Genomic DNA, 247,999 nt, shown 5'->3' with positions numbered 1-247,999 from the left:
ACTTTTTTTTCCTGGATTAAGAAAGAAACGAGAAAATTTCAAATAAAAATTCCTTTGAAGTAAGAACAACCTACACATTACATTATTGTATTAGAGGATAAGAACTAATGGCAGATCCGAATCCTTTCCAAGTTGTGCAAAATGCCACAAAAGCAGCATAAGTTATGAGGAAAAGGACCTCAGATGTTAGTAATTAAGGAGGTTCTAAAATGCGTTGAACTTCTTCCTTTGCATTTTACATGCTTTGATATGGAAAAACTGCATTCTACTTATAAATTAATCAAGATAAAGCTAATAATAACATCACATACTGTTCCTAGCGCATGAGGAATTCAGTGAGACATTACAAAAACCTTCAGCATCAGTTTCTATCAGTAGCTGGTAGCAGAGAAAGAAATCTGAAACATTTTGTGGATTTAATGTATTCTTGAAAGAACTAATCGCACAAGTAAACGTAGCTGCTCAAATTGCTCTCTTGGACAAAGGCAAACATCTTCCATTTTCTTTCATGTGGGATTGCTACCTTCTTCAAAGGAGCAGCTTTTACCTCAAATTGAGTGGGGGCTGGGAGATTGTTATGCTCCAGTCTGTCTGATGTGTTCAGTTCTGATCTTGAAGCTCGTTCTTTGACTCCTAAAAACCTAACATAGGATTTTACCAAGGAAGCTATTCAGAATAGGTATCAGAACTTAATCATCACCAGCATCAAATTCTGTTTTACATATATTTTTTTTTAATAAAAATTGCTGTTTGGACCTCTCTCCCCTCCTTTCTGGAGTCTTTATTTTCCCCCCACTCCCTGGAGAAAGAAAAAAAAAATCAAACCAAACAAGTAACCAACACAAGCTCTGTTGCTTCCCCAATACAAGATACCCAATTTTGCTTTCAATATGATTTGATGTGTAAATTCCAACAGCCACATTCTCGGCTGCTCGAAGGGGCGTCTCACGGCTTACCAATGAACACTGCTGGCAAACAAAGGGGCTCAGTTGCATCTCCGTGCATTAATAACCGGTGTCCCACTGCATCAGACTATGCGGATTGTTGTGGGGATTTTTTTTTTTTTCCTCTGTGTGCGTGTGTCTGCAAAATGGAGATCTCACAACTGAAAGAAGATCAAGGGGAACGTGCCTACTGGAGCATCATCCACATAGTTTTGTTCTCGTGAACCAAAAATTCACTTCCCCTTAACAATGAGACACAGAACCAAAAATAAAAACAAGACCACGTTTATTCAATACAGACAGGTTAATTAAGACAGTAAGTCCTGTAAATCAGGAACACATTTCAAACACTCCGGTACGAAGTGCATATATTTAAAATCAACAGCTGCATCTCGTAGTCGAGCCATTGAGTTTGTCGGGGAAGGGTGGATTCAGGGTTTGCGTTTTGTTTTTTTCTTTTTGGTAGAAAAAACTTGTTTCGGCTACCTTATGCGAACAATGCGTCTCAGGCTCCATTCACTCATCAGGCTTTTACAATTATAAGACCAGCTGCCTTTCAGCTTTGATATTCACATTTTGTTGGTTTTTTGTTGCTGTTTTTTTTTTTTTTTAAACTGCTTCATACAGTCACAACGGGGAAAAAAAAACGTTAAAATAATAATAAAAAACAAACAAACAAAAAACCCCAAACAAACCCCAAACCAGCCCGGGAGGGTACGGGAAACACCTCCCGCCGGGGTCAGCGAGAATTATTGCAAATGGCTCCTGGGAGACAGAGCCCGGCGGCGGAGAGACCGGCGGCGGGGGGGGTCGGTGGCCCCGGCCGGGCTGCCCCGGGGCCCGCGGAGGAGGAGGAGCTCCCGGGGAAGGCAGAGGAGATGGGGGTGGGGGAAACAACGACGGCTCGGCGTGCGCGGTCCCCGCCGGTCTTCGGCGCCGCGCCGGGGGTGACCTTGGGCCGGCGGTGGGAGTGGGGGGGGGGACGGGACACGGCACCGACCCCGCCCGGCACCGGGAGGGGGGGGGGGACGGGGCGACACCCCGCCGCCGCCCCGCCGCGGGCGGGGGGTGGGGGGGAGACTTACATCGCGGCGGAGCCAGCACCGCGCTCCCGCAGTCCGCTCGGCGGGGGGCTCCGCGCCGCCGCCGCCGCCCCAGCCGCGCTCCAACGCCCCGGCCGCCGCTCGTCCCCGCCGGCTACTGCAGGGGCTGCACCGCCGCCGCCTCGCCGTCCGCGCCGCTGCTCCCCGCCGAGGCGCTGCCGCTGGAGGCCGTGGAGGCTGCCGCCGCCGCCGCTGCCGCCGCTAGCTGCAGCCGCCGGACGGCTTCTTTGATGAGGTTTCCGGAGAGGATGAGCTGCTGCAGAAGACGGTGGGGGTCCTCCTCCTCCGCCGGCCCGTCACCCGGACCCGGCGGCGGTTGCTTCCTCCGGCGGGCGGCGCTCCGCAGCCAGCCCCGGCCGCACAGCTGCTTGGTCACCCGCTGCTGTCCGCTCCTATCCGGCCTCGGCGGCTCGGCGTGCTGCGGGTGGGCTTGCGGCGGGGCCGGTCCCCGCGGCGCCAGGAGGCCCCCTCCGCTGCAGCGGGGCGAGTAGGGGGCGGCGCGGTCGCGGGCGCTGCCCGGCCCCAGGTGCTTGGGTCCGCGGGACGGCGGCGGCGCCCGCTGGGCGCTGAGCTGCAGCACCTCGCCCAGCTTGGCCACCAGCGCGTCCACCTCCTTGGAGCCCGCTTGCCCCACGGCGACCGAGCGCTCCAACAGCAGGAAACGCTCGCCCGGGCGGCACGGCATCTCGGCCGGCGCCCTGCCGTGCCGTGCCGCAGCGGGACCCGGGGCCGCCGCCCGCCGCCCCGAGCACACGCGGCTCCGGCGGCTGCGGTTGAAGCTGGAGCTCGGCCCGCTGGGGTTGGTTTGTAAACAATGGGTGACGCGGCAGACCGGGCGCCTCCCACTGCGCCGGGCGGGGGGGGAATGGGGGGGGGAAGCCCCCGTCACCGACCAGCCCGCGGCCGCTCCCGGCGCCGGCACCCCCCCGCAGCGGATGGGAGCGACCCTCTCGGTGGGGGCGAGGGCGGCTCCGGCGGCGGGAAACCGGCGAGCGGCCGAGGCCGCCCCGCAAGAGCCGGCCACGCCGCTCCCGCTCCCCCCCCCTCCGCCGGCGCGCCGCGTGGACCGGCCCGCTTTCAAACCCCGCACCTCGGGCCGGCGGGGCGGGGCCCGGGTGATTGGCAGGAGGGGCGTGAGGGGGCGGGGCGGGCGGCCCGGCCGTGAGGAAAGGGGGCGGTGGCGGGAAGGGGCTGCTGGCGGTGGGGAGGGCCGGTTGCCGTCGTGTCGCCTTAGGGCAAGTGGCCAGAGGAGAGACGAGGCGGGGGGCCCTGAGGAGGACGGCCGGGCGCAGAGGGAAGGGTGGCCGCCTGCCTGCCGCCCCCCAAGGGGCTTCCCCCAGGCGCCCGGCCGGCCTCCCCTCGGCCGGTAGCGTGTCTGTCCTGACGGATACTGCCCCGAGAAACCGTTAACAGTCCGAAGGGCTCCGTGTACCGGCCCGACGGCGCCTGTACGGGCTTCTGCTTTCCCAGTAACACCGTGGAAGCCGTGCTTGCGTTTTCCTCAGATAGCTCTCACGTTACGGACCAGTGCCTTCCAAGAGCGGACCACCACATTGCCATTCCCTTTGCAGCGGCCTCCCGCCGAGGTTGGGTTTTGGGATGGCAACAGGTTCCTACAGCAGCGCCCAGTCCCGGGATCCCATCCCATGGCTGTTCGCACCCACCAGCCGTGGTTCTTCTCGGTATGCTGGTGTCCTTGCACCCAGCAGTGTGCTGATTTTGGGATTTGATTCCCTGGCATAGAAATGCCTTTGGGGTCTTATTTTCCATCACTAGAATTAGCAGACATCAAGCGAGCCTGTGCGGGTGCTCTCTCGGGTTTTCTACCTGCCTGTGGTTTACTTCATCACCCAGACCAAGGCTCTGTCCTGCCTCCTTCTGTCCCAGTCCCATTCCTTCCCTTGAATCCACCACCACATCCTTTTAAGCGAGTGTTGAAGTTTCTACCATGAGCTGTAAATGGCATTTTCTGGATGTCAAAACACTGGGGGAATAGTCCAGAAGATGCTCATTTGCACAACTGGGCATGTGGTGGCCACTGCCGGGGAACTGCTCATGAAATGGAAGTTGCACGCATACGTAACTGCGATCAGTTCCGTGCCCTTGATTGATCAGTGAGTGGCTGGCAAAGGAGAGGGCATGTCCTTTGGTCGGTTTGTCCATGATTTACTTTCACTTGCTGTACAAAATCCTGTGCGTATGTGCACGTGTTTGTGAATGTGCCTGCCACCTGAACGTGTTAGGTGCTCGCTCCAGCCTAGGTATCCAAGTCCATCACTGAACATTTCCTGCCTTACTGCATATTATTTATTCATATATATATTTAACATACTGATACTTTCCTATTTGCAGCACCTTCTTGTTAACTGGCTATTAAAACTCGGATCAATTGTTCTACAGGTAATGAAAAAGTGAGTTCTTGTTTCCCCACGCCAAAATATTTTTAAGAAAACACTTCTACCCTCGTTGCCTAATTATGCAGTATCTTTTCAAATGGAATAAAGGCAGGCCTACATAGATGCAGTGGATGGATCTACTTCAACTCCAAGGGAGATCTATATTCAGAGCACTTCTGAGTAGGTAATCTGGTATTCTGTACAAGCAAAACTGCAATAAACCAGTACAGCTTATTCCAGCCTTTCCTTCTCCTCCCACAAAAGCAAAATAAGCTATACCAGCAAAAGTTCAGTGCTGCCTGTGATTACATCTACACCTGGGGCTTTCATGAGCCCAGCAATGATAATCACAACTCGTGCTTCGTTGCATCCCTAACCAGCAGCAGCGCTGGGAAAAGTTTGCAGGATAGAGCAGATCAGTGCCACAGATAGGGAGCTCAGAGCAAAGTCATTAGCAGAATCCTGATGTCCTCAGATCTTTTTTAATGCAAAACTTCAGTGATGACTGATTGACAATCAACTGAGTAAGTGTCTGCTGAAGATTTCAGGACTAAACCTACTGAAAATATTTACATTGAATGCTACTAATCAGGGTTAATAGTTTTTTACCACCTGAACAAAATGAATGTTGTAAATTTGCGCATCTTAAGGAGTTATCAGAAGAAGGGTGTTTCACATTATGTTCTCCTAGAGGAACTGGGAACCTCAGCCATTACTTTGGTATTCTGACTGCTTTCTTCACAGTACGAGTGAAAGACAAGGGAAAAGCTTACATGCTGGAGAAGACGGTATATCCTGTGTCAGATCTGAAGTTCTCCCTCAAAGGTTTGTTTATGTGGGAAAAACTACGCCAAAGCAGTGTTCTCAGTGTGAATTTACATTGTGCTCACATCCAAGGAGAGGATCTCAGCATGTCAGCACTCAGAGGCCTTTCTGGCCTTAAACCCCAATTGGTTGGTTCCCGTAAACTGTCCACAGCCACCACCAGATGTTCCCAGCAGAAATCGCTGCAGTGGTTTATGAACTGCCAGTTGTTTGCTAGTGCCTCTCTGGAGAAATAAGAACAACTTCAAGAGTGGCTTTAGCAGTAAAGTGGCTGTCGTACACGCGGAGTTTGTGAGTGTCAGCAGCCGGGTTGGCTGCCAGGAAGATTCTGGGGCTGCTACAGTTGTAGCCATCAGGTCATCTGGCTGAGTCCTGAGTTAGCTGGAGCAAGGTATTCCCACTTGGATTGGGAGAATCGCAGCCCAGTTGTCATACTTTGTCTTCTACTGTGGGTGATGAGTTCTGCAACACTGCGTTTACTTCAGCAGCTTACCACAATAATTTCCATTAAAAAAAAAACAACCCAAACCCAAACCATTAAGGATAGGGGCAGATTCTTTTAAAAATAAAAGGATGAAGAGAGTTGCAAAACCGTTGACAAGATTTTTCTGACCACCGACAACATTTTTCTGTGTAGTAGTTTGACAATGAGCGTTGCCGCGATTCTTTTTTTTTTGTTGTTCTGATACATTTCTCTGTGTTGTCTGCTTCTGTTCTGGGATTGTCAAAATTCCCACTGCAAATTGTGGGAACAGGGCTAATAGAATGACTTAGAACGAAGTCATTCTGTTAGCAAGATGTTACAGTTGCAAACAATAATTGGTTCCTTTATATTATCATTGTTCATCTGCACTCTCACTTTTATCTGTTCACATTTTTAGAAAACACTCTTTAAGGTATTTTTAGTAATACTTGACTTTCAGATATCCCTAGCAGAATACAAAGTCTGAGTTTCATAAACAAGTACTAATTGTATTAATTATGTGGCCATCCATAAAATTTTGACATAATTTTATAGCGAATATAAAGAATATAAAGGCCAATTTATATATCTTACTTTTTATATTGATCCTGACAAGGCAGACAACTGAATGTGACTTCCGAGCTTTAAACCTATTAAGGACAAAGAAAGAAAACCCTTAAATCCTTTGAAGTCCGCAATCCAGTGTAATCTCAGTCCTTCCACTACATGTATGTGTTCGGGATCGTGTACATGTTCCAACCTGCTACGGAAACCCAGTAACCCAATGGACCTGAAATGAGAAATAATATTTAATTTGCACAGGTGTTTACATTTCCTTATCCTGGAGCTGCATCATCTGTGATCTCAGACTTCAGCATTGCATATTGAAATAAATGGGCTTGATAAATTTGTGACAGGGACTAAGTAGTGTTGCATCACAATGGTAAAGTATTTATAGTGTTGTTTACAAAACAGCAAGAGGACTTTGAACTGGGTGAACCCAGTGACTAGGAAGTCCTTCCTAGTCCTTTCTTTTTCCAGGCATTTCTCACGTCTTTTATTTTCAACAGAAACTTCTGTCATGTCTATTAAATATGCAGAGCTTCTCTTTGTAACAATAGCGTGAATGAAGGATGCTTGTGCAAAGTAAATTAATTTCCTATGGACACTTTAAACGCAGAATGGGGAGAGGCCAGAACACCATCCAAATAAGACGAGTTTACATTCCCCAATAATCGTTTTGTAACCTGCATTTATAATAGATTTCCAAGAACAAAAGACATTCCTTTAGAAACAGCTGAGGTTGCTAAGTGACACAAATGTATTTACTGTGTCACAACTTGCAAAAGCCAAACACATTAAAACAGGGGAATTAATAAGCAGAAATGTCATGAGCTTTACCTTGACTCCCAGGGTAAATATGAACCTGTTGGCCAACAGTTTTACGTGGTTTTGGGTGCCCAGTCTGAGACTTTAATGGGGACGGGAAACATTAGTTGCTTTTGGAAATGTAGGCTTTCATCCTTAAGAAATTAAAATATGCATATTTTGCCCCCACACAAGAACCTGAATTCAGATGGATGGAATTTGTTCCTTTCAGGTATGGTTTCTGTTTATCCCCAGTCCATTACCTAGGAATTTGCAGGTAGGGATACTGCTTCCTGGCCAGGCTGGGAAGTACATCCTCAGTTGTGAGGCCGAGTTACTTATTTTTGCTGAAGTTATCACTGTTTCTTACATCTTTTAGACACAAAACATGGTCTTTAGGGGAAAAGCTAAAGCTGGCACCTGTTTATACCTCCTCACATTCTTGTAGTGCCTGACACACCAGACTGCTGCATCCCAGCTCACCCATGTGCTCAGGACACGTGTCCCCTTTGGAGGGACCACAGGAACCTTCCTGTGGTCTGATAAGCTGTTCCTTCCCTTTCCCTAAGCCGCGAAACCTCTTCTCCCTCCTCTGATACACACGAGATGCTGCAGATTCCCTGGGCGCCTGCCCCAAATGTGCAAAGGCCCCAGTGTGCAGGGATTGCCTCAGAAGGGTGCATTAAGCTACCTGTTTATTAGGGGTTGTCAGGGTGCCTTGCACAACAGCCTCTGCTAGTTTAGGGATGAGACAGCAGGCGTGGGAAAGGAGCCTGCAGACGTCTCGGGGATGCACTAAACTACGGGGCAACCAGGTCCTTGTTTATTCAAATAATTGACTCACTTCCAGCTTTCCTAATAACCGGAATACATTTTGATGTCAACATTGCATTATAAGCAATGGGGCGGTATAATCTGTCGCGTGGGCTCTTATAGATTTTCCATATATACAATTCCTGTGAATAATTTCCATGTGTCTGATCTTTTCAAATATTAAATTGTAGGAAGCAGAGATGAAAACAAAATATTGAACCGCCCTCAAAATCCCATGAAAACAGACTTCTGCAACATCTATTGAAAAATACCGGAGATGTGAAAGAAATACCCATTTATGTTTTGTCAAAATTCCTTGCACATTTATATACGTCCCGACAAAATCCCCGTGCTTGCTCTTATACCTTCAATCAGTAATTGTTTGTTAACCAGACACGTCTCTTGACAGTTCTGTTAAAACAAGCCTATCTACAGTGAATACTGAAAAGCCACAATCAATAAACTAGTATATAACGATTACGAGTAATGTGTCTCACTCAGCATGTAGGCCAAAAAAGAAGAAAAAAAAAGAAAAAAACCCTCTTGTCTAATTGTGTTTGAAGTAGACTTGTCTAAAATTAAGGGAGCACTTGTCCCACAAGGACCAGAGCCAATTCCACTGAATCAATGGAACCTGGGCATGACTGCCAGCTTTCTTCGTTGAAATCCCTCCTTCAAGCATACTTTTGACATTCAGCCCTTAGAAAAAGATGACTGTTACTGAAAAAGAAAAAAGAAAACCAGGCAGCAGCTGAGATCTGATAACCCGTCCTGTTTTGAATCGTAACTGCGGTGTTTGCGTAATTTAGGGCCTGGACTCGGCTCCTCACAGGAGCAAGCCTCAGATGAGAAACATCTTGGGGCATCTTCTACGGTTATAGATACAGTTACACTTCCTCCTGTCTGCTCCCTTTTTTATTTTCTTTGTGGTGTTGCTCATCATGAATGCTTCAGTTTTCCTGCATATTCCAGTCCTGCACAACACCATGGTGTCCATTAGTGGTACTTAGTTAAGTCTGAAGTTTGATCCCTGCCATTTTTCTCTGCAAGACTCTGTGATTAGCAAACAATTTTTAAATTAAGAAACTTCATATCCATTTTTCTAAAGTCTTATTAGTTCCTCAGAACAAGACAGGTAGGTCTAGCTTCTTTAGACACCTTCCCTTCTGCTCTCTAAAAAAGTTATGCATGTGACAGCCTGATTCCACTGTGACACCCCCCTTTTTACCTAATATAGTCCTTTTGATCTGCTTGCAATCCTCTTTTTTGTGTTTCTTTTCCCATTAACTTTTAAAAATCCACATGCGTTTGTGAAGAAGTGGCTTATTTCAAGCTTTTTTTTTTTTTTTTACCGTGTCGGCTTATTTTTTCTTCCAGCCACCTATTAGGTCAGCCTGATTTTCCCTTATTAAATCGAGCCGATATATTTAGACAATGATTTTCCCAATAGCAAAGTCAACAAACAAGATCCATAAATTATGACAGAGTAATAATTTCCATCACATTAGCAACCGTGTGTTCCTGTATATTCTGTTTAGAGCTAAATTCACCCTTAGTGGATAATGAAAACCAGCCCTTTAGGTTGCAAACCTCTCAGCGTACAATGTCCAATGTAATAGATTTCATGAGATCCTTGGGTGCTATTATACATGCATAATTTAGAGTAAGTATCGCAGGTCGTGTCACTTACGTCCTTCTGATGTGGGGCTCTCAAGACTTTTGGATAAAAAAAATAAAAATAAAGCTCTGGCTTACAGCAAGAGACATGGAGGGGTTCCTGACTCATTCACTTTTCCTCTCTTCAGGGTCCTGCTGAGCTGCCCTGGTTCACAGCTGAGGACACCCACATAAACCAGCCACGATTTTAATTTTCCTTTACAGCAAGGCTGGGCTTTGTGTCAGTCCTGTAGCTGCAGGGCTGAGCTGCCCCCGCAGCGGGAAGAGCAGGCAGTGGGGAAGTGGGTGGGAGAAGCTCTTGCAGCCGTCCCAGTGTGAGCATTTGCCTTCCCGGGGGGGTCAGAGCGTTGTGCTTGTGTTGAATGGAAAGCTGGAGAAGGAAGCTTCACAGGCGAAGTCCTACAGGAGCCACTGCTTTTCACATGGCCTGAATTGTTCTTATTGGACTCTCACTGTCGCTATCGATAAATGCGCTCTCCTCTCTTGCAAGACATTCAGCATTTTGGAATAATTCCCCCCTCTTCCCTCTCGATGGCATCATTTAAATTAAGAACAGCAAACTACAATTCCTGCCGATTATGAAAAAACTTTTCCAATACTTTAAAGGCAAATAGCAATAACTTTCCTGTGACTGTTACAACCAAACGATCGTTGCTACTGGACATTTTGATTCCTGCGTTACATCCTTTTTGCTGAAAGACATGACTGTGTTTCAGAGAGGCGAGTCATGGGGATTCAAGTGCTTTTTTGTCAAGAAAATTACAACTAGCCCTCCCCAATACTCCCTGAGCACTGACTGCATTTTGTTGGGATTTACCAGTGATCAATGTGCTCTTGCGGTAGCTGCTTGAGCCCCTTGCTAGTGTATGAAGGGACACTTGCAGCCTCGGCCCCCAGGAGCGTGTCTTTATACCTTCGCTCATGCCTGCTGCAGCAGCCACAGCTTCACAGCACAAAATGTTTAGCAACGATTGCTGTAAGGTTTTCTGCCTGCTGCCGTGCCTGTGTTGCAGCCCTCACCGCTGTGCTAGCAGGGCTGTGCGTGAAGCCACGCTGGGAGCTGGCGAGCTGTTCCTTAACGCTATCTCTTTTTCAGGGCTCTTTAAAAACGCTGGATCGGCAGAAATGGGCGATGCTTGTGGGGCAGAGGAGGGCAGGGCTGAGGAAGGATGGTGGGACAGGAGCACCAAAAGTCAGTTTTACCCATCAAAACTTCACACCATAAAACCAAGGACTGAGATTTCTGCCAACCTCGGTGGTTTCTGGCAGCACCGTGAGCTGGCCGTGCTATTAATTCTGGCCCAGCCGGGAGCAGGAGCCCTCGGGCAATAAGGCAGGAGGAATGGGAAAGCATTGGAAGACCAACAGCATGCAAGTGGTGCAAAAGTGTGCTCACAGTACCGAGAAGCTGACAAGACAGGCACTTTAATATCAGCCTATATCTTCCTGTTAAACTCACGGCCTCAAATGAAAAGCAACCGCAGGCCAAGACTTCGTATATTTTATGTAGAAAGGATCCCAGTTATAACTGGAATAAGTTATAACTTAGGTTAGCTTTGCAGTGAAATTAAGCCCAAAGAGCTTATAAACAGAAACCTTGATTGCAAAATTGATTTAAAACTGTATAAAGTAGATCTGCTGGCACAATTCTATTTTAGCAATGAAGACAGGACCCCGAAGGCCAACATTTCTGAGGCAATTTGTCCAAGGAAGAAACACCCCTTTTCAGTTAATGAACCATTTTATAAAGCACTTTAATAATATTAACTTTCATTATAACTTTCCTATAAAATACACATTAAGTCACCATCTTCAGCTAGGAAGTCATCACTCAAGTTATGTATCATTGGTATTATGAGTTCATATATTTCAAAAGTTCCCTCCTTTGCTCTTTTCACAAATTTAATTACACGATCCATTTTAAAGTGGGCCCTACTTTAAGTTTGTGTTTCTTACTGAATGTCAAGCTGCAAGAGGAAAATTCGCCACCGCGTTTACCCAGATTCGTTGTTGTTGCAGCCTGGTGGGTTTTACGACTTTCATTTTAATGTTCAACTGAATAAGATAGTAAATTGGGCAAAACAGTGCTAAACCCAGAAGTTGCTACATGTTTTGTGAGGAAGTAAACGTATAAATGAGCACCAAAGCTAGAAACCAGGGAAGCTACAAATGATCTGTCTGTATGCTTGAGACTACCTTCCTTCTACCTCCAAATCATACCTGACCTGAAACATTCCCACATAGCAGAACAAAAATAATTTCAAAATATCAAAATTAAAAACTCCTGTGGCAGATCCGGCTTTGCGATGACTTTCTTCCACCCGGCTTTCCTACTCTTCATGTTGATGCAGATTCTTATCAGCGCTGGGCATTGCATAGTCTGGTACAGCAAATCGTAGTACGTCGGAGCAGGGATTGCACTGCAGAAAATAAAATGTTAATGATGATGATTAAGGTTTTCCTGGGATCCCCACACGCACTCTTATTATCACTGCTGCCATCATTTAGCTGCTGAACTCTCCGTGCTGTGCTCATTGATGCCTCTGCAATTGAGGTAGGTAGGATATTAAACTGAAGAAATTTCTTGAAGAGAATGTGAATCTAAATTGTTCTTCCTTCATAAAATCATTCTGGAAGAACTGTGCAGTCCCAAAATCCCCAAAGAAAAGCTATTCTAAGATACCACAAAAGGAAGATGGTTGCATTGCTCAATAAGAAACCCCTTGACAATGACGAGCACAAGGGAGTGACCACATGGATATTTCCTGTGCTGAGGTACCCCAGCTTTCGCGGGGGTGTTATAAGGTGACTTGTGTAACTTGTGGGTAGTCTGGCCGGCACCTCCCCGTGGAGATGCCATTTGATAATGGCCCTAACCTGGCTAAGCCAACCTAATAGCCTTTGAAAGCCCTTCCCCACCTGCACCCCTCTCTGTGTTTCTAACACATCCCTTGTGTTGGCCCTGGTGCTCTTTGGAGCCACAGCCGGTCAGATCAGAGGGCTCAGCCAGCAGAAAACTAAGCCCGCAAAAAAGCAATGAGTTTTGTAGCCGTTTGGCTTCCTGCACTGGATTATTTACGGTTGAGCTGGCAGAAAGCATGGCTGGCAGGCAGGAGGGGGAGTGGGACTTCTTCTCCCAGCTGTAAGCTTGGCTTAACTGAAACATAAACCTGCAGGTGGAGCTTCCCCAAGACACTGACTTTGGCAGTGCAGCGCTTTTGAGAAGTGCCTGCCCTGCTCCATGCCCAGCCGATTGCTCCTGCCCTCGTGGTGAAGTTCACAGCCTCCACTGATGGGCCTGGGTGATCATCCTCCATAGGGTTGGACTAGAAATTGCGCTGTGGCTCAGGGTACAGAACTTCTCACACCACATCAGGGGTGATGAGCTGCGGCATAAGACCAGGAGTGAGCCGGAGGTCATAGGGCAGGAACTTCATTAACCAACGTGGTTGCTGGAGCCAGTCTCTCATGAAACTGCAGCTGGAGGGTTCTCAGTGGACCACGTTCCTTGAACTCATCAGCGCCTCCAATTCCTCTGTGCTTATTAATTAAAGAAAATGCTCTGTGTGGCAGATACAGTAGTGGATTCGGTTTTCTCCACAGAAAATATTCTGCTGGGGGAACAAATGAACACATAGCTATTGCGGCACAGTATTGTTATATCTATTTGGGGCTTGTATGTGGCACCTTGGTTGTACATCATTCAGTCTGGCAGCATAGAGAGGTGTTGCAGAGAGGCCCTTAATACAATTGCAGTAGAGTTCTTAGGGCTTGCTACTGCCACAGGTCTCCTTTGCAGAACGGAGCCATGCAGATCTGCTCAATATAGGCTCATTAGTTCATGTACAGTCCTTCAAAATCCATTGCTTTAATCATAATATAGGAATAAACAAAAAACCAATCTCTTCCATGATGACAAGAAACCGTAGTTTATGTAGAGGGAAAAAAAAACAACAACAAACCAACCTTAAGAGTGCCTATATTTAGACATCTGCCAAAGTGCCTGAAGGTGTGGTCTTCACAGGCAATCTCAGTGTTTCACTGGGAGTTTGTGTGCAGACAAGCCCTCAAAAGAGGTGTGATTCTGATGCAACACGACTTGTAGAACTGGTGTCTGAGGCAAGGGACAGGTCACCGCAAAGAGCTATCTCTGTTGAGGCTGGTGTAAGGGAAGAAAGAGCTTTTTCGACTTTTCCTGCTGAGACGACGTCATAAAATATTTTAATTATAAAACTGTTTCTTTTGGAGTGTGGCAAAGTTCAAACTAATATTCCACTATTTTGAACAAACTCTTTCTCTCATCCTTAGATGTTTGAACTGTCCAGCTCACAATGAACGCCTTCTCTTACTACAGTCAAGACAAAATGCGTAATAGATTTTGGCAGATCCCCTCCCATCCCTGCCAATATATAAAGGAGATGAATACTGCTGGTAAGAAAATTATAAAGAACTTCCCGCACATAGTTTCTCGTTATGATAATAAGGCAAACACAAGTGTGATGGAAAGCATTTTCTTTCCGAACGGATTTGTTGTATATATATTGCTGCTTGGAGCAACAAAGAAGCCATTGTAATGTAAAAATGTCAGTCCTCAAGCTGAATTTGCAGATGCAGTTATCTGATTATATAAAAAGAGATGCTGAAGAACTGTAAAACTCTCAAATATTTATTCAGCAAAAAGGCTGAATCCCGGATACACTTCCCTAGCCATGCACATGTGCATGTTTCTTGTATGTCCCTTAATGTATGCTGCATTTTATATCACGGTTTGTGTAATTCGTCACTTTGATGTACTGTATGATTGCCTGAGTATATAACAATCCCGAAATAAGTGCCATTTGGTGGGTAGCAAAGTATTTGAGTGCAGCTCACCACCTCCAACGTGTCAGCTAGATCTATTGCACCACTATTAATGCCATATTCAGAAGAACTTTTTTGCTCTAGTACTGAAATTCTTCTAAGACTGTATTTAGCTTTGGCAAATGTTTCCCACGTGTCTTTGAGTGGCAGTCCATCTTTTGATGTTTATATTTGCCATCTGGAGATGTCAGCTTTGTTCTACAGAAGAACTATGAAATGGTGTAAGTAAATCTCAAGAAGTGGAAAAGAACATTTTTAAAAGGTTTGCAAACAAATGTACCCATAAATAGTATAGAAAAATGACAGTTTTATTCATGTGTAACAGTATGGACATACTTTTTTGGCAAGTTACTCTACAATCTGAAATTTTTTTCAATACTACAGATAACCCAAAAGGAGTGGTAAGCAAGTTATATAAAAGAAAGAATATATACTGTAGTTTTTAGCTTGCTCATTTTATGCATGTGATCACATGTTCAGTATGATCAGGCTCACAGTTCTTCCAGTACTCCTTATAATGAGGCAGATTTCCTGATTTTTGTGGATTTCCCACACAGCAATGTTTGTGGAAAATATTTGAACAAAGGATGATCTCCATGTAAAATATAAAAATCCTCCTGGGTTCCTGGGACAGGCAGGTGCAAGAATTACGCATTGTTCTTATGGCTGTTGCCATTACTATTTGTACTTGCAAGGATTTGATTTCAGAATCTGTATTTCCTTGTACTCAGCTACAACTCAGATAAGCATCAGAAGAGATTGAATATAACCGTGTAAAGGATGTAACCTCCTGTTACGCTGCAGTAGGTTTGTTCTGCCACCAGCTACTGCAGGATAACCGCTAACATGAAATTCTGATCTTGGCAGGTAAATGGTTTCCAGTTGAACTTCATCATTTCCATAATGTGGAATATTTGAAGCTGTAGCCACATTAAATAGAATGAGGCACAACCTACGGTTGTAAACCACAGGACAATTAAAACTCGGTCCCTAGAAATGTGCTGATGTTCTTTCCAGTTATTTATGCTACTGAGATAGGCGGGGCCGTATACAGTACTCAGAAACGATCCGCACTCCTCTATGTTTATATCACCAGGAAAGGCACTGCCATCTGCCCTTAGCAATTCTCTCTCTCCTCTTCGCTCTTTGTAAGATGAGCCCAGCTTCAATGTCACGGTAAGATTTATCGCTAGCGATCTGCTTCGAGTTGTTTTCTGGTCACCAGCAGTTTGTTTGGATTCCCTTTTCTCTTTGCTGTTGGCTAGTGCCACCATGGGACTTGGGCTTGTTAGAGTTATTTTATACATCATTAGCTCAGCCATGCAGGGGACGATTACTTTCCCATAGAAAAGTAATTCTTTCTCGGAAGACGCATGTAAATCTTGGCTGTTGAGACAGTGGCTTTTGCAAATTTCCTTGAAAGCTGAATACTCAGGTTTTTTATTCCTTGCTGCCTCACACCTCTTGCCGTCGTTTATACTCCTGCCAAAGAACACTACTGAATCAGCGGCACTGCTCGCTGCCTCTCCCAACCTTTGAGACTGCCTGCTTTGTGATCTTAATGCCCTTGTACACGAGCCTTACTTACTTATTTTAACGCAATTTCAAGTTCGTTTCCTTTAATGATCAAAAGCCGGTGGCGTGGTTTATGCCTGAAAAGGAGCGATACCGCAGCCCTCGCTGCGTTGCAGAGAGTAAGGAGGGCAGAGGCCAGCTGGGCGGCAGCCAGCGCCTGGCTCCGGCATTCGTCGGCTGGGGAGCTCCAAGGTGAAACGTAATTGGACACACTCAAAAACCAGAGACCGTAAATAGAATAAAACAAATAAACGCATTCAAAAGAATGAGGGCTGCAAGAGCTGGGCTCTTTCCAAAAACTCTTCCTTTTTTTTTTTTTTTTTTTTTTAACAAAGTCATCATTTCATTTGTATGGTAATGCAAGTTCTAGCTCTTGGTGCTGCCCTTTCCACAGCCCCACACATGCTCGATTTTCTGTCCTATTCCTTCTTGTGATGTAGTTTGCTGAAAGACTCAGGTACAATCCTCTTAGAGTCCACGAGTTTGGCTGGTGAGGTCAGGACACAGCAATTCTCCGAGTGTATTCGGGGTGCCTCAGTGGCCAGCTGCTGCCATTCGTGAGCTGAGGGGCTCGTTTTCAGAGCCCGAGAGCTGCTCTGTCATTGAAACTTGTGAGAGCCCGGAGCATTCAGCACTGCCCCTATGTTTCTCCAACATTAGGGTTTGATTTGTAGAATAATTTCTCCAAAGTCCCGTTCTGTTCCTGCTTTGCAAGCAATCTGATACGACAGCAGTGCCTGCTGCTAATGGGGACCCCAGGCTTGCAGGGAGCCAGCACCATTGTCATAGCAGCGAAGTTGTCAACCATCCCTCCACAGCCCAAACACTTCAACGCCTAGGTGGGCCCACATGCGTGATAATATCCATTAGCACAGAACTCTATTAACCAAGCTGTCAGCCTGACTCAAAGCATTTTCCATTCAGTTTTTCACTTGATGTCCTCTGGCTCGTCCATCTTTCGTTTTTCCCCGATGAGCTCTGCCCATCGTTAGCAAGAGCAGCATTTTCTGGAGTAGTCTGGGAGAACCTTAGTGATTCCTTTGCCTTCCATTATTTACATTTTATTTTAATTAAAACACTATTTTTTTCAATCTCCCTGCACTGTATAGCAATATGAATGAAACAATGTGTGTCCCACCCAGATAATGGAGAATGGTTCCTCCTATTATTAATCCATGTTATTTGTCAAATTCCAAGAGTGTTTGCTTTATTTAACAGCTGCACAAATTACCTCCCAGGGAAGCCTGCAGACTTATTAAAGCTTAGCTCTCTTGGGCCTAATTGTCTTCTGTCTTGGTTTCTTGTTAGCTATTTATACTCACGCAAGGTGTACATCAAATATTAGGAGGAGTGTATATTTGCGATTCGGTAGCATTTTGCCTTAATCTGCAAAAACCTACAGTGACCCAAAAGTCATGTCAGCAATACCATATTTCTGGCCAAAGATGCCTTTTGGTGTGGTCCCACTTGCAGGGGTCACTGGGGTGCCTGTAGTGTACAACTATGCTGGAGACCCTTCCAAGCGTACACCAGCCCTGAAGGACTAGAGAAGTCACGAGGGAGAATCAAAGTTCTTACCAGTGGAGACCAAGGTGGCAAGACCTAGAGCAACACTTCCACAAGCACTTCAGAAAAGTTTACACATGTAAGTGTCCATAAAGGACTTCTTAGGTTGAGACTTCGAAGGGGACAGAGAGTCCCTTGGTGGAATTATCTAGGGAGTGGGTTCCTACTGTGATCTTTTTGTGATGGAAACAGGTCTCAGACCATGGCTCCACTAAGGGAAGCATTAAGGCACTACTAATTACAGGTATTCCTCTCTCTAACATTTGTCTCTGCCCCTGCCAGTGCTGCTGCAGGCTGCCCCTTTGGTATGTCAGCTTAAAAAAGTAACCCTGGGGGAAAAAATGTGCTGACTTTTCAACGCTGGACCAGTTTCTTAATCACTCCCACAAAGAGCTGGGTTGCCTTCACTGATGGGGCAGTGCATTGTGATTTTGGGACTGGGGACTTGTGGTCAGGGTGGATGGAGGCAGGCTCTGTGGTTTTGCTGCCCATTTTCTTGGTGGTTACATTCCAGATGTGGAAATATATTCTGACTGGAGCAGATTTATTGGGGCACTCAGGAGGGAAAGACTGATTTGCAGTCGATGTGTAAGGGTGAATTGCCATACAACACGTACAGAAACAATGGAATGGAATATCCAAACGTATGAGCACCTCTGTTTATCCTTACAAACACACTCTAAAATATTACTTCATGTGAGGCTGCAAGAAAGAAGCCAGAGCAAAAAGAAAAAACAGAATCCATTGCAAGCGTCAATTAGAAAGTGATGCAGGACATCAAAAAAGTCGAGACTTCATGAAAGCCAACTATGCGCTGCAGTCATTTATGCTTAGTACTGGCTTGTAACTATTGCTACGCGTAAAAGGATAGCAAATAATTAACATAAAACTGGTTAGTTATTACTTGGGCCTGGGGCCAAACCATGTTATAGCTGATTTACCGTAAAGGCTTATCTGCACTCGCAGTGTTCCCACCCTTGCTCCGGTACCCGGGCGGCTGCAGTTGCGGTAACAACTGCAGAAGCCCTTGTTCAACCAGGCAGGGGCATTTTTACTGCCGTGTGGCCTAATCTGGTTGTGCATTCATGTGTGCACAGCGCGGCGTACAGATCTGTGTTTTACAGCTTTTCCTTAGAAATGGCTTTAATATGCACACCAACAGCCGGCATATAAAAATCATTTCCATCGAGCGATTCTGGGATATAGGAAAGACTGATTTCGAGGTTTGTTATTATGCTACCGTGATGGGCTTTAAAAAGGAAACATTTTTCCTAGCATGTTATAAATATCGTGCCATTACAATCACAGGCTAGGAAACTATCACAGCTACGCATGAGAAAGGCCACACTGCAGTAATATAAAATCTCTCACTCTCTTTTATTTTCCTGATGGAGAGCTGCAAGAAGGAAAACCTGCTAATGTCCAGACATTTTCTTGCCCTTTTTTTAAAAGCAAAATCACTTGTTGTTTACCTTAGAAACTGAGGCTTTGTTTATGGTGTGTTCTGTGCTGTGAAGCGTATGGAAACGCAGGCAGTCCCTGCTCGAGAAGGCTCCTTTCTGGCTGAGCTGCTCCAAGGCTATATGTATTCCCAGGGGACCCAGATTCAGGTTTGTGTTACTAACCCAACACATGCACGTGTCTCAGAGGACTCAGGCATTTGAAAACATGAGCCTAAGTTTCTAAAAGCAAGCAAGGAGTTAAACAATAAACCATATCAGGTAGCCTGTTTATTACCATATGGCTATTTCCACTGCTGTTCTCCATAAAGTCGTGCCAGCACTTTCATTTTAAACACTGTTTTTCATATAGTTTATATAACACAGCTGTAAATATTTTTTCAGGCTGAAACTCGGCATTCAGAGTCACAAGGGAGAAAGTAGAAAAAAAAAGAAAACCACCCCTGGCTATGCTGCTTTTGAATGATATAAAAGTGAAACTGCTGGGAGTGTTGCATGGGACGGGTATGTTCAACCCAATAAAAGCTTTGGATTAACAAGTGGAGGACGTACAAAGCTGTCTCAGCAGAAGTCCTCCACAAGGCAGCAGTCCTGGAAAAGGCCAGGGAATGGGCCTGTGTGTTGAACTGGAATGGAAGAGCTCAATAAACAAAATACCAATATAGTAATGCTGAAGGAATATAATTAGTCACCACGCTCTTGACTTCTGCTCTCTGGTATTTCCATTGTAAACGTGGATTGCCTTCATCAAGCATGGGGGGAGCTGCGGATACGACTGTGTGTCCTTGTATAAGTAACACGGATCGAGGATCTGATGACTGTGGCTGAGATCATACAAGACAGCTAAGCCATCTAACAGCCTGGTAGAAAACTAGCCTCTTTTTTTTTTCAGCCAGCCTGGTTTTCTGCCAGGTTAGTGAGCTCAGTCACTCCAGTGAAGCCTCCAGGGCCTGTTGATGTAGCTCAGCCCCTTTGCGTGACCGGCCTGGGAGCATCTTCCAAGGAGGACATCTTCTTGGTAGCAGCGTTGAGCAGCTGCTTCTCCCTGCCCACCCTGGGGACGAGCCACCTCTCTGTTGGGCTGTCCCAGCTGTTTGTGCAGTCAGGTGCTGAACTGCGCCGGGCAACATCTACCGTCTCGCTGGGTTATTTCCTAGGGCGGTTTACTGCATGGTTACACAAACAGTCGGGCTGGTGCAGCTCAGGAGGCTGCAGGGAGGCACGAGTGATCAGCTGGCGGGGACAGAGGAAACAGCAACTGCTTTAGCCAGTCCAAAGCAGTACTGACACCAGAACCAGACCACGGGCTCAATTTATTACAGTTCTTTCCATTGGCTTCCGTGAAAATAATTAGTCCCCCTATTGCAACCCCAAATCTCAATGAGAGTGAAGTAAGTGAGCATTTTTTTCCCATGATTTCAATGGAATTGTGTTTAGAGTAAAAAACTCACCTGAGTTTTGATCTTATTTGTGAAGCTCCCATCTGAGGGCATTTGGAGCGGGTACTAAAAGGCCATTTGGGTAGCAATCCATAAACTTTTTCCCATTTCCTGGCTTATTCACCAGCTTTATGTGTTTATGGATATTCTACAAGAGCAGCTATTGGTCTCTGCTGTGACTAGCAACGATGTAAAATGATACGAAAGTACGTCCCTTCAATCTGAACCAAAGGGAAAAAAATATCTGTGTCTGATAGAGGCTCCTGTGCGTCCGGCTCAGCTGAGAACACAGGCTGGGAAAAAACCACTGGATGCCTGGGACATGTCCACTGAAAGCAAGCATCCAGCCCTCCTCTTCCCCGTGCTTGGTCACGTACCCTGTGCTTGTGTCCCTTCAGCAGCTGTGCAGAGAAAGTCCCACGCTGGCTCCCATCATGGACTTGCCCATCTGGGTAGGTCAGTACATCCATTAAAACCCCACTTGCATTAAACCAGAATGGAGAACAACAACTCTCCAAAACCATCGAAGGAGGTCTAACACCTGGGGATTAACACAACAGGCCCTTGAGGCGTGTAGCTCATGCTTACGGCAGGATTACTAAAACCTCACTTATTTTTGGCTTGGTTTGGATCTAGGTGCCCAATATCCAGTGTCAGTATCAAAGTTTTGGCCAGGAACTCCCTAGGTGTGCCAATACCAAATGATAATTCCTGCTCAAACCTGCGAGGATTTGGATCTTTGAAAGGAGCTTTGAGCAGTCCTATTAAAAATCACAGGAAACAACTTGATGTCTCTGTGAAGAAGATTTGTTTCTCAGTCCCTACATCTGAAAAATGCTTATAATTACATCTAACCTCACCGAAAAGCAGTGAATCCTAATTAGTGCATGCAAAGCCCATCAGAGTGTACACGGTGAAGACTGTTGCCCTGGCAAGGGAAGGGACGAGGTGGCCCAATAACTCTGCGGTGAGTCAGTGACGTTACCTAATCCATCGTACAGCTGTGCCGCACAGGCTACTCGCTATAATCACGCTGCCTTATCACCTATTTACCGGGGAGGGTGAACTGGTTCAGCTAAAATAAGAACAGGAATAAACCTGCATCCGACAGCACCTCGACCTTACCTCTGCTTATGCTCCGGCACTCCCCATCCTGGGTGAAATGAACTTCCAGAGGATTTTATTTTTTTTCTTGAAGTATTAATTACTTAGTTGAACAAAATGAGGGAGGATGAAAATAACCCAGAGAAACGTGGTTTTGTCCGGTGTTTCAACCAAAGTTTCCAAGCTGAAGTACAGTAATAAATGTCAGGGATCAGCTGCTTCCTTTCTTACATGAGTCCATGTGGAGATGGTGATTCCCTCCAGATCCCCTCTTGGGAAACACCGGCTGAAAGCATTATTTACAAAAGAAATAAAGGATGCCAGCAAACAGAGGCGGACTTTATGTTATTCCCTTCTCATTTTACCCTTTCCAATCCACCGAGTGCTGTGGCTGCATTCAGGGGACTCATAAAGTCATCTGGCCCATGGAGGGTCTGGTTCCACTCGTCTCTGAAGTCATGTCCTGCTTCCCACTGCTCTGTGGGAAGGAGAATTGAGGCCAAACGTTCAAAGCGTAGCACAGGGGTTGTTGGTTCTCCCCTCACCCTGTCTGTGGGAACATGTTACGTGTCCTTTGGCTGTCACCGTTGCTCATGTGTGGTATGAGGATATGAGCACCTTGTCACCTCTGGAGGATGCTCCATGTTCCTTAGTGCTAGGTAAGTGGGCGATCATTAGAAAGAGATGCTTATGAAGTGCACAACTCCAGACATCCTAAGATTGCAGGCAATGAGGGCTTTATGTATTATTTTGATGATTACGCGGAATTTATATTGCAGGAGCGATCAGACATGCTAGAAATTGTACATACTGATAGGGAAATATAGTCTCTGTCACTAGGGGACACTTTTAAAAGATAAAGGAGATGGAGCCTGGGGGAAAGTAATACTCTGTCTTACAAACGTGTACCAAGGTAATGATGAGAACTCTTGCAGATGCTTATAGATCACACCCAGGGAAATACACTTGTAGCAGAACTGTTAATCTTAGCTTTCCTGCTTGGTTGTGTTTTGTTTAGAAATCCAGTTTTTGAGTCAGGAAAGGTTCATCAGAGCAGAAATGATAGAGAGGGGGGAAAGGGCTAATCAGTAAGGGGATAAGAAAACTAAGGGAGATGGGGATAAAAAAGGAACAGAAAGAAAGAAGGTGAGTGCAATAGGAATGGAAAAACATATCAGTGGAGGTGACAGGATGCAGAGTTATGAGAAGAGCAGCATAAAGCAGGGACAACTGTCATTGGTAGTTTAGGAGAAGAGTGAAAAGTAGCATGTAAATGTTGGTCTCAGGAGCTGTAGAGGCATCAGAAAGGAATCGGCGGCCACTGGGACCGAGGCAGGGACACTATCAGAGCAAGGACAGAATAGGATGCTGCCGCCCCCTCCCACGCTGCTTCCCTGTCAGCACCCTTTTGTTAGGTCTGCTCTTACAGCGGTTGCTCCTAAGGCTTCCAGTCTTGGTCCGAGCAGTCCCACACACATTGTGCTCAGAAATGTGCAAAATACAGAGCCAAATCCATTTGCAGTTGTCCTTCATTTCAGTGAACTGAAAACTAAATTTGAGGCTATGTTTGGGTTTTAAGGGGAACTGATGCTAGGGCAGGCGTTTCTTAGGTGCAGTCTTCCTCGTTTACAAAAAAGCTCTTCAAAGTCATGTCCCCTTGAGCACTGCAAGAAAGCTAAGCCTGCCTTTCCAACAAATACCACTCCTGACTCTTAGCTTCTTCCTTACTTCTTACACTAGAGATGACACATCACCCCTTGTCTGATTTTTTCTCCCTTCTTTCCATTTCCCATGCACATAGAATCACAGAACCATCTAGGTTGGAAGGGACTTTTCAGATCATCGAGTCCAACCATCAACCTAACACTGACAAAACCACCACTAAACCATATCCCTCAGCACCACATCTACCCGTCTTTTAAATACCTCCAGGGATGGTGACTCCACCACTTCCCTGGGAAGCCTGTTCCAATGTTTGATAATCCTTCTGGTGAAGAAATTTTTCCTAATATCCAATCTAAACCTCCCCTGGCACAACTTGAGGCCGTTTCCTCTTGTCCTATCGCCTGTTACTTGTGAGAAGAGACCAACGCCCACCTCTCTACAATCTCCTTTGAGGTAGTTGTGGATAGCAATAAGGTCTCCCCTCAGCCTCCTTTTCTCCAGGCTGAACAACCCCAGCTCCCTCAGCCACTCCTCAGAAGACTTGTGCTCCAGACCCCTCACCAGCTTCGTCGCCCTTCTCTGGTCTTGCTCCTGAATCTCAATGTCTTTCCTTTAGTAAGTGGTCCTAAGAAAGCTCTTTAATACTCAGAGTGATGTCTCCCACTCACAATGCTCTGCAACCACTCTGCCTCTTCAGCCATGTCATCACTACTGCTGCAGTGCCGACCGCCGAGCAGGAGCAGGAAAACAACCCATGTTTAAAGTAATGCTTTAAAATTGGGAGGAGAAGGGGAGAGAGGGAGGGAGAAACATGGTTATTTTTAACCTGGATTGATTCCCTTACCCACTTCAATACGCAACCTCATAGACGCTTGCATCAGTGGAGCAGGCGATGACAATGAGCTGGTGGCTGGGGAGTGTGTGCTGCTGGCCCTGCCTTGCCAACAGGACAGGGGTGGCAAACGTACTCTGCCCTGCTCAGCCCCTGACACGCTGTCCAGTGGCTTCTGTTGCTAAAACCTCAGAAAGGTACCCTTTGTTCCTCCTTCCACATGAAGAGTTCAAGGCAGCAGGCAGCTGGACATGAAAGCTTTTATTCCCACAGAAAACCAGGGGTGTTTGAGCTCTGCGTGACATTGTTGGAACTGAGCTACGTTGGCCCATCACACAGATGAGGATCTGTTTGACTGTGCTGACTGCTCTTACAACATTATCTCCAGTTCCGTGATATCAGGTGATGGTGGTAGGGGCCAGCTGTTGGAATCAGATAATCATATGTGAATCCCAGCTTTCTTTTTCCTTTCTTAAAGTAAGCTCATGGCAGGAAAACGAGGGAAGCCTGACAGCGTGACACAAAGGCTGAAGCACTTGAAGGCCCATAAAACACGCTTCAAATGTACACATTTTGTAAAATCTCATTATTTTTTGAGGTTTGATTCATGATGGCTGAATCCTCGGGACTGGCAGTATTCATATAATGTAAAAGAGCTATAAACATTAAAGAAGTAAAAATGCACAAAGCTTCTGCATCACCCGCCAGCTGCAGCCAAGCTATGCCTCATCGGGATTTATTGCAGCATCCTCAAGCAGAGCAAGTGGTGAAGTGGTACTATTACTTCTGATTACGAATGGACTGGGTAAGAGCATCGGCGCTATAAACACCCCATTACAGAATGGGCTGCACAGTACAACACCTACTGTATTAATAACATTCAATTCTTTAGTTTTAAAAATAGGGCTCTCCGGAAGAAAAGCAATTGCATGCTAGTCTGGCACCTGAAAGGAAATGTGGTAAGGAAATAACTGTAACTGGCACAGCTAATAATGGGTTATGATGTTACCCTCCTGGGAGCCAGGGGGGAATTGTCCTGCAGTTTAGACTGGAATTAGCGTGATTTCTCAAATGTATATCTGTGTTAATCCTTCTAAAAGTTAAAAAACGCCCGGGTGAGCTTTTGGTCCCAATGGAGCTGCTCTGTGACACTTTGATGGAAGAAAAGGGTCAGAAAGCTGCCTCCACAATTCATCCGAAGGTGCTCCTCATACAAGGGAGCCAGAGACATCCCTGCCATCCCCACGCAGTCTCTCCCTGCCTACCAAGGGCAAGAAGAGGATTGAGCAACCTGCCCTTCGGTAACCTTTACCTAACATAATGGTCCCTCGAGGCCTTTGGCAGCTCAAGGATTAGAGGGCTCATCTGAACACAGAAGCTGCACCGATTTAGCTTATATCATGGCCTTGATTTGCGTTGCCAGAGCCAGTTCAAGGCATGGTTTCACAGGTTCCTAGCTCTCTCTGCCAGACGTCTGTCCCTCCCAGCGGAGCTGGTGGCCCTCGCCGTGGGTGCCCATCTCGGCTGCTTTTGTGCAAAAACTGGGCAGTTTCCCATGCACCTGCCTCCATCAGCCACTTGTGGGAGCACGCTGGACTTTTGCCCCAGAGGGGCTGGGGCATGGGGAGGTTCGGTTCTGCCAGCTCACTGCGGGATGATGAGCAGAACAAGTGCTGAGTAAACACCTGGGGTGGGGACTCCTCAAACGTAACAGCGAGGGTTGTCAGCCTTTGGCAGTCAGCACAGCTGCTTCCACAGCCCCAGGGATTTCAAACCCTCCTCTCCCACACCCCAGCAGCATGCCCGAGCCACACAGCTGTGGGATAGCTGGAGGAGAAGGGGACACTCTCTGTCTCATCCTGTGATTTATTATCTGCTGATAAGAAAGAAAACAAGATTCAGGCAGAAGGAGCAAAGAGAAGGCCTAGATATCATATCCTACTGGTGGATCTCAAAATGGTTTTGGAGGTAGATAGTTGCCCATTGCATAGATGCTGCACCAATAGCATTGCATAGGTGGTTGATTTGCTAAAGGTCACCTAGCAAGCAAATGACAGAACTGGGGAAAAATGTTACCTTAGACCCTTTCCAGTGACCCACTCACTTCACGAGAGTGCCTGCAACTAAGAACCTCTCTGGCAGAGACAGACCATAGTTAAATGCTTGCATCTTCCTCCCATCCCCTGGCCAGGCATCAGATTCAAACCGAACCTATCCTATCCCTGCCTAGGACCCCTTCCACCACCCGGATCATGCACAAGGAGCCTTCTATGACCCCGCTTACACACATACACCCACCCCGGAGAAGTGTGATGGGACATAGCCAAGCTTCAAGACACACCAGTTTATCCATCCCAGGCTAACGTGGCATCTTTTTTAAGCTGATGTAACATTACACATGGGCTACAACAGAAGCTCCCACAACCCCTGAGAAATAAGATAGCTGAAGGGGGGCCTAAAGGCTTGTTTAAACCTTTGTCCCCTTGCTTTTTCAGACTAAGTAGTGCATTAGCACAGCTGAAGATCCAACCTATTTTGTAGCAAGTGTAGATTGAATTAATCTGTCTCAACTCCCGTTGTACAATGAGAGGCATCTTTAATGGCAGGAAGTTGGCTGTCCCCGTGTTCTTCCCTGAGACAAAAGTTCTGGGCACTGCTAGATGAGAAAATAGCTATAGCTTTTTCTAAAGAGCTAGCGAAATAAAATCACCAGAGGAAGTATTCCAAAGCCCTTCAGTACAGCAAACTGTGTGGGCAAAGCAGTGCAAGCAAAGATTACATCATCCCCAGAAACAACCAAACAGCTCTGCGAAGGTAATTACCAAGTATGATGTAAACAACTGGAGAGGGGTATGTGTAAACACTGCTAAACCGGAATACTGAGTGCGTTATCCTGGAGAACAGAATGAGAGCATTTCAAGGCATATGTTAATTCATCAGCTCTCGCCATTATTCCTGATCACAAGTGCTTGCATTTCGGTACTGTCTTGGGAAGCTGTGAACATCAAAGCCCAGAGATGCATGCACACACATCCAGGTCCACCAGCTCTGCCAGAGAGGTATGAATCTCCAACAAGCAGATGATAACAAATAGCAGGAAGCCCATGAAACTACATCTTAAGCCAGCTCTGGGAACGTGAATCAAAGACACGATTTAAGTTACTTTGATTCAGCCCCTGTATAGAGACTAGAAACTGAAAATCAAAGTGGAGCTTGGTACCTTTTTCAAGGAGGCAGCTCCACGGCCTAAATGAAAAGAGTTGGTAGCTCCCTCAGAAGTGCGGGCCCAAATCTCAGCTGAGATATGGGGAGAAGCTCTTTTCTCTTTTCAGAGCTGGCTACACAAAGGAGTTTACTTTGAAGTGTGGTGTTGCAATGTAATTGCTTCATATAAACTGGTATGCAGGAGCAGTCTCCAAATGAAGACACAGCTTTTACTTCCCGAGTCACTGTTTCCCTTTGGAGAAAGGAAGGGAGGATATTTCAGCCTGGATGGTGAACCAGGCCCCCACAGTACCCGTTGGAGCTGCTGGGCTGCAGGATGGCTCCCGTGGCACCCGGCGGGGCAGGTGACAGACATAGCCAGAAGTCACTGATTTCCACCTAGATGTGCACACCGTGAAAACCCCTGTGAATCACCTTTTGGGTGGTATCATTGTTCAAGTTCACAACAAATCACTACAAACAAAGCAGCTCTCCCCGAGGTAACTGGGCTGGACACTGGGCAGAGGTGGCAATCGGTGTGGGGATATTTGGCATGTCAGTGCTGGTCAGATGCAAGTTTTCCAACCAGGAACAACTCTCCCACGCAATTTTGGCTGCCTTTTTTCCGGCTTCCTCTTCCTCGCTGTCAGCAGTGCCAGAAGAACAAGGATGCAGAGGAGGAGCAGAAGGAGCTCCATATGGCTGAGCAAGGTGCTCTCCTGGAAGAACTGCCTCTCAAATGTCTTCCCTCCTCATCACGCGCGTTCCATCCCCTGGGAGAGGAGTATGCTGAGGGCCACCACTGGCCCACGGGACCTGCTTCAAGGTAAGAAGAGGCATTTTTCCACATGTGGTTCACCTGAGAGCCACCGCCTCAGATTGCCCACTCAAAAGCAGGCAGCCATCACCATCCAGAAAGGTGTCATCAGGGAAGCATGTGAAAGTCCCCAGGTCCTAGGGTGTTGTTAGTGTCACCTGTGAGGGTTCCTAATTTTACTGGCTTGGCTGGCAGCACAGCCCTTGCTGTTGTTATCCCTGAGCCAAGGCTTGCAGTCAATGAACACAGCGAGGTACCCGTAACTGGAGGCAGCCCTGGCCTCAATGGGACAGACCACACAAGTGCAGGATCACTCTTGCACACCTGGACCAGTCCCATCTTGTGCTACGCCACCGGTGGTGCCTCAATCCCTGCGGCTTTCCAGTAAAATTTCTTCTAGGGGTTGTCTACTCTACTTCAGGCCTTGTGAAAAGCATACAGAGGTCTTGGTCTTTGCAGTGTATGCAATTCACCAGGTCGTTACCTGCCTCCACTGCTGAAAAAAAAGAGGACTGCCATCCCTCTTAAGAGTGTCATTAGCGGTGCCAGGGTTTCTCCTTTAGTTTCTCGAAGGTCCTGTCTGCACCCTCTCTGCATGGCTAAGATGTTTGTGGGACATCTGGATCACAGAAAAGTCCATTTAGCGACTGCAGGAGCAGCGACAGGACAGCAGTGCAGCGCAGCTCCCCATCATCACAAGCCGTACGGAGACATCAGTCGGGCTGCATGAGCTAAGTGCAATCAGTCCACAGCTACAGCTGCCCCCTCGCTGTACCAGAAAGAAAGAGGGACTCACCTTGGCTGGAGAGCAGAGGCTCAGACACTTCTAGGCTGTCGTAGCAGCCTGTGTCATGCACCCATTAGAGTGGCAATTTCCAGAGCACGCGTCAGGCAGCCCTCCTACACTGATGCTGAGAGCAACACCTTGGATACAGGCCTGACATAATACTAGGAATATTTGTCATGATTTGTGGTACATAGCATCACTGATACGGTGACATGACCTGCTGAGCTGTGTGGGACATTTCCTTTGCTATGAGGTGCGAGTTCTGCATGCTTGGCAAGCCTTTATTAATTTTAAATAGAATGGTGGATGTCAATTAACCATGGGAGATATGTTAGCGTTCGTTAATGCACTCTGTACTCCTCTATTAATTTTTCATACCCTCATGGATGTGAGTCTGCTCGGGGGGAACGTCAACAGTAGCACAGTGCATTTCCTTGCAGGGCCCCGTGCTGGGAGGCAGGGGGTGGAGAAGAGCAGGAGGCTCTGTATTATTGCTCGGCAAGAGTTTTTCTGAGTGCCTGAGTATGCTCAGGAATGTATAAAACTGTGGAACTTGTGCATAACCAGTTTGAGTACCGAAGTGCTGGCCTGTGGGGCTTCCCTCCCTGCCTGCAGCATCGTTCCACAAGCTTTGTAGGCCTTTTCTAGGTTGGAATCGATTTTATATATTGGACTACATGTTGGATGTTGCTGGTGCATTAAAAAAAAAAATCAGCTTTAAAATGAAGACAAATATGAGACAAAACTTTTTTTCCCACTGTAAAGTGCAATGCTTTAATGCTATGCAAACAGAGCAAAGGCAAGAGCACTAAATTAAAGGACAAGGGAGATTTCGGAATAGAGAGCTGGGAGCTCTTGGCACATTGTGGAGCGTCTTCCAGTGTGTGTGACCAGCTTTCCCTATCTAGGAATCTTGGGAACTGATGTGGCATGGCTTTGTAATCTGCTCACAACATCAAAGGTGGATCCACCTCCATGAACCATTTTTCCACCAGTTCTTTGATCAGGAAGAGAGCTGTCTTGCATTCCCCAACCTCTGCTCCTCCCAGAGCATCACGCTCCTGTCCTGCACGTTTCTGCATTTCTCAGAGCTCAAATGAGGTCACCAAACATTTCCTTCTTGGTTTTTCCCTTTCTTCCCGCTCAGGTCCTCTCAGGATGCTTTAGGCACAGATCTTGTAGAGTCAGAGAAGTCCTGAGCAGACTTTGTCCCTTCCCCACAGCAGCCAAGTTAAGGGAAAGGACTTGCTGCCCCACTCTCAGGTGCCACCCTTGGAGCCTTGCCCCACTTTTGGGAGGCTCATGAAATGGTGAACCCTTCCCACCTCTCCTCCCACATGATTTCGGACCTCAGAGCGGGATCCACCGCCGTCATGGGGAAGGGGCAGCCGCCTCTGCCGCAGGGGACACGCTGGCTGCGGTGCAGCTGCGCGGGGCTGCAGTACAGACTGCGCTGCGAGACAAACAAATCACGAGAGAACAAGGAAAGCGGGTTTCTACAAAGGCTGGGGGAAACCAACTGAGATCCGTATTTCTGTTAGATCATGAGAAAGGTTTGGCTGATGTTCTGCTGAGCTGGCAGGAGATAGCCATGAATTTGGGATCCCAGGGGAGGCAGCCAGGAGCTCCACACTTTGGGCATCTGAAATGCCATCTGCCTCCCCTTGCAGCCATGCTTTGAGCCTATGGGGCCTTTAGCGCTGCTTTGTGATGAATTTGAAGACTGGGGGAATTAACCATATCAAAGCCTTAATAATATCACTGCGCAGTGTATGACCTGCTCGGACTTCCACTTGTTCTGATAGAGAAATGCTGCTTCAAAACTGTCAGCAATAGGGAATGCTCGTCTGAGTTTTACATGGTTTTGCACTGGCAAAGGTGGGCTGGCCGACAGGCAAACGGGCTGTACGAGGATTGAGCACGGCGATGGGGTGGTGGGAGAGGGAGGCAGGGAAGAGGATGGGGAGCTGGCTCTGAGGCAGGCAGGCTTCCTCTTGCATCCCACATTTGCAGGGAGGGAGACAGTAATGTGGCGTTGTTCTACAGTGGCATAAACCAATCTAAATTGGGGCTGCCATGGGGTTCATCCTCCTCTCCAGCCATGGCTGTCGTGGCCTCGCACACATAGGGCTGGCAGGGAGCCAGCGCCAGGAGCTGAGCTGGCTGAAAGCTAACACCACGGGGAAAAAAATGATGAGTCTTCGGACAAACCAGCTCCCTTACCCAGTCACCGTGTGGTTGTACTGGTGCCAGTGCTGGTACCAGGGGCGGGACACAGAGGGGATGGCTGCAGCACCAGATTACGTCAAATTGACGTTCAGCAGAGTTGTGTCCCAGCTTGGAAGGCTCCTTGAAAGACATCTGTATCTTGGCCGGCTTCTTCCTTCTTTGTCCATCCAATGTGCAGTGTGCTGCCAAAGGGGTGCTCTGCTCTCAAAGGCCACAGGTATGTTAATAATCAAATGGCTGGGGGCTTCTTCCTTGGCCCCAAGGGGGCAAGTGGCATGGCTAAACTCTCCTCATCCATCCTGCCTCTTGGGGAATGGTCCCTGTATTGTTCATAGCCCCCAAACTGGGCTGGACTGTAGTCTGGAGACAAAATCATGCCAAGGAGTGCTCTAGTAGCACTTAAATGGCGTGACAGTGCAATGGGATGGCTTGGGAGTGTGGATGCCAGAGCAGGGAATGGTTCACATGCAAGCATCCAGCTGCCAAGGACAAGCTGCAACACAACATGGAGATATGGGAGGAGGCCCACATGGAGCCACCGGCTGCCACAGGGCCACTTATCCTGAAGGGTTATTCAGGGTCCTCTGAGATGTGATGCGCTCTGTAAGTATAGCTACCCACCTGGCCCCAAAGTAAATATGTATCTGTAAAAATATCGTGCATTTCATCAGTGATGTCACTGTAAGGAACCATGCCTTTCAGTGTTGTGAAGGGTTTGTGTAGCCCAACGAGACACAAGAGATGCTGCACAGCCTGTTCTGTGAGGAGCTTTTGGGCAAGACCTTCAAATGTCCTGGCCCACGCTGATATTTAAAGGCCAGATGTATTCCGAAAAGTTTCCTCAATGGGGGCCTGGTGGAAATTTGTCTTTCTAATCAACCCACAGATTCGCCCAGCAGACAATGGAAAATGTCCATTTCCAGACCTGCCAGTTCAAGGTAAGATCAGTTGCGAAAGCCAGAGCAGCTTTTTCTGGGTCTCCCACCCTCAGCAGTGAGAGCTGCGCAAGAAAGGCCTACAAGTCTGTGAACGGGGCTGGAGTTGGAGTAGAAATGTGCTATCTTGGGTGAGGAAGTTCTGCAGCCTTAGCAGCCACAGAATGTAGCAAAACCTTATTTTAGTGAGTGAATTCCCCAGATGTGCCTGGGAACGAATCGATTGACTACAAAAGATCTATTTATCCACAATCACTATTTAGAGTAAAACTGCACTTTGTAGTTTTGAAGGCACTTCTGCAATAGAGGGGTTTGCCCTGGTGTCCTTGGCCAAAAATAGTCACTTCTCTTATTTTTGTCCTGCTAACGTATGCCAGCTGGCTGCCACCCTCCATTCCTGACGCAGCTTCATTTCAGTTCTGTTGTTTATGTAAAGTTTGTGCAGCGTGATTTAAGGTCCTTTGGGATGAAATGTACTATGTAAATATAAACTTTTCTTTCCAAGGCCTTTCTGTAGCCATTAAGGGCCTAATTCATCCTGACAAGCAGGGGTTCACACCAAGAGTTGGGCAAACACATGTGGCTCCCAGCATCTTCTGGCACCTAATGGGTTCTTTCTCTGGAGGAAGCTTCCTTGAGTAGCTTCTGGAAATACCTAATGGGTTCACTCTCTGGAGGAAGCTTCCTTGAGCAACTTCTGGAAATACCGCAGTGCTGCTCAGTGCCCCAGCACTCAGCTTCGGTTTGGACCTGGAATTTGAATGTCCATGTGGAAGGGTTGTTTGAATACGAGGGTTTAGTTAGCCATTTTACTAAATAAACTTGTAATTTGCAAACAGATTGGAGTTTGGATTTGGAGTTTGGGTTTGGAGTTTTGCACATTCCTTCACATTAGGCTGTAGGATAGTTTGGATCCAGCTGGTTAACTTACCAACACAGCTGAGCAGGTGATGAGGAATAGGGTAGGCTACAGCTACTAAGTGCTTCTCTTTCAACCTCATTATCAATAAAGACTGAGTTTGAATTTTAGCAATTATCCTGACAACTCGCTCTTTTCTGTCTTTAGGTCAGATATCCCTGTAATTGGGAATAATGTGCAAATTTACTGCTTTCACTAACAAATCCAGCCCAGTTGAGAAATCGGGAGAAGTTAATCTGGTCCACTGCGATTATATCTTGCCATCTATGACAAGTAGAGGCCTATCCCAGACTCCATGCAACACATATCCACAACGCACACTACACAATACAAAATGCAACATTTGCAATATAGCAAAGCAAATGATCTCCAAGATATAGCTGCCTATTTAAATAATGTCCTGAATATTTATGCATAGGAATTCCTATGTCCCTTCAGCTGTAGAGGGAGTGGAAAAATGAGGGCTTTCTAATACGGCTGGAAAGATAAAGAAAGTGAAAAAAAAAAAAAGGTAAAGTCTGTAAATCCAGGGTGGTAAAGTCAAGGGTGCAGGATCACACACCTACAATAGCCTTCCAGCTTTTAATCAGGGGTCTTCAACTTCTGCTGACTGCACCAGGAATGACATTGAGAAACAAGAAATTTCCCTTCATCTTTTGAAGCCACAAAACATAAAGCAGAGCTCATGTGCCTTAACAGAAGGTGAAGTTGAAATTTCACCTGTGCCCAGCCAGCACCAGGTTCTGCCAGCCCAGGCAGAGCCTGTGACATGAAAGCCTGTCCCCGTGTTTGTGAATTGGTAAGCAGGAAAGTCCACAGCCTTCCAGCTACGCCTCCTGCAGCTGATTCATAGAATCATAGAATTGTTAGGGTTGGAAGGGACCTTAAAGATCACCTAGTTCCAACCCCCCTGCCATGGGCAGGGACACCTCCCACTAGATGAGGTTGCTCAGAGCCCCATCCAGCCTGGCCTTAAAAACTTCCAGGGATGAGGCTTCCAGCACCACTCAGATGAATGTTTCTCCAAGACATGTCACCTCTGAGAGCAGCAGTGGGAGGCAAAAATGAAAGTGGGTATCTTTCTACCTTCAACAGCAGCAGCACATACTCTCAGGCTGGGCTTTTCATGTGCACGTCGTACCTGTACCACCATTGCCAGAGCAGCAGGAAAGGAGAGCTGCCTTAAAGAGACGTTGCTGAGGATGTCCTTGTCAAAATTCAAACATGAAAGGAGAATCATGGGCATTTCTCCCCAGGCAAGAAAAAAGAAGACTGGAAGGAACAGACTGACATCCACGCTACACCTAGTGTAAAATGCTGGGGGTTGCGAATTAGAGGAGGGAGGTCTGGTCTAGCAGCCCTCCTTGCTTCTGAGAGCAAGTGCTGCTGAACGAACACCTCAGTCACCAGCAAAGCTCCTCGAAAGCACTGGGATGCCATTTTGGATATCACTGGATGCCTTTCTCAGGCAGGTTACTGGGCTTCACAAAGCAGGTGGGAGCACTGCACTGAGAATTAAAACCTGGAGCTGCTGAATTTACAACAAGCAGCAAGACTAACCTGGACATTGAACAGGCAGAGTGGATATAATCTACATCTCCAGGCCAGAGCTGTAATCCCTCTTCATTTAGGAGATGATGCACCTCTACAGCCCACTCCAGCAGAGCCTGTCACCCTCCTGGAGAAGAGACTCACCCCTCATACCTAACTGAAGGCCATGAGACGGAAGAAGTCTGGGTGGTTGTGCATGATGCTACCCCAAGTGAAGGCTGGAGGTAGCACAAGGCTGAGACACTGGATTTAGTTTAGAAAGTAGTGACTGCAAGGCATTATTTGGGATTAGGGTTATTTGGGATTAGGTGTTATTAGCAGCAGGCATTTTGCTGAGAATGTGTGTGTGACACCAGCAGGCGAGTGTGGGGCAGGGCAAGTGACCATGGTGCAGGTCCCACCTGGCGCCCCACTGCCTGCAAATGACCTGACTCTTCCCCTCAGAGACAATGTCCTGGAGCACATCAGTTCTCTCCTGTCTTCATTACAGCTAGGTCACCACAGCATAGACACACTTTCCAGGTGACCATGGTCCTGGGGTTCCAGGGTCCATGAAAGGTGCCACTGCACCTCAGGTGTCCTCGGGTCAAGGTAAGAAGGAAAGCTCGGAGTCCCTTGGAGCAAAAGCAGAGGTTCTGGCTATCTCTCTGCAAGTCAGTGTGTGTGCACATAGGAGAAGGTACACCCACACTGCCCACCTTACCCTCCTTTACTATGTTTTTGCCTTCCATCCCCTCACTAATATTTCAGTCCCCTACCCCCACCTTCCCACCACATCCTGATTCCCAGTGCAGGATCCCAGCTCCTCAACTCCTGTTCTACTATTCATCGGACCTTGGACACTTCTGTCCCAGGTCCAGCTCCCTCATGCCCATCAAACCCGGATCAACGCCATACCCACCTCCATCTGCTGTCAAGTCCCACCCAAGCCCATGCTGTCTCCTTTCATGGCCTCCCTGGATCTGATCAGGTTCCCACTGGGCTCCTGCAGCATGTGCTGGGAGGTGAGATCTGCTCCTGATGTTACTCTCGACTCTCACGTTTTCCTCTTGCAAATTCAAGGAAAGAGGGAAATTACTTGATTTTCCAAATGTGACTGTAGAGGCTACCTGATCCCAGGGAAGAAGAGGGAAGTGTTCTGCATCTTCCCCAAGTTCCTTTTTATCTCTGTGTCCACTACAGCCACACCAACCTCACAGCACATTAGTTAAAACGTAAGTGCTGCAGAGGAGCTTAGGAGTCTATTTTGGGTCCAAATGGCTGAGCTCAGAAGCAGTGAGGAGCAGGAACTGGCTGCAACGGTGATGCTCGTGGATCTCCAGGACCAGGGTGCCCATGGGCTCCATGCTGGTCCTTTTGCTCTAATCAGGCACTGTGAAATGTCAACCTGGCATTAAAACAAAACAAAACAAAAAAAACCCAAGCATTGACAGAACGCTGTCATATCCAGAAGGAGAGCTGAAAGACTGTAACACGTTATGCCCTCGCTGCTACAAAGGAAAGCACATCACCTTCACTGAAACATGGGACTGGTGCCAATGTTACACTTTTTTAGGAGAAGTGCAAGAAAGGGAAACGTCTCTCTTTTAAAAAGCTCCTCCTCTCCCAGGAGCTCTCATAATTCCCTTTTCCTTGCCCGGATCCCCTCTCCTTATCATACTCCCAATATTTTCAGCTCTTTTTTCTTCTGACTTAGCAAAGAAAAGTTCATTGCAGTGTTATTGTTCTCGATGTGAGAATTATGGCTACAGAAGGTGTGCCACAAGCTGGCGAAGGGGCTGTGGTGCGTAGTTTGCCTGTCTCTGGTATCAGCTGGGTTTGGGATGAGTCAAGGAGATAAGTTAGAGGACAAACAAGTGGGAGAGCGAATAGGCCGGTCGGTAGCGTGGTGAGGGTGCGTCTGCCGCTGACTCAGAGACCTAATCAATGTCTTATCATTTCTCACGCCTTGAGATCCAGCACAAAACCTCCAGGAGTTCTCATTGGGGGATGAAATCCTCCTCCTCCTCCTCCTCCTCCTCAGAAGCATGTACTTGAGCCCTCTGCATGGGAAACAGTTGTGTCTTCTCCATGTGGCAGAAACGCCGAGCCAATGATCACACACACCAGCTAATGGACGGACACGTGTATCCCAGCAGGTTATACCTAGATACATAATGCAGATACATTATCCCTGGCTGCAAGTGGTATCAGCAGCCTAAGGAATGATAAGATATATTTTATAATGGAATTAGGAGACTGTAAGGGAAATGGAGCCTCAAAGGAAGAAGTTCAGACATCCTGAAGAAAACAAGCAGAGGTACTTAGGAGGATGCATATTATGCTAAAACATGAGTCCATCAGAGGCAGCTGTGTTACAAAATGGAATGATCTCTTCATGTTGTTCTGCTAGAGCTGGGAAGCTTCATCTGAAGATCTCTTGTGAAGGCTGGAAGTCAGTTTGCCAAAGCAGTTCTCTTGTCCTGAGAAGAAAGAGACAGGATGAGTGCTACCCCAGTGCCTTGCATGTGAACCTTGCTGTCTAGAAGGGAGCCATCCTGCAAGACTCCCTAGCACCAATCTCAAGTAGGATTTTGGCTTCTTGTTGGACCACACAGGCATCTCTTAAGGCTCTCTGCCTTCTCCTGTTTTTCCTCACCTGTCCTCTGTAGCCCTTCATGCCGGACAGGGTTATGGTTGTTGTTAGTGGTTGCTGATCATTTCAGACGGCCTTTTTTCCTCCCTCGGGGCTCCCACCCCTCCCCATCCTGGTCCTGGTTATATGTGATGTTCCCTCTTCCTGCCTTGTCCCAACATTTGTTCTCTGTTCTCACTCCCTCATTCTCCAAAGGGCTTGGCATGTGTCTTTCATCTGCCTAGAGTGGGCTCCATGGGTATGCAATGAGCACAGAAGATAATTAGTGACTGATGCCTCAGGGTTTTAATTTGAACCTCGTGGTGCAGCCAGGCCTTGAATGTAAATAAGGCACATGCTTTTGTTTGTGTGAGCATGTGGGGTCCTTCGAGAGCTCTTCAGTGGAGACTAACCTGCTGCTCAGGCCCAGGTGTGACCTCTACAAACAGCCTCCAACATACTCAGAAGGCTTACGGTGTGCTACTCACCAACTCTTTTGAAAATTTCCCTCAGTGCTTGAACTTGCAACAAATTCCACTGGAAACACTGGTGAGCTACTTGCAACTGCACACGTGCGTGAAAACTGTGGAGTTCGCTATGAATCTTTAGAGAGGGAACTGTGGGCAAATTTGGAGGACGTGGTCAAGCTTTCAGATGGCCAACTGGCATCCATTTCTGACACACCCCCCCGGCCCCTATTTACTAAAAGAAACTAAGTCTAAACAAAGGGAGTAAAATCAAGGAAAAGATGCTCCTAAAGCTCAGTTATTAACATTACAAAGAAAATGAGGCAACAAATCAAAATCAAATAAACGCATCAAGATGATCTCAATAATCTCAACGCTAAAACAGTTAATCCTTATAAACACTAAGAAAGGCTCTTGGGAAAGCAGCTGTCCCTTTGGTTACAAACATGCTAAAGTCAATTTATCATAGAAACTGGAGCTGCTTAAATAGTTTAGTTTTGAGACATTACTATCTAATGTTCACATCACAGAGACAGTTATAAAGCTCCCGTCTTAGATTTCCGTTCCTGCAGAGTAGGTAACCCTTTCCTCCCCTCTGTTGGCAGATTTCAACAGAACAACAGAACAACTCTAATAAGCAGAATTTTGATGTGTCTTTTTAAGCAGAAACTATCTGGGGCAGTGTCAAGGTCTCTACTTTTTTTTTTAGCATAAAATACTTTATGAGCCCACATTTAATTCTAAAATATTTTCTTCCTAGTGCAGATTTTAGGGATGGACACATGCATGCATGCACACAGCAACACTTTCATGACATAGTGTGAAGTCTAAGAAAGTCCAGACATTTCCTAGACATTAAACACAAACAGCAAACACTGATAAAGAAGTCACTTCCCAGAGGACTGGGCCTGGAGCTGCAGTCACGGATGCAGCAGATGTCCTCTTGGCTCAATCCTTCTCATGAACAGACCTTGTTTGGGTGCTGTCAGGGAGGCAGGAGGCAGGGGACAACATGACTGAGCAGGGTTTTGACTTCTTCTCTTTCAAAGGACTGTGCTTGGAGAGACCGGAGGGCCAGGCTTCTTTCAACAGACTCATTGACCTTAAAGGTGAGATATCCCAGACTGGTCCTTAAGCTTCGTGAACTTTGCTTACTCTGCCTGGTGACACTTCCCTCCCCAGCCCACAAGCAAATCCGGTGCAAGGCCTGACTTGGAGCTACCTCAGATTTGAACTTAGCAAGTGGCAGGTTTGGAAAAAGTCCCATTTACATCCACAGAATAAAAAGGTATTTGGTGCCTTACAGAGCAGACACTGTACGTCTGCAAACATTCTCCCGAGCCTTCATTCCCCGCCCTCCCCCTGCTTTTGTAAATAAAAAATTAAACGCGCAAGATGTTTCCTGAAGATTTTGGCTTGGTCTTATCTGGATAAAAGGTCTCATGATGACTCTGTTGCCAACTTATAGAAATTTCAACACAAAACTATCCTATAAAAATAGCTGCTTGCCAGGGTTTTGTTTGTTTTCTTCCCAACCATCGCTTGACATTCACCCATCTGCAAACTCAAAAATAAATGTGTACAATTTATTACTACTGTCATCGTTCTTCTCCTAAAGAAGGCAACTTATAGTCAGCGTTCTATTTTGGAAATAAGCTAGAAGTCAAGCAGTTTGCCTCTTGCATTCCTTTAGTGTAGCAGAACTTGACAATTATTTCTTTGCTGACTTGGCCTCCAAACAATGCTGGGCAATGCTGCCCCATGCTTCCACAGCTGATACCAAAAACCTCCTGTACCCCACCAAGAACAGCATTTGTGGTATCCCTTTGGAGAAGGAGAGGCCGTGGTGTTTCCGAGGGGCTGGGATCTTATCATCAACCCCCGAGGAGACTGGCCTGGCTGCGGGGCAAGGGGACAGGGAGCAGGGGCTGAGCCCCGAGAGCTTTGCCCCAGGGCGATGCCACCACGGGCAGGGTGGCAGAGCCCTCGTCTCCTCTCCCTGTGCGCAGCCCTGCTGATGGGCCCCGAGCAGCAGTGGGGCAGCGTCACCCTGTTCCCCATCTTGGGGGAAAAGGAAAAGTGTCACAGTGGGGGAGAAAGAGAGAAGGGAGCCATCATGTTCCTCCCTCCCCAGCTGCCCTCCCTTCCCGCTTTTTGGAGGAACAGTGACGATAGCACTGCTCCGACGCCATCATTAGTTTATAGTAAATAGTAATAAAAATACGTATTCTGTGTCCTTGGCCTTGCCTGGCAGGGAGAAAGCCTTGTCCCTCATCCAGAAAGTTTGGAACCTGAAGATGAACAACTCGGTGGGACTGGGAAGACCAACTTTTCTCTCCTCCGTCGCAGACTCATTGTGCGACAAGGAAAAGATGTCCAGAGCTGCAGAGAAGCGCCCAGTTGGCTCATCCTTTGAAAACCAGACCCTAAACCTTCTGTGCCTCAGCTCTCCCTCTCTGGTTAATGACAAAAGCACTACCCCATGTCCTGCTGAAAAATGTATTCAAAACTGAGGAGTGCTCAGTGATGGGGCACCCAAGTCCTCATAATAATAACAGGGAGCAAGATACTGAGGGAGGTGTTGTCCTAGAATGTCCCATTGCTCTTGGTGGGACTGGACCACCATGTTGATGGAAACTGAGCCATGCCGCCACATTGGCTTTGCAGGGGCACAAGGAGCTGAGGGCTTTGGCCTGGCGAGGAGAATGGCTGGAGGTGAGGATCACCTGGGGCTCGCGGCACTGGCAGTCCCAGGGAAGAGAAGGCAGGCCCACCGCTTCCTTGCTCCGAAGAGGAGGGAAAAGAGGAGAGTTGGATCCAGTCACCTGGTATAAACATTAAAGGGATTTTGCATGCTTATATTTTTTTCCTCACAGACAAATTATGCGGCTTTGGGTTGCCATGGCTCCTGGTTTCCCTGGTTACCCCTCGGTATGGGGTGGGGGACAAGGGAAGATGAGGGGAGAGGAGGAGGAGCCCAAAAAAGACAGGAGCCAATTGCAAAGATCCTGAACAAGGCAGATGACGTCGGCAGGCTTTTTTTCCCCAGGAAAAAGAACAAAAAGGCAGAATGGGTGTCTGTTGGCAAAGGCGGTGGCTGTGTTTTGCACCCTTTGATGTTTTAGAATTCAAAAGGGGGAGAAGACTGTGCAACAAAATTAACTGTCGGTGAAAACCTACAGCCCAGTGTTTAATACTTCCTTAAACTCAGAAACAAGAGGATCAGTGGGGAGAGAACCATGATGTGAAAGAAGAAATCACAGTGATGGGAGTGCCTGGGGCCAAGTGTGGGCTGGCAGGCGAGGCCAGGCTGCCTCTACTGGCACCTACAGCAGGCCGGCACGGCCAGGCAGTAGAAGAGCGTTGATGGGACTGCAGCTCCAGAGCAAGCAGGTCAACACAGCTCTCCTCACCAGCCCCATCCCACAAAGCCTCACGCAGACCATCCCCTTCCAAAAATCAACAGGACAATGTACACAAGGAGGGCTTCTTTACTTGGCCAAGCCCTTAGTCCTTAGTGAAACACCCATGTTGTTTTCAAGCTTTGAGTGTGGACTAAACTAAGCCTGCGTGAACCCTCTTTCTACAACTGCATGTTTCAGTGGTTGGACAAGAAATCCAATCTGATCCCAGCGGCAGCTCGCCAATAATCCTCTCACCTTTCTCTTAATATCCTGTGACTCAGTGATATATGTCAGGCCATTTAAACCCCGGCAGTGGAGTTCAGGTGCTGTACCAATTATATTGAGTGGATGGGGAGACATGCTAGTTGAACGGGAAATAGGTCAGAGGAATGATTTAACTAATAAATTATATTAATGAAAAGTTCTTTAGGGAGCTGTTGGGTTTATAGTTCTGTGGAGGAGAAGGGGGTCAGCAGGAGCCAGGAGAAAAATGAGGGAGTGGGTAATGAGAGGACCTGGCAATAGACCTGGGTAAAGCAGGGAAGAGCAATGAATGGGCGGCCGAGGAGATGGGAAACAAGATGAGTTGAGCACGTCTGCTCTCTCCGGCACAGACCCAACTGCACTGGGCACTGCAGTCATCTTCGCATGGCACAGACATGCTTGGGCTATCTCACGTCAGGAGGAAAATCGCTGCCTTAACTGAGCTCTCTGCCCAGGTCAAAATAGGCAGTTTCTCATCAAGGCTAATTAGCTGGGATATGGTGTCTCACCAGCACAGCTATACCGACCTCCAGCCCAGGCAGTAGCTCATTTGGGCCTAGCCCGGGAGCCTTTACACAGCGTTGCATTTGCCACATAGAAATACCTACAGGCCTGTCCAAAATCTGCTGACATCGAGTCTTCCCAGCACTGGGCTTTGAATCAAGCCCAAGTCTGGCGTCTAGAAATAGAGTTAGCAAAACTGAAACCATTGCCAGGAACACATAGTATCCTTGGGTTACCTTCATTAACAGTTCAGTTTGAAACGATTCCTCAGAACTAATTTGCTGTGCTCTGATTGCTGGCGTTTGGAAGCGCAGGGAAGGGTTTCAGCAAGGGGGGAGCAGAGATCCTGCTCCTTTCTGCAGGGTCCCTTGTTGTACCTGAAGACAAATCAAGCCAAGGCACACTTTCAAATAGGACTAAAGGTAATTCATTCAGTGTCCTACAGGGAGTGTAGGGCATTACTAAATGTTGGGCGCAAATTACTACAATGAATTAACAAGGTACCTTTGGAGTCTGGTCCCTGCCTGTGATAACAGAGAGATAACTTCAAAGTTACGTTGTCATCACTGCAAATGAGGACCTAGAAGTTCATGACATCTAATTTTAGTTGTTTTGAAGTTAGATGACTGTCGGCAGCCAGGGCTGTAGCTCCACCTGTGTGGAAGGGAGGAGGCCAGCTGGGACCGTGTGCCTTGGAGGTGTCCCTCTTGGGTATCTTCTGTAGGGTGGGATGAAGCCTCTCCTGGTAGTGCCTGTTTCTCTCCACCACTTTCAGACAAAGCCCATCCAACTGATTTCAGTTACCTGACTTGTGAGTGGACCATGCCAGATGTGCAAGCCCCACCTGTTCGGTCTGTGATGGCTGTTGGCAATGAAAGCTGTGTCCCCTGTCCCCAGAGCTCCTGCTGCATGTGCCCAGGCCTGAAACCCCTCCTGGCAGCTAAGGACAAAACCGCTCCTGGAGGGAGATGGGATTTTGGCCTTCTGGTTTCTCTCTGCCATACAGCATCCAGTCCACACAGTTTATTGCAGGTTGTGGCTGAATTTCATTTAGGGCTGATGCTGAGTGAACCACAGAAACAGGGCCTTTATCAGAGCAAATTTATTTTTGTAGCAAGGTTTGAAGAAGTTTTACAGTACCAGCCGTTCAAAAAATAATCTTAAGCATTCATGAGACGTTATAAATAGGGGCTTTTATGTATTACAGACAGGGCAATAAATGCCAAAGGGGATTTATTGGTTATTGCTGCTCTGATAAAAGAGTCATTAAGAGTTGTAAAAGTCCAAACGATAATGGGGAGATGTTGTAAATGCTGTAAGTGAATAGAATGAAAGAACATGATATAGTCGTCAGCTGAGGTCACTTCCTAATAGCTTATAACCCTCTTCTAACCACTGAAGAGCAGCCAGGGTTTGCCCAGCCAGGCAACTGAAAATGCCCATCAGTCACTCCTGTTGGGGTACTGGGGCTTCCTAGCCAGCATCTTACTGATGAGCATCTTGAGAAAGCCCGAGCCTATAGACTAAGCCTATACCATGTGGGGACTGATCTCTGAAAGGGCAAGCGTGGACCGCGGGTGTGTGTCACACGTGGGACAGCACCGGGGGCCGTCCTGAGCGAGACACTAAAACGGTCAGACCTACGTGCCCTGAATCTGCAGCTGTGGTGGAGACAAGCCCCATCCTCCTCTGAAATGCAAAGGGAATTTTGTCTGAAACACTCCTGCAGGATTGCCAATGACTTAGCAACACTCTTTGCTTTATCTGCCCGGCACACGGTGTCTGACCAATGAGTACCATCAAAATTTAAATGCGAAAATGATTTTAAAATGAACACCATCAATTCCGACAGCTTATTATGAGCAGAGCTGCTGACAGCATCAGTTATTAAGGTCTCCAGCATGTCCCATTAGGAGCCTTGTTTTCTGTTGCTTGTGATTTTGTCAAACTTGAACCAAAATTTTTCATTCCAAATCTCTGTCTCCTGTTGAATTACTGTGGAAAATTTCAGGCAGATCAGTGCAGCTGTGTCCAGCTGTGAGGCTAGAGGAAAAGACATCATTCGGCCTGTGTTAAAATAAGACACTGGTGACTTTTTCTTTGAGGAAGTTTAATTTCTCTATACTCAGAAGTCTGTCATGGCAGCGTTATTTCTTTTCGGCAATCTACTTTTTCGCAATTTCATGGGAAAATCAGAGAAATCTGGTAAATTATGTTCTCTGAGAGAAAAGTAAATCAGCATGTACCCAGTCGAGATGCCAGTGCATCACACCTGACCCTCCCGGGATGCTCCAGCCCAAGGTGGCCGTGACTTTACCTGCAGTTACAAGTGGGAAGTGGTGTCGGTCCAACGAGGGCTGGATGCCACAACTAAGGGGAAATGGTGATTTTCGGTCCCTAACGCGACCTCTGAATGCAGCTGTGAAGAAGTTGTCGCCCCATACGAATGCAGAGCTGTGGGAAATAAAATGATTTATAGGATATAGGTGGGATAAAGTGTGGGAAGGAGGGAGAGGAGGTTTACAGCGGGGCAAGGAGTTGTGGATGGAGGTGGAGTGTCTGTACAGGAGACTTTGAATTTTGCTGGTGAGTCGAGTGGGCTTTGCTGCAATAGCGCCCGAGGGAATTGCCCTTGGTTTGTTTTCCCCGTTTCCCCACACAGGTGAAACCCCCACCTTCCGCCCCCTCGGCAGCGTTACTGCAATTGCCAGGTCAAACATCCACAGATGGGAAAAGCCTGGGACTCCCAGCACATCTTCTGTTTTTCTGAGGTACTCCAGCGATATGATCGTACGAAAAAAAACCACATAGGAATAAATAGCTCGGTTTTCAAAGCAAGAGAGCGTACAGTAAATATGGGCTGGGCACACTCAACACAGAGTAAACAAACTGCTCATCCTGGGCAGCGCAGGAGGGGAAGACACCAGTGGGTGATCATGTGGCTAGAGATTGTATCATTAATCATAAATCAACGAGGAGAGAGATGCCGGTTGAGTAAGCATCCTTAATTCGGGCATTTCTTAACTTTTGAGTGCTTGCCTGTGCAACCCAATCGTGTTTTCAGCTTCTGTGACACATATGATACCGTGGCATGCTGCGTATCAAGGCACGGCAGGCTCTCTCTGACCTAGTAAGAGAGGCACGTCACATTTATTCCCATAACAAGCCTTGAGCAGGCACACTGCAGACCTGTGCTCTGCAGCAGATGAGCTAAGGAGCTTGGCATTTCACCTGGCCTTAATTCCCCCAGTCAGCGCAGACCAGCCGAGGCTCCTTGTGGAACCTGACGGAATGCAGAAACCCTATAGAGCCCAGCCTTGGTTAGTAACTTATTTGCTCTGGCAGGTACCGCAGCACCTTGGAATATCGATTGCACATGAGTAAACTAATCTGAAGAGGATTACAAGATTGTCTGGCATGTGGGCAAACAAGATGGATAATTTTTCTTCTAGTGGGATCTATAAGTCATCTTTTATTTGACTAGCCAGATAACTTTCAGATATTAAAATACCTCTTAAAAATACTTCTTGAAAAGTCTTTTAAACCCTTTACTTATTTTAATCAAAAGAGCATTGTTGTTGGTTATACCTGGTTTTAAAAGCTTTTCATTTTCCAGCCAGGAGCAAGTACAATGATGCATTTTACAGCTAAACTATAAAACACAAGGAATAAAGAATTTCTGAACATCACATGAAACAAGAAGTTACTCTCTGAATTATTCGCAGAACACTCACAAATAAGGAATTTATGTAGAGAAAATGGGGACCACTATGACTACTCAAAAAGGAAGTTCATCAATGAAATAGTATGAGCAACTATAACTGTAAACAGCATTTTAAAAAACAGTATCAGAGAAGGCTTCTTAGGCAAATATTGTCAAAGAACTGACCGATTTGACATTACTAAGAAAAAATAAGGCAGGTCCCAGCCCTGCAAAGGCCTCAGCAAATTATCAGCATCCTCAGAGCGGATAACCTCATTTCCAGGGCACCGCTGAGAACAGCCAGACAAGTTGGTTTTGTTTTCCATTTCGTTTTTGTCTTCTTGTTATGGTAAATGGTATGCTGTTGTTTTGGTTTCCAGCACTTATGGTTAAGCTACTTACAAACAGCATGACTGTAACTTCACCCATGAAAATGACGGTGGATTTATTTACAAGATATTCATTTGCACTTGTGTAATTGAGTGGAGAATTCTCCTCCGACCTGCGTGTTCTCGCCTGGCATTCTTCCTGTTTGCTTCTTTTTAATTACTTCTAATATGCATACTAATGCTCTTAATAACTTCGCCCATGAAGTCTACATCTGCAGCGGGCTTTTAATTTACAGCTTGAATGTTATTGTTTTCGTTTTCTTCTGTCCAATAACAAAGCAGCTACTGATGCTTCCAATGTGATCAGAGGATTTAAACACCCCTTCGGTGTGCAATGGGATGCTCGCTGCTTTGCCAGTGCCTTTCCTGGAGCGAGACAGGAACACGCACGGGACAACCCCGCGTTTGTACCGGTCAGTACGTCACCTGCTTACAAGCCCTGAGCATCCTCCTCCACAAAGCCCAGGCGGGCCCCGCGTTAAGGTTCCTAACTGCTGAAGCACACTGCAAAAGGAAAATCAGCAGCCTTGTTCCAACCCGTGTTCTCCTCATCAGTTCTGTTTCTTGACTTCTGCATCCCTCTTTCCCTTGTCACCAGTTAAAACAACGTCACAGCCTTCATAGAAAGCAACCTGCCACTTCTACGTCAAATCCTGTCTGTGATTGTTGTTGCTTTGCTTACTCATGCGGCAGCATGGGTTTCATAAATTACAGCGTAGCACGGAGCCTCTCATGCACTAACAAACCTCACATCAGGGGATTAACTTAGAAGCCACGAGAGTAATATATTGGGGATGCACTTGCCTGCATGGTTTTGAGTCTTGGAAAGAGTCTTTCTTTCATCTAATTGCAAAAGTTGGGAATTTGCTTTTTTTTAAAAAAAAAAAAAAATCCAAACCAAAAAACAAACACAAAGAAAAACAGAAAGATAACTGAGATTCTTCCCCAGGCACGTGACTTCTGGAATGTGAGTTAAAAGCAAAACATAAAACAAATATAAAGCTTTAGAAGTCACGAAAAGCAGAACCACTGCAAAGACTAATTTGTGCGTCATATTTATTGTGCTACACAAGTAAATAAACTCTGAGGTCACATAGCAAATAATGATTGTGACAGATGATCTACACTGTAAAAAGTTCTAGGTTTGGTCCAGATTTTTAAACATAAACTAAATAATCTTCTGATAAACTATGTTTAATGTACATGCGCTTTAAAAGCCCTTTAGCTCTGCAGTACTATGTGGAGTAAACAAAAATCAAACTCTGTATTTACATACAGTAAATGTGCAGTGATGTGTTTTGAAAAGGAGGAGAATTAATGATGCATGAAGGGTGCTACAGGTGGAGGTGGAAGTATTGACCTCTGGTTGCTGAAAACTTCTGAGATGCAAAGGGAGTCACACAAAAATTTAACTGTTAGCTTTCCTGGGAGGTTTTTCTGGGGTTTGTTGGTAAAGTTGTGATTCACCTTATTTTCTGTTGAAAACAAACAAACAAAAAGTTTTCTGGGAAAAAAAAAAAATGAAAGAACAGTTTCAAATGAAACAAATATTAGCTTAAAGAAAATAAAAATTATATTAAAATTTTACAAATTTACATTTATTTACATTCTCCATTAAATGAAAAATATAATAAAATATAATTAATATCTTAAAAATAAACTACTGAGAAGATGTTAGTAGAAGTCTTGTGGACTTCTTTACTAATGACATACTAGATGACCCACACTCTAAAATCTCCTTCTTCTTCTCTACTTATCCTATATATTTGTTACCTTCAGTTTGTGCTTCTTAGTATTAAGCCTTTTTCTCTCTTTCTAACCCCCACAGTTGTGCTGCTCAGGCACCGCCAGCTCTCACTGTGGATACAGCTCCAGGTATGGCACTTGCCACCTCTCCTAGCCAGCTCTCTCAGGATGGGATGAGTGGCCCTCAGGAGATGTCTCTGTCTATCCCATTAGCTCAGCTGGAGCTGGGATGAGGAGCTGCATTGGCATGCCAGGCATTCAGATGGATCAAGATAGGGGAGAGGAATCTCACCCCTCATTTCCTGGTTTTCCCAGGATTACATGGCACTGAACTGTTCAGCCTGGGAGGAAAGAGAGGAACGAGAATAACCAAAGAAGAAATCTGATTCCACCAGGACCTGCCTAACCCGAGCTCTAAAAATGGGGTGGAAATATTCATTTGTGTTTCATTTTAAGTAACCCTCATTTATAAAGCAGTGTAAAAGGGAAGGGATCTTCTGCCTTTCAGAGAGCAGAGCTCCCACAGGAAATACATTTAGTGATCATGGCCACGGGGCATCAGATCGGGTATGACAAGAGCCATTAAGTTAATAAATCACTACGAAACCAACGGCCAGTGCTATTGGGAATCAAACAGAAAAGAGCACAAGACTGGCTGAATTCTGCACTGATCAACTTAAAACAAATTAAGTGGCAATTTGAGGGCTATCAAGGATTCAAAGAAGGTCAAAGCTCTCCCACAATGGTTGGCATCAGATGGGGCATGGCGTTTGCTAAGTGAGAGAGGCTGCCCTGCCCTTCTCCACCCTGAACCTGTTTGTGGGTAAATACAGTAATTCAACGTCCCAAATGACTTCAGAATTTCAGGCTACTACCCTGACCCTCACCTCCATCTTTCTTGAAGCCTTGTTTATCAGTGCTAACGACCTATTTCTAGGGGCAAGTCTTTATCTTGGCTGATATACTGTGTTCCCAAGGGCTGATGTAACAAGGGTCGCAAATGTCTTGTGACAAATCTCTTCCATCCTCTCTAATTCCCATGTGAAATCAACTCGCATGTCTCCTAGATTATACACTGTCGAGCAAGGAGACGGCGTCTTGGCACGAGCACATTTAAATCCCCCAGGTGCAGGGAAGGAGAAACAAAGATTCATTACAGTAATAAAGTTTCAGCCTTCTAGGGATGAGGTCAAATGAGAGCAGCAGAGCGCTGGCTAACAGGAGAGCAGCATCTTATGCACATGCGAGCTATAAATAAGCCTCCCAACGCATGTCTGTTCCACAGGGTCCACCGAGGGAAAATGTCCACCCCATCAACGAACATTTCACAGGGCAAGAAATGTTCATTGGGCAGTGTAGGATTATTTATTTTTTTTCTGTCTGAATTGGCTTTCTTGGCTTATTTACCTTTGAACCCGGCCAGCAAGTGATGAGTCCTGACAATTTCTGTATGTTGAATCCAGTGGAAAACTGCTATGTGTTACCGGTGCACTTCACAATTTTGTATTTACTGAGAATCCTTTTTTTGTAATGATGGAAATTTAGCGTTTAGGGTAGGAACCACTCATTGCAATCAAGTCTGGAAACGGCAAGGGTGCGCCCCAGAACGCTGCCCACTTCTTTTGAGTCATTAAAAACACACGTTTGTACTAATATGATTATATTACCACATATTAGTATGTTTTTGTTACAGAGTAAAAGCTACCAATCAAAATGACAAAGCAAACTGAAAAGTACAACTAATATCTAGGTTGCAACATGTTGCCATAACATTTCCAAGAAACAGGAGCCTCCTGGGAGTGGTGTAGGTGGCATTCGCTCACCTCGGAGCCCCAGCGTCTCTATCAAATTGCATTTCCCCGCCACCGCGCATGCCGGAGCCTGCCTTAATTTAGACTCTGCTCTCATAAGACCGTGAACTCCCTCCAATGCTCCCTATTGTGGGCACAAACGGCAGCCAGAATCTCCCAGGACTGGTCCCATCAGCCTCTTGCCCCTCCATTCAGTTCAGCAGAGTTACGTGACATACACGTTAGCTTGGATTTCGTTCGGTACTTCTCCAAATGCAGGAGGAGGAGGGAAGAAAACTCCGCAAGCACAAGTAATACCCGCAGGCTGATACTTCCATTAACCTTTCTAAGGAAAGACAGGCACGCTTGTTTTCTAGCAGTCTATCAGTTTTCTCCCCATTTATATACATAGTCTTTGCCCTGGCCATAAGGTGTCTAAAAGAAAATTTATTGCAGGGGACTGTCTATTGATTTGTAACCCGGCACATCTGGAAGACATGAACAAAAAAAAAAAAAAAGCCTATTCTTTGAACTAATGAAAATTTAAACTTTAGCAAATAAGAAATTGTTTCAGAGTAAAATTGACTGACATTTTGAATACTCACCATATATGCCTGGTTTTAATTTATAGTCAAATCTTGTTTACAAAACTCACTAGAGAAGTTTCAGTGATATTTGTGGGACTATTTGAATTCGGGGCCCTTACAGTGATTAATTATACCCTCCTGAGGTATATTCCAGAGAAGGGTTACGTGATTGCTGCTTCTCAGGGTCCATGATGTCAATGGGATGGATACCGTAGACTCTCTTGAGACTATCCGTAGTGTTTTCTGTGAATGAAACAAGCTAGTCCAAGACCAAACAATTCAAGTAAACTTTCTTTCTGGGAGGGAATCCAGGTTTCCCCCTCTGTCTCTTTGTGTTTCGTTCCTTCACATCTCTGCCAAAAATGATGAGTTCAAGGACTATGTCTAAATTTCCTGTCAATTCCTGTCCAAGTCATTGCTGTTGACATCCCGACTCACTGAAGAGGAAGGTATTATCTGCCTCTGTCAACAAACATCATTCTCTTTGCAGTTCCTAGGGCAGGACCAAACTCTTCACCTGTAAGGTCAGAGTTACATAAAGCTGGGAAGGGTATTTAACTAATGACTCTGACTTGATGCACACAGGAAAAAGTAGAACGGCCAGCTAAGCTCAACCACAAAACCTGGTTTCCTCAGATTCTCCCATCACAGGAACCATATAAGCATTTGGCACTTTCACTAGCAATACGTACCAACATGTTGAATGTTTGCTCATCTGAACTCTCCTCATAAATCTCTTCAAATTAATGTCTTCATAAATTGCTCATTAATGATAGATCTCTCATCCACCTCCCATCCAGGCTGTCTGTTGTACCTGTGCTGCAAACACTTGCATCATCCACTCAAAAACGCCCAGAAAGATTTACAAGTAAGCAAAGAATCTGCTTTTGTTTTGAGATGACTGTATTCACATCAAATGTCAAGTTTAGCCACGTCTTCCTTGAAGCAAACCCATAGCTTTCCTTCCCTCCCTCCACCTGCCAATGTATATCTGCTTCTTGTGCAATAAGGTATTACAGTAACAGCCATTATAACATCAGTAATAATACCACTGATAGTAAATATCCTGCACTAATATAGCACCTTTCCTCTAGGGATCACACTGTGCTTTAAAAAATCAGCGTGGGCGTCTTCTCCAGAGCTTCCATTTGAATGGAATAAGCAGAGATCCCTGCCTAGCCACCTCCTCCCTCATGACATTGCTCCCTTTTGCCCCCCTCTCCGTCCAAGTACATCCCTTCAACACAATAAGGTTTCATCCAGAGCTAGCTGAACAAGTTAAACAAGCTATCGGGGGGTACCACAGTGGTACGACCACTTTCGCTGGAAGCAGAGCACAAACTTGAGTGCGGCGAGCATTGCAGCAATGCAGCTGTGCTGCTTTCTGCGCCCCAGGTCTGACCAACTTGATGTGTCTTGGGTGGTGGAACTGTTTGAGAAGAAATATGCAAAAATGATTCCAAGGCGAGTGGCATAAGGATGGGGAGACTTCGGATGGAAGAGGAACAAAAGAGTCACATCATGGCTTGTATGCTTAGGTGTGTTGCCCCCGCTAATAGAAATGCATCTGTCAAGAAGGGGAAGAGTTGGTCTGCAAACAAGCTAGCGATATTCTAGTAACGATGTGAGCTTTAACATGTGGCGTAAATCATTCCTCTTCTTCAGACGACCCAGTTTTATCACTGGATCAATCTCTCATCTTCATTAATTACTATTGAAATGGCAGGCAGCAATCCATTTACTGTAGAACAAGCAGGAAACAAAGTATTCAAAGTATGATGATTCAGTGCTTTAACTAGCCCAAACATGATAGGCAAAGCTTGCTGCCGTCACTGGTGATTCCCCAAGAAAAGCATTTATGTAACTGTATAGTTACGCATAATTATACAGGGATGTGTGTCCTCCTTACGTGTTAGGTTGATTTGTTCCATGCATTTTTCATAATGCCCCGTGTCTCATAAAAGCAGTTATACGGACTGATGTAGGTGCCAGTAAAAGCAATAATTTTGAATGCTGCAGTTTAATTCAGACAACGCCAGGCTTGGGGACCATCAGTTCTGGGAATGAAGTCAAAGCCCAGCAATGCCGACTGGGAGTCAAGAAAAGCTCAGGGAGCAGAACTGCGCTCCCTAGAGGAATCATACTTCTCCTTAACAAACTGCCTGGCTTATGTTTTCTCCTCAGAAAATCGCAGCCGGCATTTCCAGATCTGTTTGGGAGTTGAGAACCCACATCCCAGGTGGAAGTTGCACCCTAGATTAAAAGTGACATATAGTCCCATCCACTTCTTTTCCTGCTGACTAGGAAATTCTAGCAGGCAGCAAACAGTTTGGTAGCTTGGTAATAGCTAATCTGCCTGGTTGGAGTGTGTTTTGCCCGTGTTGGAGTCTGTTTCTACTCACTCCACTGAAAAGCAGCACCAGCTGCAGAGGGCTGCTCCAGTCCAAGATGTTTTAATAACACTGGATGCAACTCTTGAGGAGGGATCTAGTGTCTGCTTAGTGTTAGGGCTATGAGTTGTATTCCTGATTTATAATCTACAAGCATCAGGCCAAACTCTTTCCCGCTTAAAGCTGGAAACCCATCAAAAGCAGTGATACTGCCCTTCCTTCTGCCAGCAGCAACACAGCCGGACAAGAATATGGGGCTAAGGGTGGGAGTGGCTGTGTTGGGATGGGGCAATGTGCCCAACCTGGACACTAAGGCATAAATACATTAACAATTGCCCTGCACCACTTTTCTGAAAAATACTTATGTGAAAAACCAAGCTTGATAATTCCAAGAGCAATTTCCTGGATGTGCTCAGTTATTCCTGCTGATGTCAGTGCCAGGGACGCGGCTCCAGTGACTTCCAGTCATGCTAGCCCTGCCCTGCAGGGATAACAAGGTGCCTGAGAAGTGACCTGGATTCTAGCGCTTGTTTTGCACCAGCTGAAGTGTTTGCTAAGCGCTCATCATCAGCACCTGTGTGATGCCACAAACTGCACTGTCATCACACAAATGTCACCAGGGACGTCACCGGGAGCTGGGGAGGCTGTGCTGCTCGTGGCCAAGCAGCTGATTAATGGTGAGGATGCTGCATGGGGAGGCAAGGGGCCAGGCTGCCTTTCCATGTTGGCAGGGCAGGCGGGAGCAGCACCTTTTTCCTCTAGTCATGCACCCCCGACAGCCAGGCTCCAGAGACAAGAGAGCCTCCAGCCGCCAAAATCTGCAGGGGATGGTTAAAAAACCAAAGGCTGTCAAACCCAAGGGAAGGGAGAAAGAGGGAAATACAGCTTTGACCAACCATAGTGAAACAAGCACAGCTCTGATCTAGCAGACGTGATAGTGAAATCAGGGATGTGAGCTGCAAGGGGTGTCATCATAAGCAATAAAAAAACAAATTGTGGTTTAGTAAGAGCTGACCGATGTCCTAGGTGGCAAAGCGTGAGTCAAAGGAAGTGCTGAGCTGTGAGTCATCCACCTCAAAAGGCTTTATCCTTGGATAAAAGTCAAAGAGACAGCTCAGGGAGAAAAAAGGAGTGCAGGAAAGAGCCCAGGCAGCGGCAGAGCACTGGGCCCCCTCGCAGAGCAGAGGCCACGTGGAGGGCAAGGCTGCTATCGGCCAGTTATGCTCCCTTGCAGCTATTTCTGGCCAGCCACACAATATGCTGCGTGTTTTACAAAGACAAGGGTCAGGCTCCTGCCCTGAGGAACTTTGTCTACAGGACAAACAAGAACTACAGCAAGAGTAGAAAGAGGGAAGTGGTGCAGAAAGCAAGTCACATCACTAAGGGTGTGTGTTTAAACAAATAAACAAACAAACAAATAAATAAATATCAAATGTTTTTTCTCCTGTAGTCCTTTTATCATGACTTTGTTACTGATACAGTGCTCCCCAGCACTTGTGCTGGAGGAGTAATACAGCAATTAGCCAGCTGACGTGGCCTGGTCTTACGAAGAAAGATGAAAAGCGAGAAACTAATACAGAAAATTACAGGTCACATAAAGGCAACTGTGATAAGGATCAGTGCATTTTTGGAGGGTGAAAACACAAAGAAGGGTGAGGAATTATTTAAAGTGGTACAAAAAAGGGATGGAGAAGATGATGGGGTTGTTAGAGGGAAGTAGAAGAGAAAGTGGACAGGATGAGAGGCTGTACAGCATAAGGCAAACCTAAACACAGGCTGATTTGTGAGTTAGTTCTAGATTACAGGGAAGCGTCTGGAGTGACGGGAAGAAGTAAAGAAAATGAACATGCAGGATCTCATGCTGCTTCAAGGGCAGTATTGGAAAACGCACCACTGAAGCCATGGTAAATACAAGAGGCGGGGTAGAAGACAAGAGAAGAGGAAGATGGTGGTGGTAATCACATCATTAGTGTCTTCCGTTTGGGGGGAGCATAAAAAAAAATTACAAAGGCCCCAGTAGAAATCAAAACATAGATTTACCACCAGCGGGTTGAAGCAAAGAGACAACAGAGCCAAAGCATGTCTCCGTGTCCCCAACTCGGTTTCAGTGCACAAATCTAACTCAGCTCCATTGATTTAATGGATATTGACCAAGTTTTACAATGAAGCAGATGACAATTGAACCTGACTCACTGATATCCTGGTCAAGGTAGGCAGGAGTCGAAGCGATCAAAAGCACTGGAAGCTGTGCTGAGATAAAGTAGGAAGAGAATTAAATAGGCGGAAAAATCCCAAAGGTTCTATATGGTTTGTGTAGTTTAATTTTCTGACTACTTAGGCCCAGTTTTAAGTAATGCTTCTATATTGTCATTATCCCCCAACATCCCCCACTTATTTCCTTGCATTCCCCTTATCAGGCGGGAGAGCACAGTGCAAAACTTTGGTCCCACGAACACTTATGTAGGCGGTATTTTTTACATCCTGGTAGAACACGCAGCTTTGAGGAGGGAAGGATCTGAAATAATTAAAATAAGCAAAACCTTGGGATACTGATCATCCAGAACCATAAGTTAGAAGCCAGAAAATTAACCCCACAAAAGGCTGAGATCAGGAGAACGAATGAAATATCTGCAGTCGTTACCTGATTATTGAAACTAAACTTTACAAAAAATTTTAGGCATGGCATCTTTAACGTATAAAAACATAAATTGGTTTGTTTACATCATAAACAAGTACAGATTTTTTACTTTTGAGTAATGACAAATATATCTAGTATTAATGCTTTATACTAAGGTACATCTGTGTTTGTTTGCCTCCTGACATCTCTCAAAGAGAGAAAGATTGTTAAACTAGAGAGCATCAATATCACGGACTTGTAAACAAAAGGGAAAGTTATGTCTGTAGGGCTTAGAAATAATATGTAAATAGAGAAGGAATGCCATCATGCAGATACGTGATGCATGTTTGTACAGAGAAAGCTTGGAAAAAGAACACAACATCCCTATATTTATTCATTGTAATGTATTACAGCACAATGTTTAGGGCACATAAATAAGCTGCCAAATTAAATAACTTCCATATAATATTAGTAACAGAAAGTATTTTAGAAGATTGAGGTGCAGCAGTAATAACATTTTCAACATTAGTCTAAAAAGTATTTCAGCGTATTCATTCTGGGAGAAAGAAACCTGCATGAAAGATGATTTTTGGTTCTCCCACCTTCAAATGTGCAGTTTTTCCATAGAAGACCTTGGAAAAAAAATGAAAATTAAGTGAGCAGGCTGGATTTTTCACTTTTCTACTATCTGTACAGTTGTGCTTGTAAATAACTCGATGCACATTTATATTTCTACTGAATTGAAGGTGTGGGATGATCCACATGCTGGAGCATCAGTAGAAAACCAGAGTTGCGCAAGAAATGTAGCAAGGTACCGTAGGAAAGAGCAGGTACAAAGAAGGCTTAATAAAAAACAAAATTTAGAGCACAATGGAGCAGTCATTTGTTTTATTCCTGTCCATGTATTGGTGGTCTAAGTAAAAATACTTAAAATCATTATCGTTGTTTTGATTGCAATGATTATTTGTGCACATTCTGGTAATGTACAACTGAACCAAGCTATGAAAAAATAAACCAGATCAAAACCAATTACATTAAAAAAGCAATGGATAATTTATGGATCATTAAAAACATAAGCAACTCTTTTAACTATCCAATAAATCAACATTTGCAGAAGTATTTTAGATTTTATTAAAAAATCCAGGAAACTTATAAATCTCATTTTACGCTCCAATAGGACAGACAAATTGGTTTAGTTTTTCCTTGCAGCTGCTAGACAAGTAACCAAATCAGTTTTCCAGCAGTTGATCAGCCATTGGCCTGACCGCGCGTCAGAAGGCATGTCAGAAGGCATGTGGTCCCCACGGGGCGATTGCCATAAACCTCTTCAGTAGCTCCTCCAATGTTTTGCTCCTGAGAGGATTAAATAAACCCAGTCGCTCTGCTCAGAGATGTAGTCCTGCAGTGGAGAGGGGCAGTTGCTGAGAGCTGCCGGGTTCACAGCCTTCCGACCCAAAATTGAGCCCAGACAGCACAGCCCTCGGCAGACCATGCCCGGGGAACTCCCTCCGCACACACACATGCAGACAGCACAGATCCTGGCCACCTCCCAGCTATTTTCACTCTGGATTTTTTCTAAACCATTAGTTAGCAAATGGCCAGGTGTCTTCAGCAATCTTTCAATATTCGGATGATGCCAACTCGCTCCCAGAGATGACAATCCTAATCTGACAGTTCATGTTCAGGGCAAGACTCCGCCAAAAGGTGGCAGACTTTAGCACAGAGCACTTACACAGGGAACGATGTCTGTGCCCTGATAGTGAACCTTGGTGCACCTACACACACGTGCCCTGGATCATTAGAGAGATTTCCAACCTTTGACACTACAGGTCTGACCTAAGACAGAGAACAATCTGAGCTGGTACAGCTAAGCATCAGGTCTTGCCCCAGCCCTCCCAGCTTTTGCTAGACTACCTCTGTCAAGACCACTGTCCTGTAGACTCTAGAGCTTCTCAGCACACTTTTAATGCGCTGGGCCCTATATACCACCTATTAAAGAACTCACCCTGACCATCTGACGATGAGTGGAGGTAAATCCCATGCTGAAAGCTACCAGTATTACATCTGTGGTCTGTTGAATGGTTGCCTGCCAACTCAAGCCCATGCCCATACTCAGTCCATCCCCTAGAGTGTCCCCAAGACACTGGGAAGGAGACAATATGGTGCTCCTTGGAAGACACGCTGCTTGGGAGCACCCTCCCCTGGGCTGGGTCCTGCACCAGCTGTCTCAGTCTCCTCTCTGCACAGCAGGTTTGGGCAAGCCTTGGAGGTCCTTCCCAGCCCTCCTCAGGGCTGCAGCCAACCACCAAAACACAAATTCCTGCCATGGCCCAAGCAGCCAACTCAGGCCTGAGCTGGTGCCCACCGCAGAGATCTGCAAGCAGATTCAGCGCATGGCAGGGTGAGAACTTCTGTCCTTGACAATCCTAACCCAAGAATCAAGCATTCAGGTGTCGTCTGCAGCAAGACTCCTTCTCAGCGAGACCTCCTGAGGTGTGTCCCCAAGCAGTGGTCAGGGAAAGCACCAGCCTTTGTCCTGGCCTGACATCCCACGTGCAGCACAGAAGTAGCTTATGTTGCCATAGCTGCAAAATCAGGGGATTGCCATATTGCAATGAACCTGGCTCCATGTATATAATCAGCTCAGCTTATTGTTATGGTCAGAACTCAGGACTTTCACCAGCAAAAATCCAAGCTGCTACTACTTTAGGGCGAAATATACTCTTTCTCACAGCATCACTACTTGTGGATTGGTGCAACTGAACACTGCGTTTTGCAGATTCCCCAAAATGACAAGGTCTTGACTGGGAAAGCCCATAAGGGCTCCTGCAATAAACGATGTAGGAGATTAGGGTCATCGTACCCACATCATCCTATTCTTTGCATCTCTTCCTTGGACCCCTATCTGTTGTCATTTCAAGAATAAAGTTCATAACTTCACTTTACAGATCCTTCATCACCAGTCCCACCCTTCTAACTCAGCTACTATCTCTAATCACATCCACCACTGAACATGCTGGCTTCCCCAGCTCTTTTGTTAAGTTACAGAAAACACTTTTCCATACTATCCTTTGCACTCTGAAGGCATACCCAGCTCACATTCACAAAATTACCCCATCCCTCCAAATCCTTCTTTTGCCAGGGTGCTGACAGTAACCATGATAATAATTAGGTGGCTGGTAGGCTGAAATGCCCACCTATTCCACTGCCTAAGGATGTTTCATCTCTTCCTTATGTTCTTCCACTGGCGTCCCTTTACCCAAACACCGCCCATTTTCACAAAAGCAGACTGTAACTTCATTGGGGATGGGGGCATCCTTTTGTCCTGCATTTGTACAGCCTCTGTGACAGTGGGGTGCAGGTACCATGCTCCAGTAGTTCACCATGATGCAAAAAGGAGCCCAAAGCAGGCACTCATCGAGGCTCAACCAACCACTTCTCTCACCAGGCCCTTGCAGCTGACCCAGAGTTTGGTGCATGACCAGCAAGCCTGGACTCTCCAGGTCATGCCGTGCAGGAGGGAGACCGCCACTCCCACGGAGGGAGGCTCTTCGCAGAGTGCAAGTGGGGCGCCGAGCGAGTGGCACCCACAGGAGATGCTCTGATTCAAGCTGTCCTTCTCAGTACAAGAACATGGACCTGTTGGAGCATGTCCAGAGGAGGACCACGAAGATGATCAGAGGGCTGGAGTACCTCTCCTATGAAGGCAGGCTGAGAGAGTTGTGGGCTGTTCAGCCTGGAGAAGGCTCTGGGGAGACCTTATAGGGGCCTTTTAGTACCTAAAGGGGGCCTACACGAAAGGTTGGGAGGGACTCCACCAGGGAGTGTAGTGACAGGATGAGGGGTACGGTTTTAAACTGAAGGAGGGGAGATTTAGATTAGATATTAGGAAGAAATGCTTTACCGTGAGGATGGTGAGATGCTGGAACAGGTTGCCCAGGGAGGTTGTGGATGCCCCATCCCTGGAAGTGTTCAAGGCCAGGCTGGATGGGGCTTTGAGCAACCTGGTCTAGTGGAAGGTGTCCCTGCCCATGGCAGGGGGAATGGAACTATATGGCCCTTCCAACCAAAACCATTCTATGATTAGGGCCCCGCAGCCTGTGTGGGCCCCTCTGAGGCTCACGGTCCCTCTGGAGCTGGGCTGGCAGTGGGGGCGGCAGGGAACGGCACCTCGCTGCCCGTGAGACGTTAATGTGGCGGCTGCGAGGTGGGGTGGGCTGACAGAAGGCCGGAGCTTCGCGCCTCCCGGTGCCAGCCGCAGGGGCAGGCCCTCTACCTTCTCTTCCCCCGCCAGCAGCGGGGCCCCGCGGCCGCCTGCGCCTCGGTACGCGGCCGCCGCGCTCCGGCCGCCCCCCCTCGCTCTGCCGCCACAGTTCCGCCGGAGAAGGCGCCCGACTGCGGGAGCAAGAGCGGAGCGGCAGGAAGCGAGGGGCCGCTACGCTCCGCTCGCCGTGTTATGCGAGAGCGCTCCCGCCCCCGGGGCCGACGAGAGGCGGGGGACGGCAGAAGCGCGGGTGGGGCGGCGTCCCCCCGGAGAGAGCGGAGAGGGGCCCCGGCGGCGGGCGACGGCCGCAGGCCGGCGATGGAGGAAGGTGAGGGGGGCCGGCGGAGCGTGTGTCACCCTTATCCCCCTCCGCCGTCGGTGGGGCGGGCGGGGCTGCGGGCGGCCCTGTGCCGCCGTACCGGGTGTGAGGGGGCGCGCGCCTAACGGCCGCCTCGGCGGGGCCGCCGCCTCCTGCAGGCCGCCGAGCAGAGGGGCGGGGAGGTCGGGAGGTCGGTGCGGCCCCGGGCCGGGGGCCGTGGCCGCTTCCCCGGGCGCAGGTCGGCGGTGGGGCTGCGGCCGGGGCTGGCGGTTTTGTGTCAGGGGCAGTAACGCGCGTACGAAGAAGGTGAAATGCCCGCCGGCGGGACTGGGGTCGGCCTCTCCCGGCAGGGCTGGTCCCACAGCGGCCGGTGGCCGTGCCGGGTCGGGCAGGACCGGACCGGACCGGACCGGACCCATCCCTCGGCGGTCCCCCAGGGCCCCACTGGCGAGGCCTCCTCTCCCCTGCCCACGGCAGCCCACCGTTTGCAGCACCAAGCGGGAGGAAGCTGGGTGGATGGGGACCCAGAAACGTGGGGTCTGTTCCTTTTCCCTTGCCCACCGTTGCACCCCGGGGCAGCGTCTCGGCTCCGTGGATGCCTCCGTGCATGTGATTTTTCTCTGGCATCCCTTCCGTTTCCCCGTTTCTATGTTTTAGTTTGTCTCCTCTCTCACGTTTAGCCGCACGCACAATCATTTTTTCTCCAGGTCTGTTTTGTGCTAACGGCCTTTGTGGGGACTGGGAGATGGCATTCAGTTTTTTTGGGGAAATCAGCAGAAACGTGACTGCAAGTAGGCACCCAGAGACATGCAAGAGGAAAACTTGCCTGTCCTTCAAGGACAGGGAACTACTAGAGGGAGTCCAGCGGAGGACTGCAAAGATGATCAAGGGAATGGAGCACCTCTCTTATGAGGACAGGCTGAAACCTGGGTCTCCTTAGCCTGGAGAAGACCAAGAGGGGACCTCATTAATGCTTGTAAATATCTGAAGGGCAGGTGTCAAGAGGGTGGGGCCAGACTCTTTTCAGTGGTGCCCAGAAACAGAACAAGGGCCAACGGGCGCAAACTGGAACACAGGAAATTCCATCTCAACATAAGGGAGAACTTTACTTTGAGGGTGACAGCACTGGAACAGGCTGCCCAGAGAGATTGTGGAGTCTCTGTCTCTGGAGAAACTCAAAACCCGCCTGTCCAGCCTGCTCTAGGTGACCCTGCTTTGGCAGGGGGGGTTGGACTAGATGATCTCCGAAGGTCCCTTCCTCCAGAATCCCTACAATTCTGCGATTCTGTGAAAACAAGCATATGTGGTACTGTCCCATGGCATATACCAGCCTCTCAGCTGTTCTCAGCTGGGGTACTTTGAGCTGGACATGATTTCTGTTTATTTAAGTAGTCTGGTTGTTTGTCTCCCACAAATGTGTCCATCTTCTCTTGAATCTGTATAAACTGTTCGTTTACAGGACATTCTTTGAGTAGGAGTGGTCTACATAAAGGTGATGTGCGATGAACTGGTTCCTTTTAGCCTGACTCATTGGGTTTGTTTGATAACTTCTTGTTCCGGTATTAGAAAAGGAGGTGAATCACTGCTCTCTATTCAGCCTGTCTGTGCGCTTCACTAGCTTGTAGGCCTCTGGCATGTTTCTTTTGGTCATCCTCTTTCCCAGACTGAGGCACCCTCAACTTGCATCCTTGTTCCTTGTATGGCAGCCATTGCACACCTTTGATCATCCTCGTGGCCCTTCTCTGAACGTTTCCCAGCTCTGTCTTATCCTTGTTTAGATGAGAGCACAAGAATTGCAGACAGTGCTCAATTTGCAGGCGAAAAGTGGATTAATATAGTGTCACACAGGAGCAATGAGTTATGCTTTTCTGCAATAGATACACAAAGATAAGTGGAATGCATGTTGTCTAAACAAGAGTTGAAAACAGTTGTACTGGGAACTTACAAGGAACTGGAAAGGAATCTTGGATGAAAAATTGTTTGCTGGATAGAGAGGTACTAGAGATTGTGTCATCAGTTCAAAATCCTACATTATTTTTAGTTGTCACCTTGTTTGACTCTCATTTCACCCCATTTAAAGGATTCATGGAAGTGGAAACACAATTTTTCTTGTTTGAGGCAGGTGCAAATGAAACAAGTAGCATACTTGGATCTTTCTTTGTTGCTTTGAGGGGGGAATCTGTTGAGCAGTCTTCAAAACTGAGGTGAAGATCATTTGCTGACTGAGATACAGTTGTTTCAGAATTAGAATTTTAAATTCTTCTTTCTTTGGGACTTTTCTATTACTGCTGCTAACTCTAGACTTTATAAGTGTGTTACACTTTTAATATGGCTCACTTATCTATCAGAAAAGCAAAATAAATGCCTCCAATGTTCTCACTGCTGTTGCTCTGGTCATAACTAGAATGACGAGGGCAGACGGTGTCTTTCCAAGCACATATCTGCCAATTCTGGTGATCTAGGGTTTTTTCCTCACATTTTATTTCATGTGGTACAAGTGATTTTTAATTGCGTGTTTGCCTTGCTGATTAACTTCATATGCATGACATGAAGAGATACTGGTGTATATTTCATTTCGGATTGACATAATGATAAATGTGATAGTGAACACCCTAAACCTTGTTTTGTTTAATATCTTTCCAGTTCTTCTCTTGTTTAGAAAGGTACACATTTTCTGTTTGTTCCGTGAAAAATGTTATCATTGAGATCTTGGTTTGCTCAGAATAATTTATAAAATGCTTTGAAAACCCTGTTAAAACACAGAAACAGGTGTCCTGATACAGGCAGACACCACTTTGACAGTTTATTTATGTTACTATCTCTAGTTTCGTTGGGCGTTAAAAGTAGACAGATTTAGACTAGAAGTAATATCCAACCGGAGTAATTAAAAGCTTTGTTGTGGGATGTGAAGATTGAGACTTCAAGTTTGAAGTTGAATGGCTTTGTGAAAGAGCTGGTTTAAGCCCAGAGGAAATCAGTGGCTACAAAATGTCAAGCAATGTTGACAGTAGGTCAAACTGGAGAGCTAAAAATTCTGGAGTGTGACTTCCACTTAAACCTTTTCATCACACTTCTAAAATTACATAAATGTTGTGGGGTGTCATCTTTAATATGGTAATTGTAACAGACTTTTTGCAATGAATCTTTCTGTATGGAGACTTTCACTCTGTGAAGCAGCTTTATTGCCTTTCAGACTGTAAAATAAATAGGCCAGGGCTTCTAACTGATGCTGTTTACAGAAAACTTAACAGAAGCCAAAGAAGCCGTCGGTCTTGTGATGTGATCTATATGGCCTAGCAGACTGGGCTTTTTAATTGCATGTTAGACCAAAAATTCATAGATCTGCTTAGTTCCAGTAGATCTGGAAACAGGGAAAAAAGTGGTATTTTAGTTGCTTTATAAAAGCTTTCACCATATGAATAACAGGCAGCTCTGTTTAAAAGCAATGGACTAGCCCAGTTTTTGTATTACAGTAATGTGCGTAGTACACTTCTGTACTATACATCATAAAACCAGGATGAGAGTAGAATGGAATTGGCACCAATTTCTCCCAGTGTCTGTATCAGCTTATCTAAACTACTGCCTTCCTTCAGTTGTGTAATGCGTTCATCATGGAATAAACCAGTCAGCTTCCGGTTTGGGTTCTGGGTAATCCCAGAGTATGGCCTCAAAAGAAAAACATTTGATTTTATAAGGAATAACATAGGAATTGATTTCTGTATTGTTACATTTTTATTTCAGTTAGGCATATGACGTATTTTAATTGAATCTTTTGTCAAATATATCTGCTGTGGTATTGAATCAGTAGCAATAACTGGCTGTTACCTGCTGCTGTGTGGATTTCTCAGAGTGCAATTTTACGTATTGTGTTGCAATAACTTAAAAAAATGTCTTCAGGGGCAGCAGACCTGCGACAGAGAAAGAAGCAAAACTGCACGGAATCTGACAAAATGGCTCCAGAGGAGAGAAACAAAGAAAACTCAAAGCTGGGAAGATCGCCAAAATGTAAGCTACAGAATTTTTAGCCAACTTCTGATTCTTTTTCATTATTATTTTACATTTTATGGGAAGATATTTGTAGCACAGTAATTTATAACAGGCTTATTTTGAATTAGATCTTTGAATGTTTAAGAAAAAACAGGCATGCACATTAGAATTCTTTAATAATGGCATTTTATGTATTGTAGAGTAAAATGGTTGTCCTGGATTGTTTCAGGTTGGGGGGTGGGGTGGGGGGGAAGAGAAAGGGGGAGAGGAAAGGGGTTAAGAATCTCACTGTTGTTTGAGTACAAACAAATATTTTAATTGCGCTTGGCATGATCTTTCGGTTGGGAAGCTGAAAGGCATGAAGTAATGGTACTGAAACACAAACAGACAGAAAGTCCTTACAGCTTTTCAAGAAACAGAACTAAAACCAGGTGTAGTGTTAGGTGAGTGCTCACCATGCTACCCAAAACTTTAATGTTAAGAGTGCATACTAACCTGAGGGAGCTGCAGGTGAAATAGACACCCATTGAAGGAGTTTGGTAAAGTTCACATTGGTTCCTCTTATATTTAAAAACCAAATGGAGAGTAGAATGTCTCAGTATTGATGTTAGATGTGGTATTGCCACCTCTTTCTGTTAATGTCTTTAAGAAGTTTGTGGTTTTTTGAGTAAAATCTAGAGTTCACTCTGTTTATTTGGAAGGCACTTTCCCTTCTTGGAATTCATTTGAAAATTAAGCTCATTAGAATGGAGAGAAATTTGAAGTGTAGTGTCAGTATTTTATCTGAGAATCCTATGAAGCAGTGGTAACAACTGGGAAAGAAAACTGCAGGACAGGAGTAACAAACCATTTCTTGATGTATCTGTGCTCTGCCGATGGTATGATAATTCTGATGCCACTAAGTTCACTTGCTGTTCAGAAATTAATCATATTTAGGGCATACTGTTTGTTTCTAAGTCGTCTGGACTATTTTACCTTTTTCACTGTCCCTTTTCAGATATGTTAATTCAGCGTTTTGCGAAACTTTTCTTTGGCTGTCTTGCGGCAGTCACTAGCGGAATGATGTATGCTGTGTACCTCTCAACATATCATGAACGGAAATTCTGGTTTTCCAGCAGGCAGGTAAAGAAAAAAGTTAAACTACTGAAACAAAAGCCAAATTGTGTCCTTGAAATAAAAGCTGATCCATGTCAGGTTGGAACTACTTGCTTGTAGAATCCCATGTCGTTCTAGTCAGGCCTGTCTTTGATATAGTATCTTTTTTTTCACTTCTTTTTTTTTTAAAAGTGTTTCTCCTACTAACAATAATCTTGTCTTGTTATGCTTTTATATGTTTTTCCATGCCATCCTTTATCATTGAAATAACTTTCTAAAATTTGGAGAAAAAAAAAAGAAGCATACTGGGATTGCATAAGCTAAAAAACAGGAACGCATGTTTGGGGTTTTTTTGTTGTTGTTGTTTTGTTTTTTCTTGAAGAACAGTGTTATGTAGAGTGGAGTATGGAAAGTTGAATGAAATTCAGGTTTGTGAACATGAAAGGATCCTGTGGATCTTGTGCAGATTTATGATGTGGTTTTGAGTTGCTCTGATTCTGAGCATGTTTGCTAAGTTATAGAGAGCATTATATACCTGACAGAGGTGCTGTGAAGATTAATGTTTTGAGGAATACTTCGAAGATGTACAGTGGAGTCATAACCATGTACTGTATTACAAAACCAGTCTATCTGAAAATATATAGTCTTTTATGGGAAGAGATTGCAGGAGGTGAATATATATTTTTTTTTCTAGGAACTTGAACGAGAAATTACATTTCAGGGTGACAGCGCCATTTATTACTCGTTCTATAAAGAACTGCTAAAGGCTCCTTCCTTTGAAAGAGGTACAAAACCCGTTTATTTTATTAACCTTGAAAAGTCCTGTTCCTTTTGGAGACAGTAAAAAAACTCATGCAGACTGGGGAGACTGATTTTATAATCATCTATAGGTATATCAGTCAGATTAGTTAAACAGTGCATGCTGACGTAACTTTTCAGTGCCTTCTAAAAAACAATATTCAACTATTTTGTGTTCCAGTGGATTGCCTTTAGTCAATACTCTGGAATAGGATTATTACTCTCATATTGCCCCATATGGAAGTTTTCTTTAGGTTTGCCTATGCTACATAGGGGATTTTTTGCCATGTAAGCATAATTGATCTTTAATTTGGGAACGGGGGATGGAAGTGACTGTTTTCCATACTTTGTCAGAAGATGGTACGGTTTCTGTCAAGAGTTGATCTGCTCAGTCCTGTCCCTGATGGAGGTTTCTACTCCTGTTAACTCTGACGAATAGATGTTGATGAGCGCTGAGTGATGGGGACAGAGAACAGGAGGGAGAATAAACTGGGTGGCAGTGGTCTCTTCTCCCTTTGCGCTCCTGCTCTTTATCCTACATTGGCTCAGGAGCTCACTGATCCCAAGTCCCTAAACCAGCATAAAACTAAAGCAATGAAAAGAAGATGGAACACTTTTGTGCTAGTTTAGTGAGTACAGGAGGCCACCTGGGCCTCACGTGGGGAAGAGGCAAGAACTCCAGGAGAGAAGGAGGAGTGAACAACCCTGTCTCACAGAGGTCAGCCATTGCATTAGTTCAGTCCCCTCGTGAAACCTCATCTGAAGCCAGTTAAACTTTGTAGGTATAGTTTTATTGGTTAACAGCCCAGCTGATGTGTAGCTCGTCAGCAATATATAGTAGGTCTTTGGTACAGTCAGTTCCTCATTATCTCTGTGGAGATTACCCATGTGAGTAGATGGACTGCCTCATTCAGGCGTGCTGCCTCTGCAAACAGACAGACTCGGGTGTCTACTAGGTATTATGGGGGCACCCAGTTTTCAAAGTTGTATCATTGCTGTGCTGAACCCCGTTATAAGTCCTGCAGGACCTGGTTCGGCCTGGAGAGAGCCCACTGCAGACCACACACCAAGATATGCTCAGAGCTGAAAAGAGTAATCTTGTTTGTCTGTTGGGTTTTTTGTCCTTTTTTTTTCCCCCATTCTCTAATTTGGTTTATTTTACCTCTTCCCTTTGTTGTCCTAAGCAATGATTTTTTTTAATTATAGTATCTCAGAATGATGTATCCTTCAAGTATGCCAGCTTCAATTTCATCTCAATCCCATACAAAGGCGTATTGTGTTAAGTGAGTGATTCTTAGAAGTCTCAAAAAGGCAGGGCTGAAAAAGGTGACGAGGCCATCGTATCTGACGTCTTTGTGGAGACAGGTTTAATACATTGTTCTCATCCCTGTTAGATCTTTGTCTCACTTTTTAAGAACTTCCTGTGAAGGTGATCTGTAGGTAGCTGGTTCCAGGGCTGCATCAGTGTGTTACTGAAAAGACTATGCTTCAGCTGGTTAGTTTTGGGCCTTCTATTTAAAGGGTAGATCAAAAAATGGTAATAACTTTGTTGCTAAATTGGTAGGGCAGAATGGCACCTGTCACAGAAATTTCTCCTTTCTTTAAAATTAGGAGTGGTGAATCAATTAGTAGCTTTAATGATCAAATCTGTTTCCCCCTACCTGTGAGTACACTTTCACCTCTTTTAAGAACAGCGGTATTAAGTGATTCCAAGAATAATGTATTTTTTTTGTCTATAGGTGTTTATGAGTTGACACACAACAATAAGACAGTATCACTGAAGACGATAAATGCCGTCCAGCAAATGACTTTGTACCCAGAGTTGATTGCTAGTGTTTTATATCAAGCATCTGGTAGCGAAGTATGTGCATTTCTCCTACTTTCTGTGCTTTCATTATGGTTGTGTATGGGTGCGTATGAGACTTTCTATGCTGTATACAATAAATACATGCAATTTTTGTTGAATGAATTGAGCTAAGCCTCTCACCAGGTTCAGGTTCTCCTCAATTCTGGTCAGTCTCTGGCATAAGATTTTGGGGATTTATATGCACTAAACTTTTCTGTCTGTAATTCTTTACATCTACAAACTGTGTAGAAATGTGAAGAGTATCTGTGCTATCCATTAAAAACAGGAAAGTTAGTTCCTTTGGAGTACAGAAGTCTATTATAGTGGTACCTGTCTCTACTCATTCCCATATAGGTAAAAGGGAAAAACACTTTTGTAGATAAAGCTTTTGTCTCTCTCTGCTCTACTTGGGCTTTGTTCTGCTTACACTGCATACTTGTGTCCTTTCTCATTTATCTTTTTTTAATTATTATTTATTTATTTTATATATGCTTCTCTGTGTTTGGAACCGTTTTGCCACATCTTTACTTCTCTAAGTTCCTCCCCAACATAATTTCTTCCAGTAGTCCTTTGAACTTTATATCTTACTGCAGTATAGATTTATTAGATCTGACACATACAATGTTCATGCTAAAGCCAATACAAAAATCATGGCACTAGCAAGCTGAGTCCTGAAATATGCTCTTAATTCACGCCGCTTTGTTTTCCCTGAGCCCAAAATAAAAGCATGCTCCATACTTTTCTAGAACAGGGGCCGTCACTTACCTGCTTGTAAAGCACCTAGCACACTGTTAGCAGTATGCAAATAGTAAATAGTAATCATTTCCAGCTTCAGCTCAGTTGCCGCTATGTCTCTTCGTTTTTATTTGTAATTTCAGGAAGTTATTGAACCAGTGTATTTCTACATTGGTATAGTTTTTGGACTGCAGGGAATTTATGTGACTGCATTGTTTGTAACCAGTTGGGTTATGAGTGGGACTTGGCTGGCAGGAATGCTGACTGTAGCATGGTTCATTATTAACAGGTAAGAAAAACATCTTTATACAATCTAGTTTGTCAATAAGACATTTTAAAGTATTAGAGCAGATTGGAATGCTTTCTATTAAACTTTGTGTTCTCATTGTGAGAGCAAACCCTTACACTGAATACAAAACATTTCCCAGAGATGCACTGATTCTCATGATTCTTTTACTAATGGAAAGGCCTCCTGTTGTCCAAACCATCCAGGCTGCCAGTTGAACTGACTTTATGTATTTGTGTGAATATGGGAGTATTCTCACACAATTCCATTTTGCAAAAAAATTTCCTCAGAAGGTTTTGGTTTTGTGCTGGTGAAGAATGGGAACAAATTTTCAAAGTTGCTGTAAAACAGAATTGCTTTCTGTGGCCAGTTCTAACTGTTGTGATGGTTGTTTTGTTGCTTAGAAGGAAATGACCGAGTGCATTTTACTTGTAAAGAGTCTTTGATTTTTTTTTTTTTTTAAATCTGCTTTTTATAGTGTTTTTTTCTTCAAAGTGGAATCTTTGTAGATGATTCTGATCTCAAGATTTTTTTTATTTTAAGATATTTCACAATTATAGGGAGCCTCATTTGGGCAATGAGAACTTGTGTTCAGTTCCTGATTTGTCACCAAGTAGCTCTGAGGCTTTCTATGAACTTGAGAGCACTTGAAAGAAAAGAGCTATGGAGGACTAAAATGTTAGAGATATACCTTTAAAGTTGAACTGTGGGGAAACATCTTTCAGGAGTGTGAAGTCGTCATGACCAATTCTGTGATTAGTAGCTAAAAATACTGTTCATCAAGCTGGTGTGAACAGTGGAAAGTAGGGAAAATGGTGAATAAATCTGTATTTTTTTCAACAGCAAAGAAGATTAAACACTGTTACCAAATTGAAAGGTCCAGTAGTTAAAAAAAGCTCCAAATATGCCTCTGTAAGAGGCTTCAGAGGTAAAAATGAAAGGTGACGCTTTCAAATATCTAAATGATAAAGGAGATAGAGGCTCCTTTTTAAAAGCATAGTAGACACAAAGACGACTATGTACCTCTGAAACTGATGCTTTTGATCACATTTGAAAGTGTGACTTGTGCTTCTAAGTCACTTTAGCGCTTTTTAAAACTTTCTCCTACAGCTCTAATTGTGCAGATACTGTCAAGTCATTCCATGAGAAGACCCTGCTGCTGTTCTGGCCCGTGCTCCCCATCCGTCTTTAATCTTTTGTTTTGCTGGGCAGAATTTTCCCTGTAGACAGAGTATCTGCTGGTGCTGCTGCTAAGAGGGAGCACTACTTTGGATTAAGTATGTTGTGCTCAACCGCATAAATCACTTATTTAAAACATATTGTATGAGAACTGAAAGGAGTCTTTTCTCTCAGCTATGAGCTGATTTTCATCGCAATGTGAAAAGCTGCTGTTACGGCGGTGGTCCCCTGCCTATGGACATAAGACCATTTAGCACTGCTCGTGGCCAAAGAAAGCACCGTTGTCACGGTGCAGGTTGGCAGAAGCAGTGTGTGATGCGTCCAGCTCGCACAGTGTTGTGGTGGGTCAGAAAAGGCTGGAGGCAGATGCTTTTTGGCCTCAGTCCTATAAATGCTACCTAGTAAGGAGACCTGCTGAGTAAAGTCAAGTAAGGATTGGACCTTCCATGCTGGTATTAAACTTGTGACCTGTATCAGCAGTGAAATTGTGTCAGTATTACTTTACACCTAATACGGGAATAGTTTGCTTGCAAGGCCACACTGATAACTAGAAGTGACATTTAGGCTTTCCTTGATATTTTTGTTCTGTAAATCTTTTAATAATTTTGTTTCTCTGTACTTTATTGTAGGACAGATACAACAAGAATTGATTACTCCATACCATCAAGGGAAAATTGGGCTTTGCCATATTTTGCATGTCAAGTAGCGGCTCTCACAGGCTATTTAAAAAAAAACCTAAATTGTTCTGCTGAGGTAAAGCAAAATTAATTTCTTAATAAAGAGTTGCTGGTAGAACTGTGCTCTAGAGTAGTTACCTCTGTCGCTATTGCCCCACAACACAGAAAACAGCAGATGTTTCGTTTGTTCTTTTCAAATCAGCCACTTGGATTTCACCTAGGCATGTGCAGTTTTTGCTAAGTGACTTGTGCCCTGCCCTGTTATGCCCCCATGAGGGTTCAGAAAGAACAGTGATAATGGTAAAGCTCAATGGTAATGAGCTGTGTGCTGTCTTTTTAAAATTAACTGATGCGGAATTTTTCTCACTGTGTAAACTATTTTGTTGCTCTTCCTGTTGCTCGGAGAAGATAGTAGTAACTTCCTTTCCCTGTCTCTCTGTCAAAGATGTTTATTCTGATTGGCTTTAAATGTTTTTGAATGTTTCAGTAATTACTTTCTTCCATCTGAGAACATTTTAAATATGTCTGAAGTCAATATTTTAATTATTTCCTAAAATAATAATTAATTTCCATAGTTTATGTTTTAATGACCTCTCAGTTACTTAGTGACAGAGATGCATAGGTATGAAATTAATGCTTTTTTTTGTTTTTCTTTTTACCTCTAGAAGTTTTGTTACCTTTTGGTGAGTGCTTCAACATATACCTTCATGATGATGTGGGAGTACAGTCATTATCTCCTGTTTGTCCAGGCTGTTTCTCTTTTTCTGCTAGACAGCTTTTCCCTGGCACAGACAGAGAAGGTATTAGAACTCTTCAACCTACTGATAGTTGGGATCTTAAAAATGTCTTAAATACAACCTCAGAGGTGCCCGCCATTACTGCTCAGGAGCTCCAAAGGGTGCAGACTGAGTGATGACTTGAGTGTCTTGCAGCCTGCGTCCAGATGAAGCACATGTCATGTCCATTGGAAAAATAAAATGGCTTTAAACTCACTCTCTTTTGGATTACTGTGTTTGGGACAGCTTTCCTAAGAAAAGGGTCAGAAACTAAACAAAGCTTCTGGGACCTGAAACATCCTTGGAGAGCTGAAAGAATGATGAATGATACTCAGTCATGCATCCTTTTTGGCCCGCTTACCTCTTCTTTTCCTTTCCCTATTCACAGTAGGATGGGGCTGACCAGAAAACTGCTCTGTTGGCTCTGTGCAGTTAAGGGGCTCATTTTCACCCTGAATGGCCTGCCCTGTACTGATTTAGCCAACAAATAGGCTAGACAGATGCTGAAGGCCAATTGATTTTTCAATTCAGTACAAGAAAGTATTTGAATTTATTCTGCAAAAATGGTTCTTAGAAATGTTGGAACAATAAGGCATTTTTGCTCTGTGTGTTGCAATGCTGTATCTGCTACTTTGTACATGTGTGCCTTCTAGTTTTGTTAGATGTAGCTTCCATTTCAAACTGCACGCAATTCTAGTTCATCACCTCTTCTTTCAATTGCTTTTTTTTCTGTTCCTCATCAGTGGGAAATGTTTGAGCTATTTAGTTCAAAGCAGGGTCCTTAAAATATAAGGGAGAAGACGGGTGTTTTGGTAAAAGTCTAAAAAATCAATTATCGGGGTTTATAAGATCTGCTTATCAATTAAGAAAATAACAAAGTATCAGTAACAGTCTGTGTATTCCTGAGATAGGTTAAATGAACAAATTATTGTGAGGGCAAGGAAAGTGCATGTTTCCAATAGCTTTTTCTCACAAATTCTGTGTTTTCATACTGTTCTGTTGTGGTTACTGCTTCATGCTGCATCACAGTGAGGTGTTGCACAACAGGGAGACCTTTTAAAATACTAGTACTTCTGGCATTTTTACAGAATTCTTGTGCAGGAATTGTGCTGTAGTTAGTCAGGCTGACCAGGATCATTTTGGTGTGAAATGCTTTGCAGAGCTAAACGGTATGCTGCTAGATTCATGAGTTGGAGGGTAGAGATCCATTAATCCCCTGATTAACAGAGGAATGGAGTGAGCCATCTACTGCTCTAAAAAGCAAGACGTATATCCACTGTAATTTCATTTTATTGTGTTTTATTTTGTTTCTTCGACAGGTGCATGAAGTATACAAAATCTACTTGTTTTCTCTCTTCTTGGGGTACCTTTTGCAGTTTGAAAATTCAGCCTTACTAGTGTCACCATTACTGAGTCTTGTAGCAGCTTTAATGTTCTCTAAATGCCTTCAGGTAATGAGATTCTCCTCTGACTCTGAGTGTAGTTTTTATTCTTTAAACTGAACTCCAAATGATATGGCATTCTTAAAATATTTTTGCAGATGAATATGAAAAAAGGTACATTTTTGTCAAGATTACTGAAAGTAATGTACATCTATTTGGTACTTACAATAACGGTGACAGTAAACTTCTTACTAAAGGTAAGATTCCTCTTTAAAAAGTGATTTTAATTGTCAAAATCTAAATGGAAAGTTGCAGATGTATCTTGGAAAAATCTTTTGAAGTGTTGCTTATCTTGCTGATCTGAGAGTTCATGGCAAATTGGAGTACTAAAAATTGAGTCATTCTGTGTCTATATAAAAAGTGTTTAACAAATGAAGCAGCTGGGTTTTGTTGGGGTTTCGGTCTTTTGGATGAGGTTAAAGCATAGTATAGAAATAGTCTTTAAATCACACTTTAGCTATTTCATAAATGTGGTTTTTGTTAGAACTTGGATGGCCTCTACAAACTGGTCTGAATGTTAAAACAATATTTGTGCACAGAGAAGACGTAGTAGCCAGATATGAATAGTCTCAGGGTAGATGTTAATTTTCAATTAAATTTCAGTGAGAACATGGGAACAGAGACCTTCACTTAGTGTAGGAGTCAGCTAGGAGTTGAGATTACACAATGGGATTTTAGCCTGACCTTGTATTTTGATTAGCTACTCCCTTTTGCTGGTTCTAGTCTTTTACATAATTTATTATGCTTTTCCTCTATGTCTCAAACTCACCCTGGTTCTGTTAATTAACGGTGTTGACTTAAAAATAAAGAAGCTAGTGAACCCTAAAAAGTTTGAGAGAATGCTCAGATCAGATTTTTTTCTTGTGCCATTCAGACTGGCTAGCCTTGCTGTATCTCCATGAAAGTAAAATCTAACTTTGAAAAATATGAGTTAGATTACGTAGACAGTACACAGAACTTTTGGCTGCTCAAACAATTTATGTGAAGATTACAAATACTCATAACTTTTGCTAGGCTGCAGTCCTATTGTTTAGTGGAGCCAAACGCAATGTTCTTTGGCTTGCTTGGGGGTAAGTTACGTCTGTTTTTCATGATCCTTTTTGCACTGCTTGGTAGTCTTTTGACAATTTATTGACAGCTTTTCACTTGTCCTCCTGTTGGGGTACCTGGAGGGAATGGTATTCTCAAGGCAACTCTAAAGATAGTTGGGTTTTTTTAAAGTGAAGATTTACAATACCACACCGGTACCATAATTGGCACACACTTAATCCAATTTGTTAGTTTTAACTAAATCCTGAATAGTTGATTGTTCCCTGCCATTTTGTAATCTGAATGAAGTGACTATGTGAAAGCTGCATCCAGCACTGGATAAGATTTTTCTCTGCTAAATTAATCTTTCAGATGTTTGTTCCTCATAAAGAAAATGAGCATTTGCTGAAGTTCATTGAAGTAAAACTTGGCTTAAACACAACTAAGTAAGTTTTTAAACTCTTTACACCTTCTAAGATATCCGAACTTCTGAAACTGCTCTGAGAAGTATAAAATTTCAGTGGCTTGTGAGAATTTTATAGAGGAGTTAGGGAAACGGTTTCTATTTGTCGCCTGGTTTTAAGATTGAATTTTAAAAAATATTCCTGTACAGAATTTACTTAGGATTTTGAGGTTTCTGAGGGACCTCGATATTTTTCATGCTGTGGGGTGAAAGCATTTCATAGATTTTTGTTTTTGTTTGATGTTGAAGATCAAAAACTTCCTGTACTCTGTCTACTGCTTCTAATAAGACTTGAAAGCAAAGATAATAGGGTAAAGGTGGTGGTAGTAACTATTTATAGCCTGGAAAAGAAAGGGCTCTGAAGAGAGTCATGAACTATCAATACTATCTCAAAACAGGGTTGGGTTGTGGGGTTTTATTTTTAGTTTTGTAAGAATAACGCCCCCAAAAAACCCTCTGTATGTTTCGGAAGAAACTAGGACGAGGGACAACTTAAAAGTCAGAGGGAATTGTTGGGACTGTAAGAAAAACGCTTGCATCTGTAAAAGAGATAAAGTTGGTCTACAAGAAGAAGACATCATGGCTACAGATTTTCTGGAAAACTTCAAATGGAGTATTGGTAACGACTGAGACACCTCCTGAACCCAAGCCAAGACTTGCAATTCTGTGCAGGAATTGAGACACTCTCCTGGGAACTGCATCTCTCTTACAAAGCTACTTCATGACCTTTCAGGGAAAGAAGTGGAAAATGACATCACACACATAACTGCAATTGTTGGGGAATTTTTGGAAGACAACGTGTAACGGCGTTGACTAAAATGCATTGCTTAACACACATATATGCATGTTCTTAAGTGTTTTGCAAGAAAAGAGAGGACTGCTTCTGGTCAGAATTTCAGTTTATTCAGCTATCAGGTGTTACAGATTTTATCCCCTCTCCTCCTGGGACTTGCTACATGTTACTTTCCAGGATGTCAGACTCTGCAATGAAGCCAGTGATTGAGACAAACTGAGTGGAACTATGCCTAGAAAATTGTGTAACTGTGGGTTGGAGTTATGGTTTGCAGCACAAGAGCTTCAAGATCTGTCTTTTAAGGCCAGTTTGGACATGCCCAGCTGTTAATCTTTAAACTGATTCTGTCTAATTGAAAGTGGTTCAGTTCTCTAGTCTTCCCTTGGGGAGAAAGATAAAGAAAAGAGGGAGGAAAGCAAAACAAAATAAGGCAAGAATGCATTCACGGCATCACGTGCTGCACCACTTCCAGTTGAGAATACACAATGATGGTGCTTCTTGGCAGAGTATATAATCTTTCTGCTCATTAATTGGGAACGAAGAATGATCGAGTGGGTTCGGCTACAGAACTAGAATTTCAGTATTAAGGATTCTATTCTTGGCAGTGCCTCGGGCTTGTTTGTGATCTCAGATGACCACTTTCCCTTCTTCATCTCCCCATTTGGAATGAGGACAAGCATACCTTCTTGCATCAATATCTCTAAAACCTTAATCCACTGTGACAAAGAAATGCTTTGTGGTCCCCATAATGGAGTTATATGGGAGGCTGGGGTTTTGTCATATAAAAGAGTTGTAGTCTGGTCTCACAGATTCTTTTTTGGAAGATAAGCTTTTATTCTAGTGTACTTGCAAAGCAATTTCAAATGATAAAAGCATAGCTTCTCAAAGATTAGTTTCAAATAGTTTCCTATTACATGAATAGGTTAAACTGCGATTGGTTGTGTGCTGTGTTGGGTTTTTTTTCTGATCTGTGGGGTATTGTTGTTGTTTTTAATGGGATGTTTTTTGCCTTACTAGGAATTTTACAATGAATTGGCTCCTTTGTCAAGAATCTCTTCAGGCACCCTCCCAAGACTTTTTTTTGCGACTAACACAGTCATCACTGTTGCCTTTCTATATTTTAGTATTAATTATCTGCCTTTTTTCTGTAACTCAGGTCATTTTTAGAAGAATATGGTAAGTGACTTATTTATACTGAAAAATAAGAAATTAAAAATAAGCGGTTCACAGATGTCTAAGTGAATGGTCGTGATGTTGCTTCAAAGTTTGTTGCACCATTGAGCTTGCAGGGTGTGAGCACCAGTGGAAAGGCCCACCAGAGGCTCCTAAAGAAAGTCCTTTAGTGACAAGCTTCTTGAGCATCCCTCCAGTCAGGACAGGGAGTTGTCATTGGTTTGTTTTCCAATAGGTGCAAGTCCTGCAGAGCTCTGGTTAATGTTTTGTGATATGTTTATGTCTCTTCCTATTGCCAAGGAGAAAGATATTTTGTCTGTTTTCCCCTTCCAACAGCAAAGTTATCTGACTGTTGATAGAGAATTTATTTCCCTGGTTTGGGTTTGGTGGTTTTTTTGGTTTTGGTTTTTTGGTTTTTTTTTTCCAAGTTTACGTACTGTGAAGGATGAGATGGGTGGATGGGTGGAGTCGAGAGGATTTCAGATTTCTAATGCTTCACTGTTTTTTGGGGTTTTTTAAAACTCTTGTTTACTGTGATAAGGTCCATCAGCCTTTGCTGCTCAGAACAGAGCTGAAGTAAAACTGACTCAATTATTTTTAGTTTCACAGTGATTCACAGTTCCCTTGAGAGAACAGCTAGTGGAGCTGTCTGTTTACAGACTAAGAATAGCAGCACTGTAGATCCTAGCGTAACTTGTCTTGGAAACTCAATGGCTAGGAAATTACCTCTTCCTGGTAGAAGATGAATGGTGTAACTTCTCTGGCATTAGGGCAAATTTCTTCTTTGTCTACAGCAAAAATCAATAGATTTTTTTTCAAGGAACAAGATTTCTAATAGATAAAGATTATACAGCTATAAATGAAAATGTTTGTCAGGTTGGGTGTGTGGCAGTGTATTCAAAACAGTGAAAACAACTTTGATTTTTTGCTGGTGATTGAAATAGCTATTTCAGTGACTCCATTATGTCCAACAGCTTTTTAAAGAAAAGCTTAAAATAAACCTTCTTCCCCTTCAGTTTTTTTTTTTTTAATTTTGAAGCAGTTAATAATCTCAAATATTTTTCAATTTGTTGTGAGAAAGCTTATTATAAAATTGTAACCTGAAATCACATCATGGTAGAATAAAATGTTGTCTATTGTGTGCCTTGCAATCTCATTTGTCGAAAGACATCTGTTGTAAGATTTTGGTTATGATTTTTATTTATAATGTATTACTAGAATTTTTAATAATAGGACTAAAAACTGGTTTTGTTATCTTTCTTTGTCATAAAAGGGTGTACACATTCCATACGCAATTATCATCCTGCAGATTCTGTAATTCTTTGCCAAGCTAATGATATGAAGAAACTTACTTAGAGTGCACGTACAGCATGCTTCATCTACATGTTTGCGGAGTGTGCATGCTCTTAAATTAGACTGTCTCTTGTTGCTGAATTACCTTAAAATAGGATTTATGGTCATAGGCAGTGATCCCATTGTATTAATTCACATCCATTGCTCCAGAGAGGTTACAGTCCAAAACAAGGGACAGCGGGTACTGATAGATCATTGATGAAGTACAAAAACCAAATAAGCAGTGCAACAATACTGTATGATATGACACAGAGTGATCTCAGTATACTGCTGACTTAATGGTCATAAAAGTATTCTTATTGGCACCTTTGCCTGAGATAATGTCTGAATTAAGTGATGTCTCGTTTTCTCCAACTGCAGTGGTGAACCACTGAAAGAGACAGTTAAACTTGAGGATGGTCGAATTGGAGAGAGGCCAGAAATAGTTTATCATGTAATTCACACAATTTTACTTGGTTGTCTAGCGATGTGTTTGGAAGGGTAAGTCTGATTTTGATGTATCTCTTTTGAAAGCAACAGAGAGTTCCTAACTGGACGTGATACACCATTCACCCCTCTGAAATTCACCCCTTTTCAGAAATGTATTTGGCATATAGTTGTACTTAGTAGGGGAGAGATTTGACTATAGAGTGGATACAGGTGTATGATAAATTGTGCTTGGTCTCTTTAATGTTTTTTCCAAGCTTTAATGCAGCCAAAATCTGAGACATTAATTGAAGCAAATTTGTATCACTTTCTTTATGATATTTAAGTGTAATTTAAGTGTGCTGTAATTCTTTTAATATTGTATTCTAGCAAGATCTTGTGTTCTAGCAAGATCTTGTGTTTTGATGAACAGTGTATGTTCTGGATTATTGGGACATGGAAGATTTCTTATCCATCTTCTCGTGTCTAGGCTAGCGTGAAGTATACCTTTTCTTGGCATGATAAAGCAGTAGTAAAACTATTTTCAAAGATATTGTGTTAGTCCTTAAAACTACAAAAGCTAATAATGTTTGGAAGACATTATTGTTCTAATCTTGGCTCTCAGCTAAATCAGCTTGAAGGTGGCAGACTTGTGTTTGTGTTATGCTCGTCATCCTAAAATCTGAATATTCACAAATTCTTAAAGTGAGCAGACTGTTGTGTTACCATGTAGTTGTCTTAACTTGATTAGTCTATCCTTAAGAGGCAGACAATACCAGCAAATCATAAATTGTTTTTTAAATATTTTCCTTTCCTTTCTTCAGGAACTCCCTTATAGTGCAGTGTCTGTACAGCTTTGCTGAATAGCTGCTTTTTATCCTTGCTTGGCTGGAAAACCGCAACAGCCAAGTGACTTTACTAGTCTCTTTGTTTTTCTTTCATCCTCCCCTGAACTCTGTGAAGGATTTTGTCATCTTTGACCTTGGATCTTGCTCCTACATCTTGCAGCAGATAATCAGGTGCCTGTTCTTCTGCTAGAGATTTCCTTGGTTTACCCTTCAGTGACATCAAATTTGATCTCGGGTTTCTTGAACATCCAAGACTGTGTTTGACACATGAAAAAAATCTGAATGTTTTTATAAATAGCTTGAATACAGAGGCATGTGCAGAGTCCCAACTAAGTTATTGCAATGTTTTTCAGAACAAAATATCTGTGGACCCCTTATGTTTGCATGCTTGCTGCATTTGGTGTGTGCTCTCCTGAACTTTGGATGACGCTTTTCAAGTGGCTTCGACTGAAAGCTGTGCACCCAATATTGCTGGTGAGTTGCTGTTACCAATGTCTTGGGAATTACAGCTAGCAAGGAAACTTTTCAAACAGCAATTACCTAAGAGCTATAGAAGAACCTGTTAAAGGAATGTGTAGTTCCGTGAGGTCACTGGATCTTGTATAGTCTGCTTTTTCTGTGTCTTTCATTCTTAATGTCACAATTTCACATGTTCTCTGGCACCTGGTGATAAAGTTGTGTTCACGCTACAGCCTTTCCTTATAAGAAGCAGGGCTGTCTTCATCTCTCTTTTACTCATCTGTTTAATTTCTTTTAACAAATCTTTGAGACCTCAAGCTCCCTGTCATTGTGCAGTTTTTAGCAACTTTGTGCATTTGTTTTACTAATAAAATAAGGATAGGATATTACTTACCTTGATTTCAAGAGGCTAGTAGGTATAAATATTTTATACTTACACAGAGATTCACTATGTCACTTGTGAAAATGCCATACACTGTTACATCAGAAACATTGACAGTGTTCTTCCAATCAAGGAGTGACAATATGTTCATGTACGTGGTAAATACATTCCTTTATATACCTCATGCTTTCTGCCATATAGACCTGGTTTTTTACTATTAACACAGTAGATGTGTTAATAGCTTATTACCAAGAGAATGCCTTGTGTGCATTCTTTACTAAATGTTTCCTGTACCACGCGAGCTATTTTCTCCTTTTTGCAAAGCAAAATTTATATCAGCTAGAATGATGGTGTGCTGAAAAATGAGTTTCTGCGTTTTGCACATCAATAGTGTTAATCTGACCAAAAGCATCAACAAGATCAGAGGTTTGAAATGCTTGTTTCATGCTTTTTTCCCTTTCTCAGACTATCTCATTGTGTTTGTATGTGAGGTGTTTACTTTTCTTCTGTTCTCTACATCGTGTGCACATTGCATCATTGTTATTTTTGAGTTGTAATTAACCATCCCTAATATTGATGGTAAAGTTATCATAGGTCAAATGAGTTCTTCCATGCTAAATGAGGCAAATTCTTGTTTGTGGAGAGTTTCTGCCTAGTAGAAAACCGCAAATTTTCACCTACTGTTACTCTAAGGTTTCAGGCATAAATGTAGCCTGCTATATGAACAGAATCAACAGGTAGTCCAAGGCTGGAGAACAGTCCATAATCCATTTCTTCTAACATGTATTTTCTAGGCACTTATTCTGAGTATGGCAGTTCCCACAATAATTGGATTCAGCTTGTGGAAAGAGGTAAGAAAAGTACCTTTTGTGAAAAATACCTTTTGGTTTTTGTTTTGTATGTAGGCACAATATGAGTCAACATGATGGGCAAATATAATGAAATAACCTGGTGAAATGAAATATATATGATGAAATAAAAGCTGTCATCCACTGAAAATATGTTTTGAGGTTTTTTTGAAAAACTTTACATTTTTCAAAGTGAGGTATTTGACAATTTAATTTGTTAATGATCTCTTGTTGTAATTAGGAAGTATTTAAATTTAAACAAAGACTTTATTATATTCAGCTATTATGCTTTGGATATATAAATGTGACTCAACAAAGAAAACACTGCCAAATAAAAACTCGGAATGTTGAAAACTGTGTTGCTTCAGTCTTGGTTTTAGTGAGAGGGAGTGGGGTTAGATGGAAGTAAAATTATGGGAGGCCTTACGCAAATAATCTGTTTGAAAAGCTCCCATCAAATTGTAATGGAGTTAAATCCTTTGTGCAGAGATGGTGTAGAGATATGTATATCCTACAGTACGGGGAAGAAAAGCTACAGATATTCCCACGTTTAAAATAAATACCTAGATGTTAATTGCAAGTCACAGGCAGACTGGGGGAAAGATTATTTGGAAATTAGTTTTTAAACTTCCGCAAGTGCAATATCCCATAAAGTATAAGTGTCTGCTATACTGACATAGCTTCAAAATAGGTAGTTTGAATAGTTTTATAAGAATTCAAGGAATTATTTTTTAAAAAAGCATTCAAATATAAGCCAGGCTTGACCAACAGTATTTTAACAGATTTTGTAACATCTATTTTATCACAGAAATTTTGGTTGCAATTTAACCTGACACTTTACACATTTCTGCCAGAACAATAGATATTGTCCTGAAAAAAACCTACAGTTGCTCAAAAGAGTTATGAAATGTATTACAATAGAGGAAACTAGGTTAGTTGACCAAAGAATTCTTTTTCGGGTTATGTTTTAATAAAAGCAGTGTCGGGGTTTGGACTCTAGAGGGCTTCATCTATTGCAGATCCAGCTTTTGCTTTTAAGCAGTGGTGAACAGTTTGCTCTCCAGGTCCATAACTCATCCCTGAGCTTGCAAACTTTGATTAATAGTAACGGGACAGTAAAATGCCTTGGGGCTCTGAATCTGTTACCGTGGCTATAAATGGCTGAGTGTACAGCTCAGCATCTTTCTGCTTGGCTGCGTTCTGACTCAGTCTGGCACAGTCCCTCACCTAACTAGATTTTTCTGAGGGCTCTGATTGATAAGTGAAGCTGGTTCTCCTTGGGGTGGCAGTAGCGGTTCCTTTTTCTGTCGTCTTCTGTTCCAGGGACAGTTTACGCATGTGTGTAATGACACTGCTACAGCTTTGAGCCCCGACGTGAACATATGGCAGCTGTTCTTGTGCTGCCCTAGCATGTCTGGTTGTAGACTGCTGTCACTTGACGGCTGAATTGTACAAGTAATGGGGGTGGAAACTCCTCAGTTAAAAGCGGGCTCCCGTTTCCAGCGGTCTCAAAGTTGTCCCTTTAGTCTGGCATAACCTGTAAACTTTATCCTTTTCAAAAAGAGCTGGCATCCAGTAGCTTTCACTTACCATTTATAAGAGCATGAACATGCTCCAGCCCTGCAAGGCTGAACAGCTTCTCATCATGCCTTCTTCAGATAACTACTCAAAATGGCTTTAGGACTTACAAAATGGCTGAATAGGAGCCAGCAGTGTGCCCAGGTGGCCAAGAAAGCCAACAGCATCCTGGCTTGTGTTAGAAATAGTGTGGCCAGCAGGACTAGGGAAGAGATCATTCCCCTGTACTCGGCACTGGTGAGGCTGCACCTCAAATGCCGTGTTCAGTTTTGTGCCTCTCACTACAAGGAAGACACTGAGGTGCTGGAGCGTGTCCAGAGAAGGGCAACGAAGCTGGTGAGGGGTCTGGAGCACAAGTCTTATGAGGAGTGGCTGAAGGAACTGGAGTTGTTTAGCCTGGAGAAAAGGAGGCTGAGGGGAGGCCTTATCGCTGTCTACAGCTACATGAAAGGAGGTTGTAGCGAGGTGAGTGTCGCGACAGGGGAGGTTTAGATTGTACTTTACGAAAAATTTCTTCATAGAAAGTGTTATCAAGCATTGGAACAGGCTGCCCAGGAAAGTGGTGGAGTCACCATCCCTGGATGTATTTCAAAGATGTGTAGATGTGGTGCTTAATGACATGGTTTATTAGTGGACTTGGCAGTGCTAGGTTAATGGTTGGAATCGATCTTGTGGGTCTTTTCCAACCTAAATGATTCTCTGATTCTAAAATTGCCCCCCATCTCAGTAAAGGACCTGTTGTTCCTTTACCCCCCAAACCTGTCAGGATAGGGAAGCTGTGGTGCAGGCTTGCAATCTGGGCTGGTCTCAAGGAATTTGCATTCTCTCTAACTTCACAGAATCCCTCCTTTTTCCAAAATGTTTTTCAAGAGCATAAACTGAGATATCCTACTTCATACAGTATAGTGTACTTTCCTTCACTGCAGTCATTGAAGTAAAAGTCTGAGGAAAGTCCAGAGCAGATTACCCACATAATGCTCCTCCAGGAAATTTCTTCTCTCCTTTCCTGCTTGCACAGCACTTTTCCATCAAATCACAACAGTCCAACCGCTCCTGCTCAAGCAGGTTTACCATGAGGGATTTGTCAGCTTCTTGGTTCAGTGTCCTTATTGATATGCATTTGCATATGAAAACCTGAAGTGTGGTTTTCTGCATTTAAGGCTAGTTAAAGTTGATGAATGTTGTTGCCACGTAATTTGGGGGGGGGGGGGTGTGTTCCATTTTTTTTAATTATAAGTATTATAATAAAATAGAGAGAGATGAGAACTTGTGTTTAATGTACTTATTTTGGAGAAGGTCTCCTGCTGTCAGGTAAGTATAAACAGCATGTTTTGCAAAATATTCAAACAAAAATACCAGTCAGGAGGGAAAACTCAAATGAAACCCATTTCTGTTATGTTATTTAAGGCCTTAATGTAATGAGGTGCTCTATAGATTATTTTTTTTAACTGTAAGTAACCAAAAATATGTTTCCATCAGTTTCTCCCTAGGATAATGACAGAGCTTTCAGAACTACAAGAATTCTATGATCCTGATACAGTAGAACTCATGACATGGATAAAGTAAGTATGAAGTCTTAAGTTTCTATTTTACTTCTTTATGTCAGGGTATTTTTATCTCAGTGTTTTGTGGAGCTACCTGTATGAATCTTGAGTTTTCCCTTGCTAAGTCATTACATGATGTAGGGGTAGATGGGAGGAGAAATGTGTATTTAAAGTTTGGTATTAGAACGAAGAATTTATCATTGATTACAAGAGGAAAAGATCATGAAACATGCAAGCAAATCACAGGTATTATCATTGCTAGACCCAATTCCCAAATAAAGGTGGACATCTTAGTGCTTGGTTCTTTGCACACTAACTTCTCAGTAGATTAGAGGATTCATGTTGATTGTAATTCCACGGGGGACAGAAACGCTGAAATTTTTGTGTGCACAAGCCAGTAAAATGAAATGCCTGAATGTGAGGATTTAGAGACTTCAGTCAAGAAACATTCAGTTTAACATGTATGATTCAAACCTCCCCTTTGACCAGAAGGCTGGAAAGGTTCTTATCTGGCTGGCTAGGCAGGGCATAGCAAATCCTGACCTATATTATATAGTTCATGCTGAGCCATATACATAGTTAATTCTGAGTCAAGTTATTTTCACAGATATATTTTTCTTCTCATCAAAAGTTTCAGAACTGGGTCCTGGCCTCATTCAGTCTAACTTTGAACTATGTCATTAGGAAGTATACTTCTCTGAAAGTTAGATCCCATGTGTTCAGATAACTAACTTACCTTCAACTGTATTTTTTTTCAGATTATTTTCTGTATTTATGTAGTCTTTAATGTCAACCTGTTCATCTTCAGAAAAGACAAGGCTGGTAATTATGGTGTTCCAGCCAATTTCTTCTTTCTGTTAATAGTAGTGTATGTTGTTTGTCACTCCTGTAGCTCTTCAAGGCAGCAAGTGGAATAATGCCAAGTACCTAATGGCTTTTGCATTAGTCTGCATATATTACACTTCAAGTACATAATTAATCATGGTGAATTGCACTGAGATTCACTCAGCTAAGAGCAATTTGACTGCCCTTATTTGTAGCAGCTGTTCATATTTTTAATGGAAATAAGGAATTTTTTTTTTAAGGATATACTTAGATGTCCATATTGGAATTTTAATTGAATGTCATTATTATAGTATATTTTCTTAAAAGTTTCTCTCTCATAAAATGAATTTATTTTGAATTTTCTCTGCAGGAAAAGTTGCCCAAAGTCTGTAATGAAGTGTGACAATGACTGTTTTCTTTCACTAATGCAGGAATACAAATAGTCAAAAAATGAAACCAAACCCAGAAACTTAATTACTGTAGGTGTTATTCTTTATCATGAGACTATTTACTTGTAGATGATTAAATACATATTCCTAGAGATCAAATGAAAATAATCACAAATCTTTCCCTTCCGAGATAACATCATGTGGTTTCTCCTTCTACCTACCCTCCCTCCCAAGCTTGTTTTGTCACAAGTCAGCAACCATTCAGAAAAGCAATAGTTTGATACGTTCCAGGACCTCTCTGAATGGTGCTCCATGGATTGCAAGGAGAGGAGGAGAATGGCCATCAGCCCTTGCCCCAGCAGCAGACCTTCCTTGCAAACTCCGTATTGCTGCAGGTCTGAGCTTTTCCTGGCAAGGAAACTACTGCCACTGCAGCATTAACACCAATTCTGATTAGACCCCCAATGATATCTTCATGCACTCCAATTCATACTGCAGCATTTTATGAGATTCACAGGGTTTAAAATTAAAAACATTGTTTTGAGAAATGCATCCTGTACTCAGATGTGTATGTTGATGTCGCTTTTGCAGACGACAGGCTCCTGTGGCTGCTGTGTTTGCAGGCAGCCCACAGTTAATGGGTGTGATTAAGCTTTGTACCGGATGGATGGTGTCGAGCTTGCCTTTATATAATGATGATGATCTTCTAAAAAGAAATGAAAATGTGAGTGTCCAGTTCCATAAATGTGTGTGTATTATCAGTGATTTATAGTCTGTTCCATCATGTAAGACTGATGTGCTTAAATGAGATGTGTGGGAGTACTGTAAATGTTAATGCTCCAAAGAAGATGACCTCGTAACATTCCTCATGACACACACATTTACATTGCTCTTCTGTGCCCCCAGGGCCACCTGGCAATGCAAATTATTTGTTTGGTCCCACTGCATGTGAGCAGCATTCCAAATACCATGACCCCCAAATATTTAATTTATCAATGATTTTTGCATTACATGAACATGTTTTCTTAATTTATAGATTTATCAGATCTATTCAAAGAGGTCAGCAGAGGATATTTATAAGATACTGACATCTTACAAAGCCAATTTTCTGATTATTGAAGATTCAATTTGCAATGAAGTGGGACCTGTAAGAGGATGTAGAGTTAAAGATCTATTGGATATTGCTAATGGTCATGTAAGTAACAGTAAGAAAAAACGAATGTTTGAATGCATAAATAATTCATTTTGAAAGAAATAATCTTATAATGCTGATCTTATTTTTCTGATTGTAATTGGCATGTAGGCAAAAACTAAAAAGTTTTAAAAGTGGTCAATTAAGTTTTGGTTTGTCTTTCTTACATGCCTGTAATCTTACCCCATACTATTTAACTGCCCTAATCCCTCCTGATACATCAGTATCTAGCTGTGCTGGTTTTGTGCCAATCATTAAATACCATTTAAATATATATAAATGTTTAAGACTGTAACAGCTGAAGAGGTTATTACAAAAGCAGTAAAGCCCTGCCTCAGAGGGTATTCTTTACTAACTTTAAAGATGAAATCTTGAAACGGATAAACTCAGTTCTTCTAAGACTCTGCCTGGGGTGAGGACCAGTCTGCCATTCAATTCAGTACAGCCTATTTGGTAATGATGAGGTTATGAGTTTGGTTCAGCCTTCCACTTAGGTTAGTACCCCAATAGATAGTTTAAGCCACAGCTGTTAGAAAGATTGGTTGAATAAACTGTAGAGTTATGAAGATACCCATGAATGCTGCTTCAGTCATTGCCATGCTGTGTCTGCTCTGCATGCTGATGGAGCTGCTCTTGCTGCTAAAGTAGGGAGTAGGATGAGGTTTATGAAGTGGTCTCATTACCACTTCTGCTTCCTGGGAATTCATCGAAAGTTTTTAATTTAGAGAGGCAGGAGTGGCTGTAAACTCACTTAGGGTTTGGTTGCTTATGCTCAGGTCACCAGGGGAGGAGGAGTCACCAGTTACTTCTAAGCCATCACAGGTTAGCTTCATTTACTTGGTTTCCTGACTAAGAAAAAGAACTCAAGCATCTGTTTGACGTTACAGCCTGTTGTATGTTAACTATACCAAGTTAATACTTGGTTTGAATGCTTTTTTTTTTTTTTCGAATGGGGAGGTACATATGTTTCTTGTATATAGTCTTACATTCCATTCTTGGAAAAATACAAGCTGTTCATCTGTGTTAGGTGTTTTATAAGTTCTACTTTGGATGATACACGTTTCAAAAGAACTTGTAATGCAAGCATTTGATTTCTGTACTTGCTTTCATTTGGGGGAGTAATTGTGGGGGTGATATGTTTTTAGGGAATTACTCTTTAATTTCCCCAGGAATCTACAAATGGTGTCAGTTTCACTTGTAGGTTTCCTGGACAATTTATCCATGGATGATAATGTCTCTGTTTTTCTATTAACTTCCTTACCATTGCTGAGATCTATGCTTTTTCTTTCTTTGATTTGCTGCTAAAATCTTGTATGCCGTGATTATTTCATGTTGTAACCAATACACTATACGATAACAGAGTGTGTGTGTGTGTATGAATAACCATCATCATTGATGATCAGCATATGTTATCTCTCAGTCTCTTCTCAGATCTGTTTTTGCATGAGTAAGTTCCCATTCCCTCTTCACACTTGGGATGTCAGCTGGAACAATTAACCACAATTTCAGGATTCCGTTCCCTCGTACTCCTGCATCTCTCATCTACACGCTTCTTGCATCCTTCTCTCTTGCATATCTCATCTCCATGCTTCTTGCATGCTTCTCTCTTGCACATAATCCTGATATCATCCTAACTTCAGCAGCACAGTTGCACTGTCGGGTTTTTAAGTTTTTGTTTGATTCATGTATCAGAATGGCTTTCTTCCTTTAGTTCGTAACACCCAGTTATTTAGCAGTTCATCCTAAGAAACACTTCCCAGTACTTTTCAGAGCAGCTGTTGCTTGTGATAATTTTAATCAAGAGGGGGGAAACATCAAAAGACAATATCCAGTGCAAGGAACCTGTCTTTGATAAATGCCACACACTCTGCACTGTCAGTACACAAAACTAGTCATTTAGTATTTTCGTGTAATTAGGATTGTCAAAGTGACAAGGGTTATCCTATTTATAGTGGAGAGATGAAGAAGGCGAAAAGAAGGTTCATGATGAGAGTTTCAGTTAAAATCTGTTCAGATGAATGTCTGTAATCTAAATCAAAATAACAAAAAAAATGGTATATACATTTGAAGGTAGACAACTGAGCATTCAATATTTTTAGAAGAGTGGTTGGCTAGTAATGAACATCACTTATGCTTGCTGTCTGTGGCCAAGTCCATACCGACTTGGATGCTAAAAATGCTAGTTGTAGAAAAAATATTGGAATGGCCAACAGGAATAAAGTATTTTTTTCAGAAAGTTGGCATAGTTTGTTCCTGAATGTTGGTGTGTTTTCTCAGGAAGCTTTGAAACAAAACTCTCAATTTGCTTGCTAACAAAAATTGTCTAGATCATATTGAAAAATTATCAAGACATTGCAAACTAATGGGAGGTAGGGCATATGTAGTTGGAGACTGCAGCATTTATTTATTCCCAAAGTAAGAGAGACAGTGGAGAGGCTGTTGACAGGTCTATGAATGTGTTTTCCAAATTGCTCTGTTGAAGAAAAGCGTTACTTTCTAGCTTGGACTGTGTCCTATAGTCCTAGTTTATCCTAGATACCTTGTTTCTGACACTGTCTGAGAGCATATAGCTATTGGTGGGGCAAGACAGATGTTTTCCAGCAGTCTGTTGCTGAAGGCCTGAAACTCAGGGGAAATATCTTTGCGTTTCGTAGCCACCAGTAGATTTTTCTCCGTTAATTTGTGGTACCACCTTTTTTTAAACCCATGTAAACTTATGCTATCAGAACGAGTAGCGAAGGGATTTCTTCAAGGCTATCAGCTAGTAGATGCTAAAGCGCACAATTTCCTTCCAAGTCAATTGGTTGGAATTTATAGGGTGATACATGTGTGTGTCTTCAGTCTTTATTAGGTATGTCAAACTTACTTGGCCTGGAAAAAGTAATTGAGAATTTCCTTCCCTACATAGGTAGTTTGCTATATGCAGATCAGGTTTGAAGTACTGGGTAAATGGGGCATGTGGATAATTTCCACTGCTGTTGTTCTTTATTGTATGAATAAAGTACACTGATTTTAATGTCTACTATCCTGACAAAGGTTTTAATTCACCAAGGCTGTTTTAGATGCTTAAACAAATTATAAGGGAATATATTTTCAGTTTATTGGAATCATACAGTGCGGAAATTAAATGTCTATTGTAAATGAAATTTTCAGAATACAGAAGTAAATTAAATGTACAGAATTATGTTCTGTAACCGCTTATCTTCAGTATTTTAATTAGATCTTCTTTTCTGACAGGTGGTTTGTGAGGAAGGCGACAGTTATGCCTACTCAAAATACGGACGATTTTGTCATGAAATCAAAATGAACTATTCTCCATATGTGAATTATTTCACTCGGGTATACTGGAATAGATCCTACTTTGTATATAAAATCAACACTGTGATATCCTTCCAGTCATGAAAAAGCATGCAAGCTTCTTTCTGAGGATTGACTGTGAATGAAATTCAGTTGGAAAAGTTCCTTTTGATCAAGGAAGTTATTTTTGCAGATACATGCGCGCACATGCAGTGTATTGACAACTTTATTTTACCAGACTGGAATTCTTTGAACTACGGATCAACAGACACATATACCATCCTTGAAGGAAATGGGAAAATATGTCAATTTTACAGTCTCTACAAAGCGTGAGAGTCTTCCACGTTTTTGCATTTTTCTTCCCATTACATATCATCTTAATCTTCATGTAAATGAGATTTCTAACTTTAGCGTTAGAGAGCTAATGTGGGTAGACTTCAGTAAATGCAGAAAAATTGTTTAAAGAGCTCATTTAAGTCATATAGCTTTTATTTTCTAGCAAGAAAGCAATCAGTATCCCGAGTCTTTTCAAGTAAGTGTTTGGGTTTTTTGGGGTTTTTTTGTTGTTTTAATTCTTCCTGTCTTCCACTATAAACATTTTTATGTTTATCAAACTCACATTCATGCATCTTATGTATAGTTATAGTGTTTGTATAAATCAAGTAAGGAAGATTTTATTTAAACAACACTTCCATAGATTAAGGCGCTGATCTCTACGTTGTTAGAGAGACATTGGTGGAAGTGCTTGAACTTAGACCTGGCAGTAGGAGTTGACGAGGTCAGATCTTCGGTTTGGAAAAAACTTGTCTTCAGGATTTTTCCATGCTTAAATGTGGATGTGTGTATGCCTAAGTGTGTCTTAGCAGCCATCAGAATGGGCCAGTATACACAAGTATGCCACGCTTGTTTAGACAAGTGTAGCAGGACAACTAGGTTTGCTACTGAGACTTCTGCACTTCTGTTTCACCCCCTCTGTGTGTGTGCTGGTGGGTGTGTGTGTGTGTGTGTGTATGGGGAGGGATGGGTGGTATTCATTTCATTCAACTTACTGTGTGATAGTTATATTAAGGTAGTGCCATAACTGTAATTTAAAACACTAAAATCACCACCATTAATAAATAATGGTACAGTTGTTCATAGCTATTTTTTACATCAATTATGCAATTACACTGAGATCTTTGAAAATTTGGGAAAGTACTCTGCAGTCTTGCTTCCCTCTAAAATTTGTCTTCCTTATGTGACCCCCTTTGCCTCTACAGCTATTTTTCTTAACAAATTATCTGTTCATCCTCTTTGTTGCTCGTTGATATACCTTCAAGATAATGCTTTATCTTGAAGAATGATGCTTTAATTCCAACTCTGGGCCTAACCCTGGTGTTGTGAATGGAAAATCCAATAAAAGGTAATGGTAACTTTGCTTACATAGGTGTAGCTGGACAAAAAAACAGGATGTAAGTTTTGGAAGAGGTTATTTCCTCTGTTAGGAGCTACCTATAGTTATGGATTCTTGCAACACCTGGCCCAGAGACCAGTCTACCAGCCATGTGGGAACGATTCTTTGGAGCCCAGATGTCTTTAATGAAGAATCTAGCGTAATAGGATGAACCTTCAACTGAAAAATCTGCAGACTGTTCTGCACATGAGAGCTGCGAAACAATCCTTACCGCGCTTGTTGGTAAAATGCAAACTCAGAGATTTTAACTCTGAAATTATTAGGAACTGCAGCACGTTGGTGTATATGTGTGATTCCGATCTGCTCTATGCAGATACATTTGCTTACTTGACACTAACAGGTAGTGCTGAGATTTTTTTAAAACCTATTATCGCTATCGGAGTGATTTAAAAGAAAAAAGCTTTATTTTAAAAGTCAACATGTCTGTAATCTGTTTTTTCCTTTCAGTTATATTTTTAGGCCTATGAGTCGTGACAAGTTGTTAAATTATGCATTTTATTTGAAACCAATGTTCAGATGAATCCATCAAATATACTGGATGTGATCATTGAGAGGAACATTTATCAGTATAACTTACAAGTTAAAAGTAAATATCCTTTCTGGGGATGCAGGCATTGTGTTGAGGGTAGCGTGTATACGTGTGTGTGTGTGTGTCTCTGGCAAATGCAGTCGGCATTTATTTGCTTATGCACAAGTGCATGTTTTACTGCACTGAACTGTTTCAGACTTTTCAATTACCACGTAACAAGAGAAGCTGGTGTATTAACTTGAGCTATGGCAAGCCTGCAGGAACCTTCTCTGTATGTGCTAGTGTGGATGTAGATGTAATATTTGGAAGTAAGTTTAGAGTTCCTTATACAGTTTAAGTTTGTTTGAATTACTGTCAAGGAATTACATGTCTGTGTGTCAGTCATTTACCCGCCTGAAGTTAATCATTCGTGAATACCATTTCATAACAGCAATAAGGCATTCCAGGTAGCGAACTTCAGGGTTACAACTGCACTTGGGTGGATGAAGTCGCATAGCTTACGGCTTCATGCCTTAGACTGCCATGCCAAGATGCAATATTTAACCATCCTTGACTGCCTGTTGTGTTTTACCCCAATGCTGTATGTATGCGTTACCACATAGAAAGTAGTTTGAATACTTACATGTAGAGCACACATGTTAAGAAAAACACAAACGAGGCCACCCGTACATCTAAAGAAAACTGTCTTGTAGCACATTGGCCTTTATACATGTTTAAACAAACATGTCGAACTTTATTTGAACTGTGACATAGTTGTTATTAGTTTTGTCATAGTTTTTAAGATGTATTCTTGATACTCCAATTGATTCTGCTTTAGGAGAATCATTTACAATTTTTACCTTGCTTTTTATATTAGAGAAAATTGTATTGCAGCACCATTGGCACAGCAGCCTTAAGTAACGGAAGGAGCCTTTTATGTGGGAGAAACGTTGCTGTTGTTCCAGGAAAAAGGCGTCATTTTTAAAACGAGTAACTGGAAGAGAATCATATCTTACAAAGAAAATTATAAGCTTGAATTTCTTATCCAGCTATGGATTAGCAAAAATATCATTGTCTGTTCTAACCTCCGCCTTCTGTGTAAAAGAAACAGGAAGTTTCATGATATCCCTCAGAAGGACAATAACAATAATGCATAATTACATCGGACTTGTACAGACAACCCTAGCTTGGTTTTCAACCAGGTCACAGGTTTAACTCCCTGAAAGGGCTGGGGGAACGTTTTGCAAATTTTGATCTGTTTTGCTGTAGATGTTGCAATTCAGTTGAAACATGTGCCTTGCAAGCTTTTATTAAACAAAGAAAAAACTCGGTTTGTGTTTCTTTTTGTGAAGATTTTTTTTTTTCTTTTAAATTTCTGTCCCTCTGATTTCTAGAGCTTCCACTGTGTCTTATTAGCCCAGCCCCCCGGGATGCCTGTGTAGTAAGTGGTGCAGGTGGGATGGGCGCCAGCCGGCTAACAGCTGTGTGCTGGGAAGAGTGAGAGTTAAAATAGCAATTGGTGTTGCTATTTCGCTGGCTTATTTCCTCCTTCACAGTTCCAATTTCTGATACGCTTGATCATAGTAAATGCAAAAAAATTACCTTGAAAGAATAAATTGAGAATTGTGTTCTCAGGCATTCAGCTGTTACCATTACAGTTGTGGATTAAAGTTTAATCAAGCCACAGCTAAACTGACGTGTGCAGTTTTGTCTTAGTCTTAAAAAAACACTCTTTCACTTCCTGAATTATCACATACTTGAACTCAGTTGATAGATTTTGCCAGGAGATATTTGAGACTAATTAAGTAAAGGCATTTCAGAACACAAGCTTCTATTCATGTTATTTAAAAAAAATACTGGTTTTATTTCTTCCAAAGTAAATGGAAATAGGGTTTAATACAATACAATCGTAAATACAGTATCCTTTGCAGGCGTAAGGAGGAGATACACAAATATTGAAGAGGGCCAAAATGTTTAACAGGCATTGAAAATTCTTCAAACTGTTTGCTCTGGTGGCACTACTGTGTACTGAAAGGTAGGAGTTTAGGGACCAAATCTTGTTCTTACCACCTTATTTTTACTAAGTCATCTGCAAATGTCCAAATCTTGTGACCTTCATCAGCTTTTCCATGCGATTCACATGAACAGGAGCCGCGAGATCAGGTCGTAGGGATTTGTAAGCTGTCATTGAAACGCTTCTTAATGACGGCTGTTAACTACATATAACCTGTCCTTTAACCAAACATCTAAGAGGAGAAAGCTAGGCTGTTTGCATGAATGCGTGGGCATGCATGTTGCATTTGCATTTCAAGACATCTGGTTTACTGCTGTGATTTGGAGATGTAATGAGTAGCTTCTATTATTGCTAGTGGTGGTTGAATCTGTAAATCCCCTGTATGTTGATGGGCAGATGGGTTCTAGAGTGCTGTGGTATGAGAGATGAGAGAAAAGCTGAGTTTATGCCAACACAAGCAATATTTAATGTGAAATAATACCTCAACATAAATCTGTATAGTCATGCCTTTAGTACTCTTTTTAACACTTCGATGGGGAAAAAAAAAGTGAAAATATTAAAATGCGTAGTGTGTGTTTATTTTAGTAATCATTTTTACTTCACCCATACAGCTAAAAGGAAATATCATCATTATGTTGCTGCACTCGTGCTATGCCGGGCTAGCGATGCCTAAAGGTCTTCTGAATTGTTTGGTACCTCAACTAGATGTTTAAATGTCTAATTGATCTGGCAACATTTTTTATTTCAGCTCAATTGAATCTATGTAATTCTGCCTTTCAAGTGGTGTTTAAGGTTACCTCTTTATTTGGTGGAAGAGAGGTGGGTGTTTAATGCCTTTCAAAGTTTCAAACTCTTACTTCAGTAATGCAGAAGAATTGTTGGTGGTGCTTTACTTGTTAACGGTGACGTTGAGCAGTAGCGTGTGTGGCACATGGACGTGTCTATGTGCAGGTATTTAATAACAAATCTAAGGAATCTGATTCCTCTTATCCTCTTTGTTGTCTTGGACAGTTTTTTATCAAAATTATGTATACATAGTAAATATTTTTTCTCTTGTGACAAACTTTTTTTGGGAAAAAAACAAAACTGTAATAAAAGCTAAGCCCAGAAAGTGTGGATTGTTTGGGACACAAACTGTTTATGTTTTCTTTTGAGAAGTCCGATACCCTTTCACAAAAACCACGTAGTTCATAATGAATTAACCGCCTTCCTCTGTTGCAGTAATAAAATGAATTTTGTATTTTGTTGTATTATTGGCATATGCAATTCTCAGTCAAGCGAAGGCTGTACAGCATAGTTCAAATGTCTGTCTGAACGGGGCAGCATAAATTCTCTGACAGCTCTCGAGGGTTAGCGGCCTGCTCAGGCTGGATCCATATGTCGTGTTGGGACGTACTGGTGTGAGGATGAGCAGCAAAATGTGAGGTGCTTCATATGGAAGTATTGAACTCGGACTTTCTCCCTAAAGATCCTCCTACAGCAATGTATTGGGTTTGCATGGCAAGGGTTTGGTAGAAGAGGGGAGCTACAGGGCTGGCTTCTGTGAGGAGCTGCCAGAAGCTTCCCCTGTGTCCGACAGAGCCAATGCCAGCCGGCTCCAAGACAGACCCGTGGCTGGCCAAGGCAGAGCCCATCAGCGACAGCGGGAACACCTCTGGGATAATGTATTTAAGAATGGGGAAAAAAAAACCCTACAGCGACTGTAGCTGGAGAGAGGACTGGGAATACGTGAGAGAAATAACTCCGCAGACACCAAGGTCAGGGAAGAAGGAGGGGGAGGAGGTGCTCCAGGCACTGGAGCAGGGATACCCCTGCAGCCCATGGTGAAGACCATGGAGAGACAGGCTGTCCCCTTGCAGCCTGTAGAGGTTAATGGTGGAGCAGATATCCCCCTGCAGCCCGTGGAGGACCCCAGGCTGGAGCAGGTGGATGCCTGAAGGAGGCTGTGACCCCATGGGAAGCCCATGCTGGAGCAGGCTCCTGGCAGGACCTGTGGATCTGTGGAAAGAGGAGACCACAAGAGGAACCCATGCTGGAGCAGGTTTTCTGGCAGGACTGTGATCCCATGGGGGACTCACGCTGGAGCAGTCCATTCCTGAAGGATGGCACCCCATTGAAAGAACCCACACTAGAGCAGTTTGTGAAGAACTGCAGCCCATGGGAAGGACTCGCGTTGGAGAAGTTCGTGGAGAACTATTTCCCATGGGAGAGACCCCATGCTGGAGCAAGGAAGCAGTGTGAGCAGGAGGGAGCGGCAGAGATGATGAATGGACCACAACCCGTGTTCCCCATCCCCTGCACCACTCGTGGCTAGGAAGTAGAGAAAATCAGGAGTGAAGTTGAGCCGAAGAATGGAGGGGTAGGGGGAAGAGTGATTTTAGATTTGTTTTTTTTTTCTCATTATCCTACTCTGATTTCATTTGTAATAAATTAAACTAATTTTCCTGAGTTGAATCTGTTTTACCTGTGACGGTAATTGCTGAGTGATCTCCCTGTGCTTGTCTCAACCCATGAGCCTTTTGTTGTATCTTCTCTCCCTTGTCCAGCTGAGGAGGGGAGTGACAGAGTGGCTTTGGTGAGCACCTGACATCCAGCCAAGGTCAAGCCCCCACAAGCAAGCACATCACCTTACTATGGTTTGAAGAACCCACAACAATTTACTGTCGTTTAGACAATTATTCTATCACCCGATGACGCCTCCCCAAATGGGAAGGGGAATCAGGGAAAAAACAAGGAGAGCTGAGCGTTGAAATATAAACAGATTTGATAGAATAAGACTAAATAATTAACATTAATAATACTGAAGAACCAATATTGATCCCAATACCAATATAAATATACGAGGATTATACTCAGGCCATGCTATCAGCAGGAAGCTGTGCGGTCCCAGCAGGGGACAGCAAATGTGGGACACTGCGAACGCTGCGGCTTTGGGAGGAAGGGAAGGGGCTCAGGGGTCTGGCTCTGGGGCAAGAATCAGGATCGCAGCCATCGTAGAATAGAAGAAACTCCTCAGCAAACTTTCTAATTTACATTGAATGTGATGTTCGTGGTACAAAATAATCCCGTTGGCACCAGCTTGGGTCAAGTGCCCGGGTCTCGCTCCTCCTCGTCCCTGCACCTGGCAAGGCTCAAAAACACCAAGACTTTGAAACCCGCATCCCATAGCTGGCTATAAAGGAAATATTTTGACAAATTCAGACACCAGAGTCTTCTAAAAACGCAGTTTTCCCAAGCATTAGAAGGGACCTTGCCAAAAAGTAAAATTACTGAAAGATAAATTAATCCCACGTCGCTCAAACCAGGACACGCCTGGAAATAAATTGCTGTGCAACATCAACTATTGTAACATCTGTGGTGAATTTTTACAGATCATGATTACATATATTGGAGCCTTCTATCATTTTATAAGATATTATTAGTAGGAGTGAAATCTTTGACTGCAGACCACTTTGTAATAACTTACTGTGTAATGACATGAAAACCTTGAGATTATTCTGGTTAAATTCTAAAGATGATAGAAATATCCAGTGAAATAGATCATACACTTTATATATTCTTCTTATAATCAGTGTTTGAGAGGTGTTAGGTAACATTACTGTTGGTTTGGTTTGGGGGCTTTTTGTCCCCCTAAATAATTTGTATTTTGTCTCTAGGGCTTAGTTTCCCAGATTTTCCAATATTTGCTGTGACCCAGACTAGCAATACTTCAATTCCTGTGTGCTTCCAGATTGCTCAGGTAACAACGGTGATTGATAGACATTTTTTTTAATAGTAACGAGATGAGATGCATCTCATTATGAATTAAATTGCATATACAGAATATACAAATGCAAAGCAATATGGAGCATTACAGAACTGTTCAGTAGGTTATAACACACCAGCAGTACATATGTTTACCTTCAGCATTTTGAGTAGCTTTACAATGCCTTGGAATTTCTTCTTGTTTCAAAGCTTTGACAGTAGTGTCTGCTGTCAGGCCTTGAGTCTTGATGGTGCTATACTGACTGCTTAGAGAAAGACCAAAACCATGTCAGGCTGACTGGCTTTTTACACTGTTGCTATAAATACCAGCAGATTCTGTAAGATGAGGGTGAATATAAAATGATGCCCTGAGCAGCTGTGGTCTCCCTGGAATAATCGCTGGGTGCTGGAAAGAGCCCGTGTGCTTTCTTTGGTTGACCTAACTCCAACTCTGGGCAATAACACAGAACCACTGCTGCAGGAGTGACTGACCTCGTTATGCACTTTGTAGAAAGGTATATTAAAATTAAGTCTTGTTTTCATTTCATCGTGAAAACTTATTTTGGAAACACACACTAGCGGTGTAATTTGTATCTGTTTCCACATTAGTAAAACCTAGATAAATGCTGCTGCTTTTTTATTATTTTTTTCTTTTTTTTTTTCCCTCCCAATTTGGCCCATTTTATGGTGATCTGAGCTGTACTCTGAACTGCTGGTTGCATTGCAGGGACTTGTCCCAGCTGTGAGAGAGGGCCAGAGGAAGGCTCTTAGGCTTGCTGATAGCGTGGCCTCTGAATAGCAACTCCTAGATTTAGTGGTTGCAATTCGTGGTCCTCAATTCACCAGGTAAGGTTTGCTACAGAAGACTCCTAAAAATAAATTTCACTATGACCCTTTGGCAATAGAAGCTGACAGTGTCCTGAAGAATGGAATGGAATGGAATGGAATGGAATGGAATGGAATGGAATGGAATGGAATGGAATGTGTTGGGTTGGAAGGGACCTTTAAAGGTCATCTAGTCCAACCCCCCTGCAGTAAGCAGGGACATCTTCAACTAGATCAGGTTGCTCAGAGCCTCATCAAGCCTGGCCTTGAATGTCTCCAGGGATGGGGCCCCCACCACCTCTCTGGGCAACCTGTTCCAGTGTCTCACCACCCTCATTGTAAAGAACTTCTTCCTAATGTCTAATCTAAACCCACCCTGCACTAGTTTAAAACCATTGCCCCTCGTCCTATCGCTATGTGCCCTTGCAAACAGCCCCTCCCCAGCTTTCCTGTAGGCCCCCTTCAGGTACTGGAAGGCCGCTATAAGGTCTCTCCAGAGCCTTCTCTTCTCCAGGCTGAACAACCCCAGCTCTCTCAGCCTGTCCTCATAGGAGAGGTGCTCCTATCTAAGGAGCTTATTTAACTCATTTCTATTTATTTCTTCTCCAAGAGCCATCTCCACTGTCCTTACTCAGGTTGCCTCTTGGATTAATGCTGTATCAGTCTCTGTGGCTTCCGCTCCAGTTTCACTGGAAGAGTCTAGTTCCTGTGGAAGAGGTGGCTACACTGAAAGAGCCATACTGTTTTCTTGGCAGTGTCCTGAGAAGGAAATGAGGTTACTCCGGAATGGTCACTCTTGCAGCATTTCAATATATCCTGTACGTAGATAGATAATTCATTTTTTGAGAATTGCTTACTGTTCCTCAAACTGCTCATCTGCCTGTTGATCCCTGATGAGCATGTAGAGTCAACGGTGAACAGTGGACAATTTTTTCCTGGTTTTCGATGTAGTTACTGGGGCAGAATATCACCCACTGACCCTAAAGAGACCCAGACGCAAGTCTGTGCTTTGACTTTCCCAGTCCCCATCATCTGAGCTGGACCTTCCTCCCCACCCCTCAGTTCCAGAAGAAAAATGATTTTCTTTGAAAAGACTGATGGAGATGGTTAGTCTTTTCATCAATACTTTCATATTTCCAAAAAAATAATGAAGATTGGTCCATTATAAATAACTTTTACCATTTCAAAGCGGGTATTTAATGCGTACACAGCTGCCTGCCACCAGTAAGAGAAGTGTTCCAGCCATGCCTGGCTGGGATGCAGTCACATCATTTTAAAGCCATTAATCACAGTCAACCGCACCTCAATGTGTTTGCATCTCTTTAAATTGTAGGGTAGGATGTATGTCCACAAAAATACATATGTATAGATTCATTTTGTCATTGCACAGGTTTTGAGCAACTGGATGCTGAAAATAACACAGTTGTGCTGGTGAGTGTCCACAGCAGCAAGGTTGCCGCTGGTTCTGCTCTGTGAGGTGCGCCCTAAATGCCATCAGTGGGAGTGATGGGCAGCAGAAGTCTAAATTTACATCACCAAAATGATGTGTCAACGAGGGCATTATCAATAGAGGGGTTCAAATGTATGAGGGAGCACTGGGAATAAAACCCAGCTCGTGTCTTGCCGGGCTGTAGACGAAACCGTACGTTTCTAACTGTGCATGTGTGAATGTAAGAGAATAAAAAGGGCAGCACCTCTTGCAATGTGGGGTACAACTGAGCCCTTGATTTTGAGAGGATTTAATTTGCTTGTTGGGTGTTGGTGTAAGGCCAGTAGGACGCATCGCATTTCAGAAGAGGGTATGTTGCACTCTAGCTCTCTCCCAATCTAAACATCCTAAACCAAACGCTCATTCGGGTGGTCTGGCTGGCTCATTAAGAGTCGTAAGTTAACGAGCTTTCTAGTGCCTTTGTGAGGCAGGGAATTATTCACATTTTATTTTTACGTAGGGCACAAAGAGTAAAGATAACACACTCAAAGCTTGCTACAGCACGTTAGCCACGGACGGATCTTTCCTCTTGTTACTGGTAAACCATTCCTTAAAAATATTTGGGTTTAGTTTTTGCCTTCCCAGTCTGAGATCTCACATCGTGCCCATTTTTAGAAATGATCATCCCTTCACTTTCCTAAGGTAAAAATAAAGGCTGGCGGCTTGTAGTAACGTGATGTGATCACCCAGTGATCAGCTCTCCTTAAACCCGGTAGTTCCCTGGGTGGCAGAGGTGCAGATCTAGCACTTGGTTGTCACCTTTGGCTGTTGCCCGTCATATTTGACTAAAGCTGATTGAAACGGTTTCTGGCTTCCTTGAGCAAAGCTTCACTTCCAGCCCAGATACGTTACCACTGAAGTTACAACCCCCCTGCCTTGCTAACAGCCTCCTACTAAAACTAGCAAACCCGTGTTCAAAACAGCAAGAGGGAGTATTCCTAATTGAAAAAAATGTTAGCACGGTTTGACCAGCTGGATCCGGAGTCTTGGCAAAAGGCCGTTCCTCGGCTGTTGTTAGCGTCACCATGTGAAGGGAGACATTGCTGCTCCTGTTTGTTAGCAGGGATGGAAGACGCTGCTGGGACTCACACTTGCTTTGACAAGTAGTGGGGAGTGACTGGCATTGGAGCTGCCTGGCTTGGATTTACGCTGCCGTTGATCATGTTATAATCGGTGCGATGATTCCCACTCCTGGACTGTTTTAGCAGCAATCTAAGGTGTGCTTACCTAGCTCAGAAGGACCATTTCGGTGCACACTGTTCTTTTCACAAATGTCTTTCACCCACAGACTGAAATTTTAAATGCAATAGTTGGTGCAATTCATGTATTATGCTGAGACATGTTTTGCTCTTCCCCCTTCTGCCAAAAAAGCACCTTCCCTGAAGGAGCAGCAACTTGTATATGTACTCCTGGGAGGCCACGCTTCCAAGACAAGCCCAGCTCACACCATAAAAAATATGTCTTCCTGGTCACAACTATTTGCTGACCGTGGAGGTTAGTAAAGGTGATGCCCATCCATAACAAGGGCTGGAAGGAGGATCCAGGAAACTACAGGCCTGTCGGTCTGACCTCAGTGACGGGGAAGGTTATGGAACAGACCATCTTGAGTGCCATCACACGGCATGCACAGGACAACCAGGCAATCAGGCCCAGTCAGCATGGGTTTATGAAAGGCAGGTCCTGCTTGACTGACTTTTTCTCCTGTGACAGGGTGACCCGCTTAGTGGATGAGGGAAAGGCTGTGGACGTTTACCTGGACTTTAGTAAAGCCTTTGACACCATTTCCCCCAGCATTCTCCTGGAGAAACTGGCTGCTCATGGCTTGGATGGGTGTACTCTTTGCTGGGTGAAAAACTGGCTGGATGGCTGGGCTCAGAGAGTTGTGGTGAATGGAGTTAAATCCAGTTCGCAGCCGGTCACAAGTGGTGTTCCCCAGGGCTCAGTATTGGGTGTAGTTCTGTTTAATATCCTTATCAACACCTTGGATGAGGGGAAGGAGTGTCCCCTCAGTAAGTTTGCAGACAACACCAAGTTGGGCAGGAGCATTGATCTGCTTGAGGGTAGGAAGGCTCTACAGAGGGATCTGGACAGGCTGGATCCATGGGCCAAGGCCAATGGTATGAGGTTCAACAAAGCCAAGTGCTGGGTCCAGCTCTTGGGTCACAACAACCCCATGCAGCGCTACAGGCCTGGGGAAGAGTGGCTGGAAAGCTGCCCAGCAGAAAAGGACCTGGGAGTGTTGGTCGACAGACAGCTGAGCATGAGCCAGCAGTGTGCCCAGGTGGCCAAGAAGGTCAATAGCAGCCTGGCTTGTATCAGAAATAGCGTGGCCAGCAGGACTAGGGAAGTGATCATCCCCCTGCACTCGGCACTGGTGAGGCCCCACCTCGAGTACTGTGTTCAGTTTTGGGCCCCTCACTACAAGAGAGACATTGAGGTGCTGGAGCAAGAAGGGTGGTGAGGGGTCACCGGACGAAGCTGGTGAGGGGTCTGGAGCACAAGTCTTCTGAGGAGTGGCTGAGGGAACTGGGATTGTTCAGCCTGGAGAAAAGGAGGCTGAGGGGAGACCTTATTGCTCTCTACAACTACCTGAAAGAAGGCCGAAGCCAGGTGGGGGTTGATCTCTTCTCCCAAGTAACAGGCAATAGGACAAGAGGAAATGGCCTTCAAGTTAAACATGGGGAGGTTTAGGATGGATATTGGGAAAAATTTCTTCACAGAAAGAATTGTCAAGCACTGGAACAGGCTGCCCAGGGAAGTGATGGAGTCACCATCTCTGGGGGTATTTAAAAGACGGGTAGACGTGGTGCTTCGGGACATGGTTTAGTGGTGGTTTTGGCAGTGTTGGGTTAATGTTTGGACTTGATAATCTTAAAGGTCCCTTCCAACCTAGACGATTCTGTAATTCTATGATTTTTCAACAATTAAACTACCCCAAGGCCCTCTCACCTTTATGCCATAGCTTTTTTCCCCGTTTCTTTCACCGGTTGCTCTTTTAGCTTTAGTTTTCCTGCCCCCGTCCCCGCCCCGGCCTCTGAGTGGCGGGGGCGGCGGGGGGCGGGCGGTCTCTCCACGTGCCGTGGGTGTGCGCGGCGGATCGCGGGGCGGTGCGGTTCCGTGGGGCGCTCCGCTCCGCGCCGATCAGCTCCACTCGGCGGGATGGGCCGGGGGCGGCGGGGCGGCGGCGGCGGGCGGCTCCCGGTCCTCCTCCTGCTGCTGCTCTGCGGGGCGGCGGGGCCGGGGCGCGGCGGCGCTCCCCGCCCGCTCCGCTTCTGCGGCCAGGTGCCGGAGAACAGCCCGGCGGGGACGCGGGTGCGGGGCTTGCGGGTGCCGCTGCGGCGGCTGCTGGGCCCCGGGGAGCCGCCGGGGGAGTGGGCGCTGGAGGGCGACGGCGCATCCCGCTTCTCCCTCCAGCGGCGGGCGGGCGGCGGGCGGGGGCTGCTGCTGCTCCGCACCGCCGAGCGCCTGGACCGGGAGGCGCAGCCCGAGTACGGGCTCCGGCTGCGGCGGCGGCGGCGGGGGCGGGCGGGACGGTCCCCCCGGGAAGCGCTGCTGCGGGTCCGCGTCCTGGACCGCAACGACCACCGGCCCCGCCTGCCGCCGGCGCGGCAGCTGGAGGTGGACGAGCTGGCCCCGCTAGGCACGGAGGTGGCCCGGCTCCGCGCCTCGGATGGCGACGAGGGTCCCAACGCGCGTCTCACCTACCGCCCCTGGCCGCCGGGCGCCGGCAGCCGCCTGCTGTTCGTGGTGCCCCGCAGCGGGCAGGTGCTGACCGTGGGCTCGCTGCTGGGGCTGCGCCGGCTCCGCCTCTGCGTGGCGGCTCACGACCACGGCCGCCCGCGGCCGCTGCGCAGCCCCCCGCGCTGCCTGCGCCTGGCCGTGCGCGGGGGGCGGCCGGCGGCCGGCGGCGGCGGCGGGAGGCGGCGGCGAGCGCGATCGCTGCTGCCGCCGCCGCCTCCCGAGCGGCCGCCGGCACCGGGGTCCCGGCGCTACACGGCCCGGCTGCCCCCCGGGGCGCGGGTGGGCGACACCGTCTTCACCGTCCCGCCGAGCCGGGACCGGGCGGCGGGCGGCTGGTTCGAGCTGGCCTCTCCCGGCGCCGCCCCCGTGGCCGTCGACAGGGCGTCGGGGCGGCTGTACCTCCGGCGGGAGCTGCGAGCCGGCGGCCGGGCCGAGGTGCTGGTCAAGGTGCACCGCGGCGGCGGACGAGGTAGGGGGTGGGGATGGGACGGGACGGGACGGGCGGAGGGGATGGATGGGGGAGCGTCCCCCCGCGGCGCTGCCCCGGGTGGGGCGGGACGGGACGGGACGGGACGGGAGGGCCGCGAAATGGCCGTGCGGGGATGGAGGGTCGCCCGAGGGAAGGGGGACGCCGAACCGGCACGGCCTCGCCGGGCGCTTGTCACTCGGGGAGACGCGGCCGCGGGGATGCCGCCCTCCGTGGGGTGTGGGGAGCCGCGGGCGGCTGGGGGAGCTGCCCCCCAGGCTGGGTTTGGTGGCGTGGGGATGTGCTGGCTCTTCTCCAGTACCGAGAGAAGCTTCCACCTCTGAAGGAACACATGAAACGTGGATAATGGTGTGGTTTTTGGTTGACGGTGTGTTGGAAGGAGTTCCTGTCTCAGCGATTCACTTCTGTAGAACCGGAGGGGTCTGCTCATGGGGTAACAAGCAGTTAGAGGGGGGAGCACATCACAACAGACAGCCTGGGGAGTTGCCAGAGAGCCTCTTCTGTTCGCTGTGGTCCTCCCTGACCTGGGACGGGAGAGGTGACGTTGCCCTGGCAGAGCGCGCTTACAGACCTGCTGCTGCAGCCCACTGCGCTTGGAGATCCTTCTGTGACTGCTCACTGAACCCCTCTGAAATGGCGCTGGAAATCAGGCACAGCAATGGCAGAGCAGCGTGCGAGAAGGGAGAGAAGCTGTTGCAAAATAGATGTCAATGAGTTTAGGACAAGCAAAAACCCCCAAATTATCTGAAACTGGCATCCTAGGAGTTGGTGTAGAGAACTAAATGGAGATATCATTATACCACTGTGTAAATCCTCTATACATCAACAACTTTTATACTGCATACGGTTCTCCTAATAACACACCAAAGAGAATGGCTAGACTTGTTGAACTTTTTAAACAATGTTAAGCTGGTTTGGATTTATGTTATGGTTGGACTCGATGATCTGAAAGGTCCCTTCCAACCTAGACAATTCCAAGCTTGAGGTGCATTATGGCTACAAGAGGTGTCGTTTCCATGTGTTACTTTCATCTTATTCAGAGTAAGTTTTGTACTGTGTTTGTAACTGTGGCTCAGGTCTCTGATAACGTTACTGGTTATCATTTCCTTGGGGAAGTGGATTTTGGGGGTTTGGGATTTGTTTGGGTTTTTTTCTTAGATGTTTACAGCTTCACTATAGAGGGAATATTTACAGTTTCCTGTAAATGGTTTTTACAGCCTAATGCTCAGGAATTGCGAAGCATAGAGCTGGGAGGAAAACAAGTGTGTTGAGGGATGCTGGGGGCTGTGACCTTTACCATTGTGCACGGCATGCAGTCGGAGAATCCCAGAGCCGCCTGCCTGAGAAATGTATTCTTGCAGGAATGGGCTGTGTTGTGCAAGTGAGGAACATTTATCATAATAAAGAAGCTGCACAGTATTTCTAGGTACTAACTTTAGGCAAATCACCCGACGTTGAAAGTAGAACTTCCCATTCAAGCTAAAGATAGAGTTGGAAAGGTGACGTGTCGCTTGACTGTCTTGCTTGTTTATAATGAAAGCAAATAACCTTGTGAGCAGTGTTGTACAGATGATTAGTTGTGTTGTCCTCTCCAGTCTGGTGCTGCACAGCGTGTTTTTACCACTGTCCATGCACTGATAATGTATCGACAAGAGATGAGCCTCAGGGAGAAAGGAATTCGATGATCAAGTGGGACAAGGTCATTTAGACACTCCTTTAAGCTGCTTTGAAAATCAAAACTGTTCATAACCTTGTACAGTAATGAACTTGGGATCTTTTTCTAGCTGCTTATTTCACAGGAAGATGATGAAACGGTGGGAGGCTTTAAGCATCCATTTTTTTTCTCTGAAGAAAAGTGGTGAACTGTCTAAAGCCAAACAGAATTGCCTTTGATCTCCTCATTTCTCCCCACGCCTCTTGCATTAACAGTGGGTCACATAGTAATCAATGTTATGGAACATGTGCCAAACTTTTAATTCTCTCATTAATTGAAAAACAAAACTATTGGACCCTTATTAATTGCTGTCTCCCATGTAAAAGTCATGAATGGAAGTAGGTGCTGCTTCTCCAGTGAAGCCTGTGTCTTGGGGTTTTGTTTTGTTTTGTTTTTTTGAAGAAAAGCAAAGCTTTTTGGGCACTTATAAAAAGAATAATAAAAAAGGAGGTCAGATAGTAACTTAGAGCACTGTTCGTTGCATGTGTAGTCCTAGGAAGACGAGGTATTCATGTGCACAGTTGAAATACTGAAATAAACTGAGCATAGAGTACAATAACCTTGTGAATCCTACCCATTGCGCAGTAGCAGTTAGCGGCTTCTTTAGGAATCTGGCAGGTTGCCTCCCTCTCTCAAAGCCTTGCTGTTCTGGGCTCTGCACAGGCATAGTTGTGGGATTGGGACCTGGAGTTCAGACAAGACTCTTATCCAAAGCTATGAGCTGCAAACCCACCATTTCCTCATCCAGATTTTATTCTGGGACTCTTAACACCCTGGAAATACCAGCACCATCAGAGCAGCGCTGAGCGTGGAAGGGCTGGGGGTGGTGGGGAAGGGTTGTAGCTCCCTTTCCCTTCCAAGGCTGCCTCTGTTCATGCACCCTGCGAGCACCTACATAGGTTCTCATCCTTGTTACCGACTTACGCAACTATTTCCTCTTCCTCCACCTGCAGCCGTCCTTTCTGATGCTGGCGATACGTACTGGTGCACGCTGTGTAGAAGCTTCACGTTTAGGACTTTGTCTATCCTGTCTCAAACAGTGAAGGAACACAATTTCTTACCCCTGTTCTTCGACCCTAGCAGACTTTCAGCTCTGTTTTGTTCTTTTTTAATCTCAAGAGCCTGCCTTGAAGGGCTTATAGAGTGCATGCTGCGTTGGCTTGGAATAGTGAGACCCACTGGGTGATTTCCACGCTCCTGCAGATACAGCCCACAATGCTATCAAACTGAAAACACCCGTGGTAAGCAGTCACTCCATAATCTACAAGGGTTCTTTTTCTTTAATGACAAGAGAGACTCAAAAGAAAAAAGCACAGCGAGACGAATCTCTCCCCCTCCCGTATGTCTGCAACGCTCGGAAGAGTAAGCTTGAGGCTAGCAACACTTTAAGTGTGGGATGCCTCAAGACATCAACGAGAGGGAAACACCAGCAGTTAGTTTACGACTGAAAGGAATAAAACAGTTGCAAGGCTGTTCGGTATTTTCATGTTTGGGGAGTGAGATGGATCGCTCGTCCCCTGTTCTCTTTAAGGTGGGATAACAACTATTTACTGCTGTCACTGAATTCCAAGGAGATAGATAGATCTTAAATCTGGCCACGGAGGCTGCAGCATAGTGCTGTTCCTTGGGTGTAGTGTCTTGTGGCAGAATATGATCAGTATCAAACCCTTATGACTCAACTGGAAGCAAAGCACATTTTAAAAAGGCATCTGTCAAATCTTGAAATTCCTGAAAATACAGCCTAGACCGCACAAGGAGAGATTACGTCGTTTGAGTCCCTTGCACTTTCTTAAGAAACTTCTACCAGGATGCCTACTGGGAAGGGAAAACCTTTCAATCCACATAATACAGCTTCTGTAAAAACTAGCAAGTAATCCATATACATTGCTGGCTATCATTTCAAATCAAGATATACCTTAGGGTTTGGGGTTTGTTTTTGTTTTTGTTTTTTTTTATGGAGCCAGAAATGGCCCATTGCTTCCTGGCACCCCCTGGCATTTTTAGAACAAAATAAATCTGACTCCAGAAACAGAAATCTGACCTGGCAATCAGGTCTGGAGATCATACTATATGCTACGGGGATTTTTTTGTTGTTTTTTTTCCCCCTCCTGGTATCGGACTGATTAAAACCATCTGTGGATACCATTGCTATGCCTTCAAATTCAGGTGCCGACAGAGAAAAAGGTTGCTTCACTTAAACCGTGAAACCATGTTAATGGCCAGGGATCATTAGACAAAACAGCAAGCTCCAGGATGAAGGTTATTGTGTTACCCTGTCTGTATGTATCTTTGGAAGAATCTTACTTTAAAAAAAAATTGATGTAAAAATATATTATGACCTGGAGGCAATAAATAAGTGGTAAGAATGTCTGATAAATCTGTAGCTGAGAAACCAACAAAAAGCTTAAAAACTGAAGAGTTTATGTTACAAGTATTCTTAGTAAGGTAGATAAGAAGCTATTTCAATGATGAGAAAGCCTTTATCATAACAAGTTAAAGAGAAAAGCACTAGGAGACCTTAAAATAGAATATTCTGCCCTTTCTTCTTATTGTTAACAGCTTAAATCCTTTTATACAGCCTTTGATTTAATATTTCTGAGTTTTCATTGCATTACAACAGCAGGAAGGCATTTAAAAATCTGTTTTAGACCCAGATCAAAGCTGCACCGTTCCAGAAATATCCCTGCGTGCTCTCGGCGTTGTCTCACGCTCCAAGAGCCCCGTGGGCTGCGCGGCAGGGTTTAATTGTCGTGTACCAGCAGGAGCGGGCTGGTCTGCGGCTGCCTTTTCACACCGGCGTTACACACGGGAAGCGCAAAATTCCCGCACACCACATTTGCACAGGCAGTTTGTTCACATAAGCAGACGTGCATGTGGCACTCTCGCTTGGGTATGCGACTCTGAAGTCGAATTGAACTTGCTGCCGTTCGCACGTCTCCGCTGGGCTTTGAAAGCTGTCCTGGCTGGAGAGCGGTGCCGGCTCCTCAGCGAGCATCGGTGTTTCCTTGCTAGAGCAACCAGAGCCCGGCTAGGGCGAAACTCATCAGTACTGGAGTTTCAGCCTGAGCGGTGAGGTTGGCATGCTGGTGGAAACTGTCCAGAATTTAAGAGAAAATTAAGCAGAAAGTTTAAGAAAAGCCTTCAAAAGTTTGAACTTAGGAAACAGGCTGATGGAAAGGACTTGGGGTTTGGAAAGAAGTTTGTGTGCTCAAAGCATGTTCACAGGAACAGCTCTTGTTATGTAAACCCTCAGCAAGCAACTTTTTATTTTAAAACCATTTGAACAAGCCTCAAGAGAAGACTTACTTATGTTAAAGGGCAATGCTGACACAAGAACCTGTAGCATTTCTGCAGAAGGACTGGGGCTGGAAGCGAGGTGATTCCTAACCACTGGAGCAACCAGATTCTGCCTCTCAGGAAGAGGGTCTTTTATGCCCCGCACAAACTACTTTAAACTTAATGAGTGCCACTTTAATGAGGCAGATTAGGTGCTGTGTTGTGTTGGACATCAGGAAGGCGGAGACAGCGATTGGGAGCTTCTCCAGTCGTAGGTGCCTTGAAGGATGTTGGGTTTCTTTAATGGTGACGACATGCAGTGCTTAGTTTTTCCAACATGCAGGTTGATCAGTAGGCATGTCATGATGAAGTTCAATGCTCTTTACATTCGTGCTGCCCTTGCAAAAATGTTCATGAACCCTCCTAGAATTTGTGACTATACATTTTGAGCCTCATTTTTGTTGGCAGATAAGAGACTTTGCAGGTCATTTCACTTCAGTGGTGTAAGTAGAGCCTTGTTTCTCTTACTGAGGTGTGCTGTACCGCACAAATGTCTGTTTTGTCTGTATCGCTTCACCTGCCTTGTGACATACTGATGGGAGCGTGGAAGATGGAAGTTGTGAGAGATGGAAACAAAACCAAAGAACACGCCTCTCCATCCTATTAACAGTAAAAGCTGAATGATCTGCAAATAGAAGCAACTTTTTCATGCCAAGATAGCAGCTGTGACTTACAGCACTTTCCTTCTTTAAAAAAAGAAGAAATAAAATCCCCCAAATGTCCGCTGTGGTGCTGACTCCTCAGCTATTCTTACTATGTTGGCATGGTCTGGCTGCTGAACAGACTTCTTCACCAACTGACATGCCTGCAAATAATTATGGGTTGTGTGGCATTTAATAGCTCCTTTTAATGGTGTTAGTAGGCTGTTAACATGGCAAGCTGTAGTAAAAAACTTGTTTTATGAAGAATCCTATCATCTGGAAGCTTTTGAGATCCTGTAATTAATTGTACTTCACGCCTTCTCTGCGGTCCTGTGAAGGGTTTCTAATCCTTGTGGTTGTGTGGTAATGGGCAACTGTTGGCAGATAGTGTAGATTTAAGGCTTGAGGCAAAGATGCTACTTCTGTAATCACGGGTCTGACAGTGCTTCAGAGCCTTCCTCTTGAGACAAAAAAACCCACTGAAACATTTTAGAAACTAGAGGATGACACCACAGTCAGGCTTTAAAGAGTAGGGCAGGATGATGTGGTAGCAGAAAAGATATGACGGATTTTGCAGTCCTGTTCCTGTATCTGCCTGAAGCTTTTCCTGTGGTGTACGGGCATCTGCCTGTGGAGATGTCCTTGCTGACCAACAAATGCCGTGGGTGTCTCAGATATTCCGTGTAGCTTGGAGATGGAGATACTCACCGTAGCTTTGCATTCACGCAGAAAGTGAATTATCTGAAGACTCGTCTTTGCTGCCCGTGTGTGCAGTAGCATCTGCAATTGCCTTTTAGCTCTGATGGTCTCACTGGCTAAGCCTACAGGTAGTACTGAGGTAAGTGAGACCTTGCCTCCTAAAATTGGAGGAGTGGTGCATGAATAGAAAATGTGTCCAAGTCCTTGTATATACTGAGAAATATGTAATGAAAATAATGCAAAGCAATCTCTGCAGGCTGGTCTGACGAGCTTGCTGGCTGTAATTAACCAAGAAGGGAAAACCGAAACCCACTGACGTAGCTTTAGATGAGGTGGTCAGGACAGTCACGTTGCCCAGCTGTTCTGTGGCTGTGGGCTGCTCCTCCACAAGCTAATGTCATGGTTTGTGGGCTTCCAAGGGAGTAGAGAGACCTATTTCTGTAACTGGGATAGTGAGGATATTACCCTGCCTTCAAGACATGGCCCTCACTACTTAGTCCGACAGAGTCTGGTTGGTGCGCTAGTGTGTTACAAGGGGATATCATACCCCCAAGCATGGGATCCAAACCTTAGGAGTATTTGTGGGAAATCAAATCTGTTAATTAACAGAAATTTCACCCTCAGGCATCTCTCATTAGTGTTTGTGGTGGAGCTGACCCATCATTTTCATGACAGCATTTGGGATGCCCATCTTCTGGCCAGTTGCTCACTTTCATAGAGCTTGTAGGAACAAATTTTCCACCAGATTCAAAAGTCACTTGGGCAAGTGAGAGGGGGCGCAGTGGACAAATTGGGTAAATATCACTTCTTTACACTAAAAGCATTTCTAAAAGTCATAATGATCTCTGGTTAAAGATTACTTACTACTATAAGACATTTTGTTGGAAGTTTAAATGCCCTTAAATAGATTATTCCTATGTGTACTTTAGTTTTGGGGAAATTTCTGAAAGGCACAAAAGTACACATGGAAGAGTTTTCATGAGGCATGTCCATATGTATTTTAATTTTATTTCAAATTCCATATTTTTCTGCAGTGTTTGTAGGATACTGCGTAGTGCATGAGGACTGGATTGCAGGTGCTTTGAGGACAGGGATGTGTAAGAGTTTGTTTATGAGATACTTAACAGAGTGACCCAATCTTGCCTGATCCTCCGGTAGTACTGGAGTACATGTGACTGACCATAACTACAAAACAAAGACTGTAATATTCAAAATCAGCTTGAATTTTAAAATTCTTTGTCATTAGTCAAGGGTAGTGATTGGAAACTGAGGCACCAGTGTGTCTTGCAACCATAGGGCATCTGCTTATGAAAAGGACTGATGAACTGGCATTTGTGGTTTGTGAGGTGGTTTATGTGAAGCCGTCTTAAAAATCTGAGTGAGAAAAGTGAAAAGTGCTTGAAAACAAAAAAAGGAAAAACCCCCCAAACCCCCAAGAAAAATACCAATCAAAACCAAAGAGACATTTCATCTAATATCATGCCAGTATGAGATGACAGTAAGGAAAATTGGTTGTCTATGGCTTTTGAGGGGCATAAAAGTTGCTTTTCAGTGCTTCAGCCATCACACCTGTGGTTTAAATAACCGAGCTGGATAGTTTCACCCCATTTCTATCCCTGTTGGCTTGCACAGGTGTCAGTGATGACTGGCATCCCACCTCGATGTCCTATTTCAGGCTGGGTACTTAGGAAACGTCTTTGCATACCATGCTGTCTCTTACATTCAAATGATTGCCAGAGGGGATATAAGTAAAACATAAACTACCATTTTTTATGCACATTTTTCACTTCTCAGCTTCCCAACATTAGTCCCGTCAAACCCACATCAGTCAGTGCAGCTCTGATCCTCATCTCGGCAAAAGAAAATGACTTCTATCATTTTCCTCCTTCCGTTAAGGAGGAAAATAAATGATTAAAGGAACACGTAATTGGTAAAAGCTTGCAAGAATAGCCACTTCCAGTTTAAAATGCCTTTCCAGTTCCTTCTTTGCTTTCGTGCTCTTGTCCAAGGATGGTGCAGGTGAATCTGCTCTGATCTGCTGAAGTGTGTTTAACCCTCAAAGACAGAAAGTTATCAGCTCTTCATTGCCTGGGTGGCCATGTGGTGAGTTCCTCCATCCTTGCACTTGCTATGTCCTAACCCTTTTACTTAGGTTCCTCTTGGCTGGTTGACATTCCTTTCATGCCATCCCTGACATCCCTTTCTTATGTGTAAACAAGGGGTAGAGCTGAAGCCTTGGGGATATACTGGTATTTCAAGCAAAACCAGCCTCTTAATATTCTCTCCTAGATTGATCATACCAAGACTCTCTTCCAAATGCGTGGTGCAGAGGCCAGGTGGTTTATCCTCTTGATAGTCTTGTTTCACAGGCTGTAGAGCCTGGTTTACTGATTATTTCCTTCCTTTCAGTGGATGATTCATATTGACAAAATGGGTGAGCTCTAACATCAGTGGGTGATGTTGCGTCTTGATTTAATAGGATGCTGCGGTTTTGTCAGTGGAACAAAATAAAGCACTATTGATTTCAGAGGCTTGATCTTTTAATGCCTTTGCAGTTATGACAGTTGAAAAACCAATGCATTGCTGGGAAAAAAACCCTACTTTATCAGGACTGTCTTTGTTTCACCGACTCGCTTCAAGTCAATGCAATAATTTTCCATAGTATTTGATTGTCATGTGTCTGTAGCACCTTAAAATTCTTGAGTTTCTCTCACCTGGTGTCAGCGTTTAAAGAGGAGACAGCTACCAGAACAGAAATGTTTGTACTCCTGAGTAGCGAAGGCCCAAAGTGTTGCTTCTCAACAGCTTTTTCTGAATGATGGTGCAGAACAGTGCTGTTTGACTGGCCTCTGGTTAGTCTCTAGTGCCTGTTCAACACTGCTTTTTTTATAGGGTTTGGGACTTGCTGCAACTTAGACCTGACCTATATAACAATCTTTTTTTCATAGAATCATTTAGGTTGGAAAAGACCCTTAATATCATCAAGTCCAACTGTTAACCTAACACCGCCAAGTCCACCATGAAACCATGTCCCTCAGCACCACACCTGCATGGCTTTTATATACCTCCAGGGATGGTGACTCCAACCACTTCCCTGGGCAGCCTGTTCCAATGCTTGACAACCCTTTCAGTGAAGAAATTTTTCCTAATACCCAATCCAAACCTCCTCTGGCACAACTTTAGGCCGTTCCCTCTTGTCCTGTCACTTGTTGCTTGGGAGAGGAGACAGACCCTAACCTCATGACTTCCATTCACTCCCTGCCAGAATTAGAGCTCTGATGTCTGTATGCAGATAACCCGGGCTGCTTTGTGAGTACACTTTCAGGTTACTTCAGTTTAAGTTTTGTTTACTTGCACAGAGAGAACAGCTCTGGTGCTTCAAGCCTTAAAAGCAGAAATAAATGCTGAGGGGCTGAAGGGGTGAGCCAGGTCTCAGCTGCAGAAAGATGTTCCACCTGATATCTGAAGTTTATTACCCCCTGCTGCTGCACTACAGCCCTCCAGGTTTGGCCTCATCCTGTGCTTTTCCTTTCATGTACTGTCTGTTTCTGGAGTGGCATTAGCTCCTTCCCTCACTCCTTACCTTTAAGCGAACAGCAAGGGAAAACACAAGGTCCAAAGAATGTTTATGCTAGAAATTCCCTCAGGCTGCCGGGGAACGAGTGGCATGTGAACATGTAAGCTTCAGAAATCAATGAGATGCAAAAGCTGAAGGGCAGGGGGATTAAAGTGTGATGGAAAGGATTTAACAGTCTTGCTGGTACCATGCCCCTGCCTAGAGGCAGGCTTTGCTATAACAAAGTGATTGCTGGCAGATATTTGTCTAGTCAGGTCTTAAAGATCTCATTGATGGATGATATTGTACCTCTCCAGCAGCTATCAAGTGCTCCATTATCCTTATGATTCAAAAATTGCTGGGGGATTCCCCTCCCTCCTGCCCCACTCCTGTCCCGCACCCTCCTTCTCCAAGACCTAACGTATTTATTTTGGGAAGTTTTTTACTTTTTGTTTTGTGGGGCAGGGAACAGCTGACTGACTTCATACACCGATCCTTCGGCATCTTATAGCACTGTTAGCATGTCCCTTGCAGTCTCCTGAAAATCCTTTCATGACAAGCCATGTTTTCTGGTGGTGTTCTTTGCTCTTCTCTGGACACTTTCCAGCTGGTCCACATCTTTCTTGAAATCCAGTCCCCAGAACTTTAGTTCACTGGAACAGATTACCCAGGGAGATTGTGGAGTTTCCCTCCTTGGAGATATTCAAAAGCCATCTGGACACGGTCCTGAGCAACCGGCTGTAGGTGGCCCTGCTTGAGCAGGGCAGTTGGACCAGATGACCTCCAGGGATCCCTGCCAACCTTAGCCATCCCGTGAGTCTGTGATCTGAGGCTTTGCTAGTGTCAGAATTTTACCAAGGTTCAGTGAGGGTTGAACATGAGCCAGCAGAGTGCCCAGGTGGCCAAGAAGGCCAACAGCTGCCTGGCTTGTATCAGAAATAGTGTGGCCAGGAGGACTAGGGAAGTGATCACCCCCCTCTACCCAGCACTGGTGTGAGGCCTCACCTCAAATACCGTGTTCGGTTTTGGGCCTCTCTCAACAAGAAAGACATTGAAGTGCTGGAGCGTGTCCAGAGAAGAGCAACAGAGATGGTGAGGGGTCTGGAGCACAAGTCTTCTGAGGAGCGGCTGAGGGAGCTGGGGTTGTTCAGCCTGGAGAAAAGGAGGCTGAGGGGAGACCTTGTCGCTCTCTACAACTACCTGAAAGGAGCCTGTAGCGAGGTGGGGATTGGTCTCTTCCCCCAAGTAGCAAGTGACAGGACAAGAGGAAACGGCCTCAAGGTTTATACTCTATATTAGGAAAAATTTCTTCATGGAAAGTGTTATTGAGCACTGGAACAGGCTTCCCCTGGAAGTGGCTGAGTCACCGTCCCTGGAGGTATTTAAAAGACGGGGAGACGTGGTGCTTAGGGACATGGTTTAGTGGTGGACTTGGCAGTGTTAGTTAATGTTTGGGCTTGATGATCCTAAGGGTCTTTTCCAACCTAAATGATTCTCTGATTCTATGAATCTATTTAAATACACATTTCAGAGAGGAGGGAGGTGAAGTTTTTGTAAAAGTCCAGGAAATGGTTGTTAACTTGAACAAGACGAATATTTTCCCTGACATGGTGCCCTGAACTCAGTGAAATTTATTCCCTTCTCTGCCTTTTTTAAAGCATAAAGCTCTGGTTTAGGGCTGACATTTTGGCATGGTGGTGGTTTTAACGATTTGTACAGCAGGATGAGTACTTCGTTGTTGGGTGGATCACCCACATGGGACAATATTAAGGAATAAGCCGTATAATTTTACTTTTTTGAAATCATTCTCTGGGTTTCACTAAATGGGAAAAACGCCCGATTAGATATTCATCTCCACAGAAATTAGAAGTGCCTGAATTAGACCAGTGAATGAACAAAAATATTTTTTAATGCCATGTGCTTACAAGTTTTCATTCCGTTACTTGGCCATAGCAAAATGACACTGTCTGTAGCTGGGTTAATTAAGGCATGCATTTCTCAGCCCTCCCTCTCGGGTATGGATAAAATACTGACTGGCAGAGCTGCTTTGTGAGCCACTGGCTCGTGCTGAGCGTTGTGCCTCATGTTACACTGATCAATACAGAGGAAAAATTCCTAGAGGAGCATGTTTAACAAATGTTCCTATGTATGCAATGTTGGTACATTAGAAAACCAGAAACCATACAATCTAAGAATTTCCTCTAGCTGAAGAAAACATGTCTTAAATTATTTTAAATACTTTAAAAAACCCACAAAACTTCAATGAAGTCCTTTCCCTCCTGGGAATGATTACCTCTGGTAAATTTGTCCAGCACATATTTTTACTGCAGGGTAAGGCTGCTTGTAAATAGAGGTCTTGCATGTCAGCAGATGTCTCTATCTGTGGGTAGTCTTTTATTTAGTATCAGATCCCCGAGGTCTACAGTTAAAATTTGTTTGGAATTTCTAGCTTACTTCTTGCCTTTGGTGCTGGTTTTGTCCACATGCTGCTGTTCTCTTCCACCCTCTGTGAAATGTGACCCTCCTGGAGGCAGAAATCAAGGGTTTCCTGTATAAGCCATAAGTACGCCTGGCTGGGTGTTTCTTTTGGTGGTGGTATAGCCCTTAACAGACCTCAGTGCAGTTCGTTCAAATGTGTAATCATATTTTATAAGGCGGACAATGTGCATTTCTCGTATGTACTGTTCTACTTCCCCCCCTTTCTACATTTAGTTTCATTTTTTTTATTATTTGAACTTATTGTATATATTCAATAACATATTCATTCTGATTTGAAGTCAAATCTCAAGGCCACCTCTGGAACACAGATGCACTTAGGAAAATTTCTTCAAGAAGCTCATATGTATCTTTAGCATCTGTTATCAAGTTGCTGTGAGTTCAAAAGGTTTGAATTTAGGTCTCCCAAGAGGTAAAAATACTATGATTAAATCTCTACAGGTTCTTTGCAGTAGGAGGTTCCTTCTCTTTCTTCTCTGTGGTTTCTTCTGCATGTCGGGGGTTCACCCCTTTTCTTGGGCTGGCAGTAGCGGTGGCCTAGCCACCCTGGGAGCAGATCTGGGGTGATCCCAGGAGCTGTCCCATTGATGGTCAACCCTGCTACTTGAACGCCCTTGGACCGTGCTACGGGTCAGAGACCAGAGGGGATCTAGGTCGGATACTCAGTGGTGTGGGTCCTTCCAGGCTGCTCCCAAGTCTGACAGTCCAAGGTTAGACATCTGCCATCATCTGCACCCATTGGTTTAGGTATCGGAGTTCGCTTCTTAGCCACAAAATTACACAGGCGCAGTCAATGTTTTCTCCCGGTTTTCTCCAGGGATTCAGGTAGAGGTGCTTGCTGCCAATGCCAGATCCTCCATGCCCAGTAGGGAGCAGTTTGTGCTGAGCTTCCCCTCCCGGGAGACAGGGCTGGCTCTCTCCCTGCAGCTGCTGCCTGACCTGCCCCTTCCCTTGCCTCTCCCTGCAAAAGCAAAGCCCAGGGCTTTGTCCTGGGGCAGTTCCGTGTCAAAGCTGGTGTTTCACTCACCTAAGATGCAACCAGACAGGATGCTGGGGGCAGAAGGGGAATGCACCTCTGCCTTTCCTTGAATATCCAGTGGTTTGAGAAAATGACACAAGTTAGTCCTAAAGCAGGGAGAATTTTAGGGAGTTTTGGTTGCTTACCACTTCCACTGATTTTTAAGAGAAGTATTTTAATAAGCCCTAAACCTGATCTGGTAAAACTGGCAGCATTTTTGCTGAATTTGTTGAAAATAAAAAGGCCAAATTTCACCTGAGTCTGGATAAGTGCGCACTTAAAACTGTGTTATGGCAAGTGGTGTAACTGACACAGTATTTAATGTGCATATCTAACTAATTAAAAGCTATTATTGAAAGTATTTTTCATTAGTTGTTAACTGCACTTAATGCACGTCCAGCTGCCAAAGTCAGGATCTGTACTGAATGTTTTGTGCACGCGATAGGATGGATGTGATGGGCAATTTGGTTTGTTTACAGATACCAATGGATAAGGTCTTAAACATTCCCGACAACAGTTTGTGAAAAAGCTGTCTATAAATCTGTGCATCTTTTGCAGATAATGACTGGTACCTCTGCCACGTGACACTCCTTGCCCCAGAAGAGGAACTTCTGTGTTGGGGCATGTACCCATACCCCTACCTGGCACGTGTCGATCCCGAGGCCCGAAAAGGCACTCTCATCTACCAGCTGGTCGCATATTACAGCAACAATGAAAACACCAGTGCTGGCATAACTTACACACTCGTTGCAGGTAGGTCTATTCTGAAAAAAATGGTAAAATTCTGTTAAGTTGCAGATTTTTCTTAACAATTTCCCATTTTATCATTTCACTGGTAGATTTCTTTTTTCCCTTGGGGAATCCTTAATGATATAGCACGTACAGCAAATAGAAACTAGAGGTGCTTTAAGTAAAAGAGTTATGTAGATTGTAATCTTTCTTGCTGCCACTTTCTTTGCTTTACTTCTATTTTGAAATCGATTGCAGCCTTACCGTTAGCTTAAGGCTCCATTTCTCACCCTTTCTCATCTCTTTCGCACTGCACCAGTCAACAGGACACGGTGTGAGTGCACAACTGGAGAGGAACAAAGAAGTGCGTGCAAGGACATAGGCAGATGATTTGAGGATACCTTACCTTAAAATAGTGAAGATGCAAAGAAGAAATTCTTTCCTGTGAGGGTGGTGAGGCACTGGAACAGGTTGCCCAGAGAAGCTGTGGATGCCCCATCCCTGGAAGTGTTCAAGGCCAGGCTGGATGGGGCTTTGAGCAACCTGGTCTAGTGGGAGGTGTCCCTGCCCATGGCAGGGGGGTTGGAACTAGGTGATCTTTAAGGTCCCTTCCAACCCGAACCATTCTATGATTCTATGATTCTTGCAGTGGGGCATTTTTCAGACCAGCTTTGTGCATACACTTATAGGTGGTGAAGAGCGATTCCAAGTAGATAAGGATACTGGCATTATCATGACGACTGGCTTGCCTTTGACGTGGAACAAGGAGTATGTGGTTACTGTGGAAGCCACCGATGAGTATGGCAACAAAAGCCCCTACGCCTCTGTTTCCATCCTGGCGGGCTCCCGGCCTCCGCAGTTCACTAACATGTCCTACAGTGTGTTTGTCCCTGAAAATACTCCGGCAGGAGAAAAGTAAGTAGAACTTTGTTAGGTGAGCTCCCTCCCTGCAGTCTAAGAGGAACTTCACAGAACACAATAAAGTGAAAATTTTGTGTTGTTGCTTCTCAGGGTTATGTGTATGTGTTAGCCTATTACACTTTAAAAATAGTGTTCTGTTTTCTAAAAGAAATGATGGCTTTTCTGGTGTTTGAGAGTCTCCAGTGTGGCACATGGTGCAGTCTGGGCTACCAGACTTCTGCTGAAATTATTATTTTATTGCTCTTGTGGTCTTATTGCATTGCATTGTGTATTAAAGCAGCCAAACTCCTGGCTACGCATCTCCTGGAGCACTTCAGATATAACTGAAATCTTGAAAAATGCTGTCTTTTAATTAACCAGATTTGGAGTTGTTTGTATCCAGCTTGACTTGTATTTAATTTTTTAGAAAGGCAAGTCGTTGCCAGACTCTTGTGATAACAACACCCGCGTGAAGTGCAAATAGATCCAGCTAAGTCTCCAAGGGGCTCTGCCGTTGCGTGAAGAGTAGCTAAGCCACGGTGGGGAGATGCTGCCGAGCTGGCTCTGGTTTTATTGTCACTCTTCAGCTGCTTGAGAGCAGTGTGGGCTTTTCAGGCTCCAAGTAGCAGGTGGAGCAGTGCCACAGGGCCTTGAAGGAGTAGGAAACCTCAAGATTAGCTGATGAAGTAGGAAAAATTGCTGGAGATGTGCCACTTGCTCCTTAAAAGAGCCTGAATGGGAGGAGGAGGGAAATTTGTCTCCTTCCCTGGAGCTTTCGCTGAGATGTGCTTAAAGTATATTGTCACGCTGGCCAGAGACTGCTGTGAGAGGTGGAGCTTTAAAGCGTAAGTCACAGTAGGGAGGCAAACATTTATTTTACGTCCTGACAAGGGGGGCAGCAGGGTCTGGAAAGGCCCTGTGCTTCACGGGTTTCCCATCCATCTCTGAACCAGTTCCTTTTCTGAACATACAGCTTCAAAGAAAGTCAAAAATATAGTAGCTCAGTTATCACTGTAACTGAAGCTAAACCAGTTACTGCTGTCAAGTATTTAGAAGGGTACAAAAAGGAAGAAAAAGATGTTTTCACGTTAGTAGGAGGTTGAAATGGATTGTTATTCCAACCTTGCTATGTCAGGGGATCGGTTTGGTGAGAGAAGAGAGAGCAGGAGGGCTCCCTGTAGCACGGGGATTTCCAGTCTGAATACAAAGCTGAGCCAGCATTGACAGGGAGAGAGCAATTCACCTTTTGTCATCCCCATCTTCCTCTTCTAGGTGCTCAGGAGACAGCTTTTCTTGTTGTTGTTTTGAAGCAAAGGGTTATTCTCTCATTCTTTACAGAGTCGCAGTTGTCGAGGCTGTTTCTTTCCAGAGCCAACCTCTTTCCTACACCCTGCTGACGAACCCCAGCGGGCTCTTCAGGGTGAGGCAGGAGAGCGGAGAGCTCAGCCTCACCCACCCCGTGGACTACGAGAGTGAGCACCACCTCTACCACCTCCTCCTGAAAGCCGTGGAAGTTGAGAGCACTCTTAGCAGTGTGACTGAGGTACGTGGGTCGCTTGACTTCCTACCCACTCCCTCTGCAATCTTCGTTACCTCGTTAGTGGGACCAGTTACACACAGGGGTAGCCTAGAAAACTCATGAAGGTGCTCTTGAGGGAGGAGGCCTTAAGGTGCAGGCAGAGGGCTGGTCTCTGTGCTGCGTTCAGATCTAGGCTCTGTGAAATGTCCCCTCGTGGCCAAGAAGGCCAATGGCATCCTGGGGTGCATCAAGAAGAGTGTGGCCAGCAGGTCGAGGGAGGTCATCCTCCCCCTCTACTCTGCCCTGGTGAGGCCGCACCTGGAGTACTGTGTCCAGTTCTGGGCTCCCCAGTTCAAGAGGGACAGGGAACTGCTGGAGAGGGTGCAGCAAAGGGCTACCAAGACGATTAGGGGACTGGAACACCCCTCTCATGAAGAAAGGCTGAGGGATTTGGGTCTCTTCAGTCTGGAAAAAAGACGGCTGAGGGGGGATCTTATCAACACTTATAAATACTTAAAGGGTGGGTGTCAGGAGGATGGGGCCAGGCTCTTTTCAGTGGTGCCCGGGGACAGGACAAGAGGTAATGGGCACAAACTTGAGCATAGGAAGTTCCACCTAAACATGAGGAGGAACTTCTTTACTTTGAGGGTGGCAGAGCCCTGGCACAGGCTGCCCAGAGAGGTGGTGGAGTCTCCGTCTCTGGAGACATTCAAAACCCGCCTGGACGCGTTCCTGTGCCACCTGCTGTAGGTGACCCTGCTCTGGTAGGGGGGTTGGACTAGATGATCTCCAGAGGTCCCTTCCAACCCCTATCATTCTGTGATTCTGTGAAATGCCTCTTGTTATTTCTCTTTGGCTTTGCCTCCTGTCTGCTTGGAACTGAAGGAGATAATACTTCTCTGTGTTACAGTAGTGTGAGGAAAAGTTTAACATCGGAGATGCAAGAATGGGACAGCAGCAAAAGCAATGACTGCCCAGGCAGTGTCCAGAATGAGGTGCCAGTTCCCCTAAGTGTAGAAACTAAAATTCCCTCTTGACATGTCCTTTTGTTTCAGGTCATGGTCCATATCACTGACGAAAATGACTGTTCTCCCGAATTCCAGCACTCCATTTACAGCAGGGAGAACATTCCCGAAACCATTCCTGTTGGCACATCTCTACTGCAAGGTGAGGACCATCCTGGTGCCTTTTGTTTCAGTCTTGCCATGGACCTGCCAATTTGTGTTACACGTTCATGTTCTTACTGTGAGGAAGTGCCAGCTCTTCCACAGTGGACACTGGCTTTGTAAGGTGCGGATGGTAGCTTTCCTGGAGGTCTGTAGGTGGCTTTTAGGTATCCTGGAAGTAGACTTGGGAGTGTCTTCCGGTGAGGACCACCATGCTGGGTCACATAGCTGTGCCCAAGGAGGGACCTCGGGGTATCCCAAGAGCAGTTAAGGCAGCTGACAGGCAGTGACTTTACTGGATTGTTGTAACTTGTTTCCTTTAAATCTTGTGGCTGTCTTTTAACTCAGCTTGGTCATCTTTTTGTGTCCTGGAAGCAACTGCAACTAGGTTTTTTTTTCTTAATGTGTTAAGAAAAAAACCAGTTTTTTAAATGGGCAGCTAATTTTATCAAATAGGTATTAACACTGTATAATTGACGTACAAAGTGTTAAAGGAGAAACCTTTGGAAAACCTGTGAACTTTCATATTTGTGGTTGTAGCTTACCAGTCATTGTTCCAAGTTTGTTGTGTTTAAAATGGCCACATACCACTTGCACGTAAACCCCGAGTGCACAGATGACATTTTTAGAGGCTAGGATAGTATCCTGATGAAAGATTAAAGCTGTTGGAAATAATTTGAAGCCTCGAATTCCAATCAAAACTTCAAGGTCACTCTCAAAATACTGTGGTTGCATAAATAAGGATTGAACTTGAATGATGCTGCGTCTTGTGTCTCAGTCTAGGGAGTCCAACAGACAAGGAATTAAAGTCCATTCTCCAACCTGTTTTACTGGTGTCGGTTAAATGCCTTCAAAGATGTTTTGAGATCTGACATAGTCTGTCACGATATGAGATATGCCACAGATGTGTTCTGCCTGAAACTGGGAGAACGCTTACAGGCTCACTGTCTGTATTCAAACTGGAAGTAGAGGCAGGTACTGGGATAATAACGGGAACATGGGCTGAGACCTCAAGGGGTTGTGAAGCATGTGAGAAATGGGTGAGTGCCAAGGCAAGACTTAGCAAAAATTAATATGTCTAAGATGTGTCTTTTGAAGACAACGATGTAAATTTCGGGTATTCGAAGTTGAACGCATGCAGGATGGAGTGGTGATAAGAAGCTTAGCTTCCCTTGTGTAGCCACATGCTGATAACAGGGCTGCAGGGTCTGCTTTCTCTAAACACTTATCGAGGGAGTTCAGAGCTTCCTGTGGCTCGTTTTTTGGTTTAATTGCTCTTGGGAAGAAATAAGTTGATTGGAACAATCAGCTCCTAAAAATTCCTAAGCGTGTGGCTTTCGTTAAAAAGATGAATGTTCTTCTCCCCAGGAGACTTGTAAAGTTGATCAAAATTCACTCAGTTGAGGGGGAGAAAAGTATGCCCCATGTCCAAAGCAAGCAGAACAGCAAAGCTGTACAGGAAGGTTCGCAATTGCATCCTGTTTGGTTGTCTTGCCATATGGGGTACATTTCAAGAGAAAGAGCGTTCTTAAAAAAGAAAATGCGAGGTGGGAGAATGGCAACAGTCAGTGAGAATGGGCAGGTGAACGCTCATGGGGTGTTGAAGGGCTGAGCAGCGTTGGTAGTGGCTGCAACGAAGCGGTATGTGCAGTCACCTGTACCCTGTGCCGGGTTGAGTGTTGTGCCACTAACGCCGACTGACAAAGCAAGTATCATCTCAGGGGGGAAAAAAAAAAGCAAAAAAAAAAGCAGCTCTTGCCCTGGCTATAGCTCCATCCCTGGGTGGGATGTTTGCAACCTCTGGATGTCCCACAAACAAAAAGAAATGCAAATTCAAGACGACCTTTGCCATTCTGTGACTGACTGGGTTGCTATCGACGGTACTGAAAAAGACACCATGATATATGCCGTTTGTTAAAACTGTGGGTGACGTAAATGTAGGATTCAGTCGCCAACCATTTTTATTTTAACACACTCGAAGTCTAGCTGGTATCGTGTTTGTAGTGCTGATGCTACACTAGCTGAGTCAGTCTGTCTACTTAGTCATTATGGGCAGATTTATGCTCTCTGCATGTGCCTTAGGATGCCTGGATGCAAGCAAGCTGTGATCTGAAAAGCATGGAGGGATGCTCTCGGCAGAGGTTAGCATGCTCCAGCTGCACCACTGCGCCAGCAGAGCTAGGCTTGGCGTTGTGGTTGGCAACTTTGTGCTATCGTACGAGGCTTTGAGCCAGAGTTAGCTTGCACTAAGCTAGCTTAGAGCATGGGTAGAGCTAGTACAGACCTGTTTGTGGTTGCTGCATGATCCTCAAAATACGTTTGCAATGCTGATGAGTTTGCAGGATGGAACGAAATGGAAGGGGAATGGAATTCCCTGTTGCCATTGGGAAGTAAGGCATGTTTTTGTCACGTACAAGTAAGCATCACGTTCCCTATTTGCCAGAAAACATCTGGGGAAAAAGAAGTGTGATCGTTAAGGACATAAAATGCATTTTTGTGAATGATTATAATGTCTCCATAATGGCGCTGTAGATTAAATTATAACTTTTCAAATCAAGTATGTTTTTAACTTTCTGCACGCCTTCATAGAAACAATACTTTAAACCACTACATTTAACTGGTTTAAGTCGCTTTCATTTCAATCTTTTTTGAGTTTTTAATATATTTTGTCTTTCAGTGCGGCAAGAGAGGGATTAACTCTAAAGCCCTTGCTTTAGTAGTCTGTAACACACCCAAACATTTATTCACAGCAGGATTTTGAGAGATATTAAACAAAGTATTACAACCACCCTAAATGTCCTTTCAAACCCCCCTGTGTAACTTTCCACAGGCAGAGGTAGTTGAGTTTTTTGCAACTAAGTAGCACATCATTTCACTGCACCTTTTGAAATCTTTCTCTTCGCCTTTGAGGAAAATTAACCCCTTTGAGCCAATATTAGGTAGTGTTTCTCTTCATCTCATTTTTGGATGATGTGATAGCTGTCTGCCAGGGTGTCCATGCCCTGCAGTCACTGTTCCGCTTCCAAAAAGCTGTGTGATACCACGATGGCTGCGACTGTATCCTGGTGGAATAAGGGGTTTGTTTAATACCAGCATGGGTGTGAGTAGAAACCTCATTGTTTGGTGAGAAAAATGGCAGGGTAATTAAAGAGGTGAGCTCCTGTTCTTAAAAATCACTTTGGATACTACGTTTTGAGCTCTAGCTCTTTGTTCTGCTGATTTGCTGCTTCTGAGCAGATGGGACACACAACATACTGAATAAACACTTGCTGGGGAGGAATGCTTAATCACTCTTTGTACCTTGAAGCACCAGGTAATTAAAAAGTACTTTAGCTATAACATAGCTGGGAGCTAATTAAATTTGAACGGCATCCCTGGAGAGAGCGAGGACACAGTTTATGACTGATAATGTTCTACCAACATGCATATTGATTGTGCAGTAATTACCAGTGTTGACTGCTATTTGTACAAAGCGTGTTGTGTAGCATTGGGATCACGGCTCTCTTGCAAACCCGCCTTCCTGCCGTCCCTCAGGCTGGGTCGGAGCCGGGGGAAGAGATGTTTTGCTTTTTTACTCCCAGCCTCCTGCTGAGTTCCCAGACTCTTACCACAAAAACAAGGCTTTTATGGATAAAACAGAGTTGGATGACGTGTGTTCTCAAAAAAAAAAGAAAAAAAAGAGTATCTGAAGTTTACTTGGTAAGAAATAGCATAACCAAACTTCTTCTGCAGCATGACCGTTCTATTAAATGTGTTCTCTAACAGTGCTTGCAACAGACTGTGACTCTGGCTCCAACTCTGAGATCACTTACTTCATCCAGAGCACTGATTTTTCCATCACGCGTCATGGGGTCATCAATTCTAACCAGAGGCTGAACTTTGAGCGAGCAAACCATATGTATGAGTTTGTGGTGATAGCTGTCGATAAAGGACATCCCCCTCGGACAGGGACGGCGTCTGTGCGGATTCGAATGGCTAACGTGAATGATGAGGCTCCTGTCTTCTCCCAGTCCGTGTAAGCCAGCTTGAACGCCTGCTTTGGTTTCTACTGGTGCTGCTCGTACCTGTAACCTCAATAACACTTGGCTAAACAGTCGCTTCTTGTTCTGTGCAACTATAAGTACCGGTGAAATTGAGGGGTAATTTGTATGAATTTTGTAGAAGTCAGCCCTCTAGGTTGTATCCAAAAAATACACCAGTTGTGATACCAGTGTATTGACTTTATGGAGCAACTGTTTTATATAGAGAGAAGGGAATGAGTAAAAAAGACCTACCTCGATAGGGAATGATTTTGACTGTGTTGAATTCTAGTTCTCAAAGTGATTGTCCATGTATAAATGTACGGCATATTAAGATGGTAGTTAGCAAACATTAAAACTTAATTTTACCATCAGCAGATTCTATTATAAGCTAACTTTACAAGACCCTGTTTTCTGAATGCATTTTCCTGAACTAATAGAATTTATATTTTTTTGCACAAGTTTAAAGTATGGACATGTCTTAAATATAAAACATAAATACATTTATTTACAAAATGAAATACTGTTTTACAGTCATCTCTGTAGTATCTGATGCTTTCCATTAGTAGATAGGGACATAACAAACACTGCATGACAGATACTAGTCCTTTTTCTCATCTTTAGGAGATGAGAAAAGTGATCCTGTTTTGCAGTGCAAAGTACTATGTAAATATTGATATCTTCCAAAAGATCCTTGGAAATTACGTAAGGCAAAAACGCAGGATTACAATCTTAAAATACATACCCTATACTGAACAAAGATTTTGGAAGTCTGGCCTTAAACTGATTAAAGATTGCATGATTGCATGCCTGAAGCTTAAGGAAAATTACATTCATAATGACTTTATAATCCTTGGCTGATGGTTAACATGGTGATGGCTATTCCGGTACTGAATGTGCTGCCGTTGCTCCCTCATGTCCATCAGTTATAGAACATTCCTTTCGGAAGATGCTGGTCCCAGCACCTTAGTGGCTACTGTTCAGGCAAAGGACCCCGATGGAGATGGGCTGCAGTATCTGATTACAGGTGGCAACGAGGAGGGCAACTTTGAACTGGATAGTCAGAAAGGTAAGGAAAGAGGTTTTAGAACAGTTATTTACTGTCTAATCTGTATTGACTCTGCTTCACCTCTGTGTCAAAAGCCATAAGAAAGCACCATATTTATCTAATCTTCAAATGGGGATGCTTTGTATCAGTGACAATTAGCTCTTTGATACGATGCTCGTATCAATCACCCAAAAGTTGGGATCCTGGGTCCAAGGTCTTTGCGGTCTAAGATGAGTGATTCCTGTGCTTTGCAACCAAAATACAAACAGAACCAACAATACAGCGGCAGAGAAATGTGATGCTCTCTTGATTTTGTTTGTTTGTTTATGTGGTAAAATAAAGTGACACTTTATGCTTCCAACTGTAGGTATCATTAAACTCCGCAGAAACCCACCCCCCAGCCTGAAAGGGCCACAATACACACTGAACATCACTGCGATAGATGACAACGCCTCGGGGGGACCCACCCCTCTCAGCAGTTTTGCTGAGGTTATTGTAGGAGTTAACGACATTAATAACAACAAGCCTGTCTTCAGAGAGGTAAGGTGTCTTTCTGCAGATATTCTTTTCCCATCCGTGATTGGGGTTATAGACTCCTCTTGGCTACTGGTGATTGCCGGTGGGCTGAAGGGACTGTGTTTGCAGAGCAGAATGAATCTGTGAGAGAACATGCAGCCAGCTTTCTTCGTGCCTAAAGAGCAAAGTCTTCATTCCCTTTTTTTTTTTTCTTTCCTCTCCCTTAGAGCTTGATTTCTTTGTGAGTATAAGTAATAGAAGTGATTTTCTTCTGAGTTCTGGGAAGAACTGGCTGGAAAAAATATTGACGCTGTGCAGTAAATTCATGTGGCTCTGTGTAATAAATAGGGTTGGATGTTTGGGTGTATTTTTAGTGCGCTTACTACAGCGACAGCACCTGGGTTCTGGAGAATCAGCCTCCAGGCACGTACGTGCTACAGGTAGAGGCCTACGATGCAGACCTCGGCGTTAACGGAGAGGTGAAGTATGGGCTCATGCACCGAGACGGAGCTTCCCTAGGCTTCAGCATTGACCCAGACACAGGTCAGTAGCTCGCAGGTTATGGGGAGAAAATGAAAATGGCGTTGTATTGTAATGAGAATGCCACAGTGAGCGTGTCCAAGTGGGCTCAGGCTTTAACAGTCTAACTGCTGTGTTAGCAGTAGCAGCTTGAAGAATAAACACTGAAAAAAGTTCGGGGTATATGGATAGCCACGGACATAGATTAAGATAAGAAGATAGTGATTTGAATGACAAATTAAGTAGGGAAACAAACCGCAGTTCAATGAGAAGATAAAAAGCTATTCTGCATCAATTATCTTCCTACTGGATCAAGTGTAGCTATAAAAATGCAGAGCAGAAAGGGTGACTCTAACAGCTTGAGTGTGTTCTTCCCTTCAGTGTGGCCTGACAGTTCTTTAAAAGGGTTTATTTCTCATCTCATGCACAAATAGGAGGCCTAGTGCAGTACGTATAGAGAACCAGAACAGGGCAGTGACAGACAGTCTTGATGCATTTCAGATGAAGTAGTTATAAATGTCGTTGATGTTTCTATAGTCAAAACAGTAAGATGTGATATGTGCGTGTCCAGGACTGCACAGGAGTCTGGAAGGGCTGACAACAGAGCAGCAGAATCCTGGATCCTCGTCCTAGCATATCTATCTACTATCCTAGCATAGTAGAGACATAGGTCTGGAAATGGCCTCCAGAAGGCCAGTTTAAAGCCTCCCAACCAGAAAAAAAGATCTGAGACAGGGAGGGACTTGGTCAGTAAAGAGGAAAAGCTGAATACTGGGAGAAAATTGTTCAATTTATTAACTGAGCTTTGTGATTCTACCCTATTTTAATCTGTTCAACAAAGCAGCCTCCAGCTCCTGTAGTAGAGATGACTTTGATCACATCATTTGTGCCTTCTGTGGTGTGACTCTTCCCCAGAGTGATAATGAGCTGTCTTTGAGATATTCAGTTACTTGGACTATCACTGGAGTAAACCTAAAAGAGGCCTCTTGATGAGGAGGAGAAAGTCCTCTGCTCCATGAGGAGTGAGATAACCAGGTACTCAGACTGAAGCTCCTTATCAGGGCAGCAGGAGAGAAAGCTGTTGACCCCTGGCAGTATGTGGCATGTGAGAAGAGGAGAGACAGGGGAATTGGAGTTGGTCTTGTCCAAGACACACGTGGAAAGGTTGGTGTGGATTAGGCTTGATAGTTGTGCTGTGTGTGGTCAGAGCTTGCTCTTGTGTAGGAGACATGCTGCTCCCTTTCTGCAAATTCAGTCCCAAGGCTGTGACATGCAGAACAGGAGGTGTCTGCCTCCCCAGGAGTCATCACAACCACGCAGAGTTTTGACCGGGAGAAGCAGAGGGAGTATACGCTGTCTGTTACGGCGACCGACCAGGCACAGGAACCACTGATCGGCGTGTGTCAGGTCACCATTCTCATCGCTGACGTCAATGACAACGACCCCAAGTTCGAGAACAGTCGCTATCAGTGTGAGTGTTTCTTAACTACCTGTCCCAGTACCGCAACATGAACCTGTTTAGTAGTTCCTTATCACAGTGGTCAGTATTTTAGGTGGCCAGTCTTCCTTTGCTGCCAACTAAGCCAGTTACTGCTTAAACCAGTCAGTGGAAATATGCAAATTGATCACTGCCCTCTTTATTCATTGTAATACTCTTAAAAACATTGACTGTCTTCACTCCTATAGATCAGGCAGATCTGATCCCTTCCCTTCGCAGCTTTTCCATGCCCAGTTTTTCTGCAGACTGCATTTTTCTTCAATGTCCCAAAACATGACGTGACATCCTAGCTGAGAAGTCATCAGCCCCCAACTAGAAGAGCAATTGGCATCTGTGTCCCTTTGCCACAGCAACCCTGTTCGAATAGACTGGAGCGGTATTTATCTCTTGTCAAATAGCCCGAAATCCTTGGCTTCCAGCCTGTGATTGGCTGGGAGCCCCGATGCCTCCTGTGACTGTGCCGCTGAGCTAGCTTTTCCCACTTGCTCTGGTGCCTTTCCCTTTTTCACCCCCACACAACGTGCTTTTCATCAGTCTTTCATTTAATTTTACTTGATGCTTCTCCAGTAGTATCCTGCACTTAAGTACACTCGGACCCTCTACACTTGATGCCACCCACAAGTGATGAGCGTACTCCCTAGTTGCTGGACTAGGGCAGGCCCTTGCATAATTGCCTCGGGAAGAATGGCAAAAAATGGTTGATGACTCACGTGACAACAACTCCATTTTGGAGATGTTCTGCTAGTTCTGTGGAAATGTCAAGCAGTGACCAATGACTTATTAAAATGAAGACAGCTCACAAATAAGTCATCTTTAGCATCACGGAGGCCAGCATTTTAAAGGTTGGATGCTTATATGGCAGGATTTTAACAAGGAGAAATGACCTGTTAGAAAACAGTCTAAATAGACATCCACACTTCAGAGTTATGCACAAGGATAGAAAGAAAACCGTGTTGCACCTTTTAGAGTATCTTATAGCCACTAACTTCAAGTGCCAAAGTGGTTAAAGTGTGCAGATTGGGAATAGCCATTTCTGCGTTCCTACCGATGGTTTCTGCAAGCCTGGCCAAAGCAGTGCTGGGAAGTCAGGTGGGAGTGATCTCACTGGAGAGAAATATTTTTGGATGGGGCAGAGAAGTCCTTGAGGTAAAGGTAATGTTTGTGCAAAGATGAACCTTTCTTCTGTACCTTCAAACATGTCCTTCAGGTGAGACTGCCTGGGATTATTTTTTTCAAAAGTAGTGAAGCTGAGAGGTCGCATTTGATAATTATGGTGACCTCAGCACTTCTCAGGAATTGGCAGATTTTCTTCTTTTTTCATGAACACAGAGAACCAGCAAAGGCCCTGTAGCAAAAGCACTCCTTTGGGATGGGGAAATGGCAGATAATGAGGTCACTTTATGCATAGCGCTTTTCCAGCATCTATACATAAGTAATCGATGTTTGCACGTCACAGAATTAAAAATAGCTGCTTCTCTAACAAGATCAAATGCCATTAGTCATAGGTTTCTAATCTTCCTGGAAACTGCTGGTTCTTTATTGCGCTGCACTAGAATGTTGGTCAAATCCCCGATTTAAACCTTGCATCTTATCATCTCTCTGCAAAACAGACATTAAAGAAGTGCTTAACTCTGTGCAGTAGGGATGGTGTAGTGAGTGTTAGAGTTATGCCAGCGGCAAGCAGAAGTACGTGAAATGAGAGAGCATGGCCCTTCCAAGTAATTTTGTATTTTTTCTTACAATACGATTTAACAGGATTCAACTATAAAGGCATAAATTTAAACAGAAAAAAGGATTCCATTTTCATTAATCTATTTTAGTGCCAGTTAAGTCTCTTCTGAAAGCAGCTTTGGCTGTTACTGACGTACCGGGGACATGAATCCTAGGCCAATTAAATGTCCTGGGGGACAAGAGAAGCTAATTAAAGCTCAAACTTGCGTGCATGGAGTAAGCAGTGGTGGTGGTTTAAGGTTTTAGTGCCTCGCTGCCACAGATTGCAGATATTAAGGAAGAAAAACCAAAACACAAAACATGGCCACTCCACTTCATAAATAATGTGCAAATCTGATTGTCCCACCTCAAAAATGCTAAAGGAGACACATACAAAGGAGACCAAAGATAGGAAACAGTTTCTGAAGAAGAAGTGATGAACTCGAGTGACTGGGTTGTCTAAACCTAACTGCGACAGCCTTCCCGCTGCCAGTTTCAATACGCTGAGCTGATGGAGCCTGAGTGCATGGAAACGGCTCAAGAACATGGTCGGGCAAGCACCCGTGGCTACTTGGAGGAGGAATTGGGGCTGGATGGCTGAGGATGAAGGGAAAAGCAGGACGAAAGTCAGATCAGAGCAGTCTAAAGACTGGTGCATGGAAGAGAGGCAGCCGGCAGGGATGTGATGGCTTTTTATAAAATTGTGCCTCATAGAGAAGAGTGAAGTAGGAAATGACTGCTCACGATTTCCCATCATTTTTTTGGTGTCCCTGCCAGGAATCAGGCTTTAGGAAGACAAAATGAGTAACTTTTCTGTGCCATGGGTACTTCAGCTGTGCAACTCTTTGCCACTGGATTTTTAGATGATGTTTACAGAAGCGGGTTCAAAGAAGGACTAGTCTGTCTGGGACTGCGGACACAAAGGCACGGCCTGTGTCTCAGGTGGATTGCAGGGAACAGGGAGCGAGACCTGAAGAAAGGGGATATATAAAATGCCCCCTGCATCCTTGCCCTGGGCAGCTTCTCCAAAACACTGGGCTTTTGGGGGGGATCTTCGCTATCACCCGCATCTTCCTGCTTTGCGATTACCTGCTGCCTCCCGCTGGCGATGCTGCCGCCGCCACTCGCGTGCAGGATTAATCCGATTCAGACGAAATTGCTTTTGATGCCAACCTGCTTTTATCAGCAGCTGCGCCCGGCAGCCTGGACTGTGATCTGAAGCGGCGGGCGGGCGGCTGTGGGGTTTGCCAGGCACGAGTGCCAGCAGTGGCGCAGTCAGTAAACCTGCTTCACTTCACAGCTCGCTTAAAAACCCAGCCTGTCAGGTGAAAGGGAAGGGGAAGCTGAAAGAGGACTGTAGGCCCTCCATTAGTGATGATACTTTACAGCCTGCCTCACTACAGAAACATTTAATCCCCCATGAAGGGGACTATGAGGTTTTGCAGGAATATTTCTATTACACACAGCCTGGTGAATCAGAGCCAGACCTGCTGACAGTAACAGGCGATAGGATGAGAGCAAATGGCCTCAAGTAGCACCAGGGGAGGTTTAGATTAGATAGTAGGAAAATTTTTTACACTGAAAATATTATCAAACATTGGAACAGGCTGCCCAGGGAAGTGGTGGAGTCACCATCCCTGGAGGTATTTAAAAGATGGGTAGGTGTAGTACTTAGAGATATGGTTTAGTGATGGGTTTTGTTAGTGTTAGGTTGATGATTGGACTCACTGATCTGAAAGGTGTCTTCCAAGCTAGACAATTCTGTGATTCTGTGACAGTACCTTTGTATTTTAAAGATTTCCTCAGTGAAGACACTCCAGTGGGGACCAGTTTCCTCCGTGTTGCAGCTCATGACAGTGACCAAGGTGTGAATGCTGCCATCACATACTCAATGTTGGAGCACCAACTGGAGTACTTCCAGATCAACCCCAGCACGGGCTGGGTCTACGTGAACCACCTGCTATCCCAGGTAAAGCAGCTCTGCCTGGAACAGCGCAACCTCCGACCCCTCAAATCCATTGCAAAGGGTTAACTGCAATCTCTTGATTTGTACGAAATGGTTTGCAAATATCCTCAGTCTTCTTTGTTCCACAGACAACGCGCATTAGTCGCTATATCGTAGCAACAGACGGAGGGAACAGAAGCAGCACTGTGGAGCTGACGGTAACTGTCACCAACGCGCTCAGCCAGCCGCCCCGGTGGGAGCAGAGCATGTACTGGGTAACCATCCCCGAAAACACCATTCGTGACACCAAGATAGTGGTATGTTAAAAGTGCAATTATTTCCCTCCCTCTGCTTTCCATTCCAGCTTCTTCCTCTGTTGTGCACTGTCTCCGCGTTAAGAGTGCATGGATGCTCACTCTCCAACCTTACTGCGTTGTGCTCTTTCCTTCCCAACCCTCCCAGCCGCGTACCCCGTTAGTGTGTGTCAGGAGTACCGGCTGCAGAATAGGCCAGCGTTTCAGCTGGCAGCAGTTTTCCCAGTGACTTCTTACACCAACGGCCCTCAGGGTGAGCTCCTGCAGGCAGCGGCTTCGAATGAGAAGCAAGGTCCATGCCCTGCTGGTGAGGGAAGTCCTTGAGTGTTCCCACCAAGGGCCAGCTCCTCACTCCTCCGTCCTCAGCAGACCGTGCTGCCTGCCTACGTCTTTCCTACAGCTTTTCTCAGTTTAGCACTACAGCATGGAACGGCTGTAGTTTGCTTTGGGCTCTTCTAACCCAAACCAATTCCTTTTTAACCTGTACACACATATTCTTTAAGGATAGTCTCTTCCATAAATTGCCTGATAATTTCTGCCTTGCTCCTCCTGCATGTAATATCCAAGCACTTGCAAAGACCTGCATCAAACCTAAATGTTGTAAAATGAAATTCAGCTCTGTAAAAGGTTTCTTTTTTGTCTGTTATCCAAGTCATACAGGCATGTATGTTCTTGGAGAACATACATGCGTGTATGTTCTTGCCATCAAACTGAACATTTAACGCTTGCAACCCCGTGCTTCATGAACATATGTGGTGGCTCTTTTCTTCTTCAGACCATCAAAGCCACATCCCCTCTTGGTGATCCCAGGGTTACATATAATCTGGAGGAGGGTCAAGTTCCAGAGACTAACATGCCAGTTCGTTTCTATCTGAAGCCAAACAGAGCTGATGGATCTGCTTCTCTTCTAGTCGCTGAACCACTTGACTTTGAGACAACTAAGTTTTTCACCCTGACAGTCCGGGCACAAAACGTAGCAATGACTCCTTTAGCTTCCTTTACCACTGTGTGTGTGAACGTAACAGGTAAGCTTCGCTGCTGTTAGAACAGCTCTTTCAGAACAATATTCTTGTTATTTTTAGTATTACACCATGAATTAAGGTAACATCCATGAAATGCCAAGCCACCTAAGAATGCTTTGTACATTTCTATACTGTAAAAGGAAGTCATGCAGTTGTTCAAAAGGCCTATTTGAGACAATTTCTAAGTACGATTACCAAATGTGGAAATGTGGTAGCGCAAAAATGGGCTGTCTGAATGTTTATGCAACACTGGTGCTTGCTTTTATAAATGTAATTGGAAAGATTTTCTTTTGATAGGAGGAGAAGTCTAGTAAATGTCCTCAAGCTGCTTCAACACAGGACACGAGTGTTCCTGGAAATATTCTGTGCTATAAAAAGAGAAACATCCCAGACAGATTGGGTTTGTGTTTGATATCTCTTTAGGGTTTTTTGTTATATTCAGAATTTTCTATTGAACACCGAGATTAAAACTCTAGAAATGAAAATGCAAAGGTCCTTACAATAGGTGCAATTTTCAAAAATTTGATCTAACCCTCCTTATAGTAGGATCTTTTTGTAAGGCTCTACTCCTGAAGATCCACATAAAACCAGAAATCTGATTTTAATCCCTGCTTTTTGAGGCACTAGTGGAGTTACTTTTGATACATAGACATTTAGACGAAAATATGAATAAGTGAAGTCTCCAGCAAACCCATTTTTCTCGCTCACCACCACGGAAATGAGAGACCGAAGTGGTAATTTGAATGGAATTCTATCTTCCCTGCTTCACTTCAGCACAGTATTGCCCAGTCTTCCACAGTCCACCAATGCAAAAACCCTTCAGGTTTGTAGAGCAAGAGTGCTTCAGGTCAGGGTCTGAACCTCATTGTAGATTATGGACCCTGTCCCAAAAGATTTTTCCTATAGTGCAGTTATTGGTATCAGAATTTGGCAGAAACTTCATTTTGCTCACAAGCAAAAATCCTTTTTCAGTAACTTAGTATTTCATGCAAAAAAAGGTTTACACACGCGTGAATGTATTAGTGGGAGAAAAAAGCAAGTTGAACACCTTTAACAGAGAAATAACCACCAGGAAGTTTCATACGCGGAATCATCCTTTATTTATGCACAAGCACACAGAAAAGGAAATCTTTTATAGCTTCTCATTTTCCTGACCTTGCTCAGTGAATTTGCTAAAACTTATTTCTAACAAGACATATTCTCTTCTATAAAATAGGGAGGAAAAGCCTGTTAGAAAAGACGTTTTCACAGACAATTATGCATATAAGAAAGAAAGAATATTGGGATTTACGGGAGCCCACACAGACAACTTAAAAAAAAAAAAAAGTAATTTAAGACATTGGTTCTGCAAATAATTGTGTGTCAGAATGAATGGAGTCACGTGGCAGTAGTAAAACTAAATTTGTGCTTAAGGGTTTGCAGAATGAGATATTAAGAATTTTTCTGCTCTTCATAAAGACAGATGGATCTGAGGAACTGTCATTACAGCTCCTCTGTTTTGGCACCGTGCCACAACACAGGAAAATGGCTTTCTTAAAATGTGGCTGTTAAACTGTGAAAAGTGCGAAAACATGTAGGGGACTACACAGCATTTCTGAGTTTAGCCGCCTCACAGATGAAGAGGAGCACCAGACTGATTTGTCGTGGTTGAGCAGGAGGACGTGACTCCAGAGCAGTTTAAACAGATCTGAGTCAGGGCTGGCATAGCTCTCCTGCCTGTCCCTTGTGCTCACCCGGTCCTACAGCAGTTTTAGGGAGAAAACAGTCAGAAACTGGCCCTTCAAAGCACTCAACATATTTTTTCCAGTTTAGGTCTCTACAGGAGTCAGGCAAGGAAAACCAGCAAGACCAGCACTGATATAAGCTTAATGTGGCTTTGCCTTGTGCCTAATCTGACCTGGCTGCAGATGGCTGTGACCAGGGCAGCCCTTCCTTTCCTTCACCTGGATGATCCCACCATGTCCCTTGCGTTGGATCTGGTGATTCCACAGCTGCAGAGCGTGGAATCTCAGATCTCAGCTAGCCTTTTTCTCTCCAGAAAGTCGTCTCTCTCAGAGCAACGCAATGAGCGCTGTCGACATGGGGCCACCTAATCCAGCTCATGGGAAGGGGGATCCCATGGCTTAGAGCAGGATGACAAGGATGGGAAGATCAGCATGCTTCCTTTGGACATGGGCCAGTAGTTAGATGAGGGGAGGCTAATGTGCAACTGCATCCTAAATAATCGTTAGGTCCTACAGCTTAACATAACTCTGGCTATACTGCCATGCAAAGGCCAGGAAAGACTGTTTTACACATGTTCTTGTCAACTCTATAGACTCTGCAGTTTTAATTTCCATTGCATGTTAATCAGCCCTTAATAAAATGCTGAAATTAACTACTACTGTAGATAACCAGCTCTTGGCAGGCTGTGGATGAAAGGCCTCCTGGTGCTGGTATTCATGGACTTACTATGAGAAGATCGCTGGTCAAATCATTAGCTACTATCTTACCTGAGATTAGGCCACCATGTCCCAGAAACTGCTCAATGTCTAGAAAATGCCTCCTGACAGTTGCCATGAAAATGGGAAGACCCAAAGCAGGATTACTTCTTACTATGAACAATGTGAGTTCTTTCTCCAAGCAAAATTAAGACTGTGGAAAAAAATACAGTAAAAAAAAAAATATTTCTTCAAACATTTTCTTACTGTGGTCCCCATCACCTCCTTTTGCAGATGTCAATGACAATGTTCCGTTCTTCGTGTCTTCTAACTACGAGGTGTCTGTGCCAGAAGGAGCTGATGTTGGCACATCTGTGGTTCGGGTGTTAGCTACGGACTTGGATTCTGGCTTACATGGAGAGGTTTGACCTTACATCCAATTCTTTTCCTCCCAATAGGCAAGTTTTAGTATTGTAATTAGTGAGAGTGCGCAGACAGCAGATGACAGGGTAATGAGCCACAAACACTTCTTACAGCACTTGTCAAGCATTTGTCTAGCATATGCCTGATGTGCACAATATGGGATGTAGGCACACAACATGCTGTTCACGATCGTTGGGATCCTGCATCATAGCAGCTCATCCTGATCCAGCAACCGTGACAAAGAACTGCTGCGTAATTCTCAGGGTTGCTCCCAGGACGAGACAAGTGGAGGTGGCTGCAGAACATGTTTCCAAACTCTTTCCTCCTCAGTTCATTATTTAATTGACCATCAGTCATTATGGTCAGTTAAACACAGCCGTTTAAATATGGTCAATTAAAAAAAGTTTCATTCCACCATCATTGGTCAAATGGTTGGTCAAACCAATATTTAACCATCATTGTCATAATGACCCAACCCTAGGAAAAAGCAGTGTTATGAAGGAAACTGCTTATTTTCTGTGCATTTTCCTGAGCCTTTCCCGAAAATCCTACTAGCTCTTCTGGGAGGGAACTCTGGCCAGTAGAGATCTGCTGTTCTGTAATTGTCATTTTGCAACTGCTGAAGAGCAACCTGTGTGATAGAACCGCCTGGTGGTGCTCTGGGCATGACTTGGGGGTAAGGGTGGAAATGTTTTTTTCAGAACAGGAAGCCAAACCTTTGTTAAAGTGAAAAATGTGGATAGCTTTCATCAGTGGAGGTTTTAATTCGCTCAGTCCTGTTGAACGAGACCCAAACTCTCAGTTAGCCCCATTTTTTTTTGAGATCAGAAGCACAGTGGGTTGCTAGAAGCTGGGCAGACACCAGGGAAGATTTCATTCCATACGATCTCTGTCCTTCTGTTATTCATTATCTTTCTTAACTGCTCCTACTGGACACTGTTGGAGATTAGATACTGGGCTTGATGGGCCTCGATACCGCTGGTACAGATGTTCTTCTGTTTGAGAATTCTGGTTTTTTTATATCAAAGTGGGCAAAAGACTTAGAAAAATTATGAGCAGATGAACTGTCTTTTCTCAGAGTGTTGTTACTTTGCAGACAGAGTCAGGAGGCTACTGGGGAAGGGGGAGGTCACAGCACTTGGTCATAAAAGTGAAAGTGGAAAAGTGGAAACTCTCTTAACTATTTCCTTTTTAGGTTCACTACTTAATATTGAAAGATGCTAGTGAGGATTACCAGTTCTTCACCATTGAGCCTGAGACAGGAATTATTTCCACCCATGCATCTTTTGACAGAGAGAAAAGAGCCTCTTACTTGATTGAAGTTCAGTCTCAGGACTCTTCAGAATCTGCTAGGCCTGGTGTTCGTGGGCAGCCCAACACAGGTAAAACTAGTAAGGAATTATATATTGGGTAAAAGATATCAGAGATTGGGTTCCTTAACTTTTTCTAGCCTTGGGGGATATGTGAGCTGTCTGGAATATGACAAGGTATTCCACCTCTGCCATTTCTAGTCTGCATGTTCCTCTTGCATCTCCTTCTTAGACACAGCCTATGTAAGGATTTTTGTCAGTGATGTGAATGACAACGCTCCGGCATTTCCTCGGTCAGTGTACGAGGTCAGCATAGATGAGGACAGGGATGTTGGAAGTCCTGTTGTGACAGCAACAGCAGATGATGAAGATGAGGGTGAGTGGACCCTGCATGTCTTTCTAAGTCCTCTTAGTATTACTGCGTGTTGTGTGTAGGGCTACTTCCTTCACGGGCAAACAAATCTCTGCATTCAGGAGATGATTAAGCCTTTCAAGCATTTGTAAAAGTGAGGAGAGAAGTTCTGGGAACATGGGAGCATTTTCTTTTATTAAGTGCAAACGTTTACAGTGCAAAGTTAGAGCTAGCTGGCAATCTCTTTGGGGCAGAATGAAATCACCTGGAGTCACAACCCTGCTGTAACTTCACAAGAGGTAACATAAAAACTCACTCAGTCTTGAGCATGTGCGTGCTTTTTGCTGGCTCCTGTGCTTTCCAGATCTCCCTGGGAGTCAGTTTTACGTATGACTATTGCAAGAAAACCAAACCTGTGTGCTTTTTGGTGAGTTAATGGGTTGAATATGCTTGTGGAAGAATCTGATAAACAGTGGAAAAAGTGGGATGACATGGCCAGAAATGGAGGCAGGGAGAAGGCAGGGAGAAGGCAGGAAACAAGGGAAAATCAGACCTTCTTTTTGGGCTCACACTTATATCAGCTCTGATGGTGTCAAACTTCTACAGTGTGGTGAGACCAGATGGGCTGAGCCAGTCCAACAGCATGCACCACCAGTCAGTTCCTGGTCTTGCTTCTGCTGCAGCTTTTTGGCTCCTTTCAAGAGTTGGTCCAGCTCGACTTGCTGGAGAAAAACAAACCCATTGAAAAAAAGGCGGCAAGCTGGTGCATTGGCGACAGAGCCCAAATGAGCACCAGAGGAGTGTGTTTCTGGGACCAGGTGAGAGTTGACCATTCCTTTCAGTGGCAGTTGTGTAATGCCTGTGCCTCTTGGTGCCCAAGATGAAGAAGTAAAGAGGCCGTTTAAAACCGGCTGCTGGCACTTGAGAGAGTTTGGCAAAAGTGACTAGCAAGTGATGCTCAAGCTCATGCTGTAAAGGCAGTCAAGTTCTTCCAAGCAGTAATGTTGAGCACAGCCTTTTCACTTTCTTGCCATCCATGTTGCTCTAGCTTTCTCATCCACAGTTGACTCACAACTTAAAATGCTGAAAGTTCTTTCTACTCCTAACCGTTCACCTATTTAACTTGGGAAATGACTTTCTGTTATGAGGTGCACTGTCAAGTATTTTTTTTTTCCTTTTCAAGTAAGTAAACATGAAGCACAAAACGAATTGTTGATATTTTTTTTTTGTTCCTAAACGTTTTTCAGCAATCAAACAACTGCTATTGTACAGGTGGAATGTTATTGAGATGAATTCTTGCTCAAAATAGAGGATGACTGATATTTTAGCACCACCCAGTGGTTAAAAAAAAGTTCAGGAGTATTGGCATTTGAAACGGGAGGCTTAGGAAACATTGAGCAAAAATAGCTTCTAGTATTTTAATAGTATGTTACTTTTTATGATTGGCAAATAAATGCACAATAAATTAGAGGCACACCATTCTTTCATTATAAATAAACAGATGCTTGTCTGTGACTTGTCAATATAAATTCAGACTTAACCCCCAATCTACCATAGACAAACCCGTCAAATTACATACACGGATCATTCTGTTTGTGGCTGGGGCTGTGTTTTGTCTCCCACACACAGTGTAAAAGTCTGGGCAAATAAGGTTTCTCTTGGATACATGTCCACTGTGTGTATCTGGACCGAGCACTCAGAGAGTGGACAGGCAGCGGTTGTTTGCTTTCTCTTGTAGGTGCAAATGCCAAACTCAGGTATCAGATCACATCAGGAAATGCAAAAGGAGTTTTTGATGTGGAACCTGAGGTTGGAACTGTCTTCATTGCTCAGCCTCTGGATTATGAACAAGAACATCATTACGAGCTCCGGCTTGTAGCTTCTGATGGAAAATGGGAAAATCACACGCTTATCATCATCAATGTTGTCAATAAAAATGACGAAGCACCAGTCTTTACTCAGAACGAATACCAGGGCAGTGTCTTGGAGGAGCTCACAGATCTGCCTGTTCTTGTCCTAAAGGTAAAGCAGTTTGCACAAAGCAGGGCTGACTTTTTGTTCAGCTCAATCCCATCCGTCTACACAAATCCAAAAAGATTTTGATTTCTTTAGGGTGGGTGAGCCCTGATATTAGGATTTATCTATCAACATTCTGTAAAGAAGAGAATAAAGAAAGCCTGGTTGAATTTTCATGATGGACTTACTCCCTTGACCAGCATAAATGACTTGATGATCTTAAGGGTCTTTTCCAACCTAAATAATTTTATGATTCTATGATTCTAAATGTTAAAAAATTTGATGTCTTTCCTTTACAAAGCAGAGATAGATAGCATATTTTGAGTAACTGTATAAGCATAGCGGGGCTGGCACATGTACCTCACGCATTTAAGTCACAAACTCTTTGGCTACATTTATACAACCAAATAAACATTACTAGGGATGGTTCTTTTACTCTGGAACTCAATCATAGAACAGCTTGGATTGGAAGGAACATTTAAAGGTCACCTAGTCCAACTCCCTGCAGTAAGCAGAGACATCTTCAACTAGATCAGGTTGCTCAGAGCCCCGTCCAACCTGACCTTGAATGTTTCCAGGGATGGGGCATCTACCACCTCTCTGGGCAACCTGTTCCAGTTTTTCACCACCCTCATTATAAAACGTTTCTTCCTTATATCTAGTCTAAATCTACTGTCTTTTAGTTTAAAACCATTACCCCTTGTCCTGTTGCAACAGGCCCTGCTAAAAGTCTGTCCTCATCTTTATTATAAGCTCCCTATAGGTACTGAAAGGCCACAATAAGGTCTCCCTGGAGCCTTCTCTTCTCCAGGCTGAACAACCCCAACTCTCTCAGCCTGTCCTCATTGCAGAGGTGCTCCATCCTTCTGATCATTTTTGTGGCCCTCCTCTGGATGTGCTCCAACAGGTCCATGTCTTTCCTGTGCTGAGGGCTCCAGTGCTGGACACAGTACTCCAGGTGGGGTCTCATGAGAGTGGAGTAGAGGGGCAGAGTCACCTCCCTTGACCTGCTGGGCATGCTTCTTTTGATGCAGGCCAAGTTGCATCAAAATACAGTTGGCTTTCTGGCCTGTGAGTGCGCATTGCTGGCTCATGTCCAGCTTTTTATCTCCCCCAAGTCCTTCTCAGCAGGGCTGCTCTCAATCCCTTCATCCCCCAGCCTGTATTGGTATCAAGAGTTGCCCCAACCCAGGTGTGGGACCCTGCACTTGGCCTTGTTGAACCTCATGAGGTTCACATGGGCCCACTTCTCAAGCTTGTCCAGGTCCCTCTGAAAGGCATCTCATCCCTCCGGCATGTCAACTGCACCACTCAGCTTGGTGTCATCTGCAAATGTGCCAAGGGTGTACTTGATCCCACTGTCTATGTCATTGATAAAGATACTAAACAGTACTGGTCCCAGTACAAACCCCTGAGGGACAGCACTTGACATCGATCTCCATCTAGACATTGAGCTATTGAGCACTACCCTCTGGATGTGACCTTCCAACCAATTCCTTAGCCACCGAACAGTCCACCCATCAAATCCATATCTCTCCAATTTAGTGAGAAGGATGTTGTGGGGGACTGTGTCAAAGGCCTTGCAGAAGTCCAGACAGAAGATATCTCTAGCTCTTCCCTTGTCCACTGATTTAGTCACTCCATCATAGAAAGCCACTAGGTTGGTCAAGCAGGACTTCCCCTTGGTGAAGCCATGCTGGCTGTCTCGAATCACCTCCCTGCCCTTCATGTGCCTTAGCATAGCTTCTGGGAGGATCTGTTCCATGATCTTCCCAGGCACAGTGAGGCTGACAGGTCGGTAGTTCCCAGGGTCCTCCTTTCTACCCTTTTCAAAAATGTGTGCAATGTTTCCCTTTTTCCAGTCATCAGGGATTTCACCTGACTGCCATGACTTTCCAAATATCATGGAAAGTGGCTTGGCAACTACATCAGCCAGTTCCCTCAGGACTCTGGGATGCATCTTATCAGGTCCCATAGACTTGTATACATTCAGGTTCCTCAGGTGGTCACGAACCTGATCTTCTCTTACAGTGGGAGGGACTTTTCTCCCCCAGTCCCCGCCTTGTGGTGCATCCACTCGAGAGGTGTGGGGAGAGAAGCTGCCAATGAAGACTGAGGCAAAAAAGTTCTTGAGTACATCAGCCTTTTCCTCGTCCATTGTTACCAGTTTGACAATCTTGCTTATTGGGGACTGCATGCTTTCTTTAACCTTACTTTTCTGGCTGACATACCTTGTAGAAGCCCCTCTTACTATTCTTTGCATCCCTTCCCAAGTTCAGCTCCAGCTGCGCTTTGGTCTTCCTGACCCCATCCCTACACAACCAGGCAGCGTCCCTGTAGTCTTCCCAGGATACCTGTCCCTGCTTCCCCTGCCTGTGCATTTTCTTCTTGCCCTTTAGTTTGACCAGCGGGTCTCAAATCAGCCATGCCGGTCTCTTGCCCCCCTTTTCTGATTTGTTGCACCTGGGGGTCGAGAACTCTTGTGCTCTGTGGAAAGCATCCTTAAAGATCTGCCAGCTCTGTTCTGCCCCCTTGTCCCTGAGGGCAGTTTCCCAGGGGATCCTATTGACTACCTTCTTGAAAGTTGGAATTTTGCTTTCCTAAAATTTAGGGTTCTGACTTTACTCTTTGCCTGACCCACGTTCCTCAGGACTGCGAATGCCACCAGTGTGTGATCATTGCAGCCCAGGCTGCCTCCGATCTCGACATCACTGATGAGCTCATGTGCGTTGGTGACAATCAGGTCCTGTATCGCATCGCCTTGGTAAGGCTGTCTATTAGCTGTCTATTAGCTGTCTTAAGAAGTTATCCTTAATGCTTTCCATGAGTCTTCTGGATTGCCTGCAGCATTCCATGCTACTTTTCCAGCAGATGTCAGGGTGGTTGAAGTCCCCCAGCAGGACAAGAGCGTGCAAGCACAATGCCTCCTGTAGCTGGAGCAAGAAGCCTTCATCAATAGGCTCCCCTTGATCAGGCAACCTGTAATAGACACCAACCACAAGGTTCCCTTTGTTGCCTCGGTCTCCAATTCTCGCCCATAAGCTTTCAGCTTGCTCGTGGCTATTCTTCAGAGACGGCTCTTCACACTCTATCCATTTCCTGATGTAGAGAGCAATGCCTCCACCCCTCCTTCCGTGTCTGTCCCTTCTTAACAGCCTGTAGCCGTCGATAGCCTTGCTCCAGTGAAGGGATTCGTCCCACCAAGTTTCAGTAATCACAACTAGGTTGTAGCTTTCTATCAGCACGGTGGTTTCCATCTTCTCCTGTTTGTTGCCCACACCGCATGCAGTGGTGTAGAGGCACTTCAGCTGGGCTGTTGGCTGTGTCATCTTCTTAAGAGGAACACCCCTTAATTCCTTTGGGGTATTTCAGTGGTGTATCCCTCTTGGCTCCTGTTACCTCAGAATTCCCTGGCTCATCTCTGTAAGACTTCAGGTGTGCTGCAGTTTAGCCAGCATGTTTCAGAGCAACAGGCTGAGGGCCCTCAGTAGCACCCCGTCCCTCTAACCCTGGCATGTCAAATCATCTTCATTGTTTTGTTGTTAGAGCAGTCCCTGGCATGAGGACTGCTTGGTTGGCCCAACTAGCAGTCTCCCAAACAATCCCTGGATGCAAATCAGGCACTGTGAGTTCTCTCCGGCCTGTGCAGATAATCAGCTTGGATATATGGCCACCCTGTTTTCTCAGCCTTCTGTTCACTTAGAGAGAAAGAGCCCCTGTTTGCCTTTGTATTCCAGCTCCAAAGAGTTTCTCACAAGAAACATTTGCTCAGTAGATCTGTTATTACTTCCCCTTGGTTCTTCCTGCTGTTATTTCCTCTTTCCAAAATATACTGGGAAGTAAAATATATTAGTCTGTCTAAATGTGTTCTTTTTATTTCTCTAGGCTGTGCATGTTGTTTATTGAAAGGGTATTTGACCTGAATGACTCAAACCAATAGATGTTTGCTGGTAAAATGCATGCTATTTATTTAGTCTGTACAATACCAACTGCCATCAGTAAAAGAATAGTGATTTACCCTTTTCTTTTACATAAACACGTACCTGCTGTGGCTTGTTCCAGGTTTCTGCAACAGACCCCGACCAAGCGGCTGACCAAAATGCCATTAACTATTCCCTGCACGGACAGGGAGCCAGCAGTGAATTCAGCATCAATGAGAACACAGGCGAGATCAGTGCAAATAGAAGGTTAGACCGTGAGAAGCGATCAGCGTGGCGCTTTCTTGTTCTTGCAACGGATGAGAGCGGAGAGGGACTGACTGGCTTTGCAGATGTGATCATAGAGGTGAGGGACGTGAATGACAACGCACCCCTTTTCCTCTGTGTGCTGGATGGCTGTTTCATGGGCCACGTCCCTGAGGATTCTCCGGCAGACACTCCTGTCATGGAAATGAGCGCAGTGGACCTCGATGACCCAAAGGCTGGTACGAATGCTGTACTAACATACAGCATCATTCGGAATGTCCAAAATGAAATTAATCTGAACTTGTTCTCAATTGACTCAGTTAGCGGCACCATCTCTACAGTGCTCGGGTCCCTGGATCGGGAGAAGGAAGACAGGTACCTAGTAGTGGTTGAGGCCAGAGATGGAGGAGGGCTTACTGGTACAGGCACTGCCACTATTTTGGTGACTGATGTAAATGATCATGCTCCAGTCTTCCTACAAAGGATCTACACTGCATTTGTCTCTGAGGATGCAAGTATTAACACTGAGGTTGCAGTGGTGTCCGCTGTGGACAGAGATGAGGGAGAAAATGCCATGGTGTCATTCAGCATCCTTGATGGGGACAACGACCGCAAGTTCTCGATAGAGACAGACGAAGTCAACAACTGTGGGTTTATCAAGCTACGGAAGCGGATTGACTTTGAGAAACCTCATGAGAGAGTGTTCAATTTGACCCTGAAAGCAGAGGACATGGATTTTTTCAGCATCGCTCACTGCGTGATCTATGTGGAGGACTCCAATGACCATGCTCCTGTCTTCTACCCCCAGTTCTATGAAGTGGCTGCATTGGAGGAAGATGTGCCTGTTGGCACCAAAGTTGTTCAGGTTTCCGCTGTTGACTTGGATTCTGGCCTGAATGGAAGGTTTTCTTTCCAGCTGCTAAACAAGTCAGACCCAGGTGGCCAGTTCTCTGTGGCTAGTGATGGGTGGGTGATGGTTGCAGGACCGCTGGATCATGAGACAGTGACACAGTACCAGCTTATTGTCATTGCCACTGATATGGGGCAGCCCCCACTGGCTGGCAGTGCCACTGTTTTAGTGACGCTGCAGGACGTAAATGACAACGGGCCAGAGTTTGAGGCTCATTATAACCCAGTGGTCTGGGAAAACACAGCTTCTCCACAGGTTGTCCAAATGAACGAGACCTCTACTTTGCTGTATGCTAAGGACCGAGACACTGCTGCTAACGGAGCACCTTTCTCCTTTCACCTTCTCAGTGATTTCGATAGTCTGACTAACTTCAACTTGCAGGACTTCCACAATGGAAGTGCCTTGCTCACCGCGCTGCGTACCTTTGACAGGGAAGTGCACAAGGTGTTCTACCTGCCCATCCTGATCACAGACAGCGGGATCCCACCGATGAGCTCCACCAACACACTCACTGTAAATATCGGGGACCAAAATGACCATCCGCATTCTGCTGGCTACACGGAATGTCTCATTTACAGCTATGATGGTAAATCGCTCCCTGATGCTTGCTTCCAAGCCTGACAATAAGGCCAAAGGAGCAGCTGTGAGATTCACAAGAGGACTCTGTCCTGTTCCACATAAGCTAAGATCTTAGTAGAGGTGCTACTGAAGTTTGCTTAAGCCCCACCAGAGAGCAGTAGGTGTGTGGAGCACAGGACGCTGGGCCACTTGGTTTGTGGAAGAAACTGAGCCAGCCTTGAAGGACGAGCATAGCTGCTATTCTATGCACGTTTCTATCAAACTTGAGTAATGGTCTTATTTTCAGATGCAGTTTTCCAGCAGCATTAACATTTCAGGGGGAAGAAAAATACCAAAATTCATAACATTGCTGAGAAGTGATGAGTTTGAATGCTGTGAGCCTTCTGTCTCCTCTTTAAACCTTTTTACTCCTCCAGACTACATTAAGTTTCAGTGAATACTCTTAGGTTGAACTCATGTTCATGCCTGAGACATTCACATAAGCCTTCAGCTGACAGCTCCTGTTATGGGGGAATTTTCTGTGAATGGTGGCTGCGGGCAGTGTGAGAGAGGCCACTTTTCCCTTCTTCCTTTGGCGATTAGCTAGCTGCTACCTCGTGATCCAGTGTCCCCACATACTAAGCCCAACAGCGAAATAAACCACATGGGTAAAAAGATTTTGGGATGCTTGCATCCACGTAAGCTCAGGTCGTTCCTTCCTCTTCTACTCTGCAGTGTATCCTGTGGTTTGATAGCACATTGCCTGTGGGCACACTAGAAGCTACTTCTGTATAGATGCTGTTGACCATTTGTTTGTACTGAAGCGTTGTTCTGCCTGTGTGTGCTCACTTTCAAGATCAACTTATTGTAAAGTTGAAACCAAGTCTTTTTGCTATTTGCTGAGAAACTCTGCTTGTAGCCTAAGTACCAGATCTTTTCATTAAACCTGAATTCCCTTTTAGTTTCCTCTTTAAAGGCTAAACTCATCTGTGCTATTTAATTTCTGGGAAAGACTATTCAAGTCTTAGACCTTTGGTCATTTAAAATATAAAGAGACAGAATCAGAAGGCTACTATCATGTTGTATGTTACATTCACATAATGTGGGAGTCAAACACCAGGGCATCCTGTATACTGTCTCCTGCAAAATACCCAATGAATGTAGCCACGGTTGCAGGAGAGGTACAGTTTTCTCTGCTTTTTGCATGCAGTCCCTCAGATGTCAGGGTTTGTGCTGTTCCCTTTCACAAGGCTAAGTCCCACATTTTTTCCTCTTCTTTCTGTATCCTTGATTCTTTACCCCGTAGATATATGAATCCGGATACCTGTGGATCTTTCCTCCAGAAATAGCTTTTGTAAAACAAAAAAATGCTAATTTGTGAGCTTTGCTGAGAGGATGCAGACCCAGCTGCTTTCTATCTCACCCCAAAGTCTCACCATCTACTCAAAATAAGCATGGTTACTGTGTTTTGGACATTCTCTCTATGTTGCTGTCATTTTCTCCAAATTGCTCTTGTTTTTTGCCTTTATAACCCAGTCAGCATTTTGGTTGTTTATCCTGCCCAAACCCCAATCCCTGTCTAAACCACTCTGTAAGTTGGTTGGATACTGCAGCCAAAATAGTGAAAATGAGGGATTCTGATGTTTCTAAATACCTTGTACATCTTTCCTCAGAGGTGCTCGTCTTTTTTTCCTTCTCATCTGCTTTTCATTGCAGCCACCTGTTGAATTAAATATATGTAGCCATACAGCAAACACACAATAAGCAGGACACCACGTGGTATTTGCAAACTGGTGCACATCTCTCGGGAACCATCATGGCTATTTTTGTAGAGGTTTTAGACTTAAACTAGTAAAACTTGAATGGCCAACCTGTTTGTGTATGTGTGAGAGGTCTGACCGTGCCACTTACATGCTATGTTGTTTTAGGTATCCTCCCCACGACTGTACTGGGACAGGTCCCTGCTCCTGATGACGATGACTGGGATCACAAAATCTATCAATTTGAAGGAAAAACATCAAGGTATTTGGAGAGAAAAATGGAAGTTGGGTGAAATGTAGGGAAATCTCGCCCACACATAAAAGCATAAAAAGTATTTAAACTGCCTTTTTCTGAAAACAAGTGTGCAAAAGCATTTTGTTGGTTAGATGCTTGTCTGTAACTCTCCAAAAGCCCTTCTCAGTGTGAGGCTGCAGTAAATAATGCTGCATGCCAAACCACTCCACTTGCCATTGCCTGATCGGCTAGAACACTATTCTAAATTCCTGTTCACAGTCATACCCATAATCAGTATCAGTGAGCCACTACAGAAGAAGTACCTGCTAATTTCCATCCTCCTTCATCCAAGCTCCTGGAGAGTTGGTGTTTCTGTGTCACCATTAGTTTTAAGACCTTATTTGTACTGGATGTATTTACACCAAAGTGTCTGGCTTGTGACCAGAGTTGAGATGTACATGTGCCATTTGGAGGCTTTGACAGAGGTGTAACTCCCTATTAATGTATCTAAACTAGGAGTTTGAACTATTTCCAAAGTTACGGCTACAGTAGCCTGAGTCTTTCTACACAGTTAATATGGCATAGAAGCAGGAAGAAAACTTCTTGATATAGTGGTGAAGAGTGATTAGGAGCCAACAGAGTAAAAAGTTCTGCTCTGCCCTGTCCCTTCATGAGGGGATAGCTTTCCCAAAATAAAGTGGATCAGGAAAACCATCAGTGATGATAATTACTATTTAGCTTTTGAACTTCTCATAGCTTGTTCCTTGGCTTAACTCTTATTACAGGTACTTTATCCTTAATGATAACTCAGGTTTGCTGACTATTAAAGAAGGAACCCCACCAGGAACATACAACATAAGAGTTAGAGTCATTGACGGAGTCTGGCCAGATGTTGTCTCAACCGTAAAGGTTATAGTGAAGGAAATCAAAGATGATGCCCTCCATAATGCTGGTTCTATACGAATAAAAGGTAAGCAATGTGATGGAATATGTTAGGATCATAATACTGAAATCTACCTCTTTGATGTTGCTGCTGTGTTACTTAGAATTCTAAAGCTCTTAGACATGGAATGAGAGTTAATAGTTTTCTAGGTAAGGTTTTGAAAATGGGTCTTTTCATGGTCCTCTGACACTGCACATGAAATAGCATCTATGGAGAAAAAAGGCAGCTTGTCTGATGCAGAAGACAAAGATGAAAGATTTCTACAGCAACTTTTTAAGAAAACAGCAATTTATGTTTCTGAAAAAAACTTTATTTGAGCAAGTGTCTGCCTGAAATTCACCAAATTGTTTCAATCTTTGTAGAAAAGTAAAATCTTCTTAAACATGTTTCTGATTTAAAAGAATTAAAAAAAAAAAAAAAGAAATTACTGAAAGTCAAAAAAGCTTCAGAACACAAACCCTGAGCAGAAGCCAGCATGGAAAATTTCGGAGCCAAAAAGTGAAAATACTCTTGAATTTGCAGTTGAGTCCATTTTCTGCAACCTTAATATTTATTCTGTGGTGCTCCTCTCTTTCATTGCTACAACAGTTGCAAGATATGTGTTTGTCAGGTTTTTAACTTCTCTTACAGATATCACACCAGAGGAGTTCATATCCCAATCCCCTGAAAAACAGAGTAAATACTACCAGATGAAGAAGCTGCTTTCAGAAATTATATCAGTCCAACTGGAAAACGTTCACATTTTCAGTGTATTAAATAGCCCAGGTCAAACCCGAGGGGCTGATGTTTGGTTTGCAGTTTATGGTCCACCTTATTATAAAGCAGAAAAACTGAATGGCAACGTAGCAGCCTCCAGATTGTGGGTAAGTATCCATACTACATATGAAACCACAGCATCTTCTCATTGTGTCTGTTCAGATAAGGTCCATTGCCTAGTGAATGCACATACTTAGAATGACCGAGGGAGTAATGTGTGAGAAAAATGGATAGTTTTAATCAGTGAAGTCAAACAGTCCTTTAGCACTTACATTAAAAGTTTCAAATATGTTTTAAAAGCTGGCCTATAAATACATATTAAGCCACCCGAACACAATGAGCTTTTAGGAGTGTGAACATGTTTTCCTGTTGAGAAGACTGTAAAACTCGGTATAAAGGATGTATTTGGCTGTTGTCTTTCTACACGTTTCAATTTTCAGTCCTCTACATGGAAATGTTCTGTAGCTGAAACTCACAAACCAGTCAAAAGTTCCAACGTTCTGAGTTAAGAGGGCAAAGCAGTGAAATAATCACTCACCAGTGGAAAAACAGGTTGGAAAGGTGCATTGACAATTTAGTAAAGTTCCTGCCCCTCTTATAAAAAAAGTATCAGCAAGAGTTAAATGACTCGCTGTGTTGGAAATGTGTCTGTTGGTACACAGAGGCTGAAATAACAGTTCTGTTTAGAATCAGTGCTGCAGTACTAACTCGCTCTTGCCAGAAAAGGTATTTCTTCATTGCCCAATGCCTGTCCACCCTTCCTGGTATTTTTAAGACGTAAGTCCAAATCAAATATACAGCTCAGATGCTATGTAAACAATCCATCAGGACCATCAGCGCTAAAAATTTATCCATGCAGCTTAAGATGAATATGACAATATTTTTGTCCTCTGTGTGCTTACTTATGCTATAGTTGACTTATATCAAGGCTTTTGCCTTAACAGATGCCAGGCTGAACTGCCTTTGGCTGGATAGGGTGAGGCAGATATTGGAAGGAAGTGGCACAGCAACCAGTTTTGAAAATAAATAAAACTTGGTCTTTTCATTGCTGTCATTTGTGAGTTTTCTTTCTGTGGAAAAGTCAGATGAATGCAACTAATTGTTCTCCGCAGCTGGAAAACATCTTGGATATAAATATCACCCAGATTGGCATTGATGAATGTGTGACTGCAAACTGCACTTACAGCAGCGGATGCCTCAGCAAGCATGAAGAGACTCATGTGCCAACAATAACCACAGCTGGAAGCGTTTCACTGGTGTCTGTGACAGTCCTGAGTCGTGCCCTGTGTGGCTGTGCAGCTCGGGAGAGTCCTCATCTCTCCTGCTCCTCATACCAGACAAACCCTTGTCTCAATGGTGGCACATGCGTGGATACCGATTTGGGCTACAGGTTGGTAAAGTTTTGTCTGGTGTGCAAACAAAATGCTTCTAGATTGGTCCTTCAGGAGGATGACTGGAAGCTTGAGGAGGCGTTGTTGTGTGTCTTCTCACTGTGGCAGATCTGGTCGCACATGTCTTGCAAACAAACCTCTATTTTCAGGTAGGTACTTAGGTTTGTCATAGTCTCCAGGAAATCCTTGGGAAGTTTGCAGGCCGCACCGCTTCCATTAATGCCACTCTGCAAAATGCTCTTATTTTGTGCAGCCTACCTTACTGCTGTTAAACATTTTAATCGCATCACTTACGTCACTTAATAACCTCTTCCCCACATTTCTTACCTCATTTTCTCCAAAAATGACATCTTATAGATAAAATAGTATAAAGATGAAAAAAATGATGGAACTATACTAGCTCAGAATGAGCCTGGTCCCCTTCCAGAAGGCAAGCCTTAAGCTTGTTTGCTTAAAAATGGTCATCCCAACATAGGAAAGAATAAACAACTGGCCAGCCTCAGAATTCTGAGGACCCTTGATAGGTGTGACAGGACTCAGACTGAAGCCACAGAAGCCCTGGTCATGGTAAAGATCTGAGTCTGACATTGCTGCTCAGATGTAATCAACAAGGGAAATTTTGCTGCCCAGAAACCCTTGGTAGACTCTGCCACCTATCATTTGCTCAGCTCTGAGGTTTCTTTGCTTCTGCTCCATTTTCAGTAGTTTTGTCCCCTTTTCAGTAATTTTGTGAGTGATCTTTTTCTGCATCCTACCCCTGTCGTTCTGCTCTCAGTAGGTACTAGCAATCTATGGGAAGCAGAAACTAAGAAATAGGGGCCCAGCTGGTCTCCCTTCCCATACTCCTGCCCATTTCTGTTGCTCCTTTGGTTTCCCCCTTGCAGGTTTTGTTATTGTCGCGCTGTGATTATTCTTCTCTACAGAATCCCCAGAGTATTAAGGAAAGAACCCCAAGAACCTATTTTTGATAGTGTAAATGAAATAAACCAGCAAATAGCTTGCAATAAGAATGAAGATGTCAAGATCTAGGACTGTCATACCTGTTCTCACTTTCCCTCGGTGATGCTACGTTCCCACACCTCTCCTGGGGAGATTCCGATTGGACAGAAGAGAAAAACTTCACAATGAGAACGATCAGGCATTGGAATAGTCTTCCCAGGGCAATGGTGGATTCCCCAACATTGGACACTTTTTAGATTCAGCTGGACAAGGTGCTGGGCCATCTTGTCTAGATGATGCTTTTGCCAAGAAAGGTTGGACCAGATGATTCATGAGGTCCCTTCCAACCCGGTATTCTATGAGTCTGTGATTCCTCTGCTTTCCCTGCCAACATTATAAAGTCTTTAAACAAGCTGATAACTAAGCCTAGTGAAAAGCAGGTTTCTTTTTTTTTTTTGCTGAAGATATTAGAGGTTTTCATGTGCTTTGTATATTACAACGGCTTCATCGTTTATTCACAGAATATTCTTGCAAAGACATATTATCATTTAGAACTAAAGCTAAATTGTGTTTGTGCAAACAAGTCAACAGGGAATGTTTTTATGACAGGAGTTAACAAGCGCTTAACCAGTGCTACGGCCTAGGCAACATGGGCTCCTGTGTTTAAAGTGGAGAGTCAAGCTGTGGGAAGAGCCCTTTGCGACTTCTGCTTGGATGGTGGATTTTCGCTTTTATTTATTTTTTAATAGATGCAAATGTCCTGCAAATTTCCATGGACCAGACTGCCAGCAGACAAAACACAGCTTCAGAGGCCATGGTTATGCCTGGTTCCCTCCTCTTAAGCCTTGCTTTGAGAGCCGCATCTCCTTAGAGTTTATCACTGAAGTTGCTGATGGACTTCTGTTGTACCACGGACCAGTGGCGCGAGGGCAGCCTGGAGAACAGGAAGATTTCATTGCATTAGGTTAGCAACTTAGAGTATTTGTTCTTTTGTGTTTGTGTGAAGGTGGGATTCTACTTCGTGAAAGTACTAGTTGATAGGATTTCTTTACAAAAGGTTCAGAAAGTTAGTTTTGGAGAAAAAGGAAAATGGAGAACAATTTACCAGCACAGCCTGGTACACATGTATCCTGTGTTAGAAGTTGGATTTTTTTGAACTGGTTAAAGAACTCCTCCAACTAAAATCTAACTGTAACAGTCGGTTCAACTGGGTTTGAGTGGGGACTCGGTTCGTGCGTATCCAATAAGTCTTTTCTTTGCAGAGCTCTCCAGTGGTGTCCCGTCACTGACCGTGAAACACAGCTCTGGTGAGCTTTTCCTGCAGCTGTCACGAAAAGTTAATGTTGCAGATCGTCGCTGGCACAATATAAAAATTATAAATGATGGAAAGGCAAGTGTAAATGTGGACAATTCTGTGGAAGCTCTAATTCATGTACCTAGTTATCCTTCTCAAATCCTTCCTCTTTTCTGTAGAGCTCTTTCATCAATCAGTCTTTCATCACCTCTGCAACAGCGGGGATTGGAGTTTGTCAGCTCAAACACCCACTTAGTCTTGAGCCAGTGAAGCCGAGCAAGGCCTGGAGCAGTCCGATCCAGTTTTGAAATGGGCCCTGCAAATTTTTTTGTTTAATAATCCTATCTATCACTTTGACCATGGAGTTGTGATAATCCAGCCAGGGGCTAAATGCTTCCTGGACTGATGGAGTGAAATATCCTTAATTTCTCTGAGTGGGAAACTCTGCCCCACCAAGTGACTTTAGACATGCAGCACAAAGGAGATAGATATGCTTTTGTGTAAGGGAACATCTTGCTTTTGTGAACATCTTGCTGATATTAACACTGGTGAAGGCATCTGCTAGTCTCCCCCTTCCTCTCCTCCATAAGACAAGCTGGGGGCATGTCAGGATGCGGGATGGGGAGCCTGGCAGACCGTCTGCTCTGCTAGGTTGTCTCTCTGGGTTCTGATTTGGCAGAAAACTCCGAGAAAATCCCATTGTCCCTCTACCATGTCAGTGACTTGGCATGGTCAAGGTAAAGTCAGATCTTTATTTTGTGTGGCTTCTTAGTTATACGCCGTGTGCAATAACCTTCCAGATTAATATGTGGGAGTGTTTTATTATTTTAATAAAGTTTTTCTGCACTGTAATTGCTACTTACTATTCCCCCTTCTGCTAAGTGAAAGAAAATGTGTAATTAAAATGTATGCATGTCTCCATGAACGATTGTTTTAAATAATGTCTTTCTCTAGAAAGTGAAGTTGATTCTTGACCACTGCGTAAATGTCTTGGCTAGAGACAATGACAGTGTTATTAAGAAGGTTTCCCAAATGGATCTGTCTGCCTGTGAAGCCTCTGAAGAGATTGTGGGATCTCAAAGGTAAAAAAACCCCAAACAAAACAATAAGAACTGGAAACATAATTACTCGTAAGACCTAAGGAAAAAGATGGGGGGACAAATCTGCCAAGTTGCTGTATTTTGCATGCCACTAATTTTTTCTTTCCCTCGCTTCCCTTCATCAGGGGGAGGCTCTTCAGCGGCCATCAGCCCCTGCAGCTGGGTGGTGTTAAGAAGACTTTGCCGTACCACGATTCACAAAGGCGCTTCAGAGGGTTTGTTGGCTGCATCCGCAATGTCATTGTGGATAGTAAGGTAGGGCTGCTAAGACCAGTCTTGGGTTTACTGCTGTTAACTGTAGACACCTGATGTGACGCTTCTCTTTGTCCTTTTCGAGGTCTATGATTTAGAGCACCCTGCAGAGTCCTTGAACAGCGCTCCCGGCTGTGTCCTTACGGATGAAATGTGTCAGAGCGGAGGGATGGCCTCCTGTGGGGTCCACGGAAAGTGTGTTGGTGGTTGGGATTTCTTTCGCTGCGACTGTTCCCCAGGATATGCTGGACCAGCCTGTGAAAAAGGTACTGCGAGTTCTAGGGAGAAATCAATGGTGAGGATCAGCATCAAACATCCTGCTTTAAATTTGCCACAACTTTGATCTGAGTGGCCTAATTAGACCCTGCTGTACTGTGGGAGTGATTTAGATCTGCAGCAATGTAAAGATCTTTCTAAATCTTGTTAAGTAAAGATTATGTCATAGATGAGGGTCTTGTCGAGACCTGCTCTACTTTGTGGGGGAGGCAAGTGGTCAGTAGGGTTGTTTTCTCCTTTTCATCATAGTATCTTATTTCTCAATGGTGAAAGATTTTGCATTGTGCCTTCTCACCGTACTGATGACAAAATGTAGTTTAATGAACATGGTACTATCTGTCACCTTGCAGCCGTTATAAGAGTGATGATGTTGCTGGCTTGGTATGTTCTCTCTGTGAAACCTGGGGGCACAACCCTCCAGTCCTCAGGCCCAATTTTCCATCTATAAAATTGGGATAATTGCCTCTGTGCCTCTGTCACTGGAATGAATTGAAGGTTGTGCAATGCCCCTAGTCCACAGCGGTGGGTGCATATGGGGACATAATATTAGTCTGGCTCCAGCAAATATGTTATCCTGCACAAAATCAGGATGAAATATGTACCAGAAAACAAAAGCACACAAGGGTGGATAACGAAAACCTCAGAGACATTGTAAGAAAGTGCAAAATTTTAGCACAATTCAAAAATTTAGGAAATAAATTGTTTAACTCCTAGTAGCCCACAGCCATGTTCAGGGTACAGGGGTCATACACTGGAAGCTGGCTCTCTCCTCCCTATCTTAACACCTTCAGGAGCCATTGCTCTGAAGCAGAAATCAGAAGTGAGTTACAGGTGTTTACTGGGATTTTACCTGCCCTGTAACTGGCTTCTCCATCTAAGTACAAGGTAAACGGTGGGGTTGATCATAACAGTCTACAATGAGCACCAGTGCCCCATAACTCTGGGGGCTTTGAGTAGTGTTGGAAGAGAATTAACCCACTCAGTCCTGTAATTTGAATGAGGTACAGGTGAGGATGAGCAGCAGTGAGCAGTTGGGAAGGAGCACAAGCAAGCCAGCATTGACTCAATGTGCTGTGACTCATAGACGGGACTGGTGGTGTATTACATATATCCTTTCAGCTCTGTGCGCTTACTTTTCCTTCTTGTATACAGAACAAGAATAGTCTATGCAGGCAGCCAGGGTTCAGTTATTGGTATGAATGTTTTGCAGACAGATGATACTGGTTTATAAACATCTGCGCAGATGTAAGTCTTATTCTGTTTTGGATTATCTTGGGATGCTGGTTCACAAGCCCAACTGCTGTATTGGCTCCTACCCTTCACCACTGTGGGACAAACCAAGTGCTCAGAAAGTAATTACTCAAAATCTGTAAGTCATATCCTGATGTAATAGGAAAATTTCAATTGTTTCCAGCTTTTTCTAATATACTGGGCTGCAAAATGCTGGTGTTCAGCTGATGCTTTAAGAATGGTTGAGCTGTGCTTGCAGCAAGGAGCAGATATCTGGGGACAGAAGTCACTGTAGTGTCCCAAAAAATTCCATCCCTGCTCATCAGCTAGAGCCTGTAGCTGCAGAGATAGTGAACAAGAGAGAACAGTGCATTAAGAAGAATAATAGAGGGGGGAATAAGCTAAAGGGGAAAAGAAAATATGCTTTAAGAAAGAAAAGACAGAGGAGAAACAGTGAGAGCAAAAGAGAGTGTGAAAATTAAGTCTCTTAATCATTTGATATGTCATTAGATATATCAAGCTGAATGGTGTGGTTGACACGTCTGAGGGACAGGATGCCATCCAGAGGGACCAGGACAAGCTCGAGAAGTGGGCCCATGTGAACCGCATGAGGTTCAACAAGGCCAAGTGCAGGGTCCCGCACCTGGGTTGAGGCAACCCCTGGTACCAATACCGGCTGGGGGATGAAGGGATTGAGAGCAGCCCTGCCAATAAGGACTTGGAGGTACTGGGCGGGGAAAAGCTGGACATGAGCCGGCAATGTGCGTTCATAGCCCAGAAGGCCAACTGTATCCTGGGCAGCATCAAAAGAAGTATGGCCAGCAGCTCAACGGAGGGGATTCTGCCCCTCTACTCTGCTCTGGTGAGACCCAACCTGGAGTACTGCGTCCAGCTCTGGAGCCCTCAACATAAAAAGGACACAGATCTGTTGGAGTGAGTCCAGAGGAGGGCCACAAAATGTTCAGGGGGATGGAGCACCTCTCCTATGAGGACACACTGAGAGAGTTGGGGTTGTTCAGCCTGGAGAAGAGAAGGCTTTGGGGAGACCTTATTGCAACATTTTGGTACTTAAAGGTGGCTTACAGAAAAGACGGGGACAGACTTTTTAGCAGGGCCTGTAGCAACAGGACAAGGGGTAATGGTTTTAACCTAGAGGAGGAGGGTAGATTCAGACTAGATATGCAGAAGACATTCTTTACAATGAGGGTGGTGAAACACTGGAACACGTTGCCCAGAGAGGTGGTAGATGCCCCATCCGTGGAAACATTCAAGGTCAGGTTGGACGGGGCTCTGAGCAACCTGATGTAGTTGAAGATGTGCCTGCTCATTGCAGGGGGTTGAACTAGATGACATTTGAAGGTCCCTTCCAATCCAAACCATACTATGGTTTTATGTCCTGGGAACCAGACTTTCTGAATTTTTATTTGCATGAAACTGACCTCAGATTAGCTGTTGGTGACGCAGCGTTCTTCCTGTCCAGTCACTAATTTGGACTATGTCTTTATTTGGTAGGAAGAAACTTCTTTTTTTTCAACTAAGTTGTGCCCAGAACAAGCAGTTCTAGGACTGCCGTCAGGCAGTGAGACTGAAATGGGTGCATAAGAGCACCGGGGTCTGGGTGGTTTAGTGTCTTTTTATTCCCACAAAAGTGCAGTGCAACTGTCTGCTGGATTACCCTCAGAGTGATTCCCCAGGATGATGGGCAGAGAATTAATTTCAGTGCATTTTCCCTAGTTAAGTTAATAAACACTGACTTAATATCTCTTTGTAATTAAAAAAGTTCTCAAGCAGTGGAGATCTGAGTGAGCAGTAATTTCTGAGATTTTCACTTTGATTTTGTGTGCGTTGTGCTTAGTTCTTCCAGAATGGGCTTTTGGAAGGGACAGTTCGATCCATTATGAACCGAGAAGCATCCTCAGCACTCAGAGCACTCAGATCCAGCTGATGGTGCGCACCCGTATCTCCCACAGCACCCTTCTCAGCTTGGCCTCTGCAGATGGGAATGGATACATCCAACTGGAGGTGAGCAGTCCAAAAGCCATTCTGTTTCAGTACTCTTAATTTCATTGAATCTTAGAATTGTCTAGGTTGGAAGAGACCTTTCAGATCATCGAGTCCAACCATCAATCTAACACCGACAAAAACCATCACTAAACCATATCTCTAAGCACTGTGTCTACCTGTCTTTTAAACACCTCCAGGGATGGTGACTTAAACACTTCCCTGGGCAGCCTGTTCCAATGCTTGATTACCCTTTTGGTGTAGAAATTTTTCCTAATATCCAATCTAAACTTCCCCTGGCACAATTTGTCATGGAGTACCCCAGTAAGAGAAAAAGATGCAGTTTCCAATTAAGGACAGCTATTCTTTAATGTAATAAAGAGCAAGAATTTTCCACATGAGAGTAGCTGCTCTCATTTGTGTTGTCCTTCTCAATATTACCCTTTCATAACATATATTCTAGTTGTTTCACTGCAAAAAATACAGATCAGTGCATGTGATACACATGAATGGGGAAGATTATTTTGTCTTGTTTGCCTTTTCCATTTGCTTCTTTCTGTCTCTAGCTATAAAACTTGTCTCTACATTTTTGTTGCTGTTGAAAAAAGCTGTCTGGATTCTATTAGCTAGGCAGAGGCTAATTATTCCAATTGTAACAGGAGGGTCAGCTGGGAAGACTTAGAGGTAGACATCAATAGGGAGAAGACTGATAAAAAGGTTCATCCGAATTAGAAAAGTGGCCTGTAAAGAAGAGAGAGCTGATAATTCCTGGACCTGCGGTTTTCTTGTGATATTTTTTTATCTGGGAATAAAGCACTTAAAAAACAAGAGTGCCGTTTTCATTTTAAAAACTCAGGTCCATTCTTGAAGCAGGACCGTGTAAAAATATTTAGAAGTGTATTTCTATTATTAAAGGTATTTGTCATCTTCCTCTAGGTGGTTGAGGGTTTCTTTAGTGTTAACTTCAGCTTGGGGGACAAAAATCACTCTCTGAGAATGAAGACATTACGTATAAACAATGGCCAGTGGGTTCTTCTGACCATGGAGCGCTACAACAATGAATTTACCCTGCGCGTTAACAGCGGTGGAGGTGACCAAGAAGTGACCTCTGTCTTGGGTACAAATAGATGGTTTGAAATGGATTGGGCAAGCATTGTGCTAGGAAACCGCCTTCCCAATCATTCAGAGAGCGATTTCCAAGGTAAGTGACATGATGGATTCCCAAAAGGAGGGAATTAAAGCCTAGAAGTGGTATCTTAGTGTGTTGGAGAGTCTAAAACCCAGATAAGAATTCCCATGGGGACTACTATGCCCATGAAATCCCACCTCCTCTACTAGAGGATTCAGAGCTAATGCTCAACTCTTTATTTGCCATTGTATCTGGTTCTAGTGAAGATGTGAGATTTTTATTTCTCAGGCCAGAGGCCCCAAATAGGGAACTCACGCTGCAATCTTCACTCACTTTTTGCCTCAAAAGGGTCCAAGGAACAGACACAACTCCTGCTGGGACGAGAAGGATTTGCACGGCAATTCACAGCAAGCTCTCCATTTGCTGGAGCGGGGTGCTGGGACTGGGGATTGTAGCTCAACGGAAGACTGTTTTTTCCATTCTGCTGCTTCTTATTCAGCCCCACTCTTAAGATTATATTTTAGATCTAGATTAATTTAGTGGAGCTGTTCTGGTTCATAGCACAGTTCTGATAAGTCATTGCATTGTTACAAACAAGCTGTCCTGGAGAAGTATTGTTGATCTGTATATTGGCCAGGGCACACAGGCACATGTCCTGTAGCTCTTCTAAAAGAAAACTGATAAGCAATATAAGTATCTTTTTAAAAGATGTTTTAAGTTTTCTACAGTGCTCTAAGATCTCCTGTACATGTGTTGGGGGCAAGGCTCGAGGTGGGAAAGTTGCTAACTCAATGTATTTCTCTGTATACTCCCCTGCTTCGATGCAGGTTGTATGCGTGACGTCCAGCTGAATGGTCAGCCGCTTCTCGTGGAAGGCAAAAGCACAGAGTTTGGCTTAATTCTGAGGCGGCAAGGTGTCACCATGGGATGCCATTCCAGTGCCTGCAGCAGCCAGCCCTGTTACAGCCCTTTTCTTTGTGTAGACCTGTGGAGAAAATATGAATGCCGGTACATTAAGCTTTTGTTTTCACCCAGGGGTGGTTGGGAAGCTCACTCTTTACACCTTTTGTCAGGCAATGTGGTTTTAACACTGAAAATCCTTGCTGCTGCTGGCCAGAGAGAGGCATCCCAATGACAAATCCTGCTCTCCATCTCACCTTCCAGCATGGGCCAAACTTGCCTTTTCCTGCAAGTCCGATATGGAACCTATTTACTCCACTATTTTTTTCACATGGTGAGAAGATCACAGGCCAGTGAGGAAATTAAATTCCCTTTCATAAAAAGTGGATTGCAAAAGCCTTAGTCTCTGCTCCTCTGTGTGAAAATTCTATATATTTTGATATAGTCTATATATATTGTGTGTATATATATCTATATAAAGTATATATTGCATATATACTATGTATATACTCATATATTTTCTGTAAATAAGTTGAAACGAGTCCTACTTTGTATGAAACAGTGAGACTTTCATAATCAGACTGTCACAAAACTGGTTTCTAAAATGGGCTGCCCAGGGCCAGAACCAAAGCCCACCAGCAGTGGGTATCCTATGCAGTTAGCTCCTTTGAGAAGATCCACTCCTTAATGAAATTTTTCAAAACAATGTATTAAAATATGCAAATCAAAATACAGGCATGTCTGCTCAAAAAACCAAACATACTTACATGCAAGACTGGGAGAAGGTGCCACTTGAATTCTTTCAAAACAGCCAAAATTTGCATTTCTGAGGCCTCATGATTCACTGCTGAAAAGGCTATGAGATAGTCTCAAGTGTGCCTTGAAACACTCCCTCCTTCAGACCACTTGTGAGAGAACAATATGAAGGCTCTTCCATTTATTCACTAGTATTTCTTCTTTGGATTGCAGAAAGCAGGTCCGTGCTCCTCACAGTATTCCTGCATGGCCTCTCCAATTGCATATATGAGAAGTCACTTTCTCTGCAGATTAAAGTCCTAGAAGACAAGATGGGTCATTCTGAGGAGGTCAATGACATCTCTTTCCCAAAGGCCCAAATAAGCGTTACAAAGCTTATACTAAGTGTTTGCTCTCCACATCAATCTCAGCTATCCATTTCCTTCTAGGGGTTTTTGACACGTCTTTAGAAAAAGGGTTAATCTGTTCAGAAGCTGAGCTGACAGATCCCTTTTTTAAGGAAGGAGTGAAGCTTTTCTGTATATCTTTTGGATAGGGAGGGCAGAACCTATGTTGATGTTTTCATAAGCCTACTAGCTCACTATGTTAGAGCGTACATCTACTTCATACTCTCAACATGGTTTGGGGGTTTGCTTGAAAAGACTAATTACTGGCTTTAAAGAAATAGTAGCAGACCTTGCACAAAACAACATGCAACTCCAGGTGCTTTGCCTGCCTAAAAGATATCTTCTGCTTTTGTTATTCAGGTGTCCAGCTGGGAAAGCAGAAGTGACTGACAACCTTACAGGGCTCAGACACTGTACCTCATCTCCTTGTGGACACTGGACCTGTAGGAATGGGGGTACCTGTGTGGCTCAATCCCAAGAGAAGACTATCTGCCAGTGCCCCGAAGGTTACAGGGGAAGATGGTGTGAAATTAGCCAGGTGAAGGCTGGAAGACCCGTTGGACTCAGCTCTGGCTCTATTCTGGCAATCAGCATGTGCCTCCTTGTCTTCCTAGGTAGGAAAGCAAGTACTTTTTGTCTTTCTTAAAAAGAGATTAAAAATCTTGTACCTTGCTCCATTGAATTAAGTCTGCTTTACCCCTGGATGTTGTGATCAGTGTTTCACTTTTTCTGGAGGCCCCCAGTTCGGAGTTCATTTGAGGATGCTAAAAGGCAGGCATCAGCACACAGTTACAGTTTACTTGCTTTGAAGCCAGTTCAAGCAAATTTAGGACTTATATATTTCAGCATCACTTATTTTCAATCCTTCTTAAATAAGAGGTTTCCACCTATGAGTGCAAATCTGTGTGCATCCACATCCATCTGAAACTCCCACTTGCCCTGAGGCCGTACATTTGTAATAGGTAGGACCTACAGCTCGTATGTGCTATTCACATACTGGGGAGATAGAACATTTATGGTCTTAACAGCCAAGCCTCATTAAGAGTGTCAGGCAGAAAGAGATGTTCACAGTGTGTCCAGTTTCAGGTGCACTTTGGCTGAAAAGTTAGTAACGCCATAAAACTGTTTCTCATATTGGTAAAGAAAAACTGCATACACGTCTCAGAATAGTAAAGACTCCATGATTATATTACACTTGTAACCTTCATTAAAACAGTGTTTTACTTACTTTGGGTATCTTATTTACTCAGGATTGGTGAAAGGCCAGAGATTGGCCAAAATGCCTTCTATTTAAATGGATTCCTTTAGGTAAGTAAAATACCCTTTTAATGAAGTTTATGATGTAATATACATAGATGATTCTTTACATTCCTGAATATAAGTTGTTTATATATTAACAGTTATGCATTTCTTACCTGGGAATTTCATTAAGAGTTGACTTAATATCTCAGGAGTCATATGTCTATCATGCATCATACTTTGTCATATGTCATATAACAAATACGTATCTTTATTTCTCCCAGCACTCTTGGTCTCCTACACAGTGTGGAGTCAGTGGGGAAGTTCAGGGTTTCGGAAAGGAGGAATTTACCACATTCCTGAAGAGCGTGAAAGCTGGGAGGATGTTAGAGAAAATGTCTTTAACTATAATGAAGAAGGAGGTGGAGAACATGACCAGGTATGATGCAGCTTCAATCCAGTCTTTGCAAATCCAGACTCTCCTTGCCTTCCTTTCCCAGACCTTTTATTTATATTATTGTCCTTATCCAGTTGGCTTTTTTTTTTTAAACCTGAAGTACTCTTGAGTGGGAGGCTTTTATTTCAACCCAATTTGTAGCTTTCACAATGCTGATCATCTGTGGCCACCTTTGAGGGGCCTGCTCTGGACAGAACATTCTTGCTTTAGCTGAAGACTATCATTAGGCAAAGGGATTTGGTATGATCTGAATTCGGCCCTCTGAACTAGGCCCTCTCTTTTCTTCAGCTTGTAGAAAACTCACAGAATCCATTTTTGTGTTGTACTGAGTTTTAAAACATTTTTTGGAACCTGTTTCCTTTTGTGTTGTTTCTCTCTGATATTTGCATTCTTTTTTTTCCAGAATGCTTATGATATAGATGAACTGAAGAAACCTCTCCATACCATTCCCCACTTCTCCTTGAGGGAAGCTGCTCCACGCTCCAAGATACCCACTGGCCCCAAGAGAGACTCACTCCCAAAATGTGCACAACAAAAACAATCAACATCAGCTGTTACCAGTGTTCCAGACTTCAAGGAATATGTTTCTCAACTCATCTGGGATGCAGACAATGACCTACAGAGTCTTCCAGCTGACACTCTTCATTTTTACTGCTTAGAAGGGCAGTGCTCTCTAGCAGGGAGCCTTAGCTCCTTAGACTCCATTAGTGGTGATGAAGATCTAAATTATGATTGCCTCCAAGAGTGGGGTCCAAAGTTTGACAAGCTTAAAGAACTCTATAAGATCTCAAAAGAACATTTGTAACCAGAGTTAAAAATCTTGACACATTGCCATGACATACAGACACTACTTTTAAAAATGCCTTTTTTTATATATAAGGTACATCAAGTAACTTACTTGGTGCAAGTTTTTAGTTACAGTAGTATGATATACTCACTTTTCCCAGGAGTGATAATCTGAACTGTCTTTTTATATGCACTGTACAAACAGTTATTTAATGGTAGAAGTGCAGACTTTTAAAGCATGAATTTTCGTGAAAACTTTGGAATGTAGGATTTGTATAGAATAGCATTACAATATCCCTTTTTATTTGTGTAGACCACAGTAACTTACTAGAATTATCCTGGATGCAAGAACTTGAATTATTTTCTCCCTAGTATTAACGTGAATCCTATCAGGTGGGTAGCAATGGGTAGGGTGTTTTTTTAAAAATCGTATTCATTTTAGACTGTGAAATAATTATTACAAATGTTAAATATAAAACATTTTAAATTTCTGGTTTTCTTGTCAGTTTTTGTCTTATCCTCCTAAACTGTAGTCTCCCTTGACATCACACACACCACCTCACTTGCTATTACAGGCTGCCCAAACACATGAAACTTTCTTCTGTCTGACCCTTTTTCTAATTATTTGTAAAGAGGGGAAAAGAGTGGAAAGATCCCAGGTGTGGATAGCACTTTGCTGACATGACAAATTTATACTCTTAAAGGCAGTTATCAGACGTGGGAAAAATTTATATTCAGTAAACTTTTATTTCCAACTTTGCCTTCTGCATGGAACCCTTCTTCAAAGTCTGCAGCTGGAAAACAGAAGAGCTGAGCACAGGTGTGAAGAGAAGCTAGAAGGGAATCCAGGCAAAAGTTGAAACTGAATTCTTTTAATCAGGACAGTCATTGTAAAAATTGGAATCCTCAAAAGAAAAAGCATGGGAAACCTATCCTGTTCCCCTTTGCCTCCTCCTCCTCCCACCCCCCAAAAAAAAGGACTGTGGTTTGAGCATGGAACGGAAGTCAGGAGCTTCTGAAATCTAATGCTGACTTGAACACTCACCCCCACGACCGTGGGTAAATCACCTTAACTTGTTCTTTCCCTTTCTCTCTTTCTTACCTCCCTGAAACGGGGGCAGCTCCCAACGCCTGGTGTGATGTGTGAATGTCAATGGGTGCTTACAGCGAGCTTGAAAGCTCTGAAGTCCTACGGGTTTTTTGAAATTGTTTTCTACTCAGTGTTTTTTAGTTATCAGTACAACATGATACTCAATGTTTGCTTTTTATTGAAGTCTTGACACTTCCTTTGATGCCTAAACATTGTTTTAAAATTAAGTCTTTCATCACTGTTGATCATTTTACTTGGCATAAAAAGTGCAAATGTAAATTAGTTTTGTACCTAGAAGGATGATTTTGATACTATTAGAACAAGTATAATTTACATTGAAAACTGATTGAACAAAAACACCATGTGAACTGAATAAAACGATCTGCATTCATTCCATAAAATTATTTATATAAATGATACTAAAGTAGCAATATTAATATTAGAGAGATTTGGAGCAAAGAGTCAGTATGAGCCACAACTTCATACCAAAGCCTCACATGGTTAGGCATTGATTATTCTTACAAAGTCATAAAAAAGAAATATTACAGCTGTATTAACATATAGCCTCTTCTTGCTTAACGTAAATTTCCCCTCCTTTCTAAAGATGTATGGTGTGGTAAGAAACTACAAAATCTCTTACATCTGGGGATGTTACATATGTTGTGCTGCAAACAAAAACTGCTGAGCCCCAAAGCTTCAGTGAGGCAACTATTCTGAGTCTTGAACTCTTAGAACATTTTTATGAAGTGCATATACATTTTTATTGCTCTTTATTAAGTTGCCTCTTCTGAACTTGGCACCAAGTAAAGCCTAGCATAATTATTGGTAAACTGTCTCTTCCAAAGGACAGTAATTTGAACAATGTGCTACAGATAACGCTGACAGGCTGTCACCTCCCAGAGGATTATTTTGTAATTCATGTCCTGCAACTGAACATTTTTCATATGGATGCATTAAACAATAACTCAGGAAAGTTGAGGCAGTAGTTAATTTTTTTTCCCCTCAAATAACTGAGGATACAGAGTGACAGGCATGACAGAAGGTAACAAATTGCATTGTAGTCAAGACATTTAATGGACATCTATCCTTGTGGAAGATGAGGAAAGTTTTTCTGCCTCCTTGTGTCACTTATAGCAAAATGCAGAATGTTGATGGCTGGCAGGTCACTGTCTAGCTACATAGTTCGATGGACCGAGACTGAGAAAGGGCCACACCAGGCACTCATTTGATGGAGCGTCCCCTGTTCCTTTTGCTGCAGAAGCTGTGGCTGTTGACTAGGTAAGTAGCAGTGCTGTAGGAATGGAAAAAGAGCCTAGTCGCGTGCAGCAATGACAGGGGCAAAAGAGATTTGCATTGTATAACTACATTGAAAATTTGCTGTTCAGCCTTTGTGATCTCTCTTCTTGATAAAATATTTGAGAAATTCAGCCAAATGATATAGCTAAAAGCTTCTACTAGTCATCCTTCTTCTCCCCTAGATATTGACATCCTAGGAAGAGGGATATCTGAAAAGCTTGAGAACCAACACCTGGCTAGTTGCAGGTTAGAGTCTTGCGTAGATAGATATGGACTATGTAATTGTGGACATCTTAGTAACGGTGGAAGTTGCTGCTGAAAGGAAGTAGCTGCTTCTGCCCCTTGACTTGACTTAGAATCATAGAATCACCTAGGTTGCAAGGGACCTTTCAGATCATCGAGTCCAACCATCAACCTAACTCTGATAAAAACCATCACTAAACCATATCTCTAAGCACTATGTCTACCTGTCTTTTAAATACCTGCAGGCATGGTGACTCAAACCACTTCCCTGAGCAGCCTTTTCCAATCCTTAATAACCCTTTCAGTGTAAAAAATTCTCCTCATATCCAATCTAAAGCTCTCCTGGTGCAACTTGAGGCCGTTTCCTCTCGTCCTATCGCCTGTCACTTGGGAGAAGAGACCGACCCCCACCTCTCTACAGCCTGCTTTCAGGTAGTTGTAGAGAGCGATAAGGTCTCCCCTCAGTCTCCTCTTCTCCAGGCTGAACAACCCCAGTTCCTTCAGCCGCTCCTCATAAGACTTATTCTCCAGACCCCTCACCATCTCTGTTGCACTTCTCTGGACATGGTTGAGCACCTCAATGTCTTTTTTCTGGCGAGAAGCCAAGAACTGGACATAGCACTTGAGGTGGGGCCTCACCAGTGCTGAGTATGGGGGGACAATCAATTCCCTAGTCCTGCTGGCCACACTATTTGTGATACAGATCAGGATGCTATTGGCCTTCTTGGCCACCTGGGCACACTGCTGGCTCATATTCAGCCAGCAGTCAACCAACAGCTCCAGGACCCTTTCTGCCAGGCAGCTCTCCAGCCACTCTTCCCCAGGCTTGTAACACTGCATGGGGTTGCTGTGGCCCAAGTGCGGGACCCAGCACTTCGGTCACTTGCCCTTGTTCATGGATCAATGTCTCGATTTCTTTGCCTTTTCATAAGGCATTAAGGTGTGCATCGGGTGGCGGGGGATCAGCCGCGTAACCCTAGGCTGAGCTGCAGGAGCCACTGGAGGGGCCCGGCTCTTCTTGCCCACCTCTCTAGATAACTGCTAGTCAACACTAATTAAATAAATGTATTTACCGCTACTTAATTAAGCAGTGGCAGGGGAAGGGAAGCAGGGAGATGCAAAGCAATGGGTTACACATCAGCTCGCGGCCTCTGGGCCGCTGCCGTGAGGGCGGGGGGTGGGCGGTGCTATCTTCCCTCCCCTCTGTGGTGGGCGGTGCCGCGCGCCGAGGGGCGGAGCCTCTCGGAGCCCCGCCCCTGCCTGCGCGAGGGGGCGGTGGCCGGCCGCCATCTTGCTGCCTCCTGCGGGGGCGGGCGCGACTTGTGCGGCTGGTTTGTGGGGCCGCCGTCGGGCTCAGGCGGCGGCGATGAGCGCGGAAGCGGCGGACCGGGAAGCCGCTACCTCCAGCCGGCCCTGCACGCCGCCGCAGACCTCCTGGTTCGAGTTCCTGCTGGAGGAGGCGCTGCTGGAGCAGCACCTGCAGAAGCCCTCTCCCGGTGCGTGCGGCGCGGCCCTGCCGGCCGCCGCCTCCACCCCTCGGCCGCGGTCCGGCATCGCTCCCCGCCTCCTCACGGGGGAGAAGCGCTCGCTCGTCTCCCTGCGGGCCTCTTCCCTCGCCGCTGCGGCCTGCAGCTCGCCCGCTGCCGCCGCCTTCCCGCGGCCTGCTGCCGGCCGCGCACCGGCGCCGCCTCCCGCCCGCCCTCTCCCTCCTTCCCTCTCCTCCCGCAGGTTTGGGCACGGAGAGGCTGTGAGGCGGCGGGGGGGGATCTGCTGCCGGGGCTGGTAGGCCCCGGTGCTGGGGAAGTCGGGGTGAGAGCGGTGAGACGGGGACCTCGGGACCAGGGGATGTGAGGCCACGGCCGCGCAGCATTAGTTAGTGCAAACAAGAATGTATCTTTCTCGTTTTACATTGAATTTCCTATTTAATGACTTAATTTCCCTATCTTTCTTGTGCTTTTGCTTTAGCAATGTGAGTTTTGTTTGTGGAAATGTTTCAAGTTGTTTATTTTTACATTGTGAGGTGCTGTTTGTAAAAATCATTACAATTTGCAGCTGTTTTTCTCTCATTCAAGTCTTGCTAGCGCCAGGAAGTAGAGTCCTCCTAAAGGTTCAGTGCTGAAATTACTTTGTCATCTTAGACCCGCAGTGAACAGAAACCTAATCTGATGTATAGTAAGAAAGTGACCATATTTAAAAGTATCTGATCTTTTGATGATCGTAAGTGGGACTTGTCTTTTTCAGTACCTGAATTCTATGAGCAGGTGGAGGAAATGGGAAAACCTGGGACAGTATTGCCTCTACAAAAAGTAAATTTAAGCATAGTCAGGCTTTATCTCTGTGCTTAGATCTTATACTGCTATTTTGCAATTAAAAATAATGATTAATACTAGTGTCATGTTTCACAAAGTTCAGTGAGAGTGTAGTAGTTATGATTTGGCTTCAGATTTTCAGAACAGCTCAAAGGTGCTGGAGGGACTGTCTTATTGTAAGGGAGAGAGTTGGAGCTTTTTTTTTTTCTTCTGAAAAAAAAATATTCACAGTCTAAAAGTGTCTTCTAAATGTATTCAGAAGTACCAGCATTTGCTTGAAAGTATGTTATAAAATACGGAAGAGAATTACAAGAAGGTGTATACTTTCACAACAGTTAACTTGTGATTTCAATAGGTAGCATTTATTTTCTGTAGATGCAGGTACTTAAACGTAATTAATACAAAATAGTGAAAATAAATAAAAGTATGAGAGTGTGGTTACTGTAGTCAAGTAAAGTCGAAGGTTAAACAAAAATATGTCAATAGTCTGATTTGAGTCAGCATAAGGAAGATACCCTTTGGGATTAGAATCTGCCAGGTGACAATGTCAGCTGTATAAATGGCAATGAGATAAAATCCCTGTTCATAGCTGCAACAAGAAACTGATGTCTGGGCTTACAAAGAATTTGAAGACCGGCTGTGTCTTTTTTGCAGATCCACCACCTGTACAGCTGATTGTTCAATTCTTGGAACAAGCCTCGAAACCATCAGTGAATGAACAGAACCAAGTCCAGCCACCACCTGATAACAAAAGAAATCGCATTTTAAAACTTCTTGCCCTTAAAGTTGCTGCTCATCTGAAGTGGGATTTGGATGTATTGGAGAAAAGGTATAGTCTATACATCTTCATGCTGAAATTACTAAACTGAAGTGGCTTGAGATCTTTATTTTAACAAATGGAAATCTGTCTTGCTCCCTTTTCTGAGCGCGTATTTCTTACATTAAGAAGAGTCTTGGGTGTGACAACTGAAATCAAGTTCAGTTTTTATCTGTGAGTTAGAAAAGTGTTTTGATAAAGGCAATGTCTGTGAGCAAATCAATACAGTTTATAATTTAGAGAGGAAGAATAGTGGGTATTAGGCATTAAGATGTGCATGTCTAAACTGTATAAAGATGAATTTTAGGTTACGTTTTCTTCAGTGACAAAACTAGCATAAGTTTACCCATTCTGATATGCTTAAAGTTGGAGGTCTTGCTCCAGTTTTGTTGATGTAAGGCACTCCATATATCTGTGAACTAGATCACTGAACTGACTGGTTGAAACAAACAAACTCCACCTTTCCATTTTTCCTTTGAGTTTTTTAACCCAAATAATTTCAGCTGCTGAATGGTCCAATAGGGTAGAACAGTTGTCAGTGCTAAGCAAATGAGGGAACTGCACTTTAGCAGTGTAATATCTTAGTGGGGCAATATTTGCCTCGGTTGTACTTTGCATAGAATCATTTAGGTTGGAAAAGACCCTTAAGACCATCAAGTCCAACCATTAACCTAAGACTGCCAAGTCCACCACTAAACTATCTCCCTAAGCACCTAGTGTACATGTCTTTTAAATACCTCCAGGGAGGGTGACTCCACAAGTTCCCTGGGCAGCCTTTTCCAATGCTTGACAACCCTTTCCATGAAGAAATTTTTCCTAATATCCAGTCTAAACCTTGAGGCTATTTCCTTTTATCCTGTCACTTGCTACTTGGGGGAAGATATGAAGCCCCACCTGGCTACAACCTCCTTCCAGGTAGTTGTAGAGAGCGATAAGGTCTCCCCTCAGCCTCCTTTTCTTCAGGCTATAGAACCTCAGCTCCCTCAGCCGCTCATAAATAAGGCTTGTGCTCCAGACCCCTCACCAGCTTTGTTGCCCTTCTCTGGACTTAACTTCAGCACCTCAATGTCTTCTTTGTAGTGAGGGGCCCAAAACTGAACACAGTACTTGAGGTGCGGCCTCACCAGTGCTGAGTATGGGGGGACAATCACTTCTCTAGTCCTGCTGGCCACACTATTTCTTATACAGATCAGGATGCTCTTGGCCACCTGGGCATGCTGCTGGCCTATATTCAGCTGGCTGTTGACAAACGCTCCCTGGTCCTTTTCCACCAGGCAGCTTTCCAGCCACTCTTCCCCAAGCCTGTAGCGCTGCATAGGGTTGTTGTGACCCAAGAGCAGGACCTGGCACTTGGCCTTGTACCTCATACTATTGGGCTCAGCCCATGGATCCAGCCTGTCCATATCCCTCTACAGAGCCTTCCTGCCCTCAAGCAGGTTGACGCTCCCTCCCACCTTGGTGTCATATGAAAACTTACTGAGGGTGCACTTGATCCCCTTGTCCAGATAATTGATAAACGTATTTAAAACATTTGGCTTGCAGACACCTTGGAAGAAGAAAGTTCTTCATTAGGTAAAAGTTACATTAACTCTTGTGTGTGTTAAAGTTTCTTTAAAAAAAAATAATCATGCTATATTGTCTTATTTGTTATGAGTTGGTCTGGAAGTCATATGTTCCTTATATTATACAGAAATACTTTCATTTCAGACCTATTTTAAATAAAACTATATTCCTTCAAATTACTGGTATGGCTTGTTTCTTCTTATATACTTTTATTTGTATTTCTCAAAATGTGCTATAGTGAGTAGTAAAAGAGCTTGGAATGAGGAGTCCTTCATTTTTACCTATGAAGTTCTCTTACTTAATACAGCTTACAGTGCTCTATTCCAGTTCCTAGTCTTCCCTGTTTGCTAGTGAATGCTGCAGAAAGGGAAATAAGCCGTAATAGCACAAGAGAAGTGTTCCCTTTACACGTGAGTGAAATTCCATTTGCAATGGAAATGTCATTACTTACCTTCTAGAAGTATGTTCCGGGAATACTTTGAAAATAATTTCTTATTAGTTGGGACCTGCTATTATAGGTGTCTGGATTGTTCTAGGGATGTGTGTGGACTAATGCAGTGGTGCATAGTAGTAGTTCGGGTATCAGGGCAACCTTCCATTCGGGCTTATGCTGCTAGTACTGGCAACTGCTTTACATATCTGATCTAGAATGCCATCTGATAATAGAGCATTTCATTATGCTAAATTTTTTGTTTATGTTTATACTACCCTTACTTCCATGGGATGTTAAGTAATAATATAGTACTGAATAGTACTGTATATTACTTAAACATTCCAGAGTAGGATTACTATATGAAGTATCTGATTCTCTCTTTTTTCTTTTTTTTTTTTTTAATAGTTTGTCTGTTCCTGTATTGAACATGCTACTCAATGAACTTCTGTGTATCAGCAAGGTTCCCCCAGGAACTAAACATGTGGATGTAGATCTATCCAGCTTACCCCCAACCACTGCAATGGCAATACTACTCTACAATAGATGGTAAACTACTTTAAGGCAATAATCTTAAAAACATGGTAGAACAAAACAGTGTTTTCTTCTATCTATATACTTGTACATAGAAGGAGAAAGAATCTCAAACTAATAATAATTTTGTGATCTGTAGGTAGGTTGTAGTGAGGAGCTGAGTCTGAAAAGCTATTCTACAGCTGGTTTTGTCCCCTGAAAAAATAGTCAAGATAGTGGTTTGAAGTGTCACCTTATAAAGATAAAAATCTTGTTGTCTTTTAGCTTTTTATGGACATAAGAGCACATCTAGTATTTAAGAAATGCTCTTGAGTAGAACGTGTATTCTAATGGTATAATGCATCTGAAATTATAAAGTGATGTTTGTAAGAGGTGTATAATCGCTTATTACACTTCTGAGGCTAATACCATTCTTTGCTTAATTTTCTCTCCTATGTAGGGCCATAAGGACCATTGTTCAAAGTAGTTTTCCTGTAAAGCAAGTGAAACCAGGTCCACCTCAGTTAAATGTGTAAGTCACAGGTATAATTCATTTGGACTTCATGTGTATTTTGTAATCAGAAATTTAATTTCTAATGGGATTAAATCATGTTAGTAACATACAGTTGCTTAAAATGGCTAGTTGTAACATGGAAAACTTGTATTTATTTCAAATATATTCTTATTTTCCTGTCAGACATGCTTGATACATATATGTGCTTGTCTGTTGTTCCACTCTAAATGTCACTGTGACTTCACAGAGGCATGAAAAATCATGGGAGAAAGGGAGATGGCAGTTTGCGTAGGCAGAATGTTTATTCTCTAGTTTAAACAGGGTGCATTTCTTGCATCCTGCTTTAACTTACAGTAGCTTGCTTAATGCAGTTGTTTTATAGTAATCTGCTGCATTATGTAGGATAACCTGAGAAATAATGAAGAATTTTCACTTGCTTTGTTAGGCAATAAATTGTAATTTAAAGACAGTATTCATTTTGCGTGTTTGAAGTTGTGTGACGTTAGTTACAACCTGTCCTTCGAATCGACTTTTATGTTACAAATTTCTCCGATAAATTTGGGAGTATCTCAGTGGTATTTTTCATGTGTTTTGTGTTAATTTTATACTCTAGCATTAGTCCATACTTGTTTGAGAGAATCTGCTAAGTATGTTGATTAAAAATACTGCTACTACTCATTTTACTATCAGTCTTGTATTGTCCTATATGTATCAGAGTCTGATCCTAAATCAAAAAATTCTGTATGGGGAAATAATTTGAAAATACTTCTATTTTTCACATGAACACACTTCTGCCCCTGACAGATGCTTGAAAAGATTTAGTGAAGCTTCAAGAGACTTGAGTCTGTGAAAGCATATTTCTTCATGATAGTTTTGCTGATATTAACAATGTGATTTTTTTTAAAGAAAAAAGCAATGAAAACTTTGTGACTTCCATTGTATTGAATTGTATTGTCTTTTTGTTATAAAATTCTGTATTTCAGATATAGATAGGTAAGAACAGTCAGTGGTCCTGCATAATCATGTTTAAAATGTAATTAAGCAAAACTTACTATGAATGAATTGTTGTGGGCTAGAGCATGAAGTAAAATAACATGCAGGTTTGCTTTATAAATGAGATTTTGACCTCTTCTCTGTATTTTCCAGGATGAACCAGATGCAGCAAGAAAAGGAACTAACTGAAAATATTTTGAAAGTGGTGAGACTTTTTTACCCCTCTTATTTTTGCCCTAATTTACATGTAAATCTGAATGGACAGGAAATAAACAATTGCATTACAGTTTTGTTGGAGTCAGTACATTTACATTATATTTGCCAATTTTAATATTTGCTACAGTTTCACTGTGTGCATTTTGGACAGTGTTGTGTCTGCATTGCATGTAGTATGGAATTTGTTTCGTGGGATTGAAGTATTCTTTCATCAGCCCATCCTTGGAGCCATGTGAATTGAGCAAGCCTCTACAAAATCAGTTTGTGATTAGTAATTAAGACCATGCTTGAGCTGCAAAATCATATGGCAGCAAAATTCAACACTTAAAACTTTTTTTTTTAAAAGGACTTAATACCTAAGTGTTTTCTGTATGTGGCTTTCAACAGAATGCTCATTGTGCCTAAAGCGTTTCCCTTTGGGAGAAAGAAGAAAAAGGAAGAACAAACCCTCTACTTCCATAAGTAGCCTAGGTCATTTTCCTGCTCTTGTACTACTTGGAATCTGTTAGAGAATTTATATTATACATTTGAAACATTTTCTTACTTTTTCATATTTTTTCAAATAGATGAGCGTGAATAATTTTTTTACTCTTTTACCAGTTCATCAAGATTTTTGAAAAAATCTTGCCGTTCACATAGAAGCTGGTTTTGTTTTAGCTGTGAAATAATAACTTAAATTTTACAATCTGACTATTGCATAACTTAATGCTCCAAAAATGGATAAAAAGGTGTAGGTGAAACAGAAAACGTGTTTTGCTTCAATTGGAAGTAAGGGTTTGATCCTGTTTCTCTGAGTACCTGAAACTGAAGTAGAACAAAACAAATTTGTTTATTGTACAAGAAATACAGGAGCAGATTCTACATAGCAGTAAGACAGGTGTATAAGGACAATTTTTTTTTTTACTAACCTTTTACTGTACTGTTACATATCTGGTGTTAATTTAAACCCAGAGCTAAACCCAAAACCAACAGGTTAATTTTTTCAATGCATTTGAACTATTACAGTTGAAAGAGCAGGCTGCTGATTCCATCCTGGTCCTAGAAGGAGCACTTAAATTAAACAAAGACCTTTATGTCCACACTATAAGAACTCTGGATTTATTAGCCATGGAGCCTGGTATGGTGAATGGAGAAACAGAGAGTTCCACTGCTGGACTGAAAATCAGCGCAGAGGAGATACAGTGCCAGGTACCTTACATTCTATACTAAAACTTTCAATTTATATATATTTCTTTAGACAAAGTGTTAAGTAATATTTTTGAGATAAATTGCAGTATTTTTCTATTAATATTTCCTGTGTTCTTTTTTTAATGCAATGAGATATTGACTTCATTTTTACATTATTAGAACTTTTTTTAACACTAAAAATTGTTGCTTCCCCCCACTTCTACTTTCCCGCCACCTCTGGAGCAGACCATTGTATGGCAGGGAGAGTTTGTTGCATTGTTCTTAACGATTATTTGGAAATCATTCTGTAATTTTGTAATGACTGTGCAGAATTGCTCATACTGAGATCGCAGTTAAAGAAGAATCAATTGAAGTACATGAGGAAAGGTATGCTGTGTATGTTGGTACGTTAGAAAGAAACTAGGAATAGTTTAAAGTATGTGTAAGGTTTGATCTGAAATACTGAATCTTGACTGTAAATGTTATGTAAATATCCAAGATAATATGTTTTATATCAATGCTATTTGCAGGTTTGCTATGATTTGGGTGCAATTTATTTTCAACAAGGATCTACAAATGCAGCTGTTCATGAAAATGCGAAAGAAAAGTTTTTCAAAACAAAGGAATTGATTGCAAAGGTAATGAGTGTTTTATTAGCGTGTATGTTAACTCTTCTAAAAAAACCACTTTTCTAAATTATTGCTTCCTTCTGTAGCAGTTTAATAACTGTTAAATTGGTACACATGGTCTTTAAAGAAACTTCATGGGATTTTGGCAGCAAATTATTTTCTCACATTTTGCCTTGTTAAATTATATTAATCAGCTGTGATGTATTGCTGCTTTGGTCTACATTTTGTAATGAATATTCTCTTACTCGTATTGATGAGTGGAATTAAAGAATAACATCTCCGGTGCTAATATTAACTTGACTGATCAGTACATTCTGTGTCCCTTGTGTTATTTTGAACGTGGTGGTGTGTTTCTGAGGAATGTAACCATACAGCACTTCCTATTCTTTTTTTTATTTAACTTTCTGTGGGAAATTAGATTGTCTTTGTTCTGACCTTTTGAAAAATAAAACATTTTAACTTACAACTAAGGTATGCTTCCTTTTTTATTTTACTTCATATTTGTATTCCCAAACCCACAAAACTTAGATTTTTATTTAAATAGACAAAACATGGTCTAAGCTGTAAAGAGCGTGTAAAAAAGTATGCTATTGTAGAAGAAGTGTGTACATGCACATTCTTTTGTTGTTCCACTGTTACATCGGGAAATTGTGAGTGTCTGTTTGTGTTTCTGAATTACGCTTATGTTTCATAATATTTTTGCCACTAAGATTTGATTAACTCTTATTTCTCAGAATGGTTCATCGTCACTTCATTTTACCATCGATGAAGAACGGTTAGCTGGGTACTGTCAAGCTTGTGGAGTTCTTACCTCATCTTCTGATGATGCATCTCAACAGGCAACTCCTTATAGTCAAATCCATAGCTGTATGAAATCTGGCAACTATCAGGTAGAGTGCTTAAATAAACCCACACATATTTGAGGTTTTTTTATCGTGCCTTGTGGCTGATAGGGATTTGCATAAATTTAAGTGTTCCAGTTAACCATTAACATACTGGTTTAGAACTTATATAGGAATATATAACACTTATATAGGAATGTAACATAATCTGATACATATTAGATTAAAATATCTTGGATTCCATACAATGTAAATAATTCCTACTAGCTGATGTATGGAATTTTCAGGTAGAAACTAATTCTTTGGGTTTCAGGAAGAGTTGCTGCTGAGATGTGCAAATTCGGGTTTGGTTTGGTTTTTTTTTTTTTTTCTTTGATTCTCTGATGCTAGAGAACTTTTTTTTTCTTTGGTCCCTTTCTGGTTGTTTAATGAATTTTAATACTACATATGGGTGCAAGCAACTCTGTTATTTTGATCATTTTTTACCAGACAGAAAATTACTTTATCTGTATCTTTTGCATTATCTATTGACTGTTCCAACTGTGTTTGTGTTATAGGACTTAGTGAAGATATTCCTTGAAGATAATCTAACCCTCAGTTTACCTGTTCAGTTCAGGCAATCGGTGCTGAGAGAACTCTTCCAAAAAGCTCAACAAGGGTGAGACATCAAAAAATTATCTGCTTAATCATATTGAAAAACAATTTTCATGAGTTTTATGTTTTTCATGGAAAGTATACAAAATCTTCTAACAACAACTTACATCCAAGAAACTTCAGCCTTTATTTCTATTAGCAATAGTCTAAACTACGTCTTCCAACTGAGGAGCTGTGTTGTGATGTATCTCACTGTGGCCATGCATGGCAAAACTTTATGAGCGTTAACGCTTGCATAAATAAAAATATCAGTGAAGTGGTAGAAGTCATAATTTATCATACGTGTGTGTGAATATATATACAGATATATATAAAATTTATAACTAAGTTAGTGCCTCTTTAGAGGTTTTCTAAAACTTGAAGTCAAAGCTGGTTAACCACACTGAACAGTAATATTGTAGGAGACATGTACTTCATTGGGAACACTGGCGGTGTAGTTATCTGTGATTAGGAGTCTTGTGCCCTGGTGAACTAGCCCAGTGCTGAAGGATTAGTATGGTACACTTACTATAAGAAAAAAACCATATGCAGTAAGCAGAGAGAATTAGGCACGTTACAAGGGCAACTTGTGGATTGCTCCCAACTGAGAAATGCCGAGCACATGGCTGAGTCCAAAATTCAACATTCTGTGGGGCTTAGGCACTTGAATGAGGATTATATGTAAAGGCTCTTCATATAATTATGATGACAATTTTTCTCTGAAGGGAGAGTGCCTACAAGTATTTCAGTTGAAGAATTGAGAGAGGCTCACTTTTACAAATGTGTTTGAGGAAGAAGCATCGATGGTGACAGCCTGTTTTGTAAGAGCTTGTTACTTCCTGCATTCAGCTTCAGCCAGAGAGGAGTCAAATAAACATCTCTTGGAAGAGCATCTTAGAGGCTGTAACTTAGCAATATATATAGGGTTGTTTTCGTCTCTGATATGGCTGATAGGGAGTGCCATCAAGTGATGAGTACTAGGCAGACAAGGATGGAGGAGTATGACTTTGCAATCAAGGGAAGGGTTGAGAGAAGGAAGGTATAGGTTCTGGTTATTTGTTTTGATTTTTGTCCAATGATTGTGTATTGTGAGTTGCATAAATATTCATGAAGTCTTTTGGGCTGTCAGCCATGCATCTTTGCTGTCAGTTGCACTGCTCTAGTTGGAGTTCCAGTGGTGCTCAGGCTGAAGCAATAATGAAGCCTGCACGTGAAAGAGAGCTGTGGGCAAGGAGGGAATTGGACAGAGGCATGTGCTCCAAGCTTACCTTGAGATCTGGCAGCTGGAGCTTTGCTCTGATACCAACTCTTGTGTTTGTCAGAGAAGTTCTGTGATCTTCAGTTTTGTGTTCACGCAGGAATGATGCTCTGGATGAAGTTTGTTTCAAAGTCTGCGTGTGCAACACAGTCTGCGATGTATTGCAGGGTCGAACAATTGATATTCAGTTTTGTCAGCTGTTCCTGAAACCCAGCAAAGAGAAAATAGACTTCCTCCTTGAGGTAAGAAATTATCTGAAATTAGAAGGGGAAACTGTAGTGAGCTATCTCTTTCCCCATATAACCGTATTGTTGCAAATAGTGCTCAAACTTGTGAAGCAGAGAAAAATACTTTGTAAGGTAACTTCTCAAACTTTATTCAACTTTTTTGCAGTTAGTACAATTACACTGTACATGATCAATTTTGCATCTGTGTTCATGGCTCCATTTCTATCTGTTGGGGAGGAACCAATGTTGACCTGTTACTTCAGCTTGGATTTGAAATTGCTGTTATTCCTGATATTAAATTACATAGAGCTGTTGATGAACATTTATTTTCAAGGAGCAAAGAAATAAATTCTCCAAGACAGAGAGAGAGAGATACTAGAAAAACAAGAATCTATTGAAGATGACCACTTTCCCTTTGTTGTTGAAGTTAGCATGTCTTTAAATGATCCTTAGTTACTGTATATGTGAGACTTAAACTATTGCCCTCAGTGAAGTTTTTAGGAAACTATTATTTCTCAAACTTGACTTACTCCTTTTGTTGGTTTGCTGTCCTTCTTATATCTTTTTTTCTTAATTTGAGCCTTGTCTTTTGCTTGTCTCTTCAAGCATGTGGCAAAAATTGACTGACAGTACTTTGTTCTTCAGAGCAAGTAAAAGCTGTTCCATCAACTGCTCGTATTAGGACTTAAACATATTTCTCAAAACAAAAAAAGTTATTTCTTGTAAGCTGGCAATTAAATTCAACTATCTAGTTATCTTTCAACTACTGCTTTTTTTAAAAAAAACAACCCACCCTGTTAGTCCTGGTGAATCTTACGGTTTTGCACTTAAAAATGTTTGTTCGTTTTTAAACTCGTGTAGCAGGGCTTATGATCTTAGTGATCTTGTGAGGCTGGCTGATACTGTGGTACTCAGCATGAGCACAGCTAAATATCAGAGGAATAGGAAAAAGGAATGTGAATTGTGTCTGAGGGAAGATCACAGTTGTCTGAAACAGCTTGTCTTGTGTACAGGTTGAAAGAAGTCTGATCTATCTGTGATGGCTACAGTGTTTATCAGATAACTTTGCTGCCTCCCTTGAGAGAGAGGTTTACTGCCTGATACTAATTGTGAGTCAGAAAACTGGGCAGTAACACTGTCTATAACTAAATATTTTTAGAGTTCTAAGGGGCTGCTTAATTATTTACTGCTTTCCTTCCCAGGTTTGTTCAAGATCAATAAACTTGGAAAATGCTTCTGAAGCACTGAAGAGAAAAATGGCAGCATTTCTCAAGTATGTGCTGGTATTAAGATACCATGAATTGACACTTTTATTGCGCTGTATTATGTTGCTTTTGGTGTTTTGAGCACTTACGACTGGAAAAATAAGCAGCTTCTTCCTGCTCATGTGTTAACTTTTTTATTTGTTTAGAAACTTGTGTTTGGGTTTGGAAGATCTTCAGCTTGTCTTCATGATTTCCTCTCATGAGCTGTTCATAAAACTGCTGAAAGATGATGAACGGAAGCTGCTCATTGATCAAATGCGGAAGAGATCTCCTCGAATCAACCTGTGCACAAAACCTGTGACTTCTTTTTATGATATCCCAGGTAATATTCACAGTACTTCCATCAACTTATTATATGCAGGCAGTTAACCTGTTCCCAAGCTTGAGGTTACTGTGTTCAGGTCTGCTCTCAAAAAAAAGTTGAGAGAATACTTCCCATTTTTAGTCGGTGAATGTCCTACTCCTTCAAGAAGGTGGCTGTTGTTTGCTTGTATTTTGCTTGTATCTCAACTGAGTATAATAGGTATGCTTAAATGAATGTGTCCTAGCTGACCAAGTGAGAGAGAGAGGTGTGGCGGTTGGTTTGAACTGAATCTGGCAGTGGTAGCTGTTCCCAGAAAAGGCACCCTGCCTCTGGACTCACACCAGCACCAATGCTCATGTGATTGTGTGGTGAGCTGAACCAGGAGTACCATCTGCATGAAGTTTTAAATCTACTAAAGTGAAACCCAAATCTTTTTGGCCATTTCATTTCCCAGATATAATTGTCTCTCTGTGCAGTTGCACAAGTCAAAGCTAACATAAGACGTGCCAGATGGTGACTGGAGCTGGAGAGAACTTACTTTTCTGCTCTAATACAGCCTTGCATTGACTTAAGCCAGTTGTGAAAATGCATATTGTCGCTAAGGCAGTATAGGAACGCTTTTTTTTGTGCGGATCTTGAACCTATTGCTTCAGCGTAGCAAGTATAAGGAAATACTCAGAGCTAGAAATACTCAGTAAGAAAAGGGGGCATTGCAAGCAGCCCTTTAGGTCAGGGGAGCTGGGAAGCTAGCACAAGGTGTTTGTGGAAGGGCATGAAAGGATGTGCGTGGCCTACAAAAGCGTTGATCTATCTGCGGTTCTTGCTGTGTTATGTTTAAAATGTTATATACTAATGAAATGGAAGCATCTACATTAAGAAGGAATGTGCTGGAGACCTGATTGCTTTTCTTCTAGCTTCAGCAAGTGTCAATATTGGACAACTTGAACATCAGCTCATATTGTCAGTAGATCCTTGGAGGATTCGCCAGATCTTAATTGAGTTGCATGGTATGACTTCAGAACGCCAGTTCTGGACAATTTCAAATAAGGTAACTTATTTCACGTGGTCCTGAGAGAGTGTAATTCAAGGACTGGTTAGTTACCATACTGCATTGAACAGCAAACATCTTGTCACAGATCCACAGTGTGATTTCCGCACCCCCCCGCTTCCCCCCCGCATAGTGGTGGTTTAATAAGAATGATGATACATGTCTAAACTAACTTTCTCTATGAAAAGTATTACAACAAAACTTATAACCTTTGTGTTAAGGCATTACTGTCTGTATCACAAGCTTTCCCTGTGGAAAAAAAAAATGTAACTTTTGCTTTCAGTGTTCTGACTAGTTAGCAATATTATTTTAAATTTCTGTTATTAAAAGCTGGGACCAGGAGAGAGGAAGAGGTTGGGTTTGTTTGGTTTGGTTTTTTTTAGAGTAAGGATTTCTTGTCATCTTTGTTGTTTTTTTTTTTCCCTTTCCCAATTATTGCATATTCAGAACTAAGTAGGGTAGCTAGCCATTTTTATTGTACTTCTATATGAACAGTACATTACTTCTGATTAGATGTAAAAATGAAAGAGTTGGCACCTAAATGTCAATAATTTTCAATATCTGAGTTTTGGTTTTAATGTTTTAAACAGTGATGTGAATTCTAAAACCTGTTTCTGTGCAAATATCTTATGTATTTCTCTCCCAGTGGGAAGTACCAAATGTTTACGGCAATGTTATTTTAGGCATCAAAGACAATCTGACTAGGGATTTGGTCTACATCCTTATGGCGAAGGGATTACACTGCTGCGCAATTAAGGTGAGCAAGCCAGCTGAAGTTACTGGTGAGTTAGGTTGAGCAATTGAATTTTAACAACACTGAAAATATGGAAAACCTTTTTTTTTTTTTTTTTGGGGGGGTAGGGGCTGGGGGAAGAAAAATTGGGAGGTGAGAGATATGTAGTAACGAGCTCCGTGTGTTGTATAATGCTTAAATATTTCTGTCTTGCAAAGTTCCATCAGTAGAGCAAGGATAATGACTTTCCATTACTTGGGCCTGGAGACAATTTCATTCGTACAAAGTTTTGGTTATGATGTACTAAATCACACTGTATCTAAACCCAGTGGTGATTTGACTACTTATATGAAGTGCTGTTCTTCTGGCTAACTGTTTTACATAAGGAATTTATTGGAGTGCTGTTTTATTTGCCGTATAATTGACAATACTGTACTCTGCAAAACGACAAGGTAAAACTGAAGTGTACCTAATATGCCAGTAGTTACATCTGGTATTTTGCTTAAACTTCTTGTTTTGTTTGAAAAATCTGGAACTGTTGGAACTGTTAACTTAATAGCAAGTCCAAAGGACTCAAAAATGTAAATGGTAATTGTGAGATGCTTGAGTAATGCTAATGATAAAGGGTGCCGAGTGAAGAGCATTTTAACTCTTAGTCTTTTCCCTTATGAATCCGTTAGGAATCATTAACGCATATCCTCTTTATTGCAGGATTTTGTCCATGCAAAACAGCTTTTTGCTGCTTGCTTGGAGCTTGTGACAGAGTTTTCTCCAAAACTCCGTCAAGTCATGCTGAATGAAATGCTACTTTTGGACATCTACACTCATGAAGCTGGAGCTGGTGTTTCTGGAGAACGTCCTCCTTCTGATCTTATAAGCAGAGTCCGAGGATATTTGGAAATGAGAGTACCTGGTAAATACATTTCTGGCTTTCCTGTGATGCAGTAAAGCACAAAGCTTGAGAGAAAGGAAAAAAACAAACCCAACTTTTAATTGTAGATTTACCATTTAGGTGCATAATTGGAAAAACAGTAAAGTTTGACACTGGTTTTAGTGAGTCTTTAGAAGTTTGGTTAGTTTTTAGGAGCTGGAATCAAGAACAGCAACATTGTCATGCCTACATATTGCTAGACACCAGTTTCTGTTTAGTGCCACGTAAAAGGCTTGAACAGGATAAACATGTCTGCATTTTAGCCTGAGAAGTTGTGCTAGTTGTTAAAACAGTTTGCATGGTTTCACACTGAGAGCGTAATGTAGTGCTGTTGTGGTTGGAGGAAGCTGTTGTTGCTCCTAATTTTCAGATGTGGGGTTTCCTGTAGGGCTAAGCATCATGTGTTTCTGTGATAGATATGGAACAGAAATGGCTAATCAGAGGGGAGTGGGTTTTACTTATTTTCGTATAACACTGTGTTTTCTTAAAAAAAAAAAAAAAAGTTAAGCGAAGAACCCCTTTTCTTCCAGATATTCCTCTTCGACAAGTTATAGCTGAAGAATGTGTTGCCTTCCTGTTAAATTGGCGTGAGAATGAGTATTTGACCATGCAAGTTCCATTACCTCTGGTTCAAACTAATCCTTATGTGAAGGTAATGAATGCTCTGTCTTGAGGCCTTGTCAGGCTGTAATTGACTTTTTCCTGTTGAAATCTTTTGTACTCTAAAAAGGATGTACCCTTCTGTCTCAAGAGTGTTGGGTTTTGTGGCTATAAAGAATTAACGTCTGGTGTAGAAGGCAGCAGGGCTAAGCAGCAAGGGTGTTCAATGGTTGACGAAAGACATGGAGGCTGTGCTGCAAGAACAGATGAAACAAACTGCGTCTTAGCCCTCGTTGGCTGTCAACTGAGGTTGGTTCCATAAGCATCAGGCATGTGTGGTTCTGATCCATAAGCTGATTGAGACCCTGTAGGACTTCCGTAAAGGACTCTCCTCTCAGCTAGAACTCAGCCTAGATTCATGGAGGAGGTGTGAGAAGTGTACAGATCTCAGGTTTCGTGTCTGGTGGTTTTTCTGTTCTTAAGACACTTGTTTTCCAAATGCGCTGTAATGGTTCCATTTTTGAACCCAACACCAGCGTTGAATTTCTGGAGACATTCGAGCACTGCCTTTTTTTGAAACTTTGCTTTCAAAATGGTTTTACAGCAATGTTGCTACTTGAAAGTCAGGCAATGAAGCTGAATGCAGATCATATTACAGGACAGATTCATTTTTGGCCTGCTCTGCTTACCTGTGGTATTTCCTAATTTCCATTTTGAGGTTCATCTTTTTCTGTATAATAGAGGGTGCCAGTTTCAGTTCAGATTAATTATTATATGAAAGGGAGTTCTAGGGAGACAGTATTTGTAAAAGTATCTTTTATGGTTTTTAGGTTTTATGCAGCATATTTAAGTAGAGTGTAAAGCTTGTTTTCTGGAGCCTGTAGTAATGAAATGTACCCTGAGGAAACTAATAAAAGAAAAAAATCATCTGTTGTTTAATTCCTTTCTTCCAGGTTCCTCACCAGTGTCCTGTGCTGCAAAGTTTAGTCGTATTGCTTTGTAGTTTGTAACTTAAAATCCCTTGCTTGGCCATTTTAAATGCTAGTAATTCCTTTGCTGCAGTCAATATTCAGGGAAGCTGTAGTCACTGTATTTTTTCTCTTGCATTGCATAGCTGGGACAGTTGCTGGCTGCTACATGCAAAGAACTTCCAGGTCCCAAAGAAAGTAGACGGACAGCTAAAGACCTTTGGGAAGTTGTCGTACAAATCTGCAGTGTATCTAACCAGCACAAACGAGGGAATGATGGCAGAGTGAGTTTGATAAAACACAGGGAGTCTACACTGGGCATTATGTACAGGTGTGTTTTCTTAAGTTATTTTTAAAGATTGCTTGAATTGTGTATTTGACCCTTCAAGAATTGTCTGGATTCCACTATCAGAGTGTGATAGAGTGGCAGCAGCAAAGATCTCTGCTGAGTGAAAAATGTGCCTGCTGGTGGCATTACATATTAGTGGTGATGTGTTGACTTTCCTTTTTCGAGAGAGAAAAGGAGTGTGGGGGGTTCAGGTTAACATACAGACACCAAAGCCTATACTCCTGTTCTCCCATTATAATCAGTGTATGTCTTCCAGTAAAGTCAGTGGCATCTAGACGGCAGTTTAGCTGACCGACTGGAGGTGTCTCCTTTACGTCAAACAGAATTGCTCTGCAGACTTCACTGACTGTATCATTAACTGCTTTTATAACTGTATTAAAAACCTAGCTTGCAGCATAGATGTCTACACTGAGCTTTACATTTCTGAATCTAAAGCTAAATGTTATTCAGCCTGGAAATGAAATTCTGGTTCAGCTGAGCCCCTGGGGAGAAGGAAAGGAAGACAATATTGTTGACTGGAGTAATTTCACTGTCAGTTACCTAATCTCTTCCAGCTTTGGCCTTAACTAATTGATTCATTCAGGATTTTCTGACTTGTCCACTCAGTTAAGTGTTTTCAGCCTGTTCTGAAGTCCAGGCCTGATTATAAGTTGCCTGTCACAGTAAATTCTGGAATGTATGATTATGTTGAACAACTTTCCAAGTTAAAAACTTGGGAAAAGTGCCCCTGTCAAACTACTGACTGTTTCTTTGCCTTTCTTGACATCATCGGGTTAATGTATATCTAAAGGCCAGCTGCTTTGGCTTATGTGGCTGTGGGTTGGGTGGAAGAAGGTGTGTGCTTGGTGTAGGTTTCGGTTGTATACTCTGGCAAGGAAAAGGAAGCAGTACAGGTGTACTCCAAGATACTGAACCTTTTCTGACCTCTCCTGATTCAAACAGTAAAGAGCAGTGACCTTGTTGTCGTTACGGAAAAGAAGCAGTGAAACCTTTTCCAAACAGTCTGTGCTTGTCTGGATTGTCTTATGGTGGCAATATCTGATGTGAGGTGACAAGGAAATCAATGTACATTGTAAATGATCACTGTGTACCCTCTTCTGTAAGCACGTAGATCATTGTTGCAATTCGAGCTTGGAGAATTACAGTACAGTTCAATTGCTTTCCCTTTTATGTTCAATGGTTGACTTACTACAAAGTCATTTTCGTCCCTTTTATAGCTTGATGGAATAACAGATACCTCTTATTTAACCTTTTTTAAATGTAAAAGTAAAACTTCCCAGTGATTGTATTAAAAGTGAATGACCTGCTTGAGCATTTTCGTGTATATACCCTGCGTTTGTAAACGTAGAGGTGAAGGAGTATTTTGGTGAATGAAGAGTTTGCTTTACCAACCCTCACTTCCAGTGTATTAAGCTTGCATATGTTCTTTGCTGTGGGTAATTACTTAACACGGGTATTTGTGTCCCTAATTTAGGAGTGAACTGCTGTCTTTTATCAAAAAGCTTCGGGTAAGTTACAGTGAGAATGTGTTTGCAACCAGAACTTTCTTTTGATATAATATTCTTCTGCACTTCTCCTGTTAAATTCAGAAAATCTGATATCTATACAGGTGTTTTTATATGGCTGCAGAACTTCTGAATTTGCTATATCTGCCACACAGCAGTGTGGAATAGCTTGTAAAAAAAAAAAAAAAAAAAATTCTCACAGTGGAGATCTGTTAACATCAGGAGTGTGTTTTATTCCAGTTATCATGAAGTTAAGTTTATTCCAGCTTTCATGAAGCAAAGCATTCCCTTTGGAGAGAGAAGGAAGCTGCTACTTGCATTGTAACTAAGCAGCAGAAGTAAGAGGAAGGGAAGCTCTTTTATGCCTTGTGGGTTTGTAAATGCATAGAAAGTTGTAGTATGCCTAGCTTAACTTTAAGGATAACAAAGTTTATATCCAAGCAGTTATTTAGGAAAATCTGAAGTAATTAAAGACTTCCTACAGAAACATTCTCGCAGTATACCTGTGTTGCAAGATTCTTAACAAAATATTGCTCTATTTCAAAAGTAAATTGTAGCGATGTCAGAACTACTTACATAGCTTTAAAACTCTTAGGGAAGAAAGTGGAGTTTGTTAGTTCATGGGAATACTATTTTATTTTTTTTTTCCCTTCTAGGAACCATTAGTTTTAACCACAATATTGTCCCTGTTTGTCAAGCTTCATAACGTTCGGGTTAGTATATATCATAAACATCTTACTTGGTTTTCTTGAAATGTTTCTCTGTGTGATGTCTCTTACCATCTTTCTTCTCTTAGGAAGATATTGTGAATGATATTGCAGCAGAGCACATTTCCATCTGGCCCTCATCCATCCCCAAGTAAGATGATAATTAAAAATTAAATTTTCAAAATACGTGTTTACGTAGTTGGTTTGTTTCAAGTTACTGTGTACTAGTTATTGTGTGTTAGTGTGATTTCTGCTGTGTAAGGGCATCACTGATCCCCCCATTCTGTTTGCGGGCAGATTGGTCTGATTGTGTGGAGGTTTTTGCTCCTGATCTGATGGTCCTGATGGAGATACGGGTAAAAGAAACTGAGGGGATTTTTAGCTGTGTGCTTTACTGAGCTATATGTAACTGTGTGAACTATATAATATTTTAATACAAAATAAGTGATATTTTTGAGGTGTGTTTGAGTAATTGCCAAGATACTAAGTGGCATATGGTACGTATTGATTTGTTGTGGCTGGATTGAACTGTATTTCTCCAATGAAGTTTAGAGGCTCTGTGGGGCTAGAACCTCACTTTTTTAGATTCCCTGTATGCATTGGGAGAGATCTCTTTTGTGAGAGACAGTGTGTAATGCTTAGTGTGGTTAATCTGTCTTTAACTGATCTGATTGAATCATCTCATTGTTACTGATATATGCTTCAGAATATATTGTAAGGTCAAGCAGCAGAAAGTTTTCAGTGTTACCAGAATTCAGCAGTAGGGTGAGGGGAAAAAAAACACGTTTTCAAAAATGGAGATGCCACATGAGGTTTGGGAAAGGCTTCCCAAGCAATGTGCCAAACCATTCCCAGCCTTCCTTTCCAAGCTAGTTTCACAAGGTTCCAGAGATTGCTGTCTGTGGCCGGTTATGCAGATGCTGTGATAGATCTGTAGTGGTTTCAGGTATTGTCTTCAAACTTCTTGAAACCGAGAACGTATGTTCTGCATGAACACTTTTATGGTGTCAGACACAGATAAAGTTCTGACTTTTTGTCCAAATCTGTGAAGGTGTATTTGTTCTGTCAGATTTACTGTATTGAAACAATTCAACAGTAGCCTTAGTCAACACTAAATCTTTCCTGGAGTTATTTTTGCTCGACACTTAAGGTGCTTTGGAGTTAAACTAGATGTGAAATCAGATTAGAGTTCAAAAAGAACAATCATTTAGGAATTATTTTTCTTCCTTTTTTCCTTTAGTCTTCAATCAGTGGACTTTGAAGCTGTGGCTGTTACAGTAAAAGAGCTAGTCAGCTATGCATTGACTATCAACGCAAACAACCACTTCTGGTTAATTATTCAGGCAGATATTTATTTTGGTAAGTGAAACCAATGTCTGTTTTTTGCCTGTGTGTAGGGGTACCTTGCTTCTCTGAGACTTGCCTGACATAACCCTCCTTGTATTTCCTGTTATGAAAAGAAACTGAAGTGATACATGAGTTAAAAACCTTTAGTTGCAGTAGTGTAGGTGAATTTGTCTGGGAGGCTGTCTGAGCCCACGGAGAGACTGGGCTTTCAATGGGTCACGAGGACTTGCTTTTAGAGTAAGGGAAACTTTACTGTAAGAGTCATTGTTAACTTCACTTTTGAAGTGGGTGCAGTTGGCCCTTGAGGGGTATAATTATGCAACCCCCTAACATTTCAGTCTTTTATTAAGTGAATGGAAAGTTGTGTGAACGGTGGTTGCTTTTCAATGTGGAGATCAGCTTTACTGGAGCAGAAGACAGTAAGAGTAGAGAGGATCTGTATTTTATATAAGGAAATATCTAGGATTTGTAAATAAGGAAGTGTGAACTCTTGATTTGGTATTGGTTGCGATGAGAAGCTCTTCCCAGTCATTCTGTCCTCACCTGCCACTTCCCAAATACGCATCCTTGCTCCTCAGCTGAGAGCAGCCAGGAGAATTGGGACATAAAGTGTTTCAAATTCTGGGCTCCGTGCCACGCACCCAGCCTGTACCAGGGCAGCGGTTGCCTGGGGAAATCTTGCCCGACCTATGTGATGCTGTGCCATGTTAAATTATTGCCCAATCTAGAGTCGGTTCCTGGGGCTTACTTTATAGTGTGAGTAGAGTGGAGAATGAACTTTCAGAAGATAGCCAGACAAGTATGGTACTACCTGGTGTATGTGCTAGGGAAGAACACGGCCGTATCTGTCCTCAAAGGTAGTCGGGCATTTCTTCCACTTAAATTATCTGTCGAGACCACTCTAGTGAAAGTTAGCATTTAAGCCAAATTGTTCTTTTCTGGCAATAAAACAGGTTGCATGCTGTGCCTCTGCCATCTACTTGCTGGTACTTTGGGCTATTGCAGGAGGCAAGGTGCATGTTTCCAAATCTCTTTTTATTTTTTTTCTTTTTTTTTGGACTGTGGTGCTCAGTAAGATGTAGTGCAGGAATCCTAGCCTCTTGCTTCCAAAGGAGACAGATTTGTCTAGAAGATGCTTCATAATCCTTGGGGTGCGGGAAGGGGTCTTAATTCAGTGTTTAGGGCTGTCACCTTGTATATGGGAGAGTGACTCAAGGTGTCAGACCTCAAAACTGGCAGTATTTACTGCTCGTACAAAGAGGAACAGCATCCCAGAATGAGGAAGTGTATGCAGGGAGCCTCAGAAGTTGGTACCTGAAAGAGTGATGGCTGGAGCACTCCTGGCATGTGTCAGGTCTGTATTTCAGGAGCTATGTGGACAAGCAGACTGCTCTCACCACAGAGCCCCTGAAGGCTGTCTTCACGTCGGTCCAGTAAGAACTTACTGGGAGTAAAACTAGCGCTGAACCATGAGAGGTGTGTAGTGGCATCAGCCGTCCCTCTCTAACTCACACCAACTAAACTCCTTCACCACATCCACACGCAGTGAATTCAAACTTCTTTTCCACTAAAGTGGAAAAGATAAGAAAAAAGATTTAAGATCAAATACTTGAAAAGTCAAAAGTATTTCTCAAAAGGCAGAACTTTTCCTATGTTGTTAATTTTCCTGATTGTGTAGTTTTCTGCCTGTTGCTGTTCTACCACCTCCTGTGTGTCTGTGATCTTTAAACAATGACATGCAAGTCACTTTCCCAGTACAATTCATCTGTGAGATATGTATCTGAGTAATTCTATAAACAATTGATCTGAGTCTTAGAAATAACTGTTGTGTTTACTTTTTAAGACCTTATTTTGCTCTTTTCCACTGCAGCAACGAATCAGTATTCAGCAGCGCTTCACTATTATCTACAGGCAGGAGCTGTATGCTCAGACTTCTTTAATAAGATGGTACCACCAGATGTGTACACCGACCAGGTGAGTTAAAATGGGATTTAGATGTACAAAAATATTTCTTTGGATTCAGTCAGTATCCTAATTCTCTGTAGAGACAAAACTGCTCAACATGCACACGTTCCTGTAGCCTGTAAGGTTTTTATATCTTGATGCATTTAGGGGTGTGAATCCTCACAGATTGTTTTTTCTTTGCTTGTTGCCTGAAGGCCATAGAAAATCCGAAGCTTCTCCTTTGATGAAGCACAGGAGGCTTTTCTGTTAGTTTGTAGAGACTAAGTGTGCAGAGCAGCCATCTGGGAAAGCACCGGTGCTGGGCTCTGGTGCGGTAGTGAGCAAATGAAACAGCCAGGAGCATACCAAGTGACGTGGTGATTCCCCCAGCTCGTCCCTGCGAGGCTGCGCTGTGTGCTGCGGTGCCAGGCGGGCGGAACAGCTCAGGGCAGCGCAGCAGCGCTCGCTCTGCCTTGCCGGCTCCGCTGCAGCGCTGCCCAGAGCCTCCAGCCACTGGATGTACCCAGCTCCCACTGTGCTTCTGGTGCTGGCATCACATGGACGGAGCCTGCTTGCTTCCACGCGTGGTGCAGATGAGCTCAAACGTGTTATCTAAGTGCTTCTGAAATACTGTCTGCTGTAGCTAACACAGCTGAGGGGTAGGAGTGGCATCACATTAGCAGTGAGATGCAGGCAAGGTTGGCTCCTTTTCACACACATGCTTGTATTTTTCTCCGGACTGTGACAGTGAGCAGAGCAGTGTCACAGGGCTGGGCAAGGTTGTCCAGAGATAGGTAGGATTGTAACTTACCTCTGCCAGAGCGTGCCAGAGGTACGGCACTGTGCATGGCAGGTACCTGCCTACTTTGCAAGATGGTGTAACAAGCAGCTTGCCACTTGCAAGTGGGTCATGAGTGAGAACCCCTTAATAACTGTGTGTGTGTTGGGAGCAATCTTCAGTCCCAGCCACAGCGTGTTCTGGTGACGTCTTGTAGTTGCTTTAACCTTTATCCAGGCACTTGTCATGTTCAGTAGGAAACCACTGCGTTACTTGTAGGCTGCGTTTTGGTAGGCAATAGGAAGGAACTGTCTAGACCCAGGGAAGTTATTTATGTAGCCTGTCCAATTGCTACTCCTTTCCTGCTCACTGGGATCCTGGGATCACAGCCCAGTCTAAGCTATGCCTCGTGCCAGGCTGCCCTGGTGCAGGAGTGCCGGTGGGACCACCATGCTGTCACACAGCACCACTGCTGCTCGCTGACACGTGTCTGCCTTGGTGTGAGAGCTTTTGCCGGGGAGCCTGTTCCCAGCCAGGCCAGGCCTTGTCTGTGGGCAGCAGGAGATAAAGGTGAAGCTCTTGAACAGAGCATGGCCCGGCTCTTACCAGCAACACGGGGCTGTTCTGCAGCACACATCCTGCTCTTGTGAAGTCTTGGAAGTGATGAAAGTTGATCAGTGGATGTGCTAAAACGCAGGAGTTGTTGGAGGGGGGGTTAGAAGAGCACAGATAGTTATTTAGCTGGTCCCTCGCTTTAAAAAAAAAAAAAAATGCTGCTTGTATTCCAATACTAGTATTTCAAAACCTGTGTTTTGTTTTTTAACCCTTCTGTAGGTGATAAAAAGAATGATCAAGTGTTGTTCCTTACTCAACTGTCACACCCAGGTAACAGGTGAAACGTGGCATTAAGTAAAACATGTTTATGGATATTTTGATGTTAAAAGGGGGGGAGAACTTTCTGAAATGTAAAACTGAATCCAACTTTCCTTGTAAATGCAATCTACAATGAAATATTTTCTTGTTACTGTTGCTTTTAGGACACTAAAATGACCCAAATTAAGGAGTAAATAAACATATACTTGGAAATGTAAAAACTAGACATAGTCGGGGAGGGGGGGGTTGTGTCCTGTTTTTATCTTAGGATATAGATGATATTTTTTTTTTTCTGTAGAGTTGAGAGAGAGTAGGGTGTCTGTGGGGTGGTGTTGGGAGCCTGGCCTTGTTCTTCATGATAGCTGCATGTGGCCATTGCTGTTCGCTGGGATTGGTCATTCTCCAAGAAGTAACAAGGCTTCTATTAGGCTCTGATTTTAAGAGTTGTTAAATGCATTTAGAAACCTGGAAGCCAGGTCAGTCCCTTTTTTTTTTTTTTTTTTCTTCTTCCTTTTAGCTACTACTGTTGTTGGTATTTCAGAATGCGTTGTGGATGCTGTCTAAGTGCAGGTGCTCAAACTTGCTGTGGAAACCAGCCCTTGGTTAGGTGTAGAAAGGGGGTGGGATTACTGAGGTGTTCTGTGGAAGATTTTGGTTTGTGGGGGATTAAGGCTGTGAAAATCACCTGTCCATCCTTACAGGTAGCTATTTTATGCCAGTTCCTTCGAGAAGTGGACTATAAAACTGCATTTAAGGCGCTGCAGGAGCAAAACAGGTAAATGTTACAATGAAGCTTACAAAGCTGTATACACAATATGTGAATGTGTTAGCTGATGTAACCTGTATTCTCTTTCAGTCATGATGCCATGGATTCTTACTACGAGTACATCTGGGATGTCACCATCTTGGAGTACTTGACATGTATCCTTTTACTACACTACCACTACAGCAAGCTCACAGGGGATGTTCGTGTCTGGAAAAAGTCTGTTTCCTACCCAGGTGTCTTTTCTTGACTCACCCTCAGATCTCCACCACAAAAGAGGCGAGACAGACAAGCGGCAGATAGCAGTAAGTGAACACAGGCTGCTTTGGGGTATGGGATTCCCTTAGTGTGTCTTCCCCTTCCTGAAACTCTTCGAAAAGAATCACCACTTCCAGTTTGAATTTTGTTGCGTAATTCTCAGCAGAGGCTGGGTGCTGCTGTAAAGCTGTACTGGGATGGGGGTGGGGTGGGGTGTCGTGGTACAGAAAAAAACCCAGCCCTTGAACTGGAGCTGAAAATGCCTTGTAATAAAACATCTGTACTAGAGTGAGTGTCACTACAGCGATGGCTCCTCTTTTGTTCTCAGATAAAAGCCATTGGCCAGACAGAGCTGAATGCCAGTAACCCTGAGGAAGTCCTACAGCTGGCTGCACAGAGAAGGAAAAAGAAGTTTCTTCAAGCAATGGCAAAACTTTACTTCTAGGCTAATGCTGGAAGACTATTATAAAATGTGTAGAAGTAGAAAAAAAAAAATCTGTGAAGACTTTATTTTTTAAATTCATTTAAATTTTTATACAACATTTACAGTCTAGTATCTTTCTTTTTAGAAATAGAGGAAATCTTATAATAAACCCCTTATTTTTACAAACTGTACAGAAGGCTGGAAGCAACTTCAGCTAGTTCCACAATGGCTTGTTTGAAGAAGACATGAATTCAAGTTTGCCAAGAGCATGAGTTTAATGTGGTTGGGGGTGGCACCTGATGCTCTAGTGCAGCATGAGCACCTTGTCCCTGGATGTAGGGCACAGGCACGAGCACCTTGAAAGAGGGAGGAGGAGGATGGATACCCCTCCTCCCCAGTACTGTCCCTTCATCACAGGAGAGAAGCACCTCCTAGGCAGAGGTAGTGAATATTGCAAGGAATACACAGTAGTTAATGCTGTTTATAAACACTGATAAAACACAGCTCCACAGTTAAGTTTAAAATACTGTTCCTACACCATCAGTGGTTGTAGAGTACCAGCGGCTCATTTTTTGCCATACCCTCTCCAGTTCTGTTTACAGTTGCTCTCATTGACAGTTCGTGGCTGGATCTTATAAAATAGAACTCCTTCCTTCAAGGCCTGTACTACTTCCAGTTAAGGTTAGTTGAGCAGCACATTCTTTGCGTGTACTCTTACCTGAGGTCAGTGCTATACTAGAACTGAAGTTTATGGTAGCCCCAAAGGGCCACCTTAAATTCATCAGCCTCATGTGGAGCTAGAATTTGATCCAGGGCTGGCTACACTGTAATGTAAGGGCAGAGTGGTTTCAGAAAAGTAAACTGCTTTCCCACTGACCTCTGTAATACTGCACCTGAGCTCACAGGTCACTAAGGGACAGGCATTAAGCTCTGACCTTACCAAGAAAAGAAAAACAAACACAAGTCAAGAAGAGGTAATATGTACAAGCTGTGGTTAAGTTCTCCTGTATGGCTAGCCCAAGTTAAAGCACATTTGACATGTAAAGTTGAGTGGACAAACTTGGCCACTCATCCACATTTAAAGAGTTCTTGAAATTCATAAGTTAGGAATGGTCAGAGTTGAACTAAGTCTTGTCTGAGAATGGACCTAAGTGGTCCAGGCTCCTGTGACAGCACAGAGGGATGCTTGGTCTAAGTCTCATATCAAGTCTGTAGGAGGGCACTGCTCTCAGCTTCCATCTGCTGCTCTGTTTGATGCATCTTTTACTGCCTGAGTCTTGAAGAGCAGTAAAGAGCATGAGTCACCTTTAGTGTGGTCTTATTCTGAAGCACCAAGTCCTGTTTCTGAAACTGTTGTCCATATTTCATTTCTTCTCTGTGCTTTTGGGAGGGGTTATTATTCCTCCTGTTGACACAGGTGATAACTGACCAGGGGCAGTAGATGCTACTCCACTGTTAACTTCTTCCTGTGAATGGGGGGAGGGAGAGGACAGTTAATATCTGTGAGAAATTCTACTTTTTTGTTTCGCTCATACTATTCAGCAGCACTCCTCCCACCGCTAGTACAACTCAAGTACTTCAGAGTGAATATATTGAATAAAAAACCAAGGCAGTATTACACAGATAATTATCTTTTAAATGCTTCACCAGTACTTCTGTTCCGAGTCTTTGCTTACAGTCTGCAAGTGTTATGATAAAACACCATTAGTTTATGGCATCATCAAGCAGGAGCCAGAAACAGAAGGTTAGGCACCGCTGACCATGCTGGCTGAGGTGAGCCAGGCCAGGTGTGAGCAGGAAGGTGTTTGGCCACCCTTCCCTGCCTCAGGAGGAGGAGGGGGGTGTGATGGACTCCCAGCTGCCACAAACCACCTACCAGCATGTCCAAGTAATTGGTGTGTGTTTGGATATTATGTCGATCTTCTGCTGCAACCTTCTTGAAGTTCTTCAGCTTCGCAGGGACTTTTTTTGCCACGCTCACAAAGGGAACCATCCATTCCGCACACTCTGAAATGCTGTCCCAGTCTAAGCCTAGAGGGTAGAACACAGCGAGATATTTAGAAATCATGGAGGAGTCGCACAGCATTCCAGGATGGTCATAAATTTAAAAATAACAGTGCAGATAAAGATTCAGAAACATCCTCACAGAAACTCCCAGCATTTCCTTGTGCTTGCTACTTAAAAGTGGTGTGGTGGGAAGATGGTGAGCACTGGCCTCCCGAGCAAAGCACCTCTGGGACCAGGAGGGTTCCTGGTGCTTACCAGGGAAGGCTGAAGCCACTTCTGCGGCGTGAGTGCAAGATTTTGGTTCACATTATAAAAACATCCACTATTGTCACAGTCCTGTATGGTACCTCAGGCAACACACAAGTGCTGAGCTTAGTTAAGCAGTTTATTCCCCCCCTCCACTTATTAAGTGATTGGCTTGTAGGAGTTAGCACAAAGGTGAATAGAATGCTGCTGACAGCTGAGGATGACCACATTTTAGGAGAAAAAGTAGCCAAATACTGGGTATCTAACAATCCCCAAAGCAACTGGAAGTCAGAGAGCAGCAGTATTAGCCCAAAAGCAAGGAGGGTAAGTCTGCTTCATTTCCTTAGCTAAGACTCTGTTTTTGAAAGCATTTCCTTCTCTTTCGAGAACAGAAGTATTAGTGTCCGTGTAGTTTTGCTCTTTGGCAGCCTGATAAACCAATTTGCTCTGAGCAGCCTCAGGCACGTAACAGCTTTCAGAATCCCCTGCCTAAGGAGGCCAAGCTTTACAAAGGCTCCTTACCTGAAGCTTTCTTAACGACTTCAATTGAGGTATAGTGGCAGAGCGCTGCAGCAGCTAGTGTTCTGTACTGGAAGTCCAAAGAATTCACATCCAGAATACACAGGTCTAAGAGCTGAGGAAGTAAGGTACAAAATTTAACAAGGTGATACTTTAGTATAATTCTGTCTCAGAAACTGCTATGCATATACCAGTCCTCTTATAGTCCATGCTAACACATCTCTGCTTTTCAGCACCAATTGCACACAGCTTTTTTTTATCTTTGGCACCCACTGCAGTTAAATCGGGTCTCACAGAGTGATGATACCAACCAACATGCGCTTTTACCAGTAACATGCAAGACACTTCACTTGCACAAAATTTAAGTACACCTTTAAACTCTTAGCAGAGCTCCAGGAAGGGATTTTCTTAGCTTAAAATATATTACCTAGCAGCTCAGTGACTTCAACGTGTCTACTCTTCAGTAAGCCTCTCTGAGACTGGACACAACACATGCCCATAAAAAAGCTGAACCACAGTAGTTTCGAGGTAGTCAAAACACTTGTCAGACTGCCTTCTAGGCAAATGTACAGAAGCACTGTTACCAATAACACAGGTAAAAACAGTCAACAGTCTTAAATTATCTCCCCTCCTCTCAGAGCTGTTGCTGCTGCCTGCTATTTGCAGAACATTGCAGTGATTAAAAAAAAAGAAAGATGGATTTGTATTGTTCCAGTGTACAGAAAAAGTCTTAAAATAGGTGAGAGCAGGGAGACAAGCCGCACACGAGCACTTCTCCAAACTGGGTATGAACGTCTCCAGCAGTGAAACTTGCACATTCCTTAACAAAGTAACAGGTGAGAGGAAACAAGGAAAAGCGTTTTTTAATGGCTTTTGGGGGTGTAACGTTCAGTTGTGCTTGAATCACTCCAAGAAGCATTTTCGGATACAGCTTACTACCTACCTGTGCTATCTGAATGAATTTTTCCTGAGAATACTGAGGTAGCAGCACTTTCGGAACATCCTTCAGAGCATCCACCTGAAGATAGAGGTTCAGCCAAGAGACGATTGTCACCGGACAGAGTTCCCATTTTAAAGCCTGCGAACATTAAACAAACAGTGAAGCACCTTAAACCACGCAAGGACAGTTTTGTGCTCTGACTTCTTTTCCCACACCTCCCCTTTGCTCAACTTATTGTGCAGATCCTCAAAAGACACGGAAGCTTTCCTTGTTTTTTCAGAAAGATGGACATACTAAACATGTTCCTTTTCTAAAGCAGATAAATTATATTAAAATACAAGGCTCAGCTGGACGGTCTTTCAACCGGCACTTACAAACACAGCAAAATAATTACCTTTAACATAATAAGTTCCATTCTTACAATATCATCTTCACTGCAAGCACCATCAGTGACATAAGCAAATTCCTGTATTTTAGGAGCGTAGATTTCCTTTAAAGGGAGGGGAAAAAGTGAAGATTAGAGTGCCTTACAATTCTAAGAAAGCTTAAGAAGATACTGGCAAATACTTTTCAATCCATATTGGAATATTAACATCTTTTTATGCTAGAAAAGTGTTTTTCTCATTATACGAAGTAACTTGAACCTTACTGGAGGATGAGGAGATACTAAAAACAAGTAGGTTATATGTTATCTGTTGTAAAACACAATAGATTTAGTGCAACTTCTTTAGTTTCTGGGCAAATAAATGCTGACCAAGCAACCAGAACAGCCTTTCGTTTATACTGCTTTCTACTCAGCCACCGCCTTTGATGTAAAAACACCTTAATTCTTGCACAGCACACCATGGTATTAGAAAAGTCTTGCTCATTCAGGTTGTGCACGGTGCCAGTTAGTGCTCATGTAGTCTCATTGATTAAAAAAAAAAAAAAAGTCAGAGGAGACAAAATCCCCCAGCCGCGGTAGCTGGCAAAATTCATGGTGCAGAGATGGTTAACAAAGAAATTCTCCAACCCAGTTATGCCAGTTGGGGCCACCTATAGCTAGGTGCGTTAGCAAAAGAGAATCACCAGCAGAACCACTTCCCTACTGGCTGATGCCCCACGCACTTCTCTAGGACAGAAAACTGCTTGTAGCGCACTACCTCAGCCTTAGGAACAACAGCTAAACCAGGGGGTTTCCGATATAAAAACTTAATATCCCAAATTTTCCTCCCAGCCTAGCCTACCACGGCTATACAAAAATATGCCGTTAGCTCACAGATGTTGTGCACAATGTAATGCATCACCATTGTTGCACTTAAAAAAAAAAAAAAACAACTCCGCTAAATGGGTTTACGGGGATATCAGCCTGATGCACAGGCAGTTTGAGACTTAGGCTTGGTTTTGTTCAAGCCCCACGCCTGTTCCTGAGATTGTTTGCCGACTGCTGTATATTTGGAAAAAGACAAAACAAAACAGAACTACTCCTATGCACATTTGCATACCTTTTAAGTTTATGTGGTCTCCTTTCCCTGCTGCTGAGGAAAGGGCGGACAAAGACTACACTCCACGAGATTGACACATGCACAACTGAAGGAAGAGAAAAAGTTTTCCCCTTCTGACCTTCAGCGTTGTACGTACACCACCAAGTTCAAGAGACTCAGACAGAAGAAATAAATACATTATCACTGTCTCTTTAGTTATTCCAAACTTAATATCCTCCTCCCTGTAGCAGAGCTTCTTACCTCAAGTTTGGAGGCAATGAATAATGAGGTAATTCCTATGAGCTGGAGCATGCTCTTGTTAATGTTCTTTTGTGTCAACATGAATCTATCAAAAAAGTCTTGAGCTAGGTAGAAGGTTTCCCTGTGGAGTGCATACACCTCACATACCTACAACAGGGAAAGAAAAACAATTCAGTTTTATGTTAAAAAACTCTATGTAAATGCATTAAAGTATTCAAGCTTTAATAGTAAAACACCATATGCACAATTTTATCTTTCGCACACACGAACTATCACATACCTATCTGTGGTTAGTGTGGGACTGGGGAAAAAAAAGCATTTCCCATGCTCCCACCTAAACAGAGATTGTCTATGATGCACTAACATACATCCAAAGTATACCTTTTCCAATCTAAATTCCATCCAGTTTTCCTGCACAACCAATTTCCCACTGAAAGAAGAAAGCCTTGTTGAGGGGGGGGAAAAAAACCACCAAAGAACAACAAGCAAAACAGCAAACCCCCCCCCCAACTAATTTCCTTGATTAAGAATACCCTGGGCTCAGACCTCAAGTTGATGTTGCAGAGCAGATCCTCCCTGTATTCCTGATAGGCCTGTCCCAGGGCAGAACCACTAATAAAAACCTTGAAGTCTTTGACTCTACAGCAAAGGACCCTGGAAGGTGCTGCCCGAGGGGGCTCTGACGAGGCATGAGCGGTGCCTGCAGCCCGTCAGGTACGCCGACCGCCTCGCTAAGCAGAAACAAAACTGCAAGAACGGCCATCTGCTCCATACGGTTGCGGGTCTCCCTGGTAAGGAAAACTTTTAATACTTGCATTGTATCAAAGTGGTTCAAATGCCAGTTCAACAAAAAAAAAAACAAACAAAAAAAACCCACAAAACACCACACACAAAAAAAAGGAAAGGAGACTGCCCAGAGAACAGAGACTGCAACTCTGTATATCCCTTCCACAACTAGACACTAGTTTGATATTTATAAATTACTTATCATCTAGGTGCAGTCAACAGGAAAGAATATCCAATAAATAGATCCCAAGTCCAGGCTTCCTGCCCTGCTTCATTATTTCACTTAGATACAGCCAGAATGAAATCTCCCTACTACTATTTCCTAAGATAAGGTTGAAAACCCATTTGTGAATTAAAACTCTTCCTCACCATCAAAAAATGCAACCGGTTGGCAGTAACATCCCAGCTCATTCTTTTAGACCTGATCTAATATTTGCCACTTGACATACTACTCCGATATTAACAACACTGCTCCAAACAAGATTCAGAACTAAAAACATACAGACCAGGCCCACCCATGAATAAACGGCACAATTTCTGTAAAAGAGTATTGCTCAGACATAAGCAATAATGCTTGCTCATGTTAAATAGTATCTCGGTTATGATATTATAGAAGATAATGTTAGGAGCTACTTGAGGGCTATCAAAGTTTCTGTGATTTTAACCCACTGTGGGGTTTAGAACCACTGAGCTGGACAATAACAACAAGGCCCTTGCTGAGATTTTTGTTTGGAAATTAGATGATTTCCTAAGATTTTTCAAAAGAAAGTAACAAAACATAATTTAATGGTGGTATGTAAGTTACACATTAAAGTATAGAAGTGCACAATTGGAATAATTTTTATATTCAGACTGTAGGTTTAGGTTTGGTTTTTTGGTTTTGGGGGGTTTTTTTGGGTTTTTGTTTGTTTTGGGGGGGTTTTGGGGGTTTTTTTTGTGGTTTTTTTTGTTGGTTTTTTTTTTTTTTTTTTAAGAAAACAACCCTCATTCTCCTTTCCCTTGAAATTCCCTGCTATTAGCACTGTTCCACCAAGAGTGCCGCGGTAACCTCTGCTTCCTTGGAGTACTCGATATGGAACTGGTAAACCTGCAAGATCCCTTCTGCTGATGGGACAGGATTACATGCGTCAAGCATTGCTTTTGGCAGTGGCGACTGAATACGCTTAATATAGAGTTCTTGGAAACACCCCCAGAACATAACTCTCTATTTACAACACTAAGGCTCCTTCCCGCCGGCTGCCAAGATTGAGAGCATCCATTTTGTTTGACAACTGGAATACCCTGAATTACAGCAATTAGACTGGAATATGAATGATTTGTTTGCAATCGCTTTCCAACAAGAACCTGTCTATATCAAGAGCCTTTAGACATCAGCTACCAATGCACTACTTTCTTCCGCTCACTTCATAGGACAGAATTAAAAATGCACTAGTAAGTCAGAAATTCGTGGCAGGGGCTGCCACCTAAGAGCTCTTGATGTAGACAGGGCCAGGGTGGTACCTAATTCCTCAATACAGATGCAGTTGTTTCATGGCTTAGATACAGTTTAAGATGTAAAGTTTGAGCTTCATAACTAATCTGTCTATAGCAATTTCAGTATAAGCGCCTCAAAACCAGACTTTTCCCCTTCCCAGGAAATACACATGGTAAGAGCAAAAGTTCAGTACCGTTGCTTTCTGCCCTGCGTGGAAGATTCAGCATCTCCTGCCAGGGAAGGCTGAACGTAGCTCACCAAAAGGATCAAAAGCAGTAACTTGTAACCCTTTTGTTGCAAACTAGTTTAAGCATTTACCATACAGTACATTTTGCTATTAGGTCTTTTATGTAAAAGCTGTGCTTTTATCTGCCTACTTCACAGGCATAACACATGGCAAAGTAACTAAAAGAACAAACCTCTAAGAGCCAGTCTAACAGTATTGATCTCATGTGAGGTTGCAAACTAGAATGTAGCGACGTGAAATGCTTGCAATGAGCGTATCTGTTCTCCTTCTTCAGGATGTTGAGCCAGACATCTTTGGAATTTCCCCAGCTGCGGAATAAAGTTACACAAAGCATTGTTAAGTATATATACACCTTCACAAAAGGAGTATAAAAACATTATTTATTGTTTACAGACATTCAGGAACAACAAGAAAAGTGCTGCATAGTAAAAGCTCCCTATGGTAATTAGAAAACTGCACTTTGAACATCTCGCGTCACCCTAACAGCAGCTTGCCAAGATCATCAGCAAGTCCAGCTTCATCGAACAGACAATAAAACTGAATGTGTGCGTCCCAGAGTCACACATACAAAGTTTCCTATTTTGCCTAGTTAGGTGGCTGTCCAGAAAGCAAGACAAAAAACAAACCCTCCCCATAAAAAAGAAAAACACACCCCTCTCCCCAAGAAACACAAAACATACACAAAGCTGTCCAGTTTAGTTCAAGAAAAAACATTTACAGATGGTGTTTAAGAGTCACTCATCCATCCCTTCCTTTTCTAGCCTACCTTAAGGCTCAGAAACAGGCTATTGTGAGAAAAACTGAGTTCTTGTTTATTGCTAACTTATAATTCATTAGCATTCAAGTCTACTTGGGAAGAAGAAGATACCTATATCATTAATACGGCTTGTTTTCAATTCGTATTTATTGCTATTATGAATTGATATGGTTTTCTTTCTTGGATGTACTTCTCATCCTAAGGGTGACAGCACATTAGTCAATGCAGTGCTGAGATTTCGTACTGAAGTTTTTGGAGTCCATATTTACCTTTCTCAGAGCAGAAGCAGAGAGAGATTAAGCAGACCTGATCACTGGTATCGCCTACAAATTCTAACCCAGATCAATTCCATTCTGCTGCCATCATAAGTTAAAAGTCAGAGAGATACTTGCTTGTTTAATGCACAAGTCTCCCCGTTTAAGTGGGCAGGCATTGAAAAAATCTCCTATTATAATCTTCCTGCAGCAGTTAGAAAAGCATGAAAAATGCAGGAGAGAGCGAACGATCCTCTTATTCAGCTAATTGGAAAGGATGGAGCTTAGCTTTACCAGATGCCTATTGACAAGAGGTGAAGATCAAAGACTAAACTTCTTGCATGGAATTCTGTATCTGAACATATCTTTGGGATCCATCATTTTCCAACAACTTGCTGAAGGAGTACATGAGATTCCCTCATTCACCATCCCTTTGTAATTAGTTTTTTTTAAAAAAAACTACACTACGAAAGCATGATTTGCTAGGTATAGAGAACGGCATACTCTCCTTTAAAGCGCAGCTTATCAGACTTGGGAGTAATACTGAGAGGGAGGAGCAGCTGCGTTTGAAACTCAGTAAAAGAGACTGCAAGAGACCTACTGCTTTGCTCTGAGGCAAAACATCACCATGCAGCATCTCCCAGTTCTGACCAAGTTTTGGCCAGAACAAATAAAAACATGGTATATCTACAAAGGTTCTCTTAAAGTAATGCTTCGTGTTCTGCTTCTCCTCTCATTCACCTCAGCAGAATTTTTTCCCCTAATGCACTGCAGTAAATTTAATAACTCTTTCATTAAACACCAGGCTGATACAAACAGCAACCAAGATACTTAACCGACACACCTGAATGGCTAAGAAATTCAGAAATTGAAAAATCCAATTTAGTCAGCTAGTCTATCCCTTCACAGAAGTGAAAACTTTCTAGTACTGTGACTGCACCAAGCATACTGCATTGCATGAACAAGCTACCTGCACAGCAATATTGCCACAAATTTATTTGCATATTTGTACATTTTTTAAATTCTTGAAGAAAACTTTGCATAGTATTTTTTGGTCACTCAGTTCCAATAGCACTGAAAGAAGTTTAGTTTTACCATTATGTGCCTCTTAACCACTTAGAGTTTCTCCAGTGTTAAGTTATAAAAGGACAGCTCTGAAGGGCGAAAGTTATCTGTCTGGTGCATTTATAAGATGGGGGTAAAAAAACAAACAGAATTTGTCTTTTTTTGGGCCAGGACGTTGAAACTGTTTGTGGGATGAGGAGACAAGTAGAGGTAGGGGTTGAGTACTGCCCACAATTATACAAACACAATACAACAACAGATTTTACTACAGTAGTTCAGCATATTTGATAAAACATTGACAACTGCTGCATCTGGTAAACTTACTTGAGTTCTGGCAAGGGCGATGGATTTATGAAGAGGTTTCTGAACCTGTATTTTTTGAATCTTGAGAAGTCAGTCGTTACTGATTCTTTGTGAGGCGTTTCAATAATTAGGCAAGGCGAGATGCCTCCTGTTATCGTGGGCGGCCAACAACTCTGCAACATACACAAGGGATCTTTTAAATGCTGATTTTACTGTGAAAGCAACAAAAGCAAGAAGTAGATTACAGTAACAACAACAATATATGTAATTTATGTTAGTCTTTTCGGACATCAGCATCAATTCAAGTACTGAAACCAAGAAAGACAGGGAGATTAAATGACAACAAAGCCTTACACAGTCAAGACAGAACATGTATAAACAAATTTGATAAATTTGGGAAACTCAGTTTTGAGGAAGACAACTATCTTTAGTTTATAAACCCACGAGTAACCTATCCATTGATTAAGCTGCTCAGTTACACTACATAAGGCAAAGGTACTCATTGCTACTAAAACACAGGACATTAGGTTGCTGGTCCTATCTACTTATGTGCTCAGAAGGAAAAGAAAGGAGAGGGTGGAGGTTCTACTGTCTCAGTGGAAACTCAGCAACTTGTTATCTTCCAATTAAGCGCTCCAGAGAGGAGCCACCCATCTCAGCTCCAGAGCTAGATACCCACTGAGGGAGCAGCAGCTGTGAACTATCTCTCAGTCTGCCAATGCCAAATAAGGGATGCAATGACTCAAAAGGAGAGGAGCCCAAAGTTATTTGGACAGAAAGCTTTAAAGAAGGAATTCTAGATTACTTCAGTTAACTCTGTAACTTGTTTCACTAATAATTACTTGGTCATACATAGCCAATACAAGTAAGCAGGTAACAAATGCATGGAGTATATGCAACGCTGTAATGGCTGACAGCCTTCAAAACAGTGATGCAGAACTTTAATCATGCTCTGTGGAGTTAGGGGGGATCCCATTCCCAAAGAATGGCAACAGCTACCCCTGAATACAGAAACTTTTCCTATATAGCTGTTTTGCAAGCTAAACTACATATGACTTCCTTAGTATATCTAAACCTATGCATAGCCAGACTGAGTACTAAGAGTGAAGTTACGTATTCCAGCAGAATTGATCTTAACAGTAGAGAGTTATGAGAAAAGGGAGATCCTGCTCCTTCTTCTCTCCTGTGATCCTCACTGCTCCAGTCCCACCCCTTCCTTCTTTTGCCAGCTTTGATGCTTGTTAGACTCTCTGCTGGGTTGATTCAACTCACTAACCTGGCAGAACATCAACTCATTTTGTAGTGCCAAATTAGCAAGCTGAACCTGCACACTGCTTCATTTAAAGAGAACCAAAAATGGAGCAAGGCAGGGGATGGAGTATGCAGCCAGCTATCGAGGAAGGAAAGAAAGGGGAGCAGGATTTCCCCCTTTTGGCAGAGGTAAGTTTCACCCCAAGTACAGCTGATGTACTTACACCGCATTTTTCCCTACACAAAGTTTGCAAAGACTACTTCACCACCAGAAGCGTTTTGCTTCACCATAGCTGTTTGTCTTGTCCGCTTTACAAACAAGCAAGAGAAAGTTACATTATTTTATTAACCCACTTTAAAATAAACAACTGTAAAGCCCCTCACTTGGTTAGGAGTAGCCTACGTTAGCTAAGACAGATTCCTAAATTGATTTAAATAATCAAAAGAACTGTTAAATTAGAGAGGGCCTGCATAGTTACGAGTCTTCTTCGCTAAATGGCTGTGAAACCACACCTTAAGTTAAAACAAGTGCAACGATCTTGTTTAGACTTGCCTCTAGGCCTTACCTGGTCTGCATGTGGAATTGTTCTGAAATATCTGGATTTATTCTCATTTTTACACCTACCCTTACTCTGCAGTTATTTGCACATTGAAGGACCCTTTATCTGCACCAAAGTCATGCATAAAAAAGCAAAAACGTATGAAGAGATGCTAAAGTTCAGAGCTCCCTTAGTTTTTAATATCTGAAGGTAGAAACTTCCCCTATTCAATACTTTGTAGTGTGGAATGCATGACTTCACACCCACCAACACAAACCAGATGGACTCCCCCACCTAGTTTGAGCCGGTAATCAGGATTGAATTACCTTAATCTCATATTGATGCTTTTTAGCAATTTTCCCATCTTCTCTTTTCTTAATCTCCTGCTGAGAAGAGAGATACACATCAGTACACTGACAATGACCAGCACACCCACCTCTAAAGCTAAAGCAAACTGTCGCTACTCCTGCCCAAGTTTCTAAATCAGCAGTGTAAAGATTCTCCCATCCAAACGCATGGGAGAACTTCCAATATTATTAAATTTTTCAAGCTGCCCAAACTGGTCACCTCTGCAGTTCTCCTTTTTCGGGTCTGGAGATGTTCTGGTCCCTGCAGTTCTTGTGGAGACTCTTCTTGACATGAGAGTGGCTGTTGCTGCTTGGCTTGCAACCGGCTACTGCAAAGAGCAGAAAAACATCAGATATTAGGACAGCAGTTGGCAGATGAGTACAGATCAGCTTGGTGTATTACAACGCTAATGGCTTACCTGCGTCTTGACATCTTCTTTGGGTTGTAAGATCTCTACCTGGACCAAAGGAATAACATAAACTCAGTTAATGTATCCTCAATAAGTTAGGACTGAGTTCCGTGCTTTGGAGACACATCATAAAGAGCAGCATGGTGTACCCAACTGAAATAGAAGGGCACAAGCATTTTACTGGTGCGAGGAATGCCTGAGGTATATAACCACAGGCAGCTCCACGTCCTGATGGGAGACACACTGCTGAAGGGGGTTACCCAGGGATGCCCACATATGCCCCCAGCTGGTTTGGCTCAGGCTAGCTGCGTTCGGCTAGCCCCGGGCGGGAGGGAGCCTGTAAAGGGCCATTTCCCACGCGACAGGATGTTGGGGGGGGGGGGGTGTCCCGGGAGCTGTGACCCCCGCCACGCTCCCTCTACAGCCTTCATACTGCACCCCCGCAGGCACAGCGGCTCCCCCCGGGGGGATTTGGCCCCCCACACCTGCCGGGATGGGCCGTGCCGAGCCGGGCCGTGCCCGCCCGCCGCCGCCCGCGCTCCCGCCGCGCCGGTTCCGCGCCAATTTGCAGCGAGCGGGGAGGCGGCAGCGGCCTGCGCCGCACCGCGCCGTGCCGAGCCGTGCCGTGCCTGGGGGGGCGCCGGGGCCAGCCCCGGGGGTCAGGCGGGGAGAGGGGAAAAGGGGGCACTGCCGCTGCCCGCGCCCAGTCTCCCTCCAAAAGGGCCCGAGCCGCCCCCTGCCCCTTCCCCCCCCCTCCCCGCCCCGGCCGGGGGTGCTGAGGGGACGCGTGAGGGGCCGGGGAGCAGGGCAGGACGGCGGCCCCCCTCCCCCGCGCTCCCGCCTTGCTGCCAGCGAGGCTCCCTCCAAAACCTGAGGGGGAAGGAGGAGGGGACGTGGGGGCAGCCCCACACACGGGGACACCCCCCAGTCGGGACACTGTCCCTCGGGGGAGGCGGGGGGGGGCCGGGGACCCCACACAAGGGGGACACCAACCCTCAAGGATGGAGGGTCGCCCCAAGGCGGGCTAGGGTCGGGGTACCGCAGGGACCGGGGCGTTCGAAAGGAGGTGTGTGTGGGGGGGGGGGAAGTCCCCACCAGGTGCCGAGCCCCTGCCCTGATGTCTGGGGTCGGGGGGAGTCGGGGCCCAGGCCGGGGTGAGGGCGGGCGGGCGCGGGCCGGCAATCGGGGTCAGCCCGCCAAGCGGCTCGGCCGGCTTCCCCACCCCCACCGCGCCCGGTCTCCCTCCAAAACCCGGCAGCCCGCCCCCCGCCGCCCCCGCGGAGCTCTCCGCCGCCGAGCGGACCCGGGATAGGGTGGATGGGGCAGGGGGGAAAAGCGATGGCGGGCTCCCGCCCAACATCCCCGCTCGGGCCATCACCCCCCGCAGCGCTCCCTGCCCCGGGCGGGAGGGCACCGGCGGGGCGGATGGGGCCGCCCGCGGACACCCACCAACCCCCTCCCGGCTCTCCTCTGCCGCTCTCCCTCCAAAACCGTGCTGGGCGGGCGGGCAGCCCGCCTCACCGCTCCCGCCCGCGCCCCTCGCACCCCCTCACACAGGCACCCGGTCTGCCGGTACCGCTGCCACCATAACCACCGCCACCAGCACAACCACCGCCACAACCACCATCACAACCGCTGCCACCACTACCGTCATCACCATCACCGCTGCCCCCCATCCCCACCAGCTGGACCGCCACCCTCCGCTCACCTCTGCTGCCGCCGCCGCCCGGGCCGCGCTGCTCAGCTGGCGCCGGCGCCAAGCCGCTATATAGCGCGGCTCGGGCCCGCCCTGCGCATGTGCGAGGGCGGCAGACAGCTACCCCGCCCGCCCGCCCTCCGCCACCGCCACCGCCCGCGCCCCACTCGCACCAGCGCCGCCCCTTCGCCGTCGGGCCGCCCCGGGCCCCGCGACTCCCCCGCCCGCCGCCGGGACACCCCCGCATCCCTCCCGCCCGCCTCTGGGCCGCAGGCAGCCCGGGAGAGCGGCGGGCAGTACCGGGAGGAGGGCTGTCACCCCGCGGGGAGACCCGCCCCGCTGCCCCAGTCCCTCTCCCCCGCCCGGGCCCCGCTGCCGCGGCACCCCCGGCACCATCACCGCGATCAGCCGAGGCTGGCTCCAGCTCCGGGCCCGGTCGCCGCCGGGGCAGCTCCACCGGCGGCCCCGCACGCCGCGCGCCCGGCGGGGAGCCGCTCGCCACGCCCCCCCCGGGGCGGGGCCGCCTCCCGCCCTGTCCAATGGGAGCGCGCCGTTCCGCGGCAACGTGCAGCGGGCAGCGGAATGTAAACACGGCTCCGCCGCGCGCGCCCCGCCTGGCCCCGCCCCGCCCCGCTCCCGCCGCGGCCTGAGGGCGGGCCGGCTCCTCCCGCCCGCCGCAGGGCACCCGCCCGGCTGGGCCGGCAGCCCTGGACAGTGGGGACGCCTCACCCCGGCACCCCCTGCGGCTGGGCAGCAGCCCGCTGCCCCTCAGCAGCACCCCTGCCCCCGCCGGGAGTGTCTGCTCGGCGACACCACTCTTATCCCTGTGCCACCAGCTTCCTGTGGGAGCAGCCCCCCGGACACCCCACCGACACCCCGCTCCCGTGGGAGCAGCCCCCGTTCACCCCACGTTCACGGGTGGGGGGGTGTCAGCCCAATGGCTGTCAGACATCTCACCACGAAGGGATGGCCTTCACCCAGCTGTGCCTCATGAAGGCCGGGAGGGGCCTGGGCCTTTGCGTTCGAGACCTTCCCTGAGGTCCCTTCTCTCCCCCTCCATTTTTGTGGTGTGTTTAAGCACAGAGAAATTCGTCCCAGCAGGAAACCAGCCTTCCCCAAGCACAGCCTTCCATGGTCTCCCATGGACAGCCTCATCCCCTGTGTGCGTGGAAGCAGGCCCTCACCTGAGCGCAGGGCACCCGTGGCCATTTTGGTGGTGGGGAGCAACGGGTACTTTCCCTCTCCTCTCTCACAGCGCAGAGCACACCTGCTGCAAAACAACACAAAAAGAAGCCACAGCTGCCTTCAAGTAAATCCACCTCGTCATCATTTTTATCACTTCTGCTTTCTCTTCTCCAAAGTGTAATGCTATTGAAGAGTAAACATAGTTTTTGCCTCTAAATACCTATTATAGTAATTAAGCACAATAAACAGGTTTTGGTGCTTACCTTCTCATAGCTTTGCCATTTTGAAGGGCAAGAGAAATGGCAGCACAGCCCACCAAAGGCAGAGGTGTTACAGTAGGATTGCTGACAACATTTTAACAGGTCACAAGTTTAGGGCCGTCTCTCAACTGCGGGTGCTTACAGCAACAGATGGAGTGGGGACAACGATTCCTGCAAACTTCAAGTAAAGCAGCGTGCATGACAGACGCGCGAGATAGATGTTGCAGCCACCCAGCCTCCTCAGCTCTGCAAAATACCCATTCCAGTCCTCATCATAAAGAAAATCTGCTAGTTGTGGCTCAAAAGGGACGTAAAAAACCCCACAAACCACTGTCATCTGTTCAAGCCCATTGGCACTTAGAAACAACCTTTTCAACTGTCTATATTGCACCAGCTCGTCTCAAGGAATCTAACTCATGTCATAGTTTGGGGTGCCTGAAGTAGACGTAGCCTTCAGCAGGTGGCTCTGTTAGTTGGTTTCCACTGAAGTTCACCAGCAAGATGAAGACACCATCCTGCTGTCTAGAAATGCATCTCCTGCTCCACTGACTACAGAGAGAAGGTGGTCTCCTGAATTTGGGCAAACTTTTGACCTAACACTGACCTCAGGCCTTTAACTCACTTGCTGAAGTTGAAACCCCACCATAGTCAACTTGTTAAAAAGAACTGGAACTGCATGAAGGGGCTAGCATGAGAGGAGAGACAAAGTATCTTTTTTTTTTCTAAAAAACCTCCACCCCTCACAGATGTCAAGTTAGGGCTTGGTGGCAGCCAGCCTCCAAGCAGCAAAGCGGTTTTGGGGCATCAGGAATAAATTCCATGGCACACTGTGAAAGGAGAATACTGCAAAATGAAAAACAGCTGAAAATTTAATGGATCAGGTCTGCCATGAATAGGTCTCAGCACAAAGACTGTAATGACTATGCTGCTCGTTTTTCCACACCTTTTGATGTGAGCTGCTGCAGGTAACATGCCACCATATTTGTCATTTTACCTCAGTAGTAGAAAATGCACCAGGTCCCATAAGTATTTTCCACTCTGCCAGCAACTTCTCCCATGAATTTTTAGCAGCACAGAAAAAAAAAACCAAACACACAACAACCCATAAGCTAGTGTGTAATAAAATTCTGCTGCAGACAATTAAATTATGTTTTTAATGCAAGTTAATGCACTGACCTTTTGATGTGGCAATAAATCTAAAGTGACTTCGTTCACACTGGGACACTTCCAAGTGAGTTAACACACTGTACCTCCTTCTTCTTTCATTATGTGGATGCTTCCTTAGGAGGGATGAGTGTAAAAGTGGGAAGAATTTTTAAGCTTCTGGGAATACACTACAACTGCTAAGCAGTATTTGTGCTGGGAACTGGTAAGTCCTTTTTGACTAGTCTAGTGGTTTTCAATTTTTTTTTCTCATTACCACTTCTCGGTGTGTCCCAGAGAAGGTGTGAACCCCATTGGAAAGGTAGGAATTACAGGGCCTTCCTTACAAGTTTCAACAGCTGGGGTTGCTTTTCTTGATTATCCTTTTATGGGTCTCTTTGAAGCACCCCAGAGTCTGCTAGGGACCTATAAAGCAGAGATTGAAAGCCATGAGGATCGATCCATTTACTGAGTGTGCTCCCAGAGCTTCTGAATCCTTCCGATTGTTCCCAAAGAAGGGAGCGGTATTTCATTACAAACACTTGCACACATCTCCACTGTGATCCAGGCACAAAATAGCAGGGAATATCACCCCCCATATTCCTATCTTGTTGCAGTAAATATTTCGCTATGGTCATTCATTTGTACTGCTAGGTTTTGTCCTTTGGAGTCACAGCCGTGTTGTCAAAGCTATTCTATAACTTAGTTAAGGGAAAGGCCTGCTCCAGGACACTTGTGTGGATGAACTTCATTGTCTTTAAGAGGAGGTTTAAGCTTATTTATTACAGTAGGGCTCCAGCTACATAGCCTAAGCAAAGCACCGTTAAAGCTTTACACCCCTCCTAAAGACGAATCCTTTAGTAGGAAGTTGCACCCTTCCCAAACCGAAACATTTTCGCTCTTCTAAAAGGTATGGAGGCATCCATTTGCTGACCTGATGCACTCTCTAGAGAGGCATGCTGCTCACCAGGGGCTTGTATCATAAGACATCACTGAGAGACTACTAAGCCTCATACAGTCTGCTGACTATTATCCACTGCTGTTTTTTCATGTGGGCACCAGTGATACCACCAGAAGCAATCTGAGGAGTATCAAGAAGGATTACAGAGCCCTGGGAGCAGTGGTAAAGGACTCTGAAACACAGATAGTTTTTTTCACCAGTCCTCCTGGTCAAAGGAAAGGGATTTCAAAGGCCCAGTTGAATCTGGCAAGTCAACAAGTGATTACAGGACTGGTGCCACAGCCAGGGGTTTGGCTACTTAGACAACGGGACTCGCTTTGAGAAACCAGTTCTGCTGGGGGCTGATGGGGCTCATCTGTCAGAGAAGGGGAAGAGCATCTTTGGTCATAGGCTTGCCAAACTCATGAAGAGGGCTTTAAACTAAAGTTGCCGGGGCAGAGGAACCTCAATCCATCCATCTCCTACCAGTTTGATGCCAGTGCCAGCAATAGATGCCCAGAGCCTGGAGAAAGACCACAGGTCAGCAGGAGAGCACCTGGAGTGCAGCACAAAGGAATTGCAGCCACTTCAGCCAGTGAGTCATCTTCATTGAGAGCCCAACCAATGTATTAAGCCCAATTTAAATGCCTCTATGCAAATGCGTGTAGTAGGGGGAATAAACAAGAGGAGTTAGAGATGCGCACACTCCTGCAGGACTATGATCTTATTGGCATCACAGAGATGTGGTGGGATGGCTCCTATGACTGGAGTGTTGGAATGGAAGGATACAGGCTCTTTAGGAAGGATAGGGAGGGGAGACAAGGAGGAGGTGTTGTCCTCTGTGTCAATGACCGATGGAGTGCATGGAGTTCCACCTGGGGATGGATGAGGAGCTGACTGAGAGCTTATGGGTCAGGATTAAAGGGAGTACAGGGACAGGTGTCATTACAGTGGGAGACTGCTACAGGCCATCTGACCAGGAAGACCGAGCAGGCAGATAGGAGCAGCCTTATGTTTACAAGCCCTGGTCCTCACGGGGAACTTAACCACCCCGGTATCTGTTGGAGGGACAACACGGCAGGGCATAAGCAATCCATGAAGTTCCTGGAATACATCAATGATAATTTCTTTCTCCAAGCGATTGAGGAGCCAATGAGGAAAGGCACTATGCTGGACCTTGTTCTCACCAATAAGTAAGAGCTGGTAGGGAACATGAAGCCCAAGGGCAGCCTTGGCTGCAGGGACCATGAAATGGTGGAGTTCAGGGTCCTTAGGGCAGCGATGAGGGAGCACAGCAAGATCACTAGCCTGGACTTCAGGAGAGCAGACTTTGGCCTCTTCAGGGATCTGCTTGGTAGAGTACCATGGGATAAAGCCCTGGAGGGAAGAGGGGCCCAAGAAAGCTGGTTAATATTCAAGGATCACCTCTTCCAAGCTCAGGAGTGACGCATCCCAACAAAGAGGAAGTCAGGTGAAAACACCAGGAAGCCTGCATGGATGAACAAGGAGCTCTTGGACAAACTCAGACATGAAAAGGAAGCCTACAGAAGGTGGAAGCAAGGACAGGTAGACTGGGAGGAATACAGAGAAATTCTCCGAGCAGCCAGAGATCAGGTTAGGAAAGCTAAAGCCCAGATAGAGTTAAATTTGGTCAGGGATGTCAAGGGCAACAAGAAAAGCTTCTCCAGCTATGTCAGTGATAAAAGGAAGACTAGGAAAATGTGGGTCTCCTCCATAAGGAAACGGGAGACCTGATCCTCAAACCAGGACACCAGGGTATGGAGAAGGCTGAGGTACTCAACGACTTTTATGCCTCAGTCTTCACCAGAAAGTGCTCTAGTCACACGACCCTAGTCACAGGGTGTAAAGGCTGGGAGAATGAAGAACCACACACTGTAGAAGACCAGGTTTGAGACCATCTAAGGAACCTGAAGGTGCACAAGTCCATGGGACCTGATGAGATACATCTGCGGGTCCCAAGGGAACTGGCAGATGAAGCTGTTAAGCCATTATACATCATATTTGAGAAGTTGTGGCGGTCTGGTGAAGTTCCTGCTGACTGAAAAAGGGGAAAAGTAACCCCCATTTTAAAAAGGGAAAAAGACACGGGGAACTACAGGCCAGTCAGTCTCACCTCTGTGCCCAGCAAGATCATGGAGCAGATCTTCCTGGAAACTATGCTAAGGCACATGGAAAATAACAAGGTGATCAGTGACAGCCAACATGGCTTCATTAAAGGCAAATCATGTCTGACAAATTTGGTGGCCTTTTACATTGGTGTTACAGCATTGGTGGATAAGAAAAAGGGAACTGACATCATCTACCTGGACTTGTGCAAAGCATTTGACACTGTCCCCATGACATCATTGTGTCTAAATTGGAGAGATGTGAATTTGATGGATGGACCACTCAGATAAGGAATTGGCTGGATGATCGCACTCAGAGTGGCAGTCAACGGCTTGATGTCCAAGTGCAGACCAGTGATGAGTGGCGCTCCTCAGGGGTCAGTACTGGGACGGGTGCTGCTTAACATCTTTGTTGGTGACATGGATGTTGGGATTGAATGCACCCTGAGCAAGTTTGCTGATGACACTAAGCTGCGTGGTGTGGTAGACACGCTAGAGGAAAAGGATGCCATCCAGAGGGACCTGGACAGGCTTGAGAGGTGAGCTTGTGCAAACCTCATGAAGTTCAACAAGGACGAGTGCAAGGTCCTGCACGTGGGTCAGGGCAATCCCAAGCACAAATACAGGCTGGGTGGAGAATGGATTGGTAGCAGCCATGAGGAGAAGGACTTGGGGGTGTTGGTTGATGAAAAGCTCAACATGAACGCTCACAGCCCAGAAAGCCAACCACATACTGGGCTGAATCAAAAGTAGCACGGCCAGCAGGTCAAGGGAGGTGATTCTGCCCCCTACTCTGCTCTAGTGAGACCCCACCTGGCATACTGTGTCCAGCTTTGGATCCCTCAGCACAGGAAAGACATGGACCTGTTGGAGCGGGTCCAGAGGAGAGAGACAAAAATGATCAGAAGGATGGAGCACCTCTGCTATGAGGACAGGCTGAGAGAGTTGGGATTGTTCAGCCTGGAGAAGAGAAGGCTAAGGAGACCTTATTGGGACCTTACAGTACTTAATGGGGGACTACAGGAAAGGTGGGAAGGGATTCTTTATCAGGGACTGTAGTGATAACACGAGGGGTAATGGTTTTAAACTGAAAGAGGGAGATTTAGATTAGATATTAGGAAGAAATTCTTTACTGTGAGGGTGGTGAGACGCTGGCACAGGTTGCCCAGGGAACCTGTGGATGCCCTTTCCCTGGAAGTGTTCAAGGCCAGGCTGGATGGGGCTTTGAGCAGCCTGGTCTAGTGGGAGGTGTCCCTGCCCATGGCAGGGGGGTTGGAACAGATGGACTTTAATGTCGCTTCCAACTCTAACCATTCTATGAGTCTATGATTCTTCTGCTGAGCAGCATGGGATAACTTGAAGCCCTGAGGTTTAAACCCCCTTGTTTTCTACTAGAACCTATAATATTCTACTGCTTTCCCCTTGTTTCATTTCAGAGTCTTTCTCAAATTAGGCATGATCTAGTTTAATATGCATTAAGGAATTTTTTTAAGACCTTACAAGATTAACTTATTTTATGTTTGTTTTTTTTTTTTTTTCTCATTTGGTGGGGAGAGAGCCCCTGTTACACAGGAGGTGCTTTACCCATGTCCTGTCAAAGACCCCTATCCTTTCTTGTATGCAAACTTTTAATCTCCCACTTTCAATACACCAAGGGCGAAACACCTTTAAAGTACAATCCTTACCATTGATATCCTGAATAAATCCCACAGTCAAACCTCAGTAAGCACAGCATTTCTGCAGTGAGAAGCAGCACCTGTAACTAATAGCCAAACATTGAGCCTATCTTCACCTACCCCTATGTCAGATCTCCCGTCTGCGGCTCAAGGAAATAACAAGACTCACCTTCCTTGTGTTTTCCAGCATTGTTTCACGACTGGGCTGTAAATGTGATACCTTTTGGACTAAGAGATAAGTGTAGGTAATGGAAAAGAAGGAATCTCAGGTCACAGAAAAGAGCTGTGTAGAACACAAGCAGGACAATAACACAGTACTCTTTAAAAACAAAATAGATTAACTTATTCTCACCATGACCTCCTAAGGTGGGCAGCATGTTAGGAGACACCACTTCCCCCTGCTGCCACGAGAAGCAGGCAGCTGGCTGCAGGGGAAGGCCACCTTCTCCCTGCCTCAGCCTCTGACCTAGGGGTGTATGTGGTTCCTCATTCAGATGACTCACATTACCTCGTCAAACCTGCAACTGATGGGCCCTGGGCTCAGGACTTTCCTTCCCAAGCATGCAAGGTGAAGAGCTTTTACTGCTGATGCTCAAGCTTCCAAGCACTGTAGCAAACACCTTTTCAACACCTGGGGACTAAGACTTACGATTCTCCATGGCACCAGTCGTGGCTGTGTTTAGGGCACATCATGGATCTCTTCAGAGGCAAAGGAGATGTGGAGGAGATAATACCCCATCCCAAACTGCCCTCTATTAGTAGATATTTGGTAAAGATATATCTAGTAATTCAGCTGTTAGGTGGCTTGTCACAAGCCACAGAAGCCAAATTCCTCTCTTTCCTCCCCATTTAATACGAGACACAACCATTTCCTATTCCTTGGTCTTACACCACAAACAGAAAAGCTGGAGCTGGAATTCACTTCCTCTGCCCCATGTCAGTCCCCCCCTTTCTTAATTGTGATCGCATCTTCTTTATTCACATTGCAAAAATTGAGAGCTGTTCACCATTACCCACATACCTCAAAAGCCTGAGGCCTCCTTCCTCTTTCCCACCTCTCTCCTGCCTCTACTAATTCTCTGCAGAGCCCCATTTCAGGGAATCTGGGATTCTTTTAATACTCTGATAGGCTGATTTTTGGTCATAGTTGTATTTCTTATTATATTGCCTGACTAGGTCATCTTGCTTGGACACAATAATGGGAAGACTGCACTTCAGGAGAAAGAATAGACGTATGGCACAGCCCATATCTGCAAGCGGAGATGTGCCCCTGGCCACTAGCCTAGCTTTGTTACTCTTATCAGGGTTTTCTTTTTTGGTTATTATTACTTTTCCTTAGCTTACCCATGAAAATACACTATAGTTATCTGCCTCATTAAGGTATTTGAGTGTTCAACTATCAATCTACCCACAAAACTTTGGAACAAGTCAAGAGATTTTAACTTCTGAAGTATTAGTTATACAGCAGTAGCTCCAGGACAGTATTTTCATGAAGAAAAAGGCTGGTTGATACACAAAACTTTATATGCATCCTGTTAAGTCTCAGTTCAGTCCTACTTATTCTCTGACTGGCGTATCGTGACCACATCACGGGAACAACAGTGCTGCAGCAGCACCAGCCTGTTCTTTTGATGAGTCATTTCTACGTGTGTCAAAAACCCTGAACCCTACTTGCAAGTACCACTGAATAACAAAGGTAACACCATTTTGTGGTTATAAACAGGCACCAAAAGAAGTCAATGCGGCAAAGAAAGCAGATACTGAACGACTCAATAAGGAAACAGATTGCCTCCATCAGCATTAAGTGCCAGAGAACACTAATTACTATGCTAGCTTCATCACAGACATACGAGGATTTATATAAACAGAAAAAACAGAATGTAAAGTGAGAACTTAAGCCAATATGGTTACATTGATATGACCCTTTATAAGAACATCTTTGCTTCAGCACAGAAAAGTTTTAAAAAACACTAGTTCATAATGTTTTGGGAAGTATCCAACCTAAATTTAAAAAAGGTTGCATTAAGTCTGAACTAAGCACCCCTAAGAGGAACACTATCAGTATAGCTATATTACATTATCTGTATGGATAAGATTATACAGGCATAATTGGTGAAACTTTCTCCTGCAGAATACTGTACAGCTCTCAACATAGGCTTGCTGCTTTGATAAATGTGTAAGTCACAAAATCTGCATTTGAAAAGGAGAGGTTTTACTCAGTATTTCCTCTGGGAAGATGGATGCTTTGCTGCACAAATTCTGTTTCATCGCTGTCAGTTAAACAGATTATTTTGCCACCCAGTTTGTTCAGTGGTTGAAAATCAGGTCAGGGACTACTTGCAACAACTCAACCCATAGAAGTCCACGGAGCCCAGCAGCCCACAGCCAACGTGCCGAGAAAGCTGGCTGGTGTCCTTGCGAGGCCACTCTCCATGATCTTTGAAAAGCCATGGAGACCAGGGATCCCTCATGATTGGAGGGAAATAAAAATATTCACACACATTTTCATGAAAAGCCAAAAGAACAACCTGGAGAAGACCAGTAAGCTTATTCCTTACATTTAGATGGAATTCCCCTTGCCTTTTGTCCTTTCACTGGGTACCACTAGAGGATTCTGGCTCTATCTTCTTTACTGCCCCATCAGGTGTTCAATCCTGTCAGTCTTCAATCCTATTACCATCTCCCTGGACTCTTGCTGGATACACTCCACTATGTCCACATCTCTCTCGTGCTGGGCAGCTCAGCACTGGACACAGCACCCAGATGTGTCTCACCAGCAGAGTGGAGGGGAAGGATCGCCTCCCTCCACCTGCTGGCAACACTCTTCCTAATGCAGCCCAGGAAGCTTTTAGTTTTTTGAGGCCACAAGGGTGCACTGCTGACTCATGGTCAACTTGGTGTCCACCAGGACCCTCTGGGCTTTTTCCAGGCAGTTCGCCTCCAGCCTGTACTGGGGCCCAAGGTTACTTCTCCCTTAGGTGCAAGACTCCAGATTTCTCCTTGTTGAATTCCATGAGGTTCCTGTGTGCCCATTTCTCCAGTCTGTCAAGGTCCTTCTGATGTATAAACAACTCCTCCTATCTTCTGCAAGCTTGCTGATTATGCACTCTGCCCCGTGACCCAAGTCATTAATGAAGGCTTTTAACAGTGCAAGATCCAATATTGGTAGCGTACAGCAGTAGCAACTAGCCTTCAGCTCGGCTTCATGCCACTGATCACAGCCCTTTGAGCACAGTAGTTCAGCCAGTTCTTAATGCAGCTGCTCACCACCTACTTACGTGGTGCATAATTCATCAGTTTGTGACGATGTTATGGGGGACAGCGTTAAAAGCCTTGCTAAAGTCAAGATAAACAACATTTACTGCTCTCCCCTCATCCACTGAGCCAGCCTTCTACCATTGTGTATCAGGCTGTCAGGCATCTTTCCCCTGCCTAAGTCTATTCTGGCTCCTCTTAATCACCTTCTTGTTCATGTTCAGAAATGCTTTCCAGGATCATTTGCTCCATCACCTTCCCAGAGATCAAGGTGAGACTGATTGTCTCTATTATTCTTGTCCTTCTTGAAGATAGAAAGGACATTTGCTTTCTTCTAGCCTTCAGGAAGCCCGTCCATTGCTATAACCTTTAAGATAATTGAGAACAGTTTCACAGCGACATCAGTCAGCTCCTTCACCGGTCACGGACACGTCCCATAAGTCTGTGTACGTCCCATCTCTTTAGGCATTTCTTAGCTCGATCCTTCTCAACCAAGGGCTGATCTTCCTTGCTCTAGCGTTTCCCACTGGCTTCAGAGGCCTGCAATTCCCAAAGGCTGGTCTTACTAGTAGAGACCAAGACAAAGAAGACATGGACTGCCTCAACCTTCTCCATGTCCTTTGTCATGAGGACTTCTGTCCAGTTTATCAGCAGCCCCACATTTTCTCTTATCTTCCTTTTGCAGCTGATATACCCATGGAAAGCCTATTGTCCTTGACATCCCTTGCCAGGTTCAGCTACAGATGGGCTTGACTTTCCTAACTCCATGCCTGGACATTTGCACAGATGGGCTTGGCTTTGGGTTGCCTAACTCCACCCCTGGGCATTCACAGAGGGTCTCTATGTCCCTCACAGGTTATCTGTCCCTGCTTCCACCTCTTCAATGCTAACAGCAGCCTTCCAGATTCTTCATGGTGGTGCACGGCAGGAGGACGAAAGGCAATGGATATGAGTTGAAACAGGAGAAGTTCAGCCTAGGTAAGGAAAAACCTTCTCCCCGCCCTGGGGGGAGACACACACTTTTAGTGGTAATGTGTTTTTATCACTGTCCTGTTCACCTACAGCACTTCTGCACGCTGATCAGGACAAGGGGCAACAGACACAAGCGGGGACACAGGAAGTTCCATCTCAACATGAGGAAAAACTTCTTTGAGGGTGACAGAGCACTGGAACAGGCTGCCCAGAGAGGTGGTGAAGTCTCCTTCTCTGGAGATACTCAAAACCAGCCTGGATGCATTTCTGTCCAACCTACTCTAGGTAAACCTGCTTCGGCAGGGGGGTTTGGACTAGATGACCTCTGAAGGCCCCTTGCAACCCCTACAATTCCATGATCAGGAAACGCAGCAGTTGGCAGGGATGTATAGCACTCCTTAGACTGCGCGCTGTCACTTCATCAGTAATGCTAATGGTTCCCAGAAGAACTTCCATACTAGTGCAAGCATTCTGAGATACTCTGTACTTGTACCTACCACACCTGAATGGGGTGCTCAGGCATTTGGACTTTGACTGACCTGTAACATAAAAGAACAGACTGACAGTTTTTGATAGGCCATTTTTTATTGAGAGTTAAGATCATGTCTCCCCATGGTGCACAGAATGCACTATGAAAACAAAATACAGAAGATCGCTTTAGTAAATGCACACTGGTTAAGCAATGCTACTTTTTGGCAAAGTGCTGTATTTTGTCGGTTTTCAGCTTGTGTTAAACTATTAAAAAATAAGAGCCAGACATTCTTCCATATCAAAAGGACTGCTACAAATAGAGAGGTGGCTCTGGAGAGAAGCTGCCATATATGCATAGACTGATGTACAGTATTAATCCTAACTGAAATGTCCCTTTTGAATCTTCAAGTTTGCTGTGTAGAAGGCACAGTTTAAAATGCAAATCTGTCTATTGACCAATACATATGAAAATACAGTTTCAGCAAGATGCATGAATATCAATCTGTATGAGACAGTGCAAGGCCTCCACTTTTACAAGAAAAAACACACACTTTAATACAATTCAAAAACCATATAAAAAGCCACACAGCTCACTATTAAAACCGAAAACCAAAACAAATCTAATTGCCCAATAGCTCCAGGCAAAAAACAGGGCTAGACCAACATAAATACGTAAAACAAATCAACAAAAAGCCATTGATGCAGTACTATCTCACACAATAATACGGTTTCCAATATTACAAATTGAGAAGCACAGCTTTGTGCAACAAAACAGTTTATATCCTGAAAGATATAGGTTTTCATCACCAGAAAGTCATCTAGTAATGTAGTATAAAAAGATCAGTATCTCCCAATTCTAGGAGCAGTCTAAAGTTGCATTTACTTGCCTACTGAGAAGAACGGACCAAGGCTCTCACTGTAATGCCTGGGAGCCTTATACTCTCAACTCCATCTCCCCATTAAGAGTTAAAGGATCACTTACTCCTTCCAACATGGGGAGGTGGAGACTCCATCTTCCTTCATTTCACTTTAAGAAAATTAAAGCTGAAGGAAAGTAGTTACTTTTATATAAAAGAAAAATAAAGGAAAGCAAAGAGTTTTCCTGAGCTAGAAAGTTGGCAGTGAGGAGAAGGTAGTTCAAGCCAGGCAAAGAATTGGAGTGATAAAGGCAGATAATCTGAGGCAAGTAAGAGTACTCATGAACAGATGAAAGACTAGTGAAACTACACTTATTTGCAGCTAAACCAGAGTACTTGGACCACAAAAGAATTGTTGTATGGACATGGGCACATACTGCTGAGAAGAGTAGTAACAAAATCTCTGCTTTGGAAACTGATGATGTGACCAATTCTGTTTTCTTTCACTGTCTATGTGAATTCAACATGTCTTTAGAGTTAAAAAAAAAAAAGCTAGTCTATCCAGGAAAGCACCTCTTTCTTTTATATATTTAACTATTTGTCAACATCCCTTTGCAACAATCCTAACTAATCCCAGTGAAGCAGCACATCTGCACTGAAACGGACGTTATAAATATCATTTCTTGTACACTAAGTATGTGCCACAACAGTTCCACCTGCAGAACGTGCAACAGTACCACTACATCAAGGTTAATCCAAATTGCTGGGTTTTTGCTTCAGTGAAATTGAAGCATTTAGCGAATTTAAAATGCTTCATAGGTCTAGAATAACTCACATTATCGATCCTGCCTAATTTCAAAGACTCCTCGTGTGACTCCTTATACTAACTTCTGTATAAGGACTACTGGAAGACATGGCTGAATGTAATGTTAACACTTTAATGCCCGAGGCACTAAACACAAGGAAAAAACAGTAAGTCACATTAAGCACTGACAGAAAGGGGGATAAACTTACTTCTACTTCCTCCCTTCTTTTGGTGCAGATTTCTGCTTCCTTACCTCCATAGCCATTTAATTTGCTTCCCAGATTGATATATCAGGGTTGTGTGCCATGTGGCTGCTGTGTAATACACACTCTTTCTTAACGGGGGAACTTTTTTTTTTTTAAGTGCCTGCCAGCTTCCAAAACATCTCACGCAGTGTTCTTAAAGAAAACTACTGGTTAGTTTTGAATAGCTTTTCTTTCCTGTTTGGCCCAACAGAATGGCCATCCAGTCCTTCTGCCCCCAATGGGGTAGGAGAACAACCACTGCCCATCTATCTCAATTTTTACACCCCCTGCCATCACTGTGTTTAGTTCTGCAAGACTGTTTTTCAGCGTGCTCCTCTCCCTGCCACGCACTGCCCTTCATTTCCAGTCACAATTAACTCAGACTTCATTTTCATAGAGAGAAAACTAGGAGAACTTCTGATAAAACCTTCCTTCTAGCTACTTTTGAGCTACCCTCAATCTGTAAATACGAGACAATCTAACAGCAATTAGCAGCTCAGAAATAGCCATCCATCAGCCTGACTTACTTAAAGAGCAGTCAGCTAATGATGAGATTAAAAGAACGGTGGATCCACCATCATTTTCCTTTAACTAGATTAGAGATTAAATGAAACAGGGTAGGGGAAATACATCTTTCAAAAGACAGAAAGAGTTAGAGAAAGGACTCGAACTGTACCAAGTAAAACCCAGTTCAGCTCTCTGGGTTGTGCATCTGCACTTAACCCCTAGGTCCACTTTTCCTTCCACTCCACTGTGAGGTACTACATCTGTAACACCAGTGCCATATCATACTGCGACAATATTGGGGGGGACATTTAACCTTTTTCTGACACCCATAATTAGTACCCAACACACCTACAGACTCCACTAACACAAGCAGGTACTAGGCAATTTAGATTAGATGTCCTTCTTGTAACAGTTCAGCATAGCTATGTAATATCCACCGGCAGCTATAGTATTTCCTTATTAGAAAGTAATCATATATGCTGAATACAGACAGATACACAAGCTGTCAAGTAGTGGTCTTTAAAGCACATGGCTATCCTTAAGTTTTCTAAGTCCACTTTGATTAATGCAAAATGTAACTGATTTCCATCTCAGTGAAGTTTCTTTAAAAATACCAACTAAGAACCCATCTATACATCATAGTTTATAAAACAGCACACAAACTATTGTATTGATAGGCTTCCAAGACATTGAAATTTACCACCAACGTTTAGGACTTGCTGCATGATGTGCAGAGATTTATGTGTCTTTTCAAAAGAATGCAACACTAGTTATGATTGTGTTTGAGAGTTTGATGATCAGCTTGGGATTGACCACACTTACCTATGCATGAAAACAAGAGCAACTTAAAAACAATTAGACCATAGATTAAAACCATGAGAGCCATCAGTAATTGAACTGACGCTGGCAAGGCTGGTGAACAAACAGTCCATTGTGCTTGATTTGCCGAGAGTGGCAATCCCTGGTGAGGTTTTGGCGACGGAGACCGTTTCTGTTGAGATAGTGTCTTTCATTATGTTCTTTTATCCAGTGGGTAGGACGAAAGCTCTTGTTTTTTTCCAGGAAAGTTGAACGAGTAGCAAGAGCTGTGACATAGCAGTGAACACGCTGTCCTGTTTCATTTCGGGCCTCCAGTCTGGAAAAGTAATGAGCAGATATCAGTCGTTACTGAGGTGCATTGGAAAGACATGCAAACTATAGCGGGCAGGAGAACATGGACATCAACACCCGGCATTTCAAAAGGACACTCTTAATCTACTGGGCAGAGATTTGGGCTGATGCAAGGTCAAGCCTCTTTAGGAAAAGCACACTGGTAAGTAATGCATGGTGCCGCCAACTCAATCTTAGTGCAAGGGCACCACAACAGCCTTTGGATTTTTGGTGCATTATGCTATTGCACCCTTCCTTCCCCAACCCACCTCCCTAAGCCCAAGATGCAACATAGACCAGAAATATAAAGCAATGTGTGTCATGCTGCTCCGGCTTTAGAAGACTTGGGGCTATCGACTAGGTGAAGTTTGGTTTAAAAGCATCTTGAACATAGGTGGGCCAGCCTGAAAACAGAAGCACGCTAATGAAAGTGTGTTTGGATTGCCAGCCACACAAGTAAATCCAAACAGTGGTCATGCAGAGGAATGGGAAAGATAGACCAGTTGTGACACACAGGAAATATCTTAGAAGGATTGTTCCTCAACCAGCCCTCTAGATTTCATGAGCAGACAGTCAGCAGTTTTGGCAAACCCTTACTCCATCATGCACTAGTGGAAAAACAAACCAGCAGCCTATGCAAGCAGGGACTGACATATTGAGAAAGGACTTCCCTACTTAACAGAACAATCACTGATGTTTCCTGATACTTCCAAAGCAAAGCTAAAAATAGCCAGGCAGTTTTAAAAGCAAAGCAAAACCCAAGTCTGAGTGCCACTGCTGGTATGACTGGAGTTGCTTGCCTTCTCTCTCTCCACCCAGGGCCCACCAGCTAGCTGTCAACTCCATGGTGCCCAGGAAAGATGTCTGCAAGACCAGGAGCTTGCTCAGGCATGAGCAAGAGGTCTTTTGGGGAAAATCTGTTTTTCAGCACTAGCGTGACTTTAGAGAGTCTCTCTGGAAGAGCTTAACTTGCATTTATTGTATGATGTCTCTGCAGACACAAGTCTGGACTGCCATGCCCATGGGACACCCTTGTAGCCTTGCTCCTTGGGCGGGCTGCAGGTGCCTGGCACAGAAGAGAGCCCTTCTGCCTCCCCCCACCCCACACTGGAGTGAAATACTCCCTGTTAGCAAGGAAATACTCCCTCCCTTCGACTTTTTTTCTTTTAAATATCCAAATCTGCTTGCTCTTGGCTCCTTGGGTAGCTTGATATGACTGAAGCCATGAACAGCTACATGTTCCTTCACTGGAGGTTGTCCTAAACCTACCACTTGAAATACAAAGCAAGAAATAAGCGAGCAACACAGCACAAGTCAATTTACAGTGCCTTGTAAACACTTTCTATGCAGATTACACCAGTTTAATTTACATTAGGGTGCTGGCAAATATAGGGCTACTGTTTTCTATATGGGGCAATCCCTTAACATGTTCAGCAGTGCCAGAGGTGGAACTCCAAATGAAGCCTTTCTGGGGAAAGCCATAAGGAGCTACGAAGCCACACCACCTTGTGTTACCAGAACCCGAATTTCCTAAGCAGGCTCTTGCTGCATGTCATTAGCTAGCAAAGGGCAGCAACTGCTAATACAAAGTGTTGCGGTTTGTTATGGAAAAATATAAGCTTCCCTCTCTTTGTCAAGTTAGTCATACAACATCCTTTTGCTTTGAATTTAAAAGGAGCAAATAGATTTCCTCCACAAAAGGAGAAAAACTGGTTTATAATTGCTGGTTGAAGATATTTAAGCTTCCCCCCGCCTTATCAAATACCCTTTCAGCACTGATTTACAAACCAACACTCTTCCACTTGCCACCTGAAAGTGAAACTGGGATAGCAGAGGTGGTTTGAATTAGCTAAGAGGCCACATACTCTTCCGAAAAGTAGCATTTTTGGTATCTTTGCGGTTGCCTTTCATCACCTGGCACTAGTGAGCCCTGGGCACTGAGAGAACAGGGCTGACGAGCCACCATCAATATTGTCAAAACGTAATTTTAGAGGGGCTGTGACTAAAGCCAGACCGCTGCTACATACATTTGCTGCTGCATCCCCAGCATCTATTTTACTAGAAAGCGTTAAGTGTCCTGCTAGTTGCGCCACAGAGCCAGACTTCACAAGAAACATTAAAGGCTTCAGACCCCACCCCAATTAATACTGAAGTAATTTTTCTGCACTTAGCGTTTTGGCTTGTTAAAGCAGATGTAGTTAGGCTTGATCAAGTAACATCATTTGGCACAAAGGTTAGTCCTAAAACCTTGTTTTGGCAGACAAGGCTTCTAGAGGAAGCAGTGTTGCTAGCAGCCTGATCAAACAAGAAGCACTGTCCCAAACCAGTAGTACTTACTGTGCCAGTGTGCCTTAAGCAGCTTTTCTTGGCCCTACAATATTAAATGGCCAACCATTAAACCACTAGAGACTTCAAAACAGCTTTTGAAACTTACTGCATTATCAGTGTAATTGATTTTCCCAGTTTCTGTAATCTACCTCATCAGCTTCAGACTTAAGCCTACTCCCAGTTCTGCCACACAAAAATAACTCTTACACAAAAGCCCGGATCCTCTGACAGAAGCAAGGGCACAGAATTCAGTGTGAAGAAACTTATTCACACTCCCATTGAGGATCGCCACACCTTTAGCTTCCCGACACATTAAAGCAGCATAAGTGTACAGCATAATATAACACAAGATTCTTCTCTAGAAGAATTTACACCAGTATCCCTAGATCACAAGTCACTGAGAAAAGTCAGAATCTTACTTTACATGTTACTATCCAATATAATCGATATTTTAGATTAATTGATCTACTGTCTCTCACTAGGATATGCCTCACAGCCTACAGTTCTCCTGCAGATTCCTTCAGACCCTCATTTTGAAGGTGCTGTGTGCTTATAGCTTCTGTCCGATTTAAGTTAAGCTAGACCCTTGACACTTAGCATCACGAACTGCCCTCCCCAAATATTTATACAAGTCCCCTGCTCTTCAAGATGAATTGTATCGGCACTACGCTTCAACATTATGCAGTAGTATGTCCCCTCAGCCACCCGTTCCTCTGAACTAAAAGCTTCAAACTTGGCAAGGAGGTGATCAGAAAAGTCGATGGGCATCTACCTACAGCAAGCCTACCACTACATGCATTTTTTCCCCTGTGTAACAAAGCTTACTATACTATGATTTTTTTCCCTCCAATTGTTTCTACCAGTAGGCACCAGATGGGAGGAAAAGTCAGTTTTTGTTATTAACCACGATTCACAAAACGCCCAATTATTTCCAGATCAATGAACGCACAGGCAAGTGTGGAGTCACGATGGCAAAAATATTCTATTTGTATACATCTACATGTACTGCGCTCATATAGCTGTATACATGGGACAGTTACCCCCAAAGCAGCAGTGCACAGCAAACATGCATCTGCAATAATTCCACATGGCCAGATGTTTAGCACTCAAAAAAAAAAAAGAGGTCAAACAGCAGTACTTCTTACCTTGCTAAAAGTAGAAGTTTGCAGCAAAACTTTTTACCTTGAGGGGAGTAAGTTTTGTGGAATATTTCAGTTTGCTTTTGTTCCACAAGCCACCTGCGGGAAAATTTAATCCTGTCCTAATCTATCACTAGGTGTAAGGAACAAGAAAACGCCAAAACAGACTTCCCTGTCAGGATAGTTAGTGTAATATGTTTCATCTCACAAGGTGACCAAAAGGGTACTGACTAATAGTTATGAAAAATATATATAGCTATGGAGGGGGCAAAGTGCTTTCAAATCTATGTTATCAGTCGTACAGCTAACTGCCACCAGTTTCAACAGGACTGGAGCACATTCTGTGAGGGAACAATTAGGCTCCATAAATATTTATTGCAGTGTCAAAATAGCACACCCAACTGTTTCCTGACACGGTCATCTTGTATAACATTTTTCTAAGCAGCCCTGACCACCCTACCCACCTTGGGTAGTATTCATGCTTTATTCACTTGCTCTGAAATAAGCTGGAAAATTCAGTATTAAGTGTCTAAGCTGATCAAGTAGAAACCAGATATTTTCAGCAACAGAGCTCCCTGACAAGAGAAGTCAGACGTACCTGGGACTACCTGGGCTGCGGAACTCCTCATCCCCGCACCCAGTCTCATTAAGGCTGTGACAGGTATTGTGGACAGCATACACAGACATGCTGGGATGCTCTATGAGGAGGTTCTCCATCGGACTGGTTTCCACTTTGATAGTGGTTAATCCACCTGCAGTAAAACACGGGGGAGGGGTGATAAACCAGCTCTCCTCCATGGGGCACGACTCAAACTGGATGAAGCAAGACTCGCTGGCCTCCGGCAAGCATTCCAAGGGAGATGGTAAACAGGAGAAAACAGGCGAGCCATCCGCGGCTGATGCTTCAGCGATGTCCGCTTCCTCCACAGAGCAATTAGTGCAAGTGTCTGCTGTCGGTGGCCATCAGTCAGTGGAGAGGAACCCATGGATGTTGGTGATTGCAGGAGGTCAAAAACAACAAGGTTGTACGTAGCCAGAAACGAGATAAAAAAAGACAACAAAGAAACAGGAATAAACCCCTAATCAGCATGTATACATGTTTGTTTGGGTTTCTTTTTTTTAAAAAAAAAAAAAAGCAAGGGGAGGGGAAAAGGGAGTTCCCTGACAAGCCACATTAGACACGCAACACAGCTGTTATCAGTAACGCAATACAATTGCGTAATAAGTCAAACATATTTTATCTGTACAAGTGGTTCTGCTGAAGCCTGTGTCAGACTTATAAACCTGACATCATTTTTCTCATCGGTTTACATAACATGTTTTGGTACATTTGTTTGGAAGACAACCTACGCTCTAACCCACACTGGTTTTGCTTAGGTAAAGTTTCTCCCAAGCTGCTGGTTCCTAAGCAGAGCTTACGTTTGACAGACGTCTTACCTATAAAGTCAACCAGAATCCACTCGTCATCTTCTTTCTCGCTGAACTCTGGCTCTTGGCTGGACAAGCTATTAATCTCTCCCATGAGCATGTTATTTAACCTCTGGAACATTACTAAGGCAGAAACAAGACTTTGGCTGGTAGGTCTTTATATCCAAGGTTCAAGGCACAGCTCACACTGTACTAGAAGAGTGGCATAGACGAGATTAAAGTGCATAGATGCTTTATCAGCTTAGGTACGGGACATCCAGAGGCATGACTGGTAAACAGCTTGTGTGAAACCTGCAAAAAAAAAAATAGTGACAGAGGTCTTAATGACAAAGCAATAGGTAACATCCCTAGAGAACATATTAGAAACCCTCTCATTAGCGCAGCCTGAGGTGCCAGTGAACATTTCTAAGAGGAGAAGCAGCTTCACTGGCATTCACCATTCCCTCCCAGCTAGATAACACTCAAAAAGTTTAGGTCTGTCCTTGGAGCTGAGCTCCTTCCTCCAGATCCTCCTCCCCACGCAAATGTCTGTTCAGCCATCTGTCCCCACCTTCTCCTACGGGAGGAGGACTTTCATACTGGAGCCTCATGCCTCCACGCTCACATAGGTGCTCCCCCAGCTCCTCGCCTGTCTTGCTCCCGGTTGGAGCGAGATGCCAAGGGCAAGCACACATTTTCAGCTGCAGACATGGCATCTCCTCTGCTGACACAGCCTCACACCTCTCCCAGAGATCCCTGCAAGGGGTGCCCAAGGCAGCGTATCTTCTCTCTCCCATCACACGCAGCCCAGGGCCGCTGCCTACAAGTTAACACTGCAGGAAGGCACATCCCCTCTCCAGGTTCAAAGTGCACCGCATAGTTACCAGTGGGATCATTTTCACAGCAAGAGCCCAACTAGTCACCTATGGCGAGTCCAAGGAACAAGGAAAAGTAACATGTATACTTAATTAAAACCAATGTTTGGTTCTCAATACACCTCCCTAAATCTACAAGCAATTAGTCACCAAAAACCTGAACACTATATTTTGCGGTTAAGATGAAAAATCCCGTTACTACTAAGAAACTGAATGTTCAACCACCTCAGATCAGCATGTTTACAGCCTTTGAATATTTACGTATGAGCCAGTAAGTATAAGCTATTAACATAGCTGAATCAGTAAAGGCTATACAAGGAAAATATTCACCAATTTACAAGTCAATTTCACCATAGTAATACTTGAATTATCACAGCATGTCAGAATTATTACAGATTAAACACCTGTTTAATAGGGAAGAGGATATGCATGTAGCAGGGTATGAGTGTCTGCATTCAGAAAGAGAAAGGAGCAAGACACACCACACCAGACAAACCCAGCCATTAAAAGATACAACTCAAAGGGTTGTATTTAACACCAGTATACCCAGCTCCATCCTGTAATGCTCAGGCCACACCAAAGGCCACACCAAAGGGTCATTTTGGCCTTTGCCATCTTACCCCAGGACACCAGACCCCATCACCCACTTGTTCGATGCAAGGACAAGCACCTGCTCCATATGATACTGCTCCTATAGACACGTATGCAGCTACCTCCTCATCCAGAGAGTACAAAAGGACAGGATTAAAGCCTAGAGTAGTCTTCAGAAGCGATATGAAAAGGTACAGTGTAACTCCAGAAGTTATGCACTCTAGTTCTTCAACAGGAACTACCAGCTGCAGGAAAATCCATGACTAGGAACAACTGGCTCAGCCGCAGTAGTGATAAAAGGCTAGTTTTTAAGACCACGCTTGAAAACAGAACATCTGGGCTCTCTTTAAGAGAGCTACAAGAATGATCAGAAGTCTGCAGAAAAAGGATAAAGTTTAAAAAATGAAAAGCTTAACAGAGGAAAGGAAAAAAAATTACAACAGTAGTCAATTATGTGAAGAAAGATGCAAACATTTATTCCCTTCTTCTACATTGACAGTAAGCAGAAGTGGCTTTTAACTGCAGTAAAGTTCAATTTTCAGTGGTTACTAGCAGGAAACACTTTTAACCATTAATGTCGCTAAGCCCGGGGCGGGTTACCTAAGGAAACGCCAAATGCCCACAGTGTTCCTAAGCATCTTCTTGAGGAGGTTTGAGTGCTTCAATTACAGACAGAGCTTGCCACAGATAAGGAAACAGATTCTAGGTGAAAGTTTGAAGTTTGTAGCTTTCCAGTTATGTTCAGTATCCACCCCTAACCCTCTTCTGGCACAAGGCCTAGGAACAAAAGAGCTTGTTTTTTTTCTTTAGGCTAACTCACAAGCCATAGCGTAATTGCTGATCAGTGCTGGCTTCCCCCACACTCCCACGGCCTCATGCATGCGTTGCCTCTTTCCTAGATCTAAACTGGAAGTACCTTGAGGCAAGGGCTGTCTTTTTGTTCTTCGTGTAGAGCAGAGCAAGACAAAAGCTCACACTCCTACATGACAGCTCCACAGGCATCACAGCAACATCAAATAATTAACCTCCAACCAGGAAAAGGGAGATCACTGCTCCCGAGAGCTAAACAAGCTACAGCTTTTGGACCATAAATGTCTTTCTATTGATCAAAAGCAGGTCGCCTCATTTCCCCCTTCCCAGCCAAGGAGGATCCAAAACACCATCTGAATCATTTAGAAAATGGTTGATGTTTTGACATCCTCTTGGACAAGTGCCTTTGAAAAATGCCACATTCACACGCTATTGTGCAAGGCAGATGGGGACACAGAAGTGACGCTGTTATCAAGGGCCATCACTAGGGGAGGCAAACGAGACAGAGGCTGAGAGAGTCACTCCAGGAACTATTGGCTGCAAGAAAAGACAAGACTAGGAACAACTGGCTCTGCCACAGCAGTGATAAAAGGCTGTTCCAGATAACACTCCAATCATAGAATGGTTTGGGTTGGAAGGCACATTAAAGATCATCTAATTCCAACCCCCCTGCCATGGGCAGGGACACCTCCCACCAGACCAGGTTGCTCAAAGCCCCATCCAGCCTGGCCTTGAACACTTCCAGGGATGGGGCATCCACAGCTTCTCTGGACAACCTGTTCCAGTGTCTCCACCCTCACAGTAAAGATGTTCTTCCCAATATCTGATCTAAGTCTCCCCTCTTTCAGTTTAAAACCACTTCCCCTCATCCTGTTGCTGCACTCCCTGATCAAGAGTCCCTCCCCACCTTTCCTGTAGGCCCCCTTTAGGTACTGGAAGGCCCCTATAAGGTCTCCCTGGAGCCTTCTCTTCTCCAGGCTGAACAGCCCCAACTCTCTCAGCCTGTTCTCATAGCAGAGGTGCTCCAGCCCTATGATCATTTTTGTGTCCCTCCTCTGGACCCGCTCCAACAGGTCCATGTCTTTCCTGTGCTGGGGGTTCCAGAACTGGACACAGTACTCCAGGGGTGATCAACAACATTGTGTTGCTGCATCAAAAAAACCCTTTTTTTTCCCCTGTGTTTTTTTTTTCCCCATTTATATCCTATCAGAGGAAACGGGGTGCATTCAAACAAAAAAATCTCAAAAGAGACACCCCTCCCAAATGACTTCTGCAGTTCTCGGAGGGCTTTGGCTGCCGGTCCCCCCCGTGCCCCCATCTCGCCACCTTTCCGTTACCACCAGGAGGCTCCAAAAAGCCGCTTCCAGCCCAGCCGGCGGCTGACCCGGCGGAGCCCGTAGCAGCTGCGCACCTTCCCGGCTGCGCTCCGGAGCCCAGCCCAGGCCCGCCGCTGGGCGGAGGGAACGGGGGTGGTGCGGGGGGGAGGGTAGGACACGGCTACCGGCTCTTCGACAACCGAAAAAAAAAACAAAAAAAAAAAACCCCACAAACAACTCCTCCCGCTGTTTTTCCGCGGAAAGCAAAGCCGGGATGGATGCAGGGAGCTGCGCCGACCGCCTTCCACCGCCTGTCCCGGGGCACTCAGACCACCGGCGGGACACCGAAGCTCAACCCTACCCCCGCCGAACATCAAAACTCACCGGGCCCGGTCTGCCGACGCCGTTTCCCCCCGTTCCGCGGCCGCGCCGAGTCCGCACCCCGCGGAGCCCTTTGTTGTTATAGCCCCGGCGCCGCCGCTGACGGGCCCGGCCGCCCCCTCCCTGGCCACGCCCCTCCCCGCCCCTCTGCCAATGGGAGGCGGCGGCGGCTGTCGCTAACGCACGTGATTGGTGGGCGGGGCGAGCGAGGGGGCGGGGCGAGCGAGGGGGCGGGGCGGGGCCGTCCGGCCCCGCCCCGCCCCCCTCGCTCGCCCCGCCCCCTCGGAGGCCTTCGCTTAATTAAACCCTAATAAATAATACAATAATATATCAAATGCCTGCGACCGGTGGAAAGGTGCTGAAATGGACGCGTGGCCAAACTGCCCTGCGCGCGACACGCCGTAAAAATAGAGCGGGTTTTGCGTGGTTTCAGCCCTGCAGAGTAGCTCGAGTCGTGTTAATGTTAATGTTAATGTTAATGTTAATGTTAATGTTAATGTTAATGTTAATGTTAATGTTAATGTTAAACAAGTGATAATAACATTTTCTACTAAAATATGGGGTGTGCAGCATGGGCGTGTTACCATCACTGGAGTTCAGATGAACTTTTTCATCTTTTAACCTCAGTGTTTAATAATATACTTTTTGTACTCTTCCTTTTCTTTTTCTTTTTCTTTTTCTTTCTTTCTTTCTTTCTTTCTTTCTTTCTTTCTTTCTTTCTTTCTTTCTTTCTTTCTTTCTTTCTTTCTTTCTTTCTTCCTTCCTTCCTTCCTTCTTTCTTTCCTTCTTTCCTTCTTTCCTTCTTTCCTTCTTTCCTTCTTTCTCTTCCTTCCTTCCTTCCTTCCTTCTTTCTCTTCCTTCCTTCCTTCCTTCCTTCCTTCCTTCCTTCCTTCCTTCCTTCCTTCCTTCCTTCCTTCCTTTCTCTGTCTTTTTTTCTTTTTTCCTTCCTTTTTTCTTTTCCTTCCTTCCTTCCTTCCTTCCTTCCTTCCTTCCTTCCTTCCTTCCTTCCTTCCTTCCTTCCTTCCTTCCTTCCTTCCTTCCTTCCTCTTTCTTTTTTCTTGTAAGGTCAAAGCTTTTCCATGTAAAACAAAACACAGAAAGTAAATTTTGGAAAAAAACACAGTAAAAGTGTCTTCCTACAGCTGGGAATGGGCTGTGCAATTTGACTGACAAACTGCCAAGCTGTACAATTCGCAAGATTTTTGCGAAAACTTCACAAATGCCTGGTATTTGATGATTTTTTTCTAGGACAAACTAACCCTCCCTGAATTATGAGATCAACTTTATTTTCATAACGTCGGCACCATCAAGGGACGTAGACTGATTGTACGTTTGATTGAACTTTTGGATTATAAATTGAAGCAACTCAGAGAAAAAGCCCATGAAGCTCCTTCGATTTCCAATGACAGGGCTGCGGGACCGAAGGGGGAGGGGAGACGGCAGAAGCAGTGCGTGTCTGCGAATTCAAGATAGGCGAGACAGAAAATTAAATTTACAGAATAAATGCCCCGAAGGACTTATCTGTATTGCAAAATTACATTGTGTTAGAACATGTTAATTAAGGCGATACAAAGCACTTACTGTAGACAAGAGCTGTCATGTTTGGCAGCTGGGTTACCTTGGGTCAGCAACAACAAAAAATGTTAAACATAGTAGTCTTTGTTTATATTGACTATTATATTAAGCATTACGTGTTAATCAATTAACATAATGTATTTTTCTAGTGTAAGCAAGCCCTAGGAAGGCTTGGGTTGTATTTGAGATACAGACTCGTAATGAAGTTAAAAGGCCAGCGTTTATATTTTTTAAAGTTGCCTGAGAAGTAATTAAAGGGATAGGAGCGCTCCTCTTTCTGCAGTGTTGCTCTCCATTTCTTTCCTCTTCATTTGACTTACCTTCCTTAATTCCCTGGCATCCCAAAATGCTGTAAACAATGGACTTGCTTATTCTTTCCTCCAAATCACATCGCTGTTGGTGGGAGAGGAGCAGATCTGAAAGCTACCCCTCTTCTCAACCTGGCAACCAGCGCGCTTTTGTTCCAGAGCTGAGAAGTACTTGGGCATATGAATGGCTACAAATGAAATAAATTACGTATGTGGACTTAAATACCTGGTGACCAAGAGCCCGCGTATTTCATCCCGCACTCGCTGAGGTCAATGACGAATTTTCTGGTGACTGCAATGGAGCAGGCTGTGGCCTTCGATGCTTTATCCAAAGCCTTTCAAATCAATTAGCCTTTCTATTGATTTTACCGGTCGTTAGATCAGGCCCGCAGACAGCAAAAGACAGACAGTCACTTTGGTCTGGGGCTTGCTGGACACAAAAGCTGGCTCAGGGATTGGCCTCCCCTTGAGGAATTTGACTCTTGTGTTTGTATTACAGAAAAACAAAATTCTGGAGAGATCTCTGGAGGAAGAGAACCGTTCACGTTTCCAGTGCATGACTCTGAATTATTGGTAGGAGTTCGCAGAGATCCCCTTGTACTTTCCTGTGTGCTTGGTGGCAGCTTAATGGCACAGCCATTGCTGTGTCTGCAAAAATTTCCCCGTGCCTCCAGAGTGCTCTGTGTGTTGTAGGAACAGTAAATGACTGGGCAGAGGTCCCCTCTTATTTGAACTGTATTGATTTTCCAAGATCCTACTCATTAATGCAAGGCGTGACCTACTGTCCTGGTTCCCACCGTGATGAAATACTACAGCAGCATTCAGCAGGCACATGGACACGCATATATCTAGCACTGGAGTACAGAAACACTGACCTTCCTACCACAAGACCTGTGAGTTACAATGAGCGCACTGAACCCATAACAAAGCGCTGCCACGTGTTGTGCCTCTTGGAGAGGTCCTTACTCCACAACCGTGCCCGTTTACGCGGTACGTGAGAACGCAGATGTATCTCCACATGAGAAACATTGAGTAGCCGGAGGGAAAACGACACCGCATAAAGCCTGCGCAGTCTGAAAAAATAAACTCCCTCTAAACTTTGGAGAAGATATGTCCTCCAGACAAAGATAAATCGAAAATCTTCCAAAAAATGCATAATAAACCACTTGATATCACTCTGAGTGACTTGCAGGAGCGAATCCACCATTCCCATACGGCACAAACTTGACATATCTGTACAGGAACCGCCACAGCCCTCACCCTTGTTGAAATGTGTGTCATTGGTTTAAGGTCAGAGCAGCACAGCTACCAAAACCACAGTTTCAGTTTAATATTCAGTTAAAAACTGATGCCCTGAACCTAATCGTGATTAAGACCAAGTCTAATGCCTTTTGCCTCATGGAAGACAACTTCCACCTGGCTGTGGCAGAAAGTCCTGTGCTGTATGGGAAGAGATTCTGCGTGATTCTGGAAGGTCACCGCTGCCACGTAGGTCTTGGTCTCTCCTGCTACATGCAATATGCAGAAATAGTGGGGGGTTATAATTTAAAAAAATTCTCAAGTTTATGATTAACCACAATGGAACACGAGGTTGTTTTTTTTTTCCTATGGAAAAGATAGTAGCTGCTGTTGAGAGTCCAAGCTTTTCTATCCAAATTTAGGTACAAACACTTCAATCCTGTTGTTCAATCCAATCACCAGCAGTCTGAACAGACCCAAGCTTCAAAAAGCACGGGCTAACATTTGTGTCCTTGCACAAATGTCAATCCCTTTTTTGAAGTGGACTTCTAGATTTAAACATCAGCCTCAATGAAAATGAGAACTTCCTTTTCTGCTCCTCTTCCTCTGACTTTAGTTAGTGCAAAGGTTTCTGAAACACTGGCTTAAAGATGCGAGATTGATTGTTCCTGCTGTAAGTCACAAGTTTCTAATGCTATTTTCCCAAGCAGCAAGTTAAAATTTTGAGTAAGAGCAGGCCTTTCCAGACTTTTATGCAAAACAGGTGTTAGAGACCTGTTTCTGTATTTCTAGAGCATGAACTCAGCAAATTCAAGAATCCAATTTTGACGTGACTAGGAACCTCATGATTTGCCTGAGTGAGATCCAAGGAGGCAGAAATTACTGGTTATGATCCTCCAAACCAGACTGAAAAAGCTGGGGGATTCAGTTTTCTGTGGAAGAAACATTAAAACATTAAACCCGTCTTCCTTTTCAGAAAAAAGTCCTCGGCTAGAAAAAAACCTCTTTTTTTCCTTAGAAACTGTCAAAATGCAATTCCTGCGTTTCATATTGTTCAAGAGCAAAACCAGGTATAATTCTGTCTTCAAATTGCCATTGGCAGGAAGCCATTGTAAATCATAGCCAGATTAAAGAAATAACGGTAAGCTTTAGCCACACATCAAGCTCTTTTCCTCCGCTTTTTCAAAATAAAAAATCCTCTCAGAAGTCAGTATAGATTCCCGTGGTAGGAATAACTCTACTTTTTTCTAGAGCACCTTGGGTGGCAGCATTTGGACGGTTAGCTCGGGCTGGAGCGTGTCGGGTGTCTCAGCAGGCGCTGCCGTACCGCAGCGCCAGATGCCTCCACTTGGGTCATTACGGGAACGATTTTTCTCCTGAGCCCAGCAGCATTCATCAAACATTTTCCCATTGGGATCGTCTGCCTCCTTTCATATTTGTCTCTGGGACTAGAAAAAGTCCAGCATGGCTTCACTTGCCTGAACCTGTTCTCTCCTTCAAGCAGTCAGTAATAAAAGCCCCTATTGTAGCCCTGGGGACAACAGGAATCGTGCTGCCTTGCTGTCTCCCTCTTTGCCCTGTCATTAGAGAGGCTTTCCAGAAGCACGTCTCCCGCCTAAGACAACCAAATCAAGGGCTTTTATCACCCAAACGAGAAACGACCCTTGAATCTTTTACTTTGGCATTGAACACGCGTTTGTTACATTTATGACATTCCCACACGCTTCCGGGGTTTGATGGGTTATTACCATGGTTATTAACACTTCATCCCTTTTTGTTCTTTATTTCAGTGGCGATCTGAGGCTGATGGGCACCCCGCAGTCAGCGTATAGGGAAGTGTGCTTCATTAATGCTGGGGAAAGATGCTGCGGCTTCACGGCGGTAAAAAGTTGGTTTTAAGCACCTACTACAGGTTGAGTTTAGGAGGAATTTACCTCAGTGCCATAACTCATTTTCCTGTGCTGGATTTATCTTCATAATGATTGTAACGCAATGTTCAGCGAGAGGATAAGTAGGTTTCTCTGTCTGCAGCATATCTGTGCTTTAAATCATATGGGAATGACAGCCAGCGTGCAAGAGAGCTTCCTCCTTAATCGTCAGCTCGGAGCGTGTTTTGTTGTGTGGCTAGCCATGCTTAAAACCCTTCCTTGAATTTTTCTGCACAACCGCAGAGTCAGCAGACACACACTGTTCACATCTCTGAGGCATTTTTAGTCTCACCAGCGATTCATTTGTTTCCTTTCGGCTCTCCCACTGATTCATACGCTTCCTAAAATAGTGAGTGCTATCTTTGTTCTGTTGTGACCAGTTACAAAAGAATTAGCAACATCAGTTTAGCACCAAGCAACGTGAATCACATCATACACTTGGATGTGCTCGGATTTCAACTCCAAGACTCCATCCAATCGCAAATTTACCATTATTTTTGCAAGATCTCTTAGTCTTTGCAGGGTACAAAGCCGCACACCATGATTCTGCTTTGTTATTCTTTTCAGCCATGGGTGTTTCTTGCAAATACTGAGCCCAGCATTTCTCAGCATAGCTCAGATGGGTCCCAACAGATAAGACACAAAAGGCCAAGTACTTCTGAGAGAAGACCAAATAATGTCTATTGCCTTGGAGCCCGAGGTGATCACAGTGGATAAAAAAGAGGTGACCTTTCATGCTCCCAGGTCTCAGGCACTGCATCGGTAGCAAAGACAATCAATACTTCACAACGTCTTTAGCTCGCATGTTCAAACCTAATTTTAGCGTACCATATAAACAAATATATATGTGTTTCTTTGTGTATTTCGTAAATTATTTATACAGAGTACTACAGTATATATGTATATGTAGTTTACACAGGGAGGAATTGACTTGGGATCCCAAGCACTTATTGCTGGGTTCCCTTTCTTGTGTAGGTCGGACCCGATGAGGGGCAGCGCTCCGTGCCAGCCGAGCTGTGCTGGATGAGCAACGAGCGTGGGAGGTCTCCTCTGCCGGGATGAGCATTTTGCAGAAGCCAGGTGCAAGAGTCATTGCTGCATACTGAAACGCCGCAACTCAGAATCTGCTATTACACTCATCAGAAGAGCTCTTTTCAGATAGCATTTTAAAACTGGCTCTGCGCAATAACAAATTAATGAGGTCTCGGTCTCTGCAAGATTTGTGCTAATGAAGCCCCCAGGCAAGAGACAGATCCTGCCACATGCCCTTCCAGTCTGGAAAAGTTCGTGTTCACAGCAACATACAGCTTCCCTGCGTAACAATGCAACTCCACAGATGACAGCAATGATTTTAGCAAAACTTGCCAGCGAGATCGTCTTGTCCAGCCATCACGGCGAGAGACCTGTAGTTCCAGATTTAGTTGTTAACCTGTTGCGTGGCTTTGGGATGCCTACATAACTCTGCCTAAGTTCCTCATAGGTAGGATGTGGTCAGGTAGTCAGGCACTCCACCGGGATGATGCAAGAGAGTTGTTTGCACTTAACCCTTTTTACTGTAGGCTGTCTAAGAACTTTTCAAATTGCTGTAAGCTGTTGGAAAGGTTCTTGGATAAGAGAGCTACTCCTGGGGTATTCTTCCAGCTGATGGTTCAGCCAGTGTGAGGTCCAAACCCTAGATAAAGTAAGTTAGTATGCTTCGACTCTTAAACATATACACCCAACCAGCACTTCTTAGCTATGAGTGAGGGTGTGACAGAACGTGACAACTTGTCAGCGATGCCCTCAGTCTCCAAGCACCTGGTACCCCCCAGGGCTCAACCCCAACACCTGATGCGCTATGAGCCATTTGTCTCACCTGTGCCAGTGCTTCAAAACATGCTGCCTGATCTGTTTTAAAGATGTATCTTTCATCCTGCTGTGGTGAAAGTGCTCAAGTATTAGAAATGTTTTTTATAAAAAAATTCCTGGCAGAAGGAGGGCCTCAGAGTGTCTTCCAGGGTTTCTGGAAAAACATCATGACTGGTTGTGACAGAGTAAGGAATGTGTTGTGAGAAAACAGGCAGTTCAAGAGAAGAGCTAAATAAAAGACATTGAAGTTGAAAGAACTCTTTTTCTCTGTGCCTGAATTTTAGACGTATTATCACTCAAATGTCAGTGCTTGAATAATTAAGGTGGTGTAATAAGACGTAACCGCCAGAGCTGCAAGGACAGTAAACATAACTGCGCTATTATCAGGACAAGCTGAGCTTCCAATGGTGCTACAGGTCAAACAGCTCTAATCATACCACCCTACCTGCAACAGGGTAAGCGAAGGGGCCACGTGCAGCTCAACATGAACACGCTGTACCTGGGCTCTGGAACTATAATTAGAGCAAAGCTGAATGTTCATAGATCCCCAGCACAAAGCAGCACAATAAAGCTCAAAAAAAGTGAAAGTAAGTTGGAAGACATACAAGTTTATTATTCAACAGATCAATGTCACATTAACTAACGACATAGCTGGGATTGCTAGGAAAAAAAAAAAAAAGATGATATTTAAGAATAGGAAATCCGAGATTTTATGTCTGGTCAAGAATAATCCACTGCAAAAACAGACTGAGGAGCAAATGAGTAGGGAGCTGCCCTGCAGAAATATTCTGGAGGTTGCATACTCTTTCAAAAAAAGCAAACTACATACCGAGAGGTACAAATACAAATAGAGGCTATAAAATACGTGAAGTAATTCTTCCAATTTTCTCAGTATTGGCAAAGCACAGCTGGAGCTCAGCGAGCCTGGCTTGGGGCACCATGCTTGGGAGAGATAAAACACTCATCAGGCTACAGAGGAGAGCAACGTGTATGATCAGAGCTCTAGAAAAACAATTTACATGGGAAGATTGGAGAAATAGGGGGTGCTGGCTCTAGTGAAGAGAAACCTGACAGAAATATGAGAGCAGTCTTCAAAAATAAAGATATTGCAGATTAATAAGACATTCCATTGCAGCAGGAATAGATTTTGGTTAGACATCAGGAAAAACTTTCTAAAAATAAGGCTAGTGATGCATTAAGCTAGATTGCCTGGGGATTGTAAATCTTTATTAAAAAGAGATCAGATAAAACTTAGTCAGGAACGACAGAGATAAAATTCATCCATCTATAGAGAGTGGGATGGTATAGATGACTTCTTGAGATGCCTTTTCATCTGTATTTTCCATGATCATCCAAAAGATAAGTGTTTGGGTTTTTTCAGACTTGCTTGTTTATTCATGCTATTCACTTGCTGCTTCATCTTGGAAATGGAAATCCCATTATTCAGTCCCAGTCAGCACCGACTTCAGGTTTTTCTTGTACTCTGGAGCAACACAATGTGACTGTTCAAGTCGCAAGGACATCAAGACAAAGTTTCAAATGGTGCTAGTCAAAATAATAACTTTGAAGTGACAATCATACCAGTCAAAATACTTACCATTGGCTTCCAATCAAAAGGTTTCATGAAAACAAATCCTAAGTCGTGAGTCTCAGGTAGTGCACGTGGTCCCTTTGACACTTCAAAGAGACCATGCTGCTTGGATGAAATATGCAAGTTTACTGGGACAGGCAAGATGGAATCAGGAATAAACGCATTTGTATCCACTCTTCAAAGCAGCTGTTCCTGCTCCGGTGTGCCGCAGAGGAAGCAGGAGACCTGTTACCATTTCACCACGCTGCCAGCATCCATCGACACTTTCATGCATATCCGAATCCACTGCCAACAACAGGGAGTGACTTGGAGTCCCTCTAACACCAAGGAGGTGGCAGGTGGATTTAAAGTCTGCCCACGGTGCTCTCACTGGATGACTGGGCCCTTTGGTAGGATAAACCTGAGACAAGCTCAGCAATTTAGGCCTCCTCCTGCTTCCATGGATGCCTTTGGTGTTTTTCCTCCCCCAGTGTTCCTATGGTGGCAGAATCAAAGCCTTGAACAGCTAGCCCAACTGCCTATAACCTGGGAGATTTGGGCAACATTGACTATGTTTCTGTCTCCATGTAATTTTGGTTATTACTGAATTTTAGCTCGCCTTCAAATTATCTCAACTCCATTACAGTGATCCTTGTTGCAACATGCTAAGGCACTTGGCTCCTGAGCAAGTGCCTTATAAAAAGGATAAAGTGTGTCTACCTATTATGATTAATATTATTTTGCTGAATATGGAGGGCACTTTGGCTGCCCTCCCCCCTAGGTTGCTACAGCAACACACATCTGTAAGGAGTCATTCTTCTAATTGTGTCAATTAGGCTTATATAAGAGTATTTCAGTGATCCAAATGCTGTGGAAAGCACGGTCTGAGGTCTGGCTGAAGATGAACCTCATGCTCCAAATGCTAACGAAATTATTTTAAACTTCCTTCTGGTGTAATTGCGTTAGTCATGGCGTGCAGGAAGCAGTGCAGAGGCTCGCTGAGCTGGGCAGGTTTGCTTGCTTCTCCGATGGAAAGGAGCACAACAGGCAGTTTCTGAAATGCATCTCTGGAACAGAGGGAACGAAAAGCGAACTTGCGTTTTGTTTGCCATACGTTATTTTACAATCAAGACAAAGGAAATTAGAATGGAAACCCAGCATGTAATGATGCCAGATTAATGATTAATACTTTGCAGCTAAGTGGTGCCAGATTAATGACTAATACTTTACAGCCAGCTATACATTGCTTTTCAAATAAAGCCAATCTGTGAAATACATACAGACGTACAAGTCAACAACAGTGAAAGTGCAGCAAACTTCTGATTGACACCTTTGACTGGAGCAATCCGAAAGCTGCAGGGCCATATGGAAACTTTCCAGACAACAGCAGTGCCTTTCTCATGCGAGAAAACTATGCCTCTTCCCACACAATAAAATTAAATAAAGAAGTGTGCACTAACTAGCTGCTTATTTTATTAGTTCTATCCTCCAAGGGTGTTTTTGCAAGCTAGATTATTATGTGTGAATAACAAACACTTTCTGAAAACTTGGTCTACTTGAGAGGGTTGTCATTAAAATATTAGCAGAAGACACTGACTTGCTGTTACACGACATTACACCACCACACTTGCCATGTTTCGCCGATGCTGTGACTCATCATAGGAGTTCGCTAGAGACCGGCTATTGAAATGCCATCCAATTGCAATAATTGCTGGCTGAAACCTCCTGAAACAAAGAAAATGGTATCTTTAAAGTGAGACAACTACATCTAATTACAGCCTATGATGGTCATATAATCACATAACTGTCCAAACATAACAGTATGATTGTTCAAATATGTAACTCCATTCATCCAAAAGAAATTTAGAAGTTTCAAAAATCAACATGCTAACTTTTCCCAGATCCTCATCCTGTGTAGCAATGGAATTACAGATCAGGCTGGAATATTACTTATTGTGTATAATACGGAGTGCCAGTCTTTTCACACAATGTTTTCAGATTGTAAGAAAGCATAAAAATGGCACTTTGAATAAAAGTTTCTCTTCACTTTATTTTTGATGCAGCTACTAGGGGGGGCACAAAGTAAGTCACAGTGGTGTGTGAGTAACTCACAGCTGTGTATGTGTATGAGATTGATCTTGAAATGTTTTTATGTTAAAAGATGATAACGGCCTATACAGGACAAAAGGTGAGAAAAGGACCCTCTACACTCACAGGTGCCAAATCCCAACGCCAGCCACGTTTAATAACTTGCTAACTCTAGGCTAAAATAAGAATCGCCATACACGGAGTAACTTATTTTATCTTTGCATCAGGCTGCCTGGCGCTGAAGTCTTTGATTAGGAATAAGACCGTGAAGCTGAATGCTCGGTATGTGAAATCGCAACACCAAAATGCACTGGCTTCCCTTTGTCAAAGAGGGGGTGGGGAGGAGGCAACGTGGGGGAAGGAGGCGACCAGAGAAGTTCCCCAGCTTAGCATTTCCAGTGCAAGCGTTGACCTGCATTGACCTGCCTCCCAGAACTGAAGCTTTGCCATACTGATGCAGAAAGGATTACTTCCCCACGGTTTTTAGTCGTCAATCTTCCACCCTAAAGCTCCTTTCTCCTTAAGGTTCTCAATAATTCTTCTGTTTCAGAAACCAGAGAATCCCCATAAATCACCTTTCTACATCAGCACTTTTCCCCCTTCTGTGCTCTCTAAGGGTGTTTTGTCATTGATCTCGTCTGCCCTGCAACTCTTTTCACTATCTTAGCTGCATTTAATTAGCACGACCATTTGTAATGCTCAGAACTGAACTCTGGACTGTGTGTGGATTTGAAAACAGTTGGGTTTTGAAAGGTGTTTTAGAAACGCTTTGAGGTCCCACATCACCAGAAAAATGTGGGGAAGTGAACAGCAGGGCAGTAGCTAGGCTTCTCATTTTTCCAGCAACTGCCGTACTTCGCTAATTATTATGGTTGGCTGATAAGGGGCACTTTTTGGGGAGGGTGTTTCTACCTACTACTGCAGATCTCAGTATTATGGATCCCATGTATGTTTGTGCCCTGAAGTCCTCTGAGAAGATCCTCCCAGTTCCTGCCCAAGTGTGTCCCCCTCTCCTAGGTCCCCTGGGTCTGGCAAATTGCTTTGGCCAAGCAGAGTTGTGAGAGATTCTCTTTGAGGAGTAGCAATGCCATCTGTAAACCAGCAAGGATGCTAACTGCTGAATGATGGGAAGTTTCCCTACCTATGATGGCTCTGCCTTGCAGCTTCCTCACATGCTCAGAGCCAGGGGATGGAAAGAAAAAAACCAACCCAAACCCTTGAAAATATATCTGTCATTATTCCCTGGCTGCATGGATATTTTACTATCTGTTCACTTCCCTGAAGCACTTCGTAAGTTACTTCAGTTACTTTGGTGTCCACAACCTTGGTTCCTCTGCAGGCTTCTTCAGAACTTTCAGTTTCTGCTACATTGCCTGTAACTCTGCCCAAGGATACTCAAGCGCTTTCTGTCGATCCAGTGAGGACTGGTACTATCATTTACGTTTTTCACAGTCACAGAATCACAGAATCAGTGGATTCTGTTCAGAGGCCAGAAGGTGCCTCTGGAGACCACCGACTCCACCCTTCCTGCTCCAAGCAGAGCCAACTAGAACCATTCTCCACCCCATGCTTGGGCTTCCTTTTGTCATGTGAGGGGAACACATGCAAGCACAAATGCTCATGTGGACGGCTGAAAGAGGAGGATCCCCATGCGAGCTGGAGCAGACAAGTGTGACAGGGTGGAAGCATTCTGTGTGACCTCTGAGGAACCAGGCTGAGTTTCAGAAGGGGACATGGTTGCCTAAAGGAAAGAGTAGGAAGAAAGCAGTTTGACTGGACTTTCAGTCCCTGCTTGCTTATCTGAGGACCTGTGAGTGCCCAAGATTTTGTCAGGAAAAATTCTTAGGCACCAAAGATTCTGTTCCTGTGCATGGCTGTAGGTGCCATTCCCTTGATAGAGCCAGCTGTCATAGCATGTCCTGCACATCGGCGTGCCTTACTCACCCCAAGGACCAACCCCAGGAAACACCCTTATCCTCTCAACAATCATTTTAAAATGAGCATAAATAGAACAAGTGCTGCACTGTCTCTACACTGTATTCTCCAGTCCTGTCGCTACAATTGTTCCCTATGGCCTGCACTGTATAAAATCGTGAAATCATTTAAGGATATTTCAGTTGGGTTGGCAGCCTTGCACCCTTGCACAATGGCTTTCAAAAAGAAACTTTTTTCAAAAAGAAGCTTGCTGTGTTTGGGGCACTCTCCTGCTAAGCAGCAGCCTGCTCTCACTGGGACTGCCTGGCACCTGCCATGAGGGGCTGGGATGGAGGAAGGAGAGAGAGGAGGCTACTTTCATACCATGAGCAGGGAAGGAGGCTGACACCGGGAGGCAGAGAGCAGAAGTCAAGGTGGAATGAATCCATGTCTGCATCCTTGCAGCTGTATAACTTCTGGACACATTGCTGCCAGCCGTTGGTTCCAGGTGAGCTTCCCAAAGCACTATCTCATCCCCAGAGATTGGCTCACTGCCTGGCCTACAACACCCCAGGAGTGCCCGTTCTCCACAGAAAGTTTTCTCAGAACCCTTTTACAAGCTGTTACAAGGGCCTTGGTGGCAGCAAGGGTGCCTGGGATGCTGTAGCACTGCCAGCAAATCTGTAATGTTTTGCTCAGCTGCCTGGCAGCACGTTCAACCCTGCAAGAGTTTGGAGCCTGGTCAAAGTTCCTGGACAGGTCAGGGGTCAGGCTGAATTGACCATAATGAAGAGGGATCCCCTCAGGCCACCAGTTTTTTAAACAGCAGAAGTTCCTGGCTTGCGTCTGGTGGAATGTATCCAAGTGCCAAAAGACACCATTATCATGGACTCTGTCAGGGTAACCAGTGTATGAATTATCCTCGTTGACTGACAAGGCTTGAGCATATCAGAGTGCAGTACCCCTCCTAGTTCTTGCAGATATAGACCCTGTGTGGCAGGCAGCAAAAGGAATGCGAGTCCTGCTTCTGTCTCTGGGTGAAACAGCACTAGGGCGAACTCCCCTGACCCAAGGTCTAGGACAGGGCACTCATGATGCCAAGTTCTACCCTTTACCTCGCTCTAACACACGAGAGGAGCAAGCACCAGCACGCCTGCACAAGGGAGCACATGGCAGAGGACGAATGGCAGAACAGGGAGCGGTCCACACTCAGCCACAGCTAGTGCTGCTGGTCTGATCCCCTCTGTCTCAGGAAGCAAAGGTGGAAACAGGCCTGTGGATGTTTCCACGGTGGGACAGGTCTCATACCACCCCATGTCCCTGCTAATATGCAGTAATGATGTGTTCTGTGCACCCAAAAGGCCTTGAGATATGAACACTAAAGATGTAAGTCAGTTAAAATGACCTGGCCCAGGGACTATGAAGTGTATCCACTCTCAGATATGACCATCGCAGACAGTACATGTGTTGCCACAGGAACTCAGTGACAGGACTTCAGAAGCCAAACTGCCAGCCTTGTGCTTTAATGACTCAACAGTGCTCCCTCTTGCAAGTTCCTAAAGAAAGAAAACATAGGAAAATTTAGAGATCTTGGTAGAACATGATAAGGTTCTGGAACAAGTTGTTCTCTCCTGCTGCTACCTCTTTGATTAAATGCCTGAGGGCTCTCTCACCTTGCTATATCTATTGTCATTCCTTTTCAGAAACTTGTCAGGGACAAGTCCCTAGTGATGCGGTTTCCCATTATTCACCTTCCTTCCTTCTGAGTGCTAGTCTGATTTGCAGGTGTCCAAGCAAAAATATATAAACAAGAGCATCCTTCACAACAAATACACCTGCCTCTAACACAGCAGACACAACTTTTAGTTCTATTTTGGCTCTGGTAAAAAAACCATTCACTTGGGTGTATTATTCCATTGAAATCCTTGTTATATTTGCAGTTGACTTCACATGCATCCTAAAAATGAGTTTGCACACTCCCAGCTTCCTCTCTCTCATCTCCCTTCCAACAACTGCACAAGAAATTCAAACAAGAAAATGCTGGAAACTTGTTGAAAGAACACAAAGACCTTGTCCTTGCTAGCCAGAGAAACAGCGCTGGTACCTGTCTGTCAAGAACTTGTGGCTTTTCAGTTTGCATGTTTCTTGCTAACACTGTTTATCCAGGTAGCACAGATGGGGCGTATCATTTGGCAAGCTTACCCCTAAGCTTTTTACAGCAAAGATGATAACAGGTGCAAGATAAGGGATATGTACGAAAACAAGAGTTCATTACAAATACATTTGCATCCAAAGCAGCAACAGCAGGACTTGGCTTTACTTTATCATAAAAGCATACACTTTGTGAATTCCATTCAAATACTCACTGTATTTGCATCTGATATTGTATGCGTGTCACCCCAGGCAACAACAGGGAACCAAACTGTGTTTGCATGGGCCTGTGTTTCTGTGCAAGGGCAGCCAGATAAGTCGTCTCTTCTCATGACAGTATGGATGTTTTAGGATGGCTCCCGGAAAACTAGAGACAAAATTCTGAAGAGAGTGCATTGTCCCAGAGAGCAGGATTTTCTAAGGAACTCGTTAGATTCATGGCGAAGGCTTCTTAATTCTGAAGGTCCTATTTTGATGTCAAAGTGTAAGCTGGGCAGTTAGGATGCTCTAAGCCCTTGAAAACTTGGCCTCAAGTTCTGCTTCTGCCTGTTTGTGTGTTCAGAGAACGTGGCAGAGCTGTGGAGAAGTTCCTGGTCAGAGGGTCAGTAACCTACAACCAGTAGAGAGACTAAGGTTGATCTGAGTGCTGAAGCTATGTCCTTATTCTGAATTACTCTCTGTAGAAGTCCTATTTTACTCCACAGGCTAACAAGGTATAAGAGACTATCCTAACAAAAGATAGGTATCAAAAGGTATCATGCAATGAAAGTTGCATGACTTGAATACCCACTGTTTCACTCGCAAATCTGCAGTCTGAATCAGGAGTAATTGAAAGTTGGTAATATCTGGCCTTTACTTGATGCTGTATGTAAAGTGCATTGACAGATTCATCCATTTCATGGAGTAAAACTGAATCTCAGGTAAAACCACAGGAGGCTTGAGAATATCAGTTGAGCAGCAATTCCTGCTGAGTGCAGCGGAGTATGCCCATGGTTGGCAAAGGTGTTAGTGGATAAGGAAAAAGAGCTGTTTTCTTTTCACTCTGAAGGACAGTCTCTCCAGCTTGGTCCTGCAGCACACAGCCAAGGAAGCATGCAGTGGTCCTCATCCTCCATAAATCACTCTTTCCCACTGCTGTTAGCATAGCACCTTTTACAACTTTTATTTGTGCTTGAAACTAGGGAGTGAAAGAGCACAAGGGTAACAAGAAATAAATGAAA

General features: G+C 44.0%; 6 protein-coding genes and 1 long non-coding RNA gene across 23 annotated transcripts; 4 read left to right on the top strand and 3 right to left on the bottom strand.

The window, feature by feature from the left end:
• Positions 1-1,213: 1,213 nt before the first annotated feature.
• LOC128906310 (GSK-3-binding protein-like) lies at positions 1,214-3,126 on the bottom strand. Its single transcript, XM_054193392.1, has one exon. The coding sequence runs from the start codon at positions 2,730-2,732 to the stop codon at positions 2,142-2,144; it is 591 nt and encodes a 196-aa protein (XP_054049367.1). The 5' UTR covers positions 2,733-3,126; the 3' UTR covers positions 1,214-2,141.
• A 121-nt stretch (positions 3,127-3,247) lies between these two features.
• LOC128905565 (uncharacterized) lies at positions 3,248-8,299 on the top strand. Its single transcript, XR_008464904.1, has 3 exons — positions 3,248-4,447; positions 5,188-5,268; positions 8,104-8,299. It is a non-coding gene; the product is annotated as an uncharacterized LOC128905565 (long non-coding RNA).
• A 51,015-nt stretch (positions 8,300-59,314) lies between these two features.
• Positions 59,315-92,279, top strand: DPY19L4 (dpy-19 like 4). Of its 3 annotated transcripts, XM_054192078.1 has the most exons (19): positions 59,318-59,599; positions 63,488-63,595; positions 64,575-64,699; positions 65,367-65,457; positions 67,210-67,331; positions 68,195-68,340; positions 70,146-70,269; positions 70,859-70,993; positions 72,289-72,420; positions 72,510-72,608; positions 73,813-73,886; positions 75,714-75,872; positions 77,583-77,702; positions 78,829-78,949; positions 80,111-80,167; positions 83,222-83,304; positions 85,092-85,224; positions 85,537-85,695; positions 88,930-92,279. In XM_054192078.1, exons 1-19 carry the CDS (start codon positions 59,464-59,466, stop codon positions 89,092-89,094), a joined length of 2,289 nt encoding a protein of 762 aa, XP_054048053.1. In that variant the 5' UTR covers positions 59,318-59,463; the 3' UTR covers positions 89,095-92,279. The 3 variants fall into 3 exon arrangements, with proteins under 3 accessions (XP_054048054.1, XP_054048055.1, XP_054048053.1); XM_054192079.1 differs by lacking the exon at positions 85,537-85,695 and having other exon boundaries at positions 59,315-59,599; XM_054192080.1 differs by lacking the exons at positions 75,714-75,872; positions 77,583-77,702 and having other exon boundaries at positions 59,317-59,599.
• Positions 92,280-102,181: 9,902 nt separating this feature from the next.
• LOC128906249 (neural-cadherin-like) lies at positions 102,182-164,056 on the top strand. Its single transcript, XM_054193264.1, has 33 exons — positions 102,182-103,232; positions 117,269-117,463; positions 118,129-118,354; positions 119,678-119,882; positions 120,914-121,025; positions 124,790-125,039; positions 125,970-126,112; positions 126,459-126,631; positions 126,982-127,150; positions 128,427-128,597; positions 132,131-132,303; positions 132,429-132,596; positions 133,369-133,618; positions 136,330-136,457; positions 137,654-137,840; positions 138,001-138,144; positions 139,859-140,142; positions 144,199-145,816; positions 147,717-147,810; positions 148,569-148,753; positions 149,357-149,589; positions 150,595-150,872; positions 152,562-152,776; positions 153,075-153,202; positions 154,061-154,188; positions 154,332-154,461; positions 154,544-154,724; positions 157,820-157,986; positions 158,902-159,166; positions 159,922-160,102; positions 161,497-161,750; positions 162,660-162,814; positions 163,236-164,056. The coding sequence occupies exons 1-33, from the start codon at positions 102,182-102,184 to the stop codon at positions 163,635-163,637; spliced, it is 8,643 nt and encodes a 2,880-aa protein (XP_054049239.1). The 3' UTR covers positions 163,638-164,056.
• Positions 164,057-167,522: 3,466 nt separating this feature from the next.
• Positions 167,523-193,273, top strand: INTS8 (integrator complex subunit 8). Of its 8 annotated transcripts, XM_054190988.1 has the most exons (27): positions 167,523-167,743; positions 169,211-169,385; positions 171,775-171,915; positions 172,340-172,411; positions 173,540-173,591; positions 174,608-174,790; positions 175,300-175,407; positions 176,133-176,288; positions 176,798-176,898; positions 178,232-178,373; positions 179,561-179,631; positions 179,770-179,945; positions 180,842-180,975; positions 181,622-181,732; positions 182,420-182,621; positions 183,170-183,291; positions 184,354-184,538; positions 186,031-186,064; positions 186,718-186,774; positions 186,858-186,919; positions 188,009-188,127; positions 189,986-190,089; positions 191,672-191,722; positions 192,412-192,485; positions 192,567-192,631; positions 192,735-192,778; positions 193,060-193,273. In XM_054190988.1, exons 1-27 carry the CDS (start codon positions 167,614-167,616, stop codon positions 193,174-193,176), a joined length of 2,988 nt encoding a protein of 995 aa, XP_054046963.1. In that variant the 5' UTR covers positions 167,523-167,613; the 3' UTR covers positions 193,177-193,273. The 8 variants fall into 8 exon arrangements, 7 of the variants coding, with proteins under 7 accessions (XP_054046963.1, XP_054046966.1, XP_054046964.1 ...); XR_008464802.1 differs by lacking the exon at positions 193,060-193,273 and having other exon boundaries at positions 191,672-191,729; XM_054190991.1 differs by lacking the exons at positions 192,735-192,778; positions 193,060-193,273 and having other exon boundaries at positions 191,672-191,729; positions 192,567-192,703.
• A 9-nt stretch (positions 193,274-193,282) lies between these two features.
• Positions 193,283-208,196, bottom strand: CCNE2 (cyclin E2). 4 transcript variants are annotated; one of them, XM_054190998.1, is made up of 12 exons: positions 208,120-208,196; positions 206,034-206,072; positions 205,835-205,943; positions 205,594-205,653; positions 203,499-203,650; positions 201,271-201,406; positions 198,592-198,738; positions 197,262-197,357; positions 196,871-197,005; positions 195,931-196,042; positions 195,032-195,186; positions 193,283-194,621 (listed from the first exon to the last, which is right to left on the bottom strand). In XM_054190998.1, exons 2-12 carry the CDS (start codon positions 206,045-206,047, stop codon positions 194,520-194,522), a joined length of 1,218 nt encoding a protein of 405 aa, XP_054046973.1. In that variant the 5' UTR covers positions 206,048-206,072; positions 208,120-208,196; the 3' UTR covers positions 193,283-194,519. The 4 variants fall into 4 exon arrangements, with proteins under 4 accessions (XP_054046973.1, XP_054046974.1, XP_054046972.1 ...); XM_054190999.1 differs by lacking the exon at positions 208,120-208,196 and adding an exon at positions 207,733-207,752; XM_054190997.1 differs by lacking the exon at positions 208,120-208,196 and having other exon boundaries at positions 206,034-206,426.
• Positions 208,197-219,843: 11,647 nt separating this feature from the next.
• TP53INP1 (tumor protein p53 inducible nuclear protein 1) lies at positions 219,844-232,286 on the bottom strand. Of its 5 annotated transcripts, XM_054191874.1 has the most exons (6): positions 232,162-232,286; positions 228,216-228,497; positions 227,377-227,728; positions 226,785-226,877; positions 225,649-225,682; positions 223,145-223,297 (listed from the first exon to the last, which is right to left on the bottom strand). In XM_054191874.1, exons 2-6 carry the CDS (start codon positions 228,325-228,327, stop codon positions 223,280-223,282), a joined length of 609 nt encoding a protein of 202 aa, XP_054047849.1. In that variant the 5' UTR covers positions 228,328-228,497; positions 232,162-232,286; the 3' UTR covers positions 223,145-223,279. The 5 variants fall into 5 exon arrangements, with proteins under 5 accessions (XP_054047847.1, XP_054047848.1, XP_054047849.1 ...); XM_054191875.1 differs by lacking the exon at positions 226,785-226,877; XM_054191876.1 differs by lacking the exon at positions 226,785-226,877 and having other exon boundaries at positions 227,377-227,725.
• Positions 232,287-247,999: the final 15,713 nt, after the last annotated feature.

This window comes from Rissa tridactyla, chromosome 2 (genome assembly GCF_028500815.1).
Source record: "Rissa tridactyla isolate bRisTri1 chromosome 2, bRisTri1.patW.cur.20221130, whole genome shotgun sequence".
In the NCBI taxonomy this organism is placed as follows: domain Eukaryota; kingdom Metazoa; phylum Chordata; class Aves; order Charadriiformes; family Laridae; genus Rissa; species Rissa tridactyla.
Note: the sequence above shows the minus strand (reverse complement) of the source record. Positions and strands in the feature narration are given on the sequence as shown.

What these genes read in the sequence shown, in the direction of transcription:
- LOC128906310 (XM_054193392.1), bottom strand. Translation starts at nt 2,732, where the DNA reads ATGCCGTGCCGCCCGGGCGAGCGTTTCCTGCTGTTGGAGCGCTCGGTC.
- DPY19L4 (XM_054192078.1), top strand. Translation starts at nt 59,464, where the DNA reads ATGCGAGAGCGCTCCCGCCCCCGGGGCCGACGAGAGGCGGGGGACGGC. An exon ending in GCTGGGAAGATCGCCAAAAT is followed by an intron (nt 63,596 to 64,574) that starts GTAAGCTACAGA and finishes GTCCCTTTTCAG; the next exon opens with ATATGTTAATTCAGCGTTTT. An exon ending in TGGATATTGCTAATGGTCAT is followed by an intron (nt 85,696 to 88,929) that starts GTAAGTAACAGT and finishes CTTTTCTGACAG; the next exon opens with GTGGTTTGTGAGGAAGGCGA.
- LOC128906249 (XM_054193264.1), top strand. Translation starts at nt 102,182, where the DNA reads ATGGGCCGGGGGCGGCGGGGCGGCGGCGGCGGGCGGCTCCCGGTCCTC. An exon ending in CCTGTCTTCTCCCAGTCCGT is followed by an intron (nt 125,040 to 125,969) that starts GTAAGCCAGCTT and finishes CATGTCCATCAG; the next exon opens with TTATAGAACATTCCTTTCGG. An exon ending in GAGGTGGAGAACATGACCAG is followed by an intron (nt 162,815 to 163,235) that starts GTATGATGCAGC and finishes TTTTTTTTCCAG; the next exon opens with AATGCTTATGATATAGATGA.
- INTS8 (XM_054190988.1), top strand. Translation starts at nt 167,614, where the DNA reads ATGAGCGCGGAAGCGGCGGACCGGGAAGCCGCTACCTCCAGCCGGCCC. An exon ending in TTTGGAAATGAGAGTACCTG is followed by an intron (nt 182,622 to 183,169) that starts GTAAATACATTT and finishes CTTTTCTTCCAG; the next exon opens with ATATTCCTCTTCGACAAGTT. An exon ending in AAACTAATCCTTATGTGAAG is followed by an intron (nt 183,292 to 184,353) that starts GTAATGAATGCT and finishes TGCATTGCATAG; the next exon opens with CTGGGACAGTTGCTGGCTGC.
- CCNE2 (XM_054190998.1), bottom strand. An exon ending in TCATTGCCTCCAAACTTGAG is followed by an intron (nt 197,358 to 198,591) that starts GTAAGAAGCTCT and finishes CTCCCTTTAAAG; the next exon opens with GAAATCTACGCTCCTAAAAT. An exon ending in AATTCATTCAGATAGCACAG is followed by an intron (nt 196,043 to 196,870) that starts GTAGGTAGTAAG and finishes TTACTTCCTCAG; the next exon opens with CTCTTAGACCTGTGTATTCT.
- TP53INP1 (XM_054191872.1), bottom strand. Translation starts at nt 228,327, where the DNA reads ATGTTCCAGAGGTTAAATAACATGCTCATGGGAGAGATTAATAGCTTG. An exon ending in GATTCTGGTTGACTTTATAG is followed by an intron (nt 227,729 to 228,215) that starts GTAAGACGTCTG and finishes GGCCACCGACAG; the next exon opens with CAGACACTTGCACTAATTGC. An exon ending in CGCAGCCCAGGTAGTCCCAG is followed by an intron (nt 223,298 to 227,376) that starts GTACGTCTGACT and finishes TTACTTTTCCAG; the next exon opens with ACTGGAGGCCCGAAATGAAA.